The 243,793-nt window shown below is 37.5% G+C and overlaps 11 protein-coding genes across 22 annotated transcripts in view; 5 read left to right on the top strand and 6 right to left on the bottom strand.

Moving 5' to 3' along the window:
• Window positions 1-8,875: 8,875 nt before the first annotated feature.
• Window positions 8,876-11,602, bottom strand: dusp2 (dual specificity phosphatase 2). The gene is made up of 4 exons (XM_055039023.1): window positions 11,003-11,602; window positions 10,669-10,790; window positions 10,353-10,572; window positions 8,876-9,787 (listed from the first exon to the last, which is right to left on the bottom strand). Exons 1-4 carry the CDS (start codon window positions 11,388-11,390, stop codon window positions 9,570-9,572), a joined length of 948 nt encoding a protein of 315 aa, XP_054894998.1. The 5' UTR covers window positions 11,391-11,602; the 3' UTR covers window positions 8,876-9,569.
• Window positions 11,603-16,302: 4,700 nt separating this feature from the next.
• LOC129366099 (izumo sperm-egg fusion protein 1) lies at window positions 16,303-22,522 on the bottom strand. Of its 3 annotated transcripts, none has more exons than XM_055039711.1 (13): window positions 22,419-22,522; window positions 21,594-21,667; window positions 20,602-20,650; window positions 20,196-20,249; window positions 19,909-20,120; window positions 18,777-18,851; window positions 18,545-18,628; window positions 18,414-18,434; window positions 18,217-18,306; window positions 17,822-17,949; window positions 17,493-17,643; window positions 16,733-16,886; window positions 16,303-16,411 (listed from the first exon to the last, which is right to left on the bottom strand). In XM_055039711.1, the coding sequence occupies exons 5-13, from the start codon at window positions 20,108-20,110 to the stop codon at window positions 16,333-16,335; spliced, it is 984 nt and encodes a 327-aa protein (XP_054895686.1). In that variant the 5' UTR covers window positions 20,111-20,120; window positions 20,196-20,249; window positions 20,602-20,650; window positions 21,594-21,667; window positions 22,419-22,522; the 3' UTR covers window positions 16,303-16,332. The 3 variants fall into 3 exon arrangements, with proteins under 3 accessions (XP_054895686.1, XP_054895687.1, XP_054895688.1); XM_055039712.1 differs by having other exon boundaries at window positions 19,909-20,114; XM_055039713.1 differs by lacking the exons at window positions 18,217-18,306; window positions 18,414-18,434; window positions 18,545-18,628.
• A 217-nt stretch (window positions 22,523-22,739) lies between these two features.
• Window positions 22,740-34,260, top strand: LOC129366143 (myogenesis-regulating glycosidase-like). Its single transcript, XM_055039819.1, has 6 exons — window positions 22,740-22,817; window positions 25,499-25,939; window positions 27,558-28,089; window positions 29,321-30,125; window positions 30,197-30,315; window positions 31,429-34,260. The coding sequence occupies exons 2-6, from the start codon at window positions 25,662-25,664 to the stop codon at window positions 31,771-31,773; spliced, it is 2,079 nt and encodes a 692-aa protein (XP_054895794.1). The 5' UTR covers window positions 22,740-22,817; window positions 25,499-25,661; the 3' UTR covers window positions 31,774-34,260.
• A 1,516-nt stretch (window positions 34,261-35,776) lies between these two features.
• LOC129366074 (lymphocyte antigen 6G-like) lies at window positions 35,777-36,803 on the bottom strand. Its single transcript, XM_055039660.1, has 3 exons — window positions 36,690-36,803; window positions 36,234-36,341; window positions 35,777-36,101 (listed from the first exon to the last, which is right to left on the bottom strand). The coding sequence occupies exons 1-3, from the start codon at window positions 36,733-36,735 to the stop codon at window positions 35,953-35,955; spliced, it is 303 nt and encodes a 100-aa protein (XP_054895635.1). The 5' UTR covers window positions 36,736-36,803; the 3' UTR covers window positions 35,777-35,952.
• A 4,729-nt stretch (window positions 36,804-41,532) lies between these two features.
• LOC129366121 (lymphocyte antigen 6C2-like) lies at window positions 41,533-43,581 on the bottom strand. Of its 2 annotated transcripts, none has more exons than XM_055039749.1 (3): window positions 43,468-43,581; window positions 41,983-42,090; window positions 41,533-41,851 (listed from the first exon to the last, which is right to left on the bottom strand). In XM_055039749.1, exons 1-3 carry the CDS (start codon window positions 43,568-43,570, stop codon window positions 41,703-41,705), a joined length of 360 nt encoding a protein of 119 aa, XP_054895724.1. In that variant the 5' UTR covers window positions 43,571-43,581; the 3' UTR covers window positions 41,533-41,702. The 2 variants fall into 2 exon arrangements, with proteins under 2 accessions (XP_054895724.1, XP_054895725.1); XM_055039750.1 differs by lacking the exon at window positions 43,468-43,581 and adding an exon at window positions 42,600-42,704.
• A 1,802-nt stretch (window positions 43,582-45,383) lies between these two features.
• On the top strand, window positions 45,384-82,911 carry msh3 (mutS homolog 3 (E. coli)). 2 transcript variants are annotated; one of them, XM_055039746.1, is made up of 24 exons: window positions 45,384-45,636; window positions 46,592-46,709; window positions 46,805-47,097; window positions 48,490-48,702; window positions 48,891-49,007; window positions 49,102-49,219; window positions 49,306-49,445; window positions 50,192-50,358; window positions 54,282-54,391; window positions 54,589-54,703; window positions 55,097-55,181; window positions 55,628-55,737; window positions 58,709-58,841; window positions 60,626-60,813; window positions 61,623-61,791; window positions 61,965-62,029; window positions 64,487-64,603; window positions 64,842-64,949; window positions 67,029-67,143; window positions 67,410-67,567; window positions 74,215-74,401; window positions 79,880-80,012; window positions 80,367-80,535; window positions 82,573-82,911. In XM_055039746.1, exons 1-24 carry the CDS (start codon window positions 45,490-45,492, stop codon window positions 82,652-82,654), a joined length of 3,357 nt encoding a protein of 1,118 aa, XP_054895721.1. In that variant the 5' UTR covers window positions 45,384-45,489; the 3' UTR covers window positions 82,655-82,911. The 2 variants fall into 2 exon arrangements, with proteins under 2 accessions (XP_054895721.1, XP_054895723.1); XM_055039748.1 differs by lacking the exon at window positions 64,487-64,603.
• Window positions 82,912-84,640: 1,729 nt separating this feature from the next.
• On the top strand, window positions 84,641-132,492 carry rasgrf2b (Ras protein-specific guanine nucleotide-releasing factor 2b). Of its 3 annotated transcripts, XM_055039725.1 has the most exons (29): window positions 84,641-85,240; window positions 102,482-102,588; window positions 104,709-104,856; window positions 107,902-107,991; window positions 108,066-108,202; window positions 109,038-109,154; window positions 109,282-109,361; window positions 111,080-111,273; window positions 111,389-111,498; window positions 111,579-111,697; window positions 114,071-114,231; window positions 114,321-114,387; window positions 114,803-114,939; window positions 115,350-115,432; window positions 116,920-117,168; window positions 119,124-119,216; window positions 121,660-122,141; window positions 122,784-122,909; window positions 123,891-123,980; window positions 125,166-125,272; window positions 125,943-126,055; window positions 126,190-126,250; window positions 127,423-127,526; window positions 127,781-127,865; window positions 127,950-128,147; window positions 128,460-128,539; window positions 128,750-128,867; window positions 128,948-129,016; window positions 130,500-132,492. In XM_055039725.1, the coding sequence occupies exons 1-29, from the start codon at window positions 84,965-84,967 to the stop codon at window positions 130,590-130,592; spliced, it is 3,894 nt and encodes a 1,297-aa protein (XP_054895700.1). In that variant the 5' UTR covers window positions 84,641-84,964; the 3' UTR covers window positions 130,593-132,492. The 3 variants fall into 3 exon arrangements, with proteins under 3 accessions (XP_054895700.1, XP_054895702.1, XP_054895701.1); XM_055039726.1 differs by lacking the exon at window positions 119,124-119,216 and having other exon boundaries at window positions 84,642-85,240; XM_055039727.1 differs by lacking the exons at window positions 127,423-127,526; window positions 127,781-127,865; window positions 127,950-128,147; ... (2 more) ...; window positions 128,948-129,016; window positions 130,500-132,492 and adding an exon at window positions 127,267-127,412.
• Window positions 132,493-134,755: 2,263 nt separating this feature from the next.
• Window positions 134,756-142,370, top strand: LOC129366131 (creatine kinase U-type, mitochondrial-like). 2 transcript variants are annotated; one of them, XM_055039800.1, is made up of 10 exons: window positions 134,756-134,872; window positions 136,792-136,953; window positions 137,220-137,418; window positions 137,500-137,595; window positions 138,274-138,495; window positions 138,590-138,675; window positions 140,302-140,425; window positions 140,578-140,712; window positions 141,172-141,297; window positions 142,080-142,370. In XM_055039800.1, exons 2-10 carry the CDS (start codon window positions 136,814-136,816, stop codon window positions 142,194-142,196), a joined length of 1,245 nt encoding a protein of 414 aa, XP_054895775.1. In that variant the 5' UTR covers window positions 134,756-134,872; window positions 136,792-136,813; the 3' UTR covers window positions 142,197-142,370. The 2 variants fall into 2 exon arrangements, with proteins under 2 accessions (XP_054895775.1, XP_054895774.1); XM_055039799.1 differs by having other exon boundaries at window positions 134,757-134,878.
• Window positions 142,371-146,875: 4,505 nt separating this feature from the next.
• LOC129365683 (corticotropin-releasing factor-binding protein-like) lies at window positions 146,876-154,918 on the bottom strand. The gene is made up of 7 exons (XM_055039040.1): window positions 154,798-154,918; window positions 154,589-154,676; window positions 153,394-153,551; window positions 152,380-152,590; window positions 151,446-151,600; window positions 149,162-149,282; window positions 146,876-147,451 (listed from the first exon to the last, which is right to left on the bottom strand). Exons 1-7 carry the CDS (start codon window positions 154,876-154,878, stop codon window positions 147,297-147,299), a joined length of 969 nt encoding a protein of 322 aa, XP_054895015.1. The 5' UTR covers window positions 154,879-154,918; the 3' UTR covers window positions 146,876-147,296.
• A 16,022-nt stretch (window positions 154,919-170,940) lies between these two features.
• LOC129365812 (homeobox protein orthopedia B-like) lies at window positions 170,941-175,415 on the bottom strand. Of its 2 annotated transcripts, none has more exons than XM_055039308.1 (3): window positions 175,235-175,415; window positions 174,568-174,977; window positions 170,941-172,192 (listed from the first exon to the last, which is right to left on the bottom strand). In XM_055039308.1, the coding sequence occupies exons 1-3, from the start codon at window positions 175,308-175,310 to the stop codon at window positions 171,689-171,691; spliced, it is 990 nt and encodes a 329-aa protein (XP_054895283.1). In that variant the 5' UTR covers window positions 175,311-175,415; the 3' UTR covers window positions 170,941-171,688. The 2 variants fall into 2 exon arrangements, with proteins under 2 accessions (XP_054895283.1, XP_054895284.1); XM_055039309.1 differs by having other exon boundaries at window positions 175,274-175,415.
• A 62,128-nt stretch (window positions 175,416-237,543) lies between these two features.
• Window positions 237,544-243,793, top strand: part of LOC129365811 (secretory carrier-associated membrane protein 1-like) — an 8,686-nt gene continuing 2,436 nt past the window's right edge. Inside the window, exons 1-10 of one of the 4 annotated variants that reach the window (XM_055039303.1) lie at window positions 237,545-237,788; window positions 239,535-239,615; window positions 239,776-239,886; window positions 240,550-240,564; window positions 241,100-241,211; window positions 242,218-242,346; window positions 242,447-242,606; window positions 242,699-242,800; window positions 242,883-243,000; window positions 243,744-243,793. The exon at window positions 243,744-243,793 is cut by the window's right edge and continues 2,436 nt beyond it. In XM_055039303.1, the coding sequence (XP_054895278.1) occupies window positions 237,732-237,788; window positions 239,535-239,615; window positions 239,776-239,886; window positions 240,550-240,564; window positions 241,100-241,211; window positions 242,218-242,346; window positions 242,447-242,606; window positions 242,699-242,800; window positions 242,883-243,000; window positions 243,744-243,793 (935 nt within the window). In that variant the 5' untranslated portion in view covers window positions 237,545-237,731. Of the gene's footprint in view, window positions 237,789-239,534; window positions 239,616-239,775; window positions 239,887-240,549; window positions 240,565-241,099; window positions 241,212-242,217; window positions 242,347-242,446; window positions 242,607-242,698; window positions 242,801-242,882; window positions 243,001-243,743 lie in introns of all 4 variants that reach the window. The other 3 variants (XM_055039305.1, XM_055039304.1, XM_055039306.1) reach the window with 3 other exon arrangements.

Here is a 243,793-nt window from a genome sequence, read left to right as displayed (position 1 = left end):
AGATTAAGAGTGTTGATCTTTTCATTTTAATAAGAAGGTTAAGTGGAGGAAAAAAGTGTGGTACACAAAGGAGCACAAGTAGAAATTCTTTAAGAATTGTGAAGCTAACGACATTCAAAAGTTTGAGATAAATTCACAAGGCAGTTTCTAGGATTTCAACTCTCTGCTTCGCAGAGTAGCCCTCCCCCACTCAACTCCTTCAGACTAGCCAGCAGCAATTAGCAAACAACTGGTGGAACTGCCGAGCTCGTTATACCAGCTACTTCTGAGTGAAACGGTGATGAAAATCATTGTTAAAGGGAGAATAGAGGAGCGATGCTGTGATGATTTCCTGAAGGTGAAGTTTCAACAACAGCAGGAGTTTGTAAAAGAGACCGAAGCTTAATTTCAAGGCATTAAATCACAAAGTTAAAATTCTTTTAAGTCATATTTAATATGCACAGCATTTTTATAACAACTGAAAGTAACATAGTTACTTGATTGTACTATAAAATGGCAAAAATGTGTCTGGAAAATACATAATACTGCCCCTTTAAACAATGAAATGATCATTTAATGTAGCCCTACAGGCTGTGAATCAAAACGTTATGGATCATCAGCCAATCATGAGGTCAGCTATATTTTCTCACAGTAACAAGTAACATAAGCAAACAAGTAACATAAGACACATGTGGGGGCACAGCTGATATAAATCTGTCGCCCTCCATGCCACCCCATTAAAGGATGTCCCCCTCTGTGGTGACTCCCATAGTGGATGTATAGCAAAGCAGCAGAAATAAATGAATGCATATGGGAATATTTGGGTGAGGTCTTGGTCAGAAGCTTTTAAAATGTGATATTTTTGCTTGTAAGTCTAATTATTAATTTAGATTATAGTGCACATAATGATTGGGTCGATACAGACTGATGTTTCACTGTAAAAAACATAATGAAATTTTCTTGATAAAAAGAAATCATGGCAAGTTCTGAAGTTCCCATAAAAATAAATGTGTTCAGTTTGGAGCCCGCAGCCTGCCTGAGCGCTGCAGCGATGATGCATTAACTGTATAAGTGGTCCTTCTGGATTGGGAATTCAGCGCAGTACATTATGAGGTTTCAGATCTCAGTTATGAAACATCGTTTTGCGGAGAACGGGGGGTTTTATTTCAGCAAGAAGTTAAGTAAATTATAACCTTGTCCCCTGCCTGAAAACGCACCGTGTCACCTTGCGCCTCTGCTGATGGTACCGGGCGCAGGGCAGCGGTAACAGCCGCTCTCTGCGATAATGCATCTGCATCATCACTTGACTTCTGCTTAAATTTATCTGCATTAAGAATCTGTCAGCGCTTTCTTTCTCCCACGAGAAAAACATGAGATCGAGCGTCCGATTGTTCAATTATCTTGTGAAGCTTGCGTCACGCTGGAAGCTTCACTGGGCCACAAAGCTAAACAGAAGCAGAGTGCTGGGGGTTTCCTGTTGCTGCTGCAAACTCACATGCAAAGCGAACAATATTCCAACATGCACTCTGAACTTAAATTGAACTTAAATGGGTTGATGTGACTGGGATAGAAATTGGGCGACTTAAACCAAATGGGTCAAAGTTGTGACCCAGTTTGTTAAGGAAGGAGCTTCAACAGTATCCAGAGAAATGCATTTTGTACCAAGAGAGGCACTTCAAATGTCCCTGCACACTGTGAAAAAGAACATTTGTAAAGTATTTAATATTAATTATTATATTGTAGAATAGTCACAAAGCAATTTATTTTGTGAAAGTCATTTCAGATAGTGACAAAGGCTTCAGAGAAGCATAAAACACAGAATTTGGAAACAGTAAAAAAGCAACAAAATGAATTTAGTTATTTAGAAACTTTGGGCCATGAGCTACTGCCTCGATGTTCCTATAAGAGTTTGGTTGAGGCTGCGGCAGTGAGGTCAATCACAGCTTTTAAAATCAAATCAATTTATTGTAGTTTCATTGTTTACTTATAATATTCAACAAAAGAAGGAAGCATTTCTTATGAAAAGAGAACAAAGGGAAAACAGATTTGATAAAACACAAATACACAAAAACACAACAGAGAGAAGATATGAACAAGAGTAATAATTTCTCTTATTCCTATTAGCATTTCTATTTTATACTAAAGTTATCAGAGGAGAAAGAATATTTTACACTGGAAAATCCTAATGAATGTCATCATCACTGTGTTTTTATTAATCATAAATTGAATGTCTCTCCTTAGTAATGTACCTGAATGAAACTCCTGAAATTCTGCTTTGTTTTGAGGTTTGCTAACCCAGCTGAGATTCCCCTCCTCTTGCTCATGGACGTTCCGCTCCACCGCATGACGAAGCAGGCATAAAACTTACTTCTCATTAATTTTTCATCGGCATATTACTCATAATCTAGATTACAGGTCATTCTGTTTAACCCACTTTGTGGTAGCTTCACCAGTAGACACCAGTAACTTTGACCAATTCATTTGAGAGAAAAGTCTAACTAATAACCAAACCTTGTTGAATTAAATCAACCCAGCGAGTGAGCAAAGTAACCCTGTTTTTAAAAAGCGGTTTTTGAAGTGTACATTAACATGTCGCGCACACACACAAATACACACGCAGTCTTATGAATGGTGTGTGAGTGGGAGGTTGTGTTTGCTTATTTTTGTATTTTTGTTGTGCATACCCTCCTCCCCTCCACACACACACACACACACACACACACACACACACACACACACACACACACACACACACACACACACACACACACACACACACGTATCTCAGCTTTAATGAGAGACAAGCTCTGCAAGCCACCCATGGAATTACAATTGGACGGCCCGCTTACTGATTGCGTGACCTGAAGCAGCAGCCAATAATGCTCGTATATTTTTTCCTGCTCCTGCTACACATTCTAAATATAAAGGGACGGAGAATAAAGCTTTTAGCGCGAGAGAGCGCACTCCAATCAAGTGTGTCTGTTTTTGTAGGTGAACTGTGCTTAGTAACACGCTGGAAATGCATTCTGGGGTTGAGGGGCGTGTCACAGATGCCAAGGTTGCAACTCATAGCGTTCAGTGTGCGGTATACACGCTGCCTCTGAAGTGCTTGTTGTGTAAGACCATGTGCACACACTCTCACGTACAGTATGCAGCACACAAAGACTCACAAGCCTGGAGGTAATTCTGCTGTCATGGATCAAGCACACCGGATCAACAGTTCTTGCTTGACATCCAGGTCTGGAAAAGATTGAGTTGCCTCCGGGGACGGAGCTGCTCTCTTTAGGAAAACTTGCTGAACTTTTTCCATTGTTGAAATCTGTTCAAAATGATCAAAAACGTTGGGGAAAAAGTATATAAATGCTGTATTTGAACTTCCATCTCTGCAGGTTTACTCCTGGCAGGGCTCTGCTGGGAGTTTATGTGCATGTCGGGTTCAGGTCAGCATCAGTCAGAGGGCACTTCCTGCCTTTTGGATTTGGAAGTTCAGATTCTTTTTTTGACTTCTGGACCCCGTTTCTATTGAGACTATTTTTAGAGTCAAGGGAATACATTTTGAGCGACTTAAAGAGGTTTACTGTGAATATTAGTGCTGCAGAAAAGTACATATCTTGGGCATTTTATCTTTATTTTTGTTACACGTAAATATTTTCAGCTCTCCAGACAAATTCTGATATTGAACAAACATAACATCAGCGAACAAAATGACTGTTTCAAATATGTGTTGTTGATCCCCATCATTGCAGGGTCTCGTCAAGATGGCGCCCACCTTCAGCTGCCACAAGGTGAGGTCAGGACCTTCCTGCTCCCAAATCAGAATTTATTTTACAAATTCAAACCATACCAGCAATGACTGCAATCAAACATTTGTGTTTAGTGGCAGAGAGTTTGTTAAATGACATCAACATCGACTTCAGAAAATTATTCTAATCGTATTAATGATTATTTTTCTTTCGACCACGAAGAGACCACATATGGTGATGCCACAGTGTCCCAGTTGTACTTAAGTCCAGATTTTGATCTGAAATACACTTAGGTATTATAATCGACATCATGTTGGTTGGTAATTATATTTTCAAAAGAGGAAGGTTTGTTTCTTTTTCTTCTTGATCACAATTTAAAATATGATTTTTGCATTTATTCTGGTTATTTTTGACTGATATTAACATTTGTTGGATGGTGTAAAACATTTAAGCTTGATGATAAAGCAAAAGCATAATAAATGTGTGAAAGGGAAAATACTTTTCATAATTTCCAAGGATTGCAAACACTGAGTTCAAAGAATGTTTATTCAGCTAGTTTTTCTGGTTATTTCCCATCAATTTCAGGGGGAACTCAGTGCTTGGAAGAAAATAAGAGATCATGGTTTAGTATTTCAAACTTCTACTGGCCTTATTTTTCATGTGAGCTCTGAAAGCATACAAAGAATTAATTTTACTGCAGTCAAATAGTCAAAGAGCAATTTCCCAAACTGCATTTGTAATGAGAGACCCTGCTGCTTCTGTATGTCCCAGCAGGCCTCTGCAAGTAAATGCACGGTGTCATTCTGCAGTCTCTTACATCACAGATGCATTTTCATCACCTGAGATTCCTCATACAAGTGACATGAACCGTCCTCATCTGTGAACAGCAAACCCAGCAAAACTCCCCGTCCAAAAGGAAGAGAGATCTCTGTGCTAATCCCTAATCTGACACACTCACCCATTTGTAAATACGTTACAGAGACATACAGACGCAAACACACACGTATAAGCCATCAGTAGGTATTGCCGCAGCTTAATATAATATGATTAGAGCTGACAGTAGTTTAATCCAGGCTCAGAGTGTGACTAATAGTTTGAGTCTGTTTTCATTAGGGAGGCTGATTGATAAAGGATGAACTGAATATGACAAATTTAACGAGAGGCATCTGAACAGAGAGAAGGAGGAATAGTTTTACTTCCAAGCATGACTCTTTGAACACACAGAAGGACAACAACGCCAACTCTTTGTAAATTAAAAAAAAATGCACTGGGAAGCACCGCAGATAAATATTGTGTGTGATTGAGATCATTCTGGGTAAAATCGATCAGAAAAAGGCAGAATTAACAGCATGCTGGCGTCATCTGCTGGACGCTCGGAAATCTCCTCATTTTCTGGTTGTTTTAAAAGCTGTCACTAGAGAGCACTGTCCTGCTGCAAGCTAAACATTTTTTGCCTTACTCTTTTCTCAGGTAGTCTGCATTTCCCTCTGGAGCAGCCTACAAGTCACTCCAGAGTAAAAAATAACAGCATGACATGGGGACTGAAGTCAAATATCCTGTTTCTGCTCAGAGTCTTGGCCAATAGAGTTGACTCTGGTTCTGAATCATTGCTATAAGTCAGAAATCTGCCTTCAAACAGCGGTAAATGTATGAAATGTGAACAATGATGGTGATAAAAGCCCTCTCAGAGAGGGGAGATGGATTAATGCAGGACCCCTGGGTTGGACCCAGTTATGATGCCCGATCCACTAACAAAACAATATTTTACCGATTCAAATTACAGTTAACTGATCAGTGATTCTACGCATCGTAAGGGATGAGCTGATGGATTGAAGGTTTAATTTGTCCTCTCATCAGTGGCTCCAAAATATCTTTCTATAATTTCTTGATTTTCATTGAATTGTTTATATTAATCGAAATCCAAAAATGTTTATAAAACTGATGTCGGCCTACGAGTTTTGTACAAGGTGCAACGTCTGCGAAACATACATGCATCAAAAAATAAAAAAAGCAAATAAAGTTGATGCCCTCGTTCTAAAGTTTGACCCAGAAAGCACGACATGAACTGCATCACATGATTGTTTAAGTGACGATTTTTGTTTACTTGCCCTGTGTGGAGCTCACTTCCTTGTGTACACAACTACTACTTCCTGCAGTAATCAATCCACTAACAGATTCCTTCATCTGATTTCTGTTGACCCATATTTAATAGTGAACTTTTAACTCCCTGTAAATAAATAACGTTGCATTTTATCTCTGCCTCATCTCCACTTAGGACACTATTTTAAAATCAAATAATCTATTTTATAACGTTGCAACATTCAGACAGAAACACAAGCAATTTGAAAAAGTGTTGTTTTGCTTGACTCAACATGACTGTAAATTTTACTCATTAAATGTTATCAACTTGAATGAATTTGCTATTTCTTTTGAAAGGTCAGGAGGGAAGATGTTCCACGTGTGAGCCACAGCAGATTTATTTTTACGATTTTTTTCAGATAATCTCTCTTAGACAAAGCTCCAATAATTAACACACTGTAAAATGTGCAACTAAAATATTAACACTTGTCAAAATTGAAACATTTTGACAAGTCCAAGTTTTATTTTGACAACAAAATGCTGTAATAATATAAAATAAATGTAGCTTCTCACTGTGTATGATGATGAGAAAAAATCTGATTTTTGCAGAGCCTTTTTTTAAACTTCTGCCTTTTTGAGTTGATCCTTTTAATTAGTAATCCATGATTGATGTATAAATATGACATGACACACAGGCCCACTTGTTCTGGCAGCTGGACACTTGGTTAAAAATAGACTAAAATCTAACTTGTCATCACAAATAATGACCAGAATGGCTAAGAATGTAAAAATAATCTCCAAAGACTCAGTTTTAGAAGTGCAGCAAAGAGAGACAGGCATGATAAAATCAATAAGTCACAACCATTTGATGGCTAAATAGATGCTGAAGCAAAAAGTTTATTTTCTGTTCTTCTATTCCAAGCATAAACATTTGGAGTTTGATAAACTGGGACATGAAAACATGTTACATAGAAGTTTTTTAAAATGAGCTGCCATTAAATCTAATGATGTTGTCTGTGGAAATCAACACAGAAATTCTTACTTTCTTACATGTAATCAAATGAGGAGTCATATTTCTCCACATTTTTCAGTTGAAGGCTCAAACATTTACATTAAAACCTGTTCCTCATAATTTTACATGTTTGTGCCAAAGTCAAGTCAAACTAGGAATTTACCACTAATGCCAGAATTTTTTTGTATGTTAGAAATGTAGGTTGTTTTAAAACATTTTAAATCAGAAGAGAAAATATATAATGCTGTTTTCTGCTTCACATAACCGCTGAAGCTCACCTGATATGTAGTAAGATTTCATTCTTTATTTCTACAAAGGTTGTTTAAAGAAAAAGAACAAGATGGAGAATCTTGTTCTCCACCTCTGTAAGCCATAACAAGGCTTGCTGAGAATATTGTGATTAAATTGAAATCAAGGTGCAGAAGTGGAAATTTAAGTTTCATAGAAAGATCAGTAAACATTCATATTTCAAAGATTTTTATTTTTTCATTTTTGTCTTTCCAAAGCCCATTGGGCATTTTTCTGCGCCAGAGGTGGAAAAATGTGTCACATGGAAGAAAGAAGTCAAATTAGGGAACAGTTACTTGTAATGAGAGGAAGTAGGGGATTTTGCTTTGGCCATGGGTAAAAATAAGTGTGGGTGGCCCGATAATAAAAAATGAGGCAGTGGTTGGAGCTGACCTTTTAACAGAGATGAGGCATTAATGTGTGCAGTGTTATAAAAAACATTGGTTACGTTACATGTTTCAAATCGTCAAACAAATTTTAAAATCACCCAAAGGTCATCTGAGTTTTCAAATAATGATTTTTACTATAAACTAATTATTCCTAACCTTTAACAAAATCTAGCAATTGTGACAACTGGTTATGAATTTTTTTCATCACTGCAGAGGAACTTTGCTTCATATCCAGGCTTTGACTAGGCCATTTCAGAAACGTTTATTCTGTCATTTTAGCTATTAAGACACAGATGTGCTCAATTGTTGCATATACCAAGTACTTCTTGTGTTTAAAGTCAAGTAGACTTGACATTTTATTCTATTATTGTGGTGTTAACAAAGATCGTGAAAAAAAATAATTTTTTTTTGGGTAACTATATGACTGCGACTGCATGGCACAACATCATTAGTGCCACAAACATAGATATTGTTCTTGAACAACATTCTAATTAAAAAGGTCAAATTTATGTCATAGCATTTAATATTTTTATTTATTTACTGATATTTATGGAACAAACAGCGGAAAAAAATGTTCTCAAATCAAGTTCAAAACGTCTTTGTGTTATTTTCCTTAGAACTGAAGGGAATTATAACAAAAAAAAAACAAAAAAAAAAAACTAAATTCTAATTAGAAATGCTTCCCTCTGTCACCCTCATCTGCTTTTCCAGAAATGCTCTGGTAATTTCCCACCTGGTGTGACATGACCCACACTTTCCAAAAAGCTCCACTTTTGACTCGTCACACATGGAATGTTTTCCACATAAAGAAACATTAAAATGGGATGGAAATGGAAATGAGAAGAGAAACGGCAGTCATCTGTAAAGTGGAAAAATATCTTGCTAGAGCTAAAGCTGAATATCTGAAATAATGTATATAAAAAGTCAGTTTGGAAGTACACTTTAACAGTATCCACTTTAAATATCCTGTTGAAATTTGGGAAAGACTTTCCAAACTAGGTGAGAACATTCTGCTAAACTTAAATCTCTAAAGCTGTTCACACAATTCCAGTGGGCAGATAGAACTTTTTATGTCCGTGTTAGGGGTGAAAGAGGACTTTAGACTGTAAAATCCACTCTCTGCAGGATAATCCTCCAAAACATGCAGCAACAAACAGCTTCAAAATCCCCTGATTCAGCAGGAGCGCTGCAGAGTCAGTGTGTGAAGTTATGCATTTGCAACACGCACTGGGAGACCACTGCAATACTCTCGGGATTATTTTGTCTCTGCAGAGGCAGTGTTGAAGAAAAATGATGTGATGTACCAGAATAGACAGGCTAAGGTGTACCAGAATAGACAGGCTAAGGTGTGTTTATGGAAAAGTAAGAGGAGTACAAGAATCAAATGTGTTTTCCTGCAAGTTTTTATTCGAGTGGAGAAAAAACTAGAATAGATTGAAATTTGCAGGATTAAAGTGCAGTAACACATATCAAAAACTGTAACACAGTCATTGCAAACCTTAAATAATTAAAAACTATTTACACAATGAAAAAAAAAAAAAAAACTGCTGCCAGCCAATGTGTCTCTTAAAACAGGCTGTAGTTAGTGCATTTTCATAACGTCAGTGGAAGAAATCTGAGAATTGTTCACTACTGCTTTAAGTAGCTAGCGGTGCTGTCTGAAAGATGTCACAGTGGCTTCAGTATGAAAGCAAAAGCAGACCTTTCAAATAAACAGGCACATCAGTCTTAAGTTAGCACACACACACACATACACACAACAAAAACACACTGCCAGAAAAGCAGGAACAACTTCCCTCACCGGTAAAACTTAAGAGGAAGTACAAAGTAACTGCTCCAACCTGCTACTTCTGGACTGTCGTCATTTTTAACTTCAATACTTCAGCAGGTTTCTAAAATGCAACAGTTTGTCTGACCAGTAATATATTTGTCATTTTCTGCTTTAAACAGAAATCCAGACATGTGATGCCAGCAACACAAGTAGCTTTTCTCTGAGTCCTTGTTAAACGAACCATTTTCTGCACAAATGGATCATTTGTTGAGTCCTGATAAGAATCTGAGCCGAAGACATCGCTCGTCTCATCCCTGACAGAGGATGTCGGTCTCAAACTGCAGCAACTGTCCCATGAAAGCCAGATTGGGGGAGATGACGTGGCGCCGCTGCTTGACAAAGTCGAAGGCCTCATCGAGGCGGACGCGCTGCGTGTGCATGAGGTAGGCCAGACAGATGGTGGCTGAGCGGGAGATGCCTGCCTGACAGTGCACCAGCACCCGACCGCCGCTCTTTTTCACAGAGTCTGTGGGTAACACCGGAAAAAACAACACAATTTAGAACATTCAGTTCTTTTCACACATTTTTAAATCAATCATTACTCTGCCGAAAGCTTTACTTGTCTGGTAAACCAACAGATTCAGGCTTTAAAGTAAAAACTCTGATAAAAACTGCGTCTGGGTTATGGACAAACTTTGCTAACATGTTTCTTTCGACCCATTACCACTGCAGATTTACCCACAGTGAGGGAAAGTGAAGTCAGTAAATTCTGATCATGATTTGTAAACATTTAGTCCTCTGACGACATGTCTTCAATTGGACACAAGGGCGAAGTTTAGGAGTGAATGAATCTCATCTGTAACTTGTGGAAAATAATCCAGTTGTTTTGTAACTAGATTATATTTTACCAATAAGCTACAAAATGATCTCTTATACATAAGCTGCTTAAAAGCGTTATGTTGCATTTCATATCAAATTAGGTCACTTGAGTTTCTCTGCCCTCTAAAATCTGGTTGCTTAAAGTTCAAACTGGGATTTAAATAAATAAATAAATGCCTTAAGGTCACAGAGCAGAAGGTGAAGGGCCTCACCGATGAACGAGATGGCTGTGTGAAAGCAGGCTCTAATGTCGGCCACCAGCGTGTCCTCCACAGTGAGTCGGAGGTACTGAAGCTCTCCTTCGTAGAAGTTTGGGCAGGTGGACGACACGTTGAGGACGGCTGTGATGCCTGCTGCTGCCAGCGTCTCTCTGCGCGACGAGTGGATGGCACTGCCCAGGAACAGGAAGGGCAGCAGCTCCACCGGACCATCCTGGAAATGATTAGAACAAACAATTCATCAACACATTTGATTTTTTTATTTGGGAATATAGCATTTAGAGGCACTGATTAGGATTTCTTGACATACCTGATCATATGCTGGAGTCCTCCGGCCTGTCACTATTGGCTCTGGTTCCACTGAATGGAGGGGGTTTACACCAGAGTGGTAACAAAGATCTGGAAAGGCCTCTGAAAATCCCTCAAATCCACCTAAAATGGAGGTCAATCAGAGTTTTGGCTTAGTGAAACATTTGACCAGAATGCTGGTCTTATATAATGTAGGAGGAAATAAGAACATTTGATCATTTTGTTCCATTTTCTATATTCACAGTATTACTATGCCTGGTGAAAGTGCCAAACAAAAACCATAGCAAATGACTGTTCTTCATCAATAAATGTTCAGAAATGAGAAATGCTTTCACCTTGCAGGAAGCAGATTTGCGTCTGGACTTCGTTCTGCAGGGCGGTGAGCAGCATCTGGGCCACGCTCTCCGCCTTCAGCTCGGCCAACGAGCCGCTCCTCTCATCCACCACCACCAGCGGGGAGAACTCTCCGCGCCGCAGCCGGCCCAGCAGCGCCTTGTCCGGGATGAGCCACTCCAGGGCCACCACCGAGCTCTTGGACCTGCGGCGCAGCATCGAGTTCCAGTTGACGTTTCGGGACTCGCAGATGTGCGTCGTGGAGAAGTCGAGGAAAGGTCTGCAGTCCAGCACCACGCACCCACTGGAGGTGTACTGATCCCGTGGGGTCCTGAGGATGTGGACCAGCTCGTTGGTGGTTATTTCTAGTGTTACACTGCTTGAAGCCATGGCGCAAAAGTTTGAAACAGGTAAAAAGTCAACTTAAAAAAAAACTTTTAAAAAGTGCACAAAAACTAGGTGTTTATTTAAGAAGAAAAAAAACAACTAAACAATATAGTGGTAAATGCAAAACAATAAAACTGCAAAAACATTGAGTTTGAGTAAGTGGAGAGAGGAATTGGACTCTCCCTGAGGCGGACAGAACCGTCTTCAGCTTCATAGTTTCAGTTGTTCATTGATAACAGCCGCCAGAGGGGCGGGGTCGCGCTGACTCCGCCCCGTTTTCCGAAGAGGCAGCAACGTCACAGGCGGAACAGCCAAATATGGTTGGTCCGACAGCCCTCATATGGACACTGACGTAAAGCTCAACTTTCCTACTGCGCACGTGGTCGTTTGGGGTCACAGGGTGTTTTTGTGTTGAGTGACGTGATGCTGCGAGTTGGAAGCGTGGAGCTGCAGCCTTCAGAGGAAATGCTGGAGGCTGTGGCTATCATTTGGGTCAAATTAATCCCCTGGAGCTCTAAGCCACTGCAAATCTGCCCTGTTTCTCTGTCCATGTCTGTCACAAACAGATGTTACACTTTCCATCGTTCATTCCTGTTTGTTTTCTATTATGAATTCACTTTTGGGAAAGGGGAAATGTTACATTCAAATTATGCCATTGTAGACTTTGTGTCTAATACAAAATGTTTACCCGGATTTTACTGTACAATGCAACATTTATTATAAAAAAATATCAATTACTAAGAAATGCACGATACTAAACATGTTAACTAACGACTTTATCTTGAGTGTTTTTAGTATTAAAGTAAAATAAATGTGCAAAAACATTTGTCATCACAAAGGTCATAACATGATTTCAGTGAAGTGTACTAAAACAGGACCGCCATTGAAGCCTATTGCGTAAGCAAGTCTAAATAAAACAATGCCTTATTCAGCAATAAATATAGGAAATGTATTTTTATTCTATGATGAACGTCATGGGAAAGAGGAAGATATGTCACAATGACAACATTTCTCAGTGAATGCAGTATTGTGAACATACTCACAATGCAATAAATAGAAAATATTTTAATCAAACTGACTAAAATAGTTATGTATTTTGTATTTTGTTTTGCAAGTGATCTGTAGGTGAAATTTTAAACATTCAAATATGGATATTTAGGGGTTTGCAATGTTTAGTAAAGAAATCAGTTTCCTTTTCCTGCTCAGTTGGTGACAAATGTGAAATAATGGATATTTATGACCCAAAATAAATTAAGAAAACAAAACAAAACAAACAAAAAAAATTAACAAAAACAAGTTGTTAATTAATAAAATACCAATATCGAATAAACTCTTTTTTTTATTATTAAAGAGGGTGGTGTAGTTCACACTCATTATCGGTGAATGAAATGTTATGTTTGATCTTTTAAATCATTTGTTGAAAAGGTTTTTTTTTTTCTCAAAGGGTGATTTGAGTAGACAAAGCTAGAAGTGTATTTTTATTAATACAAATAAAAACTATTTGTATTAATCTTTTTGTAGCTTTACACCATTGTGATGAACACTTACAAACTTCAGATTTATAAATATTTTGGGTTAAAACAGGTAAAAACTGAAAACCAGATGCAACAATATAAGCAGGCGAGTATTTAAAGAAAAAAGTGGTAGTAAAACCAATAAAATATGCTTTGAATTGAAAACTTATAATCAAGTATTTTTCAAATTTGTGTAGAATAATTGTATGATCATTTGATTATCACTGTTTAGGTGTCTTTCAACGTGAATTTACGGGAATGCAATGGAATGAGTTGTTTTGATTGGATTGCTTAAAAACAGAGTACGTAGTTTTCTTGCTTGTACAGAGTCTCAGATCATCCTTGAAATAAATTGGTGCTTTAAAAGTAATTTTCAATGAAAACTTTTTCAGTAAACACAAATAACAAGGACGTTAAATGCCAGACGTTCTATTTTAGTGAACTAGTCATGCAGATGTCTTTCCATAACTATCAGTATGGTGTCTGTATGTTTACTGTCGTATTGCTCATATGATAGGTTGTAATCTCACATCTTTGTCCTCGTTTCCTCATAGCCCACACTGAAATTACTCTGCCTTCCCACATGATTCTCTCCCACTCAAACCTCTGACTCCAACTTTCTTCATGCTCCCACTTCCCTTCCCCTCACCGCTGCCTGTTTCTCCTCCGGTAGCGCGACCACTTTGTCATCCCGTCTCCCAGCTGAGGCAGCACTTTCAATCCACTGCAGTGTACACACTCAAGCACACTTTACTACACACTTCATCATGGCTGTCAGGAGAGCAGCTGAGAGTGTGCTTACGGTAGCCTCAGCATGTACAGTGGGTTTAAACACAATGGAGTCAGACTGGTGAGACGTTGAAGGCTGCTTGGCTGGAACATTGTGACGTGAGAGTCTTTGTGTGGGTGTCTTTAAGAGTGTTTTCTTTTTTTTTTACTCCTCTCCCCCATGTCAGCAAGCCCCAAAGGAAGCAGCAGCAGCAGCAGACACACATCCTGTCACCATCAAGACAAACCACAACCTCCACACACCCTCACTTTGTATTGTCACAACCTCTGTTGTCACAGCTCAGAACTACCTACACATATTCAAGCCTTTGTCAGAAAATTTCTGAAAAATTCTCAGTGCCATTTGTGATTTCGAAGGTGATTTCCTGGTGCTGGTTACTCATCTAATATCAGTTAATTTCATTTTCAGTTTATGATATTTAATTTTCCTCCCCCGTTAAATATTGCTGAAAGACTGGTTTAGATCTGTCGCTGGTAATGACTGTTTTTCCAGGAAACGTGACTTGACACTGGCATCAGGAAGCAAATTAACTCAGTAGCATACAAAATATGAACCACTGTTGCCTCGTAAACACAGTCAAAGATCAGAAGAGACGCTTCTTCTGGATCAGTTAACAGTCATGATTGGAAATCAGGACAGACTTAATATTCACAGTCACATTTGTTGATTTTTTTTTCTCTGAATGAATACATGAGTAAACAAACATCAACAGAACTTCTGATGACATCTGCTGCTTGGGTTTATCTCCTTTCTCCCACCAGAGGGATTATTTAGGATTATTTGGGTGGCTGGGGCTATTAATCTGAAAAACACTAATCCAGGAGATTTTCCTCATCCCTGATTCTCTTCTCGGATGTCCACGTGGCCACACAGCCCCACTTCATCTGGCTGGGGGAGGAAGAGGAGGTGTCCATGCTGGGGTCGGATTTGTAATACGCTCTGGTGCAATTACGATCAAAAAGTTAACTTCTACTCACTCCAGGCACAGATAGCAACTTCAGTGAATTTTAAAAGCAACAATTGGGTGAGCAATTTTGAAATTTATGGGGTTGTTTTTCTTCTACACACAGGCAAAATTATACAACACACTTAAATACATTAAATCCTAGTAATATTAGTTGAAATGACCTTTTGCAAAATTTGTACACTGAAATAAGAGAATCAAGCTCCAACTTATAAAAAATGTGTTAATTTGTCACCTGTAATCAGATTAGGTTTGTCGAACTTATTTGTTTAACTTAATAAACACAATGCAGTAAGATATAAATCAGTATTTTGGAGACATTGGTATGATTACCTCCAGAAAAGATACCCGTCTTTTTCTCTTTTTCAGGACTACAAGTTTGTAATGTAATCTATCTAATAAATGTACTTCGATGAACTTATTTATTTAAGGTTTTATTTTCTCTATCGACCCTTATTTGAGAGTGGGAATTCCCAAAGGTCATAAGGTAACGACTCGAGCCTGTGATGGCCTCCTTGAGGACTAAGGCCTCCGAACATGAGTCATGCTAAACCTCAATGTCACCACAGCACAAACGTAATTTGATTACTTGTGACCAGTTAACAGATTTTCAGTTTCCTGGTAAAAATCTGAATGTCCTTCTGGGGAAACAGAAGGACTCATGTAATTTGAATGATTTGCTTGGATGGGTTTGGCTTTCATACATAGTCCTCACGCTTTCTGTAGAACTGAAAGTTATTCCAGGGGCTTAATGTTGGGCTGATTTATCAATTCTTAAAGCAGTTTTGATATGTTTGAAAGCTTTTGTCCTTCTGGAACATCCAACTTTGAATTTTAGAAGTCATTCTGTCTTCATTACCAAGCCCACAGCATGACGCTTCCACCACCTGGCTTGACAGACGACATTTTGTTCTTGCATTTGTAAGCTTCAATGTAAAATTGTAAGATTTGTAGGTTATCTTTATTATTCTATATACTTTGATCATTACAGAATTACCACTGGTAAATCCTATTAGTATGATTTAACGTGATCATGGAAGGTTTTTTTAATTGCACAATAATCCAAAATTGCACTTCAGAATTGTTTTTTGGAGTCAATAACAGAGACTGACATTATTTCTCTGGGATAGTCCCTCAAATCACTGACCTTAAATTATTTGAAACAAAACAAGAAAACCCTCCCACACCCTGAAATATGCCAGGAGTTTGTTGAAGGTCGCAGTATTTAAAATGTCGACTCTCTGTGGAGTAAAGAAGGTTCTGTATAAAATCAAATTCACTCACCTAATCCTTGTTTTAAAAATAATTGAAGTTATTTTGTTACCCTTAAAAATAGAATTGAAAATGAATCAGCAAAGGCCCAAATTAGTATGTAATTTATGCTGATCACTTGTGAATGTAAAGGTCAGAATGCAGCTGAAAGAGCTCAGTGTTGTGCAATTTCTACTTTTGTTCCTCTGCCAACTTTCTGTCATATGAGCTCACACCTGATCCAAATGAAAACAAGATCTACAACTCTCGAGTGACTTATCTTTTTTCCATGGCACCGAGACCTATAAGAACTTTCACATCATTTCTAGACATGACTTGACACTTCATGCTGTAAAATTTATTTGTTCATAGAAACAGAAGTGAGGAAACCTTTCCCGTCCCGTGAAAGTGTAATTACTGTATACATCATACTGTGGCCTTTGTGCGTTTGCCATTCTTTTTGATCCTCATGTCTTTGACTTGTTTCTGCCGATTCATCATCGTCCTACAGAAAGGATAACGGAGAAAGTCCCTTTTAAAGGAAAACCATTTTAAAAAAAAACATGCTTGTGGTTTTTAATATTAATATAACTAACAACACTCACTGGAAGAAGTAAAGACTTTTTTTCCCAAAAAACAAACTGACTCAGTTCAGCTGTGTTCATTCAGCCTAATAAATCGTGATTTAGTAATAAAACCTAAGATCATAGCTGGCTCTGCTTCACGATACATGATTTAGTCTGTCATTCATGTTGCTCGGTATCATTTCTTTCCACTTCCACCCTTCCTGGGATTCCCCGCCCACTCGTCCACCCAGGTCTCTCACCTCAGGAGAACTATGAGGCCTACGCTCGCTGCCAGACTCAGTGCTGTAACCACAACAATGAGAACCACAAGACGGTTCTCTGTAGAGGAGACGCCATGAGCCAGTGGGGGCAGAGTGACGAAGGGCTGGCGGGTCTGAAGAGCCAAAGGCTCGACTGTGAAGGAGGATGAGGAGGAGAGTGAAAACAGACGTGAGTCAGTGTTACAGGCCAGGGATTGTTAACACCAAGCATTTTGTTCAGACTAAAGTCACTAAACAGACAAACACTCCACTCCGTCTAGAGTTAACCCCAAAAGGTTTCAATTATTCTGGTTCTTCTGACTGGAAGTAGTATTAACACTTTAGATTTGTTCCCCAGTTGCCTGGTCTGAGAGATAATCTGTAGTGAGAGTGACAGATTAGGGTGATGGCAGGGAAGCTGTCCAACCTTAAAGAGAACCAACCAAGAAAAAAAGGAAATAAGAGGCTTCTTTCCATGTTTAAGTTCCTGGACTCCCAAGCTGCCTGTATAACTCACCTGTCCAGCATGTCAGTAATCAAGCTGCCCAGATTAAATACTACTTCTTGGCTTCTCATTCAGTGAATGATAGTTCTATTTCCTTGCATATCATTTTGAATTCAACTTGACCTTGATCTCGTCAAATCATTTTAAAGATATATCTTAACCATGGGTGCGCTCACAGTGTTACAGCATAATTCACTTCCTGCAAATACCCTGCATTGCATCGACTGTGTGCCACGTAATAAAACCCGATTTCACCTGTGAGCAGGAAAGCGGCTCGATAGTAGACGGCTCCATTTTCATCTTGCAGAGAGCAGCGATATGTTCCTTGCTCATCCAAATGAAGCTGATTCAGGATTATAGATGCGTCTTGTGTCACCACCAAGGGCTGAAAATCCTTTTCAGTCAGCTGCGTATACAAATTTGGAAGTGACACAGCAAACAGGAAAAATGTGCTTTCAAAAAGCTAAACATGGGATAAAACCAGGACATGCACTTGATTTGGGTTATAAAAAGCTATGTTAAAGTGAAATTTAAAGTGCCATTTATGCTTCCTTTTGCAATAACATGTTTCGGCTGTAAGAGACCTTTGTGGCATCTGCCTCTCCAATGGCCCTGGAGTAGTGGTACTCTGGTTTTCCCAGAATGAAACGATGCCATGGAAGGAAGCAATTCAATACCACTTGGCCTTCCTCCTCTCCCTGCACTGTATGCACTGGAAAAAAATGAGATGAGGGCAGATCAGGAGCTCTTTTATTTATTTGCGTCCGGATTACCTCTGTAATCTTCTTCATTAGCACTGCACATGGACATGTAGCAGCATTTTGCTCGAATTGCTGCTAAAACATGTCCAGACCCGTGACATGTTTTAATGCACTTGCAGGAATGATGCACTCTTGTCTCATAGGTAGGACTCCCATCCATTCCTCAGCCTTCTCACTAACAACATATAAACACTAAGCTACAAAAAATAAAAGTATACCGTCACAGACCAGCTGGTCTGACACAACTGGACAGACGTACGTCTTGTACTTGCAAGAGACACAATCCAATACTCTTCTTTTGAGAAACCCTGTAAGCCACACATGCATGCACACGTGTTCAGTTAGCATGCACCAACTCAACACGATTTACACAGGCAGAAGCAACACAGGTGGTAGGATCAGAGAGCAAACGTACCACACTTGTTGGGGCAAAGTTCTGAAGGAAAAAGAAACAGAGAAATGAACCATAACTAATGCACAGCACTGACTTGCACAAAGTGCTTTGCTTCATACCAGGCAGAACTTGCTACTATTCAAGTTGATTACCTTTAGGAATGAAAATGTCCAAGTGTTTCTCTAAGATTTGCCTGCCTTTCTCCATGATCTGAATGGTTTCGAATTTTATAGCCTCTTTGAAAACAGAGACAGGTTGCACTGATGTTAAATTTAATGCAAAGATGTGAGTAATATCTGAGCTCGTCACTTTACTTTGCTTCCAGAAACAGTTGCTCACTAATATTAAGTAACGGTTTCCCTCTCATTTATCTTTGAATCTCACCAACACGAGGAGCGTTCAAGAAGCGGTGAAATTCACTCTGGTACTCAGTTTTGGCTCTGTACAACGTGGTTGGATCTAAGCAGTAACCAAAAAAGACAAATGTGTTGGTGATGATGTTTCAGAAAATCACAATAATAAGAAACAAGCAAGCACATAAACTGTAAATACTAAATAGAATTTAATTGAAAATAGTAAGTTGACTTATATCAAATTGCTATCAACACTCACTTTTAGTAAAAATACTTGGAATTTGTGGTTGAAAAGTCTCTCTCACTTGATAATTGTTCTTTTTTTCTGTGTTGAAAAGTACTTTGACTCAATACTGCCTCCAAGTACAAATGCTATACTTGAGTTTTTTTTTTCTTTTTTGGGACCAGTAATGTGTCTCATCTGACACATGAAGAAAAACAAATCTCAGCCTTTCCATTCACATCACAACAAGCTTCAATTTATTATTTTATCTTAAGCTACGCTGTTAGCGCTATGCTAACAGCAGTTTCCAACAATAGCAGTCTGTGTTTGTCAAAGACAGGACTACCACAGTGTGTTGACGTGTAATAGGGATATCACCACTCTTAATGTTTTTTTCTTTATTTTTGGACCATTAGTGCAATTAATTAAATTTTTTTTTCTACATGCAAAAGTCCCAAGCTGGAACCTTGGTATTGTGATTCTGGTATTCCTGTAAATCTGACACAAGCGACACCTGCAGATGACAGTGATGATAATTACAAAGTAATAATTCTGTGAGGTGGGAGAGAGGCGTGCTGCAGTGGCTGTGGCTGTTTGAACTTTTATCACATGTCTTTTCTTCTCTCATAACCTACCTTCCTGTCTAAACACTCAAATAAAGGCCATTAAAGCCAATAAAACCTTTATAAAACAAGAAGTGTGTGAGAGAGAAGAAGGACAAGAACTAATTCTAGAAAATTGGCTTGTTTAATTTAAGTGAACCCGACAAAATGAGTAAGCAGTAAGTTGTTGTAGATATTTAGTAACTCTTAGCAGGGTTAAATTTGTTTCAAGCAGTCCACACAAATAAAAAAAAGAGGTTAACACGATGCATGACAAATACATTAGATGAGAAAGTGAACTAAATAAATTTTACAATGTTCAGGGTTTATAGTCTCACCAATGACTCCCTTTCGACTCTGACTTGTTTTCTTGTACGACACAAAGGCTTGGTCAGAAATCATTTGAAAAGTAATTTGTTCTGCCACGGAGGAAGCAGACAAGATGTAGTCCTCATGCATGGTCTTGATGGTGCGGTCACACTGCAGACAGGCCTCAGCTGTAACGATGCGGTGCAACAGAAGCACCACAACCAGCAGCATCTCCCTGCAGCTTTGAATGAATGAGTTCAGCAGATCTGAATATTTTAAAGCAGAATTATCGAGTAATATTACTTTATAGATTTACCTCTGGAATGTTGCTGGACTTCTGCTTCTGATTTTCAAGTACACGTCAGTCTGTCTGATACACAGATAAATGTACAGAGATAGAGCTGTCGTCAAAAGAGTTCACCAAAAGTACAAATATTATTTCAATGCTGTTTTCTTTTACACATTGATTTGAATAGTTTGTTTTTTAGGGTTAAATTACTTTGCATCATCTGCCCTCAACAGTATCTAAAAACTAGAAATAGGTGCAAAACATTTAATTTATTTTGGTGTTTTCCAATTTGCTTAAGATCTAAATTTTGTATAAGGCTTAAATTTATACAAATATTCTCTCTAGTCTTAAGTGAAGTGTTCATTTATAGGTCCTTTAGGATGTCCTGTTGTGGGCTGCAGAACATCCACATACTTTTTGTATCCATTTTTACCGATTGATCTTTTGGTGTAACTGTCTTGGTTCACCTGGAATCAGTTCACCTGGAATACAAAAGCACTTTAACTCATTTGAAGGCCAAAAATATTGTACACAAACAAGCATCATTACCATGCTGTTAATGAAGACAGTATTTTAAAAAATAAATCAACCTTACGAAATATCAAAGCAAGACCACAGCAATCCTGCTCATACTCCTCTGCTGTTTACTACTACAATACGTTGTAATAGGAAGAAAATAAAAATATACCTGCTTCGCTGTTTTAATTTGACGACTACTAATGAAACAAGAACTAGTTGACTGTATATGTCTCATGACTCAGTGGTTAGTTTCTATTCTGGCTTGATTTTTTTTTTTTTGTTCTGTATTTTACATCTGGCATTTCTCAAAACCATTCTGTGGTCCACTGTTGATTTGCTACATCTAATTTTTTTTGTGTCCCATTTTAGTTTACTGAGTCTGTGTAGACTCCTACAATAATTTTCCAAAATATAGTGTAAATCTCTAAAATAAGTTATACATAAGTAAATAATACAAATACTGAAAAGCTTGAATGTTTTCCCTCTGTTGTTACTGCTGGGGCTGCTCCACACATAACAGAAACATCAACATAATTTCTGCAGAAATATTTATGGTCTACAGTGTATATGTAAAGTATTTACAGCATATCACTTTTCCACATTTTGCCTGTTATGACTCTATTCCAAATTGTATTAAATTCTGCTTGACCAAGCATGAGAAGAACAAATAAACAAGATTTTCTCTAAGCATGGAAAGCTGCTTGAGAACACCACAAATTGTATTGTCATGTGGAAAAGTGTGGAAAAGGTCAAGGTCAGACTACTTCTGAAAGGCACTGCAACATATTCAGTCAAAACCAGATTTAGTCAGAGAAAAGTGACCTCATCTGAATGTAGCTTGTTGCTGTCACCCAGTGGCAGAAAATGACACAGCATTACACATATCGCCTAATCTACTGATCTTACCTTTTTATTCATTCAGGGTGCTGAAGTGAGTGGTAACTAATTATGTCCACTCCGTTACTTTTACTGAAGTAACACTGAAGAACAAACACACTTTTAGTACAACCACGGCATCAACATTTTTATCTTTTACTTGAGTAATAATATGATGAAGCCTCTCTCTCTCACTTTTTTGAATACTCTGCTTAACTTCGGGGAATGAATGACAAAACATCTTAACCAAAAATTCACACAACACACATCTGCAGCTTAAATTAAGGTGACTATAGTCTGTTGTTTTAATGTTGTTTTCTACATGCTGAGCCATTTGGAGATAATGAATATACTGTATACACCATAAATCAAATTGAATTACGTTGTAACATACTTACATAATGTACTGTAATGTTTTACTTTTAATATAAAAAATGCTTAGAAATATATTTCTCTTGCTTTAACTTATTATTTTGTAATTATATGCATTTCATTTTTAAAATACCCTAATTCTTAAATATCAATTTTTTTTATCAGTCTGATTATGTCTTTCTAAAATACTACGACAAATGTTGTGATTAGACAGTGGCCCTTTAATTAAATACGTTTTTACTCTACCTTGAGTAATATCTTGGATGGGTACTTTTTACTTTAACTTGGGAGAACATAGGTTACAGAGGGAAGTTGAGGATGATTTTTGTCTACTGTACCCGCACAAGGTGACTTTGTTTTTATCACACAGAAGCAACAAACTAGTTCTTTTTAAAAATCGTAATACAAATAAAAATGAAATTAGTATAAGAAGAAAACTAAAATTATACATCCTCAATAGTCATCGCAATCTTACCACCTTACCTTTAGCCACAAATAGATATTCAGAGTGTTTCCTATGACAACCAATATTTGAAGGTAACTGCCATCCATTTTGCATTTCTCGGTCGTGTTAATACATGTGAAACCTGACTTGATTATCTTAATGGCTACAGTTACTTCATAGATTTTAATTTTGTTTCAAATTTGTAATTTGAGAACACAAAACATTATAAAAATAAATAGGATATTTCATTTCACAAGCCTAAAACTGTCTGTGTACTACATTTCCCATGAGTCCGTCTTGCGGCGCAATGTGAATCACTGCATTGGCTGGGAGGGTTCAAGCCACTGCGCACATGCGCAGTACGATCGATACGTTGGTTGACATCTCGACTGTGTGGACACGCCAAGTGACCTCGGCCACTCAACGGCAGAGATAAGGTAAATATGTCCGGTTTACGAAGCTGCTGGGGTCATTTTACATGTGTTAGGTATATCTCTCTACCTTTAGTTGTCGTAAAAACGTGTATTTCAACTCTAAAGGTAACTGGCAGGTAACTATTGGGAAACCGTATATACTGAACAGAAAAGTGCTATCGTGACACTGACGTCTCGACAGGTTCAGCCTGTTGGGAAAACTTACACTAAACAGCTTTGTCTATCAAAGTAGAATTACATTTTTTTTTAATTTACAGACCTGGAGTTACTATGGAGAAATTATTTTGTGTTTATCAAACCTTTCCTATAAAAGATATGGAAAGGTTTGGAAACATGCTTTGTTTTGTGTGTTAAAGTGCAATATTACACACTTTCAATAGAGCCGCCTTCTGTCTCAGCTGTAAAATAAAGGAGAGTTTTAGTAAAGTCTGTCTACCGCTTTAAATTGGTCACATTTGGTTCTGGATTAAATTTAGAATATGGATTTTTTGACATTGCAATACAGGAATATGGACAGATTTAATTGTCATTAAGCTGTACATTTAAAAATTTACAAATTGAAAGAAATTTTGTTGCAAGGCTCCAATAATAAATAAATAAGTAAAAATAAAGGGATCTGGATAAATGCATATTATAAAAGATTGAACTAATGTGAGTTTAGTATCCTTATGGGCCAGGGCATGAGGGATGAAGCTGTTGAGGAGTCTGGTTGTTCTGCATTTGAAGCTGCCGAACCTTTTCCTAAAGGGTAGCAGGGAGAACAAACTATGCTGAGGGTGGAAGGGGTCTTTTATAATTGCCCGAGCCCTGGACAGACAGCAACTGTGAGCTGTTTCAAGGCTGGAAAGAAGCTCAGTCCCAATGATTTTCTCAGCTGTCCTCACCTACACGTTGCCAGTCAGAGGTATTCAATGCTCCAAACCAGACAGAGATACTGCTGGCCAATATAGTCTCTGTCGTCCCTGTGTAGAAAATGGTGAAGATGTGAGGGGGGAGGTTTGCTCTTCTCATCTGACGTAAAAAGTCCAGATGTTGCTGAGATTTCTTCACCAGATCAGAGATTTGGAGGGACCATGTCAAAGTGTCAGTATTCTGTGTGCCCAGGAATTTAATGTCCCTGACCTGTTCCACTGCAGCATCATTGACGAGGAGGGGTGTGTGACTTGGCTGATTTTTCCTGAAATCAACTTCATGCTTTGGTCTAAAACATTGTAGTTCTGGCTGCATGTTAGCGTTTGTTCTCCTGCTGGAAGATGAACCCTTACTCCATTCTTAAATCTTTTGGAGCGTGTAAAAGATTCTCTTCCAGTATTGTCCTGTGTCTGTGTCTTCCTATCAACTCTGGTTAGTCACATTGTCCCAGGTCAGGAAAACCATCCCCTGAGCATCGTGTAACACTGTGTAAATGTTGTGTTCATGTTGTTTGTTTTCCACCACACTATGGGATTAGTATATTATGTATAAGGTGGTGCCACCTTTCACATGCCTACCATCCCTCCTCTTTTTCAATGTCTTTCTTCATGCCACTCTTCATTATGATACTATTTATATAGCTGTTCTACTAACTCTCTCCTATTCGAAATGTGAATCTCTGCAATTCCTCTTCTTCTCCTTCTCTGAATAATACTCTCTTTTACATGCCCGATTAGAAGCAGCTGCAAACTGGCAGTGTTTTGCTCTGTTTACACGTGTCCCATATTCTTTCTATTTTTGATGATGGGAAGAAAATGTAACATTAAGAACTCAGGATGTTGCTTTGTTTAATTTAGTCCTGTCTTAAAAACGTTTTACAGCTTTATATCTGACCTATCTGCATTTATTGTATTGCTTATCATTTTTCATGATTAATTTATTGTCATAAAACATTCCTATTAATGCAGCTCTTTTTGCATAGTGATTAAATTACACATACAGGTGAACTCTAATCAATGCTTTAGCATGCCATTCTATTCAAAAAATATTTTATTGTAGATGTGTTTTACTGTTTCCTTCTGATTCACAGTCATGTAGTACTTTGTGTTGGTCTAAAACGACAATGAAATATATTGAAATTAATGCTGCAAAATATAGCAGTTATATGTGCACCAATGCTTTTGGAAGGAAAGAAGGAAGTAAAAGTAGAACTGAAGCTGGAGAGGATGTTTGCGCAGAACTCAAAGTAACTTTAGTAAAAAATAAGAAACCAGAGTTGAAACGTAATCAGTTTGCCTTATTCAAGTGACGTTTTAATGATCTACCAGACGTGCAGTTTACTGAAAACTACAGGCTTGCTGCAGTGTAGATATTAGAGGGCTGCTCATCCTAAATATTATTTACTTTGGGCCAGTGATAAATGAAGCTGTACCTTGCTGACTTGGTGTCTGTGCTGTTCTGACTGATTGTAGCTTCTTGTTAGGCTTTCGTTACTTTTATTAGCTCTGGTGCTTGTGTAACTTTATATGAATACTGAACCTGACTACCTGACGTTTATCAGATTACACCTGCTGCACACATTATCTGCTGGATACTAATTAGATATGCTGCTGGACACTTGCGACCAATGCGAGTAACTCCAGCGCAGCGTCTAGGAGCTGGAGCAGAAAGCAGCTTCAGACGTTCTGCTGTCATGTTTTATTCTTCCTTCCTCCTTCTGATTGAACATTGAGGCATCCCTCAGCTGACGTTTAATATCTCTCATCTTACAGGTTTCGACATATCAGTCGTTATCCAGATATGAAGACATTAAGAATTTGCAGGTAGACTTCAGCTGCCAGCGAGATCATTCTCAAGAAGCACTGATACCAAGTGAGCAGCTGTCGCACCGCCACCAAACCTGCTTCTTTTCACACCTTTATACAAGATTTCAGCATGTATCAGATTGTTCCAGGAGCTCCTGGAGAGCAGCATGTGATTGACAGAGCCCATGGCTCCCCACGGAAAAAGAAATTTGGAGAGGATAGCCGGCCGATGGTGCTGGCAGGTCTGTTGGGTGGTGTGCTGGTTCTGGCCGCTGTCATCGCCTGGTTCTATTATTCATTGTCTCTTCGTAAAGCCCATCTGCTGAAGGCCGAGTCACTGGACCTGAAAAAAGATGGCTACGTTATACGGAACCAAGCCGGGGAGGCTGTCTTCAGCATGGCATTCAGGTTAGTCTGCAGTGGAAAACTGTTTAATTATTCAACAGATTTTCATCTTTATTGGTTCGCTGGTCAATAATGACAGAACTAGTCCAAAAATATGCTGATGTTGATTATAAAATTAAACACGGTTTACAAATGAAATGAATGGAAAATCTTAAATGTGACAGTATACGAATAGTAGCGTGAGAAGATGGCTGAAGAACATTACCTTCTAAGTTTATGGAATGAAAAATTTGACATCAGCTAAAAAAACGGCAAAGAATAAAACACTCATTATAATCTGTAGTTAGGATATGGATATAATATAGTAAAATGTTCATGCTACTGGGGGAAAAGTTCAGTTAGATCCAAAATAGAACATTAACAGTGAATTTTGGTTTCTATATTATTTGTATGTAGGTTTTTTGATAATAACTAAATTAGAAACATTTGCTTAGGAGACTTTCTTCTTCAGTGCTGCCACCTGCTTTATCTGGTTGTTATAAAGTCAACAAATCATTGCAATCAACTGGCCTTTTTTTATTAAAACCTATTCGCAATTAATATTATGCCAATTTTGATTTTACCGTACTTTTAATTTGATTTGAATCTGAGCATATGTCAATCATAAGGTTCCTGTTAATACTGGCATATGTTTCGAGCAAGTTTGACAACAGTTGAACATTTAGCGGTTGACAATTGGATCAGAATAATTCCAAAAATTCATTTTGGGCTTTGACCATTTGTGCAGTGGTCAGTATTTGTCAAAAATGGTCCAAGGAAGAAACAGTGACTAATCAAAGAATGTTTATGGGCAGCCAAAGCTTATTGATACATGTTGGGAGGGAAGGCCAGCCAAAAAAACAGATGAAAAACTGTAGCTCATTTTGAAAAAAAAAAAGTTTATTTCCTTTTATTTAACCAGGTAAACGCCATTGAGATCTGGATCTCATTTTCCAGAGGGGCCTGGACCTTATATTATTGAAAATAATTTTTTGGGACTGATAGAAAGGTGTCATAATTGTAAACAGTGCTCCACGATTTGTTGCACATGGCAGTGCTTAGTTTAAATATGAGTCAGTGTGCCTTTTCTTGTCACAATGTTATTCTTCATGAATGTATATGACTAAACTAAATTAATTGTCTTGGACTGAATTAGATTGTGTACATAAATTGATAACTGGACCTTGTGAAGTTAAAGGATAGGCAGATGGACGAGGCAAACTAAAACAAAATTGAAAAGGGGAACTGCTACAAAATTTAAGGACTCAGCAAAGAACCAGGAATAAATATTGGTAAAAGAACTATGGTCACCTCTTGTGGAGTGACTAGATGTGTTTGCTTCAGTAGAGTTGTTCAGTGTTTTTGGATGCTCGTGCTGAGTGGCTGCCAGTCTGCGGTTTGTGAGTTAGGGATGGGAAACCAGATGAGACAGACACATGATTACCCCCTAAGGGAAGACCATTTTAGTCATGGACCATTATCTGCAGAGGTCATATCAACAGAAATAGCCCATAGCTGAGGCTTTGTAGTCTAGCTACAGTTAGTTTTGATTTCAGCTGCACAGAATATGACTTTCTTAATCTGTACTGTGAATAACTTCCCCTCTTGTGTCATGTGTCCTCTCTCGTGTGCATTGTTCTAGGTCTGGCGCTCTAGATCTGGACTCCTGCACAAAGGAGGGACATATTCTCAGCTGTACTCGGTCAGAAACTGGCAAGCTGAACTTTTTCATCCAGACAGTTAGAGAAAAGGACACGGTAATGTGCTATCGCATTCACTGGGAGGAGCTGATGGATATGAGCTCTGTGGAACATGCCATGGCCTACAATAACTCTCACTGGTACGGAGGAGCAGAGATGGCAACGCAGCACTGGCCTATAAGAAACCAAGGCGAAAAGGAACCGTCTCCTTTCATCACCAGCGATGTTTACTCCAATCGAAATGCATTTGGGGGAATCCTTGAGCGTTACTGGCTGTCTTCCAATGCAACCGCAATAAAGATTAAGGACTCTGTCCCTTTTCATTTGGGCTGGTCAGAGAAGAGCAAGACTCTCAGATTTGTGGCCCGATACCAGGGCTCTCCTTTTAAACCACCGGTGGGACATTCCGGCTTCCCTGAGCTCAGCTACAGGGTCTGTGTGGGGCTGGATCTCACATCACTTCACAAATATATGGTAGGTATGTTTGCATAGATGGAGAGAACAGAAAGATATTTTCTGACAAAACCTTAATTGTACTTATGTATTAGGAAGAGCTCTTAAAGATTATTAGTGACTTAAAATCTAAAATATTTGCACAGATAAACTCTATAGTTTGTCTTTGATAAATGCTGCTGCTGATGGTGGTGGGCATTTATTATATCATTTATTATCTGATTCTTTTTTTTATTATTAAAGTTTTTAGCATTTTTCAGAACATATGTATGGAACCCCCCCAATTAACCCCACCTCAAACAAACAAACAAAAAAAAAAAAAATACAAAAAACAAAGCAACTAGGTCAGCGCATATCAAATCAATAAAAGTTTCGCAGAAAATTAACATATACAAAATCCTCGATGTTAGCAGAAACAACCACCGTAAACAGAAGTTCACAGTAAACAGAAGTTCACAGTAAACAGCATTTTCAAAACAGCAGTTAATCAAAGGAGTTTACTTGTCCCAGTGTTGCAGGAAAGGAAATAGTCCCAGGATTCCTTGAAGTTTTGTCATTATTTAGCCAGCATTTGTTCATATGACACTATTTCCAACATCTGATTCTTAAGAATCAAAATTCTTCTATCATTGTCATGATAAATTTCTATTAGTGATGTTTTAAAAAAAACTGTCATTATTGTTAGGATTAATAGTTTTACTATTTTCTTCACTGTGTTCAAAGAAACCATCAATAAATACCAAAACATTTGAAAATACTGTGTGCAGTTCAGTGATGCAAATCACACTACTACTAATAACACACTAGTAACTGCATTGATTCTATGCATATGCACTGATTCCAGAGATATGCATGGAGTCGATGCATATCGCTGGTTGCATGGTCTTCTGGTCCGTCCAACCAGACGACTGGTTGTATGGACCAGTCTTTTCCGGTCCATACAACCAGAGAACCAGAGAAGACTATTCACTCCAGGACTCTCCAGAAAATGTTTAAATGGTATGACAAAAGATTTTATTTTTGAAACGGTTCATTTTTAAAACCTTTTTACACCTTGAAGTCATTTATATAATGTTTAAATATATACAAAATATAATCAAAAAGCTAGTTTACATTGCATGTCCTCTATCAGTATACCAGGTACACAAAATTTGAATTTATTTCAAAGTGTCCCTTAATAACAAAAAGAAAAGAGGTTGATATTAAATGTTATTTCACACTTTATGCTCTTTGTGTTGTTTTGTTTTGTCAGGTGCGTCGATACTTTCCAAAGCCCATCAGGGTTCCATCCCAGGAATTGTTCAAAAAGCCAGTGTGGTCCACTGGGGCTTTTTATAAGACAGCTGTAACTCAGGAGAAGCTGCTGCGCTACGCATCAGACATCATTAAATATGGCTTTAAGTGGTCCCATTTAGAGCTGGATGACCGCTACACCACTGACTATGGAGAGTTTGACTTTGACCCCCAGAAGTTCCCCAATGCCAGCGGTATGTTTGAAAAACTCTTTAAAGATGGATTTCAGGTGACGCTGTGGACACATCCTTTTATCAACTACGACTCTATAAATTTCGGAGTTGCTCTGGAGAAAGGACTGTTTGTCCACGAGCGAAGCGGAGAACTGCCCGCCCTGGTCCGATGGTGGAATGGGATTGGAGGCATCTTGGACTTTACAAACCCAGAAGCTATTACATGGTTCTTGTCACACTTAAATTCCCTCACAAGGCGCTATAATGTGACGTCATTCAAGTTTGACGCAGGGGAAACGACCTACCTCCCTCGTGATTTTAGCACTCTGATCCCTCTGTCTGACCCCTCCACCTTCACCCGGCGCTATGCCGAGATGGCCATACCTTTCAGTTCACATGCCGAGCTCCGTGTGGGTTACCAGAGTCAGAATATCTCCTGTTTCTTCAGGATCATTAACAGAGATTCAGTTTGGGGATATGAGCTTGGCCTCAAGTCTATCATCCCCACTGTTCTGACTATAAGCATTCTGGGATACCAGTTTGTCTTACCAGACATGATAGGAGGAAATGCGTACCCCAACCGAACTACAGGTAGGAAACACTGGAACCTAGGTGTTTTGATCTGAATTTTTAAAGGTCTTGATAACTCTACTGTATTTCAGGTTTGGTAAATGAAACACATGCTCTGCCAGACAAAGAGCTGTACATCCGATGGTTAGAGCTGTCCGCTTTTATGCCTGCCATGCAATTCTCCATACCACCATGGGCTTATGGCGATGAGGTGAGCATGTACAAGACATCTCATTATTGGAATAAGTTTATGATTTAATGTATTTATTGTTTTTGTTTTTGCTATATTGTCCTCTCTTTTACTTTTGGCATCAATGCATTTCTCAAGTAGGTTAAAAATGAAGGAGTTTAGTTTTGGTCTCCTCTGACCAGTGCACCATTCTTCCACATGTTTGTACTGTCCCTTACATTGCGTGTGCCAAATTGGACTTCTTTGGGATTTCTTATAAAAATTCATTTTTGTTTATCACCCCTTTGTGAAAACTAGATTTGTGGAGTAGAAACCTCATAGTTGTGCTGCAGATTTTTCAACATTAGCTGTAGACCTATGCAGCATCTGTAGCGTTATTATGGGCCTCTTGCCTCCTTCTCTGATAAATGCTCAGCCTGTCAGGTCAGAAAACAATTAAATGAATACATGGTTGTATGTAGAATTTCCCTTTGAATCCACAATTATGCACCGCTTTGTGCTGGTCTGTCCCATAAAATCTGTGTAAAATGCATTGAAATTTTGGATTGTGACAGAATATTCAGAATATAAAGGACTATGAATACTGATTGATTTTTATGCTTAAAATACATTAAATACATTTGCCAAATAAAGATATAATTAATATATGATTCACATTCAGAGAAGAAATTATTTTCTTTGAGCAGTTTTCAATATTACCACAAGAGGGCACCAACATGTTTCTTTAAAAATTACGGTTTAGTTTCTTCAAAACCAAACTGTAGAGATTGAAACCCACAATGTTTTCAGTATTTTTTCTTTCTTTCTCGCAGCCAATTTGCTGTTGTTATAAAGCAAAAAATAATTACTAGAATGCCGTGTATCTGAGTCGATTTGTTCAGGATTTCAATGGGTCTCTTCTTATGTCCTTCAAATCACAACCTGCTGGTTAAAAACCATCTAAGCCGAATATTTGATTGTAATCCCAAATTGTTGCTTTATTAACTGAAATCCTTCCTTCCTAGTCAGATATTAGCTGAGATGAAACCATCAATGAAATTTTCCACATTCATGCTAAATATAAATACATAAATGCTTGATGATTTGTTGATTGTGCTCTTCTGTGATGCTAAAACACAATTTATTAATCTCCAGGTGATTCAGATTGCACGGACATTTTCAGAGCTCCATGAAACTGAGGTGGCTCCTAGGGTTCTTGAGCTGGCAGGGGAAGTTGTCGGTACTGGAGACCCCATCATAAGGCCTCTGTGGTGGATCGCCAAAGACGACGAGGCAGCCTTTAAGATTGACTCCCAGTTTCTGATTGGGGATGACCTTTTGGTGGCTCCAGTGTTGGAGCCAGGAAAACAAGAGAGGGACATTTACCTCCCAGCAGGTCACTGGAAAAGCAAAAAAGGAACATACAAAGGTCCCATGTACCTCACTGACTACCCTGTGGATCTGGATGAGTTAGCTTACTTTTTATGGGTTGAGACATAAAAAAATAACTTTACAGAAAGATGCACTGACAGATGCACTGTATCTTCAGCAAGTAAGCCAGTAAATGACACAGAATGTTTGCTTTCTAAAGGGAAAGTTCACATTTTGGTGGATGTTGTGTCTATGCATCCAACAAGCTGCTCTTCTTTGCCTGAATAAATAAATTCCCTTTTTGAAGAGATGCACCAATCAGATCTTTACTGACCAACACAGGTCTCTGATTTTCTTTGAAGTTAGACCTGCTGATTTACATATTTTCCGTAAGAACTTTTAACACGTTGAAAAAAACATGTCATGTTAGAAAATTTAATTCAGGTCCAGAACTCCACTGTGACCAGCCACACAAGAAACTATTCTGAATATGTGCAAAAAAAGAAGCTAAAACTGTCAAATTTGACCTGAAGAAAATAATTTTATTCTTCTTTCTTGCAACTCTGAAAGTGGGAACTAATTTTTCTGCTCTTGTGGAATATGTATGAGCCTTTAATCTCATTTTCCTTGCGGTACACAAATATAGGATGTAATTTAATTCACTGACTGTCAATGTCTTGGCATTTTGAAGACAGTAAGATAAAAGGGCAGTAAAAAGTGACATCCTTGGTCAGGGAACACTTTGAATTCACATTCTTTATCCCGGTATGCATACACTATTCAAACATGGATCTTTAGCTTTTATAAGTTTAATAAATAAAAAGAAAATCAGAATCTGCTTTGCAAATTACTGATCAGAGCCAATCAAGCCAGATATGGTTATTGATTTGTGCATCTCGTTTTTAGTTTTCTTTACATTTTTATGCCAAACCTCATCCTCATGTGCCTTCCATCAAGCGAATCCTTGATAGTGCCATAACTAAAGCCTTCCTTTGTAGTGCAGAAAACTAATCCTCAATGCCTAACACCATCAGCTTTAGATGACATGCAACTAGGGTCATGGTTGTTTTTCTAAACTAAACTAAAATGCAGGGTAGCTCAGATAACTGTGCCATAAGATAAGGAGTACATCTGCTGGAGGCTTTCTGGATGCCAATATGGATCCTGACTTGGGCTTTTGGACCTCTGGTAAAAGTGCTTGTCTGAACTTACCAACTTTTCAGCTGCCCAAGTTAACATGCATAAACTTACATTTTTGATTTCTGCACTTTATTGTAATTTCACTTGACAATAACAAACAGTTGAAGGAGAAATCCTGTCATTCTAGGTACTTGTAAGCAAACTGCAAATTGCTTTCAGGCTGGTGATTCCTGACCTATTGTGCCATTTCACTTTCAAAATTGCACAAGCTAAATTTATTGCTCAGGGTGCCATTAATGTTGAGATGTTCTTTATTTACAGTAGCAGGTTTATTATAAATTATTTTTCTGTATGATGCCATATTTTTCCTGTTCTTCACATTTGCCTGGTCGTTTTCTTTCCTTATCTCTGCTTTGCAAAGTAAGCAGCGAAGTCTTGATACAATTCTGTACACGCTGAAATGCTTGAAGCCACGTCTTTGCAAATGCATGAACTATTATGCACTTACAGTGATTGCTAGCATGAGACAAAAGCACAAAAATGGTTAAATTATCTGGACGTAACACTCTTAATATATTGATATGTCATGAGGTTTGTCTTTAGACCTGATTTGCTTTTTAGCAGAGCTGAAAACAGCTGGCAGGAAGTGAAAAGATGACAGCAGAATGTAAAATGTTACCTTTACAGAGAGTTTAACCACCCAAAGACTTTTTTAAAGGGAACTCTGTTAATAATCAAAAAGATACGCTGAGCTATTTCTGATGTTTATTGAAATTAACCCAGGGAACTCCAGCGTGACAGTAGAGATCTTTCAAGGCTTAAAGGGGTTTTTTTTTCAATTTTGTTTTAATGGTAACCCTTTTGGCTGCTGCACATAAACACTTGGTATTTAAAGGGCGAGTGCCAAACAATTTGAACAATACATTATTAATGCAGCGCATGTATGTTTGAAGTGTTGCATTTCTCACAATGATTCTGTATAGATTTCCTAACATTCTGTAGGTTTGAATGAATATGATTGCTCTGCAACATTGTGCCATATTGTAATTATTATTGTATTCATATGTAATATTTTTAACAAGGTTGTATGTGTAAAAAATAATTTTTAGTTCTCACACTCCTGATAGTGTTTGTCTGATAAATCAATGCCAGCAGTGTTTCTTCTGATTATTGACTTTCTTTATTTCAACTTCTTTTATTGAATGTACTGCATGACATGCAAAAACCTGATATGGCATGTGATTTCAGCACAGTCTCATAGTTATCTTCCTCTTTCAGTGAGGGGACAACTTTCTTTTCCAGTGTTAAACTCAATTTAACTTTACGTTTAAGTCATGCGATATGTTAAAAGCAGTCACATTTGGTTTCCCACTGTTATTATTTTGCTGCTGTGTTAAAATATATTTGGGCACAATCTAACCTTATTGTGTTGATTTTGACTTGATTTGTCTCACTAATAAATATAATACATTTTAACCGTTGTTTGTGTCTCTAGTCACTGCTAGTGTTGTAGCGTTTAAGCGTTTATCATGTCACACATAGAAAGCAATAAATCTGTAGTGAAAAATATGTTGAAACTTGATTTGGTAAATAATTGAGGATTAGACAATAATCAAGAAATGTTGGTTGATATTAGAGACTGAGAGAGGAAGTGCCTATGAATATTGTAAGTTGTATTTTCCAGTGAGCAAAACGGTCTCAAACTTTTGAGAACAATAGAGATTAAAAATTAAAATAACAGCTTCCTCTTTCCTCTTGCAGGGAAGTCATTGAGAGTGCAACATCTAACTACCTACTTTTAAATGTACATTGATGTGATTCTTCATTCCAGTGACATAGATTCTCAGTCACACCTGCAATGACTGCTCTTTGTATTTAAACAAGTGGCAACTGGGCTCCATCTCTTGTTTCTTTCAGAAATTTCAACTCATTCAAAAAGCTTCTTCAGGTCTCAGAATGACAGCAGCTCACAGAGTTTACAGAAATATGAGATCTGGATCTCCATGGAGTTTTACCTGGTTAAATAAAGGAAATGAACAATTTTAGAACAATTAAATTCAATTGAATTAAGTCAATCTCCATTGTATCAGTTTTACAACAGATGTTGTTTCAAGGAAACTTTTTAAAGAATGATTAAAATGCTTTCTATCAAAAGTAGCGTGCAGCATTCATTCCTCCTGCACCAACATGTTGCCAAAAGTTGTTGCTTGCATTCCATTGCTGACTTTGAAACTGTTCCTCATTCTGACCACACTTTCAGTAAAAATCGGAAGGAAAACTCTCCTTTAACATGAAAAAACCTCCAGCAGGACCTGGCAGGGTATGATAAGCTATTTCTCACGAAATTCAAGCTGGGTGTGAACACTGCAGACAGCATTGTGGTTGAGCACCTCACGAATAGTTTCCGTATAAAACCTGTCCATGCAAGATCTTCTGTTTCTTGCACAACTTCTGTGTGTGTCATTTTATTTCTTTGTCACAATCTTGTAAGAGGCACAAAGCCAAGGGTGGCTTCTGGTAAAAATATTTCTTTCCTCCTTTTGATTATAGCTGCTTTCAAATACATCTATAACAAATACTGTCATAATTTTATTAAACTTAATTCATAATAATTTTTTCTTCTGTGTGTGCATGTGTTGACTATTTGGGTTGTAACCACCATGTTATATGAACTTGACGTTGGCAACCAGTAGAAATAAATGAAACAAATTGACAAGTTCAGAAATCTAAACTAATCTCTTCACGTTAGATGCAAATGCCATGTGAAACTCTACAAATTGTTCTTCCTTTTCCATTGTGTATTTGTTTTACATCTTGAGAGAGTAGATTTGGAGTAACTGGAATAACTTTATATTCTTCATTTTACTCGTTTTATTATAGTGGAAAATATAAGTTAAACACGCTAGTTGATCAAGTTATTAGTTGTTTTTATATTGAGAAGAACATTTAAATAAAACACTTCACTTATAAAAAAAATATTACAGTACAGCAATTTGAGCAGTTCATTAGTTTATTACCTCACTACATTTTTATTGTTAAAAGAGACATGTGTATTACATGATGAATAAAAACGCTGTATTTCTGTCCCATTTGCATGTTTGCTGACACCTCAGATTAATTGTTAAGAGACCAAACAATAAACCAGAACAGGATCATGATTTCAGAGCCTTAAATAAAGAGCGTCATAAGGGCTGAAGACAGGAGCAGCAGGATGACACCAGGGCCAGTTGGTACGGCACCGTTGCACAAGTCCGTTTCACAGCACTTTATGGGAGAAATGCAGAGTGAACTGAGCATGCAGGCCTTGGCAACCACTCCTATCAGGCAGAACAGGAAAACATGTCAATAGGGCTTATAAATATAACACTATGACCATAAAATGCTTATGCCAGTAATTTAATCGTTTTGTAAGTGATCACTACTTGCAGCAAATAAATTTAACAGCTCACCATCTTTTTCAACAGAAGAACATCTGTCGAATTGTGCAGGGCAAGTTGCAATGTCAGTGCAGGAGTTAGATGCAGTTGATACACATGAGTAGCATCTCAATCCACATGCTGAAAAAAGAAGTGTTGAACATGAGCAAGCTATAAAAAGTCAATGTAAAATGTGACAAAATGTGTTTACTTCATATTTTCACTCATTGTCTAAAAGGGAGCATTTCAATGTAGTAAAACTCATACAGGTAAATAATATTACCACAATAAAGTGGCGTATTAAATACAAAATCTGTATTTTTGAAACTAATGTAAAAATATTTTGAATGTTGACAAGTTTACTTAGCCAAGAGATGAGATGGATTCTTGAATGTTTCAGGTTAAAAACATAATCTTCAGAGAGACACATTTACTTTAAATGCATTTTAAATTTGATCGGTCTTTGTTAAAAAGTAAGTCTAATCTCACCTGCAGAGAATGAGAGAAACAGGATCAGAACTCCGTGAAGCTGCATTGTGAACTTGATCTGTGAATCAGCCCTCTGAAACAAAATGGGTTGTGCACACTTTGTTATCCGTCTTTGGTTTCGGTTTTGTCTTTGGACCGCCTGTAATCTGAATAAACAGCCCATAAATGTTGTAATTTACCTGGTAGCAATATAGCTGGAAATAATAAATGATAATAGCAGGTTGTGTTGGATTTTAGCAAAATCATACATTTAATATAAACTCTATTTATATTTTAAGTAAGATTAAAACATGAATTGCTGAGAGGACATGACTAAATAGGAGGAAATAGTACCAACAAAAAAAGATAAAATTGATCAAATAACTGCCTTCTCATTCAAAGCAAGTCATACTCCAGGTCCAGTTCACATCGACAATAGTAAATATAGAAAAGTTAAAGAGAAACTGAGCACAAAAACTTGAGTGAAAACTGTAGATAAAACAGAAAAAGTCACCATTTCGGCAGCAACAAATCAACAATAATCAATTTTAATGGGTATAAAAATCATATTGTAATTCAGTTATGAATTATACAGGAGGAGTCTGTCCATTTGAAAAAGGGAAGCCTTTAAAAGCTAGAAAATGCATAAAGGAAGAATACATAAGCATTGTGCTAAAAACAATAGAATAGAATAGAATGTCGCTTTAAAGTTGACTTTCCAGCTGGTTAATTTAATGTGACTTTAAAAATGTAAATTGTTAATTTAAATTAAATATTTAATATAAATTAGATTTTTAAATTAAAGTTGTTTTTTTTTTTATTATTTCTCACACACAAAGTTTTCAACAGAAAACAGTTCATGTTTGCATTATTTCACACAAGGCAACTCACTTGGCATGTAAATTCTGTGCATAATGTTCCTGAGCTAATCTGAAGGCCACATGAAGTTTGGAGGTCAGTAGAAAGTTGACAAGCTCTTTGCTCTTTGGCTTCAGCAGCCGCTCCGTCACTTTACGTGGCCTACCACTTCGTGGCTGAGTTGCTGTTGTTCCCAAACACTTCCATTTTCTTATACAGCTTACAGTTGACTGTGGAATATTTAAGAAATTTAAATTGGTTGCGCTTGTTGATACATCAACAAGGATGTGCTTATTGATACAGCGGATCCTGACACAGATCAAAGCTTGAATTCACTGAGCTCCTGAAAGCAGCCCATTCTTTCACAAATATTTGCAAATACTTGCCTCGGTGTTTCATTTTATACATGTGTGATCATGGAAGTGACTGGAACACCTGATCATTTGTAGGGGCGAGCAAATACTTTTGTTGATACAGCACATTATAAGAACCTATTTGTCAGGATGCTATTTGTAGACTTCAGCTCAGCATTTAACACCGTCATCCCAGACAAGCTGGTGCTGAAGCTACTCAAGGTGGGGCTGCCTGCTTCACTGTGCCACTGGATCAGAGACTTCCTCACCAACAGGCCTCAGGTGGTGAGAATAGGTGGCTCAACATCGTCCCCACTGGTCCTCAACACAGGCACGCCGCAGGGCTGTGTGCTCAGCCCAGCTCTCTTCACCCTGTTCACACACGACTGCGTTGCCATCCACCCCACCAACACAGTCGTCAAGTTTGCGGACGACACAACAGTAGTGGGTCTCATTTCAGACAACAACGAGACCCACTACAAAGAGGAGATTCTGCAGCTCACTCAGTGGTGTTCAGCCAATAACTTGGTGCTAAACCCAAGGAGGTCATTGTGGACTACAGCAGGTCCAGGAGGACGGGTCACACTCCCCTTCTCATAGATGGAGAAGAGGTGGAGCGTGTGGACAACATCAAGTTCCTGGGCCTCCACATCACGTCACCTGACCTCTCCTGGAATACCAACACCTCCCACCTGGTGAAGAAAGCACAACAAAGGCTCTTCTTCCTCAGGAAACTGAGACGTGCTGGACTTTCTTCACGGCTGCTCCTGAACTTTTACAGGGCGACGATCGAGAGCGTCCTCTGCCTCAACGTGACTGTGTGGTATGGTAGCTGCACAGCACTGGAGAGGAAACAACTGACACGGGTGGTGAGAACAGCACAAGGCATTGTGGGATGCCCCCTCCCGGACCTGGACTCTATTTACATAGGCCGGTCAAGAAGAGAGCTGGATCCATAGCCATGGATTCCAGCCACCCGGGCCACAGTCTGTTTGTGCCGCTGCCATCAGGCAAGCGGTTCAGGAATATACGGACTACAACAAACAGACTGAGAAACAGTTTCTTCCCCACAGCCGTCAGAGCCATTACTCCCTGCCGCCCCCTCCCACACATATCATAACCTCACATACACCCCCCACCCCCACACAGCCATGTTGTTCTGCACTTGCACTGTCACATCATCTGCACTTTACCATAATTGGACCTGCTGCTTCTTCTTTGGTGTGGTTGAGTGCCTTTAGTTAATTTTAGTTGTATATATTATTATTATTGTGTGTTTGTTTATTTAATATTGTATATTTTGACTTTTTGCACGGGAGTTGCAATAGAAATTTCGTTGAATCCTGTTCAATGACAATAAATGCTATTCTATTCTATTCTATTTCTAGGCAACAAAGTAAAAAAAATCTGCTTAATAACTTTAGGCTACAAACAAAAACTGTTTAGGAGAAAGAAAGAAGAGTCAAGTAAGATGATTTATAAAAAAATATATATATATATATTTTACTAGATCATGCTAGGTCATCCATTGAAGTGATAGTAAACCAACAAAGAAAAAAAAGCAAAATATAAAATGATTAATTGTAGAATTGTAATTCTAACTGTAAAACATTCACAGCCAAGTATCTTGTAAAAGAATTATAACAAGAGTTCCACTTTTAAGAAAACATTAACAAATTGATGAAAAACAAACACTGATCTAGCTAAAAATTAGCTACAATACAGATAAGAATTTTAATATAGAATTTTACAGGCTTTCACAGTAAATGGTAACTGAAGGAAGGTGAAAGCTAAAAATGTAAATCCCATTTTTAAATGTTCCAAAGTTACCAGTAAATAATTTAAATAGTCAAAAATAATTGGGAAAGCAGATCATTACTGCAGTTATTGTGATTTTGTTGATGTTTTATCTGTACAGCCAACAGTGTATTTAACCTGAACTTTATTTTAATCCAAACTTGTGTACAAAATCAAATAGTAGTTATGTTTTCAAGATAAATGAAACAAAAAATAAACAAATAAATAAATATATGGACTCTTTTGTGCACCACTTATTACACCAATTCAGAAATTTAAGCTGCTACATAATAGGAACTTTCTTGAAGTCACTGCAAAACAGTTTCATTTTATAGAAAATCACAAGAACAGCAGAAAAAGGAAGTTGTATGTGTTTGTTTTTTGGGTCGTCTGTGACCAAATAGAAACTTTTTCTGAGTGCCAACAAATCATTTTCATGCAATAGAAAACCACAAGAACTGCAGTCTGTTTTTGAGTAAGTGGTGAGATAAATTGGTTTCAAAAGCCTTCATGTGACTGCCTGTGAAGTCGGCCTTATTTGATACAGCCTGCTATGAATCTAGGTTGTTTCTAATATGAGTTAGATTAAGTTAGTCTTTGGAAACAAAAAATGAAGCCGAGGCCAATGGTTGTGATTTCTACACTTACCCACCAGAGTGGACATTTTTACACAGAACACCTTTCACTGCTGTGAACAACAGCCTGAGTAAAAGATAGAAAGGAAATTCAGAAAAATGATTCAAACTGGCCTGTATTTTGTATCTCCCTGTCAACTCTGACCAGTATGCTGACAACATGATGTTACCATCAGGGCTGCACTGGGACCAAATATAGATCTAGTATCTTTTTCATTGGCAGCCCATGTTGACTACTTATGTAATATGCAGAGGCACAAAACATACCAGAGCATGTGTGCATGCTGAATTGTTTCAAAAGTTAAGATAAAGCACAGCAGCTGACAAGGAAGAGTGTAACTATGTTAAGTATTTGTAGTCTATAATGGTTTAATAATTTTTACCTTAAGTTGGTAAGTAAGTTGAATAGAGTTAGTATAAAAAAACAGTTATATACAAGCTATGCTAAGCTAAACAGAATAACTGTGTGACTAGAAAAAATAGCTCGGTTTCTAGGCCTCCATAGCAAGCAGATGTTTCCTGTCAACCATACTGTTTCACCTTCTTGATCACTTACTTCTCATTCTCAGTGCTGAAACTTTCCCCAAGAACTAGAGGATCCTAAATTGCAGCTGCACATCAGCAAAACATCACCACAACAATGCTACTCCATTATGCCGTTTACAACTGTAATTAGGAGCGTTGGACTGAGAAATAGTTTGTGTGATGAGATCAGCAGATTCCCACTTCCACCAGGCATTTGGTAATTGTTGCTGCTGCCGCTAGTTTGGGGGGGATGAGTGATATTGAGCTGCTCTGTGGGGTGAAAGCTCAACTGGGGTCTGCAACTCCAAGGAGGAGCTTTGTGTATATCATCATCACTTTATGTGAGCAACCATTTAGGCACTCCTGAATGGCTTCAAATATTTCTCAAACATTCATAAAAAAAAATCACAGCAACATTCCAGGTATGTTTTTGATGACAAGATAATATTATACCATAATATAAAGATCCAAAAATAAAATTTTACATAATACATAATCCCTTTAAAAGTACTAAACAAAAATAATTAGAGCTTCATCTAAATAAAAATGAGAGATAACTATTGAATAACTTTACAGCCCCTGAAAGAGCCTGGTGTCTTTCACGTTTTATTCTTGAGCTTAGAAAATGTGAAAACATAATGGTTGATCACGTTATCTTCAAAAATGTTGCTATTGAAAAGAGCACATAACAGCAAATTGTTGATTGAGCATTTGATTAGTTTATTCTTTCATGGCTTCAGATTTTGTTTCATGTTCAGAACAGACAAACTGCTGCATATCTGTGATGACTGCATGTAAACTGTAAACTCAGAGTAATTGTTAAAAGACAAAACAATAAACCAGAACAGGATCATGATTTCAGAGCCTTAAATAAAGAGCATCATAAGGGCTGAAGACAGGAGCAGCAGAGTGACACCAGGGCCAGTTGGTATGGCACTGTTGCACAAGTCCGTTCCACAGCACTTTATGGGAGAAATGCAGTCTGTGTTTTTCAAGCACTCCTTGAAAGTGACTCCTGTAAGAGCAAGAAAACGTATGAGAAGTATTCATAAACACGCTAGAATGTTCTTAATGTGCTCATACAACAAGTTAAACCTTTCTTCAAGTGATCAGTTCTATCAGATTCTCATACATTCAATAGCTTACCTTCTATCTTGGCAGAAGCACATCGGTCATAACCAGCAGGACACGTTTGAATACCAGAGCAGGTAATAGAATCTGCTGTGCCATACAGGTAGCATCTCAATCCAGATGCTGAATGAAGAATCAAAAGAATTAAACATGAGTATCAATAACAGCGAAAACAAGCTAAGAACTTGACAGATGAGTATCTTTCATATTAAATTTACAAGCTGCTTAAATATTAATGTTCAGTTAAATTAAAAGAAAGTCATAAAGCCTTTAACGGTAAAAACATGAGAAAATTGTTTGTACTGTTGAAAACAGTATTAATACAGTTCAATCCAAACTCTTATTACAGAATTTAGTACATTAATGAGTTTATTTCTGTAAAATTGTTTTGCAGAAATGAGTAAATCAATCAATCAATCTTCAATAAAAACAAGACTCAAAATTTGGTTTGAAATAAAAAAAAATAATAAAATCCAGTTCAAATGTTTTATGCATTAATAAGGAGAACTTTAAACAAAAGAATATGACTTATCATAGAGATACGTCTACACTTTATGAGAAAACCTGAATTGCTTACAAAAGCTAATATTTGTTTTATTTCCCCTTTTTTGTTAAATTCAAGAAATTCTTACCAACAGAAAAAGTTACAAACAGGACAAGAAATCCGTAAAGCTTCATCATAAACGTTGAAAAAGGAAAAAAACTTTTTCTTTCAGTCCTTTCTTCTTTCAGTTTGTTTTTCTGAATAAGCCCGCTCCAATGAGACCCGAATATAAAGAGCACTCCAATGACATTATGGTCCTCATAAAAACCCAGCATCACTTTCGTTCTGACTGCTGTTCATTCAGGATATTGGAATATGTCATTTAGAAAATGTGACTGTATATTAACAGATTTTTATTGCACTGTGATTAAAAACAGTTGAAAGAAATAAAAAATAACATTTTTAGTATTCAAATTCAATAAAATTCAAAAATACTTTATTGATCCTGTCTTGGAAAATAAACAGTTTGTTTTTTTACTGGGAAGATTAAGGAGCTGATAATGAAGATTTCTGAGCAAATGTTATACTTATGCATCTGACAATAGAGGTTTCAGTCAAGATGTTTTTTATTTTCTTTCAAACCAAAACTTCTTTGAACCGGGTTTGATTTAGGGACAAAAGTACTAATTAACCAGAGCCGGGAGAAATGTAGATAAACTGCCTACAGGAGAGAGATGGGTGGAAGGCGCAGTGTACGTTACTGATAAGATAAAAAGGAGAACCGTATGTGTTAAGTTTCACTTCTTCTTCTTTCTTCTCTCTTGCTTTTCTTTACTCAGACACCTGTATTTACTCTGATTTTCTAAATAAAATATCAAAAGACAAATGTGCATTTCTCTGATTGCATCTCCCTTTATCACAATGACAAAAAAATAAATTAAAATTAAAAGTTGTTGTAGCTCATTAATTCTTCTAGAACTACAACAGGAAAGATCTTTTGTAACAGTCTGTATTACAGTGATTTCGAAGAAGCCTCTGACTGAAGACACTATTGTTCCCAAGGCATCTCATGAAGAAGATGGTCAGGGTTGTCCACAGACATCCTCTGTGGTGTCTCATAAGAGTTTTTCCTAGAGTGACACAGTTAAAAACAAAACATGAAAGCACAAAAACAGAACTTAAACAAACACATGGTTTCTAGTGATTATGGCACAAACATGCTGCATCAATCTACTGTGAATATTGTTTATGCTGCACACACATAATGATTACCTTTTTTGTGTGTGTAGCTACAAAGGTTTTTCTAACATATCGTGTTTCTCAATATGCTAAATATGGAGAAATAGGATAAATAAGAGCTCAAGATTTAGCTTCCTGGATTTCCTCCTTTTGGCATTGGTAGGATGAATTTTAGATGTTTATGTCAAAAAAATCAAAAAGGTCTCTGAAGTTGTATTGCCTCCTTGGAAAGTTTAAAGTTTCTCACTATAAACTACTCAAAACTTCTTACTTTAAGTTTTCCAAGTCTTTAAACTTTCAAAGTTTAAAGTACCGTAATTTGGAAAGTCACATTGAACCACTTAAATTTTTTACTGTCCATATCAGACAGTAAAATACATTCCTGCCTGATATGGAAAGAACAAACGAGCATTGTCAAGGGTAACATGTTAATTATTTGTACATGTAACCTTCACTGGTTAATGTTAAAGCTTTGCCAGATTAGAATTACGCTGGTGAGTCAAACTGACTTTTTTCTAGTTTTCAGAGTCTAAGATTTTGTGGGGAAAAACTTTGAGCAGAAAACATTTTTATATTTAAAATTAAAAGTGTAATATGTTCAGCTGAGATTACATATTACTTAAAAAATCTAAAATTACAGCAGATAGTCCACTTAATCTTATCAGCCATCTTTTTTTAACGGCCATATCCGGAAATTGTTTTCCATTGATATCCAGTTTTGAAAGATGGAGATATTATTGTTGTGACAGGGGAGGAGAAGAGACATTTTGATTATAATATTTTGTTAAAGTTCACTCTTGTAATAAAGTTTTAGAAAATACCAATATATCAATATATCTATTTTTTTTTTTTTTATTTGCTGACGATGGAGCAATCCGGAAGAGGGATAAAATCTTAAATTTTACTGTTAAAAATATATAAGAAGCAATTAATAAAGCAATTAGTCCTTTAAATGGGGATTTAAAACATTTATAGACAAAACAAAACTATTTTTTACAAGGGAAGTGTCTGAAAATCTAAAATTGCAAATATATAATCACAATTTAGAAAGACGAAAGCCATTTAGGTTTTTGGGTTTATGGCTGGATGAAAATCTTATTTGAAAAATTCTTATTCAAAAAATAATGAAAAAGTGCAAGAGAGTTTTAAATGTGGTGTTTGGTGGAGAGTCAGTGGAGTGCTGAGAAAAAACAAACAAACATTGAAAGCAATATACACAAGTTTAATACAGTCTGTATTTGATTATGATAGCATAGCTTTTGGATCAGCATCAGCAAATATTACTCAAAAAATTTGATAATATTCAGTATTAAGCCTTGAGGTTATGTACAGGTGCCATCAGCCCTTTACTAGTAGAAATGGGAAAAAAGTCACTTCATCTTAGACTATTACTGGTTCTACTGGTTAATTTCAACTTATTGGTGTCTTTAAAAGGGTCACAATAAAAATCACACATTTAAAGAGATTTTAAAGTTTAATGTGTTCTGATGTTCTTTTCTGAAATACCGCGAGAAGATGAAATTGATAGAAAGGACAGAGATCCTTTTGGTTTGTTTGGGTGGGCATCCTCCACTCCAGCAGATGGCGGTAGTGCACATCAATACGTTGCTTGGCAACTGCCATTAAAAAAAATGCGCGTAAATCGTCATTTTACGCCCCTGAGCGTCATTTTACGCGCCTGAGTGACGTCAGCTCCTGCGCCGCTGTGTTTTGAAAAGCCGGTGGAGCTTCAACAACTTTGTTATGACCGGTTTTCTCCAGGTTTCCAGAACATTTCGGTTAAAGACAGAAATGTAAACATGCCAAAGTCTGAGAAGAAGCCCTGCAGTAGCCAGACCTCCATCAGCAGGTACTTTGGAGGCCTGAGCAGCAGCAGCAGCAGCAGCAGCAGGACTCAGTGTGGGATTAAACCTAATCCTGCAGGGCATCGGCTCTCAAGAGGAAAGGTGAAGTCACTGGATATCCGACATGTATGGTTTGAATTGCCTCCCACAATTCAGTTTCTCGGGAAGGTTAATGTCACATAAAGAAGGATTTCGACTACAGTTTTGTGACCTCTGCTCTATCAGCACTCAGTTATTTGAATCATCCACTGTTATGGGCTGAAAGGAATGATGTATTGAATATTCCAGTTATAATCCAGTGTCCAGTTATATTAATTGCACGTTGAGAGGAAAAAGAGAAAAAGATGCAAGTGCAAGAGGTACAGGTATAATAGGAGGACTTTGAATTAAGACCTTTTATGTCTGAATATTGTACTTTATTCAGACATAAAGGTATTTTTAAATATTTCATGTTTCCTTCTGCTGACAAACTTTATGGAGTTGCTGATTTAATTTTCCAACAAAACTTGGCATCTGTTCACATTTCTAAGGGGATTCCACCTGCTGGGGTTACTCTTCTTTTATTGATCAACAAACTGCATCCTGTACCCCAAGCAGGATATGATAGACACCAGACCCCATAGTGGAGATGAGCTGAAGGCCACCTGGATCAATTAATTAATGGATAAATTAATTCATCAAAACCTCAGCAAAGCATCAGGCTGCTTGCCTCTAAGCACTGATTCACAGAGTCATGCAAAAAGGGTCCAGTCCAAGTACTGAAGGCTCATACTTTACAGTACAAGAACATCCATTTCCATCCATTTCTGCTGTTTTTTTATTTGTTTTTGGTAAAGTTATACTTTTGTGATAAACCACCTTTATGGCTTTCATAAGCACTAAGTTACAATAATCAAAATTAAAATAATAATAAAAAAAAACAGTTGCTTCAAATATTTCACTGTTTGCATCTATAAATCAAAATTTTTGAGTTTCATGAATTAAATATTGAAGTTAATTAACTTTTAGGTACACATTAATTTATTGCACCTGTGATTATGTGGCTTCTGTACTTCAGTTGAAACTTTCCTCTGGTGATGAAGATGGGCTGCCATCAAAACGAACCAAACTGGCTGTGAAGGACCAACAGGTGGAAGACGTGCAGTGTGACGCCAGACCTTCTCAGAGTGTTGAAAGTGAACACAAGCTTATCATCTAATTTCATTTCTTCTAAAAATATTTTCTTTACCGTTTGAAAACTGAATATTCTTGGTTTGTTTCTTATCCCTAGAGGCAAAGCCAGCATTGAGTCGAGAAGGAGGAGGAGGACTCTGCTCCTCTACTTTAGAGAAGCTGAAAGGTTTCTCCTGCATGGCTGATCCGTTTCTCGGAGGCATCCAGGACGAAACAAAGACTGATGACCGCAGCAGCTTAAGCTCTAATATGAGGAGTTCTGTTTCGCCTAGTTTTAGGGATTCTCATCAGCAAATCAGCAACATACTGCCTCAGACAGAGAAGGAGCGGGATTATGAAACCCAGGATCATAAAGAAGAAGAGGATCCAGAGCTGGCTGCCACTAATCAGGTATGTTAAACAAATTCTTCTTTATGTGAAAAAGACATTGGAACATATTTAAACCTCAAAGGTTGGCAGTTTAAGCCCTGAAGATAATATTGAGCTGCTTTCTACAAATGTTCTGACTATGGCTGCTCAATATATCACAAATATATCGTCATCATCATCAAAATATCAGTGTGCACAATATTCATACCACAGAGGACTATTTGGAGTGCAGTAATGGTTGGCTAATATATTTGACAAGTTCTGGAAAAGCCAGTTGGACATGCAACAAAAGTTCAAATCTCTAACTCTTTCTGATGGGGTCAAGTAAAGCCAGTCTTGCGTCATCAAGCAAACAATGATTGTTAAGTTTATTCTTCACATAAACTCTGAAAAGATCACAAGGACATAAATACTTGTCTTTAGCAAAAGGGGAGAAGCTTGTCAGACTTACAGTAGATGTTCAGGCTAAATTCCAACAAAAGATTGCAAACCTTCAATATTTATTCTCTTCAAAGCATTCTCTTCAAAGCATAGGCGTTCAACACAGGCAAGTACAGGAAATGCATTCTATATATAGCAACTGCAACGGCAGGTGTTTTTCACAGGATGTCACGCTATCTATATTTGTAAATGCCTGCGAAAGCGTCTGCGCATTGTCTGGAAACTTCTTTAATGAGAAAACACTTTTTGCAGACAGAAAAACACAGCAGATATAACAGTAAATAATGCATCAGGCGTCTGTGCTGACGCCTGATGCAGCGAGAATCCATTCAACAAGCTGAATATGTTATTCGTAGCAAGGAGTGTATTCTTTACGTTTGGATTAAACCTGACTATAAATATTGCATAGCAAACAGTGCTTTGTTGTACAAAGATTGGACACACTATTATGGTCATGACTAAATATTTTTTGTCACGTCATTCAACTTTGTTTTCTTTGTGCTCTTTTGATCTGTCACATCCGTTGATAAACTGTGCAAACAAATTTGCTCTGAAGGCACAAATGTTTCTTATGTCACTTACTTTTTTTGGTTTACTTTATTCTTATTCCCTTTACCTGTTGTTTATTTTTCTTGTCATGTGTTCTGTCTTGGCATTTCAGGCATACCATATCGAGAAGCTGGTTCCCAATATGTGTCAGAGCAGATTTGCTCCAAAAAGGATATCTGAAGTTTGTTTCATAATTGCATGATCAAGATTCCATCTTTATGTTTTTATGTTCTTCATTTGTTGGGATATTCCTCAGTGATTGGAACCTGGAACAGCATTTACCTTAATTGCCACTCATTGAAATTTTACTGAGGAATAATAATCTTTTTTATTGCGTAACTGTTCAAAGAACTTAACCTCAACTTTGAGCACTGCTAGTAAACTAAAAATAATCACATTTGAGCATATTTTCATTTCCTGTAGGGATTTTGCTTGTCTAAGATCACAAAGTCAGGAGGAAGGGAGGGAGGCAAGGTTGAAGAGTGTCCATCAGACTCCAGCGCCCCCTGCAGACGCCCCAGAAGCACGTACACCCCTCTGGAGCAGCAGGTCATGGAGCTGAAACAGAAACATAAGGATGTGCTCTTGGCAGTGGAGTGTGGCTACAAATATAGATTCTTTGGAGAAGATGCAGAGGTAAAAAACCCAAACATGCTTAAATAATCAGATGTAATCATGGCTTCAGTACATTAGCTACTTTGCAAAAGGAAGTATTCTTATTGAAACTACACACTCCTCATTTCCTAGTACTGGGGGAGGAGAGAAAACATATTTGCTCCAGATTTAGACTACATAATAATTAGGAAACTTTTGCATTTGAACAGATTGCTGCAAAAGAGCTGAATATAACTTGTCACCTGGATCATAACTTCATGACGTGCAGCATCCCGACTCATCGCCTGTTTGTTCACGTCAGGCGCCTGGTGTCTCATGGACACAAGGTAACAAATGATTGTTAGATTCTGCTTCTCTTTTGCCTTCCAGTCTGTTAGCAGAGACGGATATTGTCTTGTCACTTCTGTCTGTCATTGTTAGGTTGGTGTTGTGAAACAGACAGAAACATCTGCGCTGAAGGCGTCAGGGACCAACAGAAACGCTCTGTTCAGCCGTCAGCTCAGTGCCTTGTACACCAAGTCAACTCTGGTGGGAGAGGGTATCCTTACAGACATTTTCTGTCCTTACATGCCCCTAAAATAGCTTTTTCATCCCTCGATGTCCTTGACGAGGTATTATTTCCAGACGTAAACCCGGTGTGCAGAGTGGCAGATGTGGAGGAGGGGGGCTGTGCTGACGTGGTGTCGGACCCTCCTGACAGCTTCCTGCTGTGCATCAGTGAGAACCTGGACAAACTGAAGAAGCAGCTCTCCGTGGGGGTGGTGGTGAGTCTTATAAACATAAACTATAAACATAAACTACAGCTGAAACCAAGCAACGTCGTATGCAGGTCAACAGTATAAAGCACACCGATTCTGAATGTATCTGAAATCTAGAAGATTTAAGAAACTCCTGAAGGGAAATAGTGCTGATATTTTATATTAGAATCTTGATCAAAATTATCAATGATGCATGCACAGGTTTATGATCTGCAGAGTGTGAGATAAGTTTATTAAAATATTAATTGTCATGTTGGTCATATTCAATTCATAAAAGAGCATTAGAGCCAGCCGAGATTAAGATTAAAAATGAGTAAATATCTGCCAAAAAACTTTCCTAATATTCTCTGATGTCAATATATCATAAATTAGCAAGAAAAAAAGAATATTTTCCTTGATTAAAGCCATAACTTTCCAATATGAGTACTAAAAAATTCTCTGACATTAGAAATTTGTAAAAAAAAAAAAAAGTGAATATGTTAGAGAAAAATCTCAGAAATATTTTTTGTATGTTTGTCTGAATTAAGGAATAAGTACATTTTCCATATTGTCATAAAAATAGTTTTTAAAGACAACATTTTTACATTTTTGTTTCAACTTTGTTTAAACAAAGTTGGAAGGAGAATCATTTTGGCTGACTTTATTTGTAAAGTCAGCAATCTAATATGAGCTGAGTGATCAAACTACCTCTTTGCCCTCTAATCTTTTGTTTTATCCCTTTATTGTTCCTGTTCTTTTATCTTGTGCATCAGGCGGTCCAGCCCAGCACTGGAGACGTGTTGCTGGACTGTTTCCCTGATGGTCCGTCTCGGTCCGAGCTGGAGAGCCGTATCCTGAGGATAAAGCCAGTGGAGGTTCTAGTGCCTTCGGATCTTTCAGAGCAAACCTCCAAACTGCTGCTCAGTATTGCTAATGCCAGGTAATCTGCTGTCACGCCACAAGGGGGCGACGTGTCTTCATTTTCTTCACGGCAAACTTCTGTTCTGAACTTATCTCAGCTTTGATAGAACTGAGTGTGTTTGCAAGTTTGGTTCATTTGATTCTGAGGGATTGTGTTCAGATTTCCCCAGGCAGGCAGACCTGCTGAGCGGAGCACTTTGGGCTTAGTGTGGCAGAGGAAATCGATGCGGGTGCACTGAGCGGTTATGAGATGGGGTCTTCAGCACGCAGGTTCTCACCACAAGGCTCAACAGGTCCACAAGATTCATTTACTATTTAAGGTTGTGGATGGATTTTGCTCAAGCTGGAGACTTCACAGTTTGGTTTGTGAAGGCTTTTGGTTCAAAGTACATCAAGGTTTGATTCGGAAACACAGTCATATCGTACTTTATGAATTTCAAAAACACAGTTTGAACAAAGTTATTAGAAGAAAAATTACTGTTATGATTAATTTTCCAAGTGCTGGCCACACTTACTGCATGATCATAAAAGTGATCAAAGGAGTTTATTGAGATAATTCATAATATTTGTTTCTATAACTTTAATGTGTGTAAATCGGACGAAAAAAGCATTATTTTCATATGATTGACAGTTGTTAGTTAGTTTTTTTTTTATCTCCTTTTGGCCAGAAAAAGGATAGATATGAATATATATAAAAAGATTGTTTGCTTATTAGCAACAGCACTGTTGCTCCTCCTGGTTAATATCAATATTATCAATATTACTATTGCACTAGCAAAAATTATGAACTTGTAAACAAAAAGTTTTTGGCATTATTAGCCTTATGTTTTTTATTTATTTTTCATTCTTTTTAATGGTAATTGGGGGCAGGATAACTTTGGCTTCTTCTCCACATCATTACTCTTACTGTAAATGATAAAAGTAACAAAATGTGTTTTGTGTACATTCCTGCATTTTTAAGCATTTCATTGTCACTAAAAATAGATGATTTTCAGTATTTCTCAGTTTAAGACGAGTGTTTTGTTTCTTACAGTTTAACAGTGCTTTGACATGGTGCAGTCATTGATTAGAGAACAAAAGAAAGAAACATTTAAACTTACTTGATGCAGGAGATTTCTTGTTCCAGTCATTTTCTGATTTGATCAACACAAATCTCCATTCTCCAATTTTACAATCTGTTTATGACTTTGGTTTTGCAAGAGAGAGAAAACACAACTTCTTTCTGACATCAGGAAGATTTAGTTTCAACGGTGAGATCAAAAAGACAAAGAGCGGAGATTTATGTTTGTCTGACTGATGACACGGCCAGCACCGCTGACGTTGAGCTGCTTTGTTGCGCCGTCCTTCATGTTCACATCGGCGCCAATGACGTCCTCTGTAGCCTGGCCATGACTGCAAAATCCTGAGAAAATGAGACATGAGAAAGACAAGAAATGAAGAGAGTTTGATTATAAGCCGATAGTTGGATAAACAGGAGAAATGTCTGCCTCATTCTGCGTCTCTTCCCTTAAAAAGCGAGATGGAGCAAATTTATTATCCTCTCTTGTACAATTCTTGCAGCTATTTTCTTTCTTTTTCAATTTTCAATCAGTTTTATTGATAATCACTGCTCCTCAGAGAGCTACCAATCAGAACCAAACTCATCCTTTGCCTCTTGTGTCTCAGTTAAGTCTCTTACATGTCCTTGGCAAACGGAGCTTAACGACAAAATTTTCTTGCTGATTATTTTTTCACTGTTTTAATGACTGAACCTGAGAGAGAAATTATACATTTTGCATCAGTAATTCAGAAATAAATGTTTCAATGAGAACCGGTAATGAGGCTCCTTTAAAAGAGCAGCCCAGGAGAGCGTCTGAATCCAGGGATTTTTGTGGCTGCTGACGTCAGCGTGTCGGTGCGTCTGTCTCTGGGGTGGGAAGACGAGACGGGACCCCTGGCAACGGACTCGTGTCCATGGAGTGGCTGGTAATGAGTCCCTCAGAGGTTGATTGTGACTGGGTGTGGTGTTGGTGGCTTTACTCATTCAGACAGAGAGGGAGTTTGCATTTCACCTGGAGGTTTAAGGTGGGGAATATCAAATGTTAAGATTAAATGCAAGCATCCCAGAATAGATTAACTCCAGCTCACGGAAATTAACCAAAAAACAAACATGATATATGTCTTTTTTTAGGGGAGGATTTAGTTTTCACCCTGCAGGAATGGTGCTAATTAAAGATCTGAATTCACTGCACACCATTAATTTTTGAGTGGCAGTTTTTCTGATTTAACTTTATTTGTGGCTCTGATTGATTGAGTGGCTCCCAAAATTTTAGAAAATGCTTTTTTCCAAAACGCTGAACAAGTCAATGGAGAAGAAGCATTGAGGAGAAACCAGTGGGAATTATAATTATAAAATAATGAATAATTATATTTATTGCTGAAGTGCAAAATAATACCTTTAATAAATAACATCTGATGAATAAACACATGACCAACTAACTTGGGAACTTTTTGCAGTACTAGTGGCCTTTGTTCATTTGTAACTGGACAAAAAGGCAGCAATAGAAAGTGAAGATCCAGGGCTGGGAACTGAACCAGTGACAAAGACTGTAGCCTTCGTATGTGGTGCAGCTGCTCTACCGCTGAGCCACCTGGTGTTCGTTCTCATTTATGTATTTTTTTCATTGACATTTTACATTTTTCTTGACTCTTTAAGAGGAATTTACTTCATGCCCTTGCCTTTGGGAAACCTTTATTTGCTCTTCTAGTTGGCGGTATTGTTAATAATTTGCCATTACTGTTAAACTATTTTGAGTACTAATATGAGAAAAGTGGATTGTTTTTTAATCTGGCCGTTGGGGTAAACTCTACTTAAAGGCGTGAAAAATCCTTAATTTTTATTTATTTACTTTAATTATTATTAATAATTGCTGATGTAGAAGTAAAGACGAATATAGGAAGAAACATTTATTATCCGTAGATGATGCATTCTAATTGATATATGCCTTAATACGTTCTCTCTTTGTACTTAAGATCTGTCTGGATACTAATTTTCTCAATGCTTGAACTGCTTTACTTATCAGTTGCTCTTAGCGTTTATGGACCATTCAGATATTAAAGAGATACTATTGGATGTAGGAACTGACAGCATGTTGAGTTTATGTCAAATCCCTATTTTGCCTAAATGTTTCTAATACCTTTATATTTTGCATTTTATGGTTTTAGCTCAAAGTGTCAACTGTTCTAATACTGATCCTGTTTTCATTCTCTTTCATTTCTTAACCTTAGCCAGGATCAGTCTTGGCTTTCTCAATATTTCAAGTCGGGCTGGGCTTAATGCAATCCTCATAACGCTCAGGCCCCATCAGGGTTTTGCAGAAATGCTCCTACAACACCAACTCTGGATCAATAACTGCTTCAGTCGCAGTTCTTGTAAATGTTGTAATGTGGTGCAACTGACTGGCTCAGTGATTAATTGCTCCAGTTTAATTTCAAGCACAATGTGGGATCTATTGATTGCTTTTATATAATCTGAGCTCCTGGACAGACCATTTGCTGAACTGAAATATGATGATTGTGTGTTTGCGCATGGAAAACGGAAGAGCGAAAGTGTTTTAGCGCTGCGAAGAGAGCCATGGCAACAACACGGCAGACAAAGCAACAGAGTCCTTGAGAGGTGCGATGCCGAGAGAGTGGATGGAGCAACGGGGAGATACGATGGTGCACCAGGGAGACGCAGAGGAAGATGTGGCTTTATGACTGTGACTGAGGCTTTTGCGTCTCTATAGAGTCTGCTTGGGCACAATACGCAGCTGCATCTATATTCTTCTCAAATAGAAAACTGTGATTAGATGTGAAGTGTCCAAGTTCAAACAGAGTGACAAGCAACACCGAGTCCATGGATCGATACTAACGTGGTCGTTATAATAAATTAAAGCTATTGCTGTTGTTGTTCCCCTCCAGTGCTCAGACTGATGACCGAATCAGAGTTGAGAGAAGGGACAGCGCTGAATTTGAGTTCACTTCTGCAATGAACACAGTCGTCAAATTCTACTGCCACACCTCGGAGAAAGGTGGATTTTTATGTCATTTTGTTCCGCTTAAAGCTTTTACTCTGAACGCATTTTTCTCTATTTGGTTCCTGCTATTAATACCATGACAGCCACTCAGCGGCAACACTGGATGTGTCTGACAAGGACTGAGCTATGACTCACGGCTGTGCTTCAGTGTTAAAAATCTGAACATGACTGCATGTTTTGTTTTCCTCCAGGCTCACGCTCTCTGTCGAGTGTGGCCTCCTTCGACAGTCCGGTCATCTGCTGCCTCGGGCCGCTCATCCAGTACCTCCAAGAATTCAATCTGGAGAGGGTTCTTAGAAATAAAAGGTAGATGACACAAACATATCATGATTAATGTTGGGAATCCTGGGAGAGATTATGGAGATAATTACTGTAATTCTTCCATATAGAGATAATAATTTCAAATTGTCTTTGGGTACAACATTTGCAAGAAAATGTGGCTTGTTTTCTTTGTTGAACATTATTTGAAATGTTTGAAATAACCAGGAACCTGACACTTGTATTCATTATAACAAACATACAATTTGGAGATTTATATGCAACCTTTGAAATTAGAGAATAAATGCCTTCTTATATATGCCAGTCGTTTCTTGTTGGGCTTGTGACAGTTTCTGTCATCGGATCTACAAAACTACACATTATAATTGTTCTGACAAGGGGAGGTAATGGTGTTTTAATATGGTTTTTCATTTTGTGCAGCTCATTTCAGCATCTGTCCAGTGAATCAGGAGGGATGAAGCTGAGTGCTGCCACTCTCAGGAACCTGGAAATCCTCAATAATCAGGTACATGATCCTGTCACTTTGCTGTCATGGTCAATTTTTAAGGAAAATAAGACTGTATATGTGGAATTAATAATTGATTCATACTATGCTATGAAATGTTTTAAGGCCACTCTTTGTATTTGCTTCGACCCCAAGCCTGTGCTGCAGGATATAATGCACTTTGTGTGGCTCTATGAAATGTACACGCTGTGCTGCTAAACGTTTCTGTGTCACCAGCTCAAAATGTGACTCTTGAGCATCTCGGCCTTCATATATTTGTCAAATCATATGTTGTTATTTTTGCTGCCTCATGCGTCTGGAGTGTTATGCTCTGCATGTCACCCATAATGATTTACTTCTTGTGATTTCCATTTCAATAATTTTTATGTTCTTATCCTAAAGTGCTTTGCTGCTTGACGGTGCAAAGGTGAGCTGAGTTTTTGTTTTGTTTTTTCTTTGATTCATAGACTGATGGGAATGTGAGGGGAAGTCTGTTGTGGGTGTTGGACCACACTCGCACTCCGTTTGGACGGAGGCTGCTGAGGAAGTGGGTCAGCCAGCCGCTCACAGAGCCACAGTGAGTACAGGTCACCTTTGACCCCTGCTTTATTGTCACTCATTGAGTTCTCAGACAGCCTGTACAATATCAGTAAAACATGTGACAATAATAAGGATTGTTGATTTATCTGCATCATTTTACTTCTTTTTTGTGCTTTGAACTATGTTTAGGTTTTTAGGCACTGAGTTTGTGGAGGAATTTGTAATTTTTTTTAAAAAATCTGTGAAAGGAGCTATATAAATAAAATTGACTTACTCCAAAGCAACAGAGATAGGTACCAGTTTGTCTGCAAGCTCATCTTTAAAAAGTCTTAAATCCATGTATCTAAAAATAAGGCCTTAGAATGTCTTAAATTCATTTAACTAATTGTAAGTTACTTTAATCACAGGTCTTAAATGTTGTCTTGACTTAGTCGCGTATACTCATTATTTTATTTTCTTGTGGGAGTTATCTGCCACTTAGACGTTTTAGTCTCAATTCGAAATTCAAACGTTGAATCGTTAACTTACTCTAAACCTAATGCCCTTCAGAATGGTTTTAAAAAGTCTTTAATTTGAGTTGTTGAAACCTGCAGAAACGCTGGTGAAGAGAGGTGGTGGCAGAAAATATTCTAGCTAAGCACTAGTGAGCCAAAAATACCTTCTAATGGTAAAAACCAAACCAGTGACAGACTAATGGTGTTAAATAATGTTACCACCAGTTGAGGAAGCCTGAGAACCGACTGGGAGAAAACAGGAAACTCTGCTCCTTTCCGGTTCCTTGATATCCACTTTGTTTTTTGATTTGGGCCATTAAGTAAAATGTCAGGAAAGCTAACTTTGAGAATGAAAAATGTCATTATCATCTTTTCATCTTTCTGACCTCCATAAATGGGCTCCAAGAACTCCTATATTTTGTTGTTGCTTTAGTCTTGTTTGTGACTGAAACTCTGGAACATCCTCAATAAATAACTCGGGTAAAGAATATATGCAATACAAAATCCATAATGTCAATGTGCATCCATTCCTTTAATGTTTACAGCAGAATAAATAATATATGTAACGTTTGTTTTGAGTCAGCTGCTTAAAAAAACAGGTTTTTTCAGTCTAATTCGGTTTTCCATACAGTCAAATTGTTAGTAATTTCTGTCTCTGGGGGCAGCCCTCTTCTCTTTCTGCACAGGGATTATGTTGGTGGATTGGGCACCGCTTTTCAGATTAAACGGATAACATCTCTGCAGAATTTAGACATGAATCTAATCCTGATTACACGCAGGCGGATTAATTCCTCGACACGCTGCACGGATGTTCTGGCCCAAAGCTAGACAATGCACCATGACGTTTTGTTCTGAGTACGATGTTCAGGTCACAACTTCTCTAAATCTGCTCCAATCTGCTTGTTTGGGGCTTTTTAATGGCCATACTCAGATGAACTCTCAGTGCTCTTCAGTTCTTTGCAATTCAATCTAAATCAATTCTTTCACGTATTTTTACAATTTTTTTCGTTTTATTCTGGAGTGAAATTCTTAATGTCCTCAGATTATTTAAAAATGAACAGCTTTTCAGAAATGGATTGAAAATTAAGACACAGACAGAAGAGCTGGAAATAATATGTTCTTTTTAATTAAATTGTGTTATTTAGGTTAATTACAATAAAGTAAAAACTATCACCATTTTCAGGTGAATTAATATTTTTAAATCCAGTTTAAGAGGTTGGATTATGTCACTTTGAATGGTTGTACAGGAGTGTAATTATAGGATTGCGTTGGTGTTGCAGTCAAATAAATTCTCCCATCAAATGGTGACACTACCAGAAATATTAACATTAATATACATTTTTGAGATCTTACTTTTTTGTTTTTCATACCACATCTTCTAAAATGAGTAAAGTTGCTGGAGCGCGATAACCACATGGAGCCTGGTGACTAATTAGCTTTTTAAAAAATTCCCCCTTTTATTAAATCAACGACCCACTCAACAGAGTTTGACTGATCGGCTTTACCACTTTTAAAACCAAAATTAATCGCCCTCTTACAATTCTTATTAAATAGATCTCAAATCATCTGACAGATATTTTGCTCAATCTTTTACTTACTCAGATTTCCTGTGTTTTTCTTGTTCACATTTGTGACGTTTCAGTCACAAATCTTAATGCGTTTCATTCTCAATAAGATTTAGGGTCCGGACTTTGACTGAGCCTTTCTAACAGAGCTCTGTAGCTCTGGTTTAAGGTGACAGTTTTATTAGAAGGTGAATATTTAGAAATTACAATTGAAACAAAAATTACCTTTTTTGAACCTTCCTGAATATGAAAACTGAACCTGTCAGGTTTGAAAGGTTTGGTTTGAGACAATAAAACATTTTCTTAAACACTTTTTTGAAAATGTAAATTTTTACATTTCAAGCTAAAAAAGTCATGCATGGGGATTAATTTGATTATTTTTTAAAATTGATTGACATGTTTCATAAACTCACAATAGAACATATTAAAGTTATGTGACAAAATGTGATAAAGTTCAAGGGATATTAGTGACTCTGCAAAACGTTTAACTGTAAGAACCAGCTCAGTTTCTCTCCTGCTTCTTGCCTCCTTTGCAGAGCTTCCACCTCAGTTTTTCCAGTTAAGTGAATAAAGCTTAACCTGAGAATTTCCTGCAGACTGCCACATGTGTGAAAAGGAAACTGTGGGCAGAATCTAGAGTATAATTGCTTGGACCTTTTTCTGAGGTGTTCATGTGACAAAATATGAAAAACTGTAGGAAGTCAGGAGGTTGTTTGGTACTTAAATGCAGCACTATAACTGCAATCAGCAGGGATGCAATAATTCATAAGGAATCCAATCAGCGGCAATCATTTCAATCAGAAAGAATTCAGCTTTTCTAAAAACACGTATCTTTTGCTCCTTGTGATGCTTGAACGTTTTAATGGCTTTAACTCCTTACCTTTCAGCCCATGTTTGTAATTCACACCTCTTTTCTTTCCTCCCGTCTCCTCCTTCCTCTCGCCTGCAGGTGTATAGCAGAAAGACAGGATGCTGTGCAGGAAATGATGGAGTCAGACTCAATAACTCTGAACTCCATCAGATCTCTTCTGTCACATTTGCCTGATCTGGAGAGAGGCATCTGCAGCATATATCATGGAAAGGTAATCAAAAACACTTCGATGCATATTTTATTTAACTGTGTGGGCTATGAAGCTTTGTTATCCAGAGATGGTTTTAAAGTAACTCAAAATATGGTGTGACCCTTTCAGAGACAAAAATCTATTTCCTTCTTCTTCCTCTCATCTCGATTGTTCTGTCTTTTTTATGGCAGACTTGATTAACAGGAGGGAGCAGTCACCTCACTGTCACTTTCCTGATTGTCTAACAGAACCTCATTTCCCACCGGACCCATCTAAGAAGTGCCACATATCTTTCTTCTGCCTCCATATGTGCATTTGTGTGTGTTTGTCTGTGAAGCAGCACACTGATGTGAGCTTAGTGTATTGCTTCGTGCTCATCTTTCTGTCTCCTTCATTTAGGGTTAAAATAAAATGATCTGATGCCTTCAAACGTGGACACACAGCGAGCACACAGAGCCGGGCCTTAATTGTCATGTTGCCCATCTGCAGATAAATGGGTCTGTGTGTAATGGCCTGTGTCTCAATGGCTCCATTGACATAATGGCAGGGAGGGCATGCCTGTGGTCTTCTGCTGCTCTCTGTTTGTTTTCCATAAAAGTGCAACGTGGGGGCTGCAGACGTGGGGCAGCATTAAAACCGGAGCGAAGCCTTTAGTACCAAAACCCCCGGCAGTGTGACTGTCATTGATGTGAGGCTTCTGACTTCTTGCCATACAGTAATAATATTGGATATACTCTCTCTCATCAGAGCCATTCCCAGGGAAAAGATTGATTCATGCTTTATATTAACTTAATTTAACTGCCACATCAATAATGTTGATGGTAGGAAACAGGGGCTGCTGTTATTTAAGGTTGACTGGTTTTATATTTGTCATTATGTGGTTTGCTGGAACCGTTTGCCTTTAAACACAATTTAAAGCCTTTATCGCCATTTTTGAATCAGTTTTGACATGTGAAGGTGCAATATTTTTAATCTTTTAAAAGAACAATATGATGCTAAAGACTTAGTTGTGGCTGTACATTACTGACAATAAGATGGATTAATTCCCATTTTTCTCATAACTTGTTCTTTTCCACCATCATGTCAGCTGTCAGTTTGGGCAACACGACTAAAAGTCCATCCAACAGCACAAATTCAGTGGAAACCAAATGTTTCACACTAAAAATCACTGTCTGACATTAATATTGGTCAGAAATGTTGCAATTGGAACTCTAATCTACGATTTCATTTGTTTTTGCAAAATTTGCTTTTGTGAAGTATTATCTGCTGGAAAATTTTTATTTTTTTTACTGTAATATTGTAAAAGCTGGCAGGCTGTGCTTTATTATGAGTTATGTCTTATTTGTCTGACAGCTTTTTAAGCCTCAGTCACATTCATTGCAGATTAGTGATGTAATCTTTCTGTTTTTACAGTAACACCATGCAATGCAAAAAAAAAAAAAAACAATAAATAACACATGGAGATACATGACGGTTAAAAAAGCAAGGACTTTTGCTGCTGCATTTACAGATTAATTCAGCATTTTTTGTTACTCTTAAAGCAGTTAGATCACAGAGGGACTTGGCGTGTTGCACTTTGAGATTGTTAAGCCTACTTCATGCAGTCAGACAGGTTCTATTTAATACTGTTATTCTAACTCACATTTACTCCTTGTGAAAAAGCGTTTACTCTGGATTTCTTCTTCTGATCTTGGAATTAGTTTGATGATATGAAACATTTCAGTGTGATAAAAAAGCAAAACCAAGAAGTCTTTATTACAACATACGACACCGCTAAGCTGGTTGTTTTTTTCCATGCGTTGCAGTCTTCCACGCAGGAGTTTTTCCTCGTCTGTAGCAGTCTTTCTCGCCTTGGGCTGGAACTGGAGGCTCTTCTCCCAGCTGTCCGGGCGCAGATCCGCTCCTCGTTGCTCCGGAGCCTCTTATTGGACACTCCTGACCTGCTGGCTCCAGCCCACGGCTTCCTCAAGGTGCTCAATGAGAAAGCAGCAAAGTAAGTTGAACTAAAGGCAAGAAAAGGGGTTTTTATGGAGGAGAAACTGTGCACAGTTTGACCAACTTTTAAATATTCTTCAAAATCACGCAAGAAAAATAAGATTAACTCCATTTATCCATCATCTGCATTTAATATTTTATTGATATAAATATTAACTGGATGCTGAAATCTTTTATACGTTTTGATCATTTGACATTTTTGTTCACTTCAGGTGTTCAATACAATTGAAATCAGAAGTTTACATACAATGAATAAAAAACATTCTGTTTAACTGTCTGAAATTAAATCAGACCAAATTTCTCTTAGGTCAGTTACAATTTCCAAAGTTATTTCTTTTTGCCAAGTACCACAAAAATGAGAGAAAAATATATGCCAGAGATTTATTTAGTAGCATCTTCAAAATCAGATTTATATTCAGAATGATTATCTGTTTAGACGATGAGGGAAAGCCTGAAGGTGATTGCTGGGCCAGACTCCCTGCTTATGATGACATCCACAATAAAACTCCTGAAATTATGAAATATATATTGATTACATAATTTTCTTCCTTTCCAAAAATATCAAACGCCATATGCCGAACCATTTGATCACTTTCTGAAGGTTCTGCTTTAAGTTGATTCTCCATGCTGTTTCTGACAGCTGGCATCAAGTTTCACAGTTAAAGGCATCTGAGTGTTACCGGTATATATTGACACAAGGATGTTCCTTTATCTTGTTGTGGTTCAAATTGTCAAACTGTGAACTCAAAGATTGGCAGAGTGAGGTGTTACCAGCAGCTGTCACCTTTAAATTGGTTGTTTCTGCAGGTCAGGGAATAAGACGGAGCTCTTCTCAGATTTGTCTGGCTTCCCGATGCTACAGGAAAGGATGAGCCAAATCCAGTCTGTCCTCGCTGAAATTCAAGCCCACCGCAAAGAGGTCCGGTTGGTGCTTAAGGCCCCTGCGCTCAATTACGTCACTGTTTCTGGACAGGAGGTACGGCTTGTATCTGTGAGTCTGGGAGAGGGGAAGAAGGTGGGAGGAGGTCAACTGGCTATTTGGGTCGAAGTCCCAGCTGTTTGTGTTTGTCTGATTTGAGCAAAGCTGACATGTTTTTTTGCCTGTCTTCTCTGCTGGGATTTATCATTGTCCTGCTCTTCTGCTTTCAGTTTCTGATTGAGGTGAAGAACTCGTTGTCATCAATCGTTCCACCTGACTGGGACAAAATCAGCAGGTCAGCTCACTTACCTGCTGAATCAAACACTTTTTACAGGTTTTCCTTTAGTTTTTCCATTTTAAAATTTCTGACCTGGAGACTTGAGTCTCTGGATTATTTTGATTTATTTCTATTCTGGACAAAACTCTGGAAATAGTTGTACTTAGACCAGATTGTCCTATATCAGGATCACATTCAAATCCTTCAAAACACACTTTGCAATTTTATTTTAGGTTTTAATAAATATTAAAAACAACAGAGCAGTGTTGATGTTTATTTAGGATATAAACTAGAGCTATATGAGGAATTGAGATGAATGTTTGATCTTGAAACAATAAAAATTTAAGGATTCATTAAGGATGGCTAATCTTTTTGAAACATGCCAAATAAAAGAGTTTCGACTTAAGACTTGATTCAGCCCAGAGGAAGATTTGTATTGTTATTCTAAAGTATACCAAAAAAAATGCAAAAAATAACATTGGTTTTAAAACAGTTTTGTTTTTAGACTTCTGGTAAGTGCTATAAAAAAAAAAAAATCCCAGGTCAAACATTTTTCGACACCCTATTTTCTTCATACTTTCCATTGTTATCAGACAAAGCTAAACACAGAAGCACTGGACTGGCATATCTTCTGTGATTTTTTTTGGTAATTTTAAGAGATACAGAAAAACTATGTTGAAATAAAATTTGTATTAGGTTATTCAAACCCATAATCTAACAGTTAGGAGGACCTAAGCAGATATGACTCTTTTCTGAGAAACATGCTGTCCTGTCATTTAAAAAGGGAATTAAAAATGAACAGGGAGACAAGAAAATAAATAACCAACGTTAGTGATTTATTTTTAACATGTTAGTATCGATTCCATAAGTAAAACTGGACTGATATTAAAAAAATTTTTCATCACAAATATTTTCCGTTAAATAGCTCTTAACGGGAAATTTGACCGTAACTAAAACAACTAAATAACATGAACATATAAAGTTATGCAATCATCTTGAAATCAGAAGCCTGACATCCAATATTGCTGTGACAGTCAGATTCTTTAGCATTGTGTGTTTTTTCATAAATAAACGTCTTTGCACTACCATTGCTGGTCAGATGGTTCTCGAGAATGGTTTACTTAGCATCTAGAGGCGAGCTGTTTGCAAACCTCCTCTCAGCATCAATTCGTTTCACCCACACAGCCGCACCTTGAATCATCACGTTTTGCTGCAGGAAAAGTTGGTTGTTGTTGAACTCTTTTCTTTTCCTCGTGAGGCGACTGGATTCCCAAAAGATATGCAAGATAGCAACCAGAAAAAGGAATCCATGCGTCTGCGCTTCTGGCTTCATCTCTGTGTTTGTTCAAATCGATGTCTTTGCTTTGCTGATGTTCCGTATTTACACTCTGAACATCAGCTCAATATCAGCTGAATAGAAAGTAAATGCTCATTGTTGTTGCTGCAGTTTCTTCTCTGAAACCTCAGGACTACATCTAGCCCTTTTTGTTTATAACAAAACATGTCAGTTTCAAAACTTTGCCAATAAAACGTTGGTAGTGTCTTGTAAAAATTTGAATAATCTTTAAGCTGTTCATGTTTAGTAACTTTATGGTGTATTTTATTGGAAAATTATGATGTAAACTAACACTGACTCGTTCATAAGTGTGAATTGAAAGGAAAAGGATATTAAAAATCTGAAAAGGTTGCTCTGTATTTGTATGCAGCCCTGTTTACTTTGAAACCTGTAAATAAAACCCACTGCAGTAGTCGGTATACTGACAATTTGAAAGGTTGAAACTGATATATAAGAACTAGAGTTTGGTAGTAAGTAGTTACATTCACTCTATTACATTTACTATCATTTAGTACCTTTCTGGAAAAATTTACTCTTAGTGGTATTTTTCCTAAACTACTTTTTACTTGAGTAACTTTATTATTGTCATTCTTAAGTATTGTCACACTTATTTGAGTGAAACCTTTGGACACTCTATTCACTGTGAGAAACTTTACTGAATGTAGAAAAATATGTTTTAAACAAGCAAACAAAAAAGACAGCTGTATATTTGCAGTTTTTGTTAAAGTTGAATAAGTTTTATATTGGAAGAAACTGATTTGGAATAATTATTTTGTAGTTATTCTAGTCATTTTCACCTTGACCTTTAAAATACCAACATTTTTACCAAAGTTTATATTTTGGTCCATCTGTTAATATCATTTCTAAATATTAAATAAACTTTAAACATATCATATTAAGTAAACTTTTTACCAAATACGTTTTTACTCTTACTTGAGTCATGTCTTAGAAAACTACTTTTTTACTTTTACTTGAGTAAAAATATGTTTAAGTGGTGCTACTCTTGTTCCAGTACAATTTTTGGGTCCTCTGCTAAGAACACATGTTAAAAAGCTCTGAGGTATCAAGATCAAGTCATTGTTTTATTCCTGAAGAAGGACTTTAATGTTCTCCTCCTCTTCCTCGCGGGTCCTCTGCAGCACGAAGACTGTCAGCAGGTATCACTCTCCTTTCCTGGTTGAACGCTACAAGAAGCTGCAGCAGCTCCGAGAGCAACTGCAGCTGGACTGCCAGAGGGAGTGGACGCGATTTCTGGAGTACGACAGAGGCAACTCCGCACACAAACACACACAGCTCTTATCAGGAAGTCAAATAAAAAATATTTAAAATGCATAACAATTCTGCGGTTCAGAGGTATGCGTCCACAGCTCTCTGCCTGCCAGGATTAGTCTAAGTCAAGCAACCCTGTCAGATCTGTCTGCTCTGAAACCTGCGTTCACTAAGCTTAATTTACACTTGAAAATATTTTTTTCCTGTCTCTTTCTCTCTCTGTAGTCAGTTTGGGGAGCACTACCACACCATGAAAAGAGCTATTAGTCACCTAGCAACCACGGACTCCCTCCTTTCATTGGCTGAGGTGGCCAAGCAAGGGAATTATTGCAGGTGATTTCCTCTTGTGCTGACCATAAATATTGATGCACGTGCCGGAGCATATATTTTGTGTGTGTTGGGGTAATGTTTATATTTCTCTGCGTGGACATGTGTGTAGATGTGTGTGTGTGTGTTGGTGGGAGGGGGGGGTCGTCCTCTGTCGTGTCCTATAGACACCGACAGGCTGTATGTGGGAGTATGCACCGGGCTGAGCACTGTGCTCTGCCAGAACACCAACATCGCTCCCACTCACTCACACACAACCATCTTTATAGTGTCTATTTCTGCATGTTAGATTTCAGCTTTTTCCTCCATCCACATTGTAGTACTGAACGCGTTCTTTCATGCAGCTTCCTTTTAACCTCAGCTCACTTTAAATTTCTCACTTTGGCTGTTTTAAATGTTGCATTCAGCTATAGTAGCTGTGCTTGGAGTGTTCTGGAGCAGGCAATGAAAGATGCATCTCCAAGCCTGTCAAAGAGAATTGAGCCTCATGGGTGGGGAAAAGGAAGACGTTTCATGAGACAACCCAACTTTCGCAGGGCTCAAAGCTCTTAATTCACCTCTCTCTGTGTTTTGACCCTGGGCTATGGTTAGAAGATCCTGACCAGAACATCCTGCATTCAATTGGCCGAAATGAACATTCAGTGTCGGGTGGTTGAAATAAGCCTCAGGCTATGTTCACACAGAAGCTCTTGATGCTCAAATCCAATTTTTTTTTTTTTACTAAAATCCTTTTTTTTTCCCTGGTCATTCACGCTACTTATTGAAACCGACCGCAATGTGACTTTAGTGCGGATAATTTGTCACTCACAGGTGCAATGTTTAAGAAAGTAATAATAATGGAGACGTTTACATATAATTTAAAAATGTATCCAGGGAGCCATCACTTGGTCTTTTGTGGAGCACTGACTGTGACTTCAGTTGGGTAGTCTGTTTGAATGAGTGGTCAGAGCCAAAAGTGGTGGGATTGTGATGTGATTCACAATCCCACTACTTCTTTTATGATTTTATGATTTTTATGATTCTTTTATAATTTCATAATCATCATTTTCAACTATTGTTTACATCCTAATTTACAATGACTGGCTTCTTATGGTGCAAAATTATGATGCATGTCTCACATAAAAGTCATAAAACCCACATAAAATGTGACCTGATCATTCTGATCGCAGACTCTTTGAAAATAATCAGATATGTATCAGACTCAGTACAACATATGAAAATGGAATAGATTGGACATTTTGGGGTAAAATTTTGGGGTGAAATAGGTAAAAATGGGCTGCATTGAAAAAAACAACTATGGGTTGCATTTTGCCTTAGAGGAGAAGCTTAGTTATTTTGTTGTAAAGTTATTGCTGCTCTGCATCAAAAGAGTCAAATTAGATGGTTCTATTATCTTGGAATGACGCCTTCTGGATCATTTCCTTTTGAAGGTTTTCCAGTTATGTTCCACTGGGAATAGTCAGAGTAAACCAAGACAACACCAAATAAATTATAAATCTGTGCTGAACTGGAAGCACCTCAGGATCCCTCAGAACGAGCAGAAGAGGGATGTCTGAGTTTCAGCCCTGATTCCCGTTCAGGATAACTTGGAAGATGGATGGACGTTTTAAGCTCTAATTTAAAATTAGACATAAAATTGTCATTTTCCTACTTAATTTCTACATTCATTGGATTATTTGTAGAAGGAATGTTTTATTATTATATTGATAGATTGTCTGGATTTGTTGGTCCTCCTGTAGGTTCTCTTCTCCACACCATAGAAAATCTTTCATCTTGGTCTGAAGCTGTTTCACTTCTTTTCTTTTTTTTGTATGTGCTCCCAATTTTCAATATCCACTTGAATATTTAAAAGAATAAAAATTAAGGATAAGTTGTTCTTTTTATTCTTGTTTCAGATTCAGGGCATCTATTGTTGTTTTTAAAAATATTTTTACAGTTTTTACAAATTCACCAGCTCCTAAACCTCAAACTGCCACTATTTTATGATCAGAAAACAAGCTAACTTTGGTTTAAAAATGAACATAATCTCTTTGAGTTTTGCTTCTACTGTGTGTTCATGTCTTTAACCGACTTCTCTCTATTCAGGCCAAAGGTGTGTGAAAATAATCACCAGATAATGATCACTGATGGCAGACATCCTGCGATAGATTTATTGATGGGAGAGCACAGCCAGTATGTTCCCAACCACACTATATTACAGGTACAAACACACATGCACATATTCAAATAACTCTGAGACAAAGAGCTTTGCACGACACACGCTCACACACACGCATACCCACACACTGACTTCCTCGCTTGGCGCTCGAGTGGGTGTAGGTTAATCTTGCAACAGAAGCACAAGGCTGTGGGAAGAGAAGCCAAGCTTTTTCAGTCCACCCACCTCCTCAGCTGTGCGTGCAAGCATGCAAATATCTCATTCTAGTCACAGTTGGTGTCTTCTTCTCCTCTTTCTGTTTGTTTTAGCGTGATGGCAAGAGGACTATGATAATCACAGGGCCCAATATGGGAGGCAAGAGCTCCTACATCCGCCAGGTCGCCCTTATTTGTGTTATGGCCCAGATAGGCTCGTACGTCCCGGCGTGTGAGGCCTGTCTGGGCATACTGGACGGTATTTACACCAGGTAGGTCACAAACACACATTTAGGTCTCTGCTTGCAAGATGTTGGACATTCCTACAATGAGTTGTTTAATACAAGCCAGAAATAACTAACTTGAAAGCAAATCACTTGTAGCAAATCACTCATACATGAAAAAAGTACTACAAAAGATTACTGAATATTTGTCTATAAAAAAATAAATTAATTCTTTGGAAAGTCCCTATCCGCATGCTGCAACATCTTGAATCACTAAAATATTCCCGAACTGACTTTCAAATGTTCCTCGTCTTCAAGTAATACCAAAGATTTTCATTCCTAGTTGTTTTTTACTGCATCTCAAAACTGGAAGCCGTTCTTGTGTTGTAAACTTGGACTCATATTGATGCTGACACCAGTCAGCTTTCTTGGCTGACACTGTTGCTGACGTGTAGTTTATATTTTATTCCATTAGAAGTATTTAGTCTAAGAAAAACATCGATGTCTTCCTTAATTCCCCTGCTCTATATGCAATGCTGTCGAATGTCTTTTTATTCCTTTTCTCCTGACTGATGCCTTTGTTGGATGAGATTAGTTTGATCCGTCGCAACCTCTCTGCAATGACTTTAGCTAATATATGCAGATGAGCAGATGTCAAACAAAGACTCGCTATAATTGATTGTAAGTGTGAACACATGAAAATTGAATGGAGAGACACTGCTGCACATGCTGTGGGTTTCACTTTCCTGTGTGGTTGAATCTCTATGATAGAGCCTGGGGTTCGTTTCAGTGTATTTAATGCTTTATTAGATAAAAAACTGTAGACATTTGAGGTGAACTCATTCTTTCTCAGGTTCTCAGAGGATTAATGAGCAGCTTTGCTGTGAGGTAAAGCTATGTTTAAAAAAAAATAGCTGCTGGAGACCTTTACCATGGAGATTGCACTTGAACTATATATAAGGGAGTAAAGTGTATTATGCATTTTAGTTAACTGTTCATTTATTGAGGCTTCCTACACAAGTCTTCAAAAACATGGGATTTTATTTCAGTATTTTCCAAGTCTGGAGGAGGATGGAAAAATAAAATAAAAGTATAAAATAATTATTTCCTGTCTTTATCCAAATAACATCATCCTGTTATTAACAGATACTGTACAAAGTTCAGTCGGGCTTATGCTCAGAAGACTTTTTATAAATATGTGACATATTTTTTATTTCATTTGTTTTATTTAATTTTTAAATATGGACATACATGTATTAAATAAAGGTGATGCAGATAATGATATTCACATTATTTTGTCTGTTAAATTAACGGTCAGCATACTTGAGCAACCATGCATGTCAAATGAAAGGTCTCAATCTGCACTATCGAGATTTAATTATATGATTTGCTCTTATTTTCTCAATAAACAGTAAACATGCCCATGCTTAATAACTCACACCTTCACTGCGAAGCATTCTTTATTGGTTCATTATTTGGCAATTGTTTATAAGGACATTGATGAAGAAGAAGACATCTCTCCACCTGAACGTCTCATAAAACTAATCTCACTATCCCTGCCTATGACACCACTGAGTTTATTTTTAGGTCTGACTCTCAGACAAATCCCATTTAATCCATTTTGTTGCTTACCTCAAAGAAGGTGTGCAACAGGACAAAAAAAATGAAGAATAGTCATTCGACACAGCTGACTTTATTGTTCCATCTTGGTTCGATACGCCTCGATTCATCTCTCTCTGCCAGACAAACTCAGACAATAAGACTGTTGCTGCAAGCTTTTTTTCTATTTTATCATTATTCTCATTATTATGTGAGTTACTATAAGCCCTCCAGTTCTCCCTGCATATTGGTATAGAGTGGAGGCCAATATATGGTCTCCTTTATTCTCCTGCTGCAGCAGTCTGTGATTAGACCTAATGGCTTGCAGATGTGTGCAATTGTCTTTTTGTGGGTTTATGCATGTTCCCATGCAATAGCCTAGTGGGAGCCTGAGATTGTCAGCAGTATGTGTTCAAACTCAAGTTTTAAAAGAAACATTCTGGGATTTGGGCTGCAAGCCTGGATATTTAACATGTACTAGCTGCTTCTGTGGTCTGTAAATATTGAGGCTGAAGTTGTGGAGTAAACTTTGAGAACTGAAGAAAAAGCTTGGGTGTGTAAAGTTAACGTGAAACTATGACACACGAATTACATTTCTCTCAAACAGAAATTGAGAATACACAGGATACAAAACTGTGCAAGGCAGTCTAGTGTTTGTCAGTTTTCCACAGGGAAATTGTGGCTTCACACACCATCAGTGTGTAAATGTGTGACTGACTGATTCTAGTGTAAAGTGCTTTGGAGTCCTTAGACTTGAATCTATGCAAGGCCATTGGTTGTTTATGTGAGTAAAACTTGTAAACTGTCTTTGTATAGCTCCCTGTTCACAAGTCCAAAACCACAAAGGTGTTTTACAATAAAAATAGGCATTAATAAAATAAAAGATAAACCCTAAAAGATGAGATAAAACAGTATGTGAATAACATCACAGCACCTTTTTCCTTTGCAAATAATTAGCTTGCAGAAGAATATCTTAAAATATACACAACATTGTCAGGTTTTGCCAGGTTATGATTATTATGTATTTTTTATGCTAATTTATATTCACCTTTATTTATATCTTACACATTTCAACACCTTGTCACTTCAGTGAACATTTCTTGGAGGAAAGTCCAATGGCAGCCAGCTTTACACTCTTTGTTGCTTTTTCACTTTCTCTCCCTTTCTCTCAGTCTGTCGCTCGTTTGCTCACACACTCACTTGTTCACTATCTTTATTTGGACTTTTCTTCAAATGCAAAAAGAAAACAAATTTAAATTTGGGTTAAAGTTCAATTTCATTTATTTCTTAAAAGTAAAAAGTTTTAAGTTGGAGTGTATTACATCTTAATAGTTTTACAAACAGCCCAGAGTAATCTGTGTTTTACCCAGATGTTCCTGTTTTTTAGCCTTTGTTTTTTAGCTCACTGTTTAATTTGGAATGTAGATGTTTATATTGTCTTCATCTCAGAAACAAATAATTTCCAGAGGCGAAACACACCCACATCATGTATCTGCTGTTGTCTCCTCTCCTCCTCTGTTGCTTCACTCATCCTGTCAGTGTCTAATTAGACTATTTATCGTCTCCTCATCAGAGGTTATGATGCTGGGGCAAATCTGTCTCGATGATAAACGCTCAATCAGCTCCTACTGCTGTGTCAGCCATAATAAACGCAGCAGTTGGAATTGCCTCGTCACTTGAGAAAGGGGAAAATGTAAATTAGAGCTCGGCAGGTGATTTTTTTTAAGGGGAATGATCAGATTTTTTTGGGTTTGGAGTAATGGGAGGGTGAATTGATGTTAAATCCTATCTGGCTGATCCGGACGACTGATTATAAATGAGGACAAAGACAATAATCTGGATTAAAATTCTGTCCTGCCTTGCAGAGTCTTATCATTTTTCTGCCCTCTCCGCCATCAAGCAGTAATATGTCTGTTATGGCTGATGGTGTGTGTGTGTTTCAGATTGGCTGACAGATGCATATTTTCATGTGGATGCATGCAGCTGCTGTTCTCGCTTGTCAGTATTGAGTCCTGAAGGTTACAGAGCACATTCTTCCATGGCTCCATGGTTGTTATGGAAACAGCAAGGGGAAGCAGGATGTAAAACTGTTTCAAAACAACCTTTAATTGACAACGCGTTCAGAGCTGTGATTAGACCTTCTGCTGAAATCTCTTCCTTGCATTTAGAAAGTGACTCGTTTCTTGTTTCGGAGTTCAAAAAACACGGTGAGTCTCCAGGAATGTGAAAGCAGCAAACAAATATCGGTCTGTGCTCTGCTGCCAAGACGTCTGTGGATAACGCAAACACCTAGTGGGGCAGTAGAATACTTTTCTACTGGGGGGAAAGGTATTTATTCTCCACTCAGTGATTCATATGTGAGGTGAAATAGAGCTGTACTCTGGCTGTGCTTTCTTGTGGGTGGTGTGAGGGGATTCTTTGGCCTTTTTCGTTTTACGTGTAACTCACGCTGATGGTTTTATTTCAACTATATATATTTTTTTTTAAGTCCAAAGGCATTAAACTTTGTGCATGAATCAGAATATTGCCGCAAAGATTTCAGAATAAGGGATGTAAAGTGTTACCTTATTTGTAGTTCACAGATATAGAAACTCAAAGACGTAAATTCTAAAGATTAAAACTATCTAAGTTTTAAATATTGTTTTATTTCTTGATATTGGTTCTCATGTGGTGAGAGGTTTTGGTAAACGCAATTTTTCTGCATAGATAAGATTATATGGGTGTTGTGATGGGATTTCCGTAGCTATATGGTGCCTTAGAAAAATACTAAAATACTATTTACTCTATAAACTTCACATTCTGTCGGGTTAAAGTTGCAAACTTTTGCTGTAGGATTTGACAAGTCATATGAATTTTGCATACTTTTCGTGTGATGAGAGGTTACTACAGTCATTTTTCCATCTCAAATGTGTCTATTTTCTTATTTGTGACACAAGCATACATACGGTTTCTAAACACCAGTTGCATTTTCTCTTCTTTTGAACCAGTCACTGTGAGCTGGTGAAGTGGTTGTCATTCATGTAAAAATATGGAAATATTTGAGAGCATTTTATACAAAGATAAAGTGAAATTTGGCAAAAAAGAAAAAGAGGTGTGAAATGTTGACGAATGGAGCCTATTTTGAGATTCTGAGTTTCTGTCCGGGACTCATTCAAACCAGCAGGGCACCCAGCTGGTGGAGAGTTGCTGCGTTTTCAGTCGACGAACTCTGGCGTCAGATTCTGTTTGTCCGTTCTGCCTGTCAGTGTGGATCTGCCACCGGTCAGCTTCCAGACCCAGAACATGCGAATGAAATGCAGCAGCACGCCTGCCACGCCTCTTTTCTGTAAGGCATGTGTAGTAACCATGGTAATGGTCGTGTGTGGTTCATTCACAGGAATGGATGAAAGTCGGTTCAGAAAAAGATTGATTTGGAAAGAAAAAGCAGGCACTGGAAAAGTCAGACTTCTAGTTTGCTTTGAAAAATCCAGATGAGCGTTCAGAAAGCTTTTTACACCCGGTATGATATCAGTATATTGGTGTTGTATAAGTAATCTGAAAACAGGTGATAGATTTTATTTGGTCCTCAGACCCATAAAAATCAGTAACTATCTATATGTACGTCTAAAAATAGTGGATGTTGTGAAAAAGTTGAATGTTGCCATCAGAACATAGTAGGTAACTTCTTGCTTTCTTCTAACAACCTTTATTGAGATGCAACCTTTATTTTGCCTCCATGTGCCACTGCATTGCTGCAGTAACTCATGCAAAATGAACCCCAACCAACCTTTGAGCGCATATAAAGAATACACTTTCCAGAAGCTTTACGTTTCTGTGAAAAGTATTGCTTTTTCTTATATTTAATATTCTAATTTTCTGAGACAAAAAGTGGTTGGTTTTTATTATCTGTAAACCACAACCATGAAAAATATAAGAAATAAATATTAGTCTGCATTTTGTTCTTTTCATCTTTTGTTTGTTGCAATCACTGCTCAGATTTTTAGCTCAGCCTGTTCACTGAAAGCATGTGGAGAAAGAGCTGTTCACAGTGTCAGTAACACGTGTATTTGAACGCATCCACACTACGTTAAGAGTGTCAATACTCTCACCGATGGTCTTCCAGCTGTTAGCTACATGGAGGCAGTTCTGTTCCTATAGGAATCTCCTCCAGAGAGAGAGTGTGTGTGTGTGGATATTTTCTATGCTAGACTGTTGAATGATTTTACAATCATGTATGCAAAAGCATACAGTGTGTGGAGTGCTCTAAAATGCACTTGCTCCCTTATAAATTTCTTCTGTTTTTGATTTTTCTTTGTTAATGTAAAACAAACTCATTGACAACCTTCAAAGTTATACAGATATCAGAATTAGCTCCATTCACCAAGATTATACTCACAAGCAATGAATTATTTTCTCATAATAATGTAAATGTTTAAATCATGTTCTTTTGTAAATATGTTTATATTAAGTGTTTTTGCAAAAGAGGAAAGCAAGTTTGATGTAGTGGAATATGCATGTCATCGAACTGGACTTATTTTTGCAAATCACGTTCTGCTACCTGAAGTCTACACAGTTTGTGTCCAGTATGTGTGGGGTTTGCAGATATGCGAGTTGTTCTATTCACTTGTTTCCGTTAATCATTGTAATTAATCGAGTCATCTTTGTCTAATATCAAAATTAGTTTGTTTTTCAGAGAATTGTAAATTACCAGGACAGAAAGAATTTATTTCCTGAGGCTAATTTCTTGCGTTATTCTGGTAAAAATGTCCTGTTGCTGGCGGCAAAGGTTAATCAAAGTAGCCGGGATGCCTCAAGTACAGAATGGGCAACATGTTGGAGTTTTTTAATTTTTTAAATTTTTACTTTTTCCTACAGTTTTGACAAAAGCAACAATAAACTCTTTGAAATTGAATTGAATTTTTAACAACGCTTTTTAATTTTATTCAATAATTCCAACGATTCAGTGAATGAGGATTGTTTTAATTTTGGGGCCAATAAACATTTTTGTATTTTGTTGACAGATGTAAACATTATGATTTCACCTGGAAACTGGACAGAGTCTTGTCTGAGTTGGGCTGGTTTGTCATAAACTTTATTTTCTTCTGCCTGATATTCAGGATGGGAGCTTCAGACAACATCTTCAAAGGCCGCAGCACGTTCATGGAAGAGCTGATGGAGGCCTCAGAGATCATATCTCAAGCAACAGAACGCTCATTGGTCATCCTCGATGAACTCGGACGGGGCACAAGCACTCATGATGGGATTGCCATTGCCTACGCTACCCTGGAATACTTCATCAGAGATGTAAGTTGGTTTTTATGTTTGCTTACGACTGCGAAAAGCATCATGGTTTACTATCCCAGTTAATCACTGGGTTAACTAACCTCTTGATGTAATTTGTACCAATAATTTTATTGTAGACATGAATTAAAAGCACTTTAACAACCCAGAACTGGCAAACATGCAGAGAAGAATGAGCAACATTAATACTTAGACAAAAAGATGTCACAGGAAAGGAAACAAATAAAAATGATCCCTTGATATCCAAATAGATAAAACTGGTATACAATATTGTTCTGCTTCTTTTAAATCCTATGCTGCTCATGATGAAATGTATTCATCATTGCACACATAGCATCTAATCATTAGTCTATAATAATTTGTTATGGTAGGTTAACAATAATTAATAGGTAGAAGTGGCATGAGCTAAAAAACAGATAAAAAGGGAGAATTATTGATACTGACTGCCCTTGACAGAAAATCATTGACATAATCATTGGCCACCATCTGCTGCTCTTCATTGGTTTCATGAGTTTGACTTTACTTCTGGTTAATGTTTAATCGAAACTGATAAAATTTGGAGCTCTGGTATTTTATTGTGGGTTAATTCTGCTTTCTAAGATTCAATTCCAAGAGGTTTTGGTTGCAATGTATAAATATGGTTCAGTAAGGAATCACCTTTAAAAGCTTCCCTTCAGTTTTTATATTTTGGCAGTTTTGCATTAATCTTGGATGGAATCATGGGAGTTATGTAATTCTGCAGGAGACCATGGAATGAAATGTGTCAGTAGTCATTTATGCAGCAGGGATCTTTTGTTGGCTGGAGGAGGACACTCTCTATCTTGCATAACGGCATTGATTTATAAGAAAACATCTCACTATTAAAAGAAAAAAAACAAAAGAGCAGTAAAGAAGTTATGTGATATGGGAAGAAGCCTCTTTTCAATTCTGGCTTCCTGCTTGGTTCTTTCATGCTGTCTCCTTGACTTCCCACTCCTCCCCCTCCTGTTCCCTGCTATGCAGACGCTAAATGTTAACGTCAAAAGCCGGACGACTCCTCCTTGATCTCAGTTGTTATAGAAACACACCTTGCCATCTGGGAATAGTTAAAAATATGGATGGATTTCACAGCATGTCTCAATAATAGAGACAACCTTGAAGCATTGTTGAGTAGGGAGGAGAGGTTCTCTAAAATTAAAAAGATCTGGTGAAAGTTGCTGGCATTGTGCTGTCTCTTTATGTGTTTATTTGATTCAATCCTCTTGTTTTTAAAGAAGCTCACATTGTTCTCTGGGATGTACGTTGGGTCCAAGTTCATCTGGACCTGATTCTATGACTCAGCATTTGCATATGAAAGAACTGCTTTTGCAAAGAGGGAATCATGTCCTTGGAAACAAAAAGACCTAGAGCTTCACACTAATGGATAAATATCTTGTGCAGCATATCCCTGCATGTGGGAGTAAATGTTCTGATGTGTTCATGCCGATGCACAGAAAGAACTCCAACCACATTTTCTTCTAAGCTCTCTGCACTTGTTTTTGCCTTCAGTACACTCATGCACATGGGCTAAATGCTGTTATTTTGTGCTTTTTTGTGCTGCAGACTTTCCCAAATGTCTTAAAGTTCTGACTTTGTTGAATTAACTGGTGTGGAAGATTTTGAGTGAAAACACAGCTTGTGGTTCAACACCATAAAAGTGAATTTAAAGGTAAAAAGTAAGAAGAATTAATTAAGCTTATGAAATTCTTGTTTTTCAAGTTATTAATATTTCACCCCCACCTTAAGTTTGAAAATTCTGTATACATGAAAACTCAAGTACACAACATTACCATAGTAAAGTAAACTTATGGCATCACGAACACATTGTCCAACAATAACAAACCAAGTCAGCTGGGTCTCTTCACGCACATTTTCCAGTGAGTTCACACTGTATTTCTCTGTGTTTGAATCTCAAATGACAATTAAATATTTTTTTAATTCATTTGCTTTATCGTCTTCGACTTTCCCATTTAGTCTTGCTGTGAAAACACTAAGTTCAAGTTATGCAGTTCAAAGAACTCCATCAGTGAAACCATAATAATAGCATCATGTCAGTCTTTTTAAAATCATTTTATTAAAAACTGACATATTTTTTACCCTTTGTAATAATCAGCCAAGTTCTTATATGCTTCATGACAAATGAACACATTTATGTCCCGTCTCTTTTTTTCTTTTTTTTTTCTGGCACCCGTTTCCATTATTGTTCTTTTGCCACTTTTTGGTTGGTATAAGTAGCATAATAATTCAGGAATGTGTCTAGAATAAATTTCGATATAAATTAAAAAAGATAAAAAGTTTTAATATGCTCCCTAAACCAGGCTGTATGCTTTTGAGAGTCAGGTAGCCTACATGGAAACGTTTGTTTTTGTTTTTTAGCGTTGTGTCAAATGTTTTATTCAAAGAAACAAACTGTGAACTGAACACATCTGGACTTTCTCTCTCACGCACCACGGATTCCTATTTTTTGCTTGTGAACAGAGCAGATATTGGTTTACATTAATTGTGCTGTTTTGTATATGTGTAGACTTGCAATGTTAAAATCTTTTCTTATTGAAGTCTTATTTGTTGTCCTTTTTTAGTTTCTTGTGAGACAAATATACAGGTAATCATTTAACTTAAATGTGATGAGACAATTAATTGCATTCATTAATGCAGTTTCTTCTGCATTAATGAATCTTTTAATCATTGTTTAATCGATTAATTGTTTCAACACTAATGTGATCAGATTATTGCTCTGCAGAGTCTAGCTCTCAGGACACCCTGAGGTTCTCTGGTAATGAGCTACCAGAGAATAATCTAATAGCCCAATTAGATTATTATTTTGATTCCAGCCTCCATCTGGAAGTTTGTTTGCAACCTTTAGTGCAAAAAAAGACTTTTCTATTTGTGTATGTTGATTATTGATTTGTTCTTGTTGAATCTTAACAGGGCCGGTGAGAGTGAAACCACATCTGTTGACAGACCCAAATCATGTCTTTTCTGCTCCACGTCCATAGGAATGATGATTAAAGAGAAAGCGAGAAATTATTAAATATTTGCTCAAATATTAAGACATGCTATCTTTAGTATGCTTTGTATATTTTGGAGCGTGTAAGCTTTCTATTTGGGGGTCCTTGACAAAGATTCATTTCATTATCTTTCTGTTTCATTTGGTCAGTTTTGGCCCTGACCAAATAAAATCTTTATCTCCACACAGCTTTAAATTGCACTGCATTGACAGTATGACTATAACAGCAAATTCTCATCAGCTGTAATATTCTGTTCAATGCAATATTAACCTACACAGTCTGTGACCACAAAACTAAGTGGGAGACAGGTTTTGAAATAAATGCCCTGAAGCAGCAACACTAAAGATTTGCTTTTAATTTTTTTGTCCCCCAATTACTGAGGAAAGGAACCACAATGACCTCTTTGTGGAGCCGAGATGCAAGAGTGAATTTAGTACCTGATTATTTTTTAATAAGTTTGACCAGTTCATCTGTCGGGTGTCTACTTGGAAAAAGATAATTGCATTTCCATGGGTAAAATACAGATGAGCTAAAAGTTAAAAGGTGTCACGAGTTCACATTTAAATATAAATCAAATGCAAAATAAAAATCTTTTAAGAACAGAAAAAAAGGGTGCAACCTTTGTCACTATGAAAAACATTTATACCATTTAGACCTAAAATAATAATGTAAATGTGGCAAATGTCTATTTTACTGAGTATTAAAACTATGTCAGCCAATAATGACTCGGTTTCAACAATTCCTAAAATGTAGGAGAGGATTCTCTAACAGTATCTTTGCACTTTATTTTCCATTTGCTTGATTACCTCACTAATGTGAGCAGAAGGTAATGCATCTGTTTTACTAAAAAGCTTTTAGAAACCGTCTGCAGAGAAATGCACTAACCACTGAAATGTTCCTGCAGATGTCTGAAGCGGCCTGAGTAAGTGACTGTGCACCACTTGCTTTGTGGTTTTCATGTGGAACCATTAATTTCAGGGTTCAATCATGTTGCCTCTCTGTCTCTTTCACCTCTGTCCGAGGTGAAGAGCTCCTCTCACTTTGGTCATTTTTTTCAGAGCCTGAAAAGCAGAGTTTAATGTCTGCACACTAAATTAGAGAGGCTGAATGCGGAAGAGATTGAGTGATGAAACAAAATGAGAGAGAACACTGTAAGGGGAAAATAAATAAGCAGTGAGTGTACAGGTCATTATTTAAAAATGCTGGCTGCAGGGTACAAAGACAGCGAAGTAGGACTGAATCAGAGCAATGTTAATTTTGATGCTACATTTTTGTTTTGTAGCTACATCTTGAACAGTTTTCTCAGTTTTCCCTTTTGTTGGGTTTTGTGTAACAGCAAATACATTATGTTCACTATACAGAAACCCAAGAGAGGAGATTCTGCTTTTAGGTATCATCAGTTCATTTTTGGCTAAACAAAGGTGGCACACTTCAAATGTACAGCTAAAAGAGAAATTGACAGTATGGCTAAGTTGTTTCATCCTAAAGACTTTTTTATTGCATTCACTTGGAAAAGGAAACTGGATGTTTACTCTGATTGGTAGTTCAATTTCAAGACAAAAGTGGCTATTTTGTGTCTATCTTTCACTCTGTCACATAAAGCCCAGATAGAAATGTTCAGTTTTTTAGATTCAGTGATTACCAACAAAAACAAATTTTACAAACATTATAATTGCATTAGGGACAAATTATAATCAACAACTTGAACACAATTTACCCAACATTAAGATTGTTGTATTTTATTAATAAGAACAGAATTATCATGAGTCTAACAGACAACAAAAACTAGGGTTTCTCTTTAATGCAAATAGGGTTTCTCTTTAATGCAAATGTTGTATTAATGTCTATTTTTATTATGAAGCAGTGAACAGTGGTGTCCTTTTTTGTCTACTACATGACTTTTTGTCCTATTTCCCTTCAGATGTTTTATGAAGTTTAAGACAACTGTCTTACTGTGTCCAACTTCACCAGCAAAGGCAAATCTAAAAAACTGTAAAGTTCAGAGACAGAAAACCTTTTTGTCATTGCCATCAGGGATCATGAGAGCATGAATGGCTGACAGGGAATTACATTCAAGTCAGATTTATGTGCAGGTTTAATCTTTTCATCAGCTGATGAACATGATGTTTGAATGAAAGTGCAGTTTTCTTTTTAATAAATTATATTTATTTTCCTTCCTCCTGATTTGTCTTGCACTTTGAGGCTTTGCTTCCAACCAGGTTATCATCCTCAAGCATGAAATGTGACTACTTCCTTCCAGGTCTTAAGATGTTTATCAAGAATGTTTTGCAGTTTGAGGTAAAAAAAAAAAAAAACCAAACCAAAACAAAAAAAAAAACTTGAATACTCCACTCATTTGTACCTGATTGTGCAAAACACTGAACTGAACCTTTGCAGGTTCTGCAGAGTGGACCGTCCTGGATAATTATCTGATACTTTCTCTTCTCTCTCACAGGTGAAGTCCTTCACCTTGTTTGTGACACATTATCCTCCTCTGTGTGAGTTGGAGCAGGTGTATCCTCAACATGTGTCCAACTTTCACATGGCTTTTTTACTTAATGAGCCTGATGTCACAACTGATACTGATGGTACGTTTACACTTTTATGCTAACGTTGCTGTCATACTACAGACCTCCAGGCTAGATTGCGCAAAACATAGACATTGTTTATGTCTAGATTCATTTTTGCACTTTAAAGGGGGTTAATAATGCAAAATACACTTTGTGCATATTTTTGTACTTCCATTTGGTTCTCTGCTGCTTCTCAAAACAGTTCAAGCATTAAACAAAAACTCCCAGTCGGTTTTTAGCAGACTAAAACTGCATTATGTAAGATTTTGTGAGTGTAGTAAACATGTTTTGTATAGTCCTAACCTAAACTGTTCAGGAAAACGTAACAGGTAATCTCTAAGTTTTAATTTTATGCCACTGGTTGCTTGTCAGGTGGAGAGGTTCAGCCAGAGTTCATCACCTTCCTTTACCAGTTAACCGAAGGAGCTGCGGGGCGAAGCTACGGCCTGAATGTGGCCCGACTGGCTGACGTTCCTGACCCGATACTACACACCGCCTCTCGTAAAGCCCGAGAGCTGGAGAGCTTGGTCAACGGCAGGAGGTAACACACACATAACCACCCTGACATTTTCTTCAAGGAGACGTTCACTGTGCATGTCAAATCAGTCTGTATTTTTATGGTGTGTACACTGTGAGCTCCTTGTGTGCTCTTTACCTGTCTGAGAGTGATGCATGAAATCTTATGAGCTCAGTACAAATCCCAGTTCCCAAATAATTTAAATATTTTAAAGCTCAAATGCAAAGTTGACACTCAAAGATACGGCTCTGTCATAATGTTATAGACCTAAACAAAAGCTAATGTTTATTTAAACTTCAATACTCAAATGCACTCAATTTCATGCTTGAGATCACACATTTGAACCAGAAATGTGCCACTCTTCCTGGAAAATAGGGAGCAATGCAAATGGTACAAGATTACAGAACAAAGATTTGTCATCATGAGATGCTTAAAAATCGCCTGAGGCAGGTGTTAATGAGGCAGCTTTGATTTTAATGGTTTTACTTAGAGTAGGACATGCATTTCAAAGTGAAATGGCAGCAGCAGAGTCTCTGTAATTTAGTTTGTTTTGCTGTAATGTGTCTAAATATCTGGAACTGAATAAAATAAATTGGTTTCTTTTGTCATGCCTGATTTTTCATGAATGTTTCTTGATCATGTATGAACTGCAGTGAATTTTTATGCTGAATTATCGCCTGTATATTATTAAGCTTTGCACAAATATCCAGATCTGTGAAAAGATTTAACCAGAAAGCATATTAGAGATTTCTTCCATTTTTGGCTGATTTGTCACACTTACATGTTTTAGATCATCAATCACACTTTAATCAGACAAAGCTACTCTGAAATATACTAGAAGTAGTTTTCATTTCAGCACGTTTTCATTTCAAAGTATTTAACAAAGTAGTTTGCAGTGGTTTTGGCCTTAAAGCTCTTCATTGTGTTTGCCATTTTTGACCAGTTTCTTATTCTTATACCATGATCATTCGCAGTGCAATAGAATAAAACGGAATAGAAATGTCCTTTACTGTCCCACAGTTTGGAAATGTAGGTGTACCAACAGCAAATGGAAGAATGCATATTCAAACTAAAACTATAAAAACAGAAAAATAACAGGTAAGGAAAAAAAAACACAAGAAAAAAAAAATACAGTTATTAAGAACAGCATACTTTTGAATTCTATAACTGAGTATTGTTGTTTAAAAATGCATAAAATATGTTTGTGCATAAACACCTGGATGTTGTTCTGGGTTACTTTGTGACCTCATGGATGAATCGTTGAATATTGGCCACTGCAGGAAGGTTTCCAAATTGTTGAAAAATGTTTTTTTTTTCCATTTGTGACTCTGAAATTGGATCCCTGATGTCCTAAAACCCGGGAAATGGCTTTGTAACTATTCCCTGATGAGAAATACTTTGAGCATTTTTCAGCCTTCTCTTTGTTGTTAGAAAGGATTATTAAAGTGGATCTTGTGATTTTACAGGTTTATTAATAATCAGGACTCGGTGTGGCTAGTAATGTTTAGTGACAAGATTATATTTAACTTTTGAATATGTTTTTTTAATGAACGGAAACATTTGAAAAGTTTATTGTATTCACTCTGTTTTCTCTTGAGAATCAAATCTGGTTGATTTGAAACGTTTATATGTGATAACATAGCCAAAAATATAAGGAATTTTAGGTGACTTTTTCATACTTTTTCGTAAACTTTTTTTGTATTTTTCTGTCTATTACAATCATATATACTCAAAGATGAGAAGTGAAATATATACTTTTAGACATTTCAGTTCTGATTATGAAAAAAGCAAATTTTTTATATATACGGTCATATAGGTATTAGCAATTTATTTTTTGAGGGAAGTATGTTTTACTCCCTAAAAGAGGCCTACATTAATAATAATAATTATTAGAGTTGTAATAATTTATGTTGCCATTTGTTTGGATTTGCACTCTTAAAACTGAAGACAACATAAATGTTTGAGACTGCAACATTTTTGTTTCTATGATATTCAAAGGAAACATAATATTTTCTGGTGCAGGATGGTTCATGTTTTTGGTGTGTTTCTGTGTCTCTGCAGGAAGTATCAGAAACTTCTCTCAGCTCTTTGGAGCGTCTGCGACAAATCCTCCCTCGAAAAGTGGCTGCAGTCAAACTCTTGATGTCTCAACAACCATCGGCCATCAAACTGAAAACACTTCCAAGAAATAAATCATGCCATCAATGTGAACATTTTTAATGCTCACAAAATAGTTTTTTTCTATCTGAAGGAGCTTGTTGATTATGCAGTTTTAAGCCCCTCAAGTTCTGGTAGCTGTCGCGATAGTTGATACTAAAGGATCACATTTTACCTACAACTATGTGATGTCCATGTATTCAATGATCAAGTAAATAAAAATGCCATACCTGTCTTATTTTATTACCTTTAAACGAGTTATTTTGGTCAATACGGAAATCATCATTATTACACGAGATTCATTGCTGAGACGTTGGAAACACATTATTCTTTAATAAAAACAGGAGTGTGCGACTAAAGTGGAATGCATTAAAATAATCCTAATGTTTAAATTTAATTTCTTTGTTATGGTTTTTGTTTCGAGCCAAATTGAAACAAAATGCGTTTATTGGAGATCTTCACTTATTGCTGAACGGTTCTGAACTCGTGTAGCATTTTAATAACATACCCCTGTTTTATTTTGCACATAGTTAAGCGGTTTTTTATTGCATGAACACTAATTGCATGGACTGGATAAAACGACAGTACAATGAAGAACATAATTTTGCTTTCAGCAGTTTGCATTTATGATGATGGTGTTTTGTGATAATACCCCCTTCGATCTCAGCCAGAATAGACTAAACAGCCCAAGATCATTTCAGTGAGGCACTGACAGTTTTAAAATTATAGTTTATATATTTCTAGTATAAGATCTGACTGAATGTAAATTAGTAAATCTGATATGTTGTTAGTTCAAAGCATATGTAGTTAGTTCATGTTTAAAATAAAGCCAAATTGCAAATTGAATTCCAAACATCATGCAACACTATTGGAAATGTTTCACCATTAAGGCATAAACTGTGTTTTTCTGCCTTTTGTTCTTCCAAAGGAAAAAGAATCAAAAGTACCTGAAGCATAAAATGTGAAACTTCAACTCTAGTTTGCAACAATACACAGTATATGAGATCTCAAAGCACTTTTAAAGTCAAGTCCATCTCAGTTCAAATGTATATGAATGTCACTCAGTCCAGTTCAGTCATATAATCAGTTTCATATTGAGTTTTATCCAAGATGCCGAATGCTTTTGGTGTTGCTTCAGAACGTAACCCTGTTATTAACATCCCCACCTTAACCCTGATCTGTCTGCAGGCCTCAGCTACAGTTCAATTTTTTATCTAAATTTTTGTTTTTCACCAGGATAAAATTATTACCAACATAATTTTCTTGCAATGGAAAATGTTAATTAAATACAAAGCATTCATCTTTTTACAATCACATTTTTATAAGTAGAACCTCCAGAAATTGTTACTCAAATGGTAACTTTGCTAAAAGTCAGCTTCAAAGAAATTGACCCAAATCGGTTTGTGTGACTGAGAAAGAAATTTGTTGAAACCGAGCCAAAAAGTATTTGAAAATTAGATGCAGTTCTCTTAATACAACAAACTTTATATCAAACAAAAACTCCAGCTTTATTTGCTTGATTTTAGTCCTTTTTCCCTTGATCTGTAAGCTGACTCAACGATTTTGTCCCACTTGACAAAAAGGTTGTTCACCTCTAAGTTAGGCCTTCATATAACAGCTGCATTTATGCTGAGATTAAAACACACAGGTGGAATGTATTTACTGACTAGGGTGAAGGATGGTGAGTTGAAAAACAACTGTAATCGAAAATGCAAAATTAAGAAAATATCAGCAGCAACTTGTGTTCTTGTTTATTTATTTGTTTGTGAAGCAGAGGTGAATCAACAGTTGCCACCGAGGATCTGTGAGTTTCATCTCTGCGTCTCTCACCCTCCCGGAGAAACAAGCAACTCTCGCTCCGCCTTTAAATCTACCAGCTCCAGGATCCGCGCGCATCACGGAGAGGGAGCCGGATAGAGAGACCTTGAGAGACTGCGCATCTGAGCGCAGGAGAGAGAGGGACCGAGTTCACCGCTGCCAAAGCGGATTACAGCGCGTCGCCTCTGATTCTTTCCCTTCGTCTCCCGCTTGAGGGTTTCCCCCTCCTGCTCTCACAATCGTTTCTTCTTAGAAGAGAGAACCATGGCTTTATTAATAAGTGCGAATTGGATCGGCGAATCTTTACAATGAGTTCCTCCGCTGCTGCGCTTCCGTCACCGCGGCAACTTTTCCGTGCGCCACGGCGCCACTGAGGCGCTTCTCGGTGGGAAAGTTTCACATGAAGCCCGAGGGGACCATGGGCTCCCGGTGAAAGATCCCACTTTCTTCCCTCTGCCTTTCAAGCCGCGCGGCAAAAATGCAGAAGAGCGTCCGCTACAACGAAGGGCACGCACTGTTCCTGTCGGTGGTGGCGCGTAAAGAGGGCACCAAGCGCGGCTACCTGAGCAAGAAGACGGCGGAGAACAGCCGGTGGTCGGAGAAGTTCTTCGCCCTCTACCAGAATGTACTGTTCTACTTCGAGAACGAGCAGAGCGCGCGACCAGCTGGGATTTACCTGTTGGAAGGATGCACCTGCGAGCGCACGCCTGCGCCAAAAATATCGACGACCGGGAAAGAAGCGCTGGAGAAACAGGTTAGTTTTTTTTTTTATTCCATCTAATTTATTAATTTATTAAGATCTTTGAAATCAACAAATCCCAAACATTCAGTGACTCAGATTGAATGTTTCTCAATCAAAAGTCTGACACGCAGAAAGGTTACAAAGGTACAAGACACAGAGACACAATTTTTCATTCCACTCAACTTCCCAGTGCTTAAGTAACATACAGCTGAGGTTTTATATGTGCAAGTTATCACTGTTGTGCGCTGTTTTTCCACCACTGTCTCTCCTTCAGAATATTACAGTTGAGTGGAAGGAAAAAGTGAGGCACAATCAGGTACACAATCACAAGCAGCCATGAGAGGACAGAGAAAAAAATCCAGTCACAAGTTTTCACAAAACACGAACTATTAAATCTCTATTTAAAGAACTCACTCGGATCAAAGATCTCCTGTTCAAGGCAGACAGTTTGAAGTAAAGACTCAGAAATATTGTTAAGAGGTGTAGGCACAAATAACAAATGATGAAAGCTTATAGAACATATTTTCTATCATCCATCCTTAAAGTAGAAGTCATGTAAGACTCTAATCATGTTGGCAAATAAAAGACATCTTGGTGTTTCATGGCGAGACATCAAAAATGAACTCCTGTACTCATTTCCATCTGATTCAAATACTTTCACCATAAGTGTCACATTTGTGGTGGTTTGCAGATGAAGAATAATATTGTAGATCCTGCTAGAATCTCTAAAAAATGAAATGGGAACATGTGTTTTTGCAAAACAAACAAAATACAAACCCAAAAATCCTGACGATTTACTGAACATTAGTTATTATTAAGAAGGTAAAATATTTGCAAACGTTAATCTTAAACTTCCAAGTGTCAAAATGTGATTCTTTTCCTGAGACCAACATGAAGCAAATAAAAATCAGTGAGGTGATTTAATAAAACCCAGTGGAAACAATTGTTCTCAGAAATCACCTAATTATTCATTTAGTTTTCTTCAATGCATTTATATCTCAGTGTATAGTGAGCAGGGATGAAGCTGAGGAGAAGTTCAAGACAACGTTGGGTTATAAAACAATATACTAAGCTTCAAAATCTCATACAGATAAATGTTATGTTCAGTGTCTGAAAATAGAGTGCGACACAATTGCAAACCTACAATCCTGTTTCCCTTATTTAGCAGACTGGACATGGAGAGCATTAATGAGAAGCAGCCAGCATGCTGGTGGTAACTGGAGGAGTTGCAGAGATGCACAATACAAGAGGGAGAACCTGCTGACAAGGCAATTTATAGAGAAGCATCCTACAATCTGAACTTTATGGAAGAGTGGCAGGAAGAAAACACTTTTATACACATTTTCCATTTGCCACAAGCCATATGGAGGATTCAGCAGCAAACATGGAGGGTTAGGTCATAAGTGAACTTTTTGACAGACATGCAAATCGCTGTATGTATGCACACAGAGCATTCCGGAAAGAAAACATGTTAGATGTTGCAAAACACCTGAGCCTGGGGCAGAGACTGATCATCAGGACAACCACTTCATATTTACAGCCAAAGCTACTGGAATGTTTTAGACCAAAGAGGAGAGATGTTTAATTAAGGCCAATTAAGGTCAAGATCTAAATTCAGTTCTGCAAAACCTGAGAAAAAAAGATGTTCACAGACCCTACTCATCCAATCTGTCTGAGACTGAGATATTTTACAAAGAATTACCTGTCAACTCTGAGGAGTGAGATACAAATACACACGACAGTTTCTAGATTTTGTTTAATTTCTTTTGCAAAAGATCAAAACATCATGTATCATTTCCCTTGACATCATATCTGTCCCATTAAAGAACATGATATAAAAAAGTGAATGAATATGTTTTGAAAGGAACTGTAATTCAAGACTCCTAATGTGCAGTCCAAAGAATGTACGAAAAATGAGAATAGACATTTAAAAGGTTTCCATACTATAGGATGCCATGTAGCGATTTTATTAGAACAACATTACTTTTTTTTTTCAGAAGTAAAACCTCCAGCTGTGTGCAAACCAGTGATGTAATCACAGAGTTGTATAATTGGTATATGGAAATGTGCAGCAAGCCTTGCATAACACAATACAAATTACAATAAAACAACGACCAGTGAAGCAACATAAAAATATTCTATTTTATCAGCCTAAGCAGGAAAACCTAACAATTGCAAGGCCACCATTAAGTTCCCTTTTTGCTAGACAATGTTTAGGTTTTCTGCAACTCTTGCCTGTGCTGCAGGTTCTGGTTTTAACTGGACTCATCCTAATCTCCAGCTGTGTTTGAAAGTTCTGCCTTTGTAATCTAAATTACAAAGTTGAAATAAAGCACTGCGATTTAAATCATTTATGCTTGTGCAACCTGGATTTGTACTAACAAGCCATCAGCTGAATGTTTCTGGGTCAGTTCTTTGTGCATTAAATTAGTGATATGCAGTGGGATAGTTTGGACTGGAAGTTCTTCACATCACTGTTGTTCCAGCAGGATTGGCACATGGGGAATTACAATTTGTAAATGTTTTCACTGAGATTGAAGCTACTGAAAAAATTAATAAGAAGGCAGGTTTATGGCTATTTCACATTCACATTTATCTCTGCCTATCCCAGAAAAATGCAAAAATGCTAATTTTTCATCCATATGAAACAAAACAAAAACATCGGAACTAAGACTGGGATCGCCTATATAATGTAGGCTTTTAATAGAAAAGAATGTTTTTGCTCTTCATCTTCAACAAAACCTTTTGTTATGAGATTTTTTTACTCCAGTGTAGCTATAATAAAACAGCTGTATTAGTGAATGTTTTGTGCAGACAAATGTATTATTTATTCATGGCTAACTTAACTACTGTGTTTGAAAATGTGCATTTTGTAATTAATCAGCTGTTTGATACTGTTTGATTTTAAAATCACATGTACTTAAAAATAACCTAAAATGTAAGATGAGGTCAGATAACCTCAAAGTTGGAGATGGTGGCAATACAAAGCCAATTAAGAATGGAAAACTGAGACTCCAGTTAGCACAAGTCTACTGAAATCAGACAGCAGACCAGAAACTGTCACCTGATCTCATGAGTCCTGATTTTAGTTGCAATGTTCTGATGGTGACATCAGAATTTTATAAACGTAGAAGAGTGGATCGTTTCTGCTTTGTATTAATGATTGAGGTTGGTAGAAGTGATGTAAAGATGTGAGATATATTCTTGGCACAGTTTGGGCGCCTTTTCGCCAGCTGAGCACCGTTTAAACGTTTCAGCTCACCTGCATGTTCTGTCCATCGACTGTCCATCACAGTGTGCGTACCTTCAGTTACAAGGATAGGCAACTATTCTCTATTCAGGAATAGTTTTTGAGTCTCAACAAACTTGAGTAGTTTTTTGAGAATTTTTGAGTTTGAGTTACAGAACTGTTCATCTATCCTCATTGATGGCCATGCTAACTAGCCTGAGCATTCATCGACATTTCTCAGCAGATCAAGTTGTTTTTGCTCTATTTAGTAGCAAGTGCAGGAGGTTGATTGACAGCGCTAAGACACGCCTCCTGGTTCTGACTGGTTGTTTTTGACCAGGAGTTGTGTATTTCCTCAGATGACAACAGTAACTGAGGGAACAAGTGGAGGAGCTCTTGACAATTTCAATAAATATGTCAAGAAAATATTTTTAAAAGTTACATTCTGAAGCTTTAATGGATTATGTCATCTTCAAAATACAGCTGTAGTTCAAACAAACCAATACAAGTCAGTTGTTTTCTCCTTTTCCATTATGTGCACTTTTCTTTAAACTTTTTGTTTATCTGGAAACAGTTAATTAGAGTTGTATGCATACCGACTGTGGGGTAGTGTCATTACACAGTAACGCAGCTTTGTAACAGAATTAATACTGAACAGAGCAAATTGCCATGCAGTTGTTCTATTGCCGGCACAGATGTCAGCATAAAATCTGTTTTGTCTGATGTTGCAGAGCTTGGCAGTGATGTCTTATTTTGTCGCCTTTCATTCTTTCACTCTCTCTCCAACTCTTTTCTCACCCTGACACTGCAGCTGTGGTGTTTAATTTTGGTTATTTTCAATCTGTCCTCAGGTAAAAATCGTTGGCTCTCATGTGTAAGTGTTTGTCAACAAACAGACTTACAGAAAATAAGAAATCAAGTAACAATAGCATAGCGTGTTTTCTCTGATATCAGCTCATGTTTTAATCAAGTAGCATTTCAAAACTTGGCCATCTTTCGTTGCTTATGTGAAAACAAACCAAAGTGAGGCCTTTCCTGCTTCTGTCAGTTGCTCTTTCTCTTCACTGTTTGTCTGTGCAGCAGAGTCAGTCTGGCAGCAACCTGCAGCATCACACCCCCACAGTTAGCCACACAAATGACACAGAGCTCCAGCCTCCCTTCCTTTCTCTCTGTTTGGCTCTGAGAGAGACGCAGACCCTTCAGATAATTTGGCGAGCGTTCGCAGCAGTCTGAATGGTTTCCACAGCGACTGTGGGTATGCGTTGCTGATGTGAACAAGCATGTAAAAGGCCCAATAGATCTGACACAGCTCAGGGAGTCCATAAAGCAGGAACAGATGACAAATCATGAAAGTGATTTTTTTTTCCTGATAGCTGCTCATACCTCAAACTTTGCTGACAGTTGACATTAATGTGAAACTAATGGGCTGGCAATAAAACAACCGTTCAGTTTGAGGACAGAATGAATTTATATTTTATTTGTCACTCACCAGGGAGATTTGCATGGTTGCAGCGGCAGAGAACGAGACTGAATGCAGAAAGAAATAATTTACCTCGAAGTCTATTCAAGTCTTTTGAAGTCAGTCTGAATAAAGAATATAATTACAAGGATTTAGTGACAGGTTAAACAGTATATTATGCATACATTTATGTGATATTTTACACAGTGGAAATTAGAATTGTTGGAAAACGTATCTAGTTTTTGCTTAATATGCTGAAAATTGGACAGTTGGAGGAATTTATTTTTATGAGATTGTAGAAAACAACCTCATACAGCCAGACCAACAGTGGACAAAGAATATTAATGTTCTGAAATGGTCCAGTCAAAGTCCAGACCTAAATCCAAGTGCTAGAAGTGATAAGACATGCTACAAAGACATGCAGCTGTTTCTACAACAGAGATGAATACAAGTACAGGCCACTCCTCTCATACTTTTAATTGTAGAAGATTTTTGAAAATAACCATTTTCATTCCGTTAAACAATAAGGCACCACCGTGTTTTGCTACATCGCAGAAAATCGATTTTCTGCGATGTAGTATATGTACTGAAGATGTAGTTTGTGGTTGTAAGTTGTAAGTTAAAACACAATTAATGTGAAAAAGTTTATGCTGGATGTTGCATCAAGGATGAAAAGGTGGGATCACACTAAAGAGGGGTAATAACTATTGCTGATGTATTTGAGTGAGCTATGTTTGTGTGCATGTGCTTGTGATTAGTTCCAGTTACAAAGCGCTGCTAGCCTCTCACAGCTTAGTGTCTTCTCTGATCTACACTAATTGGAGCTGATTCTTCATTTATTCCCAGAGTCTGATCCGTTTTCCTCTTCAGGGCTGTTTGCAATTTCCTCTTGTTTTTTTCTCAAGTGCTAAAGCCATTATGGGCTTTCTTAGAATTTAAAAGTGTCCTGTGAAAATTAAAGTGCAGATTGAACTGAGGGACATTTCTACTATCCAGGAAACGCTTCTGGTCCAAAAAAGGCTCATTAACATATTCTTCCTCCATTTGAGAAAAAGCTGTAACAGGATTACGATGAGCTTCTTTTAAAGAAACTAAATACTCTCATCTATATTCTCTTCAGTCTCTGCAACATAGAGCTACTGTAAAATCTAAAGATAATAACCTTTAATTCTGTACAGACAGAAAACAGAGGAAAATACCCTGTGAAATTGATTGAATTGCTGTTTTTGCTCCATCATGCAGTTACATAACTTTTGAAAAAAATATTCCGATACAGATTGCATACTAGTTTTTTTTTTTAATGCCAGTAAAAATCCAAATTTATATGGAAATATGGTTGGTGTTTTCAGATGCAATAGGGTTGGTTTTCTCTGTGTTTTATTTGTGATGAAGCTGCTTTAAAACTGAATACAGTGAATAAATGAACAATAGATTTACTTACCTCAGAGTATTGAAGCTAATCCCACTGCAAACACTTTAACCCTCTACTAGAATCACTCAAAATGCTCCTGTTTGCTATCCTAGTTTTCTGAAATCATTAGATCGACCTTTAAACTCAATGAACTCAATGAATATTGGTTTTTATCTGTAATTCACTGGTGGAAATATCATATAAAGTAATATTTTTTCAGCTCTGGAGATCTGCATGTCAGGACATAATTGGATTGATCTGATCTTCAACAGATGCATAAGTGACAAGTAATATGTGGAAAAACTAAGTACTCCACTTTATTCAGAAACTTTCTGAAATAGTTGTCAGCAGGTAATCTGAATAATTTCTGCCTGATTCTAGTGACATATTACACTGTTACGGGGGAATTTAGACCATTTTAGTTTGTGAGTTTATACTTTTGCACAAGGTTGCAAATCAACAAAACAACTAAGCTTCTTGTTTTTAGAGATGGTTGATGAATGAAGTGTTTTTAATAGCATCACTTGGCTGCCACTTTTCCACTGTAGGAACAACATTTTATTGTTGTTCTGGTTTATTTTACACGCAGATTTTCGAAGTAAGGTGTTGCATGTTTTTTCTTTTCTTTTTGTTAGACTTTACCATTTTCTGGCTGTGCCACACTGATTTGGATGAAGCTGCTGGGACTAGAATCAGTCATAATCCCTATCAGTTGACAAACTGTCACAGATTAAACAGTTGAGAAGTAATGAACAAAAACATCACACTTCAGTTTTTCTCTGCTTTTCCTTCTCCTAAGTTGCAGCTCACTGGTTTGTGTCGACAACTTGATCATTTAAGATCATTATGTGTAAATCATATGTAAATCATATTCACCTTGTTGTTGCTGATATTAATAAGGTGATGTTGGGAAGAAAAAGATGTGTACATTTTATGATGTAAGGAAGGTTTTATTGTTTGTGTTTCTTCTTTTATTTGATCAGGTTAGGAACAATTCTCAAGAACATCATAAAACAGATTTATGTTGTTCTGATATGTCCTCTCGCACCATGGGACTCAAAGTAGATCCTCTTTATATTCCATATCTTTGGCATCAAAACAGCAGGATGTTATGCTCCAACTGCTCTTAGCAATATTGAGAAAGTAGAACTATAAAACAAAAAAGCAGAAAATGGGACGATGAGTCTGCAGACATATCTTACTGTGCAAGCGTGCATGCAAGGCGGAAAACTGCAAAACAAAAGTGTTTTGTGCTTTAATATCAAAGTTGTGACTCATCTGTACTGTACATCTAGATTGCTTCCTAAACTCGATAAAACATTTTGGAAATCAGAGCTGCACAGAGAACAAGAAAACCAGCAGGACATGAGTTGTTAATTCAGTGATTGTCATTTTAACTGTGACATCATGAGGTGGATTGAGTGGCTCCAAATCTTATCACTTTATCAGATTTAGATAAAAACAAAATAATTTTTGTGCTGTGCCGTAGAACTTTCTGTAAATGTTTGTACTGATTCCTAGTTTGTGGCAAACCAGGACTCAAGAAACCACCCTGTTTCACTTTGGAGTCATGTTATAAACACCTACAGAAATCACAACCAAAGCTTTCTCTTAAAGGCTCAAATAACACAACAATTAGACATGAATGAGCTTGGAAAATATTAAAAAAGCTGACAAATTTGGCTAAATAGAAAACCTTTTTCAAGAAAATACGAAAAACCAAGAAAACCATTAGCAAGCGAAACAAATAGTTCAACGGGTGAATAACCCTGAAACACACATTAACCACATTTCAGCTGTTAAAATGCAAAGTCACACTTTTACAATATGTGTGAGAATATTTCTGGACTCATCCCCATATGGTTGCATGGCAACTGGAGGAGGCTCTGGGAAGATTTCCTAAAATAAGAACGGGGTTGTTGTATTTTACAATTAGAAATAGTAACCGAGAAGTAGTAAATATCTGTTGTAGCAGTACCTATGCTGAGCTACAACAGCCAAGGCCTCAGTTTTGGCACACAGGTCTCAATCTAATCCAGCCAAGGATCAAATAAGGAGATTCTAATCTGACAAAATGTACCTGTAGGGTACAACATGCTTCAGAGCGCTCTACAGTATTATTCCTAATGGCAAGTATGATGGATGACACTGCAGTAAATAAGTTTAAATGCGTTTTTCTGAGTCTGCAAGATCTTCATTATGTTAGTGGTTCGGTTGTTTTGCTCTTGTCCTTGGAGCATTTCAAAAGGCTTCATTCAGCATATTATTGCCCTGTGGGAGCAACAGGAGCTGAGAAATCAAAGGGATATGCAGCCGGGAGAGGCTGTTTTTATTTCTACCCAATAACTTCATATATGGAACAATAATACATTTAGTGGCAATTTTAAGATGTTTTTTTATAACTTTAAACTGCTAAATGTGTATTAATGTTTATATTAACAAAACCTCTGAGTACTGCCATTGTCCTCCTTTTGGTTATTTTCACTCCTGATATTCACATCTAACCTGAAATATTCATATTTACCTTTAAAATGGAGCCATTGTGCCCTGACAGAATGTGCTAGATGGGCATTTTTACATCACCATTAGTTCAGCTGCATTTTAAACTGGATTTATAAATAAAGTTTGTAGCAAATGCACCACTAATTTTGTAATTATGATAATATAGTTGCTGTTTTGGGTTTAAGGAAAATTCCCTACGGCAGCTCATTGGCAAACCAACCTGTGACACGGCTCTGGACTGTCTGGATGCACTGGTTGCCTGCCACAACATTTACATAAACTTTAACTTGTTTGCACACTAACCCTCGATTACCTGTTACTAAATCTGACAAAATGGTTAGTTAAACTGAGAAACTCTAAAGACTTTATACGTCCCGCTGAAGTTCAATATTGTTAACATTAGCTGCAGGCTAATGCTAAGTGGAGACAACAGGAGTAGGTTGAAGTTGGTGTTCTTTCTTTCTGTTTGTTATTTGTTTATTTCTCCATCTTGTTTTCTCAGTCCCTCCTCTTCACTGCAGCACCTTCAGCCACAGAAAGTTTCAAACTTCATTTGGTTGCATTTGAATGCAGCCAAGTTTCACATGCATGGAGCCTTATTCACACCAAGGAGCCTTGAACCTGTACATGTCTTTGTGTTTAATTTCACAAGCTAAATTTCTGCTGTGGCACAGGAGAATGTGAAATTTAGCTGGTAGGAGTTATTTCGTTTTTTGTTGCCAACGTCATTTTTAAATGTTCCCAGAGCTACAACAGAGTTTTGGGTAAAATATTTTACTTCTCTATTCATTGTATCATATTCCTGGAATAATCCACTGGAAATTTTTAAATCAAAAATTGTCACATCCTCTAATGTTAAAGTTTTTGATAAAAATATGAAGAGAAGATATGCCATTTTTTTTTCTTGAGAGGCCAGTAACTCCCATCCACTTTTATTTCTTCTTGTGTCCATGTAGTTTTTATTTGCATGGTTGTTACTTTGGCCCATGTAAAAGAAATTTCTGATTGTCGTGGGACTTTGTGGTTAAGAAAAAGTAAAGTATAAATAGAGGTTGTTAGGAAAAATAGAGGAGCTAAATGCTCCAGGATAATCCTGGAAGAAAAACCTTTTAGTGGCTGCAGAAATCTTGAGATTTAGATTGAAGTTCAGAATGTGAGAAAATGCGTGGAGCACTTTTCATATTTTTGTCAGAAGTATTGAAACACTGTATCTGTGTCCTGCCACTTTACTATTATACACTGTCTAGCATTGATCTATCAGATGAAAGCTCCTTAAAAATACTTTGAAGTTTGCAAATAAAAAAATGAGTAAAAATCGAAGGGATACAAATGCCTTAAGGCACTGATTATTATGGTCTCCAACTCATTGTGAAGCTGAATTAGAGAGGCTCAAAACTATGGCACAGAAGGTTTGGGGTTTGAATCTGGGCCTAGGTCTTTCTGCATGGAGTTTGCATGTTCTCCTTGTACATGAGTGGATTCTCTCCAGGGACTCCGGCTTCTTCACACAGTTCAAAACATAACTGTTAGAGTAAGTGGTCTCTCTGATTTGATTGTATGTATCTATAGTTGCTTGTGCTTATCTTTGCTTTGCCCTGTGACTGACTTTGACCTGTCCAGAGTGTATCCAGCCTCTCTCTGAATGACATCCAAAGATAGGCCCTGCACAAAAAAAAGCAGGTATAGGCAATGGGTGGATGGGTTCAGAAATGTACAAATTTACACATGCATTTGCATTTATTCAACTAAGAATCCAGATAATGCTGTAAATGCTCTGTGGCAGTTTATCTGTTGTTGAATCTATTTGAATACACACTAACGTCTAATCACACCTTTAACACTCGGTATTCAGATTTCTCTCTAATAAGCTGAACACAATCAAAGCAGTAAAATGCTTCCTGGTTTTAGAGTCTGATTTAGAGAAGGGGGCTAAAAAACAAATCCCATCTGTGGTACGGTGGTACCAGACGGCGCAGTGGCATCATTGGTGCTTATTTTGGTCTCTAGTCATTTGGGGATCCTAACACTGATTCACTTCTTCCTGTTACGGTATAACATCTCTGCATCCCTGAAGCCATGTTGTGCACAATAAAAATGTTACCAAGTCCAAAGTAATATTTAAGTCTATATTTGGCGATAAAGAGAACAGCATTCGAGCCCTGTCGAACAAAGAATACTTTTTTGTCACAGACCTTTTTCTCTCCTCTCACTTCAAGCAAATCAGAATTACTAATAGAACGCTGCCTGTGAATAATAAGAAATACTGCCATTCATTGTGCTTGTTTCTCTCTTTGGCACAACACACTCCTTTATGTCATTCTGTCACAGTCTTGTTGTTATATGACAGCGTCGAAGATTGGAGGGAAAAAAGTAGTTTCATGTGGGTGTTAAATTGATTGTTTGTAACATGAAAGAAGAAGGAGCAGGGAAGGGTCTCAACCTATTTTTTTTTAGCCTTTCCCTTTTCCTTCGTTCTTTATTCGTCTCAGTGAAATTTTCTGTAGTGCAACGAAGCCTGGAGGGATGGAAGATATGTTAGAGCTGATGTGAACGGAAAAGTGCTGGTAGACCTGAAAGCAGCGACAGAGTTGGGAAGCAAAGCAAAAGGGTCTGATTAGGGTTCAGACCTCTCATTATATTTATGACATTCACAGGAACAACCCAGCCTCTGCAGTTTCACCCGTTGTCTAACGAGGATATAGTACAGTATGGCTGCATTCAATTCTGCAAAGTGTCAATGCTACAGTGTGATCCAGATGCAGCAACATTAATCTTTAATGATCGCCCTGGGACTGTTGGGTCGCTGCTGCTGCTGCAAGAGTTGATGGCATATAAACTTAGGAATTGGACGCTCCAATTGATATAAAAAAAAAAGATTGGTAATAATATTAAAACAATATTGGCATTATTGTATACGAAATAACTAACTGAATTTAGGCTGCAAAATGTAACTGAGGTAAACTATTTTTTAAGGGGGACTTCAGTGAAGAGAAACATTCATGGTGCAGAAAGTTTTCTGTTTCTTCAGTACATTAATTCTGAAGAAATGGTAATAATAATCTACTTTGCTCGTAGATATACAGTGGACCTCTGGTATTTGCAGGGGTTAGGGATCACAAACTCTCACACACAAAAAAGCTCATGACTGCCTATTGTAATAGTTCAAAGACCAAATATACCTTAATATGCATTCATGCTGCGTCTGACCACACAGAGGACTTTGTTGTGCTCAGACAACATTCAAGCAAAGGTCGGAGACACTGAGTCTAGACAAACAAGGGATGTATGGATTTAAACACATGATGTGGAAGGTAAGCATGTTTTGTAAGATGTTCACGTTGGAGAATGCCTGGTGTTTGGTGATCAGAGACCTTTAAAAGAGAGGGAGTGTAGAGATCAAAGGAAGAGGACTTTTATTGGTTTATTCCCTCTCACCAGTCTCTAAATATCAGGCTTGCTGAATCTGTAAATTTGGATTGCTCAGAAAGATGTTTACTTTTTAAGTCTGACTTACAGAGTCTTCACTAATACATCTCTCAAAGACATATTATATATAATATTACATATTATATATAGACGACTCCCAAATGTACTTCAATATGTACAGTGGGAACAGTCTTACAACGATTGCAGCGGTAATGTCTGCAGTCTTTTCCTTATCTGCTCCTGGCTGCTACTTTACCTCTAATCTCTTAAAAGGCAATATAAATGCACTTAATTTTTCACCCAAAATTTTGTCATTGTGCATTTTTTGTTCAAGAAATTGTGCTTAGTTTCTTAGTTTAATACCCAGAGGACACAGCTTTATAATGTAATCGGTAAAACATCTGACTATAAAAGGGGTTTATTTTCTTTTCACCATACCTACAAATACTATTAATTTCCTGGATAATGTTTGAGATCATAAAATAAAATGTACAAATAAAATATTTGCAATGATTTATGATATTAATTTGTATGCTCTGGATTTATGCATTAATTCAGCGCCGTTTTCTGTAGCACTTGTGATAATTCACAGATTTGGGCTGTTGGTTTTGTTAAGCAAGCATTGTAATGGTGGCCCTTTCAAACCACTGATCCAATGATTGCAGAAAGTTGCTGAAAGAGTTTTGTCAACAGGGAAAAGTAAATTCTGTCATTTTCATTTATTAAAAGCTGCCTCATCTGCTGTGCTGTAAAAAATGTCTGACCCTTTTACAGATTTCTTCTGGTTAACTTTTTTGTCTCACTTAAATATTTTGGTTCATGAAATTATTTTGATGTCAAAGTAAGGTAACTTGAGCAAATACGAAAATTAGTGCCAAATGATAATTTATTTTATGAAATTAAAAAATATCCAGAACAACCTTGGAGAGTTGTAAGTGTTCATATAACACAGTAAAAACACAAATAAAAACTTTTTGCTTGCCCTAATCAAATTTAATTGAAACGCTGTGCAAAAGTCACACAAAAGAATGTGACCAAATGTAAAAGACTCATTGCCAAGTATCACAAAGGTTTGATGCTGCTAATGTTTGCTGAGCCGGTTATAAGGATGAGAGGATCATTACCTTTTTACAGGGTCAGGCTGTTTTAAACAGCTTTATTACCATATTAAACCAAGTCATCATGTGTATTTACTCCAGCTGTAATGTTCTGCTATTAAAATCTGCTTGATGGCCTTAAATAATTAGGTGTGAAAAAAAAAAAAAAATCAAGCACTGAGGAAATCCATAAGGCAGAAAACATTTTTTTGTGGTACTATACCTGTAGGCTGGATAGCAAGTAGGAAAAAAAAAAAGACAATTTCACAAGCGATCTGTTGCACATTTTCAAATGTCAGTGAAAATGACATGTTGGTGAAACAACTCATCAGCTGCCTAATGAGTCACCGTAGAGCCTTTTGCAAGATGGACAAAGTAAGCCCTGCCTATCACCGTGCATCTTGTTAACAAGAGTGTTAATCAGTTGGAAGCTTGAACATTTCTTTTTACTCTTGTCTCGGCAGCTGCAGGGAGTTTTCACAGCTGGAAGAAATTAGATTAACGGCCGTTAATATTTGGCACAGAAGTGCAAAAACATAAAAACTGCATAAAGTCTACAATGGTGCAACTGGACCTAAAATTGAAAAACAAAATCTACCTTATTCAAGGATTTCTATTATTTTAACATTTTGTCGCCTTACAACTGCAGACTTTTAAAAAAACCCAAGCAAGAAAACAAACAAACAAACAAAAAATATTCATCATAATGCTAAATAAAATCCACATCTCATGGCTTAAGAGTTTGACAAAAAGCATTTGAGCCTGTGACTTTTGTATGTTTTACCAAATACCAGGATGGAGAGCATGAGAAGATACATTATATTTTATGCTTCCTTGTCAGCACAACTCTGAAATGGGTTGTGCTGCATAGCACTATTGTATGCAGACATACAGGCAGAATGAAAATTAATCAAATGACACATTATAAAATGAGGAGATGATGTAATGTTGCAGGCAATGTTTTGAGTTTAGCCAGGAATGACTGAAGAACAGCACTTCCTTCATTTCACAGAGGGTTACAGACTGCATTATTCAGAGCATGGTCAGGGTTAGAGGTGATATTATTGGCTTATCTAATTATATTAGGAAGATTCAAATTGTTAGCAATTCACAATGTTAGAGAAATTTTTTATTTGAGGAAGCAGTTTCGGTTTTTATGCCATGAACAACAATGCAAATTGCTCATTATCTCTCAGGTTTGAAACAAAAGAAGACATTTTTCGCTAGGTCTGAAGCACATTTGACCTCAGGTGTCAAATTAAATAGGTTTTTGCCTTTTTACAGACCAGTTCAATGTGGATTTTCATAGACAACAGAGAGTCAATCATGACTCCTAAGTTTTTATAGAATAGCACCTGATTGAACATCCTATGAAAATGATGTATGGTGTCCTTTAAATGCCATCTACTCTGCACACACTGGGCTTTGCTTAGATGACCTGCAGACGCATCAGCAAGACACCAGTGATCTTTTCAGCATCTCTCACTATCCTGTTGTGATTGTGCCTCACTATGGCTGTGCTGCTGCCAAACCAGGATGTGATACAACATGCGAGAATGCATTAGTGCATTGATGTCTCAGTAGAACGCTGTTACGGCTGGGATGAAAACGTTTACATTTTTAAGGCTGTGAAGGAAGTGCTAACGTTGTGGTTATTTCTTTGCAGTCATGGTGTTTTTCTTATCAGTCTGGTGGATTCCCAAAAGTCCGGATTAATTGTGCTGAAATTACCAACTAATTTATTACTCAATTGATTGTTAACTGGAATATACAGACTCAAAACAGAGGCTGTATAGCTGAAAGTAAAACATACCAGGAAGTAATTAACAGTTTTAGGCAAAAATGTAATTAAAAAAAAAAAGATTTTAATGTATATCTTATATTGTATGAAACAAGATGTGCCGTTTTTTTTGTCAACTTAAGCAATGAATCAGAACAATCGATAGATTTATTGATTACTAAAATAACCATTTGTTGCAGGTCTATTTGGAAGTAATTCTTCCTATTTTAATTTTTTGCTCTCTTTGTACAATTGGCAGTAAAACATTCTCACAGACAAGGCCTCTGTCGCGATGCTTTTCAGTGTGTTCTCTGTTCTTAATTTTAAGAGTCTGAATTTTCCTTATGTAATTGTAGCCAAATAACTAAATCTTTGTTTTGCCTGTGAAACTGTTTTTTTTCCCCAGAAGGCATTTGGCTTGTCCATGTGGAAATCTGCAAGTTTCACACCTGTTTGACTGCATTAATTTTGGAGAAGTAAATAATTACCTTGTTGGCAACCTTTTGGCCAATTTATGTAAATCTCTCTTCACTCTTGAAGGTGAAACTGGTCTTCCAGGATGTTCAGATGTTTGATGCAGTTGGATAAATGATCTCAAACATCCAGTCACTAGTTTTGGAACAAAATTAAGCAGAATCTTGTTAAGCATCAACACCAAAATCTACTAAAAATTTGTGAACTGCACTTCTGTCAGATTGTCCCAGAACAGCTGTGGCTACATCACTGTGTGAATGTGTGACTATATAGTGCTATACAAGTGCAGGCCATTTAATAGCAAGAAACTCCTCAAAGCTCCACTGATTAATGTATGTAAAACACCTGACCAGAACTATGTTATCAAAGCAGCAAGCAGGTGATTAATTATCTGTCAACTTATTGTGATTACATGGAGTGTAAGTCACTCCATGTAATCACAATTGTTTTTCATATACACAATGTAAAGCTAAACTAAGCTGAGAATACATATCCATCTGTAAAATCTGCTTTTATTTTGTACTAGAAGATATTTTCGCTAATGTCTAAAATTACAGGATGGATCATTGAAAGCCCTCATGAATGGCTGCACCAAATAGCAGAAAATGGAAGCGTAAAACAGCCAAACCATCAAACGCTGCATTGCCATGGAAATGTTTTCTTGTTAGGTGGTGACACAGTTTAGGAAGATGGTTAAGATTTATTACGTAACTGTGGCGCTCTTCTGTTTCTGTCTCTTTCCCCATTGGAGCTTAGATTATTGTTGATGTGGTGACACGGCGAATTGAAATGACAGATACATAATAAGCATGATGAGGTTGATGGAGGTGCAGATAAAGATGGAGGAAGGTCTCTAAATGTTCACAAACTCTCCTCGGTTCCTGACCTTTCCCCACTTCAGGGGCTGAAGCCCGTCTATAAAGCTACAGGGCAACCGTCTCCTCGCTCAACGCTTTTTGGTTCACTGAGTCCTCCCTCTGAGAAAGAAACATAAAGAGATGAAAGGATGAAGGGAGATGGAGTAGGAGGAAGAGGAGGAGTGGGTTTCGACAACAAGAGGAGCGAGGATGCTGGCTGAGCGGGGCAGAGGAGGCGGAGTGGGAAGATAGGTGAACTGCAACAGGAGAGGGAGGAGGAAATAGATGGATGGATGAAGTGAGCAGGAGAGGAGGACAGAAAGTCCATGCAGAGTTCAGTCTTCTCTGAGTTCAGTTTCCCTTGACTAAAAATAGCAGCTCTTCTGGTAACCCACTGCCCCGGGACACAACCATTTGAATAAAAGCCTCTATCACTTCACAAAGCGCTCATGAACGCGTGTCTCTGTACTTGCTTGTGGTGGCATGTGCCTGTGTGTGGGAGAGTTTTTTAAAGAGAAGTCCACACAGATATTCGTATTGATAAAAACAGACGGGAGGGAAGAGACCAGCAGAGAACAGGCTAATTGATGGTGATGATAATAGGCTGGTGGAGAGGGGAAGTGCAGGCGACACTCGATGTTTTATTTCAGTGAGCAAATGGCTGTGCTAAGCCACCAGTGCTACCTCATCGTGTGTTTCTGTCTGTCTTCCAGGGCTGCATATGGAGATTGTTGTCGGGTAAATTAAAAAAGCATTTCAAATGAGTCAGAATGATAGAAATCCATATCTTTAACCTCCCCTGTTTTTGATTTGTTTCTTTTGTTTCTTCAACAAGATTAGTTCTTTCAAGGTGATGAAATAAGGCTTCATGCAACAAGAGAACTATATCAATGGCATGCAAAGTCCAAACTTTCACATTTCCACCAGTCAAACATTTATGTACATGAACTGGAACAACATGTTCTTATTTGTTGGAGCATCAGATTTCTGATCAAGTCTCCTTTCTTTTTCCTCTTAGCACTACTTCCTGATTGTGTTTGGCCACGATGGACAGAAACCTCTGGAGTTGCGGACAGATGAGGAGTGCGAGTGTGATGAATGGGTGGAGGCCATCCAGCAGGCGAGGTACATAAAGCCATGGCAAATACTTCTGTTGTAAATAGGGGTTAAAGTTAAAGTTGTATTCTCTGACCATGTTCCTGGAAAGAGGATATGTTGTTACATCAGGATTTGGTCAAATCTAACTTTAATTAGTCATCATGTCTAATTTACCCAAAGCTGGTTTAAAGAGGAGAGATTTAACTTATTCTTGGGACTAAACTTATTTTAGAAGAGAGAAAACCCTCTCATCTGATAATATAGATACTAATAATAAATCTTGACTGTTTTGAAACTGGTTTTGATTAAACCAACCACATTTATAAGGTATGTTTAGGACAGCTGCGGTTATTCGTTGGTTCATTCAGGTTAAATTTGAGGGAGGAATCTGACTTTCTGAGTTCAGACACTTTGACTTCATATTTACTATTTCCTTCACCAAAGATTGAATGTTGAGATGCATTTCATTTTGTTTTACGGATGTTTGTTTACGATTACTCTTGAACTCTCAAACATCAGGATCTGGCCAGAGCAAATTCTAGAAATGATTTTATTGGATAAATAATCAATCAGAGCATTTTTACTTCTCTATCCTTTGATGTCTTGTAAAACAATTTGGATCACCTTGTCTATGATTGCTCTATAAAAAGAATTGATGTACCTTGCCTTTTTTGAAACAATTAACTTCATTTGGTTTCTATTAATTATGTGTATGGGTAAGCAAAGGGTAAAAGTAAAGTTTTATGTAATTTGTGGAACTCTAACCTTTTGTGTAGCCAATTGTAAAATAAGCCAACACAGGCAAGTCAATGTTTATTGACATTTTTCTGAACAGTTTCCTGTTGCATGGCTTTTTACCCCCATCAAAGGTTGTAGGAAATTTTGTGTAATTACGTTATCATGTCATAGATTTGCAAGGTTTTAGAAACATTCCCCATTCTTCCTTACACATCGACATTATGGCATCACATGGCTTGTCAAAATCCTGTGTTTTTATTCTGAAAGCATGGTTCAATTTGTCAAAATGATGAAAATTAATGTTTTTAGGCACCTAGGTGTGGTGAAGGCAACTTACTGAAGTTCAAACAGTATCAGAATAGGAGAGAGGAGTTTGAAGTGACTTATGATTTTTTTAGTTATGTTTTTTAGAGAATGTCTAAAAAAGAGAATATCTCGGAAGAGTTGCCAGGAATACATTGTTGGTTGCAGTATAGTTCAAGATGTTAGAAACAATCAAATAAAAAACAGCTGTTATGACAAAAGAATGTGGAAAACCACCTTTGAACTGAAAATAATGGCTCGACTGCGACAGCAGAAACCACACTGAGTGCTGCACTAAATCTCACCAGATCCTCTGGATTAAAACCATCTCTCCACACATGCAAGTCACCAACGTCATGGACTTTAGACACTAAAATATCCTCAGAGATGCTGACTTTCTTAACTTACAAAACCAAGATAGTTTTCTTATCTGTGCCTTGTTGAACCCAGATTCTGATGTGGTTTTTAGAAGCAGGTTTAGCTGTTGATCCTTCCGATCACAGAGCATCTCCACTGTCTCCTTGTCCAGCTGAGACGGGATTTTTCCCAGAAAAGATACTTAATCGTATAAATATAGCCACATAGTTTAGAAGTGGTTTATAATTCTTTCCATATCCTTCGGCAACAGCAACAAACAGCCTTAAACCAATGATAATGTGCTGGGACTACTGCTAGTAGCAGATGGTTGCTAATTTCCTCCTCAACATAACAGAATGGTTTTAATTTTTCAAGCAGCTTTGTTAGTTACATTTGCTTTTACTGCATTGATACCGCAGCTCTCAATCACCATTTATACTAAGATAGAATCATTACAAATGCAACTGAAATTTCTCAGAAGAAAAAATACTTCACTCATTTGAGACTGAATTTGGTGCAGGGGGGAGGAGATGTGTGTTTGGTTTTTACTTTAAAGGTTGCAATAATTCTGGAACTTGATGAAACTGAGATTATTTTTTTACTCTGCCAGTTTACAAATGTTTTATTCAATATTTGATTATTCGACATTAGAAAAAATGTAGATAATTGAAGGTTCAAAGTGATTAAGACGTCCATTCTTATGAGTATGTAAGCTGCTCTTTCTAATATAAAATGTTCTTTTTTCACAGCTATTCTGACATAATTATTGAACGAGAAGTGCTGATGCAGAAGTACATCCACCTTGTACAAATTGTGGAGACTGAGAAGGTGGCAGCCAATCAGCTCCGCACTCAGCTGGAGGACCAGGACACGGAAATTGAAAGACTTAAATCAGAGGTAGAAAATATGCATTTCTGACCGTAGGTGCACATGGTTTAATTCAGAATAATTTAATTGATGTTTTTTACCTTTTCACCCTCAGTTTTAAACATCTGGCATTTGAAAGCAATGTGTGCACATTTTAAAATGGCAACATTTAAATAAAGAGAATTAAAGCGTTTTACGAATGGACTTGGATTTAGTGCTTTCCATTAAAACAACTCTTTCAGTCAACTGTTTATTGGATGGTCTTATGTCTCTGCTCTTATTGCACTTCTGACCCTCAAGGCACGTTTCTGCAACAGGAGAGCGATACAAATCATTTTTAATAAAAATCCAGGACCATTAATATGGAAAGGAGTTTGAAACACCAAGTACTTTACAGCGCTACAACATTACAAAGCCATGCATGATCACAGATAAAATCATAGGATAAAAACCTTAGAAGGCATTTCAGCAGGACTCTTGCATAAACATTTTCCCTCTATTTCCCAATCATATTCTATATTTTGTTACTCACCATCCTGCCCACACAGTATTGTGTTCTCATTTTAACAAATCACAAAGGGTGAAAGCAAAAAGAAAGCATCTGAATAAACCTATACAGTGTACATGTCAGTGTTGGTGTGCTTGCTGTGGGTTGTTTTTGTGTTTGTATTCTTGGCAGTGAGGGAGTTGGTGCATTCGGTCACTTCTGGGTATAGGAGGCCCTCAATAAAGATACTTGATTGGTGTCCTCACAGACAGCCAAGCTCAGCGAACGCGTCCTGTTTCTGTTCAGCCGTCGCTGCCCAATAAATGACATGTTTGTGTGAACACGTAAAACCCAACAGACCCTCACAACATCGTTAATCAAAATTGTTCCCCTTCTTCCTTCCCCCCCACACAAATTAATAGAAACTAGTTAACTGTGAGCATTAATTAGATTTATAGCATCATTTTGCTTTAATAAACATAAGTGTTCCCACAATGCTTTAAAATATGCAGTGGAAAAAGTCCTCATGATGCAAATGGCTGGTCAGAAGCTGTAAAAATATTGCTTTTGCCAACTTTAAATATCTAAGACATTACAAACAGTTGGCAGACAACAAATGGATGAAATGTGTTTAGGTCATTGTAATGTTATTGTAATGATTAGGAAAGTCAAACAGAGGCAAACGCAGCCTCATTGTGAGCAAAGACAACGTTTACTCTGAGCGTTGTTGGCAAACCTGAGCAAACCTTACAGGACATGTTGCTGTAAATTAGGTTTAGAAATTCTGGCTGAAACCCAACAGTGATGCTTTATCTGTGGACAAAAAAGCAAAACAAACGATTTGAAAAGAGGTTAATTGTGGTAACACTCCTGGCTAATGCCATGCACCAATAAGTCATAACTTTATAGCCTCCTTTTTAATAGCATGGTCTCCATTTAAGACGATTAAAAAGAAAAAACATTTTCTTTTCAATCGTAGATGCATATGGTTTAATTCAAAATAATTTATCTCACTGACACATGCTTGTTGTATCAAATCAACAAGCACAGGATAAACATGCACAGCATTTTTAGTTAACTAAACATCATTTATGGAGTTGTTTATCACTTTTATGACTCATTGGGAAAACCATGTTCTGCAGATTGTCTTAACATGATTTGGATTATAGCAGATTCTGTCAGATTTAATTCCTCTGCAGTTAATCAGCCAAATTGAACAAATTGAAAACACAAAGGAAGATTTTAGTTTTCTTACTTTGAATGATGCAAATGCTGATCTGTCCCAGACATAACCAGAAAGAGCTCCAAAGTTGTTCCTAATTTCACAGGGATTCGTTTGAAATTGTGTTCTGCTGCAATTAACGATAGTTCAAAGGGGGTGCTGTTTGTTCAATGGTCCAGCTGGTAAACTCTCAATAAATCAAAGCTCTGCTGTTGTTTCTAATTTGGTCTCTGCTCATTTGTGTCAGTAATCGCTAGCAGAAACATCCAAGCTCACATGTGCAATCTTGTCTTTGAGACGAAATGACGCACTCACTGTTGTCAATTTCTCTTTGAGCAACAAGTGTGCCACTTCCACTTCTGTCTAATCTGCGTTGTTTTGGCGAATCTTATTGCCAGGATGCTGGATAGTAATAAAACAATAATAATGAAAGTTATTTTGCAATATAAAACATCTGCATGTTTAATGAAGCTGCTTATGAAAAAAAAGGATTAGAACTTAAGAGCCAATGTGCAGCTGGTTATTCATCTCATTAAAACATAGTGGTGTATGTCTGTTTGTTTATTTTCTTCTGTGTGTGGGTGTGTGTGTGTGTGGGGGGGGGGAGGGTGTGGGTGTGTGTGTGCGTATGTGTGTGGGGGGGGGGGAGGGTGTGTGGGTGTGTGTGCGCGTATGTGTGTGTGTGCGTGGGTGTGTGTGTGTGTGTGTGTGTGTGTGTGTGTGTATTGCTCTGCATTTATGAATATTTAAACAAACTAGCGAGTGTTACTCTCAGGACTTGGCAGACTGGTTCTTCTTTGCTATAATTTGCATGATAACTCTCACAAATGGGAAAATAAAGATGCATTGTAGCAGAAAATGTATTTGGTTTTATCACTTGTGCTCGACCACATATGTCAGAAGCAGATACTGTTAATTGGGTTGAAAGTAGAAACAAACGGGTTAAATAATGTCACACTGGAGTATATAAATCTGTGAAGATTTTTTTTGTTTTGTTTTGCTGAAAGTTTTGCTCTTCTTGTCCACATGTTAGCCAGAATGTGTTTCCTGTTAGCCAGAACGAGCTGTCCTCCATGTTTCCTTCCTGCTTTCTGTTCTGAATGAAGGCTTTCAGTGATGAGGGAGTCTGATTGGTATCTACTATAAACACACCAACGATTCTTTGAGCACACTCTGAACTAGAAATATTCAGGGAATCAGCTGGAAGCAAAAGTGGGGCATCCTAATTTTGTTAATTACATAATACTCTGAAATCCTATTTTAAGAAATATCTTTGTTCATAAATAATGAAAGGGATTTGTTATGCATCTGCTGTTTTACTTGACAATAATTTCTGAATCTGAACTGAAATCTCTTTTCCTAAAAGATTGTAGCTTTGAACAAAACCAAGGAGCGGATGCGGCCTTATCACGTCTACCACGAGAACGAAGACCCAGATATCAAAAAAATCAAAAAGGTAAACATTGTAACAATCACCTTTATTTCTCATTTCTCATATGTGCATTAACCTTTAAACTTTTTCTTCCATAGGTTCAGAGTTTCATGCGCGGCTGGCTGTGTCGCAGAAAGTGGAAAATTATTGTCCAGGACTACATTTGCTCTCCACATGCTGAGAGCATGAGGAAGAGGAACCAGATTGTCTTCAATATGGTGGAGGCAGAGACAGAGTATGTAAATACATTATGCCTTGAGCAACATCACAATCTGCATCTAAATGGTCATGGTTATCTTCCTATGGAAATAGCCTGATAACAGTTTGGTGGTTCTGTAAATGTAATTTTACTTTAAATTTAATTTTACACATTTGAATTAGTCAAATTAGCAGCAGGAGTGCAACACAGATATCACAGTGTTCTCAAGGTGATTATTACACGGACTAATTTTGGTTAATATTATAAAATATTATCTGGTGCTAGATAAAAGTTGAAATTAAGACTTTCTACTGGGGGTGTTCTTTATTAAAGAAAGAAAAGAGAGAAGAAAAAAACATGTTTGAATTTTAATAATATTGAAAACACAATTAAAGATGAACAAAAAAAAAACTTTGTTTGGTCATGCAACATTTTGCATGAGAAACTTTAGGATCACGTATTTTATGGCTTGATTGTTTAAAATAGTTAATTATTCATTTATATAGTGGCTGATCTGGTGACTGTTTAGCAGATAAAGCTCTATGAATAATCTCTCATGATATCTAGGATGACAACTGACTGTATTTTTATGGGCAATACTAAAACTAGACCTGACAAAATGCATCGGCTTCAGATTGTCAGATTGACCAGAAGGCATCCGTCCTCCATCTGTTCCTCCTTTTCTGACTTATGACCCCACTATATTATCTTGTGGAACAACCAACCTTTCATAACTTTTTTACCTATGTGCGTGGGTGCGCGCGCGTGTGTGTGTGCGGGTGTGTGGGTGTGGTGTGTGGGTGTGTGTGTGTGTGGGTGTGTGTGTGGGTGTGTGCGTGTGTGTGTGTGTGTGTGTGTGTGTGTGAGACAGGTATGTCCACCAGCTCTACATCCTGGTCAACTGTTTCCTCAGACCTCTGAGAATGGCCGCCAGTTCAAAGAAACCTCCCATCAGCCATGATGATGTGAGCAGCGTCTTCCTCAACAGGTGTGTTGGCGTATGTTTGAATGTGCCTTTTTATTACTTTTAAAAAATAAAACCAGAAACTCTTCTCAGCTTTTCTGTAAACTTTCCTGAAGTCGACACTATTAATGTGTTTTCAATATGTTCCCAGTGAGACCATCATGTTCCTCCATGAGATTTTCCATCAAGGCTTGAAAGCGAGGATCGCCAACTGGCCAACCCTGGTGCTGGGTGAGCTGTCACTCGCACAGAGCGGCGCACACAAACACAGTCCATAACCACGCTCGCTGAAGGCATGAAGGTCGGCTTTTTAGCGATTCTCCTCTTCAATATTTCCTATTCAGACTAGACGTCACTGTTAATGTCACTTAGTCCTATTCACAAAAACCCCGGCGTTCCTATCTCAGTCTGCACCGAGCAGATTCATTGTCTCCACAGACAATAACTATCCAGACCAGAAGCTTCTCGCCGTCTCACCCCTAAAAAAAAACCCTGAGCGGATAAGCATCACCCTGGAGACAGGCGGCTGACAGATGTGGCAGCAAATTACTGGTGACAAATTATAACATAGAGAAGAGCGCTGATTAAACTTGTCGACCTGATGTGACTCTTCTTTTCAAGCAGAATCTAGATGTAGACATTTTATCGCCAACATCTTTCAGATCAATTACTGCTGTAGAAAACATGTTTGAGATCCCCTCATTATGCAGCCAGTCCTTTTTCCAACAAAAATAGCTGTGCAGTCTCTGTTTTTTATATAAGTTTGTTTTTTCCCTTCTCAGGTCATAAATACATTTTAAGAAGATGTTTGAGACTGTGATTACTATATTTATTAAATAGACTTTATTAAGAACTGAAGGGGTTGAATGTCTGATCTATTTTGAGCAGTTTTGATCTGCTGATACTGATTTTAGACAATTTCTGTTTCAATTTAGCAAAAAGCTCATTTATGTGAGGAAGTGTTAATTATTTATTTCAGAAAAAAATGCAATGTCACACCCTACATTTGAGAGAAGTTTCACAGATATTTTAAAACAAAAAGAAAATGGTAAGAGAATTTAATCATAAACAATCTTTAGCAAATTATAAAAGCAATTACCATCTTGTGTGGCTAAAATTACTAATGTAGTCTCTATATTCTCAAAAATGCATAAGTTTACCATCACCTTTAGATTTGCAGAATGTTAATAACATTACAAAATGTAATATTTTCCATGGTAGACATTGATTGAATGCTTGAAGTACAGGAAAAAAACAACTTTGCTTTAATACATTTAGCCATTAACACATTAAATGTTATTGGCTGAAAGTCTTGCTCTCTCTCACTATCATGCAGCCTAAATGAAACCCTTAGAGAATTAAATGGCTTGTGAAACTGTCCAACTTTACACACTGAGGAATGTTGTTAGCTTGACCAGGGAATGGTCAGTCCAGCATTCTCACCAATCAGCACAAAAATATTGTTTTCAACTTTTCAGTCATTGGTCAGTCAGCATGTTTGGGCTGATTAAGGTGAAAAGTATGAATTTCTAATCACCAGACACTTTCTCAATGCATCGTTAAGCTTCATAAATTATGTACTGTATGTACTCTAGTAAGGACATTCAAATTTCAGTATATCTAATAAATCATTTGTATTCTGCTGCTTCTACTGAAAAAATACCTGGGGGACATTTTCTTCTTCTCGTTGTCTGATTTATCATTTTATAGCTGAATTAAATAAAATTTATGCTTGAAAACTGTTTGATTTTATGTTTATATTTTTATATGTTATGGGACTGACCACAAAAATTTTAAACACTGAAGACAATTTTGCTCTTATTACCAACAGAAATTGTGGCAAACGTACTCACAGTGAGACAGATAATGTTCTCAAAAGCAATGGGGGGAAAATATGATTTTTTATTTTTTTTTGCATGTGCATTTCTATTGTATGTTTTTACCTCCAGCTGACCTGTTTGACATCCTGCTGCCAATGCTAAACATCTACCAGGAGTTTGTGCGTAACCATCAGTACAGCCTTCAAGTTTTAGCCAACTGTAAGCAGAACAGAGATTTTGACAAACTGCTGAAACAATACGAGTCCAACGCTGCCTGTGAAGGAAGGATGCTTGAGACTTTTCTCACATACCCAATGTTCCAGGTAGATCATAAACTCTGCCACACTCTGATGCTTGGAAACAAACTTTTGCACGACTGAATTAAATGTATATCTCCACTCAACTTCGCTTTTCCATAATGCTCTTTACTCCATAAAGATCCCTCGTTACATCATAACACTACACGAACTCCTGGCCCACACGCCCCATGAGCATGTGGAGCGCAAGAGTCTTGAGTTTGCCAAGTCCAAATTAGAGGAATTATCTAGGTAGGTGCTGAAATACTCAACATCTTTTCTACTCTCTCTGATTATAAAAAATTGAAATAACTTCATTGTTGTGTGTCCAGAGTGATGCACGATGAGGTTAGCGACACAGAAAACATCCGGAAGAATCTGGCCATTGAGAGGATGATTGTTGAAGGATGTGACATCCTGCTGGACACCAGCCAGACCTTCGTCAGGCAGGGTGAGTCTTCATCAGTTCATAACAGCAGTTTGTGTCTTACCTGATACAAAAAACTCCTTGTTTCATTCAAATAGCGCTTTGACAGCAGTTTTTTTGGGCTCTTGTCCCAGTAGTGTAACGTCTGTGTGCCTCACAGACTGGATAGCTGTCAGCTGCAGCCAAAGGATCTCCTACTGACACCAAAAGTGATTTTTTAAAACCTTATCAAGGAATTGGGATGATGGCTCGTGAATGTAACTGACCACTCACTATATTGACTGGCAGGTGCTTCGGTAACTGACTGGTATTGGCAATTGCACCACTATATACTTTGGGAGCCTCAGATTCTCCTCTTTCCCTTTGCAAATGATACGATTCTGTCGAAATCTGCATTTTGATGTTCGGTTTTCCCTCCTGCATCTGTTGCTCCACATCTGTATGCAACTAAACACATGCATGCATGTTTTTACCATAGGCTCTGCCTGGTTTAACAAAGTAAAACCACTCAATTACTTTTATTACTCCACATACCTTACTTGGCACAGCACACCTTAAGCAACAAGTAATTATAAAAATGCAATCTTTCAAAACTGAATTATGTTGAGGAGTTATTGAGTTACATTAATTCAATATGGACTCTGGTGTTCATCCTGGATGCTCTAATTGTAATTCAAAGTGTAGAAACCTGATAACAGCTTTCTACTGTTTTATGACAACATAAATGATCAAATTTACTCAGATTAGTGAAATTAGATAAAATTTTCTCATTTAGCAGCAGTAATGAAACTACTTGTCTGATGTTGTGCTGTGAAAAACAGCCGCAGCCCCTTGTGGCATTTATAGAGAACCTTTGTGGGCATCCTGTGGTGTTTGGCTTTTGGAAAATAGCAGCAGGTGACTATGGGTTGCAGGATTTTCTTTTTGATGATTGGGTTTTCCACTTGATCCTACAGATTAGGATCTTATGCTTGTTGAGCTGTCTCTACCATGTGGTGAAACACACAGTCTTGTTAAGAGGGGCGATGTCATCTGGGAGTGGTGCTGCCTTGAAATAGGTGATGGATACCAGGAACCAAGATTTCCCAGCAGAACAACGTGTTGTAACCAAATAGTCAATGTGATTTACCTGTCAGTGGTTTTATTATCAATTCTGTTGGCTGGGAGAGATCTACAAGTCGTGAAAGGCATGTTAAACTGTCCTAGGAAATCAGGCCGAGTTTTTCCCTCTGTATAGCTGAGTCATCAGAAGTGGTTTGTTTTTTCTGATTCGGACCATGTTTTTAATCCTTCACAAAAATTCTCTAAACACTCAAAGGCATTTAGTAAAGCTGGTTTCCTCTCAGTCTAGAAAAGTGGGGAATTTGGTTTTTGGTTTCAGAATGTAAAGAAATATTTCATCCATCTGTCCGTCCGTCCATGTCTCTCCATTTGTTCAGCAATGCATCTTCCCATCCTTTTATTTATTTGTCCATTCAGAGGCTCACTGTAGTAAAAAATATGCCCCCAAAAATTAATTTTAGTGCATGTCTTGCATCTTTGTTAACATTTGCACAACATCTTGTACATTTTTCAAAACAATGAGAACAAACTACCAAACCTAAAATGCATAGTTCATTCCTCAAAAGCAAATGTTTATGTCAATGAAAGTCAAATCTTAATGATGGACCCTAAAACTTCTCAACACAGCACTTTATAGTTTTTGCACAGCTATTTGGACTCTACATTTAGAAGTTACAAGTTAATGGATTTAGTGAAGTAAATAAGGACAAGGCACTAAACACATTTCATTTGCAGCTCTCATTTGTTCATAGCTTTATGCAAAAGAAAAGCATAAACTTATTCACACCAAACACAATAAACAACCTTTGGACTAAATTGTGACAATTGTAAACAATATCATTCACAAAAACTGAGTTTCTCCTGACAAAAATTGTTCAGTTTTGGAAAGGAAAGAACGATTAAAAAAAAGTTGGCAGATTTTGACACCTGTTTAAATAAAATTTGTTTGTAGTGACACATGTATGCGATGAGTTTTAGAGGGAATGACTAGTTAGCATTCATTCATAGCTATTGTTCATTTTGACTGACATGACTTAAGTATATAACACTGTCATAAAGCAGCAGAGAATTGTGTGGAAGCAATTGGTAAACGTCTAAAAGTATTTGCACGTTTGTTGGAAGAATGAGAAGCTGCTTCTGTGATGCACAAAGAAATGTTGTGGCGGCTCAATAAACAATCGCAGGAATTTGAATTCTAATCACATAAATTGATCAAATCAGTTGCGAAAAACTGAACATAAAGAATATGTAGGAGACCTGGGTAAACAAGTTCAGTGTGTGTTTCTTCTCTTCAGTCAGTTTAATGATGAGTGATATGCCGCTCCTGCTCCACAGGCTCTCTGATCCAGCTGCCGTCCGTGGAGCGAGGGAAGCTCAGCAAGGTTCGTCTCGGCTCCCTTTCCCTGAAGAAAGAGGGAGAACGACAGTGTTTTCTCTTCACAAAACACTTTCTCGTCTGCACTCGCAGCTCTGGTGGAAAACTACACCTCCTGAAGGTGACATCTTTGTTACACTGTGTTCTGCAACAACACATGAGTAGGGAAAGGAATCTAGAATGTTTTTTCTTCCTGTTTTTTCCTAACAGCAAGGTGGGGTTTTGTCCCTTATTGACTGCACACTCATAGAGGAACCAGATGCTACTGATGACGAATGTAAGATCAGTGTTTCCTTTTCTTTGTCTCCTATGTGTTGGGTTATTCAGACTTCATCTCTTTTGAAGGTTAATTAGATGTCAAACAATAATTAATTTCCTTTAAATATCAGGCGTTCACCCTTTAAATGCCATGGTTTGATCTTTTCACATTATAGAAATGTAACTCCTTTATGTAAAAATTCATTTTGTTTCTAGGATTGGTAATTATACACATAAATCCAGACTGTATTTATGTGTATAGCATTCATGTGGATATTCATGGTCCATTTTACCACTAATCCTCAGCAATACTCAGAATATAATTTGGCTAATTAACCTTCAGTGCTGCTGTTTTCCTTATAAATATTTAGGAACATATGCATCTAGGTGTATGTTGAAGTGTGAAATACTGATTGTTTTCCTCTGTATTGCAGCTAAAACGGCTGGCCAGGTGTTTGGTCAGCTGGACTTTAAGTTGGTGGTGGAGCCATCAGACTCGCCTTCATTTACTGTGGTGCTGCTGGCACCGTCGCGGCAGGAGAAGGCTGCATGGACCAGTGATATTAGCCAGGTAATACACCAACACAGATCCATACAAACACATAATAACAAGAACACCTCCAAACAGCAAGAGCATGTCTCCGCTGGGCATTGAGGGGGCTTAGTGATGAGTAAACAGAGAGTGGTGCCGTTCCCCTGGGCTCGCTGCCTCTGTGCTTCACAAACAAGGTAACAGCATACAAGCATGGTACACTAGATTAGTTCTTGTCACATAGAATACAATGATGGATTTATAAATTGCTTTCTTGTCTTAACATATTCTTATTAATCCTACCTTTGTAATAATTTAGAGCAGGAAATATGAAATACAATAAAACAGGTTGAACTACATTGGGATGTTTTCTATTGCTCTCTCCACCAGTTATAATGTTTAGAAAATATTTTGCCTTTGGTTCATTGTTGTTCTCTGTATACTTACAGTGCATCGACAATATCCGCTGTAATGGCTTGATGACGAGTGTGTTTGAGGAAAACTCTAAGGTCACTGTGCCTTATATGATCAAGTAAGTATCTTTGTGTGAAGAAAAGCACACATATCTTCATGCTATGCACCTAGAACAAGTTGCATGCTCAAAGTAGAGTGCTATGGAGAGGAATTAGTTTCAAAATTGACACAAGTTTGGATTTTAAATAGGCATGGGCCAGTTTGCAATATCTGCAATTCCAGCTCTTGAGTCCTGCAACTTTTGCATTCGTCCTTGTTGAAAATCCCCTGAATCAAAAGGCTCATTAACCTCTGCTTTTTTGCAAAAGCCTGATCACTAAAAATGTATTTGATATTAATGTGATAGAACACAGATGCCTCCAAAGGTTGCAGGGTATTTGAACTCGAGGACTGAAGTTGCTGACCTCTGAGCTAGACCTACAAATTAGAAAGTAAAATGTCAGGCGAAACCTTTAATGAAGCTGGTTTATTTTAATGAGATTATCTAAGAATTTTATCTTAGATTTTACTTTCTGTTGCATGCTCTGATCCCCTCTCTACCACCCGTTGCTTAGCACAGCTTTTTTTTCCACTGCACTTTTTTCTCACAGGTCAGTTAGTAGGAACGTAAAATGAGTCTAAATGAGCCCATTACAAACTTAATACTTTTTTGAAAGTTATGAGCTTCCATGTCTGTTAAACAGCTGATGAAACCTATGCTGTCAGCCTGACTTATTTAAAATCCGGCCTTCATGCACAATTTTCATATACAAACGCTAAACTCTTCAGGAACATAAGGAAGAAAGAGTTACTCCTTGGAGAACATTAAAGGAGGGCATTTTGTGCAATAAAGCCGCTTTGTAATTTAAAATTTGACCTGCTGGTTTAAACCATTTATTGCAGTCCCGTAGCCAAATATAGCTAATGTGCACTGTGGACAAATAACAAAATTACTGAGAATCAAAGCGAGTACAAAACATCCCTTTGCAGAAGGCTCTCTTTTCTTCTCCCCTCAAAAAATAGATAACAAAAGCACAAAACCTTAGATAAGGGACTAAAACAAAAACAGCTGCATCATCTTATATTTTCCTCTTTTAAATGTTTATGATAATATGTCAAATTTGTGCAACCACTGTCATTTTATGCAGGGATATAAAGATTGTCATACCAGCCCATGCCTAGTTATAGAAATGAAAACCTCAGTAAGATAAGACAAATATGTCATCTTCACTTATTGGTTGAAAATTTGGACACTTAAGAGAGCATGTAACAATCATAATCACAATTACCAAGATGCTTTTACATCTAAAAGTTTTGTGACCATTTTGATACTAGATCCATGTTCATGTGAAAAAGTAATTGTTTGAAGTCAAAGTTTTATGTATTATGTTTGTTTCTTTTTAATTTGTAGTTTTCATTTTTATTTCTCTCTTTATTGGCTTAACCTTATTTTTGCTCAGTTGCATTTAATACAGTTTTCTTGCTCAGCTGCCCTGCAGTCACCCACATGCTGTTTTGTGTTTGTGTCCGTGTGTGTGTGCGCGCGCGTGTGTGTGTATTCATCAGATCCGATGTACGCCTCCATAAAGATGATATTGACATTTGCTTCAGCAAGACGCTCAACTCCTGCAAGGTCCCCCAGATCCGTTACGCGAGTGTGGAGCGGCTGCTGGAGCGGCTGACGGACCTGCGCTTCCTCTCTATAGACTTCCTGAACACCTTCCTGCACACATACAGGATCTTCACCACAGCAACCGTGGTCATGGACAAACTGGCTGACATCTACAAGAAGCCCTTTTCCTCCATACCCATCAGGTCTTACTATTTACACATACAAATATCCAGTCATGCCTTTGGTCATACAACACACATTTGCTGCAGGGATTGCATTATTTCTCTTTAAAATGTAAGAATCAGGTTTTGACTTTACACATGACAAGATTAAGCCAGCCAGCTTGAACAGGCAATGTTTGTATCTGAAGGGCCAGCAGGACAGATGCCTCAACAAATTTTGTTTGGCATCAACATAAAAATCTGCTGTGTGTCACATGATATTCAATCTAAGTCTCATTTTAACGCTGGCTGCATCTGAGATGCAGGGTGTTTATGCTCCGACCACATTTCTGCTCAGCTGAAAAGTTTGTGTTTTTTTTTGTGCCAAAGGACATAGTTACTTAACTCCTCATGACTTGTGGCTGCCTTCACTGGATGAGAACCAGAAGGAAGCACTTGAGCATTAGATGCACACAAGAAACATAGTTGTATGTTTGCAGTTTTTCTAGATTTTAAGATTTAATACATGCTTATCCAAAGAGATTAAATTAAAGCTGTATTGTACAGAAAGCATGATTTGTCTAAACTGTATCTTTATTATTTTAACAATTTTCTGGTAAGCCTGTCACATGGAGGTAGGGATGGTTATTTTAGGATTTGCTTTAAGCAGATCAGTAGTAGAGATGCACCATTAAATGTGTTATATTATATAAAGGTTAAGCAATCAAATCGAGCTTAGTCAAATCTGATTTACCCTTAAGAACAATAAAATATCATTACTAATCTATATTTTGAGTTAATCACTTACATTAGAAGTAAAATCAATGTTGCATTGTGTGCAATGCAATATACGTGAATGTAAAACAGGACAATTTTAAAAGATGGAAGGGTGGGTATTGTGCAAAATCGATTCTACTGAGCTTTTTATCTTGTTATAACCTTATCTCCTCTTGGCAGATGTTAGCAAATACCTGATGGAGCTGCAAGTCTGCTGAGTTCATTACTTCTCAGTCCAATACTAAGAACTGATTTAAACAGCATCAAGAAGAAGCATTTCTGTGATGATGTTGGAAAGGTTAGGAGCTTCTTAAAGAGACAGAGGCCAATTTCAGACATCAGATAAGATGGAAAGTCAAACTTATTTTCAGTTGTTACAACTGACAGCAAAGTTACTATGTTACAACTGAAGGTAACAAAGTAACTTTATTGTGGTATAAAACGCTACTATGTTCCAGGAAAATGCATCATTCTCCCCTGGGAAACAAACATAAGATGACAGCGAAGTTCCCGTTTTGAGCTTTTTTAGCTTTATGATTTAGCTATCAAGTATTTTAAATAATAAAGTACTAAAATCAAATTAAAATCAAATTATTGCTCCATTTTTGGAGTAATTTGATTTCCTGAGGTAGGTGAAACTTGCACCCAACCCACTCGCTGCATTTAATTAAGTTAAACATTATTTAAATGAGAAAGTCCTTCCAATACATTTTCTTTCCATGAACATCTAAACAATCTCTTTGCTTTTGTCTTCTTTTCTTTCAGCTTGGCCTTCACTAGTTCTTTAAAGGCCTTGTAATTCCAGTAGATTTAGGGAAAGAAATGCAAGGAGATAATAAGAATCTCTCTAAATTCTGACTGACCATGACAAAAAAATTTTTATTTGATGTCAGAAAGTAAGAAAAGTTTCACTTTGAAAAATATAATATCGGGTTTTAACTGAAACAGATTCTCCAGAAAAGTAAAATGATGTGGTTGGGTTTCCTCCCATGTGGCCACAGATCATCTTAATATTTCCTGTGCCCTGCTGTTCTCTGTCTCACAGTGTCTGCTCCTTCCTCAGGCACAACTTCTCTCCAAGAGAGATTTATTCATCACTCTTCCAACATCATCCCTCTGACCATCTTCCATCACTTGGATTTCTGTCTCAATTCAGCCGTTCCATCCCGACATTAAATCATTTTTTTGTCATTCGTCTCTCTTGTCCCCACATATTCCAGGGTGCAGCGCCACTCATTTGACCGTCTGTCCATCTCATCCATCTGTCCTGACTACAGTCTGAAGATCAAGAAGATAGCCATGGATCAGTCCAAGTAACTTGGTCTTTTCTCTGTTGACTCTGCTGCACTTTCTCCTGCCTGCTTCTTCTCTCTTCTGGTCATGGTCTGATACTGAACTAATACATGGCTCTAGCTTTTACTAATTCTGACTGAGAATTTATCTGAATGACTGACTGGGATTGTAACTCTCCATCTGCATGGAGAGCTCTCCATCTGAATCATCAATTATAATGAATTGATGATTCATTATAATGAATCATCAATAAAGAAATGAAGGGAAATCTGAATGTATTTTAATGTGTAAAGGCTGCATTAATCCAAAAGCATGTTTTCAGTGGAATATCACTTTCTGCTGATGTTTTATTTCCAACAAATTGTTATACCCATAAAAAAAATCAGTAAGATATTAATCACCTTAAGTTTGCATTTTCTTACTCTGCTTATTGCTCTTCAGCTTATCATTACTTCTTCATGTTCTTCATGCGTCTTCCCCTCTCCAGCTTTTCATTTCTTTTTAAGATGCATCTTGTTCTCTGTTTTGGATCTGCAAGAGAGACTCGTACAAACAGAAGATGCCTGTGTTTGCCTTTGCATGATAACTCTACCCATAAACCAATTTTGACTCGACTCCCTGAACTGCAATAACCAAATGTTTTATTTTCCATTTGACAACAGATTTCATGTTTCTGGCACAGTATCAAATACCAAACCTGTGGTGGCTCTCAGACTTAAGGAAGATGTTTTTTACATTTATCTGTAGAAAACACAGGATTGACTCTAATTTGATCCTGACCTTAAATATTAGAAAATATCCATATTTTCTGATCTAGAACAGTTTTATGTAAACATAGAAATTGTGTACTAAGCACCGGAATGATAATTTTTTGTCTTTTTACATTACTGTCATCCAATATCTATCAACAAATTACTTGGTAATACAGTAGTAGAAAAGTTAAATGTTCATGAGGTGACATTATAACTGGTTAATATTTGGTCAAAATAATATTAAACAGTTTCGTAAGGAAAATGTTTATTTTTTCATTAAAAAAAAGTCAAGCAGACTATTACATTACTGTTCACTGACAGCGGGCTTTGTAACAATATCTGCCTGCACGTTTAAACTAAGTAGTGTGACAGATCTGATAGAAGGTAAAGAAGACATTCAAAACAAACCCAATAACTAATTATGTTGCCTTTTACAGCAAAAACTCCCACCATGCATGTGTGATCACATGCAAGAGTCTTGATCATCACAGTGACGATTTTCTCTTCTTTGGACAATCTTTAAATTCAGCATCACTGGAAAATTTTCAAGCAGACAGGGGAGGCCTGTTTAAAGTCACTCCAGGTTTCTATCTCTTCCAATTCACTTCCATACCAACTTAGAAATATGGCTAAATCAACACAAAAATGGTTCATCAAACACAAAGTCAATGCCTTCCAGGACTAGCTTGGTTCCCATACATAAATTCTCTTAAACATGAGTGGGAAGCCTGAGAAAAAAACTGCAGAGACTTTGCAAAGCAGAATGTTTGAACTCATTCTCTTTGTGCTCCAATTTCATAAAATGTGATAGAGGCAGAGTAAGTGATGTCCTGTTGCTAAATGTTTCCCCACTGTGGGGCAATAAAGGATATTTCAGTTCTATTCTAATCGAATTTAACTGAACAAACTTTGTTCCTTGGGTGAGTTTGTTATTACTTCCTAACATTGTAATATTTCCCCAATAAATTAAAAACACCAGGTCTTTCTCCAGTTTACAGTTTGAGATTAAGTTTGTATAAGTATAAGTGGATATTTACCTTATAAATGTGATATAACATGCTGACTATTTTAAAGAAACATTATAATGTGTGTATTCTTACAAGTGTAAATGTGTGCACTCTTTCAAACCAATTACGTCTTGTTTGTGAAAATAAACGGCACAACACAAACTCTAGCGAGAGTGAAAATTAATCGTGAAAAATGTCACGCCGTAAAAACCAAGCCATCTTGGCAGCTGCTATAAAGCCTCTCAAGGATAAACTGCATAAACTGATGATAACTGTCTATCTTAAAAGATATGAATTTAAACATTGGGGGAATTAAAGGTGGCAGTCACCAGAATAACCTGGAAAATGTTTTTATTTTTTCAGTTCAGTGTGCTGGGTTACAGAAGTGCAACAATGAAGAATTTGTCACTGCTCTAACACCCTTTGTCCGCTCTGAAAGGCTCAATACAAATCAATCTGAAGAAATCTAATAACAGGAAGCTTGAAGCCCTTCCAGTTTTCTGTAAAATCTTCACTTTAAGGAAATATCCCAGCCCCAATACAACTTTTCTCGTGTTAAAAGAAAAAGGGTTTATAATGAGAGAACAATCTTCCACACTGCTGCAATTATTTTTGTTTTCTCTTTTTCCCTCCTGAACTCTTTCTTTATTGCTTTTTTAATATCTTATTATTTTGCTAACATATTGTTTGTATCCTCTCTCCAGGTCCTTGGAGTTGTTTTTTGCCACAAACCAAAACAACAGAGGCACTGACAACACGAACAATAGTTCTCCTCGTCTCTGCCGCAAGTTCTCGTCTCCTCCTCCGTTATCCATCCAGTCCCGCACCTCTTCCCCCGTCCGGATCCGAAAGCTTTCTCTTCACTCCCCCATCACTGCCAGGGTGGGAGGCCTCGACCTGTCGTCTCCTCTGTCCAACTTAAACTTCAACCACAGCAGCTCCCAGTCGGCTGCCAGTAGCCCTACTTCTGCCCAGACCCCTCAAACTCCCACGCCTCAAACCCCAACCCCGACTGCTACCTCTCCACCTTCCTCTTCCACCTCTCCTCCTCCCAACAACTGCAAACCGTCACAGGATCCTCTGACTCCCTCCTCGCCTGACCAAAGTCCCATCTCAGCAGCCGACGGGGAGGAGGCTCCGCGGATCGATCCTTTCTGTGGAAAACTGAGACGGAGCATTCGGAGAAGTATGTCAGAGTTTCCCTCAACTTATTACAACCTCCAAGTGTCCAAAGGGAAAATAGCTCTTTATGCTAGAGCTACGCTGATGTAGCCACACTCACTAATGGTCACATTCGAACACATCAACATGTGGCAGGAGAAAAATCTGCAATCAAACCCTCAACTTCCCACTGCAAGGGTATAGACAGACAGTTTTTTAAGTCTGTAGCAGGAACTTTCTTCTGTAACACCTCTAAAATAAGAAAGACCAGAGAACATTCCAAACACACCATTCAAATAAGGCAGATGTTCTTTATGAGTAAGGAAATTTCTACAAATAAAAATTTCTGAGAATGAGCTTCTCATATATTGAGAAATGTCAAATTGTTCCTGTTCTGGTCGGTGTCGTTTTTTGAACATGTCATCCATCTCACTTAAATGCATGTTTTGCTTCAAATTAATCAAATATATAAGTCAGTAAAATCCCAAACCAATGTTTGCAAATAATAAATATATAGTGTGTCAATAGAAGGATGTCATCATAATTACATAAAAAAAGTTTTATCGTTATACATTTTGTCCTGTATAACTGCAGCATTAATGTTCATCATTATAAGCAGTGCTGTCATTTATTGTGCTTTTTCTCCTGATCTGAATTTTCTGTCTAGCTGTGCTGGAATCTGTGTCGCTGGAGAAAATCATTCCAGAGTCTCCGCAGAACAGCGAGGCAGGAGACATGTCTCCGTGTCGCTCTCCCTCCACACCACGCCACCTCCGCTACAGACAGCCTGGAGGTAAATCCGTGGGTGTGTTTGTGGGCCTTATTGCACATGGTTACGCCACAGTGCCAGGATGGCAGCGCTCTGCCGCCGCCCGGTTAGTGAGCCGATCAAGACCTCTGCTGCCGCAGCCTGACACAAAACTCAAATTCAAATGGTGGCAACAACTGATCAACAAAATGCTTAAAATAGCTGTATTGCATGCAGTGAACCTAGTAGAGTGCATGGTAATCTGTAAAGTGAATTGCTGCAAACTTAATCACTGTTTTTAGACTGATGATGACTGTGATTTTTGTTTTCAATTTTAAGATTTAATTTGGAAGTGATTTCAATTCTGTATTCATCTTTTTATCTGGAGACAAAATTACTGCTTTGCCTGTTTTTTTCTTCTTTGTTTATAAAAACTTTCCATGAAACTTGATATTCAACACAAATTTGCAGTGAACAAGCAGAATTATGATTAGTCAAACATTTATGAAATGGATTATTTTTAAATTTTCAGATAACATTTAACTCAGCAGGACTAATCTGTCACACAATGTTCTTTGTGAAACCGTTTTTAAAATTCAAATGGACAAGCTGAATAAAATTTGTTGAAACTTTGACCTTTCCAAATAAAAAAGTTAATGTTTTGCTCCTCAGTTTTAAGTTCAAGTCTTTTAATTCTAAATAAATAAAACATTCTTTTATTTTATTTTTTCTTTTTGTGGTGCAATTACTAAACACATTGCTTCTCATCAGGCTGTAATTAAGGTTGACGTAAAAATGACTACAACAATCACTACAACAGAAGAATGATCTCAGTGGACAACATTTTAATCTTCGAGTAAACTTATGACTCATAACGTCAAGTGATTTATTTGGAGCCAGTGTAATCCTGATGTGCTGTCAGAAGAGGTCATTTAACGCACTCCTTTCTCTTGAACTGCAACAGCAGAAACAACCAACTGTGTTGCTGCTGCTGCTGATAATAATTATGTGTCTTTGTGTCTGCAGTTCAGTCGGGGGAGAATTCACGCTGCTCCGTCTCTCCTGCCTCAGCGTTTGCAATTGCAACTGCAGCAGCAGGACATGGTACCCCACCAGGTAAACACACAAAAGGCACACAGAGTACAGAAACCTACTGCCGAGCTTTGAACTGAATGATTTATTGCATAACCTTTAATAAAATTAGAAAGCTAAACTATAGAATTATTTGCCCATGCAGGTTTTTATTTGTCACTCGTGTGAGGATGAATTCAAGGAGCTCTGATGTTTCAATGAAACATTAGTTTGTTTAGCATTAATATTTATTCAAAACCAACAAAACAAAACAGTAGAAACACTTTAATTTACCCTGCACTAATGTTAGTTTTCTGGTTCCAAGTATATAATAATAAAATATGAGAAAGTCTGGAATGTTCACATAAAATTAGAAAATATTTAAAGTTATGATAAATGCTTGAAGATTTTTTTTATAGCCATAGCGAACCGTAAGCCATTAAAGAAGCGTTTGAAGGAATTCTGTGTTTGTATTACATATTAAAGTTGTTTTAAAAAATATACAGTGAAGTTCATATTTATTGTGTTACCTGGGAAATGTTTGAAAAAAGCTCTACTATGAATACATGTTCAGTGCATTAGCATTAAACATACTGAACAGTTCAAACTTTATTGAAGAGGTTGGATTTTGAGCTAGAGAAACGTGATTTACAAATCATTGTACTACTGGAAAAGCTTCCAATTTTATTGAATTGGAAGGTTTCTGGTGTTTCAAGGAGTCCATAAATCAATGCTCTATAAAAGGTCTTTGAGGTACTTGAGAAGAAAAACTTGCCAAGCGCATCAGAAGAACCCAGAAGTTCTTATTTTCCACATGTTCATCACTTGTTTTATGCCAAATCCAGTTTAAATGACTTCAGTAGGTTTTCTTTAATTTCTCATTTTCACTGTAAGTTATCGCTCTGACTGAAGATAAGAAAGCTCTTACATGAAGGAGATCATTTTGAACATTTCCTGAACTCTAAAAACGGACCCTTTCTCTTCTCTTTCCCATTTTGAAGAGTGGCTAATAAAAATAAAAATAATTATTCATTTTTTGTTTTATTTTGTTTTATTTTTCTGACCACAGAACAGCTTTTCATTTAACTGAGTTTACGTTTATGATAAGTGAGTCATAACATTGAGACCAGTGGATTTGCCTCAGGTAAACATCTAATCTGTAGCAGCACTGCTGATATGAAATTCTCACGCGTGAGGAATTTTGTCACCTGTGTTCATTCTCCCTCGCAGTGTTTACTAACTCTGAGAGGACCTGTGATAAAGAGTTCATCATCCGCAGAGCTGCAACCAACAGAGTGCTCAATGTGCTGCGTCACTGGGTCTCCAAACACTCGCAGGTTTGTTTACACCCACTGCTGTGTGCAGGTCTGACTGTTCCTGCTTGTGTTCCTGCATCTGTGTGGTCTAATTAAAGCAGGTGACTGATGGGTTCTCTTGCCGCTCCGCTGCTCTCTACTGAAAAATATAAACGGCTCACAAGCCCACGCAGACACACACACAGCATATTGTTGCTGTTTCAGCCGGACAGCCTCTCTCTGCGAAACGGCCATTGTTTAATGAGTTGAACATCAAGGTAATTGCCTGACTCTGCGCTGAGGTCCTTCTAGGCTAACTGCATTGATCTGTTTCTTCAATAATACAAAATTCTGCGATGACATGCCAGCTTAAGTAGGTTTATTAACACGCAGCAGAGCTCCAACATACCCTACGGTCTTTTTGCTCTTCTGACTAAAGAGCAAAAAGAGATTGAATGCTGACCTTTGAACTAGAGTTGAGATGGGAGTTAAATGGGAGTTTGCAGCATAAAAAGGTGTAAAGACTATAAGGACGGAGGGGATTCTGGATGGTTCGAAAAATGCTCAAGCGTCTAGAAATATTTGAGACACAACTAGTTCCAGATGCTTGACTCGCTGCAGCTGGACAGAGTGGAAAAGCTACAGTAGTTTTAGGTTGGTGTCTTCAGGACGAGCGTGCTCAGTCTAGGCGTCTATTTGTCTTTGTGATTAGGACTTTGAGATGAACGGGGAGCTGAAGATGTCGGTGATTTATCTCCTGGAGGAGGTGCTGCGAGATCCAGACCTCCTGCCCCAGGAGAGAAAAGCAACTGCCAACATATTAAGGTGCGACACAAGCACACATCACCAGTAACTGAATTAAAGGAAACAATCCGTCTCTTTCACGAGACGGATTATTCTTTTAAATGAAATTTTGATCAACATCTTTTCTTGTCCTTTGAATTTTTTTTGTCTCCCAGTGCCCTTTCTCAAGACGAGCAGGAGGATGCCCAGTTGAGGATAGAGGATATTTTACAGATGGTAAGATACCGAGAGCATTTAATGACAGATTTTATGAGAAAATAAATCATTTTTAAACTTTTTATCCTGCAATAATTCCCTGCATATTGCTAAATATTGCCCTCATCAGCTACAGCCTAAGTTAATACACCATTTAATTTTGATTAATGGCTTTAAGGCACCCTGCTGGTGCCTTTATAAATTCTTAATAATGTTGCAAAATACTGTATTCTCTAAATCAAAAACACTGAAAAACTGAAAAAAACTCTTCATACCCCAATGTTTTTACATTTTGTCACAGAACAAGACCAAGCTTCAGTATAATAAATTAGAATTTGATACGATAGAGCAAGACAAAATAATTTACAAATTTTTGACCCGATGTGAACTTTTTACAAATAAAAAGTTTAGTTTGTCACACATTTTTATTCAGTCCCCTTTTTCTTCAATAAACCAAAACAAAATTTGCTGCAACCTCTTTTTAATTAAGCCAATAAATTGAGCCCACCTCAGTGTAATTTGATCTCAGTATAAATATAGCTATTCTGTGAAAGTCTCAGGTTTTTTGGAAAACATTAGTGAACAAACAGCAGCATGAATATCATGAAACAAAGCAGACAGCATAGATACATTTCTGGAGAATTTTAAGCAGAGTTATGTTATTAAACATAATCACAAGCTTTGAATATAGATCCATAGTTCAGATGGTAAGATCCATTGACGTGACAGCTATTTGTTGGACACTTAATAAGTCTGACCAATGTGGAAAAGTAGCAAGAAATAAAAGCCTTTATTTAAAAAAAGCCATAAGAAATCCCATTCAAAATGTCCCACATGCCCTGAACACACCTTCTCCAACAGCCACTGATTTTCAACTGTAACTGAAATAAAAATAAATCATTAGAGTTTATACTAAGGATTGGGACAAATTCACTCCAAACTTATTCGATTCACATAAAATTACACAAAGGTTTATGTGACTTGGAACATGTAAGAGGTGAAAAGTCTTGGTCAGTCCTCATTGTCCTGTCCTGCAGGCAGAAGGGGTCAGATCTCCCTCTTCCTGACTGTCAGTCAACAGGGGAAGGTTGGCTGTCACTTCTCATATCCATCACAGTTGCTCCCTGTATTAGACATTTATATCTTGCTATTTATGCTTGTTTATGAGTTTGTTTCTGTGTGTGTGTGTTCAGGCAGACTGTCCAAAGGCTGAGTGTTTTGAGTCTCTCTCTGCGATGGAGCTGGCTGAGCAGATCACTCTGCTGGATCACATTGTCTTCAGGAGCATTCCCTACGAGTCAGTCCTTTCATAACGCTCTATTTTAGATGTCTTGTGAGAAAACATTAACATTCTATAGTCCATAAATTACAGAGTTCAGAGACCTGTCTATTAATAAATTAGTTTGTCAGAGTTAAGTGGTTTAAAATTCCTCTGTAAATTATGACAAAGCAGTCAGACCCCAGAGGAAAACATCTGTAAGACTTCCAGGACAGGCGGGATTAACAAGTTGATCTGAGCTCAGAAGTTTGTCTTTGTCTCCTCTCTGCCAGAGAGTTCCTGGGCCAGGGCTGGATGAAGGTCGATAAGACTGAAAGGACTCCCTACATCATGAAAACCAGTCAACATTTCAATGATGTAACTTGTGCCTCTGTGAAAAATGTGTCTTATTTATCTTGAGGGCCCACTCGGTGCTTTAAAACCTTTCCACTTCCTTTGCAGATGAGTAACCTTGTGGCATCCCAGATTATGAGCCACACTGATGTTGGCTCCAGAGCGAGCTCCATTGAGAAGTGGGTCGCCGTTGCGGACATCTGCCGCTGTCTGAACAACTACAACGGAGTGCTGGAGATCACGTCTGCACTCAATCGCAGCGCCATCTACCGTCTGAAGAAGACATGGGCTAAAGTCAGCAAACAGGTACAAACAACATGCAATAAGCATTTTAAACTATCCACATAGTACAACATGTCATTAAGCTATGACTTCTAATGCGAGCCTAAATGTGAATCCTAAAAATTACAATTATGACAATTACAAAAATACAAAACAGAGTACATTTATATTTTTCTAATCCCAAGATAGATTGTAATTCACTGAAAGACAATAAATATGAATTTTATTATGACTTATATGTGGGCCAGAAGTTAATGTAAAGCCCATATTTGTTTTGTGCTGTTTGCAGAAATGCTTTTAAAATAAATGTCTTTGTGTGTTTGTTGTATTTTCCAGACTAAAGCTCTGATGGACAAACTGCAGAAGACCGTGTCCTCTGAGGGAAGATTTAAAAACTTGAGGGAGACGCTGAAAAAGTAAGACACTGTCCTTATCCAAAAGAGAAAAAAAAAAACAAAAGGTAACTTTAATCTGCCCTTTTTTTAAGTTATTGGATTTGTATACTGTAAAATACCCCAACCTGAAAGAAAACAGTTCAAATGCATCAATATGTAAAATTATTATGACACATGAGACATGTATGTGAATTTCTGAAGCTGTTTTATTTTCAAACGTCCGTCATGCAGCTGCAACCCTCCTTGTGTGCCGTACCTGGGAATGTATCTGACAGACTTGGCCTTTATCGAGGAAGGAACTCCCAATTTTACTGAGGAGGGTCTTGTTAATTTCTCCAAAATGAGGATGGTGAGCATTGTGGTTTAACCAAATAATAAATACATTGGGACTCTGTTTTTTAGTAGTAGTTGTTTTTACATTTTCATTAGATCTCACACATCATCAGAGAGATCCGTCAGTTCCAGCAGACACCTTACAGAATAGAGCATCAACCTAAGGTACTTTCTTTCGTTACTTTTACTTGACTTTATTTCTGTGGTTATTTGTTACAGATTTTGAGCACATAGAAATGCAGCGTCTTAAAATTCACAAAATAACGGAAAAGATTTGAGTTAGCTCTTCTCCCTGAATGCCGAACCAGACGGAGGGTTCTACAGACTGAAAATGGATAAACATTTTATATTTTTTAGGGGAAGTAGACTGTTTTGTCCAGAGAAGAGTAAAACTTTGTTGGGTTTTAGGAAAGCGAGAAACTTGGTGTATTTACGAAAGTGCAAAATATGTTGTGCATATGTGGGTGCCGGAATAGGTAGCATTCCCTGATGAATTTTATTATGACTTATATGTGGGCCAGAAGTTAATGTAAAGCCCATATTTGTTTTGTCCCTCCTTTAACTTTCATGGAGTCACATGTCATGCATAAGGATGAGAAGAGCAGACAATGTTCCTGAAAGCAAAGCCAGCCTAAACCATTTGCAGCATAAGCCAGAAAAAAAAAGCATAAGCCTGTTTGGCAGAGTTTAGATAGCCTGCTGCAGACATTGGCCATACTCTGTAAGCAGCTGTGACTATAATTTATTTGCATACTGGTCGCTCGTAGCTGATCCAGGCTGTCACCTTTTAAGAGGAATGTTTATTCAGATTATAGCATTTGAAAATTACAGTGAGTCATCCCTTATTTCTTTATATTTTGTAAACAAGAATCCAGTCATGTTTTAAATTGTTCTTTGTTCTAAATTGGTTTTAAAGATGCACACATTAGAAACAGTGCTAATGTATGGAGTATTGACTGAATGCATTGAGGCAAGATTTTTGAATTCTGACCAGAATCTGCTAAAATCGAATCACCAGCCTTTTTTTTTATTACATCTATACTTAATATTAATCCTAGACTTTAGCTGCTTCGCGGTGCTTGCACTTGAAGTTTTGTTTCATGTTTTATCAAAAATATTTAGTTTAATTTATAAAAAAGGTCAGATGTGTTTAAACACCAATAAATGTTAGTTTAGCAAGGATTTGGTGGTTCTCCAAGAGCTACTGCAGAAGGCTCATCCTGTTTCAGGTTTTTGCAATATTTTCTTTTTTTGCTCTAAATATCTTTCTGATACACTTTATGTCCTGTGGGTCTTCTGCACAACAAGCCTTTATTCATTATTTATCTGTTTTTGAGGCACTCTATTAAGAATGAGTGTCTTAATAGAGGCACTCATTAAGGCACTCAAGCATTTAGAGTCTGACACTAAATGCTTGAAGAAGCATCGTCCCAAGTCTGATGTCTTAAAAACAAAAATATAGAGAATTTAGAGATGGGTCAACGCCATCTATATAGACTCTTAAAACAAAACACATCCCTGCAAAAATCTATTCAAATCGCTGATGTCATTTTTCTGTTGTGAAATCTTTCCAGCATGTTAAGCATCTGCAGCAACAACCCCAATAAAAAAGATACAAACTCTTGTCTCATTTGTCCTTCTGGCTTAGGTGACTCAGTACCTTATGGATAAGACTCTGACCATGGATGAGGACACACTGTATGATCTCTCGCTAAAAATCGAGCCCAGACTGCCTGCCTGAATGATCAGTTTGAAGTTTTCGAGAACCCACCGAACCTCTGAGGATGAAACACCCACCCTGATCCTAATCCATCAAGAAAAAAATGGAAGAAAGTCATCAGAGCATTGTGGAAAGGAACATTTTCTTGTAGAAAATGAGCTGTTTTGCAGAATAATGAGGTAGCATGAGAAGAAGACAGAGATGGGTAAGGTGTCTGAGCGATGAATGCGGGTCGAATGCACAGCATGAAGGTTTTCTTAGTACAGTGTGGTGCACACTACATCACTTTTCCTCAGAGAGCCTGAGAGTGCAGAGAAAGAAGTGGATGAACATAACAGAGATGTAGCATAAACAGGTGGAGTTACAGAGAGAGGACTGAGCTTATGTCTCTGTGCCATGACTTGTGTTCTGTTGCTTATGCATTTCCACGCAACGCCCCAAACAAAAATTCCTCTTACAAAATGCTTTCTGTCGTGACGGTCTCCACATTAAATCTGCACTATCTCATCTTAGGATGTGTCTGTTTGAATGGCCTTTGACCTGACCTCTGAACTCAGCATACAGCACTCCAACCAGAAGGATTTTATTTGGCATCACACAACCTCAGTGAGCTTAGCAGATTAAAATCAGCTGCTCTCCTCAAATTTATTGTTTAACGACACACTGAAAAGAAATTTCATATTTCTTGCCGAAGATTTTCACTTGCCGTAAAGAATTTAAGCCTATAATTATCTTTTATCTAGCCTCAGATTTCTATAAAAAATGAAAAGCTATTTTTTTACTTATTGCCCAGATGAATGAAACAAATTTAAGACATTTTCCAGTGCCTTCCGTTTGTGTAGGTCAATTTCTGCATACTTGACAATTTGTCCAGTCATAGCTTTATATAACTCCTCAATGTGCTCTAAAAATAATCTCAAATGGATTCTAGTTTTAGTTTAAAACTTGTCAGAAAATAGGTAACATATGCTCCATGGTACTGTAGCATGTTGGTGTAAAGATAGGGAATGCAACATTGAAAACATAAGCAAACATCGCCCTCTACTGTTTAATTGTTGTAAAGAGCCCTGCCAGCCTAAACCATTTGCAGCATCTTTGTGCAGTTACAATGTTTTGGCTTTTGCAAACTGTCAGCTGTGTGAATGTGTGTTTTCTGAGTGACCGCATGTTAGGCAGGGGCAGCTCTCTTTGAGATGTAGCTTTGCTTGACTGACGGTGGGATCATTGTTTACAGTTTAATTTATTTAGTACATTGAACTATATTTAATTTTTTTGTATATAGTGACTCCTCAGATATGTGACTGATAAGATAAATTGTTATGCTGTGAATAAAAATTTCTATTGTTTTTCATTTATTTAATTTTAATCAATTAATTAAGTTTGTTTTGGTATTTATATTGAATTGTTGTTTTGCATCTCATGAACCTACAAAAATGATGTATTCTGTAGATTGAAAAAAAATGTAGCATTTGAATGATCAGACTTTGTTTTTCATATTGATCATATGATAAATAGTGTTGCATGCACACAACAGCTGCATGCTGTGCATGTCTGACTGGATTTCTCCTGTACCTTCAGCCGCTGCTTCTCTGTATGAAAATGTTCTGTGTAGATGCTGAAGAAAATATATAAAAACAATATTTTGTCCAATTAAATCTGGCATGTTTGTCTCTTGTCAAGCCCCGTCTCAGGGCTGCCAGCCACAAAACAACCTGTTGTGACACAGTGACGTGTTGAAGCTTTTTCTCATTTAAAAATGTGTCTCTGTAGTTCTGGATGTCTGTTTCACTCAAGGGGTTAGAAAAGCAGATTGCTGTATTTGTGTTGTAATTATTTATGTGTATTTGTTTTTGTGTTACTTTATCTGTTTACATTTTTCACTTGTTGGTGCAGGGAAAATAAATACAACATGCCTTATGCATTTTCTCTTGTTCAGTTAATGCTACTGCAGCTTTTAAACTGGTTCTGTGGTCAGGAGCAAATTATGCACAACAGAATAAGAGATTAAAAAATTATTTCTTGCGTATTGGAAACTGTTGGACTGAATCTCAGAAAACATTCTAAAATAAGGCAAAATTTTGTACATTTAAATAAGAGGGAACATATTTAAGCAGGATAACTTTCATTTTTTTCACCCAATTTTTTACAGGAAGCACCACAATCATTGGTGAAAGAAAGAACGCTAACCCTGTTTTTGTCTTGCAAATGAAGAGCCACGTTTCCAGTAGAGAGGTGTTTGTCAAAGAGAGCAAATGATTTTTAATTTTAATCAATAGCCAGTTATGTGGTTTATGAGGTTTGAGATAGCACTTCATAATCAAACAACAAGGTCCAATTTTTCTTCTGCTACAATGTGTGGACAGACACACATAACATAGAACAGCACAAAATATTTTGAGCCAAACTGGTTACAAAAATAAAAAAAAAACAATAAAAAAAATCAAATGCCTGATTTTTGCTAGATATACATATTATTCTTGCTTTGTTTAAGTCTATTTTTATATTACATCATTTTGTTACATCTTGCATAAAAAGTGGTTATGCATTTTTTGTACAAATAATGCAGTCCACTTGCTGTTGTCCCTGTGAAGACATTTAAAATTCATTGCATCTTTAAGAGTGAAGAAAACAATTCATGTTCAATAGAAAGGCCGTTTGATTAGTCTAACACAAAGACTACACAAAATGTAAGCATATTTAATTCATTTAAGGCAGATGCACAGTTAAGCTATTACTGCATTAACAGCTAATTCACTAAATTACAAAACATATTCAAACTGTTCACGGTTTGGATTAAATCTAATTAATTAACCACAATCTAACTCAAACTGTCATGTTGTCACAATAATATTTTCAATGGACTAACTACTTTTTAAAACTACAAACAAGCCCTTGTTTTTTATGCTGGTAAAGAGTTCATCCATTGTGATCTTTTGCAAGAAATTGAGTTAACAAGTTGGACATTTGCAGCCTAACAAAGAGACACCCAACCTGCAGACTCACAGCAAACCTTTTGCTATAAATTTCACAAAGACTGATGCGCATCTATAAAATAAATTAAGTTTACGACCCCCAGTTCAGATATGTTCAACACGTTTACGTCTTGCTTTTCCACTTTGTTGCCCTTTATTCTCTTCAATGATTTTCTTGGTTTAAAAAGTAAAATAATTGCTCCAAAATGAATGGAGAAAAGCTTTTATATTATTAGTTTTTCAAGCTTCTGTTGACTTAATTGTTTGGAAAAGACACCATAAAAAGAAACCGGAGGAGTTTACAGCTTAGGGAATTCCTTAGAGGTATATGAAAAATAACTCTAAATGGCAAGTAGCAATGATTCATTTAATTGATCCTCCTTGACTGATTTCCTCCGAACATTTTTAGCAGTCATTTCCCTAAAACAAGACTTTATATTGAATAGTTGCTGTCTTAATCTTTCAGTAACTTCTGTGTGAAAAGGGACACAGATATGTGTGTGTGCTGTAGAAAACCATCTGACAGGATCAGAAAAAGGAAAATCATTAAAAAAAATGCTTTTTACAAGTGATAAAGTTGGGAGCTTCAGGGAATGAGTTCAGGGAAGCTCGGTTCACATTATGCTGTCTTGTCTTGTGTTGTGATGGGATACAAAGACGAACAGCTTTAAGTAAATGAAGGACCGGCATCACATTCCCATGCATCTGGAGTTTGCATAATGTGATTTCCAGCTGAGCAAAGGGTTTATAAATCTCTGAGTTATAAATCAACTCAGAGAACGACACTGGATCCAGGAAAGCTTAATCAGGAGCAAGTGGAAAAGCTGTGGAGGAGAGCAAAACAGGGAGGTTGAGGGAAGGTCATAAAATAAACACAGAATTAGTTGAAATAGACAATGTTTGCCAATTAAAGCATGAATTATTGCACTAAATAAGCATTCCCAATAATTGTCTAATCACACTAAATTGCCACAGGTCAATTGTTTTGGAAAGCAAAAATGAAAGTTTATTATGAACAAAATGAATGCTAAAAGAGAAAGCATAAAGTGTTGAGTCTATACGTGGTGTGCATTAGTTTATACAAACAGCACAAGTTTTCAGGTTGCAGGTAACTAGAATAAGAGCAAGAACGCAGACATTATGAGTGACGGAGAAAAGAGGATTTTCTGTCTGATGGCCAGGCAGAGGCTAATCCTGCACCGGTAGCTTCGTCCGTTTCTGATCCCTTCACATCCTTCAGGCTGCACTCACTTTGCAGATCAAGCCTCTCTGAACTGAGCAAAACTCTTCGGACCTATTCGGCCTCCTCTTCTTTTCAGCTGAGCAAAGGTAAAGGTAAGATTTGTAATTAAACTGTTTGCTTTGGAAATCTGTCCTCACCAATGTCTTGTAGCCTAAAGTGGATCCATCTTCTCTTGAAAAGGTCCATAAGTCTCACAGTGCAACAGAAAAACCTGACTTATCTTTTAAAACACGCACAGTATAAAATTGGATCATCATTTTAACTATTTATTCATGAACTGTGGTCTTCTACAAGCTCATTTAAAAAAAAAAGCCCTCAATTATTCTTATATTATACAGGACTCAACACGACTGCGCTCTTTCATTCAGCTAAAAGTAGCTCATTGGATGAACATTTACTGTCCACTCATACACAGCAGACAATTGTATTAGTCTTTTAAGCTGCCTACTGTTCAAAGTGTCAGCCATCTGTTGGCTACTATTGTCTTAAAAGCATTCTTTCTCAAAGCTCCACTTGTGTTACTTTCACTTTCTGATGTGACTCAACATAAAATTTTCTACAACTAATTGATTTAAAAGTAAATGACTGTTGCCTTTTAACATTTAAACAAAGGTCACAGGGTACTGGTGCCTAACCCCTTTACCTTTCTCTCCTCATGTCACCTTCAAATCTGGGATGAAAATCCCAACTAATCCCCCTTTTTATAATCTCTTTAAGGGGGGGCATTTTACTTCATTTCCTGACCTTCGTGTGAGTCTTACCACATTTATGCTGACCCCTGACCCACTATATGCCTTCAGTCACTTTGTCTTTTTTACTTTACTTTTTATCTGTTTTCTCTGTGAGAAATTGTGGCTTATTTACTTTTTTGTGCTTCCAAAATTGTCCTCATTGTTTGTTCATAGCTTAATATTTTTGTTCTGTTCATCTTCCTCTCTGATCTAATCGGGTAACAGTTTAACTCCACCTTCACCTGCCCACTCACTATATCACTTTCTTCTCTTCCGGCTTGTCTTGCATTAGCCCAGCTGGCCATCTCAGTAAGTTAAAACGGATCATGCAGTGTGCAGGCCTGATTCCAAACCTGAGATAGCACTTTGGCATTTGACTGAATATCAAAAACTGCGAATAAATTAGTGAAATTTCGACTGTGCTGCAAACGTTCACGTTTTGCAGTTGTGTTATTCTGTTACTCCTTTGGTTTTACTCACAAACAGCAGCTCCTCTTTTAGTATCCAATCACAAAGCAACTGGTCAGCTGAGGTGGAGAGTTTCTCAGGCTGGCCAATCAGAGAGCTTCTGTCTGCTTCAGGAATAATCTCATCATGCAGGCTGAAGGCGTATCTTCCACCTAAAGATCTGATAGCTTAATGCAATTAGGAGTTTTGTCAACCTGAAAAGATATATGTTAATGAAACTAAATGACATTAACATCTTCATCAAACACAAAAGTTGCTCACATTAACACTAATTTTAAATTTTAACTCAAATATGTTTTATCTTTTACTAGTTATTATGAAAGTCTTTTGTTGATATAATTTATGTGTTACTACTTTTACTAGACATGCAAATATCATTTATACTTTTTATGCACTACATTAATTTCACATTTATTTGTTTGGGAAAAAACAAATGCAGAATCATCAGTTCTACATTTACTGGCCTTATTGTGCATATTTTATGTTTTTGTTTTTTTAATTCACACAATTTTGTAGAAACACTGCAGTTGTCAATTGATAAACCTGTGTACAGTCTGTTTCCAATTATTTGCTTACTCATTGTCTGTGACCTTTGTGCACAGTTCAAGAAAATAAACAAGCGAAAACTACGCCTGACATTTATAGCAAACAAGTCAGATATTTCATCTGAAGCAGTTGGGTTGGATAATAACAAGATTCAAAATTGCTCAAGGATCGAATATTTCATTTATGTTATTACTTGATAGTTTATCTTTTATTGTGTAAAGTTTGCAAAACGTCACACTGACCTTTTATTTCTTTGCCAGGAAATACCTTGACCAAATAGTCATGGCGAACTCTTTCACCCGCATGATGACTGGTCGTAACACAGCAGTGATGATGGCCATGGGAGCTGGCACTTTGGCATCTGCATTTCTCCTCAATGATAACACTGCTGCAGCTGAAAGGAGGAGGTTCTATCCCCCAAGGTGCATTTCTGGAAGTGTTTTTTTAAACCTTCAGAAACAAAGCAGTATTAGATTTAGCTGACTAGATAGTTACAGCCTCACATCTCAGCACATATTGGAGACTCTGACTAATTAAGGGTAAAGGGAAACCTCTTTGTATAGCATTTATTTATATGTTTTCTGCAGAACTATTGATTTCATTTGCCTTTTCTATGTTGGCTCTTTTTGTCAAGGAAACTGTATTTTCTCAAAATTACACCTAATCAATTACTAATTAATTTCCACAGTGCTGATTACCCTGACCTGAGGAAGCACAACAATTGCATGGCAGCAGCAATGACTCCGACCATTTATGCTCGTCTGAGGGACAAGGCAACGCCCAACAATTGGACCCTGGATCAGTGCATCCAGACTGGGGTGGACAACCCCGGGCACCCCTTCATTAAAACTGTGGGCATGGTGGCTGGGGATGAAGAAAGCTACGAGGTTGAACATTGTATCCAAACCATTCTTTGCTTTCAGTATGTGAAGATCAAGTGTTTTTATTTTTTTTATTTTTTAAATTAGGTGTTTGCAGAGATCTTTGATCCTGTTATTAAGGATAGACACAATGGATATGATCCTCGTACCATGAAGCACCCCACTGATCTGGAGTCTTCCAAGGTGACACTGATATATATTTTTTTCATTATTTTACACAAACACGTATAAACAGATCATGTTTTTTGGGTTTTATTCTACTGTCAAAAAAACACAACTGCTATAAGAAATTAAATGAGAAATAATCAGCTAATAAGCTTGTTCATGTGATAAGTAATTTAAAATCATGTCAGAGATGGATGTAAACAGCCGGCTCATCATCCACCAGCCATCAGGAAAGATTTTGGCGCGTTATTCAGACGTTGAGCCCAATAAACTTGGGAGCCATTTTGGCAATTTCACAGAAGATCTATAGATTCAACACGTTTGAATGACACAACGTTTTATAAACTGTGTGAAGTTGTGAGATTTCTGGTGGAGCCAGACGCATATTGTCCTAAACCCTCCAACACACACCTCTTCCTCCTGCTACTTCCTGTAGTCTTCTTCGTGGTTTTCACCTGCAACGTCCGGCTGTTGATCTCGTGAAAATCTTCCATTACCGTTTTGTGAAATACATCGAGTTTGATATAGCTGAAAAACCACGTCATTTTGGCGCAAAAACCCTATAAGCGAAATCATGTTTTCTTTTCTTTTCTTTTTTTTTTTTAATTGCCATGTGGCCATTGTGCAAATTTATTTTCGTAATTTCAATTCGCGCAACTTCATGGTCGGTAATTCAGCGTGACCTTGTTTTCTCAGGTCACCTCAGGAATGTTCGATGAACGCTACGTGTTGTCGTCCCGTGTGCGCACCGGGCGCAGCATCCGCGGCCTGAGCCTCCCACCTGCGTGCACACGGTCGGAGCGCCGCGAGGTGGAGCGCGTGGTCGTCACGGCGCTTTCCGGCCTGAAAGGAGAACTGGCCGGCCGATACTACAGCCTGGGAGACATGACTGAGAGAGAGCAACAGCAGCTTATCGACGTCAGTACCCAGCAGGGCTATGCTGCTCTTTCTTCTGCTGTCGATGCTATCTAATGTCCCCGCCAATTATTCTGTCTCTTCACTGGCCAATCAGGAGCACTTCCTGTTTGATAAACCTGTATCACCTTTGCTCACTTCAGCTGGGATGGCCAGAGACTGGCCTGATGCTCGTGGTATCTGGTAAGCAAAAAGAAACAGACTGTAGAGGAAACTCCACTTTTAAGCCTAAAGAGTCTGCATCAGTATTTGTGACGCTCAGTCAGTGATCTTCTAACTTTCTATTTACTTTTTGTACTTGTTAATACAAACAACAATCTCAGTGTTGGCCCCATATGGACTGATATTAAGTCACAATAGGTGTGTGGCAAAGGACCCGCTTAAATACACAAATAAGCCAGCAAAAATTAGGCACTCTAATTAATATCTTTAATAATAAGATAATTTGTTTAATTTATGGAGTGCATCTAGAACACCATGTAAATTCATCCATGTTTTTATACAGCAATTTTCTGCTTTGAACATATAAAGACAAATAATGCAGGACATATTATGTTATCACAATGTTTCTAGAATGAGAATATACAATAACCAAGTACTAATCATTGTAATCATCATAGTATTTATCAAAATTATTTCCCTTTTGAAAACATATCAAATTTCTATTTGAAATTTTAGCATAATAAAACAATATTTTGGCTAGAGACAAGTATGACTGTAGAGTCTTCCTTGAAAAAAGTAGCAACAATCTACACAGAATACTGAAATAGTTTTGCCACTATGGGTTACCATACAGGAAGCCCATATTGTAAACCAAATTTGACTCATCCTGCCTGAGAAAAATACATGTAGGGTCACACATAAATAAATACAAGTACTTTGCACCTGAAATATTTAAATCGCTTGTTTTGAACTGGTCTTTTTAAATGTAGTCAAGCATTAACCATAACATTCAGAGTAATCAGTAACAACCATTTTTACCACAGTTTGTTGCTGTTTTATATATATATATATATATAAAAGTGAAATACAAAAGGACAACTGGAAAGATAACAAAACAATCCCTCACTTTCTGTAGCTTCTGTTGAGCAACCTTTCACTAACAAACTCTGCAATATGGAAAAAATAACTGTTTCTTCAATACTGTTTTTTATTCATAGCGTGAAAAATATTAATAAGGATAAAGTACAATACTTAAGCATTAAAGTTTGCATCAGTTATTAAGCACCTTCTGCCCACCTACAAGTAGCTAATTACTGAAAAATATTGCACTTTAAAAAACCGTTAGCAGTATTAAGTTCAATCTTGGGTGCGACACCAGAACTGAGAAGGGATTATTATCATTGCCCCGTCAACAGACTGTCTTCGTTTCATAGCAATGTTATCAGTTATGAGTTTATTCTGAATGAGGATGAATCCAGTTATCCTCCCCTCTGGTTTCTCAATTAAAATATGTGCAAACAACAAACAACATGTGTCCTTTTATGTGACGCACAACATTTAATGTGAACTTACATTATAAGATCAAAATGTGCAGAGAGGAGCGTGATTGGATGAGACTATTAGATTTTATTCTGACACTTTTTACCCAGACAAAGACCAGTGATCCACTGGAAATGGTTTTATGATCTACATACAACCATTTTCTGATTTAATTTCTTCTTGTGGGTTTCTCCTTATTCAACCTCAGGAGTTTTCTTGTTTTCAAACATGATTTGAATTTGAATGAAAGGCAATTTGTTTAACTCAACGTCACTGAATTTTTCCAAGACTTGACCTTTATATTGAAATATTTCTTGTTTGGTTCAGGCACAACAATGAGAAGAACTTCTTGATCTGGATTAATGAGGAGGACCACACGAGGGTCATATCCATGGAGAAGGGAGGAAATATGAAGCGAGTATTTGAGAGGTTCTGCAAAGGTCTCAAACAGGTCTGACAACAGATTCAGTTCTTTTCACAGCCTATTTTTAAACATAACTCATGCTTTTTAAAAATCTGTTAGTCAGTGTCAAATTCCTAATTTGACACTAACTAATCTGATGACTGATTACTGAATTTTGTTCGTTTATTTTTAACATTTAGGTGGAGCATCTTATTCAAGAAAGAGGGTGGGAGTTCATGTGGAATGAACGTCTCGGATACGTCCTGACCTGCCCCTCTAACCTGGGCACGGGGCTCCGGGCTGGAGTGCATATTCGCCTGCCGTTTCTCAGCAAGGTTAGGCAAGAATTACATCAGCAAATGCAGTGGCTTATTTTTCCCCATTTTCTATTGCTTTAGTGCCTTAAAGATTATTTCTGTTATTGCTTATTTATTTTGAATATGCAAAAAATACCTGGCTTCCCTCTAGTTGCATAATAACAAATCAAATAATTAGTGAAATCATTTAATAATTTCAATAATTATGAAATATCATAACCCAGGAAAAATATCTGGAATTATCAAAAAGAAGTGAGTAGAAGCATAGGCTATTGTCCCTCACCCCTTTGTTCAGCAAAAAATAATTATATACAGCCATATGAACACATATATATACATGTTTTTACACATGTGGCTTCCCTTTCGTTGCCGTCTCCATCTGTGATGAACAGGCTTATTCATTATGTTTCTGACAACACATTTTCACATATTTTCTTAAATTGTCTGATATTTTGGTTTTGTGCTGGTTTAAACCAGGATCCCCGCTTTAAGAAGATCCTGGAGAACCTGAGACTACAGAAGCGAGGCACAGGAGGAGTAGACACGGCTGCCACCGGAGACACCTTTGACATCTCTAACCTCGACCGTCTGGGCAAGTCAGAGGTAAACCAGGGAGTGGAGGGAGATGGTGGTGGAAAAAAACCCTAAATAGTAAAAATAAAGTTGAACAGCAGGCAGAGAGTGGCAGAGTCCGACTGAGGAGATCAGATATACGGACCACAGCAGGTGTGGGCTGGGAATAACCCTACCTGCTGGTTCTTAAGCTCTAATCCTGGCAGGGAAGTGTTACGTGAGGTTACAGACTGCTTTTTCCTTTGTCGGCCACACAAGGTCTCCCAATAGACTGTGGGGCAGCAGACTTTACTGATTAAATGCTAGAAAACCTGAAACATGTGTGAGGTCAGGCCTATCTCAGAAAACACAGAGGAAGTCTGATTTGAGAGAAGAAAAGACTGCAAATGTAATATTCCCCTAACTCCTTATTGAAGAACCTGCTATACTTATATCTGAAGTGGTTTACAGTATACAGTATACCAAGTATAAACCTGTCTGGTTTTTGATACAGTGCACATAAAATATCATTTCTTGCATTCTGTTTTGCAGACAATGCAGACTCTACACTTAAAGACAGTTTAATGGAGAGCAGTAACATTTGTAACAGTCTAACCAGCAAAGTATTAGAAATTACATTACTAGTCCAATGCCACTTCTTTTTATTATTAATCTTGATGAGGAAAAGTTATTGAAAAAGTATCTTAAATCCACATAGTTATTAACCTCATACCAAACATCTGTATTACAATTAATTAAAAAATAATTCTTGCAATTTACAGCTTTTGAGGATAAAACACCTTCTGAGGATCCTATCTATGATTCCTCTGCAGGTTGAGCTGGTGCAATTAGTGATTGACGGTGTCAACTATCTCATTGAGTGCGAGAAGAGGCTTGAGAGGGGTCAGGACATCAAGATCCCTTCCCCAATCGCTCAGTTCAAGAGATAAATGTTTCCTCCGTTGGCAACATGGGGGAAGAACATTTGCTTCAGTGGCTCATTATTTAATCTTCTGATATTCATGACATGTATAAACTCTGTTCCAACTTTCATGCACAATGCAGCTGCTACATGTACATGGATTCTGATTAAAATAAAAATAAAATATTTCAAATGAACAGAATTGTGATGTCTGCTGTGCTTTATAAATGTGGGCTGGATGAGCCTCAAATAATTTCTGCTTCTCCAAGAAACAGAAAAAATGAAAACTCCACTGAACTGAACCCATAGAAAACCTCCTGGTTATTCCCCAAATATAGTTTTCTGAATATTACTAAACTACTAAAACAGTAGTATTGTTGTTTCTTAATGAATATGAACTTGTTTTCTTGGTATTATTTCAGGTCTAAAGCCACTGCATTCTTTTTGTTATTATAGCCATTTCTCTTTCTGCAAATAAATACTAAAGTTTTGCTTGGAAATTCAGGGATGTGTTGTCAGTAGTTCATAGAATAAAAGAACAATGTTTATTTTAATCAAACATGTACCTATAGAAAGTAAAATCAGAAAAACTGATTATTTTAAGTGGTGTCTTGATTTTTTTCCAGAGCTGTATGTAAATAACATTGGATTATTTTAACAATTTATCAAATTGGACTGATTTATTTTCATGCCTATTATATTTAAAGAACAGAGCGTAGACTGTCCATTTTGGTCAACTTCTAACAGTTTGCCTATAAGTCCCTCTTTGTGCAAAAAAAGAAAATATTAGTCAGACCATTATTGTTCCTGGGGAGCCCTGGCATTCAGCCCTCACCTCCACAATACGTTTAATCCGGGAGTAAAAGGCCAAGCTCATTAACTGACGGAGAAACAGAAGACAAGCCCAACAGAGGTAGACTAATAATACCACACAGATCCTGCTCTATATTGTTTACAGGCTTGCAGCAGAACACCAGGGAGGATATTGTTTAATGAATAAAGGCACCATGCCAAGATAAATTAATGTTTTTGTTACTTAAGGAAACAGTCCTTTGATATCCTGCTGCTAAAACAGCATTTCTGAATCTGTCCTCTTTTTCTGGCAGCAGATTAATGACGCACAGTAGATCTATTAATGCTGTTTGAGAGCCAAAGCAAACGGCTAACAAAAATGAGTGTATTAAGAATCAATGTTGCAACTGATAGAGCCGAGATGATGCCATAATACATTTAATAGAAGATGCAATTTGATTTTCTGTTCATGAAAAGGCTTTTCTGATAAAAATGCTTTAACTTTTAGTCTGTGAAAAGAAGTCTGCTGCTGATTGAAAAATAAATTTGTTTTTCTCTTTTACCCATTTTCTGACATGGTAAATGACTGGCACCAATAAAAAATAATAAAAAATAGTGACATTCCTTTAAAAATGTATTGCTCATGGAGTAAGTGAGCAGTGCAGGATGATTATCCTTAAGAAATAAAGGCATACATAAAGTATTGAAGATTTCCTGTAGATGCATCACCATGCACACTGACATTATGAAAACACATAGAAAGTTCACTTCATAGTTCTCTGCACTAACCTGGCGATTATTATTATCAGTGGTAATCTTGAATATAACACTTACTGGGTTGGCCATTTTGAATTGTTTCATTTAAAATGTTATTGTTTAAATACATCACATTAGTAGTAATATTCCTGGAATCACTGGGAATTTCAGGTTTTAATGTCTGACAAGCTAAGCGCCTTCTGATCAGCTTCCTTCTCTGAGAGGTTCACCAGCTTTCCATCCAGCGGATTCAGAGATTAATAAACCTGCAAAGTCTTAACGTGAACAGAATCTATAGAAAATCTAATTAGAGTCGTCTGGCTGCTGATGACCTTCACCCAGAAGTCGTGCCACGCTTAAGACTACGAATTAGTCAGACTGAGTAGCCTTGAAGCCAACTCGGATCCACAGAGATCCGAGTTGGTCGCTCTTCCCTTTATTTACCACTTGCTCTTAGCTAGATTTTGTTCAGTGACTCAAATGGAGCCCCAGTGATTCAATTTACTAACTTTAGCATTGAGGCAACGACACCCTTTAAAAAGATCCTATAAATTCGTGAATCATCCACCAAGACAATTTGAAGAGCTTAAAATAATGATTGAATATCCGTTAAGATATTTTTATGCTTCCTAAATTAGTAATGTTTAGCCAGGGTAATAATGACAGTGGTAATAACTATTGATAACAATAATAAGTACTAACTGGGGGTTAATTTTAACCTAAAATGCATGTCTTATTCACAACCCGTCAAATAAAGTGTTACCAAATGCATGTTATGAAGCAGCTTATTATTGGGTGATATTTGTTAAAATCATGTGCTTCCACAATAGGTGGATCAGTTACTTTTCTGATTTTTCTTTCAACAGCCACGCAGTATACCAATCTAACTGCAACCTGCAAAAAGAGCTCATCAAAGTTTGTCTTGTGAACAACTTTATCAAATGTTTCTGTGGATTTAAAGTTTTAAAAAAGGAGATAGGTTATGTTTAATTTAAAGAATACTAGCTCAATATTACATAGAACCTAGCACCAAAAATCATTTTGTTAATTTGGTTCATGTTGACTTACCTAAGATGAAAAAGCTAATTATTTTTGGGGAAATAGATACATTTAAAAGAAGCAAAACAGCAGAGGGCAGTAGAGGAGAAATTAATTTTGGAATCAACAACTCCTTGTAAAAGTACCAAAGTTAACAAACTGTTTTTCTCATTAGCTTTTGAATTATTTAATAAAATGGTAAAAAAAAAAAAAAAAACAGCTTTAAGTGCTGGCAGATAGCCTCTAAAGAATCTGTTATAATGACACATTTTCTTGGGACTAATTAATGACATCATATTGTCTTACTCACATCCATAATATTGTTAGAAAAAGAAATGAATTGATTTCGATTGACGCCTGAAGTGTAGTTAAATTTGTCCTTTCCAACTTCACAAGCTTTCCTACTGTAAGTATGGATATTTTCTAACTACAAAAATAAACAGCTTAAATGTTCAATGCCTGTAATTGAATAACATAACTGTTTTATTTAGTCTTTATTTAGAGTAACATTAGTACTGTATTGGGAGGAAAGTACAGGTTAAGTGAGGGATGATCAAACGACTGAATCGTCATAATTATATATAATTTCTCCAATAAGTTTCTTGCTAGAAACAATCAGAAATTTTATTTTATTCAATGGCATCCAGGGTGCGCCTTATACTGTAATGGAGGCTGAAAATCGAAACAGATTGAGTGAAAAAAACAGACATCCGCTGGTTAATTGAATCGTTGCAGGCTGAGCAGGTTTGAGATTAATTCCACGTAAGGAAAAGATCAAAAGCGTCCCAGTAAGAAGGACGTTGATGGAAACAAGAGCACTGAGGCTTGTGGGATAATCCCATTAAGAGCTGTACGTTCATTCAGACTGAAAATGCTTTGCTGTACAGTGGCTCTGAAAGACGTTTGGGTTTACACCGGAGAGAAAAACTAATAATTTTACTGAATTAAAACAATACAGTGTGTTATTCTTAGCTCTCTTTAATTATGAGCACTGACCAACTGCAGTGAAAATGATTTCAGAGGCAGTCTCTGGAACTGATTGGATTATAAAATTCAAGAAAAAATGATGTGTCATTGTATAATACTGATCACAAAGAACCTATTTTTAAATACATATTAATAAATACATTGGAGATTGTGAACTGAAGAGTCATTGCATTACAAATCAGGGCCAGGTTTCTGTCTTGTAAACTGTAGATGAGAATATGCTCACAAGCGTGCTAACACAGGTGAATAAATGCTGAATTATATTTGATTACAAGAAGAATTTATTAATTAGAGATTGAAGGTGATTTAAAAGTTGGAGAAACCTCAAAATATCCAGAGGAGAGTCAGTCGTTATACAAAAAAAGGGTAAAAAAGAAACTATGGGAATCCAATTTCAACACTGGTATTCAATCTGTGTTGATGCTCACTGTGTCTGTTATGTTGCAATGTAACAATTTAACAAACAAATAAGAAGTGAGTTATAACAAAAACAACATTTTTGTCAAAGTTTTTTTCCTTCCCTAAATCTACTATAAAAATAATTCCACAATAAGAAGTTGCATAGAAAAGGAACACTTAGTTTTGAAGAACATTTTGTGACTAATGATTAGTTTTTGTCTGTAGCTCTGAGCCAATTTGGATCTTAATCAGCAGATGTGGATTTTTTTTGTGTGTGTGTGTGTGTTTGGTTGTTTTTAATCTGAAAAACAAAAAATGAGCTTTTTATGGGCTCATTTTCAAACCACTTTTAGTTACCATTTATGATTTGCCAAACTCAGATCATAGATTTAAGTGTGCAGAAATGGTTAAGCCTTTTAAATTTCACTAGCCAGCTTGCATTCAACATTTTAACATTTTTATGTAATGTTTTTAAGTTATGTTTAAATGTTATAAATCAAAACTTAAAACTTTTTGTTATTTTGTTTTGCATTTCCCTGATTTTTTGGCAATTTTTGAAAGGCGCTATAAAAGTAAGCTTGGCTTTATTTTGTGTTCTCATTAGTTTACTTACATTCTTTTTTTACAGAACCATTTTACTGAGGTCAGAGTTGGGTTTTTGAAATAAACCTTTTAGTTCTGCACACGAGTTTTCTCACACTCGGGAGTCACAAAAGCCAAACAATAAAAATGTGCTTTACCATGCAAGTCAAATATTTATTTTTCAAATTGTCAGTCCAATAAAAACAGAAGACATGAGAGAAATATATATATACTGTATATAAAAAACTATAACTGAGAGCAACAAAGCTAAAGATTTCTACTTGTAAATGTATCACATTTGGTTAAATTACTAAATATCAAACAATAAAATCCAGCGTAACTCAACTAATTCAGAAAAATGTATTACATCAGCATAAATAGCTTATCATCAAAGTAAGCGTGATTACATCACTGACTAAAACATTTGGAAAATACAATGCCAACTATTTACTGACAGCATGAGTTAAACAGTACAGTTGTGTGCACAAGATGTGTTTTTCACAGAGAAGCTGGATAACCTGGTGATTGTCTTCCTGAAAGCTCACAGTCGTGTTTTCTTCTGTGGTTGTGCATTTCATTCGACAGAGCAGAAGTTTTCCAGGCTATTCTCTCGGGTTTTGGGAATCTCATTTTGATCCAGTAGTCGGTATTGGAAGGTAACGCGGTTGATGTAGTTCCCACTGGAGACCAGCCTCACCACAGAGTTATCACAGCCAATCTTCATCTGGGCTTCAGAGCCAAGGAGAGGAAAAAAACTGAATTCATACAGAAGAACTCCCCTGGGTTTTCAGAGCTTCCTGTTAGTTTGTTGATGCAACTTATTTGTTGCACATAGACTGGTCATTTTATTAGGCACACCTGTTCAACTGCTCGAATAAATTACACAACTAAAACGCCATGTGGATTCAAAGAAGAAGAAGAATAAGACGAGAATGGTGAAGAAGAATAAAGAAGGTAAAAAGAAAGAAAGTTTGTTGGTTTTTTGGTTTGCTTTTTCTTACTTTTTTACTTGTCTTTGTCCTCCTCCTGTCTTTTTCTATTAGACCAAAGCCTGTACTGGTTGTCACCAGATCTGCACTGATAATCTGGCCAATCAGATCAATCAAAAGAGATACCGCCTCTGATTGATCAAATCAATAGGGGTCGAGCAATTTTCTGGTGCGACTACAGAGATGAGTGGAGGCGGCCTAATCTTATTTCTGGCCATACTGCATTCACGGGTCCATTAATAAATGAAAATGTGGCAGCAGGTTAATAAATGCAGCCATGATCAGAGTTATAAACTCTCTTGATTGAAATATGCTCTGTTGTGATTGCTCAATAGCTCCTTTGATTTTTGGCAGGAATGTGATGCCATGGGTAATGGTGGAGGGATTATTTTCTTGGCACACTTTTTACCTCTTAGTACAAACGGAGCATAGCTCAGCTACAACATTCAACCTGTAGGTATTGCTGCTGATCCTTTGAGACTACAGTGCACATCTTCTGGTGGATACTTCAACCAGGATGATGCATTATGTCACAAAGCTCTAATCATCTCCAACTGGTCTCCAGTTGGAGATTCACTGTCACCAACAGAGCACCTTTAGGTGAAATGGGAGGAGCCCATAACAACCTGGGATGTGCTGCTGACAGATCTGCAGCATTCGTTGTTATGCTATCATGTCAATATGGACAGAATCTCTAAGGAATGTCTCTATGACCTGGACATATGGTTGAAGATGGCTCTTATCTGACAATAAATGTCTCATCCTAGCACCAGTCAATATCATAAATGATATTTTACAAAAAAAATAAAAGAAATCAAATTTAAGTAGAATTAGTCTTTCAAAAAAATATAAAAAATACAAATATCTTTTAACAGTTTAATCACATCCTACTATTAATTGTAAAAAATGTTAGGCATATTTAAAAAATGTTCTAATAGTTTAATGTTTCATTCTTTTAGCCGTGCTGTATACTTTAAGTGTGTCCTGCCAGCAGAGTAAAACTTGCACTAGCAAAGTTTCTTTGATCAGATTGTTTCACAAAAAAACATGTTATTTTCGAGGCTCTTGCAGCAAAGGATCTACTTTGGATTTGTTTTTCAGCACAGAGGAGAATAAATTTGTGCTTTTGTTATGTAAAATGGGAGAAAATGTCTAATTTGCATTGTAGATATTTGGACTTGCGCACCGTGGGATGTTATAATTTTGAATGATTTGCAGCACAATATGGCAATTTAAAAGCATTGTTCCCTGATGATCTAATGATGCTTTAGAGAGTGGCACCAAACAGGAAGCTGAAATGCAATTATTCTACTTCAGACAAAACGATATGTACAAACTGAAAACAGCAAGCTTCTGTTAAAAATCCCATAACACGCATCCATCCTGGTGATAATGTGACCTGAAACAGTTCTGTTTAAAAAGCTGGAAACGGGTGAGGGAGCAGACTTACCGAGTCCACTGAGGGAGAAACACAGGTCGGCTACAGGGAACATCTTGGAGGTGTCCACTCCATTTCCTCCCAACAGCTCCACGTAGTCACCTGATCCAGAGCAGCCTGGCCACATCTGTCTCTGCAAACATGGGCACACAAAATAAATTAACCATGATAGAGGAGAGTTTACTGCTGATGTCATGCATGTTTTCAAAAACCTTGAATAGTGTTTATGTATGAGGATCAAAAACGTTGCATTCACACAGTCCTTCATCATCAGGGCAGCATAAATACTTAGACTGTGATCAGAGTCTTGCTTTATCTCCTTTTTATTAAAATATTTATTTTATCTATGAGGACAGTCTGGCACTAATATTTCAGTGGTGTATGACTTTTCTCCAAGTGGTAATAAAGATCTGCTTAATTACTCCGAAAGTAGGTCAAGTCATCAGTTTCACTTTCGGAGGTCGGACAGCGTAGTGTAGTTTGAGTGATCTTATTACTGAATCACAGTTGTGTTGATTTTATTGCAGTGGCACATATGCAGCTTGGCATGTGGAAGTATTTATACACATAAATTTTTAAATGTATGTGTATAGCAGCCAGCAAATGCATAGTGATGAAAAATAATCACCAGGTCTTCCTATTTTATTATTTAAAGTAAATAATAATCACAGCAGTGTAACTAACCCTAGGAAATGGTCAGTTTTCTGACACACAGTGTTATAAAATGTGGATGATTTGCATGCTTTAAATCCCCACCCCTTTTTCTTTTGCTGGGAAACACTTATGATGCTAGAGAGGTAAGTAACACAAAATAAAACACATGACATACAAGAAGAGAGAATGCAATTAACTGGAGATAAATACATTAAGTGTCTTTATGCTCTTCTGATGATTGAGATAAAGTTTGTGTTGATTCAGCAATGTAAAGGATGCAAGGAAATCAAAACGACTTTAAATTATATTAGAATACATCACATTCAATTACTGAATGTTTATTTGTCCATTCAGTTTCTCTAACAATAATCCAGTTATAATCCAGACAAGTTATTGTCCAAAGGTCCAATAACTTTGAATGCAGCCTAATCATAACCCTAAATTACAAATTTACATAAAATCTTTCAGATGCAATCTTTCATACGTTTGTCCATTTTTTGTTTCATGTCATAATGATAAATACTTCCATACCACATTGTTTAGTCAGACATGACTTTATCTGCAGTGCAGCTGGAATACTTAAATCTTCTGTCTGATGAGTTTTCACTTTGAGACAAACTGAGTTGGAATTAATTGACATCAGTCTGGTAAATTTACTTTCTGTGCAAACTAATCAAAATACCAACAGTCTGCCAACCACCATGTTATACCAGTGCCAAAAAACGCATCAGTCATTTTGTTTGTTTCATTTCTATCAGAAGGATTTCCAAAACATCAATACTTCTCTAACTCAACAACATGTTTATTTGGTTAAAAGTTTCCAGCTTTTAATATTTGTTGAGCAGTGAAATTATTGTGCAATTCAAATGACTTTTCATGACCATATTACTACATATTTTTGGAATTATCCAACTTGTAGCAGCTAGAAAATCATAATAATGGTGTTTTACTTATTTATGTAATTAGCTTCATTTATAAATAAAAGCAGTGATTCAACAGAAGCAGTAAAATTAAGAGCCTCTTTTTCACAAGTGTTTCTTTTTTTTATTAATCTCAAAAATTAATCACTCTGTAGGACAGAATCAAATTAGATCTCACAAACTATTGCACAACTTGTTCTGTAAATTATCTGCTTGAACATGTTTGAATTAGAGGGGCATTGGAAGAAATTTTGAGGCTGAATTTTTAGGTTGTGAATTATGAATAAAGGATGCATTTATTTTGAGTCTGAGCAAACTGAGTTTCAAACTGGCTTTTTTTAAGGGCGAACTGGCTCAACACTTTCTGTGGATGATCTGGAGAACTTGTGAAAATGTGGCATATGATATGTTAGTTACACTGTTAGAGCCAGATATTTACATACACTCTATAACAATGTCTCTCCATAACACTGTCTGAATTTAAATGCGACCAAACTATATGATGATTTTTTTTTTTGTTGACAATATTTGGAACCAAAATAACTTTTTGGTTTTAGATACTGAAACCAAAATATTTGAACCACAAAAGAACATCTCTTTTGCGTCTAATTACTGACACCTGATGTGACTCAGAAGTGCAATTATTCTGGGTCAGTACTTACTTAAAAAAAAGTTTTTTCTTTAGTAAAGAAGTCCTGCTAACTTGTCCGTCAGCATCTTACCAGCAGGCTGATCTCATTGCTTTTGGCATCCCCTAAACTGAGATCTGTCAGTCGGATCTCCACTGGGTAGATGATGGAGAAGCTGCAGTTCCGGCGCTGATGCGGCATCACCATGGTGAAACTGCCCTCTGGACTTTGAGACATGATGTTGCAAGCTTCAGACACACACACACACACACACACACACACACACACACACACACACACACACACACACACACACACACACGCCCACGCACACACACACAGACAAAACACAGATGCGTGCACGCACACGCACACAGGAGAAGATGTTTCAGATTTCAAACAGTTCCACCATCACCTGAGAAACTAATTACTGACACCTGATGTGACAAATTGGACATAATCAGGGTAAGACTGGGGATGAGACACAGTTAAGACTGTGCATGAAACGTAGCTTGTACTGGTAACAGTGAGCCACCCAAAATGGATACAAGCAGAAGTCAAAAACACTGTGACAGTGAGTTTTATGTAGAATTGATATAGTATCATCTACATAGCGATAAAGACTTACATACTAATGTTGTTTAACTAAAGGTAATCAATATAAATTGTCTTCCCATCTCAAAGGGTTCTTGTCTAAGTGATTGTTATATTGCTTGGCATGGTGTTGACATGGTGCTCTTCAAGCAGCTAGAAAACAGGTGCGTCCTTCTCATTGAATCTCTTCATGTCGCCTTCAGCCTTGATTAACGCTCGATCGAGCTCAAATGTCCAGAAAGAACGCACACGCATGCACACAAACACTGCATTACTAGCGCTTTTCCAGAAGCATACAGAAAAATAAGCTAACAAAAGGGTGAAAAACCTTGAATCTTACATCACTGAAGTATTTCTATTTAACCAACAACTTGTGACTCTCCCTGCTGCAGATGCAGCTTTCTTAAAAAGAGGGATGGGTTATAGGACTCACGGAAAGGGTTGTGCACTTTTTTGACAGCGAGGGTGAAACCACTGTCAGGGCTGTGAATGCGAAAAAAGATCATGGCAACATTCTGGGAGGATCGGCCGGAGAGCGTTGATGCAGCAGAGGAGCAGTAGTCCGTGTAACGCTCGTGTGGGAGGAGAGGGTGATCATTACTGCTGGGGAACTTCTCGCCCTTCAGAACCCAGCCGTCAAAAATCTGCAGCAACAGGAGACATGGAGTACGCTCAGTCTGAAGCATTTCATTCAGGATTGTTTATGCTGAATAAAAGCTTCAGATTTACAAATATTTAAATATTTTAGAAATTTATGCACCTATGTAAGAGTACATATGCATTTTTGTCTCTTTAAATTTAGTAAAACATGGACAAGATCAATGAATGAAGATCATTGACTTTATCCAATCTACTTATCTATTAAGACATTAAGTTTCATGCACTGTAAGGGTGCTGTAAAATGAAATATTTTATTTTCTTTTTTACTTATAGATCAGCTGATAATCACAACATATTTCCTTGCGTTGTTGTATTCCTATTATTTGAAGAATTTATAAATCTGCTGTAAGTCAAACTGCTGAAACAACATGACAAGGCTTGTCTTTCAGATTTCTGTTTCAAACATTTTTTTTACACAAAAACGTTATATATGGGCGTTACATTCATTTGTTTTTTAGCTCCAGATCACCCCACAGTCCAACTTTTTAACCTAGAAAGTATCGTCTTTTTCTCTGCCAAAAGCCTTTTTCCCATTTGGCCTGGATGAACCGAATCTGCAGTGTTACTGGCGGGCTTGGCTCCTGAACTGAAGCTCTTTTCCTCCTACATTTGCTCTTGGCAAAGCACAAAGGATCAGTGGTGGTGTTTTTCCCTCAAACAGTGCCCTAACCACATTTGGAATCATTTTAATCCAATATAAGAAGATGAAATAGAATTTATGTCCTAAATTGCAAAGGCATGAACTTCCTGGCTTTTGGTAACAGAACAGAGGTTATTTTGGAAAAACCTTTATAAAGTCTCCAGCGCTGCAGTCGATGCTGACGTCAGACAGCTCCATACTGATGACCTCACTGGGCTCAGCGATGATGAAGGCAGCACAAGCCAGCTGTGGCCGGGACGCCACAAACGTAAAATAGCCTTCAGTCGCCAGCATGTCCAAGCATCCTTTACAAATCACAGATAACAGAGCATTGCATTGGTGAAATCTACAATATTTTTTATGAAACTTCGTGGGGAATTAACAAAGCAGTGCAATTTTCTTCACCTCATTAATGTATTTGTAAGCTAAATTCACAACCACATAGCACTAAATGCAAACCTAGGCTGAAAACGTCATTCAAGTCCAGCAGCTGAGAACAATTTGAAACTTATTTTAGCGTCAAGTTTAATTTGTCCTCGTTTCATCCACAAATATTGAGACCAAAAAGAAAGAAAAATGTCTTACATTTTAAAATATTTTAAATGAGCAAAACACCAGCATAAATGTTGGCTTTATTTTCAAGCAGGACAGTAGAACAATAACTATAAGTCATCTAAGATATGAGTTGAAATGAATCATAAAGCATTTTACAAGATTACAAAAAATTTTGTGTAAAGTCACAAAAGAGCCAAATGATCAAATACATGCTTCTTTTTTCAAACATGCCACAAATAGAACAAAATAAATAAAATAAATGTATTCATAACTATATAAATTGGCCATTAATAAATCAACAAATAAAATTTACAATTTATGTGCAATTGGTTCCTTTGTTTCAATTATTCTTTCATGGTTCATTTGCTTCAGTACAGTTAAAACTGTGACTGAGAATCATCAACTACCAACCAAAGCCCCTATCTAAATAGATAATCCTGAGGAAAGTAAATTTCAGACTATTAGTATTAACTGGCGTGTTAACTTCTGTGTCAGCCCTCTGACTTTGATGGATAAGGCTAGAAGACAAAATAAATTCACTGAATGCTGCAGCATGAGTAATTTGTAAAATGTCTGATAAAATGACATAAACATATTTACTGATAACATGTTTGCTTTTTTTTGTATATTTCACAATTATTTAATTGAATATTAAGAACTAAAGTAATTATTTAGAGACCTTTTTTTTTAAATAGAATTGTGACACGTTTGGACCTCCATACCTCACATTAAAAAAAAGAGAAAAGACACAAAGAAAGAAAAGACCACTGTTCCATAGATTTCTTACTGAGAGGTCGGCGGAAAACAAAATCCTCTGATTCCCTTTTCTGGGCCAAACTGATCAGAGAATACAATCCATCTGAAGCCTCGTTGTCCTGCAGAAAACATGACGCAAACAAATTCAGACTGTCCAAAGTAAGGTTTGATCTGCCCGGGTTTTTTTTCACCAACATACCCTCTTTGATTTACTTTATCGTTAAAAAAGTTTGTTCGTACCTCGATGTAGCGGGTGAGTCCGGTCCCTGACAGCAAGGAAATGAGACAGAGGACGAGCTGAGCGCGCAGAGCCGCGGACATCCTGAGGAGCGTTTCTGCACAAATGTTCTCCGGAGCGCAGAGGGGGAGTAACTGCGCATCCTGCGAGGTGGCGGCTTTTATAGCAGCAAAACACAGAAAGGCAGAGCAACATCGGAGTCACTGAGAATGCGGAGTTATTATTTTTAATCAGAAACCAAAAATAGTGGCTATTTAAAGCCAGAGTTGAGCATTTATGCATGCTCGGCGGTGTGGAAACTAATGACGGCATATGATTTGATTAAAAGAAACGCGGCCTCATTAAAAGTCATGATAAACAAACCAAAGTGCTGCAGTGCATTAATTTTATAGGTCGTTGTTAGAATTCCTAAGCTAGAGGAGCTTTTTATTTATTTATTTTTATCTCTTTTTCTATAAAATAAAAAAAACGATGTGTTTTCGGAAACTTTGGCTTGACCTGAAAGCAATGTTTTTGGATGTAGTTACTCATTTATAACATAAGTAGAGTGAACTCAAAATTAACCCCGGGATCGTGGTTTGTCTGTACAAGTTTATTGCAGTTGTTGCACACTGGCAGTAGCTATTGCTACAGACATTTAACTAAAATGGGGCAAGTTTTCACTTTTCTCACCACAGGTGGAAACATGAAGACCAAAATACTCTCATGTGTCTGTAACTGTCTACATGTGTAAATCCGTGGAGATGATGACACAGATCTGTCTGCTTTATGTTGATTAGATGGAAAAAGACATTGGAATCTTTTAACTGCATTAATCACTATTAGTTCACTAATACTCTAAAACAATGGTAGAAACACCATTTGCTGCAACAACTGCAGGACATTTGGAGCTACGGACTTTAAACATCCAAATGCAAAATTGTTCATTCATTCTTCTTTATAAAATGGCAAAAAGCTTAGGGAGGTTGGATGTGAAAATCAATCTTCAAGTCCTGTCACAAGTTCGAAATTGGATTTATTTCTGCATATTGACTAGACCGGTACAATAAAAACATTTTGATCCAAACCACCCAGTACAACAGGGTTGTATACTGGGTGGTTTTCCAGCTGCAAGTCCTTTGCAGGCTCCGATTGCGTTGCCCTTCCACACTTCCCTGTCCCAGATGAAGACAACAGAAAAAATTCCCGTAGCATATTGCTACCATTTGCATGTGTTTACTGAGGTCATAGTGCATCACTGTGTTTCACATATAGAGTCATGTACAAAGGCCAACATTTCAAATTGTGTCAAATCTGACCTTCTTTTCCACCTTTCTGCATGTTTGCTGTTTTCTATTTTGACAAACTGACAGGTGTCTTACAGTTTCCCTTCAACAATGGTTGTCTTTTTTTTGCCACTCTTTCAGAAAGGTCAAATTTGAGGAGAACATGACTCATTGTTGTTCTGTGGACAGAGTCTCCCATCTGAACTGTGGTTCTCTGCAATTCCCCCAGATTTACAACATTAATCAGAAAAGGCCTGTTTCTCTGATTAATGTCCTTGCTGGCCTGTTGATTCAAATGTACGGTCATGTACACTTGACCATACAGTCATGTCTTGGTCACAAATATGAAATAACAGTTCCTTCATTTAAAGCAGAGATCTATTTCTATTTTGCTCACTAATGTTTGTTAACAAGGCTCCAAAGCCTTCATAGAAGAGCTGCGTTTACTGTGAATAAACGACACCTAGAAATCTCTATGTATGAGAGTTTGGTTGCAGTGGATTCTTTTGGGGGTGACTGAGTGGATATCAAATCAAAGGCATATACAAAGTCACATTCTTGTCAATAAAAATGTTTAAGATTCTGCATCATTTTCCTTCTTTTGGACTGTGGATCTGTGGGAAGGCTTGTCACCTTACAATTGTTTGGTTCCAGCTTCTTCCTGCAGCATGTTGGTTTCCACACATTTCCACAAGTTGTCTTCTAATCTGCCTGTCAGTGTAAGAATGTGTTTGTGAATGTTGCGCTAGAGTAAGAACCTTTTAGTTGTTAGTATGACTACATAAATGATGTATAAATTCTATCAATTCACCAATTTCACTATACAATAGGGAGGATTTGTAAAGGTTTTTCAACTAAAATCCCAATAACACACACTGAACATGCAAAATGTGAAAAAGCTGAAAAGAAATTAATAATTTTGCAAGGCCAGTTGGTTTTTGTTAATGAGTCACTGTAGCGTGATACAATCGGATTTTCTCTATAGTTTTGTCGTATGTCATCTGAAATATCCAAAACCACAAGTACTAGTTACTCAACTAAAGCTCTTCCACATGCTTTCTCTACAACTGACTCAGATCTTATTTTTCCAAACTCTGTCGTAAGTCAGGAATGGCATTATAAACCAGAAGGACCAGAATGTGCACTTGAAGAAAAATAGGCAGTCCACATAAAGACTAGGTTTGTGAAGTAATTTAGTTTGTAACCACATTCTCAAATGATATGTAAGAGACTAATTTTGGGTGTCTGCGCTGCATCTATGAAAGGTCAAACTCCGACAGAGCTTAGAGCAGAAGATGATCGTTCTGTCAGTGTCCGTGTGCATGCATCCCATAAAAACAGCACTCACATTCTCACACTGGTCTCACCGAGTGTGCAGTTACACGCTGCTAATGATGGCTGACATTTTCGCTCACTGATGAAGGTCTTTGAAGCCACACGCAGGATTGTAAACCAAAGGGAAAAAGTAATGAATGAATGTAATGAGTGTTTACTGGAACAGAGACTCAGCCTGTTGTCTCACAGTGCTGATGACCTATTCAAGGTGTATTACTGTCATCTTAAAATACCAGTGGTCGTTGATTGTAATTAGTCGTCGGACAGTCTTTGGTGTCTGAATTTATTAGCGGTGTAAGTTAGTTTTTTTTTTTTATGTAACAGTTGAGAGAACAACAGGAATATGGTAGTATGATGCTATCTGACGTGTATGGCAGCGTGTATTTCGCTGGACTTTATGAGCTTGGTGTGTAAGCACTTGTAATTTAAGCTAAGATTGTGCAGTAGTAAACATAATTGTTTCAACCAAACGTATCCAGACATGTTTTATCTGGCATGCAACAAGCAGAAACAGCTCTGAATAACCAACAAACATGGATTATCAATCTGTATGTTTGCAGAAATTATTATATATATCGTATATTTTAATTCAGTTCAGTGTAATTTATTTATATAGCAACATTTCACAACAAAAATATCTCAAGGGATTTGAGACCTCTTAATAGACTTATTAATAATAAGGCAATGGCACAGCAAAAGCCACAAACTTGAAAAATGTTTTACAAAATAACTTTTACATCCTAAATGCAAGCCTTTGAGGAAACAGAGTGAGAGGGCTGAGATGTGTTTGAAAATCCAACACAGTGGAGGTAAGAAGATGGAGAAAAAACTGGCTTATTTCCAAGATGTAACCTAATATTTAGAAAGCTTGGTTGTTAGTGGAGCCATATTCTTTCCATGTTGACCTTTTATGATGCGTGTTTAAATTTGTGAAAAAAATTAAAATAATCTACAAAGACAACTGTGTTTAAAACACAGGCAATATGTAATATTGCCTGTGTTCACCAATGATATACCAATCTGGCTTAACATTATAACCATCTGCCTCATCATCATTATGAACTTCTTTGAAAATTTAGTATCCACTGGTCCATTGAGTATTGGAATGGACCGGTCAGTGACGCTTAGTTGCTCATAAATCTACCACTTAATAACCCCTTGCTATAAATACTCGCCACCACAGACAGTTTTAGAAAAATCTGTGCCATCACAATTTGGCATCTCTCAAGCTGAAATCCTTATCTCTGGCTATTTTTCTTTCTTTTTCACATATTTGATTTCAGAATTAAATGCTCGGGTGCCAAAAATAAAGAGATAATCAGTTTAATAATCTGCTCAAGGCAATTCTATTTACTGATTTTTCCACTTTATAAAACTTTTAAACAGCATGAGAAAAATATCCACTGATATGTTCAAATCCAACATTAGACTCATATTTATGGCACATCCTTTTTATTTTATTTTATTGAACTGATCCATCTTTTCCCACAGTTTCTTACCTCATACACAGAGTTTCAGAGGCTGCTGGATAAAAAACTGACCACTTTTTCTCCTTCTGCTTCTTTCTATTACTTCTCTCCAGCTGTGCATCATTTGCAGCTTTGCTGCCATTAACTTAATCCTTTCTCTCTATTTCTTCTTGTCAAATAAGCTATCTCTGGCATGCACCTTTACCTTGACATGTGTTACTGAACATCTGAGATTATGTAAACTGGTGGTTCAGATAAGATTCAAAAGCCAGACAGGAAAAGATTCTGAAACATCTTGATGCAGAAAAACCGACACAAAACCTGGTAAACAGACAAAAGAACAATAATGCAAACTATAACAATAAACTAACACCATGAACCAGATGATTAAACTCAACTCCTTTGATTTGTTGCTGGCTTACATTCTGTGATGAAATGTCTTTTTCACTTGGAGAAAATTGATTAGATCAGAATTGATTAGATTTATTGTCATTGTACAGTATGCAGGAAAACAAAATTAGTAGTATAGCTCTTCTTATTGCATTTATAAATATTCAAAACACATCTTTTCAGATTACATTTTACATTGTGATCTGGACAAAAATACAGATGCATCTTTGTCTGCTGTCAATTTTACAAACTTTTCGATTATACATAACTTGCAGAACTGCATTGCACGCCAAACACATTATTTTTATGACCTCTGAAGGTTTGTCTTACATTCTACCTACATGTAATCTTAACAACTCCTTGTATTTTCTACAGAGACAGAGACAGTAGCAAAAATATTGATTCTCTAAATTTTATAATGTTCAGAACAAAGCTATTAATTTATGAGGGAGAGGAACAATGTTTTCTGTAAGTTTTGTTCGCCCCTTGACACTGAAATGTTGCTTCCCCGTCTGCTTCAAAGTCAGCATTCTTCAGTTCGAAGTTTTCAAAAGAAAAACAACTGAACAGGAATGCACTCATTTGAATAAGCTCATTCACAAGATTTCCAGCTGTGATGAAATGTATGAAGCTGAAAATATGTGTTTTTGCTTTTTTAGTTTCCAGGATACTACATAAACTTTCCTAAGTTAGCCAACCTTCAAGCAGCAGATTGAAACTTTGGCAGGAGTAAGAGATGTTGAGAGCAAAAAAAAAAAAGAACAGGAGAAACTTGAGTAAAAGATTGGGTGGGGTCTCCAAAGCCCATTACGAAATTGGATCAGTATTGTGAGCAAAAAGTCTTTACCAGATTGTTCTACACAGACACCAAATGTTTGCTTTTCAGAATGCACGTCATGGTTAAAGTAATGCTGCACTAACATACTTGCATAATTTAAAAGAAAGCTAATGAGCCATTCAGACCATTTTTTTTATTTTATCCTCTAAGAAGCATGAATGAAAACCACATGCATTCTTCAGAACAGCACATATTTGTAGGAAGGAATATCACAAGTCAGAACAGAGACAAAACCTAGCAAAAATTCAACCAGAAGACAGAAATGCAGTTTATTTTCTACGATTGATGAATCATTATGCAACGCTATTATTTGTGTGTTATGAACAAGCATTCAGAGTGAATTTCCATATCAACATCTCTGCTGATGCTGATGGTCTGATCATATTCTGTATCAGTTTTATCACCTCTTCTTTTTCTCTGCAAACCAAACTTTTGCAAAAGTGTGAAGTTTGTCTTCTGAATTATGTTGCAAACTGTTTTAACAGTTTACTAACACATAGATTTTCAACCGACCAAATTAACCGTTAATTAGAATATGTAAGGTAAATCTGTTAAAATGTAAATAAATATAATAAAAAAACAACAGATTAAAAAAAGAAAACAAAGGAAGTGCCAACAGATGCAGTTTTCAAGGAGATGAAAGGTTGTAGCACCATCTAGTGGCAAATGTTAGAACATGAATTTTGGTTTTAACTGGTTTGTTATACTGTAATAAAATACACTGATTCACTGTAATGTTTTATTTTCACTGACTGTAAGACTTGTAAACTATGCATCTGCTTTTCTCAAGTACCTTAATAATAGAAGCAGAACTTCTGGCTTGGGGTTTGTGTGATAATTGCCCCTGCTGTTTGAATGTGACAGTCATCCTTCCATGTGGTCAGAGTTAAATCAGGCAGACTGCTGACAGCAGACATTATCGTTTAACCCTGCCTTACATCTCAGCATGCTGCCTCCTTTGGTACACCTGCGCCCAGGCAAAGATAGCACATAGCACTAAGTATTTTCCCTTTGCTCTTTATTGTGTGCTGACTTTCCTCTGCACAAAGGCACTCGTGCTTCTTGTGTGGACCCGTCTGTCAACGCTGCAGGCCAGTCCTGCTCTCCTAAATGCCTGACTGACCCATTCATCTCCTGTGGGGAGCGTAATGAGTTGACCCTCCCCGTTTGGACCGGCTGACAGAGAGAGATTACTTTAAAGTCTGCATGGATTTTCTCACTCGCTCCTCCTCCTCATTCCTTCTCCCCTGAAAGTGGTTAAGTCAAGGTGCGTTAATGAGGAGCGATGGCAAACGCACTCATCTTTTAATTACCTTCCAGCATCGTTCTTCGAAGAAGGTCTGGGAACTCCCAGCAGATGTTGGTCACTTTTTTAGCCTTGCTGTTACCAGCTGCAGTCTTTTGTTTTGCCTAATATATTTTGCAAATACAATAAACAATATGGATGGATTAATGAGTAAGAAATATCACACACCAATCTAACCTCAGACCATATTCTACAAAATATCATAAAGTGCCTAACCATCCACATTCAGCCCACCTGTGATTATAATATATTAATAAAGCAAAATAAAATAAAACAAGATCCTGGATTCAGAAATGAATTTCCTTTTTCATGCATTGCAAAAGTTTAGTGATGTTTTTCATTTGTCACCAATTACAACAGAGAAGTAAAAATGCAAATCTGTTACTGTTGATTCCTGTGCACATTACTTTCAGGACCAATCAGACATTATGTGGTGTGGGCCGGAGCTGCCACAGCTTTGATGAAACACTGTTATTGTTCTCTGAACTTTGCTTGGGAGAGGGAAATGCGACGCTCTTTATTTAAAATCAAAATCTTTCTCATGTCTTCTTCAAGCTTTATTTCTGCATTCTTTATTTAGCTCATCTATAGTTTTGAATCAATCAAAACTATTCAGATTGAAGCCAATTCAAAAAGAAAAAACAACTATCAAAACACATGAACTGAGAAGGTGATGACAAATAAAAATGTTTCTGCTCCAAAAAGGACATTTTCAGGCAGGACTTGAACTTGCAATTGCCAAAAATCATAAAGTTACAAAAGTAAAACTGAGTATAACACTTGAATATTTCAGATGGTCAAAATATAATTTGTTAGACACAGATAACCTGAGAAAATACAAAACACAATGATGCCATTTATTAATACAAAAAGCTTTTAACACCAACCTAGAAATTCTCCCTTAAACTGATGAGGAGCAACTTCCACCACTTGCAATAGTGAGTCTTTCACATCACTTTGCACTATTTTTGACCTACTTTTCTCAGAAGAATAGTTTTATTTCAGGTTTCTATGTTTATGCTTATGCTACAGCATTTCCAGCAGATTTGGATCTGGTCTTTGATCAGGACTCTGCAACGCATTAGGTTTCCTTTTTCAAGTCATTCAGAAGTGGATTTTGTGATACAAACATTTCCTTGTTGGTCATCCAGGCACAAAGCGTCTTCACTTTGGTACATTACTGAGACTCTCAATTATATCATTGAGCTTCTAAAAAGGCATCAACACTTCTAAAAAAATTAGGATATGCATAGGAAACAAATCATTTTCCATGATATAACTCAATACTGATGAGAAGACTGTTCAAATATCTGACTGGAATAGTGAAGAGCTTGTTGATGGCCACAAAAAAAATGATTCTATTTTTCTAAAATTTGCTAAGAAGCATATTGTGATATTTCTGGGTGTTTGTACATGCTTTAGCCAACATGGATGATTCTGACCAGGCCTTGATCAGAGAAAATCCACAATAAAGTTGTTTAAACATTGAGGTTGTTCTTTGCATAAACAGCCATCACAAAAACAAAAGTCCAAATGCATTATTAAAAGCTGAAAAATGTATTAGATGTGTCTGTAAGTGATGAGTGTAAAGTCTGAGAGGCACATTCAGTCAGTGGAACTTATATTGTGTTTTGGTTAAATTGCTTAAGAGCAATACCCTTTACCCTGCATACCAAGGGTAAAGCTATAAAACATGCCATTAATATGCGACTTTAGGTTCCCAGGTGGAAGTTTCTTCACACTTTTTAAGTTTATGTAAGGTGGGTGGACTTTTGGCACTCTGTAAATGTGTTCCTTTATCATCCACCTTACACTGTGGTCTGGTCACTTTTATCCAGCCTAATAAACATTGATTAGTTCACATAATCAATGCACTCAATGACAATGATTCAGTGCGCTGCATAAATATATTGACCGCAATCAGCTTTAAACTCCAATCCTCTTTTTCATGCATTTTCTGCATTTTATTATATCCCAATAAAATAATAATTATGGAACTTTGTGTATAGCTGGCAGACATATTCTATTAAATGAGGCAGAGACGAGGTGAGATATATATTGACAATCTGTCTAGATTATATGAAAAAAAGTTAGTGTTTTTTTTTTGCAAGAGTGATGACACCTCCCCAAATCTACCACAGGGTGGCAGTGTTTAGCTGCAGTAGCCATTAAAGAAGCGTTTGCAGGTCTTGGTTGCTGTCTCATCGTTATATTTGTTCTGTGAAAAATTTGTACTCTCTCTCTCTCTTTTGTATATTATAAGTCAAACTGAAAGTGTATATAAGTTCAATAAAAATTCTGACTTTTTATTTTCTAAAAATTATTTGCTCTTTCATTTATAAAACAGTATTTCATTTTTCAGTAGAGGAAATGCAAAACTTCACACTTGTTCCAATGTGCAATCGCATCCTCTCAGTAAGAAAGGAAAGGGCAATGCCACGAACACATTCATCTGGTCACTGCATTTGATGGGGGAGACATTTTTTAATCAAACCCCAAATATCATCTAAAAACAATTAAATGCAAAGTAAAATTGCAGAAAACCCCAACACTGGGGCATGTAACTTTTCTGCTTCTGGTTTTTGTGGCCATGCATGACCGGTTCATGTAATGAATGTTGATAAAGTAGAAAAGCCGGTTTAATCAGGACGGATCGCTGTGCAGAGGTGGAGAATGTCAGAGAAAGCAGGCACAGCTGCTTAGTGAGAAATCCAATATTGACTGTCGGGATAAATGTCCTGCATATTCTCTCATCTGTCCCAGGGGCCATGGTATTATGCCTCTCACGTTAGCACTCCCTAATTGGATTAAAAATGGCTTGTTATTGGGAGAAAAATGACTGAGAAAACTATCATGATTATTGCCTCTCAACAATGTTGGCTCCTGGAGCTGAAGAGGTGAAATAATTGCCTTTGCAGCAGAAAATGTCAGAATCAGATGATGCATCAACCCAAAGTCTACAGCTGGGATGATTTGGACTGAAATCAACAACTAATTAATGTGATTCAAATTTAAGCTATTGTAGTCACGTATAGTAGGAAATGCCTCATGAAAGCTAAATATTCTATGTATTTGAAGTAACAGATGCAAAATATGAATACAGTCATGAATGTGAGTGCACGCATAAACAGAAATGAAACTGACAAATAAATCAGACATCCATTGGGCTTTGGTTTGTGCCCACCAAGAGCATCCATTAACAGAAAATAAATGCTTGATGTCAGAGAGTTGACAGAGTCTCATTCATACTGACACTCTGGCTAAATTACAGATAAGAGCTATGATAACATCATCATTAAATATTGATCTTTTTTTAAGGCTGCACAAAGCAGAAACAAATCCATGCATATTCAAGTATTTGAAGCAGACATGCTGGTGTGAGCGACTGCAAAGTGACTTATGGAGAGGAAAAGATGGAGAGCAGAGAGGAAGAGGAAGAAGGCCTAGAGGGGGAAGGAGGAATAAAAGTGAGGCAAGAGTTAAAGAGATTTAAGGCTGAGGCTCAGAGCAGATGTTAGCATTGATGATGATGGATGTAGGTTGTTGAGATGCAGAGTTGTTATCATGAGAGGCACTCGTGGTCTTCTCTCTGCGCACTTTCCTCCAGATGTCACATTCTGGGTGTGATGTGTGTGTGTGTGATGTGCGTGATGTGCGTGATGTGTGATGTGCATCATACCAGCTCCAACACAGAAACACTGAGTTGGAGCTGGTATGATGAGTGCACAAATTACACTAAGTCTTTTTTTTTTTCCGTAGGTGCAAATTGTGAATTCGAGTTTTCAAAAGCATTCACCCAAACACAGAGTAGTAGTTCATAGTATGTTGTACTGGAAACCCAATTTTTGTTTGGGTTTGGATTTGAACTGGGTCAGCCTAGGACATATTTGATATGTACCATTCAGTCGTAGCTCTGGTTGTGTCACTGTTGTCCTGCTGGAATGTGATCATTCAGTCTCAGCCTCAAGTCCTTGGCAACCTCTGACAGGTTTTCATACAAAATATCCCTGTATTTACATCAACCTACCATCATATCAACTCTGATGAGCTTCCATGTTCTTGCTAAAAAAATCCAAAAACATCCCACCACCATAGTGTGTTCAGGCAAATATATTCCACTTAAAATCTGTTTTCTTCTTGTTAGCCAATAGCACCAACTTCCACGTATTTACTGCATCTCCTTCATGAGCGGTGGCATAAATAATTTTTGAGGACTTACAAAGTATAAAATGTGACCTTTATACTTCCATAAAGGTCACATTTGGGAAGTATATGAATAGACAATGCCCCTTCAACAGATTCTCCTACCTGGGTGTTGTATCTCTGCAGCTATTACATGAGTTATCATGAGCCAAGCAGCTGATTAATGATCTTCTTGCCCAGTCTGTCTGTTTAGTCTTCTTGCCTAGTCTTGGGAGGTTTGCATTGTACCATATTCTGTCTGTTTTCAGATGATGGATTATAAATACAGATGGTTATATTATCAGTACTTTGAGAAATGCTTAAAAATTAGAATTTAGATTTGTTTCCTAGTTTTATTTTAAACTTAAATAGCTTTAACCCTGACCTGTCTGCTAAGCTCCTTGGTCTTCACGATGCTGTTAGAGCTGTGATGTTTTCAAACAAACATCTCAGGCCTTCACAGAATGCATTTATACTATGATTGAATTATGCTAACCTGGCATGTTTGCTTTGAATTTTATTTAGGGTTTCAGAAAAAAGGGGTTTGAATACTTATAACCCACTCTTTTTAGATTATTATTTTTTTATTTGACAGACATGTTTTCATTCCCTTTTGCAGCTATGCTGCACTTTGTGTTGGTCTGTCTCATAAAGTAATCATAAACTACAACAGACTTAGTGGCTGTAATCAAACAAAATGCAAAAAAGCCAGCAGGGTGTGAACATTTTTGCATGCTGCCATTTTCCGGCGCTACTTACTGATAGAGATTTCATTTATAGTGCAAACTAACACGCTACTAAACGACAGCAATGGAATTCAACAAAGAGGAGTTTAGAGACTGATTGCAACAGATGAGGCTAATGAATAACTATCCTTTGTGCTCTTAGGTGCAGACTTCATGAAAAGCAACTTCCTCTAATGGCTCAAATTGGATTGCTCTGAGGATTTTTCTACCTCCATCTCCCACAGGAGAGAGGTGACGTTCCTCTGTGTAAAACCCTGCATTGCTAGGTTACCCTTTGCATCCCTGCAATCATCTCTCACTCACAGACAAAAATAAAAATACAAATAGCACACATGTACACGTATAAGCACATATAAGCAGCAGGTGGTTTGTGTCTGAATGTTGAGTATGTTGAGTGGTGATAACCTGCCTTACATTATATCTAACCAGATAAAAGGTGCTGGACAGAAACATGCTAGTAATTGATTGCTAATTAGTATTTTAGTTGTCCTCCATTGTATCCTGACAGAGCTTCGCCTGGGGGTTATCTATTCACGAACAGGCCCTGTGACCTCACAGCAGGGAATACCAGTCTGTTGTGAGTGAATCAGTCTATAATGAGACAAGCTTGTGTTATTCTATGTGAATATTTTTATTATTTTATTTTATTTTATAGCAAGCAGTATCACATTCAAAACCTGTCAGCAGAAACTAACTTAAACCTCATCCAAACTACAGACTCGTTCAAAAATGTCATATTTTCAAATATAAGAAATATATAAATATATAAAAGTAACTTGACTTAAAACTGAACACATTAGATTAATTAAACACAATCTAATGTTTTCAAGCCTTTTCTTTCTGCTTATTATGATGATTTTCCACTTACAGCAAATGAAAACTCAGTTTAATTTCTTATATGGTTTTAACATAACACCAGCTCAATAAAATGTTTTTAATACAGAGATGTGGGCTTAGTAGCACTGCTGCCTTGCAGCAAGAACATCCTGGGTTCAAATCCTACACTCTTTCAGCAAGTCGTTTGCATTCTCCCTTTATGGGTGTCTCTGCAAGTACTCTGACTTCTTCTCACATTCAGAAACATGTCTGAGGTTCGTCTTAGGCTTAATGAAAAGAATGCTAAATAGCTTCTTGAAAATTTTTATTATTAAAACTAGAATACTTCTAATCTGTCAAGGAAGCCTCAGTGGAACACATTTGCTGTTTTATTCACTATGACTGTATATATCTAACGTGTTACAGCAGATTGCCTTGCAAAATAATAATAACCTTTGAACCTTTTCCAGATTTTTGATGTCATATCAAACTTCAATGTGTTTTAGTTGGATTTTATGCAATGGGTCAACTCAAGCAGAGTATATTGTAAAATATCAGGAAATATTACGTTTTTCAATATTGTTGAGAAACTTAAATATTAAAAGTATGCTGTACATTTGTATTTTTCCCTACCTGAGTCAATATTTTGCAGAACCTCACTCAAATCTTTTTGCAGCCTTTACCTTTTTCCCCGCTGTTGCCCTTTATTTAACACCCTGTTCCACATGCCTGCTGTATCCCTTAGGTAGTTTGTGGCAAACTGGTAACAGGATGTCTTACGTTTGCTTTTTCAGCAGTCACTTTATTCTTTCCCACGTGCCACATAGTTGAGATTTAGGGAGTAATAATAATTATCCCAGCCGAGCAGTGGATTCCTACAGCTCCTCCAATGTTACCAGATGCCTCTTTGCTGCTTAATCCTCTCCTTGCTCAGCCTGTCAGTTTAAGTGGATGGCCGTATGTTGGTAGGTTTGCACCTGTTTCATCATTTTTCTATTGTTGAGGATGGATTAAAAAGTGTTTAGGAAACATTTACAGCTAGTGTTTTAACTGTGATTTAAATCGCTTTACACATTTATCCATATATGGTGTGTATTCTTAGTCTTCCTCATGCTGTTTGTTTAATAACTGCTTCACAAAATAGTTACATTTAAGCTAATAATACATTTCAAATTAAATTATACACAAATTATCTCTAAATTTATTTACAAATGACTTCTGAGGATAATTTATTTAACTGCATTTTATTTTATTACACCAGCTTAAAAGGGTTTAAATATAAAAACTATTGAAATGCCATTTAGAAAAAAATTAAAAGATCATGCATTGTGTAATATGTCCCATATCAATCATTTAAAATACATTGAAATGTACTGTTATAATGTGAGAAAATGTGAAAATATTGAAGGGGTATGAGAACTTATGGTACCAGCCGTTTCCACTGCAAGGACCACATCTCTCTCCCTCTCTCATCAGTGCATGAGAAATTGCCTAATGAGGAATGGGTCGCACATTTCCACAAACTCATTAACCCGCGAGCGAGTGAGACTAATTGCAGCGTTTGGGTAATGTGATTTCACATCTGTTACTGCAGCCCAGGACACAGCAGTCGGCATGGGGCCGGATCTGCTGGGCTGAGTCGGAACCTAGAACTAGATTCCCCAGATCTGCAGAGACAACCAAACACAGAGAGCTGGGCCAACGGTGCATCAGCTCAGTCTGGATTGGGGCAGTCAGAGCAGAGCCGGGGTTTGAGTGTTCAGTCAGCTGTCGGACTGTATCTTGTAAATGCATGCTTGTTCAGGGTAGGTGGCCGTTCTGGTTCCGTTCTAGAAAAAAGAAATGCAATTAGAGAAATAAGCGATGGAGGAATAGCACAAAAAGCTTCAGCAAAGAGGACACGATAAATAGATTAAGATGAAATAAATTATTTTTTTCCCATTGAGTTTCCGATACAGTTTGAACTGTAACTTCAATTAAATGAGCATAAACAGTCATTGGAGCTGACGATGATGAGAAATATGTTTCCGAAGCCTCGCAATTCTCGGATTTTGATAAGCAGATAGAAAATATTGGGAAAATACATACTTTTTCATGAAGGCTTAAAAGTTTACATAAATGCAATATCACAGAAACATCGTATTCCTCATTGTGTCACATAAACACATAAAAAATTTGTATTTATGGCTATGACGTGTCTTAGTATAGGCTATTCTTAATATTTGAGCAAATTACTACAAACCAGTGTATGTTAATAGAAAAGGTGGGCACCAACTGCTTAATTTGGAAAAAAGTAATACTACTTTCGTTAATTATGATTAATCTTTTGTTTAACCTCCCTGCATTGTTACAGAAACTCCAATTATAAGTTTACAGGCAGCGAGGCTGCTGATGGTAATGCCATATCTCATCAATTACCATCCCGTGACCATAAATTGGCCTCAGCGCTGCAGCGAGATATGAGGTTAACACGCTGATTAATTTGAGCTGCTGTGATTTTCAGGCTCAAGTTGACACTTATGCTCTTTGACACAGAAAGTGAGGTCCGCCCGCCTCTCATAATGGAGTAAAATTTTATTTACCTCATCCAGGCCTGCTCCCGAGTCTCATCAGGATCGTTTGAAATTAAAGCAAGAACGGGTAAGATGTTTGATTTAAAATGTACTTCAAAACAATATATATGTATAGAAAATGTGAATTCCACATGATCATACAGAAGAAGACTTTTTTTTATCAGAGTATTTTTGTTTGTTTGTTTGTTTTCACTGTTTTCAGACTATTCATAAACACGACAGGACTGGTTAGCGTATAGGCTATTAGAAAAATGAGACTTATTTTAAGTAGTTTGCAAAACCGAAGATGATTTTAAATCCACAGACCTTTCAGTGACTTATTTTATATATACATGAAATTTTTTCACTATTTCATTGACTATTTACTCATCTCTTAAATCTGTCAACATGCAAGTCTTTTTCACAAATAGTTTTGCTGTTGCTTCATGATGATTTTAAACTATTGACCTCGGATATGAAAGAATTATCATTAACCCGTGAATCGCAAATCCATTTTGAATTATATTTTTATGTATGTTCATCCACTCTGATCACTTAATTTACACCAGTGGTGAACTTTAGCCTGATTCCGCCTCTTTCATCCTGACGTCGTCATTTCCTGCTGGTCCTTTAATTCAAAAATAACCTTCATCGATGGTTTACTCGATCCCAATCTAATTGCATTATTAAAATCACCAACCAATATTTTATTTTTACTAAAATGAGCCATTTCTAAATATAAATCTAGAACTTGCTCCCCAACAGGATCCCATATGAAGCTGCACGGAACGAGTTTTACTTGTCGTCTCGCGAAACAACTGCGTTACAATGGACTGAGCCACTTATACCAGATGTATGTCGCTTGCACAAGACCTGGATTTAAATGTACAAATCATATTCCTTGTGAAACATAGTGTATTCCGAGAACCGCGGGGATGTTTACCCACAGTCCACTCAATACCCTCAGTAGGGTGACCGTCACGGTTAAAAGCAATGACCGTCACATCAGAGCCCCGACATCTTTACCGCCTCTATGAGCCACTATGAGACCAGTCATCCTTCATAACTGCTTTAACCCTGTCATCTCATAAACACTGCGAAAAAAAAGCGTCTCCAGGACCTCAGACTGCACAATCAACTGTGAGAGCAGCTTTTTAGCTTCCCGGCCCTTATTGGACACAATTACGCACACAGCATGATGCTGCCGCGCGTTACTGATGTTAAATTGAACAGAGTCGCACATCGTCCTTGTTTCGACATTCTTGAAAAGTACTTTTATTCGTTTTGTTCATTTTTAAACTGGTACAAACCCGTCGTTATGGTGCAATCCGATGTAAGATCAAACATTTAAGAAATGTGTCAAGTAATAATAGCACATACAATAAGTTAAAACATGTCACAAAAAGACCAGCGTGTACAGCAAGAATGTTTTATCTACACAAAACATCCTAAAACAGAGTATAGGCCAGCAGAGAGGTCATCGTTTTGTTCGCACCGTTATGTTTTGCTGATTTGATTTGATCCCGGCACTGGGTTCGGTGTGAGTGGGGGCCGTTTCTCCCTTCATCAAAAGACCAAATTCCCCCACACAGAGACGCAGCCCAAAAGAGTCTCCGGGGAAGTGGGGTCCGACTGATTTGTAATACCTGTTTGACAAAACACAACATCACCTGGATACATTAAAGTGTGCGTAGAGACACACTCAGTGAAAACGTAAACACAAGGATTGTTTGGCTCTCATTAATTAAGACCTATATTCTAGTGATCATACAATAGCATTTATCGTTAAGTGTTGATAAAGTCCTTTTGAAATAACAAGATAAAGAACTCCAAACTCATCCCCCCCCCCCCCCACCCGATCTTGTCCATTTGTCTTGTTCGTCTCCATCCTGTTCTCTCATTTCTAAGTAGCAGGAGTAAAAACAGAAGAAAGGCGCAGGGCGGATTTGGGACAAGAAGCCTGGAGGAGCAGAATGATGTGAGCTGAAAAGTCACTAAGTGAAACTCATCGACACTGTGTGCTCCAGCGCTTTGCGCCTAAGTGACGCGATGCTTGTCCCTCTCCACATATCACTGTCCGGGGAGCTACACAGCTGAGGGGAGCCCGATACGTTCGTGGGGCCGGAGAGGGACGCCGACATTCCCGGGAAAGGCGTCTGGTAGAGGTGGGACTGCAGGCCGGATCCGTTGGAGGACAGGCCGTTAGAGAGGCCCATTGAGTTTGGCGGCGGACCGGGACCCAGGCTGCACTGCGAGAGGGACTGCGCCATGCCCGGCTGACGACCCAGGGCCGGCGGGAGCTGCAACTGGGAGACCCCGGGCATCCCGGTGGCCCAGCGCGAATCGTTGGCGTGAAACGAGCACAGGCTGTTCTCCATGGCGGCCGCTGCGGAGAACTGCGGCAGGCCAGGCGTCGGGAGCAGCGTCCCTGGGGCGCGGAACACGTTGGTGGTCTTCTTTCTTTTCTTCCACTTAGCGCGTCTGTTCTGGAACCAAACCTGGACAACAAGGATATAAAATGTGCACAATTAAAGACACTGAAAAAATAAGAGCGGGAGAGAGAGAAAAAAACATGACAGAAGAAGAAATTGGTTCCGGTTCCTCGATCGAGGTGGTAGTTTGGGTTCAAATTAGATCATTTCAAGTGATACATCAAATTGTTTTAAGTGTTATTAAATCTTTAAAGAGTTAATTTAGAATACATGCCATTGACTGATATGTTTATCAATTCTCAACGGAGGAGCTCTTGATTTTGATTAACAAAGAAATATAATAATTATCCGTGGCTATCAATGAAAAAAGGCACATCTATCTCTCTATCTATCTATCTATCTATCTATCTATCTATCTATCTATCTATCTATCTATCTATCTATCTATCTATCTATCTATCTATCTATCTATCTATCTATCTATCTATCTATCTATCTATCTATCTATCTATCTATCTATCTATCTATCTATCTATCTATCTATCTATCTATCTATCTATCTATCTATCTATCTATCTATCTATCTATCTATCTATCTATCTATCTATCTATCTATCTATCTAGTGAATGCATTAGCTGAAAATTGTGACTTGAAAGATATTTAATCTGCATGTAAAAACGGTATTACAATAAAAATAATTCAATTAAATTTGCAATATTGTGGCTAACCCACAACAGTGGGATCCCAATTAATACAAAATAAAATTCCATACATTCAATTAAAATTAATTAAATTTCTAATGGCTGTAATTCCTCAGAAAGAGATTTTTTTTTGTTTGTTTGTTTTGTATTTATTTTTTTGTAGTAATTATTAAATTATTGAAACTCTAAGCACACCTGGCTGTCTTAACTTCACAAAATCAACTGAAGAAATAAACAAAACAGAAAATATTCCCATCTCCCACAGAGCCGCTCGGAAAAGCTTTGCAGACAGAAGTGAACGCGCACGAGGCGCTGAGGTTTTTAAAGATTTCATCATCTTCGTGTGTGATTAATGCGCGCGCAGGGCCGCGAGTCGATGCCACCGTATTAAAAAGTGAAATCTCGCTCTCATTCCGCTCAGCCAGCCGTGAAACGTCGCCCAAACCCATTACACTCGAGGGGGGAAAGAAAATGCAATTTCTCATTCCATTAAAAAAAAAAAAAAAAAAAGAAAAAAAGAAAAAGTACAATATATTCTCGAGAGTCCCTATTAAGACGTCGCTGATGGAGCATTTTAAAGGAGAGGCTGTGCAAAGGCATGCAGGTGGGGACCAGCACGCCCACTTAGAGTGCCCACCTGCACGGTCAGCACTAATGTTTACCAACAAAAGCCGAGATGCAAAGACAATCTGCGCAGCGTGGAATAAAGAATTGATTGTACAGGTGACTAATGATTATTCTGCTTTTATTGCTTTCACAGGAATAATTTACATGGATTTCACATCAGTGGTTAATAATCCATTCAGTTATAAATAAAAGTGAAATTAGCTGGTAATGGGTTTGCTTTCTTGTTGCCTGGTTTATGTTCTAGGATGCCAGCTTTAAAATAAGCATTGTATTTGTTATTGAATTTAAACCGCTCCCAAGTTTAAATGTTTTTTTTTTTTTTTTACTTTTGGATGATAATATTTTGGTTATAATAATTAAATTAATTCATCCCAATATAAATGTAAACCGGAAATCCCTAGAGTAGTCACGAAATAAAGACGTCAATTGTTTGATAAAAGTGTGGTTTGTAAAGGATCAAACAAGGAAAACAAAACTATTTTTAATTCTATTAACAAAATAACTTGCTAGATTACTTAAGAGCATTTCACAAATTTCATAGCATGAAAGTGAACGAGACTGAAAGTGCGGATTTCACGCTCATCTGTGGACGAAGAGCATTTCAGCACCTTGGACAGAGCATTTGGAAATTTAGATGCGCTTTGTATTTAGAATTGACGCCTGTCACTATTTTGTTTTTATTTTATTTTTTTGTTAAAGTGGAACCACACTTTTTTTTTTTTTTAGTAATTATTTCTTTTGACTTTCCCTTTAATCTCATGGTCCACAAACCTGAAATAGAAAATATTACTGTTGTTCATAGGAACACCCCTCTAATTTCAGGATTATATGTCTTAGCAAAAAGTAGGAGCACAAAGGCGCGTATTTAGTTTAGTACTTCTGACATTTAAAAAAATAGAAAATCTTCAAATATTTCATATATATATATATATATATATATATATATATATATATATATATATATATATATATATATATATATATATATATATATATATATATATATATATATATATGAGAAAAGTGAATGTGATTAAAACTAAATTTCTCATAGAACCTCAAACCCGCCCGGCACCAGCATCTGAAAGCAGCAGGTCGAACTTGATCGCTACCTGAACTCTGGACTCGGTGAGGCCGATCCTTAGCGCCAGCTCCTCCCTCATAAAGATGTCGGGGTAATGGGTCTTGGCGAAACTGCGCTCCAGCTCGTTGAGTTGCGCCGGGGTGAAGCGCGTCCTGTGCCGCTTCTGTTTCTGCTGGCTGGCGGACTGACCGGAGCTCTGCTGTGGCTGCTGCTGCTGCTGCTGCTGCTGCTTCTCTTGCTCCTGTTTCCCGTTTACCGGCATGCCGGCAGAGTTGGACCCCACGGTGGTGATGTCTTCTCCCGGAAGGAGAGTGGTTCCCTCTACGGAGTCCGAACCAGGGGCCATGTCTCCCGGATGCCCCTGGTCCGGAACCCCACCCCCAAGTCGGCACTTGAGAGCTTCTCTGTGCCCGAGAAGCTCCGCCGCATCCTTCATCCCTGAGAGGATGATGAGGAGGAGGATTTTCAGTCATCTGAAATGTCTTACTTCTTAGTGTATTAAGTAGAATTGTAAGACAAAAATGCCTGCACTGTCTGAATTAAAGATACATTTAAAAACTAATGACTAAATACAACAATAACTGACATTTCTTAACTTCCAGAATTAGCTAATAAATCACAGAAATTTAATTATTTTTACAAAATGAACTTCACTATCTAACGCATCAACATCAAATAAGAAGTAGAAATCTTACACTGGAGTTTCGGGCCGGAGTTTAGTGATGATAACTCACCGAGCCGAGCATCCAGGAGGTCGGCGTGAGAGAGCATCGCGTATCGCTCCAGGGCGAAAGGCGCTCCGAAAAAAATCCCGTAACTTTGGGGCAATTTAAAAAAGTATATCGTCTAAATGAACGAAAATTCAGTTTGTGGTTAAAAAAGGAGGTCCCTTGCATTATAATGTCCTTTAGAGCGACGGGGAGGCGCTTATTAGTTGAAAGAAGCCGTGAGCTTCCTCGTATTGGAGCCAATCAGAGCGGGAGCTTGAGAATGTCATCGACGTGATTCCCCTCCTCCTCCTCTTTTTTCCAATAGTTTTTTTTTTTTTTTTTTTTTTTATCAACACACCTGCACGCACGCTGGGATGCAGGCACAAACCACAGAATTAGTACAATTCAATCTTCTGCCGTTTCATCCTCTGATTTATTAGCTTTTCCTGCAGAAATTATTCAATATTCAACATCTTAATGTGTTTAATCTCTTATGGAAACCTATGCAAAATCCTGGAGATGCACAGATAGAAGAGCAGGGTTTTATTCTGTGGGAGCAAAGTAACGCTTGACTAGTTTGGAAGACAAAATACAGAATAATCACAGGAACATTTCGGATTAAAAGAGCTGATTATTGATTATTTACAAACTGGGGGTGCTTATAGGCTATATAAGAAAACCAAAACGAAAACAGAAATTTAATTAAAGTTTACCCTGTGGCAAATATTTTTGACCATTGCTTGGCGGACTTATTTTTATCTTAATTTTTTTTATATCCAAAATAACTAAATACACTTTTAAGAAAACAATTAAGCTTTTAAACACCCCTCATTACCCATCGGAGTCCAACTTCTCTCCCTCGTCCTTGGGCCACAAACAAAACAAATATAGCTCCCATTTCCCCCCGTGGCAGGTGATTTGTGGAGACAAATCGAGGAAATAAATAAATAAACGAGAACAGATGGATTTAAGCTCCGTTAGTGATCGGCCGCTTTAACTCCCATCGACTTTTTATCAACTCGGGTTCAATTAAAGGTATTTAGGCCTGTTTGCTTCAAACAAAATCAGACGTGCAGCAGCCTAAACGGCCGTGCCCCTTTAGCAGAAGTCCATGAGTAGGTCTATTATACAATTAACAGGACAGTCATCGATCTGCGCTCCCTGCTTCAGACCGCGGTGGTTGTTTCAGAAGCGGCTTCTGGCAGATGTCAGGGGGGCAGACTGGTGAATAGACCACCGCCTGGGACTAAATAGGGTTTTTTTTTTTTTTTTTGCAGCCGAACAAAGGAGGCGTCCGAGCGAGGATCCACATGCAGGCAACTCATCATTTTTTTTTTTTTTTTTTTTTTTTTGCTCCTCGGGGCGCAGGGAAGTATAAGCCCATATGCGTGGAACAGCTTGAAAACTTAAGGAAATGGGTTGGCGCATGGGTCCACTGAGATGGAGGAGCGACTGATGAGCTCCCGGAGGTTCAGGAGAAGCAATCAGCAGCAGGAGCAGCAGCAGAACAGGCTCGATTTCATTTGATCCACACGTAGCAGACCAGGTGGAAAGAGAGAGGAACTCCTCAGGTTGCGGAGGGCCTGAGGCAGGGGGGACATGGTCAGTATGCTTTGGACGACGCTTGATACGCAGGCTGAGGAGGACTGACGTGGGAACGGATTTGTAAAGATCTACCATAGCGACTCAGCTGTAGTAAGGAAATAAATATTAACTGGTGCATATAGGTCCAGATCAATTAATCATTTTTATTTTATTTTTAATCAGGCAATTTTGTACAATCAGAGTTCACTTTGTTTATTTTTGAAACGCCATATTTGTATCATCACACAATTATAAAATAGTATTTTATTTTAAATAATATAACATTAATATAATATAATATAATATAATATAATATAATATAATATAATATATAGGAGAAATAAAATAATGAACAAATCCAACATTTTTAGAATGATATTAACCCGATACTTCTAGTTAAATAAAAACAAATCAAAACCAGCCGGTGGAGTGAACATCAGCGTGTCCGATCCTCAGACTGTAATATATAAGCTGTTATAAGAGGAACCCCCCCTGAAATGGGTCTATGTCTCACTCAGCCTCCCTAACTGGACCACATCAATCTTCACCAGTAAAAACACGCTCACGAACGATCCTCTCGGGTTAATGCGGCGCATCTGAGTGCAGAACGGCTGTTTACACGCGAGGAGACGCTTTTAATGGAAGCGCACCAAAAGGAGAAAAAGAAAAAAAAAAAAAAAAGCCCAAAACAAATGCAATTTTGTAGAGCAATTTCAGAGATCAGGAACTCCGTGTCTACCTTTTTTTTTCTTTTTCTTCTTTTTTTTTTTTTAGCAATCAGTCTGCGTTAAATCCATTGCTCATATGGGCCTTTGCAGGCTAAAACAAACGTAGTTTGCAAGGATCAGTTTCTTTCCACCACAACCAAATTGCAACATGCGAGCCAGGAGGCAAGATGCTTGTTTCTTGTGCTCGGGGCCCATTGCGTCGCCTCGCAGGCACCTGCATTCACTCAGTTATACAAATCTAAAGGGAAAATCGATTTTCCATCTGCAGGGACGGGACGCGGAGCAAATCATACCGAGTTGTTTTTTTCTTTCTTTCTTTTTTTTTGTGCAGGTGATTTGACAGTCAGAGGAATAAGAAAGCAGAGCAATGACTGCGGTGGATCTAAACACAGACAGTTGAAGCCCATAAAGAGGCTTTCCTCTTCGGTCACCCAGCCTGGGCCGCACCACCCAGCGCATCTCATGCACCAATTAGGCCGGCCGCCCTCCGTCTGGTGTCCGCTCCCTTCTTGATGCAGAGCACTGAGTGGTAATCACGGCATCAAATAAAATAATCAGCAAAGAAGAGCCATTTCCTTAATGAAACAAAAGAGGCTGGTGTCACGCAGAAAGGTGGTGTGGTGGCGTCAGGAGTTCATTTTGGAGTGGGGGGTGATTGTGGGGGTTATTAAAATAGCACTGAAAGCCACAATGGATCTCATTTACATATCGGCGTCCCCAGTATAGCTTTAAAATGTCTCATTACCTGGTGCCAATGTGTGCCCCACGCTGCAAATGGTCTATCTTTAGGGTGCGCCAATAAACACGCAGATAGTTGGAAACTATCAACATGTTTATTGGTTTCATACAAGCAAAAAATTTTGATTTTGTTTAGCAATCACCAATTTAAAAGAAATCACCGATTTCTTTTGGTTCAAAAACAGAGATTACTTTATGATCTGTAAAGCGAAACTGCAGCTCAGGGCCACCAAACCAACAGGGGCCCCGCAAGAGCCCAAGTCACACAAGCCAGGCTTATAAACGTCACGCTCTGGTTTTAATTGTGTGTAATAAAGCGTGCGATCCTTGATCTTTAAAATGTTAAATGTAAATCAGGTTAGTCGGACTGCAAAGAGTTTTCTTTTTCCAAGAAAACAAATGTTTTTTTATGCTTTACCTTTTTTTTTCAATCACCTAGAGTTCAAAAGTAGAAAAAACACTTAAAAATACATTTAGTGTCTTGAAAATTATTATTTTAAAATCCAGTGAGAAGGAGATTAAAGGATGTTCTCTGTGCTCTCTAAGACAATTGCCATTAGACCAATCTCAAACTTTTTTTATTTTTTACCATTTCATGAAAGAATTGTCCAACTTCAGTGTATTCTATTGCATTTTAGAACAACAAAAAACCCAATGCATAATTGTGAAGAAGAAGGAAAATGATACATGATTTTACAAATAAACATCTAAAAAATTTACCACATATCTAACCACTGTCTTTACCCATTTGCCCCAAACTAAAATCCTGTGCAATCATTCGTTTTCAGATTTGTTTTCATTAAATGAATCTGCATCTGTGTAATTTAAGTTCAATATAGATGTTGGCTATAGAACAGCATCAGCATCAGGAAGCTGAAGGACCACAGCAGGTAAGTCGGCCATAAACATGAGGAAATATTTAACATGAGACCCCTTCTGGTCAGCAACTCCACAAATCTGGTCTTTGTAAAAGAGGCAATTTAGTTTAAAAATGTTAACTATATCCACAAGAAGCCTTGTTTGCAGTTTATAAGCAACATGAAGGATACTCTAGAGTCCTTGAGTCATCTGAGAAGATGAAACCAAAATTAAACATTTTAGCCTTCCTTCAAAACTCTGTTGCTTTTAATTCCAAGACTGTCCATCAGCCTAATTCCATCATCAGCATGGTGACAGTAATATGTTGTAAGTATGGTTTCTTTAACACTTGGTCAGGATGGTGAGAATGAGGTTGAAACTAAACACAGGTCAATACAAGAGGAAAACATGAGGAGACTGAAAAAAAAGACAAAAATTGTTTTTCCTTAAATTCCTCATTGTTACTTACTATGTTTTTTGTTTTTAATATGTTAAAATTTGTTAAATTCATTTAAAAAAAAAACATAAAAAGCACCTTCTGACTTTTGAGTTGGAATTTTTACCCCATCAGAAAATAATATTCTTATTTAAGGAATGGTTTTGATAAATCTTTTATAATTAGTTGATGTGAATTTGATTCAAGCAACCCTCATGTAGTTAAGTTGATGCAGTATAATAATCACTGTTACTTCCAGTCCAAGCTATAGCAACTCTGCATACTGTAGAATGCATAATATAGGCACAAAATAAATCCTACGATTTCCCACACATCCATATTGCAGGTAGTTTAATTTATGTACATGACTTCAAACAAGTTCTCAAGTGAAATCAAAATGCACAATGACAAAAAAAGAGAGAAAGAAAGAAAATAAAAGAAAAAAAATAAATTGGAGCTTTTGCTCATATATTTTAGAAAAATGCCTGACTTGAACCAGGCTGCAAAAACAAACCTTCTTTCAAATCTTTTGTGACAGCCTATTGGCTGAGGAAAGCTACTGAGGTTTTGTCGTAAACCTTGAGTAAAAGCTTGATTCCTGCTCATCATGAGGCCTGTATGTTTTCATGACACAATGTTAAGGTTGGAACAGAAACATTATCCCTCAGATTTGGACCGTCTATGTAACATAGTCTAACTAATGCAAAGGGTGAAAAGATTTTCATGTATCCAATTAACTGATTGTCAAAATTATTTTTGGCTTTTTTCCATTTTCATTTTGTATGAGAGTAACGGAAATAACAAAATATTCAAGAACACAAGAAATAGTTGAAGACAATATGAAAACAGGATAACTGGAAGAAAGATAGAAAAGAGATTTGGACAAATACATACATCAGTAGACTTTATTTATTCATTTAATTAATGTAGTCTTAAAGTGAATATTTTCATATCAGTAAAATTGAATAATTAAGGTGCAAACCTCATTAAAACTATATAAATCTAAAGTTTTTATTGATTAATTTATTTGATTTGGTTATATATTATATTATATTATATCATATTATATTATATTATATTATATTATATTATATTATATTATATTATACAGATGGAAGACCCTCTTCTCCATGATACTTTGACTTTCCCTCTAGTTCTGCTCCATCTGTTAGAATATGTTCTTGCTTAAGTCCAGTCATTAGTGGGTCTATTACTGCAGGTCCATCATTAAAAAGCTTTAATGCATCACCGAAGGCAATGAGAATCTGTGCAAAGTGACAGAAACCATAATTCACAATGCAACCTGCAAAAGTGCATTGATAACATGACAGAGATAACAGCATCAAAAAGTAATCCAATATTAATGTGTGAAATATTTCTATTTACACAGCAAAACCAGGAATATGTTACTGGACAAGATCTGATTAGGAATAATTGTATTAATTATGGGGTATTATATGCTGAGAATAACTTGCTCACACACATTTTGTGCCCCTGAAATTCAGGATAAAGTGGGAGGACTTGGGTCAGTAGTGCCTCTGAGTAGCTTGAAATTAGAAACATGTGCTGGTAATTATGAAACTGCAGCAAAGCCACATTGTGCAATTTAATGCCTCAGCAAATTAAAGAATAAATGGGATCAGTCTCTTTGACCTTGCTCAGTCGGACTTGATCTACCTGATACTTCACTCACTCACAGCCAGGAGTCCAGGTAAAAGTCACCTCTGCAATTTGAAAGCAGAGCAACGAAACCAATACAATAAACCCCAGTAGCACACATTATCCTGCTGCTGCTGACCACAACCCTTCAGCTTCCTCGTGTTTTCAGTGCTTTGCTCACTCTGCCTGTTCAGCTCGTCTCTCACTTCAAAAGCTCCGCACTCTCCCATCCATCCATTCTCTTTATCTCCCTTTCCTCTTTTCCCTCCCTTCCTCCCTCCTCTCTCTGCCACATTTCTGCCGCCACCCTGCTAAACACGGCACACTACCCCTCCCAAGATTAATTGATCATCAATTTAGCTCTAATTTGGACCAAGTCAGCTGGTAAATGGGGCAGTTTTCCCTGATTGTTAGTGAAATGTGCGCAAGTACATTGATAAATTTTGATTATTTATCAATTACAACCAAATGAACTAAATCTATTGAATAAATTCGAGCCTGATTGCCATAATAGAGTTTGAAAATATGGCTATTGATAATGATTCCGGCTAATAGTCTTTTCCGGTCGTGGCTGTCGGGCTTGTCGGAGTGACAACACAAAAGTAATTTTTCACAGAATCAGCTCAGTGACTGCGAGGCCGATCTTTCATTAATCAGTCACATTATACGTGACGCTTTCCACACAAAGACTCAAACACTTTGTCATATTTTGTGTCAATTACCAGTCACTTGGTTGTGTTCCATCAAGACATCTTGTAATAGTTAACATATGCTAAGGTAAAGCTCCCCTGTCCCGCCCTCCAGGAGCTCTATTTGGGGAGAGGGGGGGGATACTGTCTCTGTTTGGGCTCATGATGAAATGGGGCCCTGCATGCTCTTAATTTCTTATTTTCTGGAGCTCAGACACTTATAGCAAGGGTGGGGCACAGGCTTTTTAAATGAACCTGCCACCATGTTTTCCCAAAGTTAATGGAAAAGCAGCTTGCTGGAAAATAGAAGAGGGGGAAAAATGGAATTAGGTTCAGAGGCTTTCTCACACAATAACAAGGGATAAGTATGAGCTACTGGCCTTATTCCCACACAGACATACAAATTGGTGCTGTCATTTTCTCACATGCTCACACTATTAACTAAAAACATGCTGTTTTAATTTTAGTTATTTTCAAATTCATCCTGAAGCTCACAGACACATTTATTTGTCAGAAGTTTAACATATACTAAAGAAATGTTTGGATGAGTCAACAGGAGGCTTTCTCACCTAAGAACATCATACAAACTGTCAAGCACGGTAGTGATAGCGTCATGTTGTGGAGCTTTTTCACTGCCTGTGGTTCTGGTGCATTGCACAACATGGACGGAATAACTAGGAAGGACACCAAAGTCTTTAACAATTAAAACTTTGACATAATTGGGTATTTCATTAATGACCAAAAATTAACTTCAAAAATAGGATTAAAATGGGAACAGAATCAAAATAAGCTTTACTGGCCAAGGAATTTGACCTTTTTAGGCACTCTCAGCTTACAGACATATTAATATGGAGTTTACATTTGGAGAACTTCAGAGGATATAAAGGACGTGTGGCATCTGCACAGAGTTTAGCTGCCCTTTTTCTGACCTTTGGCCCTAAAGTAAGACAGGTTTCAGATTCAGAGTCATACAATTTCTTGAAAATATGCAAGCTATACTTTTAAACCAAGTCCACCGCAGAAAGATAACACATTTATATTAACTCTATAGATTTTATCAGCCAGAGTTGTCCAAAAACACACAGAAGCTGCATGATAGATGGAATGCATTTATACTTTTTTATATTTGAGCTTTTATGCAGTGATTGTGTGTAGATTAGAGTAAATTGCCAACAAAATTAAACATGTGCACAATTGTTTCTTGTATTGTCAGTTCATCCATAAAATCCCAACAAACAGTTGAAACGAAATCTTCAAAAAAGCCTCCAGTTGATATGACATTCATGCCAATAATGAGCTGCTATGTACTGCTAACCAGAACCATTTCTGCAAATAGTGGGACAAACTGTAACTTGAACTGAACTGATTTGGTCTTAAATGCGTCTCACATTTTTGCCCTTTCCGTCTGGACCGCTGGGAGACGGGATGAGAGCTGGAATAACTGCAATATCAGCCTTCTTCTTCAATCAATGATGCGAGCCGCTCTGCGCCAATCATGGCTGCTGGAAGCAACTTAATGATCAGCGTTTAGACCGGGCAGGTAAACCGCTGTGCTGTGGAGCCAACACAGAGGCCAACTGCAGGTGAATTAACCCGGTCCACATCTAATATGCTGGTGTCAGCTCTGGTTAGTAACATGGCGAACTGTAGCCTGTATTGGCAGTGGCATAGCATCCAACAATGTCGCCCTCATATGCCAGCAGGTAGCTATCTATAATCGATGGCCACTTTTAATTGGACAAGCTGTCTGTTAGTGGACAGTGGGGGTTGTTCTGGGGAAGCATGCTGTATTTACTTCATGCTTATTGTAGATACACAAAATGAGAATATGTGAGGTTTCTAAGCCAAAAAGTCTGTAGTCAATTACATTTAAACCTTGTGCAAAGTGACATTCAATGATTTGTTGAGTAATTGACCTAAAAGTTTCATTGTAGTGTATAGTAGTGACTCGGTTGATAAGTGTAAAACCTTTTTATTGACACTGTAAAATAATTCTGGAAGCTGATATTTTACACTCCAAATAAGGTTAATGCAACAAGAAACTGACTTCAACCTTTACTTGCTGTCTTTGGTATAGTGAACAGGGAATATAAATGTATCACCAACAGACAAGTGAAAACATTAGGTCAGCCATTCACAAGGACATTTAGCTTACTTATTAGCTCTTCTTAAAATTCAAGCAATAAACTGTAAAGGAACAATATGAACTGAAAAAAGACCTGGTGAAAAATACATTTTGAAGTCCCCACATTGATTTCTGCTTAAAATAGCAACAACAAAAAAAACATTAGACAGAAATATATTTATATATTCATATTTATACAACAAAGGCATGATTGAGCTTCTTTGTTTACAGCAGGGGTCTGTTACTTTTACAGTCCAAAGACACATTTAGGATCTTATTTCTGCTAAATAAAACTCATTTTTGAGCCAAATGTGATATTGCCTTTTGAAAAATGTCATCATTTTGATAAATATCTACCATGTTAAACATTTAATTTTCAACCTAAAATCTACTAACAATTCAAAAAATTCCATTACATCACTGTGCAGTGGGCATTTTTCTATGAAAAATCTGAGAAACTGCTCAAATATGCATTGGTAATTTTATTTATATTTGAAAATAGCTGTTTTATTATTATTATTATTATTATTATTATTATTATTATTTTATTTTATTTTTTTTATCATTGTTCGCAAAAGTCATGTTACTATAGCCTGTCAGATGCACAAGGCAAATAATTATGCAAGCACACACTCACACTCCAGGTGACTTAGAACCAATAAATCTAACATAATCTAACGTTTTAGCTGTGGGAGGAACCCAGAGTACCTGGACAGAACCCGTGCACATCCGGAGAGCTCCATGCAGAAAACAGGGATTTAAATCTGGGACATTCTGGCAACTGTGTCAGCATGAATCAGAAAATGGAAAAAAACAAAAAAACAAAAACAAAACAAAGCAAAAAAAAACAAAACAACAACAATACAACAAACTGTTTAGCTATTGTTTCAGTCGAGAGAATGTCTATGATGCTCCAATAAAAATCAAGTCATATTTTGTTCCCTACAGTTTTCTAATCTTCTTCATGACTGTGTCAAATGTGAAACTTTCACATATACTGCAAGGAAAGCAGAGCTTCACAGCAAGGCATGCTCTTCAATAAGCTGAAGTCTTAGAATCTTTTACATGTTTTTGTCTTTTAAAGTTAATGTTTGCAATAAATATGAATAATAAAGATTCACAGTTCAGCACAAAATAATCCTTGTAATCAGATGCCATCTGCAGGTTGTTCTGGTGAAAAGCTGCAAAAATGTCTCTTTTTAAATTATCAAAATGTTAAACAAGAAAATTACAATAAACATATTTGGGGCGAGAAAAATTACCCTGTTAAATAATGTAAATTTGCCACTCAATACAATTTGTTCACCTGATAGTTTATATTGCTTTTAAATTGCACAATTATTACATTTTAACAGCAAAAATAACAAAATCCAAAGGAATTTATCAAGAACAATAATTACTGCTGTACCAGTGTCTGCATACCAATAATTGTACTGAAAATGCTTTTTAAAGGACAGTGCAAAAAAAATAAAAAATTTCTGGAAAATTCTGCAAGCAGACTCGTGATTAAACTGAGGTGGGACAGAAATATCTTCACTAATGTGGTCAATAAATGAAATCAGTGACTATTAGCCTCATTTCTACCTGGACAGGGAGGTCAGAGAAGAGGAAAAATGTAAATTAATTCTGTCTAAGCTGGAACGACCTATTGTTGCTGGGTTGAAAGGCTTTTCATTCTGTGTCCACGGACTGTTCATTATTTCCACCCTGAGTCCCACAGAGAAAAGACTGAACTGTCTGGACTAAATCGCCATTTTTTTTAAATTTTGCCTTTTGATTTAAACTTTTGAGCTAAGCCAAGAAATAGTCATCCATAAAATGACCGGGTAAAATAAACGTGTGCACCGGCATTGGATTATTTCGCTGCATTCCGTGGCATCATCATATTTTGCCTTCAGTACCTATTTTTTCCCCTTTTTGTCTACCTTTGATGATTGCATTCCTCTCTAGTATTTTAAAGAACGAGACAACTGCCAATGCTGGAAGCTTAAAGACGGAGGGTCACTGATAGACACGCCGCTTTTTGCGCAGCCGCTAATTGATATTGAGCGAGCGGCTGGTGAGGAGTGCGCAGGGCCACTGCTGGCTAATCTACGATTTAATCAGGGTGCGTAATGAAAGTGGCGGCACGCTCAGAGAGAAAAGAGACTTATAGGGGACGTCTGTCAGAAAATATGCTCCGATTCCACGAGACTCGGGGACGGGGAGGGATTTCAGCACCCGAATGGCGGCACCAGGCGCTGTCCCAGGTGCTGACGCAACATCAGCGCAGCTTAAATCTAGATATTTCATGCAATAGGCTCATCACAGCTCTGTTCATCACAGTTCTGCCTGTTGAGGTGAGCCCATAAGTGAACGGTGGTGCCACTGCAACGGGACACGCCGTGCTGAAGAGAGCGCGAAGAGTAGAGGCAGGAGAAAGGCAGGCCGTAGGCTGAATAGCAAGTGGAACATTAGTAGAGGTGTGTGTAGGAACACTGTCAGGCAATTAACAGGGCATTAGAGAGGACATACACACACGCCGCCTCAAAATTGTGCGCACAGATCTGCGCTTGCACATATCCTTTCAAATGCGCACGGAGCTGCAGACGCCACTTGCATTCATATTTTTGTCGATTGTTTGTTTCAAAGCTGCCACGTTGATTAATGAGATGTTTGAAAAAAGTGGAGTGAAAACAAACCAACAAAATAACACGTGACACTTCAGGGCTCATTAGTATTTTTGGTCGTTTCGTACCAGACCTTTTGGTGCGAAGCGGAGCCATGTACCTGCTAATGGAGATTTCATACCCACCTTTGATACTACATGTCCTTTGCTTTTTGTGGCAGAACAAAACCAGCGCGGTTCAGTCGTGCGCTGTTTGTGCACCAGCGGCTCTGCCAAGCTGCCAGGCAGTGCGCCTGCAGCTCATATTAGTCTAATCTATCCGGTCAGTGACGGTCGTGTCCAGAAAAATCACAGCATAAATGGCTCTGAATGTAGTGAGAGCGACTGGGGAGGAGACACAGAACTATAGGTCAGCTGATTACTCATCTGCACACACAAAAATAGACCGCGTTGTTGTGGGAAGGAGGAAGGAAGAGCGACGTGCTGTTCCAAATTGATGGACACCTCGATTTCCCTCCGCGGGTTTCACCTGATTACAACACTTTGTTCCCTCATAAAACACACAAGTATATATGAACAATGCATTTCTGTGTCCCTATAAAATGCGTAGTATTTCCACAGTTGCATGATATTCACACAAAAATGAAAAAACTATATATGATGAACATTGCTTTTAAGAAAAAAAACATAACCTTCACATAACTTTAATGAAAATTGCACAACTTCTTGGTACCAGCTTGTGTTAATTTTGCATTGGATACTACACTTCATTGTTATTTTGCTCTGTTGCTACCTGATGCAAAAAGATTGGCTCATTAGTTGGGCTATCTGCTACAGTAGCCAATCTGCAGTCAACTCCTCATAGCTCTCCATCTGCTAGGGCCCTGTTTAAGTTTCTATGGCTATCTGTACTTTCTGCACCCAGAAATATTCTCAGCACTGCATATGAAAATAGAAAATTTTAGATTTTTCTCCTAGTTATTTCTGTAACTGCAATGAGCAGAGACCAAATAAACCAAATCCAAAAAGGGACTTTTTTCTACATTTATCTACAGATCCCAATGGCGCCATGAGGAGTGGGCCATGGTGGACTATGGTCACACACACTGTACTTCAGAGTTTGACTTTTTGAATGTCACTCACTCCTGACTCCTAAAATGATACAAAGCTCTTATACTGAAGCAAAAAAATAATTAATTTTGCAGGTTGCATCATGTTCTAAGTAACAAGTTCAGTTAGTTGATGTGTGGAAAACAGGAACTTGAAAACATAATAAACTAAAATATTTCATTAGGATCAAGATTTTTTTTTTTCTAAATCAAACATTACTTTCAAGTTTCACCAAAGCAACATCCCTGAATAGCATTTCAGAAAGTCTGTTATATTGTCTTTAGGTTTTGATTTGCCACCCAAATATTATTAGTGTCCACCCCAGGCCCTCATCTGGACACCACTGACTGGTGCACAGCATGTCTTTGTATCTGTGTGGTCCTTTTATAAAGTGCAGGGACAAAGAGATGGAGATATCAGAGTCAATCACATTTATGGAGCTCTGTGACAAATAGAGGCCGCCACGCTTCACAGGCGGATTCCCTGTTTACATAGAGCGGCTCCATTTTCACCTCACCTCTTTTATTGCCTGAGCATTTCCAGGAGCACCAGATTATCCATGAGTCCATGCATGCCTAATGACCTTGGAAGAGATGATCAGTCCCAAAGAGATTCAAAAACTATTTTAATTTCAGTCAACAACAGTGGTTTGCAAATATAGTGGGGCAGTTTGGGTTTTCAAAACCGAGGTCAGTTGAGGACAACTAATGGTTTTGTAATGGTGTTAAAAAAAGTGTCGGAACAGAAAGATGAACGAGTGAGTCTACAGTTAACCCCAAAATTATTCAAAGTCCTGCCAGATTTAGATTCAAAAATAATTTCATCTAACCAAGAAGTTTGTTTCTGATAAAAATGAGACATATCTTTGATATTCTATTTACTTTTCATTACAAAATGGATCCTCAAACAACATTTCTATGCTTCTAAGCTATCAATTGAACAATATTTAATGGCATTACATTGAATAAAAATCTATTTTTAAATATTTTTTCATTTTTCCACTGGTTTAGGATGATGTAGGAAGGCCTCCATCCCATAACCCTAATCTTCAGCTCACTGGATATACTATACTCTGTTAGATTAAGGTTAGGACTTGGACTGGGCTGCTTCTAAATTATAATACTCAATTCAGAAGAAACACATTGATAAAACTGAATTAGTATCGCATTCCCAAATCTTCCAGGCTGTATTTAAGAATAAACAAGAACAAATAAATTCATGCTAAGAGCCATTGCTATAAATTATTTATTACACCAAAAGGGCAAAATAAACACAATATCAAGTGAGAATTTTGCTAAGTTAGTCAATAAATAATATTTTAACATTTTAAAAGTGTTTGTGAACTCAAATGATTAAAGTGTTTTTTTAGCTGGTTAAACTTTTATACTCCTAAATAAAGAAATTGTTATTCTGGTTTTTCTCTGTAAAATTCAACAGTTTTTGGCAGTGCAGAAGCCCCCGACATGTAAAGGTGTTGAAGTTTTGGAGGTGAAAAGGTAAAAAGATTCCCCCGTATGCAGTTTGCACGTTGCCTCTCCTGAGCTCCCCTGTGCTATTACTGCCTGTTATGGTTCATACTTGATAGACCCGCCGTTATTTCCTATACAAATAAAGTGCCTTTGGAAGATATTAGAAAAATATGTATGAATTTCAGTTTAATTTATTTGATCATTCCACATTACAGAGTAGCATAGTGCTCAAATGTGATAACAAGTTTTCTGTTCCTTTCATTATGTAAGAGAAATTGGACCTGAATGGGATTTCACCGGAGCGCAGGGTTTCCATGGATGAAATGTAATTTGCGAGGAGAATTTGTTGTATCTGTCACAAATATTCCCAATTAGTTGCATAATTATTTGAGGGTTTCTGCAATTATGGCTTAAACCGCTAAATTTAAAGCCGTGGCTGTCCCTAATTGGTCTAGATTTGATATTTTGCATATTTGCATAATGAGGGAATTGGGGGGAGGAAATTGTGTTCATCCATTTGTGAAGAATTCTATGAATTTTATGAATCTGAAAGCCATCCCCTTGTGGTGGATGGCTTTGCTGCAGATCCCAGCAGAGGAAACAGAGCTGGTGTGTGTATGCGAGGCCCGGTCACGCGTCAAAGGCAGAGCGTTACAGATGGTGCAGCAGTTCATGCACCGTTAATAGAATTGCATAAAACATGCTAAACATACTCAGTCTCTTAAGAGCACAATATTGATGCAACTATATCCATTTGTGATGAAATGTAGGTAAAGGGGATCTACTGTCTGCCTCCATGCTTAACAAGCATTGGCAGAAAAGTCACGCTTATCTTTTCCATTTTGTGTCAGATAAACAGTATGGCTGTATGAGTTTTATTAAGAAGCTTTTGATTTTGTCATTAGGTTTATATTAGATAATTCATCCGGATTGGTCTTTAATACCTAATTATGCATTATCACAGTGCACTGATTGATATTGAGAAAGCTAAGTGTTCTATGTAATTGGTAATAAAGTAGGTAATTTTAGGAATTTGTCCAATCAGTAATGATTATGAGGCTGTGAGCAGGTAATGATGTTAACCCTATTTGCCTCTGACACAGCAGTCCAGCTCCAGCAGTTCAAATGTAGAAGAGAAAAAGAAGGAAACTACATTTTTCACATGAGAGTGAACATGTTTTTTAGCTGTTACGTTGCTGAAAGTGTAAAAACTACATTAGGATTTTCCTGATATAGACAGCAGGATTCCCTGATGGTGGAGTGTGTCCTCATGTAAGGGCTCCATCCCACTGAGAGCCGTATATCAGAGCAGTAAAGAGGGATGCTAAGAGCCCTGATGAATGTCTGGGAGATAGATGTGTTAAATGACCTTGGTACATTACATTCTCCTTCAAATCCACAGAAAAGAAGACCGTATCTTATCCTGCCATGCCAAGTGTGCTCAAGTGGAAAAGCTAGTGTCTCTGTTGTAACCTTCACAGACTCAAAAACGCTTCAGAATCAGTTACTACACTTGAATAAGAACATGTTTGTCTGTATACAAATTTGTTTTTATTTGTTTGAAGCTTTTGGAGAAAAGTTGCAAGTAGTTTTGTTTTATTTGTTTTACATTAAAGTTTGTCAAAACACTAAGTTATCTTAAACTGCAAAAATAAATGCTAAGTGACAAAACTTAAACGCATTTTTAGACCAATTTAAATATCTAAATGTAGAGTCAGCAACCTTTACAATCTACATTAATTTAGCAAAAAGCCAGATATGTGCCTAATGATTTAGATGTGCCAACATAATTGGATGGTGACTCAAACTGGACAATTTATGTCTGACCTGCTGTGATACCTGACAAACCGGAACAAAAATTTTATTTTTATTCCATTCATTGAATGCACCTCATATAAGTGCTGCCAGGTTGCACTGACTTTTTTGCAAGGAAGTTATTAGTCAGTCATTTTCAGTATCAGTGAGTTATTCCAAAATAAAGCCAAAGGAAGCAGAAAGATTGTTTGGAGCTTCTAGAAAGTCAATGATACTGAAATGGTTTAGAGTTAGAGATCAGCACATACAGAAAAGCTGAACATATTGCAATAAGGTTGCTCTGTTTTACATTTCTGATGAATCTCATTCTGCCATGGAACATACTGGATAGAAAATTTTGGCCGTCTTTTGGAAATCTCACACACAGAGAAAAGATCTTTGAATCCCTTAAAAACAACAACCTTTGACCCCCCTGTATGGTTACAATGAATGAATTGTTTCAACATTGATGTTGATGTTGGATGTTGAAAACAAAATTATATCTTGTTATATGTTAGATATTCACAGATATGAAATCATCTTTTTCTTATAAGTGCTTGTTAAATATAATCTACTTTTAAAAGTGAAAGTTAGATATGCAGTATTTTCTTTATCTAGAGTTTATTTAGAAAGAAACCCATTTCCGTATACTCTGAGTTCATTTATTTATAGATTTTTAGTGATGCAGAGAGAGACAGAGTTGCAACTTTTGAGAAAATCACATTCACTGAAAACATTTTTATTGCTCGGTAAATGTTTTTCCCCCCAAAAAACCCATAGGTTTTAAAGATAAACCCAGATTGACTAAAATCAAATCAAGAATGGCATGTAAGCTTTAAAAAAATACAGTAATGAAAAATTAACCACAATATGTCTAATTAATTTTTATTTTATTGTATAGATATTTTAAGTAAGTCTTGCTTCTCATTTTAATAACAACAAGCATTAAAGGGAAAAATACACTTTCTGGTGGAAAATGCCATCTGATTTATTAGTACTTTTACACATCACTTTAATAAATAAAACATAATTTGTAGTCTAATGACATAAAAGGACCAAATGAGTTGAACATTTCTGCATCCTTTTTGCTCAGGGTTAATAAAGAGCCAGTGTGGAAGGGTTACATTTTTTTAAAAGAAAAAAGTTTTAAAAGAAAGTCAAACATTGTTCAAAATAGTTTGATTTTAGTCCACATCCAAATTTCTGAAGATGTAATATATATTTTTCCTTTAATCGTTTCTCAGTCTTGATTAAAACAGTGTATTTAGGACATCAGAAGGCGACTTATTCATAGCTTTAAAATGACAAAATCTAGATTGAGTGTTACAACAAAAAAGGAGAAGGATTATTAAAAAGGAGAAGAAAAACAAACAATCACAGTGATTTATAGCCAGGACTTTACAGAAAATATCCTTCTTTAATATTCACTGGGAGCTCATAAAATCGGCTGCATAATAATTTCACCATTTCATGGGATATTAGACCATAATGACCACCGTCCACCCCTCTACACCCCACAGCCCTCCAGGCTATGCACACATACTGATATACACCTCAACCCCTGGGCAAACCAGCACTGGGGCTAATTTATAGGTGAAAATGAAAGGCAAGCTTAATGTAATGGCTTCTTCGAGCCGTGATATTATTCGCCCCATCACTCCGAAGGTTCACAAAGAGGAAGATTTTGCTACAAGAATGAATATGAGTAAAAGGAGGGAGATGGTCAGGGGAGAGAAAGAGAGGAAGATGCAGACTAAACACATCAGCTCGGGGATTGAAGGGCTCACGGCACACTTCTTTCTTTCTGTCTTTCTCTTTTTTTCAAGGGAAAAAACAACAGCAGCCATGAATGTATTCCCAACAAATCTACAACTACAAGCCTGAACAAATAGAATCACACACACACACAAACACAGCAGCAGCAACAACAGCAGCAGCAGCTGAAACTGGCGTATTCTACTCTTTGAGTTAATGGGAATAAAATACCTCAGTGGATGAGTGCAGATGTGTTTGATACAAATAGTCATTTTCCTATTTGCTGCCTCATTGGGCATGATGAATGATGGAAGTCAGAGAGGCGGTGTGATAAATGGCAGCACCTTGGCTCTACTGCATGGCCTATTGATTCTCCTTCTTTATTACCCCTCCAACCCAGCTGGCTGCTCTGCCACACGCACGAACACGGGCGTGCAGGCACAACATGTAGACACACACACATGTGCATGCAATGCTTCCAGAGAAACAAACAAACACGTGCAAGCAGCCATGTGCTCAGTGACCACACAAAAATGCACAAAGCATGCACATGTGGGAGACGCGTTGCAAAGGAAGGTGGAAAAGAGGAAAAGCTGTGAGTTTTGAGAAAGTGTGAAGAGAGCACAAAATGCTTTGATTTAACAAAGATGTTAAAAGGAAGAACTCGTACCATATGCAGACTGAGTTTTTTCCCCCCTTTTCCTGAAAATGTTTACTCCATTTATAAATTCCAAGCTGTCAAAGACCAAACAGTTTGATGAGAAATTGGCCTGCGTGAGCAACGCCATCAGTCACACAGATAAATCGGGCAGGAGAAATCAGTGATATGACCATCTACTGAGCTCTTCATCATGAGCTAATGAGGGTGGTATCCTCATGTGCACAATAATTTCCAGGCAGATTACAAACAGGCACGTGGAAACTACTATTACACTCACTCCAGATTGCGCACAGGCTAAAAACACACACAGGCATGCTGAGGGAAGCTGCAGAGCTGCAGCGTCAGGTGTATTTTTAAAGAGCATGCATTGATATTGTCCTGCTGAAGATACATATAAAATAAAGAAAAATTCTTTCAAATGCAACTTGAGAAAATGGTTTTATAATCACTGATATGAAAAGGTCAACTTTTTTTTCTTTTTTAATTTAATTTCATATTACACAGAAAAAGGAAGAAAGAGATCAAACCTCGCAGATCTTCATTTTTTCTGCTGCATCTTGTTGACCTTGAAGGCACACAGATAACATTGTGGGTCCTGGGTGGGTGATAAATGATTTGGGTGCACAAGCATGCAGCCAAGCTTTATTGACTGAAATGATGACCTAACAAATGAGAGGTCATGAGATGGAAAAACTGTTGAAGAACCTCCAACCAAACACTCTCATGCTTCTGGATTTTGTGATGAGTATTTTATTTTACATCAACATGTTGGGGTCATATCATAACACATTTCTATCTTTTACAAAACAATAACATTTTCTCATTCAAACATTTCTCTTGTTTTCTTGATTAAGTGTGAGTATGTATTTGATACAAAAACAATTTCAGCAAATTAATAAATTAGTGGATTAATTGGTGATGCATGTTGACGTCTAAAACCAATAAGAGTTTCAATCTCAGTTTCAGTTTATTTTTTATTGCCTTTAATAAGTAAAGACATAATCTGGTTCCTCATCCAGCCTTTTTTTTATTGTTTTTTTTTTTTTTTTTTTTTTAATATTGCTCACGTTGCTGTTTGGATGAGTAGCTACCTTTTTGTTGCTGTGTATTAACTTGTGTTGGTCAACACCTTACTTGAAAATTCTCATGTCTTTCCCACTTTCAAGACCAACTTGGAGAAATGTGCCTTTCTGTCACAGTTTTCCCCCATGGATAACAGAAAATTAAATGAAAATTTTCTTGGAAATGGCCCAGTAGTAGAACAGGTGTGCAGTATATGGAGACTGAAGTCCTCAATGCACCTGTAATTGGTTCAATTCCGACCCCAAATTGATTTCCTCCATTTATTTAATTAATGCAGCCTGAACAGTGAATATTTTCATACCACAGTAAATTGTGATTAAAAATGTGAGCTGTTGTATTAAGAAAAAAAAAATCATAAAAACCACACACAAATGTAAATTAGATCATCTAAAATGTAGAAAACTTTTTCATTTTTGTAAATAAAACCATCGCTGTATTTGTAACACTTATTCTGCCAATAATGTAGAACTGTCAAAGCCACATAAATGTTTTTATGTCTAAAAATATTTTAGTTTTAGCTCAGGCTCATGTATGGACAAATCCCATATCAGCACTTTAACAGATTAACTGTATTAGAACAGATTTTAAAGAAAGCGTTTGAGGCTTAATAAATAAAAGTCTTTGTCCCTGTAAATCCAGATTTTATGTAAAATTCTGGAGGCAAAACATATGTTTTACATATTGCGTGTATTTTTGACATGTATATTTAGAACCCAACACGTTTGGTTCTGGAGTCGACTCAGCATCGGGCCGGTTACTGTATCTGCATGTCTGCGTATACTGGCAAGATGGCTCCCACCTCATGCTCTCTGCTTTTAAAAGTCCATTTGGACTTCTGCCTACAATCACCTGCTCATGGTCGCTGTGGCAACGGTGCCAGGCCTAATTAGTATGCATTATCAATTAACAAACTTAATAGCCGGCAGATTGATTAGATCCTCAGTTATAGAGGCAGAACTCAGGCGAAACATGGAATGAAAAATAATTTTACACACAAGCTTGCACACGCACTCTCTCGTTTTCTCTCGCGCACACACACGCACACAGGAGCAGCTCACTAACCTTCTCCTCCTCCTCACTCGTGTAATTACTGTATGCATATGGCAGTGAGTGGATTGGGAATGAGGCAGTGTGAGATTTTGAATAAACCTTCATCTTATAATGAGTCAGGCCGCCATGGCTAGTTTAGCTCTGATTGTATTCCACTGTAATGAATGACAAACCTTCTCCACAGCACATGCCTGCTCACGCACACAGACACTGAGACCATGCAGAGTAAATAATAAATAAACAAAATAACATGAGCAGTGACTTAAGCATCTTTAGTGGTTACGTTGAGTCAATATATGTAAAAAATTACACCGCCACATGCAAACACACACATAAACGCACGCACACAGAATGTAATCAAGCGTTAGGTTTACCCTCCTATCAGAGTAGTTGAGGTTAATGAATGATTAGTTTTAATAATTGTAGAGTGGAGCTCCAGCTTCTTTACCTTCTCCAATAAATCATAAGCGGAGTAGCAACAAAACAAGCAGCTCTATGCCGCTACACTGAAGGCTGCAGAAATGTAAACCTTATCTTATTTTTACTTTCAAATCTTGATGGATCCCCAGAGATGCTACTGGCCTTGAAGTATTTCTACCAGCTTGTAGGAAATCTCAAATTAATATTATTTTCCAATCAGTGAATGCATAATGTTGACGTGCTGTTAGGCTTTACATACAACTTTGTTTGACTTACTAAAATGTTAGCTGTTTTCAGTATCGGTAAGGTAATGGAGTAAAACTGCACACAGATGCAAGAAGATATTTGATGTGTACTTAAAGTGTATTATTTTTTTGAGAACTTTTAAATTGATTTACATTTTCAAATCATTCTTCCTGCTGTTCCACCAACACACTTCACAGACTATCACACAAAAACATCTGATTGTTGTTCTAACTTCATGTTTTCTAAAAAAAAAAAAAAATGTTGCTCCTTCTCATGTATTTGTATTACATATTTTCTGTCATATGATATTATACACTTTAATATTTTTTCTTAGAAATTAGGAATTTGCTTGACACACCAGGTGAGTCCATCCCTCTGCTTTCTATCCATTAAGGAAGGCCAATTGGTTAAATTAATTATTCTGTAATTTATAAGATACATTAACAACCTTAAAACATGGATCTGATGTCTCACAAATCTTTAATTGTATTTGACAGATGTTTGTTCAATGTGCCAAAAATCAAAGTATTTTAGATTTTAAATGAGAAATTGTAAAATGGAATTTAAATAAAAACATCCCTTTCATTGTACGGCTCTCTGTGCAGATCACTGCAGCGTCCACTCCAGTGGTCTCTGAAATGTAAATATGCAATAGAAAACTCCTTTGGTTTAGTTTTTGAGGCTTGTTTGTCTTTTTTGTTAGTCGGACACAAACAGAAGAATGGCAGCAGAAACAACATTTTGCCAATATTATATCAAAAGTAGCCACTACTTATCAGCCATCATTAATGCTTCCTGCTCTTGTTTACAATGTGCCTAGTGTCTTTAGTGCGCCTTTGCATGTGTTCACTACACAGCATGTCAAGTATGATGAAAACCATTTAACGACACAATGACATAGGTAGTGGGAAAATGTCAGTACCTCTATTTCTTGTAAAGCTTTTATATCTACTAAGAAAAAGAGGTTTAGTGCCAGGATGTTAGATATTACCTGAATTCTAGCTGCAAAACACCAGCTTGAAATCACTCAAGCCCTGAGTGGAGAAGCTGTGACCTAACACATCAGGGAAAGGCCAATTCATGGACATTAAAATGCAAACGCATGCATATTTCATAGAGTTAAATTTTATGAAGCATTTAAAGATCCATCCGTCCAGTAGTAAATCCTAATGGTCTTCTCTCCGATTCGTAATATTCACACTCACCACCTCTGAGAGGTGACATTAAAAATGTTTGCATCTCCACAGATGTTAAAAGTTGAGATTAAACTGAGTCTGGCAGGAAAGAAACATACGCTTCAACATGATCACACACACACACACACACACACACACACACACACACGCACACACACACACACACACACACGCACACACACACACACACACACACACACACACACACACACACACACACACACACACACACACACACACACACAGTGACTTCAGTGCAGATGTGCGCCTGTTCTCCTCTGCTGCATTGTGGCCCAGTTTGCAGCCATCTCCCTCTGATGTATAACTTGTTGTCCAAGCCTTAATGTTGATTTATTATCCATCCATAAATTAGAAAAATATGTTTGAGAATTCCACCGTGCAGCCAGGCTCTGCAGTCTGTCTGGGGATTGGCTGACGTGTCGGAGGCGCATATTGGCTCGCCGGGCAGCCTTTTGTTTCCCTGCACCAGCAGGCATTTAATGAGCTCTGATGGCTTAAGGTAAATGTGTTAGGACAGACAGCAACAACAGCCACAAAAACAGCCCGCTACATCAGAGCGATGTGGACCCTTTAAAAACTGCAGCCTTTTCTCTCCAGAGACCTCTGTGGATGGTAAACAACACAATGATCATTAATCCTTCAGTTATTTTGGTGATTTTTCCCCCCAAAGCATTTATTTTTATTTTTTTTTACATTTTATATGCAGCTATTTTAATTTTAAAATGTTCATCTCTTTAAAAACATCTCCAGCGCTAAGTTATTATTAACTCCAGTTTCAACAGCATGCAAGCCTATTTTTCCTCTTATCCTGTTATCAAATGATGTTGATTATTACTGTTGATGATTCTTCAGCCAGTCCAGGCCGACTCGTGTTCCATCACACATATTATTTTCTAATAAAGCTGCAGGCATCTCTCGGGTAACGCGTTGCCACTCACATCAGCCTGTGCTCCAGCGTGCTATAAAAAATGTTTCTAAGCTGCTCCTTTTAATCACAGAAATAATCATAGGTCAAAGTTTAACACTGTGACACAAGGAAACCGGCGTGACGTTCACCAGAGCTTCATTCCTTGTTTACCCAGAACCGAGTGTAGCTCTTTGAGACACAACGAGCGGCTGCATAATCAACACACTGAGACAGAAACATCATTGTCATCTTGTCTTGAGCTGACACTGTCACTTCATTGTCATGGCTGTTAGGTCTGCTGTGCTGATGTCCTGCTCCACTGTTTATGTTACAGATGTTGCAGTAATCAGAGCAGCAGCGTGTGAAGGACTCAGCCCGCAACCTCAGCCATCATCGCGCAGCTGAAAGGTCATTGCAGAAACGCCGGATGATGGCGATGGCTCGGATGGAATGAGACATGGTTCCACTAAGCCACATTTCTCACATCGATACTGGCGCTGTCAGCGGCTTCTTTAACTCTTTAGATGCTCGTATCTCCAGAGATGACTGACAAAATGAAATAAAACATCTTAAAGGCTTTTGAAGGAAGAATGAGCAATTAGGCAGTTTCACTTGGGCAGTTCAGTGGGCAAGTTTCTGAATTATTGTATTGTTTTTTTTTAAATAATTACAGCACCAGTCACAACATTACTTGGCCGCTTCACCCACAGAGGATAAAAATTTTGCTCAGCTCTCTAGAGGTTTTTCTTTTCTAATAAGAAGATAAAATATTTTTCTACAAATTCAATTCAGTCTGCATATTTTCTTATTCAGTCGAAATTAGCGTATTTGCATGGTCCAAGTTAATAATAAGTATTGAGGGAGGTGAAAAAATAACTAAAGTCTAAGTTGTCAGTCTACATATTGAACAATATATAAGTTAAAATAAACACTCCATCCCAACTGAGAAACATGGTGGTGGCAGCATCATGCTGTGGAGATTCCTTTATTAAGCAGGAGCAGTGGAGCTGGTAAATCAAGGTCCCCAAATGCCTGTTTAGTGCTACAGTGAGTTGGTTTGCATAAAATCATTCATGTGTTAAAATGTCCCAGTCAAAGTCCAGCAAAAAATGTTTCAAGCTCATAATGACATACAAAATACGAGCAAAGGGCTGTAGTTCTCACTTTTGAATTAGAATATGACTACATCTCAATAGCACACTTTGATTTTTATTTGCAAATAAATGTTGAAAAACATTTTTTTTTAAATTCCTTCAGTTTCACAATTAGTGGTTACTTTATGCTACATAAATACTTATGAAACCGATTAAAGCTGTGGTTGCAATATGTAAAAAAAATATGTAAAAAGAAAAATGCTACAGTTTTGCTAGGACGTGTATGTGTAATTTAGTCCTAAACATTCTGCTCAAAATTAACCCAGTAACAGTTTAACCTAATAGAGTCAGGTTAGATAAATGAGTAATTATAAAATGCACAGGATCTTGGCCTGAGGCTCCACTTCTCCTCTGTGTTCTAAAGGCCACAACCGGTGTTGTTCTAAGGGTAAAATGATGCCTGCAGGGCATGCTTATTGTCCATCAGCAGGGTTAGTTATGTCTCAGTTAGAGCATTTATCCTGGGCCATTACGGGGCGCTGAGTTGCAACTGGCGGCCATTGTTTAATGATCTCCTTGGGCTCTGGGAGTAAACTACTGCAGTAATCAGAAGAGTAAACTCAGCTATATTTCAATTTGGAGAGCCGCTCTTCCGTTCAGAGAGGCCGCTCTGAGACAATAAATAATAGGACTATTTAGGCTATCCCACCAGCTCCGTCTCTGACACCTACCCAAACATACACACACACACACACGCATGCTCTCCCTAACACACATATGTATAAGTCAGCCTACAACAATTCGTGTTGCCTTCATAAATCATGCCCAGTAGAAGCTGGTGATTAGCAACATCATTTAGCCCCTAAAATCCAAACAGCGAAAACTGCTTCCTTCCCTGTTTTATGGGGAAGATAGAGAGATGCACAGATGGTAAATTGGTTGGAGGGGAATGAACTGGAGCTGGATGACTGGACTTGAGGATACAGAGGAAATTCAGTGCAGATTTTAGGGCTTATTGTTCCCGGTGGCAGTTTTTTCACCTTGCAGATTATGGTGAAATCTAAGGGTAAAATGATGCCTGCAACAAGGAAACAGTAGCACCCTTTGTTCTCTTCTTTAAAATTTTCTATCAACAAACATCTAGGGTGGGTGAGAGAGTCCGTACATGTAAATGCTGGGTTGTTGAAGGTACTTTAAGAATTTAAAAACTTTTAATCTTAACATCTAAAGTGCCATCAGGTCTGTTTTACCGCAAAATAGCCATTTCAATTGATTTAACAAAAAGCAATTAGTCAAAATTGGCTAAGAATTTCTGCCCGTAAATATGCTGTTTGGAATAAAATATTTTTAAAATTAAAATGTTTTTTTCTGTTACAGTTTTTATTCTAAAAAATGTATACATTATAAATCTAAAAGTGTGATAATTTATTTTATTTAAAAGCATTATGTAAAGATTGGCACTATGATATGACATTTTCCAGATGCATTGTTTCTCATCTTGCAACATGTGTCGGCATGAAAACATATTTTAAGCGGGACCAAACATTAAGAAATTAAATCAAATTTATGATGACTTGGATGTAAATTATTATGCATCACTGTTTTGTATCTTATTGTTCTGTAAATTTTGCTGAAGTTTTAATATGTTGTGTATTTCCCATATTTACTGATCACTTGACCACCTCAAAATGAAAATATATTCCTCCTTGATCTTAAATTGCTGTATACATGATCTATAACCATCCCTGAAATGTTTAGTAGCTGAATTATTTAGAAAATACTTCTAAATCTCTTGTCATGTCCCCAACCTTGAGTTTTCACCACACTGAGGAGTATAAATCTTTATCGATACAGACAGAGCGTCTGCATAGGATAGCATAAAATCAAGTAGGGCCGGTTCTTTCCTACAATTATTGCATAGCTTTTGTTTTGGAGCAGAGTTGCAAAATTCATGTTTTAAACTTTTCGGCATGTCTAAAACTCTGTGGTGGCTGTGTTAAGCCAGACATTGTTGCTATGCTGTAACATAATACGTTGCATTTACTTTGAAGTAAAAACTCAAAGCTGGGAATGACATCACATGAGTGAACAGCAGTTGACGAAGTCCGACAAGTCAGGATTCCAATATTACAACACTCAAGTTGTCATTCTTCGTAGAGCCAAACAATATTTTAAGCAGTAGTTTGCGCTTGCAACACCACTAAATTTATTCAATTCAGAACTGCAGATGCTACATGCAACATGGATTTTACACATGCTCTTATAAGTGGCATTTTGGATATTAAAGTCTGACTTCAGTTAATCGCTTCAGTTGATTTTTTTGACTCAGAAGTCAGAATGATGGAGTTCAAACTAGAAATAAACACCAATAATTGACTTCCACACACTGTATTGTACTATAAATTGAGACTTGTGCTCAGGTCTAAAAACACTATTTATAGTGTCATACTGCACAATAAAATGCATAATATCAAGCAAATAAAACCTCCTGGCTAATACCAAACAGCTTAAGTGCTCAGTTACCTCCATTGTGTTTGATCATGAGGTTTGTAAAACACAGAAAACATCATTTAGTAATATGATGCCAGAAGTAGCTCACTCTAAGAGGAGTATTACTGACTCCTCCTTTACTTGTAACAAACAGATTAATCTTTTGTGCAGCTTGCATAAAGCACTCCATGTTTTAATTACCGTAATTAAATTGTAATCAGATCCACGTGTGTTCTCACAAAACCACTTGGTTATAAGAAAGAAAAAATAAGAATATTTTCCAGCCAGTAATTTCTTTATTCTTTTCTTTAAACCCACTGATTTACAAGTACCAATAAAGTCAAACACATTAGGCTTCCTAACCCAACAATTTCCTCATCTGCGGCACAGTAAAAATGTTCTACTGGTCTCAGCGGAGAGGGATTATACGTGTGTCTGATGATGGCTTCCTAAATAGCTTCAATTAATGGACTGTCACTTATCATTAGGACTGCTGAAAGGCGGGGACGCCGGGGAGCTTGATGCAAACAAAGGCGCGTTTTAGAACGTCAATTCTAAAAGCTCCCATCGACTCTCTTTTCTAGCAGCCGGCCTCTGAGGCCCCCGTTCTTGCTGGCCCCTAAGCCCTGCTGTGTCCTCTGGGGGATTACAGAGATCTGCAGAAATTAGCTGTTTGGATGACAAGTAGAGGCCAAAGGGACGAGCGGGTGGTAATGTCCCCTTTTAGGTGAACAAAAGCAATGAGGATTTTAAATAACACGTCTCCATTGCCGCCTGTGGCCACTTCAGTCACGCTGTGTATGGTAGGTTACTCGTCTGTGTTAATTGATTGGAGTCCTGCTACAGCAGAGGGAACTGATGTGTCTGATAGCCTACAATGTCCTGGATCAGGGGCTCTGAAATTCAAATGAAAGTTCAAGGGAGAGAGGATTTTAGAAGCACGGCAAGAGTGAGTAAATAAAGAATAGCAGTATATTACTAGAGTCTTAACATGTGCTAAAGTGCTAAAGATAATTTGTTTTCACTTAAAAATCACTGAATAGTTTCTGCAGAAAAAAATCCTCTGAAGTCAAAGTGAAAATAGTTATTTAAAAGTTAGACCAATGTGGGAAAAAAAATAATGAAAATCAGACTACACAAGAAGATTTGAGGCGAAATATCATTGATGATTGAATGGCATAAACCACTGAAAAAACTCAGTTCAAACTCCTTCGCCAAACAACTTAAGGTTGTGAAACCATTTTAACCAAATTGTGTTGCCATTCAGTCTGGAATAAGAGTTCAAATCGAGAATATACATTGGAGTTAAAATGAAACACTGCTCTTCCTTCACTAGAAGCTCAGGAAGTGCTATGTACTTATGAGTATTTGAATACATTACTTATTCTATGATTGCCCATATATTATTGCAGTACCGATTTTAATGGTAACAATAAAGGACATTATTATTTCTGTAAGCACCAGGCTAACTGTCTTACACCAACCTTTCCTATCATTATTGTAAACATGACAATAAAGTTGGGATAGATATCTAACACTGAAATACCATGTGTTGCTGTACATACATGAATCTAGAACTGATTGTTTAAATGTTCTTTCTTATTGCGTCTAGTTTTGTTGTGCTTTCTTATGGAAGCAAGCAAGCTTTTCATTTCCCAGAAATGCTGTCTGTTCGCCAGACGGTGTAAGAACGTTCACAAAAGAGCAGAAGAGCAACGACTGGTTGTATGTGGTCATATTCCTGTATTTTGTAAAGCATCTGAGAGTTGCACTGCTTATGATAATTAGTATTCTTAATCATTAAACACTCTTTGAGTGCAAGGTGTCAACACACCGCGTGAAGACCCAGGATTCCTAATGCACCTCCAACTATATGTGGTCTGGCAGAAGCAAGGTTGTTTACTCTTCATTATCGCTCCAGACAGAGGCAGGGGGATCCTCAAAGAGAACATCCACAACAACATCCTCTTGACTGGGGACTCTGCAGTGCAGCTTTTGTCCATTACGCTTGGCCTCCTCATTGACAGCCAATAAATCATTCATTTAGAGGCAAAGCAGGGAGAGAATCAAACAGCCATTTCAGAGCCTGAGGCCTTTCACTGTAGTGGCTGCTGCAGGCCACAGATCTAATGTAGAGTGGCTCGGCTGCAGGCGGGTGGAAGGGCTCTTAAGAGACAGGAGCGCATTGTTTGGAGAGACGGGAAACGTTGCTCTCATTAGACCCGGAGCTGAAAACCAACCTGAAAGGCCGACTTCAATTTACCTGCCCTGTGCTTGGAATAAATCACCCCAGTGTGTGTTTATTTGTGGTGAGCACACATACAGAAAGAGACATAAACACACTCATAAGCAAATCTGTACAAAGAGCTTCATACACGCTTTTCAGAGCAAACCTCTTCAGCTTTATAGTTGTTTTAGCGTAGCTCTTGTTAAAAGAAAAACCTTTTACTACCCTGCCTCCAATGGCCCTTTTATTTGCTTTTTTATTCAAATCAGAATCACAATTAAGCTTGCTCGTCCCCTCTTGGGTAGGTCTTAGTGTGTCTTTGCAGCTGGAACGACTACCCGCTTCTAGACAGGTAAATGAAAGCATTTGGAGGTGCATAAGGCATCTTAACACTGAACAATTCAAGAAAAGACTTTGTGGATCGCAATTGGCTTGCTGAGGCACTGAATTTAACATGAGCCAAAACAAGACCAAGACAAGCAAAACTAAAGAGAATCTAATATTCTGTATCATGCAGACAGGAAGAGCAGGTGTGAGCGGAGGTGTAGCAAAGAATGTGGATCAAAAACCAGTTTTCTGAGATCCAAAAAGAAGATTGGCAGACGTACAGTGGTATCTCACCACTGCTTGGGCCCTCACTTAAATGAACAAAATAAAAACAACTCATAAAGAGCAAAAAATATTAACTGATCTCTAGACAAATAGGTACAGATGAGTTAATGTAAAATATGTAGCATTTTAAAATAGAATACTCAGATGCAGTCTGAATGTCCTTAAAATGTCACAATTGTTCTTTTATTTAGGTCAGAACAACAAGTTGAGAACACCAAAACTAACCGACTCGAACTTGTACTTGAGTAAGAGTGGCCTAATATCTGTATTTTCTTACTCAACTAAAAGTAACGTTTATGGCGGATGCATTTGGTAGACTTTTTTCTTTATCCAAAATGACTGAAGACATAACAAGGCTGCTTCCAATTTTGATGTTGGGTATTTTTTGTTTTGAAGCATTTATTGACAAAACAAAAGTTACAGTTTTCAGTGTTTGACATCCAAGAAAGTTGACTCGATCTCAGGTTGATTATTTGGCACATCTCGAAAAGACGAAACTGCAGGACATGTAAAGAAATGGAGTTCAAGAACGTTGATCGGCTGCCTGATGCGTTATGAGATTTCACCAAAGGCTTGTGTTAAATTTCACTTTTTTTAGGAGGGTAGATTTTGTTTTTATTGATTAACAGCTTACATTAAAAGAGCTCTTACAAAATTGAGTAAGCGCTGATTGATATGGATTACAGTCTTTACCAAAAGTGACTTCACAGTGGCTTTAAGAAAGAAACAACAGGTAGATAAGAATATGTAATCAAAAGAGCTATAAATTATTGGTAGAAATGTGGTGGCAGAGGTGTCAGGCTATTTAGATACTCATGAGGTACGTGTTTTTTCTTGTCTCTGCCAATGACATGCTCTTAAAATCCAAACAAAAGAACCTGCATTCTAATCCACTTTATGCCTGTCACACAAGCAGACACACACACACACACACACACACACACACATACACAACTCATACTGACAAAGCATCAGGGTACATCTGTGTTTATGTGTGTGTTTTGTCCTGACACCAGTGAGGAGAGACAGATCTCTTGGTCCTCGTCATACTTGCACTGTAACCCCTCAAAGAAAAACAGATTCTGGACTCGGGCATCTTAAGCATATCTTTCCTCATTTCTCCCCCTTGTTCCATCATCCATTGGTGGCCTCAACTTGCCGTGTCTCCTGCAGCATTGAAAATTAAGTTGTCACACTGGAGTAGATGGATTACGCAGACGCACGGTCACACACAAAAATCATAAATGAGCTGAAATGGAATCAGAGTCTCATTGAGCACCTGCGAGGAAACACTGAGAGGCATCCTTAAATTGCTGCACTCGATTTCCACCCATATTGATCCGTTCTTGTTATTTGTTCTGAAGAGAATGACGACGTGTTTTTGGACCAACGACAAAATCTGTGTCTCTTGGCTCTGCTGACAGGAAGCAGCCGCTGATGGAACAGCGTCGTGAAAGAAAACGGCTTGCAATAAAACAGGTGATAAGCACCACAAAAATGAGCATGATGCGTGAACGAAGACAATAAAGTGTCCATCTAACAGACACTCAAAAAGACAGAGAAATATATTTGTTGGGTTTAAGTGTGTGACTACATTTTGAATTGTTATTGAAGCGAGAAAGAAAACTTTTATCCTAAATTGGCTTTTAAAAAAGACATCATAAAACTGTCTCTCCATCGTTCATCGCCTTTCCTCATCTTCCTCTTTTGTGACTTTCGCTCTAAAGCAGAGGAGAGGCTGAGTGTGTGTGTTCTGTTTGATTCAGTGCTATCTAACCTTGCTTTATGAAAGCATTAAATTGATGGTTTCAAGCCAGCCCAGAGAAAATGCACATAAAACTGAAACTAACTGAGGGATAATAGTCCTCATAAACTGGTCTAAGAGCTCCATAATTCACATCGTCCTTAACTTGTTCTGTTTTACACAGCAAGAGCTGTCACATGCAAAATGCTTAAGGTCCCGATTGCACAGGCTGCAAACACAACTGCAAACAAGAAGAAGAGCTCCTCAGCAATAATGGTAACATGTATGGCCTGAATCACCAACACCTGGAAAGGTCAGAGCAGTACATCACAGAAATAACATCACAGAAATAAAATCTCTTGATAAATTCAAAATACATTTATTTTTCATAGAATTACTGAGGCACCAATCAGTCTCTAAAATCTGAGAATTTTTCTGAAAAACTGAAAGATTCACTGAATACATTGAGACTGAAATCCCACATTTTATGGTGCAGAAATGCATTAATAAACAGTGTATGCATTAGTTTTGTGTTAAATAAACAGGAATAAACTTGTCGTGAAAAGGACGACCTAAACAAATCTGAATCTCAGAAACTCAAATTGTTTTTGCTGGAATAACCGAGTAGAGAAAAATAATTTCTGGAATCTAAAGTCTCAGCTTCAGGTAACTGCATCAAAGATGGACATACACATTTTGTGATTTTTGGTCTTATCTAAATGACTGTATTGCATTTTTTACCTTTTAAGGAGTTGGACCCTAACACAGACACTAAAAAATAAAGGTTATAAAACACGACATAAAAGAGGTTTATTGGACAACAATGGATGAATATTAAGTATGTCGTCAAGGATCCATTGGTCATCAGAGAAGAGAGAGAATGGAGTCAGTGATCACAGAATAGGTTTTCTGGTAAGTAATTTAAGCTGATCTTACGTGTGAGAAGGAAGAAGAGTCTGTTGAAGCAGGACATCATTTCGGTTCGTATGGAATCCAGGAGATTTTGCTTTTGTTAAAATCATGAGGATATTTGTTAAAAACACAAGATGAGGTCAAGGTAGGAGTTTCTACAATATTGGAAGATTGATGTCAGTATTTTAAACACTCAATGCAGTGTTGCACTAGGAGAGTCTTGTGACCAACACATTGACCACCAGGAATTTAATCCTGATCGATTTAATCGCCAGGCTTGATGAGTGTTATTGGTAATAGGGGAATCAAAATAGAACAGTCCCATCATGTCGGGATGAGCAGCAGGATGAGTGAGAAAAACAGAATCAGCCCTCATGAACGTAACAACAGTTTTCAACTAAATTGTTGGCAAATAATTGAAAATGGAAATACAGAGTGTAGTTATCAACATTGGGTAAAAGTGCATTTTCCCTCACCAGTAGCAGGAAATAACTGCTCAATCAACTGGATCATGTAAATGTGTGGAATGTGTGTGCAGCAGAAATGAAAAAAAAAAAAAGATTTAATTTCAATCTAACACTTTGCTCTGAATCCTGTGCTACCTGCCTCCATTCTTTCCCTTTCTCCTATCTGTAGGGGAAACCGTCACGTGTGCAGGACGAAATGAAGCTAGACTCTGTGGGGAAAAAAAAGAAGAGTTAACAAGAACTTCTGCATACGCAAACATCAGGGATGACACACAGCAAGTGCACAAAATCTATGAGTTCATTGTGCATCTTTGCAGGTTGCACAGGGCGGTAATGGATGGCCAGCGAGCGCCCGCTGACGTGTTATTCTTTTATAAAACATTGCCTCCTCGTAGCAGAGCGCAAGGGAGAGTGTGTCACGCTTGTGATGAATGACCAAAGGGTAACATCTTCACTCCTGACCCCTAACACAAGGAAGAATGCTCACACATAAACACAAGCACACAAAAAGCACAGACTCGAGCTTTTACTCATGCACTTGCAAGTTGGCAAACAATATTTTTTGTCACTGTGAAAGCATCATAAACACCTGATGTAGTGTGTTCACTGTGCAGATGTTTATCCAGACACAGGTGATCTGTCATTATACCTTTGTTTCTGGAGTGGACACAAACAGATGCTTGATTCTACTCTTCTTAAAGGTTTCAGGGGTTGTATTTTCTGCTTTATTTTTTTTTCCATTTGATCATGGATTGGTAATTATAAATATTTACTTGCTCTCATTTATCAGGCAGCTCGAACAACAGGCTTGCACTCATCAAAGGTATCTTCTGCTATGCTGACGGACAAAGCATGAAAGACCAACATCAAAGCAGTTCCTGTTAACGCTGACAAACCCGGAGCTGCTGGACAATGCTGAGAACTGAAGAGGGCAGTAATAAGCCCTGACCTTCTCCTTGTTAGTCATACACTAGCTGCACTTGAAGGCAGCACATGTGTAGCATAGCAAGCTATTTGTTTCTTTTTTCTTTCTGCAAAAGCTGAAAGAGAACAGGAAAAACAGAGGGACAGAAGAAGAGATGGAAAGAGAAGGAGACATGATAGGGAGGAAAACGAGACAGAGGGTTTTGGGGGAGGGAGGGTGAGACAAGGAGACAGAGACAGAGTGGGTGAAAGTGGGGGACGAGGCAGCAGAGGTTTGGTGGGGCGGGTGGAAGGGGAACAGGCAGCCGGTCTATTATCAGGGGTCTATAGAGAAGCATTTAGGGACAAATAGGACACCACCCCCCTGTCACCCCAAACCATTCAAACCCTGTCAGCCCTGCCCATTCACCCAAACCCCAGGGGGAGTGGGGCAGAGGGGGGCGCGGGGCCGTAAACTGGAGCAGGATGTTGGAGGGCTTGAAGATAGACTACCCCAGTACCACCCCGCCGTAATACTTCAGATGCTGTATCTTAGCAACGGCACTCGGGGTGTGACCTGTAGTTCTATGACTCCATTCAGTTTCACACGTTTTGAACACACACACGCAAGCACGCACACACACAGACTCACAGGCATACGGGGGACCCCACAGTGCTTATCGGCAGCCAAAACAGGCTCTCTTGTTCAACAATTAGCACCGATCTTTCCTCCCACCCACCTCCTCCAGCTTGGCAACCCCGCTGGGAGGAAACTTAATTACCATCAACAGACAGAGGGGAGTTGATCTGTACACACTTAAGATGATCCACTTCGCACTGGCTGACAAACACACAGAGGGCGCGGCATCCCCTAAACTCAAAAGTTTCTATTTCTGCATGCTGTCAATCATATGCTGATTAAGGCAGCACAGAGATGACATTCTTCGCTCCCTAATTTTCGTATGGAATTAGTATTTAATGAATTGTGTGCAGATTAATTATAACATAATGATATTTAATTGTTGCCAACTAATTGTTGTGGCGCTCTTTTGCCTCACAGTTGCTGGGAACTTTGTTTTGTTTTACTTCAGAGGGGAACAGTTGGCGGGAGAACATCTCATTAAGCAGCATAAAAACCTGAAAGGTTTAAGTAAAATAAAGCCTTTTAATTAGGAAAAAAATTGCTTTGTTTTTTATGGTAAATTAGTTCATTTTCAGTCAAGATGAGTGAGACTAACATTGTGTTGGATATTTTGAGAGGTCAAAATTGAATAACTAATACTCAACCCTATCAGGGTTGAAATAATCAGGCTGTAAGCGATGACGTATGTTTAACTTTGTCTCAAATATCCAGCATGTTGAGGCGGGTAAATAATGTCAGAATTATGACATTTGAGCCATAATTGTGTTCGTTCTGTTGTAGTGGATATGTGTTGAACACAAGGCTCATTGTCCTATGGCATCATTTAACTCAATGCTACAAAAGGAAAGACGAATACACATTAATATGACAGGGCTATTAGGACTAATATGATTTGTAAAGAGAACATAAAGGATGAAGAGTCTGTGTTTATTAAAGCCTTTAACTGAAGTTGCCACATTAGTGAAACAGCAATATGGATGCTTTTCATTCAACTTATAGAATATTTAAGCTGTTTTCCCTCTGACAATTTCAAAGTTTTACTTAAATATGTAAAAAAGAAAAATGGAAAACACTTCAAAATATGTAATCAAATTTCTTTTTCCATTTAGTTCATCCTAAAAAAAATGCTTTTAAACACAGAAAAGAACTAATAGAGGTCATCATAACCCTTGCATAAAAGGGTTTAACTATGGTGCTTGCGGTTTGTCTCTGCTGCCACTTTTATAGCAAATAGATGCACTTGTATACACACACACAGCAGGATATGTGTTAAGTAATCCACCTTTCAGATGGATAAATGTCTTTATCCGCCTTGTTCTGGTAATAGATTTATACACTCCATCTATTATTTACCCAGGCATTATCATTATTGCCTGAAGCTATAGTGAGGAACAGTGTTTGCCATGACCTTGTGTGCGTGTTGGTGTCTGAAACACGCACACACAAACACACAATACTCAGTTTTATTCTGAAATTGGTGAGTGATAATAAACACACGTGCAATAATTGTCCCAAAGTCACTTTGATCTTTATCAACCCTGAGGAACCTTGCAAGAAGGTCTGCAGAGTCTACTGAGTCTTTATGAGTTCTCATTAAAACACACTTTTATCATTTGTTATAATATAGCATGCTCCTCTCCAAATGACACCATTAAACATAATTCAATCTTTACCTCTTCTTCATGTGTGCTGGTTTTGCTGATTTATCCCCACTTTTATTTCATTTCCCCCTCCTGATCCACAGTTTGGATCAACACACCCTTTGCAAACTGCTGCGCTGCCCCTCTGTGGATGGTTGTAGAACAGCAGGGTCAACAACAGTGGGGCGACAAAAAAAATAAAGAATTTCACTCAAAATTAGCAGAAAAGAGAAACAGAAACCATGTTGGTATGAATGCTGCAATGGAGAAATAACTGATAAACTTGCTCCATTTGCGCACTCAAACATACAAATGTAATTGCACACCCATTGAGCAATTTAGTAAATGTCATCCAGTGTGCAGACAGAGAGGGAAATAAGTCTGCCGCATCTTTGTATTGGAAACACAGGTGAGATTGATGAGAAGCGTCTGTTTATCATATCGGTTATTCAAGATGAAAGATGAGCGTTTGCAGAAGGGTTCCTCCCATTCACCATCATTGATTTACACTCAAACACACACAGCTACACAAGAGCATGCCCACAGTAAGTGTCCTTGCTTTGTCAATAGTCAAGGTTATATCATATGCAGCAGAATATTTGACTAATGTGTCACGATCAAATGCTTCAAATCAAAACTATCTTAAATCATGATGAAAAATAACAAGGTCTGATTTCTTAAGTGGCACAATCTCGCTACATAAGAAAGAAAGTGCTAGGTGGGCAAAAGTTTAAAAAGAAGAAGAAAAAAAGAAGATAAAATTGTTGTTTAAAAGCAATAAAGGTCAGCTGGAAAATTTGCCGGGAGCTCTCGGGGGCAGAAAAATGAAGCACTTGAGTTGTAGCCAATTTTGTCCTGGTGAATTAAAACCTAAACCTCTTCCACATTAACGTTCAGAGAAAGACAAGTGGCACGGCAAGTGAATGTGTTGCCAGTGCTCGTGTCAAAAGCATGTTTTTCTTCCTCCGCCAATTAGCCTGGCTGTGGTATAAAGGCAGCTAATTTTGTCAGGCTCCTGTAAATGGAATGATGGATGCCGACTTGTTGGGGACAATGTGGGTGAACTTTAAAACCTCTTGCAGAGAAAACAGTGTGTGAGGGACACTATGCACGAACCTTGCCTATTCATGATGAATTAAAAACCAACAACACACTCCTTTCACATGAGTATTCATTATGTAACCCTAATGTAATGGCATAAAGCATGGAAGCAACAGCCTATCAAGAGCAGCGATTTGGCTTTTTTCACTTGTGCTGTTTCATTGCTATAGGGTAATTTGTTGCACTCAGCAGGGCAGAGTAAAGTGAATCAAGATTAATTTACATGCAGGCGAACACTTAGGCAAGGCAGAGCGGTAAGCAAATGCACCGTCTTTGCGGCTGAGCGGAAAGAAGGCAGCGTGGCAAAAAAGGTGGGGGAAAGCGTTGGATAATTAAGGAGCATCAAATGTGATTGCTGAAGGCAGTTAAAAGGCCACAACATGCCGACTGGATGCGCACTCTTTAGAATGCAGCCTTCGCGTTTTACCCAAGCTGCATCGACAGAGGCAAGGAGTTTAATAGGAGCTGCAGCCTTAGAGCACACTTCAGATTTAGTCTTCATTAATTGTTGTTTAGGATCTCACCTCTATGCTCAGCGTAGTATTTCACGACATTAGCTTAGTAGAGGGCCACGCTCAGATGTGCAACAAACAAGACGTTGCAGTGGTTTGAAGAGCCAAGAAACTCCTCCGTGAAGGTTATTCAATTGAAGCGCTTGATTTAAATAAAACAGCAACATAACTCGGTGACAGAAAGACAAAGCGAAGAGTCCCAGAAGACCTGAGGCTGAAGTGACAAGTCTAACTCAGACAAACTGCAGCAAACACTCAGATACAAATGCAACTGCAAGTCCAAATAGATGGGAATAAAAATAGTAAATGAGCTGTTTGAGGTGGACACAGGCAAATCTTTGCCCCGCTGAACAGCCTTAACATATCAGAGAAAGAGATCACTGGGATGGGATAAAAAGAAAAGACTTGGTCAACTTTCTCCCCTCTGTCGTTCGGTGGTAATGGACTCTGGACCCAGCATGTGGCAGGGGAATCTGATCAAGCATGCCATCCTGCAAGCTCTCTCACACACATACACACAGAATCATTCTGTCAAATATGAATAAACACCAACACACATGGGTTGGATTGTGGGATGCAGCTCTGGGATTTGGGCAGAGCGTCTGGCATATTTGCCCATCTCAGATCTCCTGTCAGGGCCTGAATGCAGGATGACAGCAGGAGAGAGCCCGCAGCGTCTGGAGACCTGTCTCCATCTATGCATCTCTCACATAAACAAATTCTCCCATCGCTGTATTCAGACTAACCTCTCTGCTCTATTACACACAAACACACAGCTGCCACAAGCACTCAGACACCCAATCAACAACCACAGTGAGAGAGAAACAGAAAGGGGGAAAGAAAAGGGAGGCAAATAGGGGGGAAAGAAAGGGAGAGAAAAAAAAGTATGGAGGTGAGAAGGGGAGGGAGATGGAGGAGAGGACATAGTGAAAAAGGGGCAGCGTCGGGGGAGATGGCGAGATGAAAATGTTGAGAGGAGGCCAGCGCTCCGGAACTGTGCTCAGCGTTCTGTCTGGCCGAACAGGAACCTCCTTAAAGCGGGAGGACGGCCAGCGTGGATGAAAGAGAAATGGGCTCTGGTGGGTTAAGGAATAAGCATGGTGCAGGAGAGGAGGGCTAAGGGTTGCAAAAACACTGAAAGCATGAAATGCTCAGGAGCTCCTGCTTTTTCATGAAGTGGGTTGAACAGGAAGAAGCAGCAAGAGAAAAATCTGATCACACAAAGAGAATATTTGTCATACATTCACTGCAATGTGATGCAGCTTTACTGTATAGTTAACTGCTTACGCCTCCCCTGTTATTTATTGTTTTTAGTCCTTTTTGATACAAATTCTAAAAAAAAAATAAAAATCAACATACTTTTCATTCAACACCATGGTGAAATATTTTGGATGTCTTAATGACAAAGTAAAAGTGATAAATTTGATAAATTTGGGGTTGAAACAGGATCTTCTTCAATGCAGAGCAAGTCACAGAGAGAAGGACCAAGTCATCCATCAATCATCAGAGACAAGGATCACATCCCCAACACAGACGTCTCTCTGCCCGGCTTTCTAAACACATGACCAGAGAGATTAAAAATGAAGTGGCAAAAGCAAATGATGAGGATAAGCAGGGCTAATCCTGCAATTGCACGTTATTTTTCATTTATTTTTAAGATGAAAGACCTTTTTCCCTCTGCTGTTTTATCATTTAAAGACAACACTGGGTGACTATGAAATACCTGACAAACTTGAAAACGTGGCTCATGTGCATTTTTGTTAGTAAAGTTTTATTTATATAGAACTTGTCAGGTTTTGGTCAGACATGTTGAAAAGAAGTCTTAAAATAATCCAGATGTGACAAAACAAAAACATAATTTAACATATCCAGTTCAGCAATGGAGCAAAGGTTGACAACAGTTCCTAAATGATAAAAGCATGACATGACATTATCTAAAATTTGTAAAGTGTTATCGTCTAACAGAAGATATTCTAAAAGGCCCAAGGACTTCCTTCATCTTGAACATAAATACTCCAGTTTCAGTGATGCAGTCATGAAAACTGTGATAAATATGAACAGAATCACAGAAAATCCTGATGTGCAGCCCAGCGGCTCAACCTTTCGACCAAGATTGAATGGTGGACTGCATCAAAAGGTCCAACAGAAGCAGCACAGGACATTTACCTGCTTCACTTTTCATCAAAATGTCAAGTTGTCTTTGTCAGTGTGTGTTACTGTGTCACCTGGGAAAGTGCTTGTCTCTTGTGCCAATATCTAAACAAAAGAGTTCAAGTGTTTGAACAAAAAAAAAAAACAGTCTTACAAACGCAGACGTGCCTATAAAAGTAGCCTACCGCACAGTTTCGGAGGTTCGCACAGTGAATGTGATGAGTGGTCAAGAACACACCCAGAGAGTGTGATGTTCTCCAGATTGATCAGCCACATTACAAAACATCCCTCCTGCCTCTCCATCCCTTCTCTCCACACCTCTCTCCTTTGATCAGAGAATCGATCCCTGGATCAGTCGATCTGTTGCTACTCTGTGATCTGGGCTGGGCCAATTACTTCAGTGAGTAATAGTGATTAGTTTGTGTCTAGATCAATCCACACTGATACAAGCAGAGAGGCTGCAGACAGAGCCAGGGGAACCACTGACGATTCAAATCAGCAACATATTTGTAAGACAACAACAGTGTCGATCCACCATCCTAAGTTTAGCACCTTGGATGCACTTCCTTTATCATAGCATCAATTTTTCATGGATGGTCCAGGTGTTGAGTACAAATTAAAGGTAAATTCAAGACCTAAAGGGGGATTTAAATATTCACAGGTAAAAAATAGAAGTACAAAGAAATGTGCACAGACTCTGTACATAAATTAATCTTATGAAGCCAGCATTTAAATGTGAGCTTGTGGCATTGGTTTGACATTGTCCAGGCCATTAAAGGAAAGCCAGTACTAATGTCGAAGGCAAATCTATTTATGTTGATAGTATTCATGGGCAATCTTTCCATAACATTGATCAACGCAGTTTGGTTAATAGGAAAATAATAAACAATTACTTCTGCAGACGGGAAAGGTAATTGATTTTCTTCTGTAAATTACTACCACTATCAGGCCTGCATACACAGAAAGGTGATCATCTACATAAAATCAATGGGATATGATCCTATCTGTATGATAATCATGGACCGTAGCCAAGGAGCTTTCTTGAGCTTTAGTGAGAGAACCGTTTACGAGAAGCAGGACAACTTCAGAGTTTTAGTTCTCTTTTTGCAAAGTGATAATGTTAACATTTAAAAGCATGAATGTTGCTTTGATTTCTCATGTGACGTATGATCTGTTACAGTCCATCATATTTTACTCTGGAACTGCTGTTAATAAAGTTAAATCATTTTAGTTCTCTGATCGTTTCTTATTTTTTGTTTTCTTATATCTTGCCATTTTAGTTTAATCCTTATGTTAGTTTAGTTATTATCATCGTTTGTATTTTGGGTTAGATTTATTAGCATTTATTTTTTTTACAGTTAGTTTATTTCCCCTTCAATTTTATTATTTAACCTCAGCCTACCAGTCTGCTCTCCTTCCCAGCTGTTGCTCTTTTCCTTTTTTGTCCCCACCTGCTTAACCTTTAATTTTTATTTTCACTCCCTCCTCTGTGTTTATATAAGCTCCCTGGTTTCTTTATTTTCCACTGGTTCCTTCTGTTAAGCCGTTTGCTTCATGTACCTGGTTTATGTTTGTTCCCTCATTCCCTGTGTCTTCCAGTTCTGTACAAGTTTTCTTTAGGACTATTTACTATTTATTTAAACATTATTTTATCATTATTCATCTAGATTTCATCTTCCACTTTGGTCCACTTTCAGTCCAAATGCAGCATGACGCCGGCTTTGAACTGAGAAGAGTAGGTTCTGTATGTATAAACCTGAGAATTATACAGAAATAATAAAAGCATGATTAATCTGTGGCAGAAACTCATACTGCGCTGGTGTTCCCAGTGAGACGCTGAGTTATAGTGATGGCTAAGCCCACCATCGCTGTATGTATGACTATGTACAAGCCTCTGAATCGATACCATTTCTATCTGGACTTCTACAGTCCCAATATTAATATTAGTCTCTGTGATAGTTTACTTTAATAAGCCCTGAATTACAACATTAGCTCAGGACTTGTTTGATTTTCAACCTGCCCCTGAGATTCCACCTTTATTTTTAATTTTTACAAACTTGAAGTAAATTATCACTTATATTCATTGGTTAAAATTGTGTAATTGTATATATAATGTATTTGAAAACAAACTGATGTTGACAGACATGACTTATTACGTAAAACTTAAGATTTTGTGCAACTGAAGTAACTTTTATGCATATCTTCACTTTGAAAAAATAATAAATTAGCTGAGTAACAATATTTTGAAATATTCATAGGAATTTCACAAATTTAAAGTTTAATGTTTCACTAATATGTTGTCTAAGCCAAGTAGCCTGTATGTGTGTGTGGCTTCATCTGGTCTCAAAGACTCCAAAGTGCTTTACATTAAGTTCAATTATTCACCCATTCACACACACATTCACACACTAACGATGGTGCAGACAGCTCACACACCGGAGCATTAAAGGAAGGTAAAATGTCTTGCCCCAGGACACAGGGAGTGAGACAATAAAATATTTGGTAACACAGATCGGGCATTCGAACCAGCAACCCTTTGGACTATTGCCCCAATATTTTGTATATTGAATAATAAACATATTTTTTGTTCATTTCAGCTGTTTACATCAGTAGATAAACTGCTGGAAACATCAATCATTTTAGATGCAGGAATATTATAACTATTTCATTCTTTCTGTTCTGCTGAAAATGAACAAAACTTCATTTAATTTCATCTGAGGATTCTCAAAATACAATCCATCAAAACGAACTGATACCAGCACTATACTAAAATACACAAACATTTTTTGTGGCTGTTTAGGCAAACTTAGGTTTCTGAACTTGTGTTTTTTTTTATAGTTGAAAATACAACTTAATCTATAAAAATGAAGGGGAAAAAATGTATTAAACATTATTCTGGACCTTCATACTTCACATCTCCACTTCTTTATTTAATAGAAAACTAAAGTCATATAATAAAATAAAACCATTTCATGAACTGAGGGCATTCAAGCTCTTTTCATTTCAGGCTCAGAATTGAACTTGCGGTACACAGTTTTGTTAGACTTTAATATCAAATATAGACCTTTTTTAGTCTTCCAGCTTTGGGCTTTTAAAGCAGGGAGTCTGTGTAGAAAGAGACAAACAGAAGGCTTTCAGTATATTATCCTCTCAAATCAAATCACTATGGAGGGAAGACACAGCCAGCATTAATATGTTTAAGGAGCCCTGGACAAAGAAGAATAAAGTAAGTGTCCTCTGTTCGAAGATTTTAATGGCCTGTGGAAAAGTGAAGTGTGTCAACACTTGATAACCGCATTAGCCTGGGGCTATTTTTTCAAACCACCAAAAGGATTGAGGCCATTAACTATTTCCATTTCCATTACTGCTGCAAATTACACAAAATGAAATCAAAACCTTAGAAAAATATCAGCCCATAGCAGGTTATCAAATTAGATTCAGCAAGTTATCAAATTATACTGAATTAGTTGATTTGGAAGATTAAGTGCCCACCAGTGTGCACACATCCTTTCACACTGAGGTCGAGTTTACAGCCATGGATGTAGCGAACGGACCTCTGAATTATAGTTGGTAAAGAAGTGGCTTTGTCCAGATTGATGTTCTGCTTCTCGTCATGACTGGCTGGAAGGCTGAGATCACTCAATACTAATCAACAGGCTGGACACGAACTGGTCTTTATCACTTTGTCCCCTTTATATGAATCCCAACCTTGGCTGTGCGACCAGTTGCCTGATTTCTCATTTTGTTGCACTGCGACTGACAGTGAGCGGCTCTGATTGAGGGGATCCATTAGGGATCGGCCTGAGGAAAGCCTGTTTGATGGATGAGACCAGCAGTCACCTTCAAAGCTTGCTAACAACACCTGTATCCTCTCTGTTTCACACACACACACACACACACACACACACACACACACATGCAATGCAGACACACACCCTGGTGCACTCTTTTGCTGACATAAAGCGATTCACACACATATTTGAGAATCAGTGAGAAAGATTCAGGTAGCCACTGCAATATAAGAGAAAAACCTTTCAACTTATCAGCAGCTTCTGCTCAATTCAATCTTTAACTAAAACCTAAACAAATATCTTCCTTTGGAAAATGGAATTGTTTATTTTTTAAATTATTTTAAATGAAAATTAGATTTTACTTCAGCAATATCTGATGAGAAATGTCCAAAGCAAGTCCAATCTGTCTGGTCATTTTCACCTTTGACTTTCTGAGCCTTTGTGTTCCTGGTCTTTTCCTGTCCAGCCTTTTCAGCTACGAAATAAAACAGGATGTTCAGTAGTAACCCATTCAGATCAACCACAAGGAAACTAAAAACCTGCTTTCACAACTGTGATTTTAAAGCATTTCTAAGTCTTCTACAGTCTGCTTTGAGCCAATGTGGTTATGTGAATGTAAACATGATAACTACAAGCAAGACGTTGTTTGAGGATATTTTTTACTTGATCAGCAGTCATATCTCATAAGATCAAACAAGATCAATTTATGAAGAAAAGAGAACAAAGTCATCAGAAAATGATATATGTTTATATTTTTTAACTGTATTTGAGTTTGAATAATTTTTTTTGTTATTTATCTTCGTAATTCTCTAAAATGCTGAGTTATTAGTGATGTCGTCATGCTATTAAATCAGCTTGATATTTCTAGTCTAAATAAAGTTTCCCAAAACATTAATGCTGTCAGCATGCTGCCGGAGAAGTGTAAGCTATCAAACACCGAAATAATAGCAGTATTTCTGGTTTGTTAGAGTGACAAGCAAGCACACAACACCACTTCATCACTCATGTTCTCTGTTTCTGTTTTACAAAAATAAAAATATTTTTCCAGCTACCAAACTGCAGATCCAGCCTTCTGTTTGCTGCTCTTCCATGATGCAGACAGGAAGTTGCACTTTGACCTCTTAAAAATTAAATTAAAAATATTATGGATGGCATGCATAGATATAAACTTGTTCTGTTGATTAATAGTTAAACTCGATTCTTTTATGCCTTGGAAAATTAAAGTGTTAATTTAGAAAAATTTTGCTGAACAAAGGAAATGAAAAATGTCTGGTGTTTTAAATTTTCTTCCACAGCGACATTTGAGTTGTTTAATTTTTAGCCTTTTAGAACAAATGGCTTTGAATTTAATATGAGTTTTCTGTAGCCTAGCGTTGCATCAAAATATACATACAAGCTCATTTGTGGTTGCATTTGCACAAAAATATGATGTTCCATCAGAGCAGTCATTCTAAAAAAACATCTCAAAAACGGATTTAGGGTGGAAAAAGCAGCCTAACTAAAACCCCTGGAACGGTCCCAACTTCAAACCTAAAGGAATAAATAAAAAATGCTTCAAATGAAAATAAATTCATGCAAATTGTGAGATTAAAAAGACATTCAAACATAATTTTTTGAGAGGGAGAAATAACTGCGAATAGCATTTCTTTTACAATATTCTATTGAAAGGAACATTGATCTTACCTGGCTCTTTTTCTTTTGCTGGTTCACCTCTTTTATAGACTCTATTTGTTCAAGTTGCTGCTTACTTTTGTCAAACAGATCTTTAAGAAAGTTATTAGAAAATTGATAGTTTTAAATCTATTTATTTATCTTTTTTTTCTCAATTTAATTTGCATGATAGGCAGCATTGAGAGGGACTAAACTGATACAATTTCCTTTAAATGTCTGGCCTTCAAGTCTTCCCTTGAAGATGGCTGTTACAAAGTGTTTTCATATAGTAATATACAGATTGAGCATGCATGCATAAACCAACAGTGTGTATGCATAAGACTGTGTGTTTTTGTGAATAGCCATCTGCATCTAACAGGCTAATTGCTCTGAGCAGTATTATCTCATTAGGGCTCATCAGCGTTTGACATTTAAATACAGAGCTGCTAAAAGCCTCTGCTTATTTAACATTAGCATTAACATCTAGCAGGTTGTTTGGAGAGGCAGGGCAGGTACCGACCTTGGTCTTTTTAGCTCATTTTCTCTTACCTCTCAGCTCGCAGAGCCTCTTGGCAATTTTGTTTTTACTTAAATCAACAATTTATGCATTTAATAAGAATAATGCTGCTAATAGGCACAGTGTGAGTCTGGCAGAAGTGCGGCGAGAACAATTACTTCAATAAGGAGGGAAAGCAGTGGCGACATTAGCAGAAAGGAGAAAAGTGGGACAACCGAGAGGGACACAGAAGGAGGAAGGTCAGGGGAGCAGCGTTAGAGAGGGACGGTGGAGCCTGATGGGCAGCAAATGAACAAATTATGACGGACTCCATTTTGCAGGATGGGGTCACCCCCTCCTCTTTTTCCCCTCTATCCCACACTCTTCTCTTTTTGCAGTCCTCCTCTCTTCTCTTCTCTCTCCTGACAGTTCAATTTCCCCCTCTCGCCTCCCTGCTCCTGCCTGCTAATTGTGAGTGAAGCCTTATCATTGGGCCCCCCATCCACCCTCGGTCCAAGGAATCGCAGCGTCTGAGAGAAGAGACCGGAATGTCAAAATGTTATCCGAGACAGCAAACAGCCAGAGAGACGGAGGTCACACACAATAAGGCCGGATGTTCATCTGAATGCACGAACACGGGCAAAGCATCTCTCAAAGGAAGCTCAGAAGAAAAGGCAGAGAAAAAATTATATGAAAATGTACCAGATTTTCATATAATTTCAATTATGTTTTCAATCTCTTTGCAAAGCTTTTATGTTTGGTTATTTTCTTTCTGACTTTCATTTGATGTCCTGTTAGGCAGTTTGGATTGTCTTGTATACAAACCTGGTCTTGTCTTGCATATGTAATCAAGAAATTACCCTCAAAAGTTTTTAGCAATGAGTTGATCTCTATAATCTGGCATACAGTAGCCTACTTATAAAAGTATTCATATCCTTTCATTTTTCTTTTTATAACCAGATTCAATTTCACAAAGCAGAGGTTGATGTACAATTCTTTTCATATTTTGTACAGCGCTTTATCAAATCCAGAAGACCCCGAAGAATTTCTTACTAGTCAGTCATTCACCCATTTACACACACACTGATGGTGGCAAGCTACTGGTCAGTAGATTGCCCTGGGGCGATTTGTTGGATGAAATGTCTTTCCAATAAACAGAGCGAGGATCGAACAAGCAACCCACCGACCCCGTCGCCTATTCACAGTTAAGAATTTGCACATTTTTCTGTCTAACGTGATTCCAAGCTATTTGTAAATAAAACTGCCCATTCTCAGATTGTTAAGTAGAGCAAATATAAAGAGTTGTAAAAGAAAATGCAGCTTCAGAAGTGAAATACATAAACAAAGTGCTCGACGCACAATATTGACTGGCCTTTGTAAACCAGGGAATCCATGTTTGCTCTTTATTTTCCTTGACAGAGCTGAGGTAAGATGGCTTTCATTGTGTGTATTAATGTGCATTCTGGTATTTTTAGTGTTTATTCTATTAAAAATGCATTTTTAGAAGAGCTCTCAAGTATCTGTGGATTTTAGTCATCCGCAAGCAGCTGTGGTCCCTAACCTCCATGCAATCGAGGATCGCAAAAATTCAGTTTTAGCTCTGGATATGTAGAATCTTCTCTGATCACCTCTTCTCTTTGTAGAAGATAAGTAGCCCCAAAGCATGATGTTGCCACTACCATGCATCACTGTAGGATTTGCATCACTACAGAGTTGTATAGGTCATTTTCCACCACACATCAGGCTTTGCATGTGGGTCAAACTGTTTGATTTTGAGATAATAATAAAAAAAAAACTCAGATAGGAAAGAAAACAGAAATGTATTATAAGAAGTAGCCTAAGGATTCTCACATAAATATGTCCAGATCCCTCAACTTAAGACTAATCTAAGAATACCTGACTTCCATCTGCAAGGTTTTCTTCATAGTTGTTTTTTAGTTTCACTATTCACCTTGATGCAACTGTGATACAAAAGAGACAAATAAGCAGCGAGACACGAGGCAATCTTCACTCTGAAGGGAGCAGCTGGATTCTCGATAGGTTTGGGTTTAAGCGCTTTAACGGTCAGCTGACAGCACTGATCTAAGGTCAGAACAATCTGAATGCAGGAGGAACTATCACGGGCGACACAGGGCAGAATCACTGACCCCAGACGTTCCCCATCACAGAAAACTAGATGGTGGGTAAGAACAGAATGAAGGGGGAGAAGATTCAGAGGTGAGAGAGAAAGAGCATTCATCTATATTCCAGCCATGGTAATGAGGGTTAATTCATTGGTTAAGGATTAACAAGGTGAAGGAATATGATGGGTAAGCAGTTGGCTTCTTGAATATGGGTTTAAATCAACTCTGCAATGTGTGATGTAACCTCGGCTCCAGAGCCCCGCCTAGCGGGAATGTAATTACACCACGACTTCAAGGACTCTTCATGAAGTGAAACTCCAGATCCTGTGGTGCTGAGAGTTAAATTAAATTGCAAAATCAGTGAATAACTACCAGAACTAGTGTGAAATTTAAAACCCTGCTGTCTTGTACGTCCACTGTAAATCGCCACATGCAGATGCAGCACACTCCATGCTGATTCAAGGTGGGAAAGCAAATAAAGAATAAAGAATAATTTTTATTTAAAAAAATTAAAACCAAACCTATTGGCACCAAAATTGTAAATACTTTGTCAAACGTGTAAGGTCGCTAAGAAATAAATGTTTCTCATTTAAAGTCCTGTTGATTTTGTAGGGTGGCAAGATAAATGTCAGTTCATCTTTCTTTAATCACTGTTAAGTATTGTTGCTTATCCAACAAAAACAGATGATTTTGTTAGAAATAATAATAATAATTTGTTTTAACGTACTAAAATACAGTTCTGGAAAAAAAAAATTGAGACTATTAAAAATGATCAGTTTATCTCATTTTACTCTTTATAGGTAAATATTTGAGAGAAACTGACATTATTCTTTTATTCTATGAGCAATTAACATGCTTCTGAAATTCAAAGCAAACATTTTGTATTTATTTACATAAAATAAGATGCAGTGCTTTCAGACCTCAAATAATGCAATGAAAACAAGTTCATATTCATTCAGAAACAATAGTGTTTTAACTCAGTTCAGAAATCAATATTTGGTGGAATAACCAAGAGGTTTTTAATGGGGTTCGGTGCAGCAGTCGCTTACTTTTTTCCAGAGCTGCAGATGGTGATTTTTCTAACAGTTCCAGTCTTAAATAATGCTACTGATCCTACTGTAATTCTTGATCATTGCAAGCCTTTTTACAAACCTTTTAACAGCAGTGCAAATACATGTGAGATGCATGTGTTACCATCGTCCCAGTTGTGGCAGTGTTATGGTGTATAATTGTTAACTGTGTCCATTGCAGCTCATTATGCATAAAGTTGTTGGAATCCATTATATGAGAGGCAGCTGCACAAAGGGTGTTTCAATGTTGAAACTGAAAACTCAGTTTTTTGGGTTTTTTTTTTTTCTCTTGATGATGGAGAAAGAATACATTTTAAATTCTAACCTAATTGATAATTAATCTAATCTACCAGCAATGTGATTGAAACAGATCATTAATGCTAACATTATGTGTAGGCACTTGCCCACAGCGGTGCTCTAACTGCAGGCGATCTATCTCTCCATCTGTATTCTGACAGTCCAAAGGAGTGTAAGTGACATTTTAATGAAGCCTAATTTACGACACGAAGTTCAAAACTCTGTTTGCTTTAAATGGAGATATAATAAACCTAGCAGCACTGAACAACCAGTCTTGAAACAAGCAAAGACAAAACAATATGATCAGACTCAAAATATCTGGAGACAAACACATTTTGAAAAGGTAAGCCCCTATAAATGAGTGCTGGTGTAGAAAAGCATCTAAATTCAATTTCTGATTAAAAAAAAAGATTTGATTGGATTAAAATTGAAGATAATCTCTGTATAAATGCCTATAGCTCTTTAATAAGTTCCTGCAGAACACTTTAGTTGTGTAGCATTAATATTTTGCACAATATGAGCAATGAAAAACCAGATATAACCCCATCAAAAAATGCAATGAATTTTACAGTGAAAAAAAAAACTGAAAAAAATATTAATTGCCTTTAGTTGTCATTGATGCGCAGATAAAATCTGAATCTGAATACATAGGTGTTGTTTTTGAACTCCACATGAGACATAAAATGAACTTGATCTCCAAGGCAAGCCCCAGCTAACTAATAACTCGAGCTAAGCTAATATTTCATCATCACCTCGTCGCCGTGAGAGAGATCCTGATGCTATTAGCAGACTAATGGCTAAATGTTCTGGCACCACTAAAGAGGATACAGCCACTGACACACTTGGCATCTGTTAGCTCGTTTAGCACAGACATAAATGAGTCTGTGAAGAAAAGACATGAAGATCGGGAACATCAGTGACCCCTTACATACTATATATCAGTAAATATATGCACACACACACACACACACACACGGACATGATGACCCCTACACATCTGATGAGATGGGAGCTGATATGTGAGTTAGTGGGAACCACATTTGTAAAAAGCGATAGCCAATTACAGCAGTGCGAACTGGGGGGATAATAGCCTGCCTGTCAGAGTCTGTGTGCAGTATATGTAAGCGTTCGCATGTGTGTGTGTGTGTCTGTGCCTGAGCACGCAGTACCCATGGGTGAGTATTGGGCTCCTATTCTCATCTATTGCTCTATATCTCCATACCTTAGATATTAATTTCATAGCAGAGCTGCAGCGCGGGGCCTGGGTCGTTAGCGTGATTCATCAGAGGTTCATCCACAACGTGCTTAAAAAAGATGTAAGAGAAAGAAGAGTAACAAAATGGGAAGTATATTTCTGTGAGATTTCAGAAATTCATTAGATTTGAGGGTTTGTTTTTTTTTACCCATAACACTCAGGGTATGAACATTTTTTAAATTAAAATAATTATAAGAACCAATTACGACTGTGCAACACACAATCATAGAAAATAAGAATATAATTTACAGTTTAAATAACATACATGTTAGGGAAAATTTTGGAACAACCTTCAAGTGTATGAAACTTGAATCATTATTTGTTAAACCACATGGTAAAAGCTGTCTTGGAAAAAAAGTAAGTACTCCCTATTATTCAGGTGGTCATAAAAGTCTTCAGACCCAACTTTGCTGCCATCTTTATAGGGAAAGGCTTTCTGCTTGCAACTCTTCAGAACAAATTGTACTTGTGAATTTTAACATGTTGACGGAGAACAATCATTTTCATTGTTGATGTTTTTCCCTCTTGGCATTGTGTTAACACACATCTGTAAACATTCTTGTGTGCTTCCAAACTTATTAAATTATTTAAATTATTTATAAAAACTGGCATAGATCATATCCTCCTTCTGACCTGAAATGGAACTCCATGGATCTGAGAAGGGGTGTCTTTTCTTTTTTCCATGACTGCATGTGTCACATTATTCCATATCCTGTATTTGTCAGAGCACTCCTACAAAAGTCACGGATCACTGAATCTACATGAACCTCTAGGAGACATTGGGAAGGAAACAGAACAGGGGGAAACGGCAACGATAGAGACACAGTTGGAGAGCTCACATAACGCTTTCTTGTCCTGTACTTTCCACAGACACATGATCTCCTCAAGGACTTGGCCCTGTCAGCCCCAGCAGCCAGCCATCTGAAACAGAGGAATGATAGACTATCAGAGAAAGGGAAACTGTTCAAGGGAATTGTGTGGATTTAGTGGTCTAGTGCTGACACATGGCTTTGAGCATGGTAGAAAAGCACTTTAACTCTTGAGTGCTTTTATCGCATGCACACACTCCATAAAACGTGGGTTTATGTCGTCAGATGGCTTAGACGTACAGCATCACACACACCGTGTGTGCATTGCACTACCTCAGAAGAAAAAATGGCTTTAAAACAGAACCAACTTATATTTTATGCTATGTAATAGCCTTGCATTTAGTAAAAATGTCCCTTCATAAAACAAATGCCGAAGGAAGAAATTACCTAACGCAGTTTTTTATCTGCAGTTGAAGCCTTTATTATGTAAACCAGTACCAGTATTTACAGATGCATTCTGCTTCCTGCATTCATATTAAAATCAAATTGAAAAACAATATCTATATCAGTGCTTCCTTATGTAGATTTTAAGGCCCCACTGTCCTTTCTGCTTTAGATACGGCTCTGTCTCATTAAAATACAGTCATCTGAATGTGGTGTGAATGATTCAAGTGCTGGAGAAACGTGTTAATTATCTATTTATTCAAGTCAGGTGCATCGCAGCAGGGAAACACCTAAAACTTTGCAGTATGGTGAGCCATGACAATGAGGGTTTACGTCCATACTGTATATTATCTCTAAAACAAAAAAAAATGGTTCCATGTCAAACAAAACCTGTGAGAACAAGTGGAAAATGGAGCTGTGGTAAGAAGAATTAAACTTTTTTATCAACATGCAAAATGCCGTAAGTGAGAGTGACAGCACACTAAACACACAACAACCACAATGGCGCAATATCACACTGTGGAGATGCTTCTCTTTAGTTTGGGCACAAAGCTGGTCAGAGGTAAAAGGACGATGGAAAGAGCAACAGCTGAGCTCAAACTACTACTTAGAAAATTTAAAAATAATTTGCTAAGACAACAAGACAAGTATCACACAAAAGATAATCTAAATTATGTGGACCCTTCTCCATAACCAATGGAAAATTATATTTGGCATAATAGTCTGTTTTGTAATTCCTGAAGAGCTTTTTGCTTTATTTCACTGGAGATGGTGTCAGGTCTGGTTTCTTTAAAACAATTACTACTTTGGGTAGAAAGAAAAAGGCATTGAAAATACGATAGTAATTCAGCATCATGCTGTGGGGATGCTTTTATTAGCAGAGAAGTTGGTTAGAGTTGATGGGAAGGTGGATGGAGTTAAATTCAGGATGATCTTGAAAGTCAGCAAGTTGGACTTGTAGCCTGGAGAGGAGCTTTTGTCTGAGGAAAATATGATGGAGAGCGATGGAATTGCTCAGATCAAAACAGATATATGTAGAGTATAACCATCTAGTCAAAGTCCATACCTAAATTCAATTAAAAATGTGGCCTTTAAACTGATTTTAGCAAATCTACTGGAATTGATTTATTTAGCAAAGAAGAGTATAAAAATGTCAGTGATTAGTACAAATTTCAGACTCATTTTGATGCTGTTTGCTCCTGGTTGCAGCTGCTTTACTTTGTGACAGTGAAGAAAACGGTCTTTTCACCTCCAATGTCAATATCTCAAAATGTTGTCAGCCTATTTGTCACCAAGCCTCTTTTTGTATTTTACAGAAATACTAAACAGTGGCTTTAATACTGAAAACGAAAAGGGAAAGCTCAAGTGTGTCCTATGCAATATTCCCTTCTCTCCTATTCATCTCTGTAATAGAGATGCAAGGTTTGTAATGCTCGCTGGGAGCCAAGCATGAGATTGAGGATTTCTCACACACCATGCATTATTCATACCCCAGAGCAACAGAGTGTGTAAGATGAGAATTACACAGCATGAAGAGAACAGGGGAGAGGGGACAGAGAGGAGGAGAGGGGGTGAAGGAGAGGAAGGAGAGAAAAGCATAGGTGAGACACAGCATGGGAAAGAAAAGAGATTAACATGGAGACAAAAAAAGATAGATAAATCCATCCATTTCTAGCTTAAGCGCTGCGTTGTTTCTGGAGTTTGTGGACAGTTGGGTAGAAGAGATAAATATGGAGTCGAGGACCCAGATTGGCCGACAATTTGCATCTTCTAAATGTGGGCCTTGTGAGTTTTGCTCGTATTCTGAGCACAAACTGAATAGCGAGCAGGAAATTTCAGGGTTCGTGTTCGGCCTTGGTCTCCGTAATGAAAAACAGTGGGAAGTGAGCCAGGGTTGGAATTGATTTGTTTAACAATGGAAATGAAACAAAGTAGGAGGCACGGAGCAAAACAGGAGGCATGCCATCTTCAGCGAAAGCTCGAGACCACGAAATTGTAAGAATAATTTCTGGGCGGTTAAAAAAAAAAAAAAGATTTTATGTGTTATTATTCTCTCAGTCACATACATCAGGCTGTCAAATGGATTCTCGGTGCTTTTTAAAGTTAAATTATTATATAAAATCAGAGTACTGAACAGTCATATTTTCTATTGTAATTTTTTTATTGTAATTTTATAATAAAATCTTAATTTTACTGTAATTATTAAGTCAACAATAGCAATAAAATTTTTATTCTTCCTCTGATGACCCCATTTGCTTGGTCTGAAAGCCTTTTAGCAGAAGACTAATGTTAGTTTACTCAGTTAATGGAATATTACATTACAGTTTTTTTTTCCATTACATACGTGTGCAAGGGTGTGTGTGAGTGTCTCCACAGATGCAGCCTTAATGACAAGAATGTGATGGTTACTGGCTTTTTAGCTTCCCAGTGATGAAAAGCCAGTATTAATTTGGGCTACAGATTTCATTTGTTCCGAACAGGAAAAACAATATAAATCACTTTTAGCGTGATTAGAGAGAGAGTTAGATTAATCCAGGCCTGATTAGGGCATTATGCCGGCTTGTTATGGACACACAGGGTGACTGACGGTAATTACTGTCTGTAATAGGAGAGCGCACGTTCAGTCAAGCCTCGAGCCGGGCAGTGTGGCTGAATTTATGTGTGCAGTTATATATACTGCATGTGAGGGGCATTGCTTGACTTAAATTGGGACTGCAATGAAATAAAACAAACAAACAAAAAACTGGGTAGACTTGTCTGCAAGGCAGAATGGAGATATTGTTAGCTTCATGCCAAAGGAGAGGAGAAAAAAAAACAGAGTTATGGTTTTGTTTATGATTATTGATATACTAAGACAAACATTCACCTGGATAATTAAAACCAATAGCTAATGTTTGGCAAATATTACCCTGCTGAAAACTGGAAAGATGCTACATCGAACTGAACCTCAGCGCAGTTGAAAGGTGATTGCAGAAATTGCAGCTTTGAATCCATAAACACGACACACCGTAGACAAAACATGAACGTAATTCCTACATATGCAAACACTTGACTTAAATATTGATAATTTGTCAGTATTTTCATGTAACTTTACGATTCAAATTAAACTCCTAAATGTAATTTTTGGTCAATTTTTTCCAAATCAAAGATGAGCTCAAGGTTTTCCAGAGAGGTCATCCTTAAACAGCATGAACCACAGACTGTAAAAAAAGGATGAATGGATGAACAGGCAAGCAAATAGTGGGAGAGACGGATGGACAGACTGATGGGTGGATATAGAGTAAAAATTCTGTCTGAAGGATAGATTCCTCATCTTTCCAATGAAACAATTAAAGAAGTGAATACATTCTGTATGATTTTCCGATTTATGATTTACTGAGCATCAGCTAAAATTATTGGGTTTTCAGTCAATGATTATACAGAAAAATAAAACTGTATAATCAAGAGTTTATGATTAATGACACTATGGCACGTTTGCTAATCATTTACTTAAATAAAAAGTAATAAAAAGCAAGAAAAGTCAACCAAAGGGAAGCTTTGTGGAAAAAGTTTAAATATTTGAAGGATGATGAGTCCACATCATCAGTAGCTCAGAAACATTTTCAATTCTAGTCATTTATTATAACAATGGAATATATGTAACTGAATTTGAATCTGACTGATTGGATTGAATTGACTTGCAACATTTGTTGTAAAACAGTGCTGCATAAGTAAATTGAATACAATTCAAATCCTGAACCTAGAATATGATGACAAAGATGGCTCATGGTGAGTGTGTGCATCTTCTTTTTATGAAACCAGCAGAAAAGTTTGACATTTCATATTTTGTCAGCAATGAAACAGGGAAAAATATTTAAAGTCTGAAATATATATATATATAAATATATATATATATATTTGAGCCAAGCCAGATTTCAGCTTGGCTCAAAGTCCATATTTTTCCACACTGTTTTGGGACCCTGGGCATTAATTCTGAGTTAGATTCAGAAAGGACGCAATCCACTGCTCTTATCATTATTACTGGGAATTTCCAGCAGGTGCGAGGCTAAACATCTTTTACAGTTTGGAAGCAGACATAAGGCACTCAATGAGATGTGTCCCATTAAAGGCATGGAAAATAACTAGGCATATTTAGCACCACACTGCACATCTCTCTTACTCCCTCCTCCACTCCTTTTCCTTTTTCCACTCTCCCTTCATCCTCTTGTCCCTCTCCGCTTTTTCTTTATAGCAGCACTTGTTCCTTTTCACTACATCACTGCTTAAAAAAGAAGTTTAACATGCTGTTGGCTCAGCGAGAGCCTCACGTGATTTGAAAAGGTTTAGCACCCCCCGTTGGTCTCTTTGGGTTGTAAAACAACGGTCTAGAAGCTGATTTTATGAGTGCACGCCTCTGCTCTTTGCATGTTTATGTCAAATATTTGGAACAAATGGCATCCATTGGCTGGAACAACACGGATAAATCAAGTCAATTCGTAGGCAAGGAGAGCGGAGCGGGCCGCAGCGAAAGTGGCCCACTTCATGGCTGACGACAGAAGTGCTGCATTATTCAATTAATACCTGAAAGGGTACGTTTTATGCAGTATTTACGAAAGCCTCCACAAGTCACCATGCACAGAAAACACACAAAACGCTCCCCACACAAACACAAGGGCTTGTGTTTGCATCCTGGGAAAAGACTGGACTCCCCTTCCATTTTGCCAAATCAAATATACAGTGAGAGCAAGCTAAAAGGCACTTTCAATCAGCCACTCTGGGTCTGTCTGTCAATCTGGGAACAACAACAATCTAGCCCACTTGGAGTGGTCTAGTCAACATCCATTCCCCAATAAATTCAATCAGTGATGCTTTGTGTGTGTGTGAGTGTGTGCTCGTGTCCATACTTGTGCATCCGAGAGCAAGTGTTTATGAGAGAAACAAGGTTTCTGACACATTGTTTTAGCACAACAACCACAACAACAAAATTTAAAGTGACATCCTCATATATGAAAGAAGTTGAATAGCTGGAGAAAGAGATAGACACATCTAAGTTGGTGGATTTTGCTGTCAACCCAAGCCTATTCCTCTTTCAAAGTGACAATAAGAATCTCTGGTTCTCTACATAATCTCAGAAAGCTGAGAAGCAGAAGCAACCGGCCCCAGCTAATGACACTGAGGTGGCAGGCTGCACGCTGGAGTGATTGCCTGACTGCCTGAGACCCAAAAGCAGCACGAGCAGGCTCATCATGGCCCCGCACTCTCATTATTTGGCCACAAATGGAAATGCAAATCGCTCGCTTTGCTGCGGACGCCTCAAATTTATTAAACTAAAAGGTTTAATTTCCATTTTTTCTCTGCATCAGCTTTATTTATAAATGTCGTGCCCTATGAAGACCCAGTTATTTTCTTCCTCTCCTGCAGGCTCTTAACAAATCTGCTCATTAATATGGAAATGGAGAATCAATTGCTTTTCCACCGACAGAGGGCTGCTTCCCTCAGCGGCGTGTGTAATGTGTTCTGACTGGTCATCAGCGCAAACAATCTTGCATGCAAACACACAACACATATTGAGCTATGCAGTTTCACAAACCAACATTTTATATATATATATATCTGTATTTTATGCAAGAAAGTGACACAAAAATGCTGGATTGTATCTTACCGCCACAGAATGAGTTGCATACTGAATTTTCCAACAAGCGCAGTCAGACCGCTGCCAGAATGACACCAGATGTTGCAGCATTAATAACCCATAATATCAAGTGCTGCTCATCGAGCCTTTCAGTGCCCTAAAATAACACTCATAGACCTTAATGAGATCTAATTACACACAAGGTTCTTATCTAGGGCAATGTGGTAATTATTGCATCTGTGACTTTTTACATTTGGTTGCTGCATCTAACCGTAAATTGAAAAAGTTTTCACACCCCTGAAACATGCTAATTTGGTAAGGCAAAAACTCAACAATTCTCATATTTTTTCAGGATTTTATTTATTAGACTGACAAAAAAATTGTGCATAATTGTGAAGTGGAAGAAAAATAGTCCATGGTTTTAAATTTTTACTTAAACATAACATGAAAAACACAATGTGGGGAAAAAAGCAAACATCTTGAATACACCATCCCAATGGTGAACCATGGTGGTAACAGCATCATGCAGTGAGAATGACATTGGTCAGAGTTAATAAGAAGGCGGATTTAACTAAACACAGGGGCAAGAAAGAAAATCTTTTAAAAGTTGTAGACTCATTTTCTAGCAGGACAACACTCAACATACAACCAGAGCTTCAATAGAATGGTTCACATGAATGGCCAAGTCAAAGTCCAGACCTAAATCTGACTGGACTCATTTTCAATCCACATGTTTCAGGTTTTTATTTGTAAAACATTTTGAAAACTCGCATCTCCCTCTCTTTTGATGGTCAATGACTATAAACACAGCAATTAGCAGAACCTAAAAAAATTGGGTGTGAATACATTTGCGATGCACCGTGATTCTGGTTTTCCTCTGTTCTGCCTCACTTTCTGCTCTTGCCTTCATGCCTCTTTTCAGTCGACAGCAAGGGAGCGAAGAAGCACAACTATCCACTGCAGCCTGCAACCTAATGAACATTTCTAAATGGCCATGACCAGCTGGTTAAGAGACTAATGTAGCAGCTATTAACCAAAGCGGTTGTTTCCACACAGTGTCATCTGTGGAGAGCACCGTTAGAAAGGGAGGAGAAAAAGATAATTATTTTTCACACTGTTCTATATACAGTAGATGCATGCACACATTGCCATAGCCTGGCATGGTGTGTTTATCTTTCACATTTTGCAGCAAACAAACCATGTGACGTAAATTCAACCCACAGCACAGAGCTTATTAGTGGCTCAAGGTGTGTGTGTGTCTGTGTCCTATTAGGAAAATTCAGTTTCACTCAAGGTTTCAGCACTGCGGTCGCAGACCACTGGCCATTGATTATTCATAGAGTCTGTGATTGGGTCCATTAATACAAGATTAGGGAAGGAACCGATGCTCATTTTCTCTCTGTTTGCATGTGTGTGTGAGTGTGTGTTTGTGTGAGTTGTTAGTTTGTGGACTGCAGGTGAATTGCAATAAAGGCACAGTTTGATTCATCCAGAGTCCATCAAGGTAAAACATTATACATGGACAATATATGAAACAGAACCTTAGCAGGGTGAAAAGGTAGCTTATTAACTAAAATGGAGCATGTTACTTTTAGAGGCATGTTGTGATGGGCTGCTATGAAACAGAACAACATGGTGCCTTTGCATAAAAATGAGCAACAGCATTCCAGCAGAGAACGGGAATTGTTTAATCTCATACTGTAAGATTTCCAGCCTAATAGCATTTGTTCTTCAATTGGAACTTAATCTGGGTAAATGGTGCTTAAATGTTTAAATCACATTTACAGGCTGTCAACTGATCTGATGTTCTTCACATGGTCACCCTTCGTTTGAATGAAAATAAATTGATGGCAAATGAGGAAGGATTTTGTAAAATGGGCTGATGAGACCAATTGGATTGTAGCTCCCCCAAGTGGGCATTTGTGGCAACTTGCTAAATCTTGAAGACATTGAGGGAAAGCTGGCAGGATTTCTAAAAGAGGGGTGTGACAACTTGTTTCACTGATGAGAGGGTTAGCAGGATTTCCAGAAGATATTTAGGAACTGCATCAAAGACAGAGAATATTCTTTAAATTGAAAATACAGTCTGGTTGTTTCTTCAGTTCATTCATGTGTCAGGAAATGAGCTGCTGACATTTTCATATATCACTGTCCTCATCATTATCATCATCATTAGCATAATTATCACTATCATTAAAATGAGGAGATGACAGGAGAATATAACTAAGCAATTTAGAAAATTTACTAAGGAACAAAAAATGTAGACAAATAATTACATTTTTAAGTAGTGTAGAAATTTTCCAGGTACATTTGAAAATGTTATCTTCTAGCCATTATTTAAGAATTTAAATATGGCTATTTTTTTGCCCAGTCATATTTCAACTCAGCTTGAGATATTAAAGTTACTGAGATTGAACTCTATAGAGCAATTTAACAAAAGTAAAAAAAATAAATTAATAAGAACACAAATTTACAGTTACGTAGAGGTTTCTGCAAACTGTGGCTCTTTAGTCTCTCCAGAAAGATACTTTTGACCAAGAATAATAGAGAAACAGGCAAATTAAGGACACAGGAGCTGCTATTTTTCTTAGTTTAGAAAATGAGCATAGGAAGAAATGCAAAAGCTTTGTTGTACTATTTTCTATTTTGTTGTTAAATTGTTGCTTTAAAACCCCAAAACAGATATACATGAAGATATGATTCCTAATTTAACATTAAAACAAATCTGGTTTATAAGCTATGCTTTTATTTTTTCGTCAACTAGGGCTTTCAGATTCAGATTCAGATAAGTTTTATTTAGTACAGGTAAAAGTTGCTGGTTCACTAAAAAACAGAAAAGACACAGGGTTGGATGCAGTCACGCCTGCAGCCATTATGCTGGAGGCAAAGATTTGCCTAAAAGGCCAAATATGTTCAAAAGGATTGTGACAAAATGGTTTAAGTTTGTGCTTTATTTTCTACTTGTTCCTTAAATATATCTGGTTTATTTAATCTTCCTATAGTTGGTCATAAAGTTTAATTTAAACATTACTGCCATAACTTTGCTTCACTCACTATCCCAGGTTTGTTTGTAGAAGCATTATTTAGCAGTTTACATCCAAGCACGTTTTTTTTTTGTTTGTTTGTTTTTGGGTTTGTTTGTTTTTTGTGGGGGCTTTGGAGTATTTTTTAAGCTAAGACTACTAAATCATTAGGAAAAGCATAAATATTTATTTTGTGCCAAAGCACATTTCTGGTAAATTATTTGCTTGTTTCTTTTAAACTCACCATTGTTTGTCCTCAGATGACATGGGTATAAGAGAAGAGTGGGCCCAGCATTTCCTGTTTAAATGGATGAATGATGTCACTGATTGCATCACTGGGTGCAACCAAATGAAGGGTTTCTTTCTTGTATTGCTCTGTTTGTTTTCTTAGAAACAAACAATGTTTGTTGCGTTACCCTTTAGTAAATATCTAATTTGCAGACCATTTAATTATGTAGATGATCTGTATTCTTATTCTTGTTTATTTCTTTAGATTTTTATTGTTAGTAGTATTATTATTATTATTTTGGTTTGGCCTGTTTTCTCACGGTATTGTTGTCAGTTCTGTATAAGATTTTTGGATGTCAGAAAACAAAATGTTAAACAGTAAAATCCACCAGAAGAACTTGGAAGTGGATGCCCATGCTGCTTTCTTATTATCTTTTTTAACTCTCTGACAACTGCATATAATCAGACTGCATACCATAATGAAGGCCATCAGATTCTTCATCCAGAATAAGTTTGTCTCTAGAGAAAGTGAGAACAGTTGTGCACCAATAGGAAAGCTGTTCTTGAAAGTTTCTTTTTTATGTATTTACTTACAGCTCCAGAAATAACCTCAACAACCCAGTTTAGAGCTTCCTTGGTTTTCAGTCTGGACAAGGATAATCTGACCTTGTACAGACAAAAGTGGAAAGTTTACTGATAATAATTGCAAATCTAAAAAATCTACAATTATCCACTTTAATCCAACCATAGGAATTTAAGTTCATACTGAAAAGACCAAAGTGCAGGAGTGTAAATAATTTGAGAGGCACAGAGACAGTTTGAACAGTGAAAATTCTATATTAACCGGGTCCGATGCTTCAGCGTTTGCATTCCTCAGATTTTGCCCAATATCTCTCCTAATATCAACATGTGTCTCTTCTGCACTTTGACATTCTTTTTGCATAGATCTGAAATATTTGCTGAATAAGAGTTCAGCAAATTTGAGAGTTTTCAAATCCAGGTTTTCCATCAGATCGTTACAGCTGCAGACTCCAGAGTCTAAGGGCTCAGGAGCAGCAATATAAATATTTTCATTGATGAGATTTTGTCATGCAAAGATTATTTTGAGACTTTTATTCAAAAATGCCTTTTTAAAATGCTTTTTTCAAAAGTTACTGTTACATAAACCCAATCACCAGTGGTGCCCTCAAATATTTTTGATATTTAGCAATTGTTTAAGTCACTGTGCAATAATTTAATATTTTACTCATTCTTAAAGAAGTGTTTTTGGGCAAAATTGGGAGAGGATTTTGTGTTCTTTGGCAGAAGTGGTGCTAATGTAGAATCTCTCCCATAGATGCCATGTTTACTTCTCTTTCTTATTGTTTAATAATGAATACCAAGGCCCACCGGCCCTCAGATGTTGTTTTGGGGTAATTTTTTTAACCTTTCATATGAGTCGTCGATTCTTTCTAAAGTCATTTTAAAAGCACATCTAGAGTATTTAGCTTCAACAAGAATCACAATCAGCTTTACTAACCAGATTTTTCTGCATAAATAAGAAATTTGCCATAAAAAGTGTGCAAACTTAAATGAACTTCATATTGATTCTGCATTCCCTCTTTATTGTTAAGAGGGAATATTGTTGATAATGTTTTAGGAAATAACTTACAACAAAACGGAAAAGCAAGTAGAAAAATAACCTCCATTCACTGTCATGTGACAAGCTATGTAGACTGTGAACAGTAAAAAAATAAAATACAGAAATATGTTTCCCATGAGCCACTTTGTTTTTTGTCAATTTGATCTCGTGGGCCCCCATGTGCTGTTACCTGCCCAGGTAGTCCAGCCATCGTGATGCTGTCTGACTCTGACGCTGTTTACCAGCATCCTCTCAGCTGCTGCCATTTTTCTGCTATTGGCTAACTTGCTAAGCGAGATCTCTCCATCTGCAGGAGGAGGCAAAGGGGGCTGCTACCAACAAAAACAGGCAGTCAGATCCGAGGACCAGACCTCTCCCGGAGAACTGGTGGTTTCTTATTTGAAGGAGGCAGTAATTAGAAAGGCGACACGATGTCTGATTTTGACAGTAATCCGTTCGCAGACCCGGATTTCAGCAATCCCTTTCAGGTAGCTAACGATGCTAGCATGGTTGGCTAACAAAAACCGTTACTTCCCATTGAGCCCACATTCTTACTTTAGCAGTCAGGCTAATTGCTTGGCAGCCTGATAGAGAAGCTCCTCTGGGAGTTGAAATGCTATATATCATCATTTGCTTTGAATGTAGTAGTTTAAGATGATTTACAAAGAGTTATATCTTATTATTATTTATGGAAACGTTGTTGCTAATACTGTAATAACAACTTGTTGTAAATGTATGCTAGCTGGGCAATACTATTTTTGACCATCGCCTGTAAACATTGCATAAAGCTTCTTTAATACAAATCTTACAGGGTTTTTTTTTTTGTTTGTTTGTTTGTTTTTTAAAATCTATATTGAAGTTCAACGTACGTGTCAATATTTGTTTTATTTACAGCTGTCGCTAGGATGTAGGCCTTAATAGCTGAAACGCCAGGCAACAGCATAGATGCAATTATTAAGTGTAAGCGATTTTATAAACGAGATGACTTCACTCAGGCTTCCATGCTTTGATTGTTCGGATTTAGTTTTGAGTTTTTAATATTTCCTATATACCATTTAAACGCATCAAACTGTTTGAAGTTGGCCATAAACGATTGTCTGGATGGGGATTAAAATCTTAAATTACATCTATAATATGTGTTCAGAAGAAATGAGTTGCAGTGTTTTAAAAGATGATCCCTGAGGGTATTGTGCATCTCTTCATACGCTTTAAATTCTGTGAAAACGTGTAAGAGAATCAAAAAAATAATGTTTAACTTCAGACAGGTTTGAGATGACAAATGCTAGTTGATCAATAATCCATCTTTAGTGAGTCCAAGCAAATGTTAGCTTAAGGTTAGTTTTAGATTAGGCTAAAAAGCGAAAGAAATGATCAAAACGAGCAACTGAGAATATTCTGAATTGAAACAGAAAGCTTTTCAGTTTGCACTAATGATTGTAAGATTCTGAAAGTTAATTCTAGCTTTTGATAAAATCTAAATCTAGAGCACGTGCACGTAGGTTGAAGTATGTATATTTTCTTTGGAATATATTTTCCTGAAATCATCAAGTATCAAATACTTAAGAAAAGCTGCTTATTTTGATGTATATTAAACAAATGTATTATATCAAGCCCACAGTGGCAAATAAAAATGTGTTTTTGAAAAGATGACCCACCTAAAGTATAATAGCCAATCAATCATTTTGAGCCCAAGCAGCAAGAGAAACATATCAATATACAAATACATTTATTTTGAGTAATTAACTGGGGCCTGCATCATAAAAGTGTTGTTTTTTCTGCCCAGCTGCTCACCTATACTTTTTTCACTGCTCATTAGTGTTGAAGGAGCCTGTGAAATTATTCTTTTTATGTCATAAACTGGGTTAGCAAAGACTTGTTAATCTCAAGTACCTAATTACTGGCGTCAACAAAGTGAAACCTTTTGACACCAGTTCAACTTTTTTCTAATCTTGCTATTAAGGAACACAAAAGAACCGAACTTCTTTAGCAGATTAATATATAAAATAATCTCTGAATGTCTCACACAACCTTAAAAAGATTGTCTGGTGCGTCCTAATTTAATTTAAAATTTACTTTTAAGAGTGAAGCCACTTTAAGAAAAGCAGAATCTGGTAAATGAATGAACGAACAATTAATTTGTTCCAGTTACTATACAAGCTGAGTAAAAAAAACTGCATATATCTGATTTGTAGTTGTAGTTTTCCCTCCCTAAACTCCTGTACGAACTTTCGTAGGATCCTTCGGTGACCCAGGTGACACGGTCGACCCCTCCTGGCGGTCTGGAGGAATATAACCCCTTCACAGACGCTAGAACGGTTAGCTTCAGAGTGTGAGAGTGTGTGTGTGTGTGTTTTAGTGTGACCTAGTTTTATCCACCATCCTCTGTCTTCCATGCTGTAACTTTCAGAGTGTAAAAAAACCCACTAAAGTTTGGTTGGACAAGTAACAGTGTGGACATCCTTTGCTGGTCTGCAGGCACCTCCTGGAAATGCGCCCAAACCGACGCCCACCCCATCCCAGAACACACAACCTGCCATCATGAAACCCACAGAAGAGCCGCCAGCTTATTCACAGCACCAGACTCAGGTGAAACTTACATCATGACTCTTATGCTCTGAACTGCAGCTATTTATGAACACTAAACTAACAACATACTGAACTCTCCGCTATTTTTTGAAAGCCTTAGAAAAATGTATTTAAAAACATTTTTAATAGTTACTGACCCAAAGTAGACACTCCTTGAATCTTCTAATCGTTTTAGAGATTTTTATTTGTCGTCCTCCTGTATAATCATCTTCGTTGTGTGGTGTCAACATGATCTTGTGTCACAGTTACGGTTATTGCACACATTTTAAATATTTCTTTGATTTAGACGTGAACAAGGTTATAATATTAGCAGTTTCCTTGCAGCCATTTTTTAAACATAAGTGATTATGCCAAACCAATTTACTTTTAAGGTCTTTTTAAACTCTATATATGGTTCCCAAATATTGTGGAGGGCTTTTGCCGTCTTGATTTTCTTTTGTGCAATTAATAAAAACTCATATTGTTCTCTGTAGTTTTTAAGGTATAGAAAGTCTCACATGAACAATAACCTTTTACATTAATAACTGTGTCATAATTAATCCTACATGTGCAACTGTAAAATGGCTTAAAGAACTTATCTCGCAACAGAAACTCTATCTGTTCCCTTGGCTCATTCATTTATTTTTTTGTTCTTCATTGTTCTTGTGTTTTCTGATGACCCAGCCACAACGTAACGAGGTACCAGCTTTAATTCTGATATGTTCATTTTTTCATAGTGTTGATCTGATGTAGATTCATCTAATCCCCTTTTTTTGTACCTATAACTTTCAGTTAGAGCAGGGGTGTCAAACTCCAGTCCTCAAAGGCCACTGTCCTGCAGTTTTTAGATGTGCCACAGGTACAAAACACAGGAATCAAATGGCTTAACTACCTCCTCCTTGTGTAGATAATTTCTCCATAGCCTTGCTAATGACCTAATTATTCTATTCAGGTGAGGTGCAGCAGAGGCACATCTAGAAGTTGCAGGACACCGGCCTTCGAGGACTGGATGTTGACACCCCTGAGTTAGAGGAACCTTTTTGATGCTAGCTTAATACTAACAGAAATGTGTGGTTTATAGTGACTAATAAGCTTCCTAACACTGCCCCTTTTCCATTCCCAACTAACATAACATTTACCTGAATGAGAAATGTTGTAAATATTTGCTTTGTTGTAACTTTGTAACAGCTTTCAGATGTTGTGAATCACACAGGCTTCTCTGTGTCTCTCTCAGGACCAAGTGCGTGCTCAGGCGGAGCTGCTGAGAAGGCAGGAGGAGCTGGAAAAGAAAGCTGCAGAGCTTGATCGCCGGGAGAGAGAGTTGCAGTCCCACGGAGTAGCAGGAGGTCATTCAGATTTCTATCACTCGTCCCCTTCCTTTTGTTTAAACTGGAGCATTTACAAGGGAGAGAGTCAGAAGTTTTTGTTAATGTGTTTCTGCTATCTGTATTATTTTGAAAATATGATGCTATATTGAATAAAAACCAGCTACAGCAAAAAGTGTTTATGTTGTAGAACTGTGATCACCCTGGTTTGCAAAAGTCCCAAGACAAGTTTGTCTTGTCAAATTTTAGTTGTTTATTACCAAACCATGCAGCAGATCTTGTTTTAATTAGACAGAAGAGAGAAAAGCTTTTATAGAGAGTGAGCTTTAGGTCATTTGAGATACATTTTTTTTATTAATCAAAAATATATTTAAGAAAGCCTGGAATGTGTCCTGTCAGATTTTACTTTTTTCATAAGATATTAAAAGCTGGAATTTGTGGAAATTTTCTTGAACATCAGTTATGTTATGAAGGATCCACTTGTTGGTTGAAACTGGCAAAATGTTAACTACTGAGATCTGATTACTGCAGGCTCAGTATTTAGGAGTCTCATGCATGGGGTGGGGGTCCTGTTCCAATTCTCAAAGCCCAATTTAAATTCAAATGCTCTGGATGTGAAAGTTCTTGAGTGATTTGTTTCATTACAGGTGAATTCAATCATTAGTTAAAACTTACTTTTATAATGAGGCTTTTAATATTTGAATTTGTTTTTGTATTTTTATTTCATTTTGTCTTACAATGTTATGTATTTTAATGAATTTTTGTGTTGTGTCATTTGTGATTTTGTTTTAATTTGTTTTTTTTTTGTAAAGCACTTTATAACATTTGCTTAAAAAGGTGCTATGCAAATAAATTATTATTTTATTTTTCTTAAAAAAAGATAGAATTTTTTTTTCCTTTTACATTTTTAACAAATATTATTTGGTCTGACTCTTTTGCTATGATTATATCATTCATATGCCACATAAAAAGAACAAATGTTTCATATGAAATATGATTAATAATCAAGACTGTTTTGCTCATACAGGCCGCAAGAACAACTGGCCTCCACTCCCAGAAAAGTTTCCTGTCGGTCCGTGTTTCTATCATGATATTGCCGTAGATATTCCTATTGAGTTCCAGAAGACCGTCAAGATCATGTACAACCTTTGGATGTGTAAGTCGACACATCTTTTAATTCATTTTTGATCACTCTAAGTTTTCGGTCCAGTTCTGTTGCTAAGTTTGACCCAGAGCTGTTCGATGTGATGAACCAGTTCATGCAGGCACGCTCTTTGTGAACATGTTTGGCTGTCTGGCGTGGTTCATCGTGGATGCGTCTCGTGGGGTGGATTTTGGCCTGTCTATGCTCTGGTTCCTGCTCTTCACCCCGTGTTCCTTCGTCTGCTGGTACAGACCGCTTTATGGGGCATTCAGGTGAGCAAGAGGACAGAAAATATCGCTCAACTTTGGAGCAGTAGATGCAAATCAATTACCGTTTTCTCACAACTCTTATCTTCTCATTTCAGGAGTGACAGTTCATTCCGCTTCTTCGTCTTCTTCTTTGTGTACATTTGTCAGTTTGGAGTCCATGTTCTACAGTCTATTGGCATCACTGGCTGGGGAACATGGTAAATATCTTGTGCTGTCACTGGATCCATCACTCTGTGATCTTTTGGTTCCTTAAAGCTGGCTCCGCTTTTGTTTTGCCAGTGGCTGGATTGCAGCTCTAACTGGTCTGAACACCAGCATCCCAGTCGGTATCATCATGCTACTGATTGCAGCTCTGTTCACTGCGCTGTCCGTGGGCTCGCTCATAATGTTTAAAAAGGTAACAGTATTGCAAAATGTTCAATATATTGTTAAAAGGGAAACTTGTGTAAAAGTTAGGTTACTGTTTGCAACATGTAAAATATCAGTGTAGTAATGAAAAATATAAATATATATAATGTCTTTTTACGTTTTATTTAATTCATTCAATAATAAATATGAATACTTCATGGAACAACTAAACAAGTTCATTAATGAAAAGGAATAGAAAGTATAAGCTTATAAAAAAGTTCAGAATTTATCCATAATGGGGATATTACACGACTTCAATCACTTAAAAATACTTCTTAAAAGTACATACTTAAAGCCACCAGGAACGACAAGTGACCCTACACATGCAGCTGAAGTTTTAAAAGTTTAAATTGAAGTGATTTGAAAACTGATGACTTAAACAGGAAACATGGAGAACAAACGAGAAATTTCAAACTGTTGTTGTGCAAAGTGTGGCCTGCAGCCATCTGAATGATTTTGTGACCAAAATTCAAGAGTAGTTTAAGAATTCAAGAAGAAGCAGGTGTAGAGACCTGCAGAGTCAGTAGATGAAAAGAGACCCTTTTTATTTTTTAGATCAAGGTTTTCATTAATGTAAGGCCTCTAAAAAAAAACAGAATCCAAAAACTCTCAAAATGAAAAACCGTAGACAAAACATACTTTTATCATCACTTTTGTTGCTCTCAGATTCATTTCATAACAGGTGGCATGACAAACATCTGATAATTGAATTGTCTTTTCTGCCTTTTCCAGGTGCATGCGCTGTACCGAACCACTGGTGCCAGTTTTGAGAAGGCTCAGCA

This window comes from Poeciliopsis prolifica, unplaced genomic scaffold (genome assembly GCF_027474105.1).
Source record: "Poeciliopsis prolifica strain line A6 unplaced genomic scaffold, Auburn_PproV2 SCAFFOLD014, whole genome shotgun sequence".
NCBI lineage: Eukaryota > Metazoa > Chordata > Actinopteri > Cyprinodontiformes > Poeciliidae > Poeciliopsis > Poeciliopsis prolifica.
This window is presented reverse-complemented; position numbering and strand designations above follow the sequence as displayed.

Bases quoted from the DNA above. Each gene is read 5' to 3' on its own strand.
- dusp2 (XM_055039023.1), bottom strand. From the start codon at position 11,390: ATGGCTTCAAGCAGTGTAACACTAGAAATAACCACCAACGAGCTGGTC. The intron at 10,573-10,668 runs GTATGTCAAGAA...AATCATTTCCAG, and splicing joins GGACTCCAGCATATGATCAG to GATGGTCCGGTGGAGCTGCT. The intron at 9,788-10,352 runs GTGAGGCCCTTC...TGTTACCCACAG, and splicing joins CACAGCCATCTCGTTCATCG to ACTCTGTGAAAAAGAGCGGC.
- LOC129366099 (XM_055039711.1), bottom strand. From the start codon at position 20,110: ATGCTGCTGGTTGTGGTGCTTCTGTTGCACCGCATCGTTACAGCTGAG. The intron at 18,435-18,544 runs GTAATCAACTTG...TTTTTCCTTCAG, and splicing joins GGACATTTTCATTCCTAAAG to AACTTTGCCCCAACAAGTGT. The intron at 17,950-18,216 runs GTATACTTTTAT...ATTTTTTTCCAG, and splicing joins AGACCAGCTGGTCTGTGACG to TGCATACAGTGCAGGGAGAG.
- LOC129366143 (XM_055039819.1), top strand. From the start codon at position 25,662: ATGTATCAGATTGTTCCAGGAGCTCCTGGAGAGCAGCATGTGATTGAC. The intron at 30,126-30,196 runs GTAGGAAACACT...ACTGTATTTCAG, and splicing joins GTACCCCAACCGAACTACAG to GTTTGGTAAATGAAACACAT. The intron at 30,316-31,428 runs GTGAGCATGTAC...ATTAATCTCCAG, and splicing joins CATGGGCTTATGGCGATGAG to GTGATTCAGATTGCACGGAC.
- LOC129366074 (XM_055039660.1), bottom strand. From the start codon at position 36,735: ATGCAGCTTCACGGAGTTCTGATCCTGTTTCTCTCATTCTCTGCAG. The intron at 36,342-36,689 runs GTGAGATTAGAC...TTCTTTTTTCAG, and splicing joins GTTTCTCTCATTCTCTGCAG to CATGTGGATTGAGATGCTAC. The intron at 36,102-36,233 runs GTGAGCTGTTAA...TCTGCCTGATAG, and splicing joins TTCTTCTGTTGAAAAAGATG to GAGTGGTTGCCAAGGCCTGC.
- LOC129366121 (XM_055039749.1), bottom strand. From the start codon at position 43,570: ATGAGACACCACAGAGGATGTCTGTGGACAACCCTGACCATCTTCTTC. The intron at 42,091-43,467 runs GTAATACAGACT...TTCTTCATTCAG, and splicing joins GAGGCTTCTTCGAAATCACT to CATCTGGATTGAGATGCTAC. The intron at 41,852-41,982 runs GTAAGCTATTGA...TTGCTCTTACAG, and splicing joins TGCTTCTGCCAAGATAGAAG to GAGTCACTTTCAAGGAGTGC.
- msh3 (XM_055039746.1), top strand. From the start codon at position 45,490: ATGCCAAAGTCTGAGAAGAAGCCCTGCAGTAGCCAGACCTCCATCAGC. The intron at 54,392-54,588 runs GTGGATTTTTAT...GTTTTCCTCCAG, and splicing joins CTGCCACACCTCGGAGAAAG to GCTCACGCTCTCTGTCGAGT. The intron at 67,144-67,409 runs GTACAAACACAC...TGTTTGTTTTAG, and splicing joins CCAACCACACTATATTACAG to CGTGATGGCAAGAGGACTAT.
- rasgrf2b (XM_055039725.1), top strand. From the start codon at position 84,965: ATGCAGAAGAGCGTCCGCTACAACGAAGGGCACGCACTGTTCCTGTCG. The intron at 85,241-102,481 runs GTTAGTTTTTTT...TTTTCCTCTTAG, and splicing joins AAGAAGCGCTGGAGAAACAG to CACTACTTCCTGATTGTGTT. The intron at 117,169-119,123 runs GTCTTACTATTT...CACATATTCCAG, and splicing joins TTTTCCTCCATACCCATCAG to GGTGCAGCGCCACTCATTTG.
- LOC129366131 (XM_055039800.1), top strand. From the start codon at position 136,814: ATGGCGAACTCTTTCACCCGCATGATGACTGGTCGTAACACAGCAGTG. The intron at 136,954-137,219 runs GTGCATTTCTGG...TAATTTCCACAG, and splicing joins AGGAGGTTCTATCCCCCAAG to TGCTGATTACCCTGACCTGA. The intron at 137,596-138,273 runs GTGACACTGATA...TTGTTTTCTCAG, and splicing joins CTGATCTGGAGTCTTCCAAG to GTCACCTCAGGAATGTTCGA.
- LOC129365683 (XM_055039040.1), bottom strand. From the start codon at position 154,878: ATGTCCGCGGCTCTGCGCGCTCAGCTCGTCCTCTGTCTCATTTCCTTG. The intron at 149,283-151,445 runs GTAAGATGCTGA...CCATGTTTGCAG, and splicing joins GCAATGAGATCAGCCTGCTG to AGACAGATGTGGCCAGGCTG. The intron at 147,452-149,161 runs GTAAGTCTGCTC...TTGGCTCTGAAG, and splicing joins TTTCTCCCTCAGTGGACTCG to CCCAGATGAAGATTGGCTGT.
- LOC129365812 (XM_055039308.1), bottom strand. From the start codon at position 175,310: ATGCTCTCTCACGCCGACCTCCTGGATGCTCGGCTCGGTGAGTTATCA. The intron at 174,978-175,234 runs GTAAGATTTCTA...TCATCCTCTCAG, and splicing joins CTCCGGCCCGAAACTCCAGT to GGATGAAGGATGCGGCGGAG. The intron at 172,193-174,567 runs GTAGCGATCAAG...CTTGTTGTCCAG, and splicing joins TCACCGAGTCCAGAGTTCAG to GTTTGGTTCCAGAACAGACG.